The sequence below is a fragment of the Ixodes scapularis genome, unplaced genomic scaffold (assembly GCF_016920785.2).
Source record: "Ixodes scapularis isolate PalLabHiFi unplaced genomic scaffold, ASM1692078v2 PGA_scaffold1__304_contigs__length_218370807, whole genome shotgun sequence".
In the NCBI taxonomy this organism is placed as follows: Eukaryota; Metazoa; Arthropoda; class Arachnida; order Ixodida; family Ixodidae; genus Ixodes; species Ixodes scapularis.
The window spans coordinates 212103897-212392254 of NW_024609846.1; the positions used below are offsets into that span (position 1 = coordinate 212103897).

The following is a 288358-nucleotide window of genomic DNA, read 5'->3' on the forward strand; positions in this document are numbered from 1 at the left end:
TTGCCAATTTGCCTACGCTTCTTTGCCGAGTTTCTAATCCTGATTGAACCTCAGATTTTATGCACAGTACTGCATTGCCAAGAGACAGTTTTGGTACCATCCCTCCTTTCCATATACCTCTGACCACGTCATGCCCACTATAGTTCTATAGTTCCTTGCGCTTCTATTAGATTAATTTCGTTTCTCTTTTCTAATTATATTCTCCTCATGTTCCTCTAGATATTTGCTTCCCTCACTGAGCCAGACCCCCAGATATTTGTATTTTAGTACATGGTGTATTACAATGTCTTATATCCTAAGGGGTTCCCTCTTTTCGCCGTTAAACACCATTACTCCAGACTTGTCACTACTAAAATTCATTCCCAAGGTGTCCCCTTCATTTCCGCATATATTCCAGCTAGTTCTTGTAATGTATCCTGGTTATGTTCCATGAGTACTATGCCATCCGCATACATCAGTCTTGGTATTCCCTGTACTACATTTCTCCCTCCTTCCAACTCACATCAAAACCTAAGTTGCTCTGCTCTAATTTCTTTTCCATCTCACTGAGATATATCATGAAGATTAGAGGTGACAGTGAACAGCCGTGCCTGAGCCCTCTTTTTATTGCTGCGGGTTGCGTAGTTTCTGCTTCCGATGTTATAACAACCTTATTGTCTCTGTTCACCTGCTGGAGAAACCTAACCGAATTTGTGTCTAAATTATACTCCTTCAGCTGACCCCGGAGTTTTTCTTGGCTCACATTATCGTAAGCTCCCTTGATGTCCACATAAGCTAACTTTAAAGGGGTTTGGTTTTACATTGCTATTTCTATACAATGAGTGGTGACGAATAAGTCATCTTAATTCCAGTCTTCTATCTCTTTGGAATTTATTTTGGAGCTCGCCCAGTATTTGCATATCTTCTGCCCATTGCTCCATTCTACACTTTACTATCTGCATTGCTAATTTGTATAGAACTGAAGTTACCGCTATTGGGCGATATGACTTAATGCTGCCTTTGTTTCCTTTGACGTAATATATTAGTCTCATTTTACTTAGTTTCCAATCATTAAGTACCTCTCCTCCCATAATTACTTGGTTAATCGCGTGCCGTAACTTCAATTTGACTGTTTTTCCTAGTGTCTTTATGCGTTCCATGGGTATGCTGTCTGGGCCTGTCGCTGTACCTGCTGGAACCTTACCTTCTGCCTTGTCCCATTCTTTTGTAGTCGTCTCCATCGTTACACAGTTCTGCTCCTCCTTAACACTGCTGCTGACCGTGCTACTCACTGTTTCCCTTTGCTCAAGCTGGGAGAAAGCCTCTTCGATTGTCTGCCGAGTATATTCCCGTGCCTCTCAAAGTGGAGGGATTATTTTTCAATGCCTCCAAGAACCGATGCTGCGTGTGATGGCGGTACGGAGATGTACGGCACCACACGCGGCGTCGGTGCTTGGTTTCACTGAAAAATAATTTTACTATCTTGAAACGCGCAAGAGCAAGACCATTGTAAGAGATCTGGGGAAATAAGCATGATGGATAGATTTATTGCATGCACAGTACCAAAGACGCTCATATTGGCCGAGGAACACTCAGTACAATGATGCCCCACAGCAATCTTTGAGCGACTGATTTTAACGACGCTTTCGAAGCTTGGAAACTTTGAAATGGTCCAAAATGGCGATCACCATGGCAACCAACAGCGACGAGCCAATAACCTTGAGAGGTTTTGTCGTCTGTGCGTTTGTATTTGTTTGTGTCTGGCTAGCAGGTGGAAAGGCAATGGCGCCACTTTCCCAGATCCAGTGACTTCAGAGGAAACGTTCAAGCAATACTCTCATGGCAGTTTTTTTTTTTTTTCGACCGTTTTTACTAGTTTGATTTACGATCCATACTCTGTCTCAGACCAAGTCCGACCGCAACCCGATGGCGCCAATCAAGCAGAGGTGAACAATGCACTGTCAAGGCAAGCCCTTGCTGTCCTTTGTGAGTCTGCTATTACTAGCATAAATCAATCATCCACAAAAAATGTGCCGCACCCCTCCTCTTTTTTGGGGGGGCTTGATTGGTCACGCAGGTAGTAACAAGCGCACGAAGACACCGAGGTAGGAATCTTCGGGAGGCGATATGACACTACCAGAGGTGAAGTCGGGGAATACTTCCGGTTTGAAGGGACACGCCCCCAAAGATGACCAAGACGAAGAGACACTATTGGACGAAAGGGGCAGCTGACCAAAACGAAAAGGCGCTATTGGATGAAAGGGACAGCTGACCAAAACGCAAAAAAAGCTATTGGACGAAAGGGACAGCTGATTTGGCAGCCAAACGACTGTTTGGATCACCCCTTGGGGGCGTTCCCGCCGACCGCGACATGTACTTCACGCTTCACTTGGGATTGTCTCGTTTGGTTGTCCTCGAGTCGGTATGCCGCCTCCTCCTCTTCCTACCTCCTTGCACGAAGACAAGGAGCGCCGTGATGAAGCACTTTTGGTTCTGCTTGGTTGGCTCCATCGGATCGTCTGCAACGGAGTATGCACTTTTGCGTTTCGTCATATGTGTGGGTTTCTCGACCACCGCGTTACAGAAAGGGAGCGTGATAAAACAACAGCAACAGCAGCGACAATAGCAACGTAGCTTCTTTCGAGGACCTCGAGATAGAAAATATTCAGCGAGCGAAAACCACATGACTCAGCGAGCAAACAAACACACACGAAAAAGGGGGCGCTAGTTCGCGTCTAAACGTCTTTAGTTTTGTCACCGTTTTTGCTAAGAACGGGGCAGCGAAGAAAATAGAGGAGACCTCGATGTCACGAGCGAGCGAACTCTGAAGAGGAACTAGCCAACCGTAAGAAAAGAAGGCACCGGAACGTCCGCGAGCCCATAAATCCTGTTAGAGCGGAACACAAAACCTACATTAGGGACAGCCTGTCTGCCCAAACACAACAAAGGCCGAAACAGCTGCCGACTTTGTTCAGTTCCCAATTGGAACCGATGACGAACCGAGGGCCACGAAGAAGCTCCATCTTCATTATAGACTCAATGGCATCTTCTCTCTCGCTCTCTTGCTCTCTCTACCTTCTTTTTTTTTTGCGTTCTTATTTGACAATCTTCATCCGTCTTATTACTTCGTTCGACTAAGGTCCCTTTGCCTAATGTAGCTGGATACAAGCGCAAAAAACGTCAGTGCATTCATCCGTTTTCCCGTAGGGCTCTCCGTCATGCAAACCGTAAAAATAGCATCCGGATGAAGACCGCCGCGCTTTTTTTAAACAAAAGCGAACGCTTACGAACGACACAAAAAAAAAATGCACTTGGGCGCCAAATACGACGTAAATACTTAAGAAACACTTTTTTTTTTTTTTTTGGGGGGGGGGGGGGGGGGGGGACGTACATGTCTTGTTCGTTTTGCCGTCCGACGTGCATTTCTACCGGCCTCTTGCAATTCTAAGGAAAAATCCTGCAGTCTCCACATCCAATCACGTGCTTCGGCCTTTTTTATTATTATTATTTTTTTGGTATGGCTGGTGATTGAGAGTTCAAAGGCCGCATGCAACTGTCGAAGCATGGCGTTGCCTGCGCATATCTTGCAGTTTAGCGCCAACGGCCATTTGGAAGCCCAGACATTGAAGCCACGTTTCAATGACATGATCTTTGCATAAACAGCCAATCGAACATCGGTGCAACTCTTGAGCGGTGGAACGTTGAAATCTTTTGTTTTTTCGGGGCGCTGTCAGAGGACGGCCCACAAATGTTTCACGACGTGACTTATTTTTTTGTTCTTGGTTATGCCAAACAAGTGTATAACAGAAACTACCCAATTTAGTATTTAATAATTGAAATCTAGTTGAAAACTTCTTCATTGCACTGCCTATTCACCTCACAAAATAGGCTAATTAATAGCGACCGATACATCAGCTTTTTTTTTTTTGCGATACGTGGTTTTTACAGGATATGCTGGCCTGCTTTTTTTTAAATATCCTGGTATATTTATTTAATCCAGAACTCACCAAAATGTCTACCTTTAGTTCTGTTTGTAAAATGTCTCGGTCGTATTTTTTATTCTCAATTTAGAACTTGACCGAAACGGTATTGCGCACAAGGAATTGGTAGTGACGCCCTTCTCAGTATGGGGAGCTCTTAGATGTTATTTGTTTGTGTAAATAATTACTATTCCAGACTTACAGTCTAATATCTATGTAAGATATTGTCGCGTGCATGACCGAGACGGAACGCTTCTCCGTAGGTCAAGAAGATTCGGGTTAAACTCTTACCCCGAGTGTAAAAGATAAGGAGGCCAGAATGACCTTACCTAGTCAGTCTCGCCTAAAGCTCACTCCCCAACATTCTAGGTCGAATGTTCGAGATGCCGAGTCCAGTAGATAAGGAGCCGAGCGTGGTCTTGCCGACATATTCAGTCTCGCGCTAGTCAGCTCCTGCCGCCGTTTAAGCACGCTGCTGTTTTCTCGAGGTTCTGTTCTGCCGTTTGTTTCTGACACAAGTGGTTTAACCTTTATTTTCAATTTTACGCTGGTTTAGCCTTTTCCATCCGCGACATTTCTGGTGGAGGTACCGGGTACCTCAAACCCCTCCGAAGTTTTTTCAGGACCAAGTAGACGATGAGTACCCAGCCACCGCAGAGCCCGGTCAGTCCATCTGTCGTCGTTCTTCCCTTCACACCCCGTACTCCGACGCCTATCCACGGCGACGTCTATGAGGACATCGACGATTCGACGCCGCTGTACGAGCGAGTTGCCCGTCGCAATGGGTGAACGCCGGATCAATGCCTACAAAACGTTTACTTTTCTCCGAGGGCATGGCACGTAGTACCTGGTATGAAAACCACGAGGCGACAATCACCGCCTGGGAAGCACGCAAAGATGAGCTCCGGCGAGCGTTTGCGACTCAGAAGCGACGATAACGCTTTAAGGAGCTGCTTCAGGCAAGGGTCCAAGGCTCCAACGATAGTATCGACAGGTTCGTGGAAGACGTGTTTCGTCTTAGCAGCCGAGCGGATCCCAAAGCTCCTGAAGCGAAAAACCTGAGGACATCCATGCGCGGGGTCAAAGAGAACATATTTGGAGGTCTGCGCAGTCCGCCTGCGACCGTCGTGACCGAGGCCACGAACATCAAGCGTGCCCTCCAGGCATGAGCCTCGCACTACCAGCAACTACTTGGCGTCGATGTATCCTCCTCGTCAACCTTCTACATCGGCTCCAGTTCCCCGGATCTGCGCGAGATCATCCGGGACGTCGTTCGGGAGGAGCTCCGAAAGCTGCTCCCCGTTGCTGAGCGCCCGGCCTCGCTTTCAGTCGCCAAGATCGTACGCGACGTGGTCGAGCGGGAATTGCCGCCTGAAATCAACGTGGCCGCCCCGGAGGAGCCTACGTTCCCCTACGCTGCTATGACCCGACGTCCACGGCCAGTTGCCTGCCAGTACCCGGCGCCTTCTCGACGCGACACACCTTGTACCCCAGTACGCTCGACGCCGGGAGGAACTACCCCAGTACGGCCGCCAACTACAGTCGGCGCCAAGGAAGACTGACGTCTGGAAAACGGCTGACCGACGCCCGCTGCGCGGTCACTGTGGGGAAGCCGACCACATTTATCGCCGATGCTCCCCCCCCCCCCCCCCCACACACACACACACGGCAACTTGAGCTGCGCAGGTACCACCCTAACGTCCCGCACCCACGGTACGGTGAGCGACCACGAGATATCGACAAGTATCTTCGCCGTCCACCCCTCCTCCACCCGCTTCGCCCCGAGGAGCTTGCTCGCCTTTACCTCGACGCCCCGCATCATCTGCGATCTGCCAGTAACCACTCTTCAGGTCCATCAATGAGAAATAACGGGCGTGGCGTAGTCTATCAAGGTTCCATATCGTGGATGCGGGGAAGCGGATAGACGTCTTTCTTTGTCACAGAATTCATCCTTCGATAGTCCACGTGGGATGTCAGCGTTCCGTCCTTTTTTACCAGCACGGCGGGGGATGGCCAGGGACTGTTTGAAGGCTGGATGATGTCGCCCTCGAGCATGTCTTGAACTAGTTTTCGAATGACCTCCCGCTCTTTCACAGAGACATGGTACGGCTACTGGTAGACAGGAAGGGCATGCTTATCCGTAAAAATGGGATGCTTGGCAATCGTCGTTTATCAAGGCGCACCCTTGATAACGTGCGAAACATTCGCTGTACTCGTCGAAAAGATCAGTCAGCTTTCGTCGTTCTGGGGTTCGGAGGGCCAGCTTGATGTCAGGCTCCGAATGCAGTGTCCTCTTGTGCAGCAATAAAAAAGAGTCTTCTGAGATGGAGGCGATCGCGGCTGTCTCTGGAAGTTCCTCGACGTGGCCCACGGCGGTGCCCTTTGTCAGGTGCTGTGACTCTTTTCGCAAGTTCGTCACAGGAGCAATGGTGCGGCCGTCCTTCAGCTCTGTTACGCCCCTGGCAATGACGATTCCTTTTCCCAGGAACAGTTTAAAGTTTCTTCCAACAGAGCTTCACCAGGCATAACTGTTGCGATCCCGAGCGGCACAAAGACACTTGACATCAGCGGTGAGTTCACATGGTCGGCAAGAACTCGTACCGCTGTTGGCGTCGCATCGCGATCTTCCGACGTAGGGATAGGGGATCAGCGTCAACTTGTTGGGCGGCGGAGAAAAGCTCACCGGAGAAAAGCTCACCGGAGAAAAGCTCACCGGAGAAAAGCTCACCGGAGAAAAGCTCACCGGAGATAAGCTCACCGGAGAAAAGCTCACCGCAAAACCGGCAAATGCCGAGAAAAGCTCACCGGCCTTTGAGCGGATGCGAAGAAAAGCTCATCGATTTTTTTTTTTTAACTTAGCGGATTTTGCGTCAAACCTGGCAATTTAATACAATTCGCATTCGTCACTTCAATAAACATATGTCCTTTTTTTTTTGTAATATTCTTGAAGTTAATTGGGCATATTTTCTAATTCCTCAAAAATTTGTAATCACCCATTCTGTATTTAAATAAAGCCACAAGTATAAAATCAGAACATCGTACACCGATAAAAAAAGGCAACAATTTATTGACAGCTGACAGTACGCCGTCGGTAGCTCTGTCAGATAAAGAGGTTTGTTCTTTGCGAGCTAATACGAAGAGCGATGTGTGAACCGTTGCAGCTCCGATTATTGCGTACTGCCTAATAGATAAGTAGGTATTTGTTGATGTAATCAGTGTCCGCTACGCTGTTTTCTTTCTATTAATTTCACCAGCAAACCTTTAGTTGCGAAAACAGCTTCGTCCTGTAGTGTTTGTTGTCTTCACTCCATCGTCGTCATTTGAGCGGTTTTCATCATGTATAACGTTTACCAAATCGCCCTATTCGCTACCTTACAGAAGACTACTTCTTGTATAGGTCACGAGTAACAACAATGCCAGTGTGCGGCTCTGAAGGTCATGGGTGGCTCACCGTAGAAGGGGCACTATCACACAAAGGCAAAGTGTAGATCGCCAGCACGAGAGGCTAGGAAACGTGCACGCCCGTGGAAGAAAGAAGCCTCGATATCCTACTGACTGTTTTATCCTATTTTCAAAGGTTAACAAAAGCTTCATAGAGAATTTCAGGCACCGCGTTGTTGCGCATGCACTTTCGGATATTCGGTATTTACAGTATTGATTTTTAGGTTTTAGGCAGACATTATTAAGTTTTCACGTATTTCCTGTGTTCTTCAAGTTCATAAAGTTTTCAATTAGCCTTTCGTAGCCTAGAGAGCAAGCCACAAAAAACACTCGCCCGCAATTATTATTTTGGAAGCGGCATACCTAATAAGCTTAACAAATATTACAAAATAATGAGATTTTCTTTCTTACAAAGCTGACGAATTTTAATAAAAATAAATTCATATTATTATAATATGAATTTCTTCCATATAATTAGAAGAAAAATATCGGTGAGCTTTTTTCCGCATACGTTCAATGGCCGGTGAGCTTTTCTCCACATCCGCCGGTTTTTCGGTGAGCTTTTCTCCGGTGAGCTTATCTCCGGTGAGCTTTTCTCCGGTGAGCTTTTCTCCGGTGAGCTTTTCTCCGGGATTCCAACTTGTTCGCCCTAAGGTGAATAGCGCCCTAAGCACTATTCACAGAGAAGATCCATTCCAAGAATGACCTCTCTCGAACAGTCCTAGAGGACGACGAATTTCAATGGACCTATCTCCCCATGGACGTCCACGCGTGCAGTGCACCTTCCCGCTGGTGTGATGAGAGGTCCGCCGGCGGTTCGTAGCCGCGTGCGTGCCAGAAAAGGAACGATTTTTTGTTCATCTAGGACTTTTGCATTTACTCTCACATCAAGCCTTCCAGCCGCAGGCTCCCGTCGACGTGCCAGCTCCTGAGGAACCGATCGTCGGTCGGTGCGACCTTATCCTTTACTTTCCGTACTCAAACTGATTAAAAAAAAAAGCACGAGCTCTCTCATTTCTCTCCTTCTTCATCGTCCGGTTATAACGTCCTCCCGAGCCTGAAGTTGACTTGGACGAATCTCCAGCAAAGAAAGATTTTGCGCAAGTTTTTTTTTATTAGCTTTGCTGCTTCACGGGACAGGCACGAACAATCCCGTCCGTTCTGGGGTACGTCTCCCAAACGCGGCATGAGAGATGACTAAACATCAAAATGAAAGGCACAGGCGGACATAAAGAAGCAATGCGGTCTTTGTTGTGATTGTCCTTTCCTTTATTTCTTTTTCAATACTAAGCGCGTTCAGAATGTCAAATATGTTTGGAAGGATTCTTGTTTGCATTTTAGGAATCCATCCTGCTTGTAGCTTGTTTCCTGCCTTGTTGAAATCTCTGTCCTTATGACTCAGGGTATCCTACCCTGAGTCATAAGGACAGAGATTTCTGGCACTTGTAGGGAACAGTGATAATCCTTATCACTGTTCCCTACAAGTGCCAGACTGGCGAAAGAAAGGGACATTGTTGTCCTAACAAAGTAAAGCAAACAAAAAAAGATCACTAAGAAAACTTATCCTTCTCTTTTTTGGTATTTTGAGTCTTCATTTTTGTTTCTGGCCTACTTCCTGTTTTGTGTTCGGTCTTTTTCGCTTCAAGTTTGCAATCGGTTCAACTTTGAGCTGGGGTGTACCGCTTCCTACTCCAGTAAAGCATTCCTGTGACAAGGTTTTTTTTGATATTGAAAAATATAATTGAGATAATGAGTACAAAATACTAATGCAATTAAGAAAAAAATATAAAATACTTTCAACCAAATTATTTGCAACATACCAAATTACTACAAAAGTAATTGAAATACGGATTTTGATTACAGTACGGTAAACCACTTATTTCTCGCGGGCTCAACATTTCCGCGGGTTATAATTTTCGCGACGTGGTGGGATCTCAATATAAATTCCAATGTGGTTACATTCTACCGGAATTGTTCGCGGAACCTATTTTTCGCGAATAGTAGGCGATTCTCGAAAATTAAGTCGTTTGCTGTATTTCAGATAGGCAAAAATCTGATAAAGATGCAGCTTAAATACAAAATAAATAGGGGTTTCCTATCCGCAACTTTCAAGACCCATAGGGGACGCACTGGCGCATATCAAAATGGCTGTCAGCTGGATGATCGTAATAGAAGAGCAGCACGAGGCTGGGTTCGCGACGCCTAAGTAATTCTAGTTTTACTTTAAACGAGCTGTATTAGTGCCTTACTTTATTTTATTTTTTTTTTTTTTTCACGTAAGGGATGTGTAGGCAAACACTTTTATTGTGAAGGAGCTTAGGAGCGCGATTCTCACATCGCGGTACCGGTGTGAGGCGTAGCTTCCACAGCGCTCCAGCCGGACGCTGCTGCGAGAGCACGTGACCGAGGCTTCGCCTCGCGTCTCATTCGCATTCGCTCCACTTTCAATAAACGTATTCACCACCACCACCTCGGGCGACACGCTGATAGAGTTGGAGCACCGAGGAGGCTACGCCGACCTTGACACCGCAGCCCAAAATAGTTCACGCCGAGTATAGTAACGTTTGTCTATAAGTGAATAGAGTAATGCCTATTACAAGGCTTTCAGCTGGATCTCGCCATAAACGTTCAGAATCTTGCGTTATTACGCCACAATTTTGGTGCAAAGAGCCTAGACTTCTCACCTTCCGCTTAAAGGGGCGATGGAACGCTAATGACCTTTGAAACACCCGTTCGTTTTTCACTACACGCAATCGAAGTCGCAGAAGAAATGAAAGAAAAACGAGCCGAGTTCACCCCCTCAACTCGCAACCAGAACAAGCGGCCACGTGATCTGCAGCCGATTATGTGCCGCCAATGTTGATCATGGCCACGCACTGGGGTGGGCGAAGCACAGGACACGCGCTGGGTACCAGAAATTGTTAGGGTTCGGCTATTGACGCCATTGCCGCGATTGGTCATAGGCCACTACCCGAATGCTTCTCGAGCTATCAATTATCACGAGCCCAAATCGAGTGCACACGCAATGCTCGGGTCCAGTCTATGAGCCGCATTCAAATACCGTCACTGGGGGATACTGCGAACCCCAATCTACGTCATCAAGTTTTGCGAAGGAGAAATTGAATCAAAACGCTCGCTTTTATCCTTCAAATTACGCCGCAACGAAGAGATTTCTCGGTCAGTGGCGTTGCGTGCGACTATATTTGGGTCCCACTAGTGCCAGTAAACTTGCGTAAAGTGAAAAACGTTCCAATTGAATATCGTTGCACCGCCCCTTTAATGTTGAATGATAGTTGAATTATATTCTTCAGCATGTTTCGCATTCACGAAAGTATCATATTCAACTATCGTCCAACATTAAGCCGGATAGAGACAAATCTCGGCGTTTCGCAAGAAAACTTATTTTCTTGCGTGTGTATTTGTTAGCGATTTATTTATATTTGTATCCCTTGCCTGATCAAAAGCCCAGGGTATTTTATGAACAAACAAATAATAATTTCGTTTTGTTTGTACCGCTCGTCACTGTTCTGTCACACGTGCGAGATGTCTGAAAAGACGGATCACTTATGTTTCATTTCGTTTTTAAGAATAAAGGTTCGCTCTTTTGTTTTTTTCTATCCCAGTCACGACCAGGCCGCCATGTGGTAAGCTACCCCGCACAAGGCCTAGGGCGCATGTCATTGTGCTTGTCTGACGCTCAAATACAAAATAGAGCACTCCACTCCCTTTTTTTATTATCGGTTTATTTGTTTGCTCCTCCAGCAGGCGGGAAAGCGGGAGCTTATTCCAGTCACTTCCCAACCTCCATTTGTATTATTGAAGAGCTTCAATCTCAACCTCCTACGCACGACTGTCCCATTTCTTGCCGTCGTCCCTGACGCACCAGACGCGTCGGTAGCAGCTGTGCAGAAGTTCGGACAGTGAACTGAATGTGCTTGACTTGATCGGAAAATGTTGTTCGAAATTAAATTCTGAAACTACTTTCCCGAAGGTGGGACGTGAGTCGCGCATCAAAATCAACAACTTATGTTTCGACTTTTTTTTTTCTTATAGCCTTTTGTGTTTGTTGTCGTCGCTATATGGGACCGGAAGAACAGGAACGTTACGGCTGCACACCTTACTGAAAACAGAATTAAACAATTGGCAGCAGTAGGCTGTTGGTACAGCAATGGACCTTTTCCGCATACCGACGGCACCAGGCGGTGGCAGCACGAACTAAAAATCGTGGATGTGACCTACCTGCGCTACCAATCGATAATGGGAGCTACGCTACCAGTTTCTTCGCTCTCTGGGCTGCGGCGCGTGCCCAACGCGACTTTAAAGTGGGGCATCCGTGACTTCCACCTAAACGTCGGGTTTTTCTTTCCGTCCACTTTCTTTTTTTTTTGTGTGTGTGTGTGCAACACAATTACATATAAGCTGCAATTACGTGTTCTACTCGCTCATCCACAGCCTCGTTCCGAATTTCCTCGATTTTTCGTGCCGACTTTCGCCCCTTGGCATCGTGCGCTCGCGCTCGCGCTTCTGAGAAAAGGTTCATTACTAGTTTCGCCCATGGGCACATGCGTGTAAACCGGTCAAATGCAGCGCGGAAACAACAAACGACAAATTAGCGACAGCCATAATGGTGCCCGACCTTAAAATACTATTTCCTAGAGCGTGTAGCCGTTTATAGTCTACACGTTATGATTTTCTTATTGATTGCTCACATTGGCAAACTCTTCTCGGACACACATATTTCACTGTCCTTTTTAAAAATCTCTGGATTTCTTCACTTCGTGAGCACCTCTGGAAAGATAATATTAGATGATATATATATATATATATATATAGGGTGTTTCAGAGAACGCAGGCCGAATCGCTCCTGAGAAAACTACTCATCGCGACGAAAAAAGGCTTGTGGCGTTTTGGTCCTGGGCCAGGGGCCCATAGAGGAAAATGATTGAAGTACCGCATAATTAAGTTGTTAATTATTTTTGCGTTGCGTAATTCACTTTTTTTAATATTGTGTTTAAGGGCATGGTTTCAATTAGAAAATTGCTCAGCATCATGAAATAAACACTAAATCACCAAATTGCAGAACGATAGAAGGCACGCGAAGCATTTTACGGCTTTCTGAAAAACCGCACAAAATCAACGGGTATTCAAGTTTCGATCTGCTATCGGAGCGCATCTCAGCCGCGGCGGCACCGCGCCCCGTGGAGAGATAGTGAAACCAACCTCTGAATTACGCAAAAATAATTAAGAACTTAATTATCTCGGACTTTAATATTTTTTTCTAAATGGGCCCCTAGCCGAGAACAAAAACGCCGCAAGCCTTTTTTCGTTGCGATGAGTAGTTTTTTGCAGTAGCGATTTGGCCTGCGTTCTCTGAAACACCCTGTATATATATATATATATATATTAACAATTAGGAGCAGAAACTTTGCATTTGTATTTCTTTTTTATAAATCCTCATCGCCAAGTATTTATACACAAAGGTTTTTTTATGTCCCTCCCGCCACCCTCCCACCATAGTGTACATTCGTTCCTAACGATTTTATCCGAAACCAAGCAAGCCCCGCATCTGCAGAAATCGTTAAATCTGAGCAAAAGCAGCTCGACGATCCAAGTAGGCTGAGCCCCGTTATAAATGGACGAGTTTGATAAGAAGGCAGCCATCCAACGACGGGCACCGCGCACGCCTGCGGCTTCGAAATAACAATATCGATAAAGCTAGCTCCACAAAGCGACAGCAGGAGAGAGAGAGGAACCTTCTCCCTGCAAGCGCGGTTTGAACCCGCGCCACTGACCACAGGGCGATCGGTGCTCAACACAAAGGCCACGGCGATTCCCGCGTATGCCTCAATGTCCAGCGGCCAGCACTCATCGTTCCGGACTCTATATACTGATGGTTTCAAACCGGCGGGCGTCGTTCATTCTTCCACTACGCTACAAACAAGAAAGCCAGAACTGAAACGATAAAGGGAGACACATCATCGTAAGGGCAGAACGCCCCGAGGGCCAGCGGTCCCCGAGTTCCTGGTAGGCAAAACCGCATCTAAAGTCTGCCAGTTCCGAAGAAACACGGAAGATATTATCGTTTATTTGTTTGTCTTTTTTTCATTTACAATCTAACCATTTTTTTTTTTCTGGGGGGAGGGGGGGGGGGGCGGGATAAAACATATGGTCGTGTAACGAAACGTACAAGAAAAGACCGTAGTATAAGAACTGGATACAGGGAAACAGCCTCGGCCCCCTTTCTTTTCCCTTGGGCTACTATTAGGTTCCCTCGTGGGAAAAGAACGAATGGCATAGAAAACAAAGTAAGTAAAAGTCACACGGACAAAACGAGGGAAGCCTGAAAGAAAATCATGAGAACGCTGCACGTATAACTAAGCTCGTCACTTTCTCCTGTCAACTCCTACTTCAGGGAGAAAATATGAAGGGGGAAGATCGCGCAGAGTTGGTAAAGAGTATATGTATATATATGCGTAGATAACATAAAGAAAGAAACTTGTTCTTATCGTTGTTCTTAATGCTCTCACGAGCGCGCGGGTGTCGTTTGCGATAGCGAATGATCAATCGCTGCCGCGGGTCTCTGAGGCAAAAGCTTTCTGCTTGGCAAGTGTAATGGCGGGGCCTTCGTTCCTGTGTTTGTTTTCTCCCTCATCTTCGGCGTTGACGTCTGTCGGAATTTTCTTGCGACACGCGACGTACCGTTGAGAATAGTGGCAATGCAAAGCATCGTTTGTTGGCTTGTTCGTTCGTCTGGGTAGTCGTCGGCGCCCCTGGGGGGACATGCATCCTGGGATTTACGAGGAAGTGCAAGTCGTAAGCAGATGTGTTGGCGCTTCCTCCGCTGTCGTTTCTCTCGCGCGTTTGCCGTGTCGTATTTCGTGACACGTGAGATGCGTCAAACCGAATATCCGCCCAACGCCCAACCGCGACATCTCGTTTCCCCCCGTCGACCACCTCGTTCCTGTCCTTCCCAGTTGTACCTGTGTTCTTCTCTATCTCTTTAATTTTCTGACTCTTCGTTTCTTGAGAAGGCACGCAGAACCTTCTTCCTATTCCTCCCTCACTATGATTCCTTTTTGGCACGTTTATGTTCCTTCCCACCTCGCTATTCCTTCCTTTCTCGCCGTTTCTGCATCATTCGCATGGGCCTGACGTATACTTATTGATGTGCTGCAGTCAAAGATTTAAGCTGAGTAGAGCCGCATGGCAGGGGAAGATTCGGATGACTGACGGATCCTGCCGCGCCACGTCCTCTGTAAATCCTCATGACCAGGCGAAAAGGAATCGAGCCAGACCGCACATGCAACGCACCGTAGAAATCATCACTTATCTCCGTCGCCCGTCAGCTGGTAAAGCTGTTTTTTTCTTCGGACGACATTCAACTGCATTTAACATACACAATCTTCATAAACTATATATAATCCGTCTCACCGTAACTAGGCCAACGGCGCAAGCTACGGACCCTGAGAGCCAATCAGAGAGTCGGAGGGAGACACGTGACTACACTGATCTCAGCAGTTCAATTCAATTCAATTCAATGTTTTTATTCAGACAACATACATCAAACAGTTGTCTGGGGAGCCGTCGCAAAAGGCAATAAAAATGCCTGACGAGGCGTCGACCCCCTCTCCCCCGCACATCCCTCTGCATGGTACACACAAAAGAAGAGTAAGAAAAACTTGTGAAACGTTAAAAAATATATGAAAAGCATAAACATAACAATTCACACGGAATAGCACTGCATAGAGGTCAATAATATAACAAATAACATGCCATGAAAAAAAAAGAATAAAACATGACACATCACCCATAATAGCTCTCCAAATAGGAAAAAAACTGAGAAAGCAGCCATTCCTGATATGACAAAAGGTACATATTCATAGAAAGTACAGAGAAGATGCAAGCGAGCTGGTGAACTTTCAACATTGTCCTACGTCTCGGGTTTTACAATGTTTACATATTCATGTTTCTTTTCAAAGACTGAACTGATACACTGTCTTCAATTACAGCCATCAGATCAGGATGGTCACTTAGGAGGATGGGTATTTAGTTAGTTTCTGGTTGTCGTAGTTTCTGTGTACTTTTCCACTTGTGTAGTTTGTGGATTTAAGATTGTAAGTAAGTATGTTCTCTCCAAAGGTAATGTTGAAGGAAAGCTGTGAGTTCGGACTTTATTTGATTATCGATGATTAAAGATAATTTCTTTTCATAAAGTTTTGCAATGTTAATGACTGGTGGGTTCTGAAAATCGGAGCGGTACATATGACTCCTGCATGATGCATTTTCTATTAAACGCAAGACTTCCTTTTGCAGTGTGCATAGGCTGTCTATATGTGTTGTTGTTGTTCCCCATTCAAGCAGGCAGTAGTTAATACGAGAATGGACCAATGCATAGTATAACTTTCTTCATTCGACGTGATAATAAATGTCTAATTCTAAAGATAATACCAATGGAGCGCGAGATCTCGGTTCTTAGTTTGTCTATATAAAAAGACCAGCTAAAGTTTTCGTGAAATAAAAACGCCAAGGAATTTGTGCGAAACAACCCCTTCAATAATTTCACCGTGATATTCTTTGAGAATTTCTTAGTCGACACATTTTTTGCGTGGTCTAAAAATAATATACGTAGTTTCTTTTAGTATTTAATTCTAGCTTATTCGCTATGAGCCATAATGATACATTTCTGAGCCACGTATTGCACGCGGTGCTCTCAAAGGCACAGGCGGAAGAGAGAGGAAAGCCGCTTTTGTACGAATTTTGAATGACGCGCTCATCTTCTAGGAAAACGAAAGCACCGTAGAAGACTCACAAAAGATGGTCCGGACAAGAGCAGAGCTTCTCCTTCCCCTCTTTCCAAAAGCATGTGTTATGCTTTCGCCCCTGTTTTGTTACGTGTTTTGACTCTGTCGCTCGGATTGACTCGAAGGGGCTTTAGTGTGCGCTCTTTGACAAGCTACGGTCGAAGGGCGTATAAGTGTAACCAAAAAGTGTGGGTTTCCTTTTTATTCTTTAAAGGGGGGAGGGGGGGAGTTGAATATAGGATGTAAAATGTTACGTGTAATGGTCTTTCTGGTGTATACCAATGTGGCCGGTGTGGAATGAGTGTTGTGCAAGCGTAGAAGTTTAAGACCCCCATCACCCTTTACTTAAAGGCTCGTTCACACCGTTGCCTGTGACGGCCTTAAGACTGCAGCTTGCGTCAAGCTGTTTTTGCTATGGCGATTCAATGGGGAGGCGCTGCGCTGCAAGACGCAACGCGCCGCAGAGCCTGAAGACCCTTACGCACAGTTGCATTTGAGAGCGTTTGACTGCGTTGCGTCGAGAAACAAAAGCGAGTCACCGGCACATGTGCTTCGTATGAAGCGTGGAATCCAATTCAAGGAATAGCTTGACACGAGACACAAGAAGCATGGATGTCCTGGCTTCTCGCAGCCGCAACGCAGTCAAACCTAACTGTGCGTATGGGTCTTTAAGTGAAGGACGCGACGCTTCGTAGAATACACCTGAACTGGGCGGATCTCGCCTCACGTTGTGTGCACGTTACGCAACTGATGCTTCCTTACATCGCACTGCCGTCCCGCGGGCCAGCGCACTCGACTGCAGTGCACCAGAATACGGGGTAGTGTTGGGACCGGAGCGGCTCGCGTGAGGCGTGTGGTGTACAGTACATTGCGAAAGGTGTCGAAACCGGCGCATCGGCAGTAGGGTCAGTATGGTGGTGGTTGTGCGCGTTAACCGCGTGCACGCGCATGTGTGGCGGCACGTGCGGACAGCGGCAACTTTCCGCTGCCCTGTCGACTGCAGCGCCGCGATTGTTGTCTAGACGCGCAGCCTCACAAGTTTCCTTTGTCCAGGAGACTGCTGCGAACCTCGGACGAGAACGGTCGTCTTCTCCGGGCTCCGTAAACCCTGGAGAGCTGAACGTGATCCTAGCGTAAACATCGCCTCGCTCCGTCGGCCCGCTGCGGCACGTCCGCCGAGAGATCGGCTCTCTCGAGGGAGGAGGCCTAGCCGCACGATTTAGCGGTTGGGCCTAGGAACGACATCGGCCATGGAGGTTGTTGTAGCCGGGGAGGACCTCCCCCCAGAGCATTACGACGAGTCCTGGACGGTCATCCGAAGGCGCCAGCGGGTCCTAGACGCGGCCAGCCAGCCCGCCTCGACTCCACCACCATCGCCAGCGACCTCGACAACCGCAGGTTCAGCGACAAAGAGCAGCACCGGACTGGCCCCGGCGCGAGGACGACCTAGGCATCGGGCTCCACCGGCTGAACGCATCCCGGAGGACCACGTCAAAGTAGTGCTTCGCCCCAGAGGTGGGTTAAATCTCAGCACCGTCTCACCCACTACATTAGCCGACTGCATCACTCAGGCGGCACAGCTTACATCTGACTCAAGGGACAGAATCCTCGTATTTGCAAAGGCCAACTACCTACTTGTCAGCACCCCGGATGAAGAGCGCGCAAGGAAACTGTGCCCAGTCACCGCAATATTGGTCAAAGGCAAGCAATACGAATTCGCCGCGCACGTTTCGGCCCTGGCTAACACCACTGCGGGAATTATATTCAACATCCCTGAGGAGGACTCCCAAGCCGAAATCAACCAAGTGCTGATCAGGTCCAACCCAGACCTGCCTATACTCGCAGCAAAGCGTCTCGGGGAAACCAACGCAGTTCAAATCCTATTCAACGGACCAAAAGTACCCTTCTGGGTTCGCTACCGGCCAGCCATTTACCGGTGTAGCCCCTATCGACAAAAGACCGAAGCATGTACCAAGTGCTGGCAAAAGGGACATCGACAGGATGTCTGCCCTTATCAGATCATCAGGTGTGCCAACTGCGGCCTAAAAAACCCCAAAAATGACCATCCATGCACGCCTCGCTGCGTGGTATGCGGCGGGCCACACCTCATGGGAACGCCGGAATGCCCGAAGAGATTCCAACCCCGCCGCAGGCAACCGTCGCAAGCAGCCCCACAGTCGACCTCTGCCTGGGCGAAGGGTCCTCCAGGCAGAGAAAAACCGCCTCCCAACACCGACGACACCAAGCACTGGCCCGCCCTCCCAGACAGAGACAGATCGGCGAGTAAGTCACCCGCAGGAGAAAGGCGAACAACGAGGTCCCCCTCTATCAACCGGGGCAGAACACCGTCCACCGACAGAACGAGGTCATCAGACGGACCGGCAAGAAACACCAGGAGACCGAGCTCCAGGCACCGTCCCAAGGCGCGGGACACCTCTAAAATGGTAAGCTTCGGGGTAGAGGTCAACCACTCTCAATCCTCCCATACCCACCCGCCCCACGCACCACCCCCCTCCCAAATCCCACAAGAAGTAGCGGCAGAGCTCGCTAAGTTCAGAACTGAGATGGCGGCGCTTCAGAGAGAGAATCAAAACCTCCTTAGAGAACTTAAGGCCTCTAGACACGAGATACAGGCAATGAGACAAGAAAATCAGAACCTTAAGGCTAGCATGCACACGCAAGCCCCCGTCGCGCCCCCAGCCTCAAAAAAGAGGGCCGCGACAACACAACCAGAGGATGAAGACACTATTCCTGACACCTCTCGATCCAACGGGGAGCCCGACAGCAAATACTCCAAGATGGAGCAGGACATCTTCTTGATCAGGGAAGGATGCGTTAACCTGGAGGCAAACATTGACAACAAAATTGCCAACGCGATACAAACCGCGATGCAAAGCTCGCTTAGTGGCCTCCTAAAAGAATTTGAAAGCAGAGTGGCAAAGGCGTACAGGGATGCGATACGCGGCTCTAGATCAAGGAACGCCTCCCCTGGAGCTCCCCAGCATGAACTCACGCACCCCACCCCAACGTATCCAACCACCTACACGGCGGACCCCGCACTAGATACCCCGCACTCTCTAGAACAACCGCACCATGGCACATACTAATCACAAAGGAGTCACAGTTTGGCAGTGGAACTGCAGAGGTTACAAACGGAAACGAGCGAATCTGCAGCTTTTAGTACAAAACGCCGAATCTCCCCCGGATATAATCGCACTCCAGGAAGTAGAAGCTCACGTCAAGTTACCGGGCTATAAAGCCTACCAAGGGAAAGAAAATGGCAAGACCGCCGTCCTGGTGCACAGAAACATCCCCGCGTCGCGGCACCAATTCGACAGTATAGACATCCCTCATGATTTAGTAACAGTCTATCCCCCAAAGCGAGGTGGGACTAAGGTATGTGTCTTAAACGTATACAGCTCACCAAATAATCAGGGCAGGACACACCGATTCAACCAGCTATTCTCGCTCGCAAGAAAAGAAGCGGGCCCACACGCTCTCTTAATAGTTGGAGACTTTAATGCCGCGCACACTGCGTGGGGCTACCAGAGCTGCAGTCCCAAGGGCAGAGACCTCTGGCTACAGATACAATCACATCACCTCACATTAGAGACCAATCCAACAGCACCCACACGCATAGGCAACAGTGTTCAAAGAGACACAACACCAGATCTCACCCTCTCATCACGCATCAGCCGGCTCACGAGCACGGTCACTGAACACAGCCTAGGCAGTGATCATCTCATCATAAGCACAACACTCTCCCCCAACATGAGGCTTACTCGCACCCTCAGGCAAAGCACCCTGGTTGAATGGGAAAGCTTCAGAGCAGTCAGAGAGTCCAACGCAACAGAAAACAGAAGCAGACACGAACAGATCGACGATATCATTCAGTGGACTAATCAGCTGCTGAGGGATGTCAGGGGAGCCACCAAAGAGCTAGACCCGAGCATTCCATCGGAAACGGTAGACTCCCACCTACAACATCTATGGGAAGCCTACAGTAGCATTCTAAAAAGATGCAGGAAGAACAAACACAACCATAAACTGAAAACCAAACTGTCCCAGTTGGAGAGACAAATCAGCTCACACGCGAGTTCCCTGGTGCGAGACCAATGGGGACAGATCTGCGATCAAATGCGCGGTAACCTTGGGCTGAAAAAGACCTGGATCCTCTCACGACACCTCTTTGATCCGGATCAAGGCAAATCGGAACAAAAGAATCGCATGACTAAACTTGTACAAAATTTCCCAGGCTCGGATCAAGATTTGCTCGATCAAGCTACCCAAAAATACCTACCGACCGGGCCCCGAAATGCACTCGCTCCCTACCCTGGGCAGCAAAACACCAACATGGACCGAGAAATCGCGGAGGCGGAGGTGAGGTCGGCAATATCCAAGCTCAAACCCAACTCGGCGCCAGGACCGGACGGAATAACCAACCGCACCCTCCGCAACCTTGATGACTCATCCATTACAGACATCACCGACTACATCAACAAATGTTGGAGAGAGGGGAGGATTCCCGAATCGTGGAAACACGCAAAAGTTATTCTAATCCCCAAGCCAGGGAAACCCCTCACCCTAGAACACCTAAGACCTATTTCTCTAACATCCTGTTTAGGTAAACTAATGGAACACATAATCCTAGATAGGCTGACCAACCACATGAATGACACAGACCTGTTCCCACACACCATGGTTGGCTTCAGGGCTGGGCTATCCACGCACGACATATTATTACAGCTCTCTGAGCAAATAATCAAATCCACAGGTAACCTCGACACGGCAGCCATCCTGGCCCTAGACCTCACAAAGGCATTCGACAATGTCACCCATGAATCCATCCTGGGGGTTCTGGGGTCAGTAAACCCCGGAGAGAGGACGTACAACTACATCAAAGCATTCCTCTCCGAGAGAACTGCCGTAGTCAACGTTGGCGACCTCACGTCAGACACTACCCAACTGGGCAGCAGGGGAACCCCGCAAGGGGCTGTGCTTTCGCCCATTCTTTTTAATCTGGCAGTCATCAACATCCCCAAAAGGCTAGGCCGAATTCCCCAACTCCGACACAGTCTTTATGCGGACGACATCACCCTCTGGATCGGCAGAGGGAGTGACGCCCATATAGAAGAAACACTACAACAAGGGGTTGACATAGTAGCGGAGGAAGCAGAGAGAGCAGGTCTCGCTTGTTCTCCGGCGAAATCCGAACTAATACTACTTCGGCCCCCCAACACTAGGAAACAAAACAACGCTGACATCGAACTACACATCAATGGCAGGCCAATCCCAGTGGTCTCGGAGCTCAAAATCTTGGGACTGCAGATCCAGGCGAATAGGCTCAATAACAAATTTCTTGAGCGAATAGAAAGTCAGATTAATCAAACAATAGGCCTACTGAAAAGGGTGACAAATAAACATAAAGGCCTCAACGAACAGGATCGCATACGCATCCTACAGGCATTCGTCCTAAGCCGGCTAACATACTCGGCCCCATACTTACGCTTCACGCCGGCCTTCACCAATAAGGTTAATACCTTGATCCGCAAGGCCTACAAAATAGCACTGCGCCTACCGCCTAGCACTCCAACTGCCAAACTGGAAGGACTCGGTTTGCATAATCACCTGGACGAATTAATAGAAGCACATCGTGCTGCCCAACTGACTAGACTGTCCCGCACCCCCACTGGTAGGCACATACTCGCCAGCCTAAACATTGGATGTCACAAGCTCCACCAAGACAAATCCCCCATCAGGCCCAACATCCACAACAAAATTATAGCAAATCCGTTACCTCGAAACGTCCACCCCACCCACAACCTTGCTCGCAGGAAACAACGCGCCATTTCCCTGCAAAGAACCTACGGGGATAATCCGGGTGTCCTATATGTCGACGCGGCAGAATACAGGCACCATGGGGCTTTCACGGCGGCGGTGACTGACAACTTACACATCCCCATCGACGCTGTCACCGTCCTGACCACTGACCCAGAAACGGCGGAGGAGGTAGCCATAGCCCTCGCCTTCACTGTGATCCCAACCCCCTCAGTGATCATCACGGATTCTAAAACCGCCCTTCAAAATTTCGCAGCTGGCCGCATTTCCAAGCCAGCGCTCAAAATTCTTCACAGAAACCCGCCCCAGACCTCCGTCAGACTGGTCTGGACACCCGCGCACGCTGGTCTCGAGGGAAACGAAGCGGCCCATGAACAAGCCCGAGGATACACTATCCGGGCAGGGCCTAGCCTCCATCCCTATCACGGGGCCAGATCCGCCAAGGACCGTCCATCCAGCTTCCATGAAATCACCACACACTACCTCCTCTCCCGTCAGGTCTACCCGCCAGCCGACAAGTCCCTTACCCTGGAGCAGGCCCATAGTTGGCGCCAACTCCAGACGGGCACTTTTCCTAACCCCGCTATCCTCACCCACATCTTCCCCTCAATGTACCCCACCTCCGAATGCACCCTATGTGGAGACAAAGCCACTCTGCCCCACATAATATGGGCTTGCCCACAAGACCCTTTTCCCTCAATCCCATCCCATGATGAGTGGGAGACCTCGCTCCGAAGCTCCGACCCAGAGGTGCAAAGCGCCTTGGTGGAAAGGGCAAAGGAGGTCGCCGCCACAACGGCCACAACGAGGACCGCACTCTAAGGAATTCTCATATTCCGCCAATAAAAGTTTTTTTTCTCTCTCTCTCTCTCCTTTGTCCAGTCGCGCTGGTCCAAACACTACCCCGTATCCTCGTACACTGTAACTCAACGCAGCCACACTCTAAAAGAAGCCCGTGAGTCTGTTTTCCCGCACAACACTCGGAGAGCCAATCACCGCAACTGACGGAGGCAGCTCAGCGAATGACAATGCCGAAACATATGTTTAAAGCAAAAAACGCAGTCTGAGTTGTGACATTAAGCAATTCAAGCGTGACGTTTTGCATTGCTTAATGTCACAACTCAGACTGCGTTTTTTGGTCTAAAAATATGTTTCGACATTGTCCTTCGCTGAGGTGCCTCCGTAAGTTGCGGTGATTGGCACACCAAGCGTTGTGCGTGAAAGTGAACGGACAATCTTTTTCAGAGTGCAGCTGTTTGTAGTCAGAAATTCCGTGTGGCTTTAAAATCGGCCGGGAAACTAGACACCTGAACTAACAATCTCAAATTTTCACAAAAATTGTATTTTGTTGATGTATATTAACTTTAAAGATTTCAAGGTGTAGCCCTCTGGCGAAAAATTAGACCAACAAACTTGACAGGGGTCAACGGCGGTCTTCTATCCAAACGACCCAGTGGCGACAACTGGATATGTGGCGCCATCTGCCGTAAGACGCATCGACTAGACGCTGAGTGCTTCTGCTCGCTGCTCGGATAGGGTGTACTAGAATGGGTAGGTGTGCCGTTCGGTGGCGTGAGAGTGTCGTGATGTGCTGGTGATGTGGAAGCAGGCTGTCCCTATCCGTACCGGAAGTGCGAATAAGGGCGGATAAGGACGCATTTTGATCCGCACCCGGGGTGCGAATAAGGGTGTTTTTTTATCCGCACCCAAAGTGCGAATACGGACAAATTTCTTATTAATTTGTGTGTGCGCGTGTGTGCGTGTGTGAGTGTGTTTGTGTGTGTGTGTGTGCAATTGTGTGTGACTGTGCGGGCGGAGCGGGTTGCGGGACTGTGATGTGGGAATCGGTAAGCGGGGTGGACGGTGCAGGTTAGCTTCTCGCGCGCTTCCCGGCTGTTTGAGAGAATGTGAGCTTTGTTTATTAGAACGTTGATTAGTCTGAGCGCGGGAGCACGGCTTTGTTGAATGCTTTCGCGAGCGCTCCCGAAAAAAAAGCATTCTGCAAAGCCGCGCGCGAAGAAACCTTGTCAAGAGATGTTGGTATGTAGATCTGTTATGACATGCGTTTAAACCTCGCCAAAAACTAAAAAAAACTGAGATCGAAGGCCGCAACTTAGAAACTCAATAAAGTCTGGCTAGCGAACAAAAAGCAATTCATGTAACTTTAAAGTTTGTGCATTAAAAAAAAATAAGAATAAAACCTTGAAGCAGAATTCCTGTACAAGAGGTGCAACTGCTGCACTGCTGTACTTTCTTGGCTTCTTCACACTCAGAAACCAGAGAAACAGCGAAATAACAAATCCCACTTTGGTAAGCAATTGATGCTACTTTATCAGTGAACTGAGCCGACTTAATCAGCATGCATACAGGCACCGCTGTATAGAAACACAACTGCACCAGTAACACAACAAAACGGAAATAAATTGCCTTGGTGCCTTTCCTCACAATGTGTTGTGAAGGAATCTGTCTTGTGAACATCTATCATATCAGCAAAACAAGGGAAAGTGTTTGAAGGAAACGTCATTAGGAGGGAACTTCAATGACTATGACAATATTCCGTTTTAGCCTCACTTATTAAACAGAAAAAGCAACGGCTACGGCGAGCAGATCGTAGCCACAGTCATGTGACAGCATACTTTCGAAGTGACTTTCTCCTATGATGAGCTGACATGTGGTTCGCCCCATCACTCAATGGCTGTAGCATTCGCCCGTTACCAAGTTATGGTGAAATAGATCAGCAGATTGAGTTCCTGTTCTATTCTAGGATGATATTTCTGTAACACGGCATGTAGAATTTTGTAACTGTGCATTAAGCAAAAAAGGTTAAAGCTGTGCCCTTGTTGCAGATATGCTTCATAGAAACAAAAACTTGCCAATGATGGCTCATGTTGCACAAAATAACTGTAGTACATTGAGGATTATCAAATGTTTTTATTTGTACGAATGGCAAGAGAGGCATAATTAAGACCATTGTACATTTATTTTCAAGTATCAAGAAGAAACTATATTTCAAAAAGTTCAGTGGAAAAGCATGAAAAGAAACAGCAGCAGTTCAAGTCAAAATCGTTTGAAGTGTCCTACAGGTCAAGATATAAAAATTTAACATTCAAGAATATGAATTGCAGTATGTGCATGTCAAAATGTGGTACATCTAGAAGCTTACTTGACATCCAAGACCTAATATGTTCCAACATATTAGGTCTTGGATTGTTTGTAATAAAAAGGCTAGCATTCACATGTACGGTACAGTAAACAACGAGCAAAATGAAACCCTTGAGCGTAACTCCAAAACATGATAAAACGGTAAACTGATGAAGTAAAATACTGTCGCACTGAAAAAGATAGTTGAAGACACGAATTGACACATGACAAAGAAAAAAATTTACGCCATCTTCCCGAGGGGAACCATGGGGTGATGCGGAGCATCGCGGATCGTTATTAACGGTGTTAGTAACGTTGTTGAACTTCACGGTCCCGAACCTCAGGTTCTGCTGCTCGACGTTCACGAACCAACGCGGCTTCACGTTTTCGAAGGTCGGGTTCCGCCGCTCGCTTCGTACGTTTACGTTGAACTTCACGATCCCGAACCTCAGGTTCTGCTGCTCGACGTTCTCGAACCGCCGCTGCTTCACGTTGTCGTAGTTCAGCATCCGCCGCTCGACGTTGACGAATGGACGCCGCTTCTCGTTGCCGTATGGTTCAGGGTCTGCCGCTCGCTTCAAGCGTTTGCGCTCAGTGTCGCGTGCCCTTCGCTGCGCAGCTTTGTCTTCAATGGACGTAGCGTTGCTGTTAGTCTGTGGGGTGGTGCTAACGCTTGCTTGCGCCAACCCACTAACTGACGGGACTGTTCCTTCCATCACATTTCATCGGAAGAACGGAGTGAAGTGGAGTCAACAGCGGGTGAACTGAACGCGCGCAGCGCGCTGCCGCTGCTTATATTCACACTTTAAGGAGAGGAGACTAGAGGAGGAGAGTTGCGCATGCACGCGCGGTGTGAGTAGAAGCGAACGCACATGAAGTGCACGCACCTGGTAGAGAGAGAGAGCGTAGAGAGTAACGCGCAGCTGTTGGAGAGAGGAAAGGAGGAGAGTTGCGCATGCGTAGTGTGAGTGCGGACTACGACGCCATGGGACATAGACCCGAGCAAGAGATGCTCCGCATCTAATATAAATAAACCGTACAAATCATAAAATATGCATCGAAAGATACCACAATTAAGATTCTGAAGTGTTAAGAATAATCCACACAAATTGCATCTACTAAAAAATGCCCCAAAACGAAAATAAAAAGCACACTCAAGACATATGCAATGCAGTAGATATCACTGAAGAATAGAAGATGTAAAGCTTGCTGAAACATTAAAAAAATGGACTTTAAAAATCTGGAAGATGCAAAATTATGTTAACAATGGACAAAACTTCTGGAAGACTAACAAAACGGTCCATAGGCAATATATTCAATTATCTTTCTGGAAGCCTAAATTACTTCAAGAAAGATAAGAGCTACACATTGAGTCACAGTATAAATGGAAAATACAAAAGTTACTCCACGTTGACCATGTAGCTCAGGAGGTTATTTCCTTGTGATCATTTTCTTGTCCGTGACTTGTGTCTAGATCCCTGTTGTTTTCCTATTTTCCGTAGTAGCAGAACCAATCCCCTCTAGTAACAGTTTTCTTGGTGCTACCTACGCAAGGCCTTTAAAAAAGCAAAGAAGCACTTGTTCAGATGGCAGTCACATTGCAAGGCCAAAATGAAACAAAAGTAGTAAGAATAACTTATTTTTAGCCATTGTCTATGCTACTCTTGGAAAATTTTAGCTGAAGCTTTTCTCCATACTTGTGCATAGTCTGCTCTTCGTGAGTAAGTTTTGATATTTAGCTTGCATTAAAATACAGTTTTAATTAAAGTCATTAGCTCACCAGTGGTACCACTCCATGCACAGGTCACACGCTATCATCTTGATGGTGTGGTCGTCTTCAAGGTCACATTTATGGCAAAACAACAGACCTTGCTGTCTCTTTTCTTTCACTGAAACATTAGAAAAATAAAAACGGGGTTATGTTCTACAGCTAAAAGCACAATTGCAATAGAAAAACTGCCTCACATTTAAAGCCAGATCCTATACGTACAAAGTTCGTTGATTTTGCACCAAGCGGCTCGAGAGAAGTACTTCTTCAATGTGAGAATTGGAGCTCGGGCGTCTAAGGCACCACTTAACAATGATTTTACAGGTGCCAGAAATATCCCGTTCCTGTATGCAGTACCCATCCTTTAATGTGTCGGATGCAGTTTCGCCGTCGACGAACCAGTGCAGCATACCTATAAATTACCGCAAAACTTATTTATGCAACTAAATTTCACCAACTAAATGCCTAATTAATGCACTTACGCAATGTCTTCTGCTTTGTGGGGAGCGCTGCAAATAGACAATGTAATGAAGCCTGGTTTGTCTTCATTGTAGAAGAAACCCTAGTTCCTGTGCAGGAATCATCCCATCCACAGAGTTTTCCGCGTGGTCGCTTGCGGGCTGACAGCCTCACGTCTTGCAGAGAACTGTTCACTGCTGCACTTGCTGCTGTATCTGCTGTATCAAAGACTAAACAAAACAAAACCTGTTAAGAAGCAATTGAAAGAAAGCCACAAGTCCTTCATACCTCCAAGCCTTGGCTAAAATCTCCCTTAGCAACTCTTCATCTGGTCCTGCTGACTCCGGGAGCTGCAAGAAACCAAAAATTACCAGATTCCAAAAACAAAATATAGGACTCTAGACGTTAAAACCTTGGCCAAATTCCATAGAGAGAGACTTCTGCGGCAAGCCTTTTGGTCCTGCTGCCTCCGAGAGCTGCACGAAAGGAGAAATTAACAAAGTTTTCAAAAACAAAATAAATCAGGGACTCTAGACCTCGAAACCTCGGCTTAATTCCATAGAGAGCGACTTCTTTGGAAAGCCTTCTTTTGGTCCTGCTACATCTGGGAGCTACAAGAAACGAGAAATTAACAAAGATTTCAAAAACAAAACATAGTGCTCAAGACCTCGAAGCCTTGGCTTAATTCCATAGAGAAATACTTCTTCAACAAGCCTTCTTCTTGTCCTGCTGCATCTGGGAGCTGCAAATAGCAAGAATTTAACAAAGATTTCAAAAACAAAACCTAGCATTTCAGACCTCAAAGCCTTGGCTTAATTCCATAGAGGAAGACTTCTTCAACAAGCCTTCTTCTGGTCCTGCTGCATCCGGGAGCTGCAAGAAACGAGAAATTAACAAAGGCTTCAAAATCAAAACCAATGACTCCAGACCTCAAAACCTTGGCTCAATTGCATGGAAAAAGACTTGCTCCGCTTACGTCAAGCCGGAGAAACCGAGGAGTGTTTGTACCGCGTGAGCACTTTCTCCACCCTGCAACGCAGAGCTGCGCGTCACCGCGCCACCTCACAAAGGCGTGACGTCATCATCAAGTGATGCGCACACTACAAAGAGAAGTGGTGGATTTCTCCCCCGTGTGAATACCTGGCAGCCTTTGGGAGGCACTGGTGCCAAAGACTTAGCTGCAGGCACGGTAGATGGCCACAGTGTTATACAAGAAAACTGGATGAAGCGGCAAAGGTAAAAAACATAAGAGGGCAAGGGAGAATGACTCGGTACCCGGGAGCCTTGTTAACACACTGCTGCCGGAGACTTAGCTGCAGGCACTGGAGATTGCCGCAGTGTTGTGCCAGGAAACTGGATGAAAGAGCACAAGTCAAAACATTCGAAGGCAAGGGAAGAAGACTCAGTACCTAGGAGCTTTGGGAAGACAATGCTGCTGGAGACTTAGCTGCAGGCACTGGAGATGGTCGTAGTGCTGTACCAGGAAGCTGGATGAAAGAGCACAGGTCAAAATTATTCGAAGGCAAGGGAAGAAGACTCAGTACCTCGGAGCCTTGGGAAGACACTGCTGCCGGAGTCTTAGCTGCGGGCACTGGAGGTGGACGCAGTGCTCTGCCAGGAAACTGGATGAAGGAGCACAGATCAAAAACATTTGAAGGCAAGGAAGAAGGACTCAGTACCTGAGAGCCTTGGGAAGACACTGGTGTCGGAGGCTGGGCTGCAGGCATTGCAGGTGTCCTTGGTGCTGTGCCAGGGAACTGAATGAAGTAGCGCAGGTCAAAAATAATCAAAAGCAAGGGGGAACGACAAGTACCTGAGGGCTTTGCCAAGAAACTATTTCCGGAATGTTGGTTGCAGGATGTTGCAGTTCTGCACCAGGGGATTGGATGAAGGGACATAGATTTAAAAAAAGAAACAGATGCAAAAGAAGGGGACCTGGTACCTGATAGGCTGGCAAGCATGGCAATGAGGTGTGGTCATGGTTGCTAGGGGTTGATGCTTCTGAGACACTTGCAAATTGTGTCACTGCAGTCCTGTGAGGAGGCATCTTCATTGCTTTCGGTGCCACTGCTGCACCAAATTTTTACCGCCCTATTTTTCATCGATAAGGCCTTTAGTTTTATTATTACAATAATCCGGCACTTGAATACTTCCGAACCGCACTCCGCCACCAGGTCCCCAATGTCCTTGAGCAGACAAAGAGCATGGTTGTACTGGGCTCCTTGAGGCGGTACTGTAGTTCGGTTCTTTCAGCTGCGTGCACTGAAGCTGCGGTGCTCCCAATTGCTGATTTCTGGAAGAATGTACGGCTGTGACACGATCTTCCGCCTGGATTTTGGCGCAGTAGCAACGTCAACTGCACGTCCAGTTTGCTACGATACAAGAATTTCATGGCGGCATATTACTCTCATTGCAGTACAAACTCTGCACGTGCAGTTCGCCAAAGTGTAGAGTATCTCATACACGCCTCTCTGGGTTGTGACTGTGTAGTCCTCTGCATCATTTTAATGCATGCTCCAGCCATCTTATTTGCTCTTTCCTCTAAACATACTACTGCCTGTGAAGCGGCCGGAGTCAACAGTGAAGAACATTGCTGAATTATATCAGAGCTGCTCCTGTACGTGAAGAACTTCGTGGTGGCATCGAGGGCGTGCCTGTGCCCTGCTTCGATGATCTTGATGCTGTACAGCTTCAGCATAGACTTAAAAGTTGTATGTAGTTTGCATTCGCTTTCAAGACTGCCTTCAGTTTTGAATTGTGACATTCAACTCCGTTCGTGGTGTTGCTGCCGAGGTTGAAGTGTCTGTCGCAACTATAGCGTACCTACATGTCTTGGATGCATCCCAGTTCTTGTTGAAATACTCTGTAAAGCTTCTGTTGGCCGTGCGGTCTAGTTCTGCTTTAAGAACTTGGTATGCCTCTTCATTTGGAGCATGGATCATTCGCTCCAAAAGACTGTTGAGCATCTTCTTGTCACTGTCCGTCTTGCTGCTACCAACAGCCCTCTTTAACGCCTTCTTGACATGAAATTCACACAGCTGAATTTCATGTCAAGTGCCTGGCGAAAAGTTGTCACGGATGGCTCTGATTTCTTTGAAGTCTATCCGCGATGACACACTTTGTCTTGTGCGCTCCTTGGAGGCCCACAAAGGTCCTCTTCATAGCGTCCATGTGGACAAGATCCTCGCTGCTTACGAAGCAGTAAGTCACAACTTGGCTACACCCATTTCCGTCGACCACCATGAGAACAAAAAGGGCCATTGTCAAGTTGTTGGTCCTATAGGTGCCATCGAGGAGCAACACTTTGGGAAACTTCTCGTAAAACTGTGCCATCATGGTAGTTTGAATGAGAAGAAGCTCCATCTCATTGGATGTACTTGTTCCGAGAGTTATCGCTGCAGTGGGGTCTTTTAAAGATTTCTTTGATCTCTTCGGCAAGTTGGTCAACATCTGGCTTCTTGCTCACTTTGAAACGTGCAACAACATTCTCAATGTCGTTTGCTGTCAGCGGTTTTCCAGTTTTTGTTTTTGTTGTTGTTGTTGTTGTTGCTTTTTTTTGAGAAAACCGCAGAAGTGATGGATTTGATTGAAGCTCATTTACCGGTTCTGTGGCAAGAAGCGCTTTCTCAGCAGTCAGGCGGCGATTTTGTGGGTAGTGCCGAAGTACGGTCTCACTCACCTCGTGGTTCGAGTGCTTAAGGCACACATCAACTACTACCAGCTTCTGAATGTCTTTCTTACCGCTGCACTTAATTAGCAAATGCTGTACAGTCAACTTTTGTTTTTTCTGAAATGAAAGCAAGTTGGTTATCAGATAAAGTTGCCAACAATGTAGGGGTGAAACGACATCATAAGAGTAGTTCTATTTGTTTTAAGTATTACTACTACATAAATTCAACCCATCCTTCTCGAAAAGTAATATCTAAAAAATGATCAGTGGCCCCAAATAGGTCATATTCACATAGCATTGATTTACCATAATTCTGGTACCCGGGCTTCGATGGCAGCTGACTGAAGCCCACACAAAACATGAGCAGGTCGAAGCTCATGAGAACAATGCAAAAAAGTGCCCGATAAGTCTTGTAGCGGCAGCCGACTTTTCATTAGGAGACCTAGGTAGCTTCTCCTAATGAAGTGTTGGCTGCTTCTCCGAGTCTTATCGAAAGCTCTATGTAACGTAAAGTTGACCGAGTGAAACATTTGAATTATTCTTTATCACTTACAAAATCATTTTCGCAATCAAACTATGCTTGTCGGAATGGTTCAACTGTACCTTGTTTCAAAAACCACTTCGGTGGCTCTTAAGTGGCGATGATATTAAAACAAAACACAAAGCATTAAAACGTCTTAGTGTCTCTGAGCCAACACGCTGGCCCATGAATTCATGTTTAACCGGTTTAAATATCGGCCGAGGTGCCCGCACTCCGACGGAGGCCAATCTGAGATTTCTGTTGCATGTCAAAAGATCTCCAGTCAGTCAAAATAAACGAGCAATATAGTTTTATTGGGGCGTGCTAAGTAATCGTTGTTGGTTTGGCTTGTAAAACCCAAAGATTTGAATATTTGCTTTCCTTTACCTTCGTTCGGAGCGCAGCCAACACTACGGGCTGATCAAGCAACTGAAGCAGCGCCGAGAATGCGGGGTCAAGCAGTTCGTTCTCTTTCTGTGCCTGTGCGGTCGGGCTAAACTAGAGGCACTTAATAAGCTACGCTTCATACACATCTTGGTGCTTAAAATGATGGTTATCAGTTAGCTGGAGCTTTATCTGAAATCACAGGAAGCGCTTTTCTGTGCTCCAGAAATGTTTAAACAGTTCGCGACAAAGCGAAGCAATAATACATGAGCTTCCTAACACAGAAACTAATGCTGAGGAAGTCGCACTTTTGAATCATGACGATCGGCAGTTGCGTTTGATTTGTACTAACCACCAAGATGGCGGCGCCCACAACAATATCGGGGAAAAGAGTGCCGATACTCTAAGCGCAGCTCATTTGGTTTAGCTCACAGGCTAAACCAAGTGCGGTGGGAGATCGTTGGACGAGTGTGTTGTGGCACCGCAGATCAGAGCAGAAGGAGAAATTCGCGAGTGCGAACTCCGTTCAAAGAACGGAGCTCACGCTGCAGAACCTGCAGGGACTTAAGCCCCTTGACGTGTTTGCGTTGGTCTTTCAAGTAACGTCAGAAGGTTGCATGGCAAGGGGGCCCGTGTCTCGAGCGGCCCTTGGAGACAAATGGCGGCGCAGAACTAAAATGACAGGCCCAATTGAAAGCGAATGGCGGCGGAGCACCCGCTCGTGGCACGTGTCTTGCGCGTTCCTACAAAAATGGTTAGCGGTACTTGCAAAAAACACCTTTATCAAGGGGTTTTAGCAGGGACCCTGGGTACTTTCGCCCATCTGCATCCTACCGTCGTGCGATCGTGTATCACATGTACTGCGTGATGCACGTTAAAGACCCTGACCTAACAGTTGTACTGCACTTTTTTATAATCTACAACGGGTAACAATGTAGCCCTACGAAACTCCTGCTCTCTTAAAAACTATCGACTAATTTTGAATGCGCCGTTCGACTAAATTTTTAATGTGTGTTCGCGTGTTCGCGTTCTTTTTTCTTTTTCTTTTTGTCTACATTTTTTATTATGCGGCTTTTACTTGCGATTAAACAGACTATAGTGTCGGACTTCTGGAAAAATATTACAGAACTAAGAAAATGGCACGTGAACGCAAAAGACAAAATACAACAAAAAATACATAGGCGCACTTAATAAAAATAAATAAAATATTATAATTGATTACAATTGCGTTTTAAAAGGTTTGAGCGCACCAAAAGCTATAAAAGCGAGCTCCATGGTTTGAACGGTGCGCCTGTTCACTGGAAGAGTAGTTCAGGGCAGCATGCTCGCACTTGTATGTTCCGCTTCGCTCGCACGATAAAACCAAATACTTTACTGGTAATGTATTTACTGAAACAACGCTTATTTTCTGCATATGTGCAATGCCCTCAGTTTTGACATGATTACACACTTGTTTATCATTATTGGGGGAGAGGAAGAAAAAGTGAACTGGAAGAGACGCACATCCTCACCGCTCTGTATATTTCTTACTTTGAAATATCGCAAATTCGCCCTAACCTTGCGACAAAGGCCTCAACGCCCCGGCGAACTTCGTCGGTAAGCGTGCAAGCTGCACGTTCTCGACTTTCGAGGGAATTTCGACTCTCACGAAGCAAAGAGTCGCCGCCCTTCGCTAGGCCTAAACCACTCTATGACCAAGCAAGGGGTGCGGCGTCCCAGTCTGGTAGAGTCTCAGCCACTATGGCTTCAGCTGGTCCCCGCTCCCGGTCTCTTGACGTCTTTTCAACTCCCGGACCCACGGACGGTGACCCTATGATGTGAGCGAGCTACTAGCGCCACCTACCACGGCCCGCTCTTTTAATCGTTACCGTCAGGACTGGCCGAACAAGTGTTCCGGCCTGCGCTCTCTGTTTTGGCGCGACCGAGCCATGTGGCGCGTGAGCGCCTCGTTCCTTTTCTTAATTATTGCCAGTTAATAAACCTTTATTCGATTGTTTGGCCCCGCCCTCGCCTCATCGTCCTACGCCTCGCCTGGCCGACGCCCGGCCGTAGTCCTCACAAAGAACTCGACCATGTTAGGAAATGGAACAATGGAGGCATCACTACACCTGACAAGTGATACCATCACCCCATGCAACCAAACCAGGGCTCTGCCTTGCGCACAGTCTACGTCTTCCACGTAGGGAACGCCCCAGAAGACGCGTCCTTACCTGAGAGCAACCAAATGCACACAGACCGAACATTGAGTGACAAAGAAACAGCAGTCAACGACGAAGTCTGGACGCCTTACATCAGACGAAAACCGCAGAGGAAGATAGAGCCCTCGCAGCTCCGCACCGAACGGATAAGTCGGCCCCATTACATCCTCTCGATTAGGCCACTGAATAAGACGCATGTACAGTCGGCATAAAACCTGTCTAGAGCGCGGGAACGGTGCGCTCTGGACTGCGCGTGCGACATCTGCCGACGGACACTGGGGCCGCCATAGCGCTCCTCTGAGCATGCGCCGCCATTATGCAGCGCTGGGCCGAGGCTGATGTCTGTGCTGACCCATCGGCAGACTCCACCGACCGCTAGAGGAGCGCTCGGCGCCTCCAGTCCACGAAATCAAGGCGCTCGGGGTGGCGGCCCGCGCACCGCCGGCTCCGCATTATCGTGCGTTTTTCTGAGAGGAGTTCAGCCGCTGAACTCACGCGCTTGCTTCCGTAGTAGCGCGAAACCAATCACGGTGTGCGCGGGAAGCTACGCATTTTCTTGTTTGCGTGTAATGCTTCCTCACCGCTACCAATTCAAGTGCTGGTTATCTCTTTAGCATTTTCTCTTTGAAACCTTCAGTGCGATCATCTCACTCCCAGCTCTTTTTTGCAAACGACTACGAGACTAATAAATTACCAACCTACATTTTTTTATGTAATCAAAGCAAGCAAAACCTACCCACCTCCTAAGCAATTAGACTCTGAAGAACGGCTGTTTTATGAATACGTTGTTTTGACGCCAGAAAGTGTAAAATCTGTAGCCTAAATTGGAGCCTAATCACTAAGAATAAATCACCAGCATTCCAGTCGAGTGCCTAAAATGAGACGCATAAGAGAGCTGTAAAATATGAGCGCCTTTTATTTTTCGTATAGATTGAAGTGAAAGTCGCACAAATTACACAGGGAATTGCCGAAAACCTTCGAAGAATTTGCAAGACACTATACCCGTGGAAAACTTTATGCTGCAATGCAGTCGATGGTAAAGGAGAAAGTGTGCCATTCACTTTGCGCCCACTTTAATCATCTTTTTGTTTCGCCACAGCAAGTTGTCCCCGAGTATAGAGCAATTAAAATTTGAATTTTCCTTTTCAGTAATAAGCGTTTCTTTTATCAATCACTGCCCGCTCCCTCCTGATTTATGTGCTAAAACTTTGTAGCGCTTCAAAGGCACTTCACGGGACCATATACTTTATATCGCCCTACGCTGTACTGAGAGCCAAAGTTACAGGCAGGCAGGTCAAATGGCGCGTCAGTTAGAATCCACGTGGTACATTCCTCCGACATACGTATCTTGTGAGGAACATACCACGTGATTCATAAGTAGCCCATGATTGGACCTTACGTCTCCTAGCTTTGGCGTCTATCGAAGGGTAAGGCGGAATATAGTTGTCTTCATCTTGTCCTCATCGCGATGGCCTGTTGTGTTATCGAACCACTGTTGACGTGATACGCTGTTCGGCGTTCACTTTGTAATGCTTGCTGTGGTATCGTCAGAAAATAAAAGCGAATATGTTGTCCAATTGATGACATTGGCGGCGAAAGAGGCGAAGACGACGCTGATATCTTTTCTTCTAACACTTAAAAAAAAGAAAAGCATAGAGGGGTGTGTCACAACTTCCTGGTATAATCAAACAGAACCAGGGCCGCAGCAGATTCGTAGCATAATCCGGAGCATAAAGGTTATTACACGATGGCTCCCCGTTTGACACACGATGAGCGAAGAGCTATTGCTTTAATGGGGCGTACCATGTCTCACAGAGCAATATGTCAGTCCACAGGGCGCCCTATGGCTACAGTTAGCAGAGTTCTGCAAGCCTATTACCGAGAGGGCCGCATAGCTGACCTTCCGCGTGGTGGGCGAGAGAGAGCGACATCGACGGAAGAGGACAAGTTGATTGTAGCAGCGTGCGTCGTAGACCCTTTCTTGAGCGCTCGAGAGATTAGTGACGAACTTGAGCTGGAAAATGTCAGCGTCTCTACCATTCGAAGAAGGCTCCACGAAGCAGGGATCCACAGCAGGATCGCTGCGCAAAAGACTCTCCTAGACGACAAGCACCGCAAACAGCGCATGGAGTTTGCGTCTGTCGTCGAGTCATGGTGCCCGCAGAAGTGGCGCAGTGTGGTGTTTACAGACGAGGCATCATTCTGCACGCGCTGGGACCAGCAGCAGAGGGTGTGGCGCCCATACGCATGTCGGTAAGTTTTCGTAATTGCCCCAAAATTGCGTAGATATTTGCTATACACTTTTAAAATATGGGATCCTGATTTCAGGACACTTTTTTAATATATATATATATTGATTGTTGCAATGTTCTTCACGCAGATACGAGGATGGCTATATATGGGACGTGCGTTCAAGCTGGCGCACGTGCGTTCACGTGTGGGGAGCCATCAGCCACGACGGCCTCGGTCCCCTGCACAGGATATGTGGACGAATGACGGCAGAAACCTACTCGGATATCGTGGAGCAAGTCATGCTACCATATGTCTTGGATGGGCCTTTCACAGATGGCGTGTTTCTACTCCAGCAGGACGGTGCACTTATCCACACCGCGAGATCCGTCACCAACCTCCTCGACAGCTTGGGAATCATGAGGCTCGACTGGCCAGCGAGGTCTCCAGACCTTAATATAATTGAAAATGTCTGGTGTAAGATGAAAAAAACTCTCTTTAAGAAGCGAGGGCTTGCAACGGCGACCTCAGAACAACTATGGGAAGCCTTGAAGCTCGAATGGGAAAACTTGCGCCAAGATCGACACTTCGTTGACGCATTGTTTGACTCGCTTCCTACGAGGATCGCCAGCCTGAAAGCGGCTCAAGGCGGCCCTATCCGCTACTGAGAAACGTGCCACATCCATGCTTCAGCATGAACACGTGAAATTATTTTCTTTCGAGATTTGTTTCTTTCTTTTCCTTCATCACGTTTTTTTTCGTTGCTTTAAATCAAAAGCCAAATGAATTAAATATTTGCGTGAAACCCCAAGCGTCTTGGGACATGCTAAATATTGGAAGGTTCATTCAGACATCAAGTATTTCAATTGGTAGCTTCATAAGGAGCTTGGTGCAGCTTGCAGAAGTGGCAGGAAGATTTAAGGAACGGAATAATTTTTGTGTCCGACCAACATTTATACCCCGGAATCACAAGCCGCTGTTGTGTTTTTATTGTGAACGTAATCTATCGAAGGTGCAGAGATAACCAGCACTTGAGTTGGTAGCGGTGAGGAACCATTACACGCAAACAAGAAAATGCGTAGCTTCCCGCGCACACCGTGATTGGTTTCGCGCTACTACGGAAGCAAGCGCGTGAGTTCAGCGGCTCAACTCCTCTCAGAAAAACGCACGATAATGCGGAGCCGGCGGCGCATGGGCCGCCACACCGAGCGCCTTGATTTCGTGGACTGGAGGCGCCGAGCGCTCCTCTAGCGGTCGGTGGAGTCTGCCGATGGGTCAGCACAGACATCAGCCTCGGCCCAGCGCTGCATAATGGCGGCGCATGCTCAGAGGAGCGCTATCTCGGCCCCAGTGTCCGTCGGCAGATGTCGCACGCGCAGTCCGGAGCGCACCGTTCCCGCGCTCTAGACAGGTTTGATGCCGACTGTACGTACATAATATACCAAAGCAGGCCATTACGACTGCCCTAGAACTTACGGCGCGGAACTGGCAAATAGCAAATCTAGCTCTCTATCGTTATATGATCCCGTTGCGAACTGCGTAAAGGTGACAGTGCGAGACGAGCAACACGCTGATAAACTCTCGAAGCTAATGACGCTCACAGGCGAAACGCAAGGCAAGGAACGAACCTATGCGGTACAGATTGAACGAATGCCAGATCAACGACCTTAGGGCTCATTCACACTGGAAGCGGATCCGCGTTCGCAAAGCGGTTGCGAACGCGGTTGTATAAGGATTCAGTACAATTGCACGCGCATTTGATGTCACCGAGTGCGCGTGCATTTGTACTGGATCTTTATACAACCGCGTTCCCAACCGCTTCGCGAACGCGGATCCGCTTTCAGTGTGAATCGGGGGTAAGGGAAGCAAGGGGGTCACCACATCAGTCACTGGACTACATTATGGACCACCTCCGATGTGAGATTGCTACCATTCATGACGCCAAAAGACTCGGGAAAACCGATATGCTACTCATCAGCTTCGACACTCAAAAGCCTCCCTATAAGATTGCCTTCGATTACGAACTAGTAAGGGTGTACGACTACCGCCCCAAGCACATGGTGTGCTTCAACTGTCACGGGCTGATCCACATCGCCAAGCACTGTCCCGAGGACTCGGTTTGCCGGGACTGTGGTCGTCCCCAACATCCCCCGGATTCCGATTGCATAGGGGACCTTTTCTGCGTTGCCTGCCAAAAACCCGGCCACATCTCGCTCAACTCGGCCTGTCCGAGCAGACTTATTCAGGCGCCCCCAGAGGCTACGACATGTAACGAGAGCTCTAAGGCTGTGACATGGGCAACAGTAGCTAAGTCCAAAACTACTTCGGATCAGCCAAAACGCGCAAGTAAATTAATAGCAAAGACAAATCGATGAACTGCGCCGCGAAAACCAACGGCTACGTATCAAACTGAAGCAGCTGGCGACGCAGCTGTCAGCCCAGTCTTCTGTGAGTGGGGTAATTGTGACGGAACCCACTTCAAGTAGAACGGAGAGAAAACCTCGAAGCAGAACTCGCACACCGCGAGCACGTAGCAGTACTCCAAAGAGACGGCCCATGCCCACGGTGCCCATCCCAACGAACGATATGTCCATCGCTCAAATTCTGGGCATACTCCGGCAAGAGAGACACACAGAATCACGCAAACTTGAAAACAGTTTCAGAGAGGAACTCACAACATTAACCATTACCTTTCATGAACAACTAGAGGCAGTAATGACAGAACTCCGACAAATCACACAGAGGGACGACGTGAAACGACGCAAGCTACCCACTGAGGGGAAATGAGCAAGTCGCTTACCTGCCTTCAATGGAACTGCAGAACTTACATCCAGACCGGAACAACACTCAGGGGACGTGTAACCCACCTACAACCGATTGCGATTTTTCTACAAGAAACACGAGGGCCATGCCATATTCAAGGATACAATACGATCCAACACAATACGATTTTACACTTAGATCCTGTCACACAACAACCGAGAGCTCAGGGTCAAGCGGCCCTACTGACTAGACGGGACTGTACATCGATTGAACTCCCACTTCCCAATATCAGCAACGAGTACAACGAAGTGATCGCCGCCCAAATCCAACCCCCTCGGCAGCAAACATTTGTTGCTGTTTGCGTCTACTACAGGTCAAACAGAGGGAGAGCACGACAGGATGACTTCCAGCGGGTACGAGACATCCAGCAACAGGCGGGTTCCCACCCCATCATAATTGGGGGTGATTTTAACGCCCAACACCCCGCATGGGGCTACCGCAGAGCAGACCCCAGAGGCAATGCTCTTCACGACGCCATAGAGATGTACGCACTCGATTTGGTTAATGCACCTGACACGGCCACAAGAGTGGGGCTGCACTCCCGACAGCGCGACACCACGCCGGACCTTACCTTTGCGACTCCAAGATTTGTCCACAAATGGGACACAGTGTCCATCACCTGGGGCAGCGATCACTATCCGATACTCATTACCCTTAACCGCAAGAAGATGCGAAAGCGAAGCACGCACGCGCGTATCGAATAGAACATTTACCGACAGCTTACGCAGCAACAGCCTTTCGATTCCTTCGAGCAGCTCGCCAGCATCATATGCAACGCTAAGCCCGCGGCGTCAGAGATGATTGAATGCGACGAGACAACAACGTGCATGGACGCACATCTTGCAAACCTCTCGAAAAGAGTACATGAGCTCACGCACCGGTACCGCGGTACCGCTATGGCGGTAAGTGCCACCGCGATCTCAAGCTGCTTAAAAAACAGCATAAAACCATAAAAGCCCACCAGCAGCTACTTGAGACGGAGACGTGGCACTCCACTTGCGCGAAGCTCGGAGAAATTCCTGGGTTTCAGCGCCTATGGGGCATTCTCCGCAGCATGCTCGGGAAGAAGAAAGGACAGCCCCTACTGAAAGGCCTTCTCCTGCAAGGCAACCCAGTGGAAGTGGAAACGAAGGTAATACGGCCCTTCTTCCCGCACGCTCGCGACAGCCCAGCACCCGATCTTCCGGAGCGAACAATAACAAACCTTGACCCAGGGCTTGACGCTCCCTTCACTTTGGGGTATCTTACCGCGGCACTATTGGAAAGTAAGGCCCGCTCAGCCCCGGGACACGACAAAGTCAATTGGCAAGACCTTCGAAATCTTCCTCTTTCAGCACAACAAAAGCTACTTTACGCCATCAATGACACCTGGGAACAGAACTCTGTGCCTGATACACTCAAGCTTTCGCTCATATATCCGATACCTAAAGGCAACAAGGACCCCACCGAGCCCGAGAACCTGCGCCCCACATCACTTACGCCAATGATATGCGAGCTTATCGAACGAACGATACTCGCCCGGATGCAAGACTACCTCGAATACGTCCAACCGGGCCTTCATCCGGCGCAGGCAGGCTTGCATCCCAACATGGGTACGCACGACTGCCTCTGGCTCCTGCGGCGAGTGATCAGCAGGAAATCCCGGAAACTCATGCCTGACTATGTCTTGGCCATTGACATGCGAAAGGCCTTTGACAACGTTTGGCAGGAAGTCATCCTTCATGAACTGGCTCAGAGATATCCCAGGCAACGAGCCTACAACTGGATTCGTTCTTTTCTTCACAGTAGACCCATACGCCTTCACGGAACCGCACCGGGGTGGACGCCTTGCACATTCTACCTTGACAGAGGCGTGCCCCAGGGCTCTATACTCGGGCCAATGCTTTTCAATCTCGCCATGGCAAGGGTAGCGGATGCCCTGGAACGGGACACCACGGCACGATTCAGTATTTACGCAGATGACATTACAAAATGGACTGAAGCTAGCGACCACCTAGATGAACAACAAAAGCAAACTGAACTACAAGCAGCAGTCCTTAGTCTAGATACAACCCTAGATGCACTGAGGCTGCAACTATCGACCGAGAAGACCAATCTCATCAGCATAGACGGAAAGCGCGTCATGAACCCGAGGAAGCAAATCACTCTGGTGCTCGGCTCGGCACCAGTCACCTCAACGAACGGACATAATCGCATCCTTGGTGCCCAGATTGCTAGTTGTAATAGCAGACACAAGTAGATTCAAACGTTAACGTAAGAACTGGACACCCCTCCTTCACGCCGTCCGCCGCTTGTCCAACAAGTATGGCGGGGCGCGACAAAGCTCAGCCGCAACCCTTGCGCGTGCGGTTGCAGTAGGCAGAGTCCTCTATGGGGCGCCGGTATACGAACTCTCTCCGAAAGACTTACGCGACATAGAACAATTACACAGAGCTGTATCGGAAACCAGCAAGGAACCAAGACGACGGTGTGAACCGAACGAACGTCGACCCTTTAATGGCGGATTGGGCGCTCGTGCCTCGAGTCCCTATATGGGGTAGCTGAGTTGCCAGACCATGTTGCTGACTCTGCCGTTACACCCCCCTTCTCTTAGGGCAGAACAACAACACTATTGTCAAGGCCGTTGACGGAAAGCTTCATCGTACGTTAGCCTATGAGGTGGACGACGCAGGCGTCGTAGCGTCCTTCTACTAGAGTCCGCGGGCGGCACAGTAACTCCCATTCGAGCTGGAGGCACAGTCGCTGACACTGGGGTCGGTGACCGGGTTGCTGGCCCTGGGGCTGTAGACGCCGTGTCCATCCCAGTAGGCTGGTCTCCAAATGAGGGTCTGGTTGTTGGAGCCAAGCATGTGTGGTCCCCCACTTAGCCGTCTTCCCCTTCAGGGGTAAAGTCCTCCGGGGTTGGAAGGAGGTGTCGTCGGTTTCTTCGCAGTGTTCTGCCCGCTTCCGTGATGACCTGGTAGGATCTTGGGGCCACCAAGCCCAGGACTTTAGCCTTCGTTGCCCAGGAATTCTTTCCCCTGAGGCGAACCACCTTCCCTGGAGGAAGTGGCTGAAGTGGTTTTCTGCCCCAGCCGCTCTGCTGAAGCTTGTGCCCTGCACTTGGAGCCGGTCCAGTGAAGTCGGGCAGGCGCGACCTGATTCTTCTTCCCATCAAAAGTTCACTTGGTGATCGGCGGTCTTCCAGAGGCGAAGATATGAAGTTGAGAAGTCCTGGCCTGTAATCTTCTTGTGCATGCTCTGATTCTTTCATGATCCCCTTGACTATCTGAACACCTTTTTCGGCTAGACCATTTGAGCACGGGAAGTGTGGACTCGAAGTGACGTGCCGAAAGTGGTATTTGAGCGCGAAAGCCTTAAAATCGCTAGAACTAAACTGGGGCCCATTGTCGGAGCACACTTCAATTGGTAGTCCATGCCTTGCGAAGATCGCCGACAGCGCACTGACCACTGCATCTGTCGTTGTATGTGTAAGGTGCTCAACCTCCGGGAAATTCGAGTAGGCATCAAAAGCAACTATGTATGTCTGCCCGCCATACTGAAATAAGTCCACACCAACGCGCGCCCATGGGCGAAGTGGCACTGCTCTCATCGACAGTGGCTCTCCTGGTTGTTGATATGCATGATGCTTGCACGTTGAACAGTTGTTAACCATTTGCGCAATGTCCGCTGACATTCCAGGCCAAAACATTAGGAGACGGGCCTTTGCATTTGTTCACTCCCAAATGACCATCATGTAACCTTTCAAGCATCTCTCCTTTAAAGGGGTAGTGAAACGAAATTTTAGCGCCGATCTTGTTGCATAAATATGGGCTAGGGACAGGCACCACCTCGGAAATATAAATATTGCGCTGTAAAACACAGGAGAACTAATTTTAAACATAATTAAACGATTTCAAATTCTCATCTGGTGGATGGGGGGAAGTTCTCGTGACATCACTTGTGCCAAAATAGCAGCGCCGTTCTGCGGCAATACGGCGTGCCGGCAGAATTCGCCTAGGCCTGAACGCGTTCGCAAAGCCTTGGCGGAGAAAGCCAAAGCGTAGTTGGCCACAGTGAGCTCGTTCTCGTTGCGGCTCTTTGCACGACACGGCCCGAGCATGCTTCTGGCACGGCCGGTATTAGTTGCTGCGAGTCGCGAGCTGCAAGCCGACGTTAAAAAGGATATGTTTGAACTACGAGGGTGTCAGCAAGAGCCACGCAAATGCCAAATACCTGTTCACACTCGGAGCGGACACGCGCGTTTGATCGAAGTGCTGGATTCGCTCTGTTAGACCGCGTTTCGGTAAGCGCTTCTGGACCGATCTTTTACGATTGCAACTCGATACTGACATGACACTCGGCAAAGAAAGGTTAGACCGACATCGCGTAGCTCCCACGAACTGCTATAGCTCGACACTGACGTAGCGTCGAGTCAGAATAAAAATGGCATACTAATAACAGAGTGTACATACCGAGTTGCCAAGGTAATCCGTATGGCGTTTATTTGAGCTCTATATCACACAAAACAAGGAGATAGAATCAACGAGAGTCCCTTTTCGACGACAGCGTTCGTCACCGCTGTCTCGGAAAACAAGGAGATCGAGATGACAAGGAGGAAAATATTGACCTCTTGAATTTAGTTCAAGGATCAAACTACTCATCCGGTAAGGGTCCACAAGGGTCGCGCGGGCATATTCCATTCAGCAGGCCAGCCGGTCATGGACAGACGGTCTTGGCCAAGGACCGCCGGAGCAACGGTGCGCCGAGTCGATGTTGCTGCTAGGCCTACTATATTCTGCCGAGCTCGCTCGGTCGGCAGAGTCGTGGCTGTTGTAGCTCTTCTCGTGTGTTTCTGGATCCTGCGTTCTTGATCGTGGTCTGTTTTAAGTACTCCTTCCTTTTTTCTTGCTGGTTGAAGTCGGGACGCACGAGAAGAGCACGAAGAAAAATAAATGTCCGTTGGTGGCCGATACCAAGTAACTGAGCGACGCTGTCGGCCTTGTTGATTTGATCGTAAAAAGTGCGTAAGACAGCTTCGGAGCTGTCGTAGGATTCTGTCGTAACCTGCGCAAAAGTTACGACAATTTCGTTTCGAGAGCACGGGTTTTCTCTCAAATTTGTCGTACGCACTTTTTTCGTCGTGAATTCGCTTTGAGAATCCGGCCTCAGAGCTGGTTTTGTCAGTGCTGCCATGGTTGCCGACTTGCCGTGGTCCCGTGGTGCAGCGTGCGTGCAGCCCTTGCACATCTCAAACGGCCACGTTGTCACAGGTCGTAAATCGTCGACGCGCCACGAAGTGGCAACGCTCGTAACCACAACATTCACGCCGTAGCCTTTCCCCACCGGCACAAGTGACGTCACGAATGCGCCCAATATCCCAAGACGCATCGCGCTCTCCGATGGCCGATTTTTGAGCGCGCGCCCAATCGGGCCCATCAGGGTGAAAAATATAGCCATCCGTTCAAAATACAAACGCGCGATTATGATTTATGAATATCATTGATCATATTGAACCTATTTCTGACCATAATAGGTGTATTTCAAGTTTCGCTTCAGTATCCCTCTAAGGCTCTTCGGAATAACCACCTTTAGTCCTTTAAGAAGCACTCCTTGAACGACGGACATTTCTTCGGCGCATGACCTGTGGGGGGATGGCCGAGGCAGCGGTCGGTGATCCTGGAGGCCGTTGATGACTTCCGACAATACCTTGTCCTTGGCTGTCGCTGCAGCGAGCTTGGTCATTATGGTGTCACTCACTAGGTCTGACAGTGTTTCGACCGCATGCACTTCGGCATCATGTTCCTCAGGCACGGGTTGTGGGTCTCTTGGGGCCAGTGCGCGTGACAACGCATCTGCTAGTACCAGCTGCTTGCCCGGAACGAATTGAAACTTGTAGTTATACTTCATCAGCCAGAGAAAAAAAGCGCTGGAGGCGAGGGGGCATGTCCCCTACATTCTTTTTTGCAATAGCAATGAGGGGTTGGTGGTCCGTTTCCAAGGTTATGGGTCTTCCATAAATGAAATCGTGAAACCGCTCACAACCAAACGTGCTTCCCAGTGCTTTCTTTTCAATTTGGGAGTATCGAAATTCGCATTCTGTCAGCACTCGAGATCCATGAGCTACAGGCCTCCACTCTGTGTCATGGCGTTGGAAGAGAGCAGCGCCAAGACCATAGCTGGACGCATCCGTGGACGCTTTAGTATCCAGTGCTTCATTGTAGAAGGCAAGGACTGGTGCTGTGGTCAGCGAGGTTTTGAGGGTCTTCCACTCGTTGTCATGGTTGGGGGTCCACTCGAATACCGACTCCGTCTTGAGCAGGTTCCGTAGGAGGGTGGTCCGATCCGAGAACCTAGGCAGGTACTTGCTGAAATATGTGAACACACCCAGCATGCGTTGAACATCCTTCTTGTCTTTGGGAACTGGCATATTCACTACGCTGTCCACCAAGCTCTTGTCAGGCTGTGTGCCAAGTGCACTGATCCTGTCTCCCAGGAAAACCACCTCCTTCACGCCAAACCTGCATTTCTCCGCGTTTAAGGTGAGTCCTGCACGACTGGCCGCCCGTAGAGCTGTACGGAGCCGTGCCTCGTGTTCGGCTTCCGTGGCCCCCCAGATGATAATGTCATCTGTGTAGACTTTTACACCTAGCAAATCTTCAAAAAACCTGGGACATTCTTTTTTGGAAAACTTCGGGTGCCGAGGCGATGCCGAACGGCAGTCGTTTGAAACAATAGCGCCCAAAAAGGCGTGGCAAACGTGCAAATTTTTTAGGTTTCGTCGTCCAAGGGAATTTGATGAAATCCTGAGTTGGCATCTAGCCGTGAAAAAACTTGCGTTTTTCAGGTCTTCCTCAATGTCTTCTCTTTTTGGCATCTGGTAATGCTCTCTCTTGAGGCACTCATTTATGTGCCTTGGGTCCATGCAGACTCTGATTTTGCCATCCTTTTTACGGACAATTACTACTGGGCTTACCCAGTCAGTGGGTTCGCTCATTTTGGTGATGACCCCGGCGGCTTCCATTCTGTCCAGCTCTCTCTTGAGTGGTTTCTTCAACATGTGCGGTACTCTTCGCGCCGGCTTAATAACAGGCTGAGAGCCGTCCTTCAGGACCATCTTGTAAGCGTTGTTTATACAGCCGAGGCCCCCGAAGAGCTTCGGAAAGTCCGAAGCAACCTTCCGCTCCAGGTCTGTCTTTTTTATGACGCTGTCGACTCGACTCACGAGCCCGAAGGTTTCGCTTGCCCGAAGGCTTAAGAGTGCCTGCCGAGCTTTCTTCACGACAAAGAATTCAATTGTCGCCTTTTTAGAATCGATTTATACTGGAAGACACACTGTTCCTAGGTGTCTAATCTGGTCGCCGCTGTAGCTCCTCAAGATAGCACCGTTCGGTCGCGTCTGTCCCGCCTTGTTAAGCCTTTTTAATACACAGTGCGGCAGAATGCTCACTTGTGCTCCGGTATCTACCTTAAGTAGGACCTTCTGGTTAACCAGTGACGCTTCCACCAGCCAGTCGGCTTTGTCTCCTGTGACAGCTTGCACTTCCAGCACCGCAAAGTCATCATGTTCGCACGTGACGCCGTCGGTTACCCTCCGATCGTCGTGCCCACACTCGCGATCTGCAACACGCTGCTTAGTGATTTTTTTTTTCTTGCACTTCGAGCAGAATTGTCCATATGCGGTGCAGCGCCTTGGCTCGTGCTGTCGATTGCAGCTGCTACATTTCTGTGCTTCGACTTCTTTCTGCGATGCCGACACTGGATCGAGGAGGTGCTCTGGTGCTTCCCAGGCCTTTTTGTGAGTTTCCGTTAGCTCAGCTGTTTTGCAAAACTGCACAGCCTTCTCTAGAGTTAAGCTTTGTTCACGAAGCGTGCGCTCCCGTAGTGTTTTGTCAGCGGTTCCGTAGACGATTTGGTCACGCGTCATCGAGTCGTGAAGAAAGCTCGGCGGGCACTTTTAAACCTTCGGGCAAGCGAAACCTTCGGGCTCGTGAGTCGAGTCGACAGCGTCATAAAAAAGACAGACCTGGAGCGGAAGGTTGCTTCGGACTTTCCGAAGCTCTTCGAGGGCCTCGGCTGTATAAACAACCCTAACAAGATGGTCCTGAAGGACGGCTCTCAGCCTGTTATTAAGCCGGCGCGAAGAGTACCGCACATGTTGAAGAAACCACTCAAGAGAGAGCTGGACAGAATGGAAGCCGCCGGGCTCATCACCAAAATGAGCGAACCCACTGACTGGGTAAGTCCACTAGTGGTTGTCCGAAAAAAGGATGGCAAAATCAGTCTGCATGGTCCCAAGGCACATAAATAAGTGCCTCAAGTTTTTTTAGCATTATTTTTGTGTGATGCTGGTGATGCTCCTTTAATATTTTTAACTGTGTGCATTCTTACGTTCTAAACAAACCTTAAGCGCTTTGTGACGGACTACGTGTTTTCTTCAAATTTTAGTGGCACGTGATAATTTCTATGTTACGTGAAGTTCAACTGTGTCCTTTTGCAGTTATTGATGAATGCGCCGAACTGCTCTTTGCTCCATTCTTTTTTGTGTTTAATGGCGAATTTCACGGGCGTTTCGGAGCGCGCCGGGATCGACTTTTCAGGACAGCGCAGCGCATATTTCACTGTGCGATCGAGATCGAGGTGGACGTGTTCGACCCGTCGTTTTGGATCAGCTCCAACTCCAGGGGCCCTAATGTGTACAGTTGGCGAGAATGTCGGCAAGAAATCTGGCGGCCGTGATTGGACAACGCCGCATTTTACCTTGGCACCGGCCAATCATAGCCGCCAGATTTCTCGCCGACTTTTCGCCATGTGTCAAGTTTAGAGCCCCAGATCTCGATCCGGATCCGAGAAAAGTCGCTCCGCCGATTTCGGTGGATTCGACCGGAAGCCATCCTGGCCAGAACTCGGCGTGCACACGTGACCACGTGACTACTTTCTCGCCGGGCATCTCGCCTCGAAAAGTGCCGCCCACTTTACTGCTGCTGCTGCTAGGTGACATTTCGTCGTCCAATTACTCGAGCAGCTCCTCCAACAGCAGCGCCTTCAAGTAGCAGCGTCGACGAGGATTGCCCACATAAATTCGACTGTCTTTCCGGACCTCCACTGTAGAGGCCAAAACCAAGACGCACCAGGACCATACCTCGGCAAACCTCACTCATGAGGGCCCTCACTCACCCTCACCTTCACAGGTGAGCTGAGGGTGAGTGAGTTTCTGAATGAAAAAAATTCATGAGTGTGAAAGTGAGTGACGGCCATGAGGGCTGTGAGGACCGTGAGTGCGCGAGGGCCGTGAGTGCGTGAGGGGCGTGAGGGGTGTGAAGGCCATGAGTGCGTGAGGGGGGTGAGGGCAGTGAGTGACGTGAGGGCCATGAATGCATGAGGGGCGTGAGGGGTATGAGGGCCGTGAGGGCGGTGAGTGCGTGAGGGGTGTGAGGGCCATGAATGCGTGAGGGGCGTCAGGGCGGTGAGTGGCATGAGGGCCATGAGTGCGTGAGGGGTGTGAGGGCCGTGAGGGCAGTGAGTGCGTGAGGGGTGTGAGGGCCATGAGTGCGTGAGAGCGGTGAGCGCGTGAGGCCCGCTTCAGACGGAGCAACTTTCTCAACAATTTTGGTGTTGCTGGCGGGTTGTTCCCTAGCTTTCCCTAGATCGACAAGGATTGCTGAGATCGGGTCCGGCTCGAAACAAGCGAGCAACTCGGAGCAATTCGAAGACTTTGAAGCGGCTGCATTCAATCAGGGACGCGATATTTTCACGTGATACCTCGTGCCGGTAATGATGACAACAATAGACTTGGTTCTGGTTTAAAATTGATCGTTTTTGGAACTAAACTGTTTCAGAAAGATTTAATTGCATAAAAACACGTTTATAGAGCGTGATTGTATGTCTAAATAGTGTAAGAAAAATAAAATTTCATGATGATGATGGCAAATTGCAGCAATTGGTTGCTGCGTGTGAACGCGGGCGGCCCGTGTTGCTGGTGTTGCGACGCGAAGTTTCTGGGCGAAATTGTTGGCGTGAGTGAGTGCGTGAGGGGCGTGAGGAGTCTGAGTGCGTGAGGGCCTTGAGGGCGGTGAGGGCTATGAGTGCGTGGGGGCCATGAGTGAGTGAGGGGCGAGAGGGCGGTGAGCGCGTGAGGGGCGTCAGGGCCATAAGTGCGTGAGGGGCGTGAGGTTCAGTGAGGGTGAGTGAAGGGCTGAAGGTGAGTGTGACTGTGAGGATGAGGGTGAGTGAGGGGCCGAAGGTGAGTGTGGCTGTGAGGGTGAAGGTGAGTGAGGGGCTGAAGGTGATTGTAGCTGTGAGGGTGAGGGTAAGTGAGGGATTTAGGTGCGTTTGGCTGTGAGGATGAGGGTGAGTGAGGGCGACCTAAAATGCCGACCTCTGATTAGGACACCGTTCACGCGAGTATTCCGATGAAGAGGCAAGTGGGCTAGGCTGATGCACATCGCTTATCGACACGCATCTTTTATTTATTTTTTATTTATTTATGTACCCTAAGGGCCCTTTCGGGCATTACATAGGGGGAATTTTTAACAACGATATTAGAAACAATACAAATAATGAACAAATAGCCGTAACACACTGCAAAAAATAAAAACAAAAAAAAAAAGAAAAAAGCCACGAAGAAACAATTCAAAGTTGTCATGGCGAAGCAAAGCGTACAGAGTGACAATGACTTGGGTTTTTTCTGAGATAATAGAAATCAAGAAGCCTAAAAAAGTTTGGTAATTCTGTATGACTGCAATGTTACTTGGTAAGGCGCTCCATTCATTGATTGCGAGGTTCAGCGGGGAGTATTTGTATAAATTAGTACGTGCAAATACTGAATTTACTTTGTTAGGATGATCAAAGCGGGGAAAATGCGGGTAGCGGACAAAATGTGCGTTTGACGGAAAGATGATGAACTATGGTAGATTTTATGAAATAACAAAAAACGTGCGATTCGCCTTCTCGTCGCGAGGGGCATTAAATCTAATGATTCTTTGATACGGGTGATGCTACTAGTAGGAGAGTAATCGCGTGCTATAAACCGGGCTGCTTTATTTTGTAGTAACTCCAGACTGTTAATTAAGTAAGGTTGGTGTGGATTACATATTACTGAGGTGTATTCCAGTTTGCTTCTTGCAAGGGATGTATAAGCCATAAGTTTCGTGTTAGTGTCAGCTAGAAATAAGTGCCTTCTCAAGAAACCTAATATTTTAGAAGCATCCCTTAAAGTTATTTCAGGCTTTTCACACCATGATGAACTTCGCTCGTGGGTCAACACGTCTTGTTAGCACCTCGATTGCGAAAACATCTGCCTCGAAATCCAGGATCGCGGGAAGGGGATTCCCGGGGTGGTGAATGACGGGAAGGTATCCGCCGATCCCGGAGGAGTGGTCATGTTTCACAGGGCTTCCGCAGGCGGAGCGACTCCGTTCGGATCACGTGCTACATCTGGGATCTGGTCTACTGATACCGGCGCGCTCCAATACGACCACACTGCAGTGTGTGTGTGCATGTGTGCTACTGGACCAATCTCCAGTGTTGGCTAAAGTACATCTAAAAAATAATTTTAAGTGAAGTACAAAGAAAATTAGATGTGACGGGGTGCAATATGTACTTCAAATAAAGTACTATAGATATAATGTGCTTTCAAAGTGAAGTACAAGTACTCTTTAACACATTCTTTCATGGTGCCCTTCATTCTCCCCTATAGATATACAGTGATTTTTTTAACTGCTATACATTGCCCGGGGGTAATCAGGGGTGCATGAATTATTTTCAGAAACGACGGCGAATATTGCCACGCTCGTCAACGAGCGACCGCGCGCGTGGCCGAGTGGTTACCATGCTTGACTCTCGGGCAAAAAGTCTGGGTTCGATTCCAGTCAGTGGAATGCTCTTTTATTTGTTCTTTAATTGCGTTCTCGTGAGTTCGAGAACATTCCCGTCAGATCGAGTTCTGAATGCTCCAGTCGCCGAACAATCTAGGTGGATTGTTCCAGAACCCAACGCGCGTACATAAGGGACTCCGCGTGCTGATCTGCAGTCAGTTTCGCCCCAGCGTTCGACTGTGCTGCTCCGCCGACTTCGACGCCCGCGACGCTCTCTTAATATCGTTGTACCCCTTTTATTTTTTTTGGCACAAGTTCGCCACATTAAACGTTTATTTCTTCCTGTTTATTTCCTATTTTTTTGGTCACCACCCGTGACATTTTGGTGGAGGTGCGGGGTAGCGCATGCCCGTGCAGCGTTCCCCTCCCAGGGCCCGCAGTGCAAGCCCCATTCCGAGCCCGGTGAGAAGACCACCCGACGCGGAACCTGAAACTCGGACCAGTCGCCGCACCCAAGGTCTACACCCGGAATACGGACTTCTGCCACCCAGGACCAAGCAGCCAACGAAGCCGACGATGGACGGCCAGCAGTCACAGACCCCGGCCGCTCCTGCCTTCATTTACCTACCAGTCGCACCCCGGACTCCGACGCCATTCCACGGGGACGCCCACGAAGACGTCGAGGACTGGCTTCAACAATACGAGCGGGTGGCCCAGCACAACCGATGGACGGAGGACCAGCGCCTGCAGAACCTTTACTTCGCGCTCGAAGGAACGGCCAGGCACTGGTTCGAGAATCGGGAGACATCATTGATCTCGTGGACCGCCTGCAAGAATGAGTTGAGGCGAACTTTCACTAACCAGTATCGACGGGAGAGGGCCGAGGACCTTCTTCGAATGAGAACCCAGGGCGCAAACGAGACCATCACCAGTTTCGTCGAGGATGTCCTGCGCCTGGTCACTCGCGCCGACCCTGAAGCCACCGACGAAAAGAAGTTGCGGATCCTGATGCGAGGCGTACGAGATGACATCTTCGGAGGCCTCGTCCGCAACCCGCCGACCACCGTCGAGACGTTTGTAACAGAGGCGACCAACATTGAACGGGCCCTGCAAGCACGAGCCGCTCACTTTCATCGAGCCCCTGCCGTCGCTGCACCCACGTTGTCAAGCTGCGCCCTCAGCCCCAATATTCCAGGGATCCGAGAAATAGTCCGGGACATCGTCCGTGAAGAACTGAAGAAGCTGATACCTGCCACCGAACGTCCAGCTTCACTCTCGATCGCCGAGATTGTTCGAGAAGAGGTCCAGCAAGCGCTCCAGCCAGACGTTCTCGCCGACGCCGCACCGGAACCACCAGCTGTGACCTATGCTGCCGTTGTTCGTCGTCCGCAGCCTCCTATTGCTCGGCAGTACCCATCTGCACCCCAACGAGAAGTTTCTTCGCCGCAGTACGCGCCGCGCCAAGAGCAGCGTGGACTTCGAAAGACCGACGTGTGGCGCACGGATGACGGACGCCCGGTGTGCTTCCACTGCGGGGAGGCTGACCACGTTTACCGGAGGTGCCCCTACCGCCAGCTCGGCCTGCGAGGATTCGCTCCGAACGACCGTCGACCTCGTTTTGGAGAACGACCAAGGGACATCGAGGAATACCTCCGTCGCCCTCCGTCACCAGCGCCCACCGCACCACGAGGTTCCCGTTCTCCATCCCCCCGACGTTCCGCGTCGCCTTTCCGTCGGTCGCGCCGTGACAGCCTGTCCCCCCTATCTCGTCGGGAAAACTAAGTGCGGCAACGCCTGGAGGTGCCGTTGCCGAAGACGACCCGAGTAAAGAGCCTCCAAGAACGCCGGAGCGCTCCCACTCTCCCGACGCCACGCATCGCTACGACGCCCCTGCAACGGTGTCCAACAACCTAAACGTCGTCATCGACGGCCACGACGCATCGGCACTCGTGGACACCGGAGCAGACTACTCAGTCTTGAGTGGGAGGCTCTCCTGCCGCCTTCGAAAAGTCATGACGCCGTGGGAAGGACCCCAAATACGAACCGCCGGAGGACATCTCATCACACCAGTCGGGAGATGCACTGCTCGCGTCGAGATCCACGGTGAAACGTGCCCTGTCAAGTTCGTCGTTCTGCAAGACTGTTCGAGGGACGTTATCCTCGGAATGGACATCCTCTGCGAGTATGGCGCCGTCATCGACCACGGAACAAACCGGCTGACGCTACGAAAACCTGCTCCACCAGCGGAGGAACCCCAAGCGACGTCACCCACGGTCCGAGTCCTCGCAAACCATGTAAACCTACCACCGCGGTCGAGTGTTTTCGTACTTGTCGGGATCGATGAAGCTTCCTGTGGCGAAGTTCTTCTCGAGGGAAGCCTCCAATTGCTATAAAATGCTTAGATGGGCCAGTTGCTCCTGGGAAGAGGCATAGGTGTCGCAAGGGGAGTAGCTGAACTTCAGGATGGGCGGATTGTGGCCCTCGTGACGAACTTCCGAAACGAAACGCAACACCTCACGAAAGGTGCAGCCGTGGGCCACGTCGAGAAACTCCGAAACCCCGCCGAAATCACCGCGATTACTGACGAATCCTCGCCGCCCCAGCAAGACCGTACGTCGCCAGCGCAGCTCGACATTGACCCTAAGCTTCCGGACCCTAAACGGCGTCAGCTGGTTAACCTCCTCACCGAATACCGCGACTGCTTTGCGACGTCGTCGAAGGTGCGCCAGACCGCGGTTGCCAAGCACCGCATCGTTACCGAGGACGACGCGCGCCCTGTGCATCGATCGCCGTACAGAGTCTCCGCTAAGGAAAGGGAGGTGATCCATCAGCAAGTTCAAGAGATGCTGAATGACGACATAATCCAACCTTCAAGCAGTCCATGGGCCTCTCCAGTCGTGCCGATTAAGAAGGACGGAACTCTTCGGTTCTGCGTGGACTACCGGCAGCTCAACACGGTTACGAAGAAAGACGTCTACCCACTCCCCCGCATCGACGACACTCTAGACCGGCTGCGCCACTCTCGATACTTTTCATCGATGGACCTGAAGAGCGGCTACTGGCAAATCGAGGTCGACGAACGGGACCGAGAGAAGACAGCCTTCGTCACGCCGGATGGACTGTACGAGTTCAAGGTGATGCCCTTCGGACTATGCACGGCGCCAGCAACTTTCCAGCGTGTCATGGACACCGTACTGGCAGGGCTGAAGTGGCAGAGTTGTCTCGTCTACCTTGACGACGTCGTAGTATTTTCAGCTGACTTCGACGAGCACTTGAGACGACTCCGAGCTGTTTTTCAAGCCATTCAGACCGCCGGACTCACACTCAAGCCGTCAAAGTGCCGGTTCGCCTATGACGAACTGAAGTTCCTTGGCCACGTGGTTAGTAACGAAGGCGTCCGCCCAGACCCCGAGAAGACTCGCGCCATCGCGGCATTTCCAGCGCCGACAGATAAGAAGGCCGTGCGAAGATTCCTTGGACTTTGTGCCTATTATCGACGCTTCGTTCGGGATTACGCAAGGATTTCCGCACCACTTACGAATCTCACGAAGGACGCCGAGAAGTTCGAATGGGCCGAGGAGCAACAGCAGGCATTCGACGAACTGAAACGACGACTCCAGACTCCTCCTGTGCTTGGACATTTCGACCAGGATGCGGAAACAGAAATTCACACGGACGCAAGTAACGCGGGACTGGGCGCAGTACTAGTCCAAGTGCAAGAAGGCATCGAGCGAGTCATCGCCTACCCAAGTCGGACATTGTCCAAGGCGGAGAAATATTACTCCACAACTGAGAAAGAATGCCTTGCGGTCGTCTGGGCAATAACGAAGTTTCGTCCGTACTTGTACGGGAGCCCGTTCCGTGTAGTCACGGACCACCACTCGCTCTGCTGGCTTGCGAAGCTGAAGGACCCGTCAGGACGCCTCGCTGGATGGAGTCTTCGACTACAAGAGTTCAACATGACAGTGGTCTATAAGTCAGGCCGCAAGCACAGCGACGCCGACTGCCTGTTTAGAGCCCCCGTCGAAACCCCTTCCGGCTGCAGCGACGACAATGACGACGAGTGCTTCCTAGGAGCAGTGAACACCGACGATATGGCACGACGTCAACGGGACGATCCTGAGCTGCGCGCATTAATCGAGCACCTGGAAGGGGGCAGGAGTACCGTGCCACGTGTCTTCTCACGAGTACTGCCGACCTTCGCCATCCGGCAAGGTGTACTCTACAAAGAGAACTTCGGCAACAACAACACACCGTGGTTGCTGGTAATCCCGAGTGACCTTCGAGAGGAGATCTTCCAAGCCTGCCACGACGACCCGACATCCGGACACCTTGGTTACAGCCGGACACTGGCCCGTATTTGTGAAAAGTATTGCTGGCCGAAGCTCCCCAAGACCGTCCACCTACACACACGATCATGCCACGAGTGCCAGCGACGCAAGAAACCGCCGACGAGGCCGGCCGGACTTCTGCAGCCCATTTCTCCTCCAACTACACCCTTCCAGCAGATCGGAATGGATCTACTTGGTCCTTTTCCGCCTTCGACGTCGGGGAACCGCTGGATCATCGTCGCCACAGATTATCTCACGCGGTACGCCGAAACGAAAGCTCTTCCTTCAGGGACTGCTGTGGAAGTCGCCAAGTTTTTCATCGAGTCCATCGTCCTCCGGCACGGCGCTCCCGAAGTTCTGATTACAGATCGCGGATCTTCGTTCATGGCCCAGCTGACGCAAGAGATCCTTCGTCTCAGTGGCACCGGCCATCGTCGAACCACTGCATACCACCCGCAGACCAACGGGCTGACCGAGCGACTCAAGAAGACAATCGCCGATATGATCTCTATGTACGTCGACGTAGAGCACAAGACGTGGGACGAGGTGTTGCCCTACGTCACGTTCGCCTACAATACGGCGGTTCAGGAGACCACTGGATTCACCCCTTTCCAGCTGGTACATGGTCGGAAGGTAACGACCATGCTGGACGCAATGCTGCCCCATGAGCCATCTGACAATGAGAGCGACGACGCCCAGGCGGTTGCCCAACGGGCAGAAGAAGTCCGCCAGCTCGCCAGACACCGTATTCAAGCCCAACAACGTGTCGACACTGGCCGCAACAACCTTCGTCGTCGGGACGTCCACTTCCAGCCCGGAGACAGGGTGTGGGTGTGGACACCGATCCGCCGCCGTGGTCTCAGTGAGAAACTCCTAAAGCGCTACTTCGGACCCTGCAAAGTACTTCGTCGACTCGGGGATCTGAACTACGAGGTGATGCCCGACGGAACACGGACTTCATCACGCCGCGCTCCACGACCGGAAGTCGTCCACGTCGTGTGCCTCAAGCCGTACTACGCGCGATAGGACTGCGAACTGTGATCTTGTGCACCGCTTGATAGGATTGTGTTTTGCGAGCCTCCGTACGTTCCCATTTTTTTGTTTGTTTCGCTCTGTTTTGTTGCCTTTTACGTGGCATCGAGACGATGCCTTTTTAAAGGGGGGAGTAATGCCACGCTCGTCAACGAGCGACCGCGCGCGTGGCCGAGTGGTTACCGTGCTTGACTGTCGGGCAAAAAGTCTGGGTTCGATTCCAGTCAGTGGAATGCTCTTTTATTTGTTCTTTAATTGCGTTCTCGTGAGTTCGAGAACATTCTCGTCAGATTGAGTTCGAGAACATTCTCGTGAGATCGAGTTCTGAATGTTCCAGTCGCCGAACAATCTAGGTGGATTGTTCCAGAACCCAACGCGCGTACATAAGGGACTCCGCGTGCTGATCTGCAGTCAGTTTCGCCCCAGCGTTCGACTGTGCTGCTCCGCCGACTTCGACGCCCGCGACGCTCTCTTATTATCGTTGTACCCCTTTTTATTTTTTTTTTGGCACAAGTTCGCCACATTAAACGTTTATTTCTTCCTGTTTATTTCCTATTTTTTTTTGGTCACCACCCGTGACAATATTGGATAAAGTCAAGTGGCCACAGAGTAGTTATTTTCAGAAACGGCGCCAAACTCAGAAGTCCCTCCGACTTCTGAATTTGGTGCCGCTTGCACTCGCTTGTTGCACCCAAAGTCCACACACTTGCGCGAGCCCGACCGAGCGCGACTACAACGACTTGCGACGTTAATCTTTTTACGGATTGCTACGGCAACAGGGCGGTCGCCATAGCAACCCGTAAAAAAAATATTAACGACGCAAGCCGCAGACGGTCGGACCTTTAAACGTACGGAATGACGTCAGGCCCGTAGTTTCCGCAAGCAATCCTCTTGAAAAAAAAAATGTCCTCTCCTTAACGAAAAAAAAAACAGCGAGTGTACAGACGAGCTGCTGATAATTAATCATAATGTGACACCTGAGATGGTGGTGCGAAAAAAAATTAAGGAACTTTCAAGTCGAAGGAAAAGAAAACAGAGAACGTCTCAAAACATTGAGAAATTCTCTTTTGTCGATTTCTTCGACTTGATAGTTTCTCCGCACGGCAGACTCAGGTGTTACATTATGATTAATGTTTCTCTCCTAATAGGGAGCTTTCGTAGATCGGTTTCCGCTGTCCCGCAACGCCCTCCGCAACCCGCTACGATACCCGGAACTCTACAGTGAAGGTCATCGGCGCGCAGGCGCAGTAGCGACTTTTTCGTTGCGGAGGGCTTAGCGCAGGAAGAAATGCGGTCTACGAAAACTCCCTGAACTCGCTAATATGTTAACCTTCTCGCTTGCGCTGACCGAGCGAGAAGTAGCTAGCAAGAGTTCAGAGCTACGGAAAGCCACCCCCAGAACAAACGGAGCGATGCGTCGTTTGCTCACATTTCTGGTGAGAGTAGAGTATCCCTCCCAGTATCCTTCAGAGCTGACAAAGCATCATTTTATAATACAAATTAAAAAAAAAACATATTTCGGGAATGCACATTGAATCGGGAGCTGTACTTCCCTCGGAAAGTACCGGAAAAAGTACTTTAAAGGGCCTATGAAACGAATTTTGGGCCGGGATAAATGAATTTCGAGTGGGATTTTTGGCATATCGTTTAGTGGGCCAAAAGAAAGAAGGTAGGAGGTCAAAAGCCTGAATTTTGGCACGAAAATTTAAAAACACTGCAGACTATTTCGTACCTCCTCTCTTTCGAAAGCTCTCTGCTTTTTCACTGTGATACATTTGCGGTACCCAAAGCGCGTCATCCGGCTTAAACGCACGTCACACGACAGCGGATCTCACTTACCCCTTCGCCTTCAAGTCCGGTGGAAGCTATGCGCTTGACGGACCAATCAGCCGCCTCATTTTCATCACCTAACCTCATTCTCTGCAGGTGGGTATGCGTGAGGGAGCGTGATCACGTGGCAGAAGTGTGGCTGGCCCAACGGACACGTAGCTACCACAGCACTGTCAGCTTCGGCGTGAACGGACTGGGGAAAGCAACTTTTGTCCGAGTTTTGAGCGACGGGCTAATCCTCTAGGAGGAGAATTGCAAGGCAGGGTACACAAACGAGGGTCCTTCCTTTCAGTCTTCTTGGACTGTTTGGTACAATGCGCGATTTGTGAGTTGAGGAACGCTAAGGAAAATGTTGAAATAGCGTTTCATGACCCCTTTAAAGGGATCATGAAACGCTTTTCCAACTTTTTCCTGTTTAGCTTTCCTCCTCAACTCATAAATCGCGCATTCCACCAAACAGTCCAAGAAGACGAAAAGAACGGAGGCCCCTCTTGCTCGGAGTCTGGTTTGTATACCCGGACAGAGCCACTGTACCCTTAGAAGATTAGCCCGTCGCTCAAAATTCAGACAAAAGTTGCTTTCCCCAACCCGTTCACCCCGAAGCTGACAGTGCTGTGGAAGCTACGAGCTCGTTGGGCCAGCCAAACTTGCCACGTGATCACGCTCCTTCGCGCATACCCACGCGCAGAAGATCAGGTCAGGTGATGAAAGGGAGGAAAGTGATTGGTCCGGCAAGCGCGTAGCTTCACCACAATGTCAGCTTAGCGGTGAAGGGAATAAGTGGGGTCCGGTTTCGTGTGACGTGCGTTTGGACCCGGTGACGCGCTTTTGGGACCGCGGATGTATCACAGTGAAAAGGCATAGCGCTTACGAAGGGGTGGAGGTACAAAATAGTCCTCTGTGTTTTCAAATTTTCGAACTGAAAGTCAGCCTTTTGACTTTTTACCTTTTTTTCTTTTGGCCCACTGAACCCGATGTGATATTAGTAAAATCCCATCCTAAAATGATTTATCCCAACCCAAAATTAGTTTCATGGGCCCTTTAAGTACTACAAGTACTATCGCGGACAATATGAACTGAAACAGCGCTCTGGCCGGCGCACGGTACTACCTGCGCCGCCTGTCGCTTTGCTCCGCCTGTCGCCTTGCTCCGCACACACGGCGCACCCTGAGACCGAGATAAATGAACACTTGCGCTCGCGGCGCCACTGCGCTCTTCCTGCCGTCTGCCAGCGAGACGACGACTGCGACAGCGGGCGTGTGTTCGGTAGGGCGGTAGAGGGGGGGGGGGGGGGGGGGGGGGAGGACAGAATATTACATTTGTCGTCTCTATTTTGCAACAGAATCACGTAGAAAAATGCTGACTGGTGAAGAAAAAATGTTGAGGCATCTTAAAGGGGCCCTGCAATCATATTTAAGCGTCTACCTTTTATGCGGTTTCCACGTCTCTTGGGGTTCGGGCAAGCCAGCGGGCACGGAAAGAGTAGCTAAATATCAGTGCGCCATATTTTAACCGGACGACACGGAAACCTCCTCCACCGACGAGGGCGACCCGCGGTACCGAAAGCGCGCAAAATGTGACGTCTTTGGTCCTGGGCTTACTACTGGTCAGAACCACTAAAAAGTTCTTTTTGGTCGAAATACAAAACATAAGTGGCGCGAACCGTTCCAATTATTTATAAAAGTAGTTTTTGTTCACTATTATAGATGAAAAAAAGAAAGAAATGCAGTTTATAAAGTACGGAAACAAGAAATGACCCGTCAACATACCCGCCGCCAAGCGGTGGAAAAGGCGGCGCATACTAGAAAGGGGTAGTGAAATAAGGCGCCGACACGAAAAAATCCGGATGTACGCGGTGGCGCTGCAGTCGTATGGACAGGAGGATCCGACCTGCTCCGAGAGTTCCAAAGGCCTTCGGCTAGAGGCTTTGTCTTGTGGTTTGGCCGTTTCGCGGTATGGCAGCGCGAAGTGGCTCCCATTCTGAACTGATCTTTACCCCGTGTTTGCTGTCGTTCGTGGCCAATGAAGTGTCATGCCGAATTAGTGTTTAATCGCGCAACAAACGCAATGAAAGCCGCTTTGGCTGCCCGCTGCATACAGCCTATCCAGAACACGCTTTAGTGGCGCCCTCTGGCGCCGTCGACACGGAGTGCGGCGGCCGTGAGCGCTCGATGAGCTCACTATTCCTCCTCTAGTTCACGGCCACTCAAGCCAGGACCTACAACGTCACGAAGGAGGTTATTTTTTGCTTGTTTTTGTAATTCTAAATTGCCTATAACTTTTAAAATAAAGCGAATTTCGCGAAAAGAAAAGTTTCACTAGGTTACTACGGTCAGTGCGCTCAGGTTCGGTGCAAATTAAAAAACAGTAAAAAGTCCTTGCAGGGCCCCTTTAAATGGCAGCTGCAATTATCGTTTTTGAAAGTAACATCAAAAGACACTGCAGGTTGTTTTTCTTTGATTTAAGTGGATGCACAAAGTAGGACATCGTAATACATGCGGATGGCAAATTCGTCTGCTTCTTGCGCAGGAACTAGCGGTGGCGTCAGAACGCCGAGCCCTGATTGGCTGATCGCGACCCCCTATCTGAGCGTCGTCTGCTCCTTTGCAACGTCGTCTGCTCGCAACATCGTTTGCGTCTGTCTTACCTGTCCTGCGACTTTCGAAAGTGCAGAGGCCAGATTCACAAAACGATCTTACGCCAAGAATATGCGTAAGACAAAACTTGAGAACAAATTCGTATTCACGAAACGAAATTTTCGTAAGTTTTGTGCAGGTTACGACGAAATCCTACGACAGCTCCGAAGCTGTCTTACGCACTTCTTACGATCAAATCAGCATGGCCGACAGCGCCGCGGTCGCTACGACCCACGGACGTGTATTTTTCTACGTGCTCTTCTCACGCGTCCCCGACTTCAAGCAGCAAGAAAAAAGTAAAAAGTACTTGAAACAGACCACGACGAAAAAGAACGCTGGATCCACAAACACCCGGGAAAAGCTCCAACGGCCACGATTCCATTGAACGCGACCAAGCGAGCTGCGCAGTTAGGCCTCGCAGGCACTCCACGTCTCGGCGACCGTCCGCCCACGACCGGCTGGCGTGCTGAATGGAATATGCCCGCGCGACCCTTGTGAACCCTTCCCGTCTTATACTTTGATCGCTGACGTAAAATTTTAGGTTAAGAGGTCAATCTCTTCCTCTTGTCACCTTCTTGTTTTCCGAGGCAACGGTGACTCTCGCCGGTGAAAAAGCGGTGAATCTCCGACAGACGCAGGAAAAGTAAAGCAGCCATCGCTTTGACTAGCAGACGTAAAGCGGACGATGTTAACTGCGCCAACCCGCCGACGCCGTTAAAGAGTGAGGAGTCTCGCCGCACACGAAAGGATGGAAAAGTATTTGGGAGGGAACTTGCGGACACTAACACGCTCACTCTCGGTTCTAAGCAAACAAACTTCGGCGCCTCGGGACACCTCGCCAGTGAGTCCTTTGACTTCCCTCCTTGATGCGCGTCTGCTAGTTGTTAGACACAAACAACGTACCGCTCGAGTTATTCCGTCTGCCCTCTCTGAAAGGCGAAGTCGAGCTCGCTCGACTTCCGAAAGTCGCAGGAAAGGTAAGACAGACGCAGACGACGTTGCAAAAGGAGCAGACGGCGCTCAGATAGGGGGTCGCGATCAGCCAATCAGGGCTCGGCGTTCTGACGTCACCGCTACTTCCTTTCTCATGCGCAGAAGACGAAAATGAGCCCCTTGCGAGGCGTATAGGCCAAAATCTGTATACCGGATTTAGGCCGGCTCCAAGGTATTCACGTTTTTTTCTTTCGTTGAGCACAGTTGTTTAAAAAAACAGTAATTATACATGTTACTGCAAAGGTTTTGTAACCTTGATTTGTATAAAAATGTGCAAAAATACTATTTGTTTATTACTGGGCCCACGTGTTTGTTTCAACCAAAACAAGTTGCTGACAAGGCACCAGAGTTTTATTTACAAATTCCTAGTCTTAATAAAGTGTGACCATGATATATTTGCCAGGAGAGGAGCTTGAAACTTCTCCGAAAATATATTCGCAGAGAACAATGTCAGACACCAAAAAGATTAGGATCATGGATGCACTACACAAAAGTATGCGCTGGTTAACGGCATTAAACCGTGTGTCGCTACCGTAGCAGCAAGCTTTGTTCCAATCGGCAGACGTCAGGTTCAGGTGGTCCCGAGGTGCAGTAAAACTTACGAAAGAAGTTAATACCGCGTCCTTCTCCCCTCACCCGCGACCACGGCTCTCATCCTCTCTGGTAAGGAATCATAGAGCGCGGCCACGAAGTCTGGCTCGGCCCGAAGCCACTCAAGTCTCACCGCTTCCCAGAATTCGTCGGCAGTGGCGCGGTAGAGGGGACGCAGTGACATGGCTACCTCGATGCGCCTCCAAACGTGTTCGATGATATTCATATCGGCACCTTTTGGGGGCCGAGGCAGCTCCGTCAGGCAGCGCTCCTCGGGGAGATACGAGCGTGACAACGCATTTTCCACTTCGGCGCTTTCTTGAAATGCACTGAAATGCATGTTAGCTGGAAACGTGAACATTGGGCAGCACGGCACACGCATCGTGATGGTGGCTCCGTTGGCGAACATTTTCGCTAGCAGACGGCCGGAAGAGCGCAGCGGCGCAGTGAGCGCAAGTGAGAATTTATCTCGGCCTCAGGGCGCGCAGTGTTTGCGGAGCGAAGCAACAGGCGGCGCAGGTAGTACAGTGCACATAGAGTTCCTCTACATGCTACCTACGGTAGCAGAGTTGCGCATTCAGCCTCGGCGGGTGGCCGTAGCGCCGGCTTCCCCGCACGCCCTGGATGCTTTGCTCCTCATGTGACTAAATTTGGCGAATAGCGGCGCCACGCACGCCGCCGCGCATGGAAAACAGGAGAGGAGGTGAAGGAGGGCGAAAGCAGGGGAACATACGCCGGGGCGGGAGAAACGTCGGCGGAGCGACCGTAAAGGTGGCTTTCTTGCATGGCGCCGGATGCTTTGCTCCTCACGTGATGGATCTCGGCGAATAGCGGCGTGGCGGCGCGGGGAAAACAAATGCGCAACTCTGCTCCCCCGAATACAGGAACTCTAAGTGCACAGGCCGGAGCGCTGTTTCAGCTCATATTGACCGCGACAGAGGACCGAGGACATACTCAGAGTATGTACTTAACTAAAGTAAAAGTTTTCTAAACCTACTTAGTACGCACAATGTACTTAAGGGGCCCTGCAACGACTTTTTTACTCATTTTTATTTGCACCGACCCTGAGCGCACTGAACGTAGTAACTTAGTGAAACTTTTCTCGAAATTCCCTTTATTTTAAAAGTTATACGCAAATTAAAATTACAAAAACAAGCAAAAAATAACCTCCCTCATGACGTCCTTGGTAGCTTGAGAGTGGCCGTGAACTGGAGGAGAAGTAGTGAGCTCATAGAGCGCTTACGGCTGCCGCACTCCGAGTCGACAACGCGAGAGGGCGCCATTGAAGCGTGTTCTGCACAGTCTGGTGTTCTGGATAGGCTGTATGCAGCGGGCAGTCAGAGCGGCTCTCACTGCATTTGCTGCGGGATTAAACACTAATACGGCATGACACTTCATTGGCCACAAACGACAGCAAACACGGGGTAAAGATCAGTTCAGAACGGGAGCCACTTCGCGCTGCCATACCGCCAAAGGGCTAAATCGCCAGCCAAGCCCGCGCCGAGAGCCTTGGGAACGCTCGGAACCGGTCGGATCCTCGAGCCGGCATACGACCGCAGCGCCGCCGCGTGCATCCGGGACCTTTCCGTGTCGGCGCCTGATCCCACTGTTCCTTTCTAGTATGCGCCGCTTTTTCCACCGCTTGGTGGCGGGTATGTCGACGGGTCATTTCTTGTTTCCATACTTTATGAACTGCATTCGTATCTTTTTTAATCTAAAATACTAAACAAAAGCTACTTTTATAAATAATTGAAACGGTTCGCGCCACTTATATTTTGTATTTCGACCAAAAAGAAGCTTTTAGCGGCTCTGACCAGTAGTAAGCCCAGGACCAAAGACGTGACATTTTGCGCGCTTTCGGTACCGCGGGTCGCCCTCGTCGGTGGAGGAGGTTTCCGCGTCGTCCGGTTAAAATATGACGCACTGATATTTAGTTACTCTCTTCGTGCCCGCTGGCTTGCCCGAACCCCAAGAGACGTGGAAACCGCAAAAAAGGTGGACGCTTAAAGGGCAACTCCGGCCAAAACTCAAAATGAATTAAATTACTGGTATCGCTTTAGTGACACAAAATACGACCCGAGCCAAAATTTCACGTCCGTGGGACGCCGCATTCTCAACTAATGCCGATAATAAAAACGCGACCCGCCGCGAGCCGCTGCTCCTTAGCGGGCGGCCAGCGGGTTGCCGATCGCTAAAGCAACATTGGGCCGTGATCGTTCTCTTTTTTTCCTCCGTTCCGGACAGGCGCAGGGTGCAGCCGTCGCGCGCGCTTCTTTGTGCCGCTAGCACCGCTACTTCGGCTTGTGATTGCGTATTTAGTCGTTGCTTTTACCTGTAGCCCGTGTAGCTTCGGTATAGCCTTTTGTTTATTTGCTTGTGAGAACTCCTAGACTCGTTTTAGCGAGCAACTCGGTGCGCCCAAGACTGCCCAGCTGTTCCTCGAAAGATGCCGAGCACAATTTAAAGCGCTGTGGGCTGCTCAAACAAGCCGCTGCACAACCCGGAGGTGCTTTTCACAAGTTTCCAACGGATCGGAAATTGGAGAAGGTGTGGGTGAACGCTGTTCGACGAGTGGACTTTGGAAAGCCTTGGACGTCGACCCCCAGATCGAAGCTCTGCTCCGATCATTTTTCGCCGGAGAGTTACGAACGAAACCTACAGGTGTTGGTTGCTTGTGGCTTGTCAGTGAAGGGGTCGAGGCTTAAAAGGATGTCGTGCCGTCGCTCTTTGCCCATCGTACATGTACAGAAAGGTAAACATGATAAAAGTATCCTAATCAATAAATAAAACAGTCATTGTCAAGTGCAGTGTTGAAGATTGAGCATTCACGCTCCATTGAATGTCTGTTGAATGGGGAATGGTGGGCATGTAGAGTACAACCACTAACTAGCTCCAAACACTGAAGTTTGTAATGAAAACGAAAACAATGTTCTGCTTTGCGTCACTGCTTGTTTACTACGCAATCTAGTGCGTAGTATTCAGGTCCGTAACGACTACTAGCAAACAGCCGGCGCGTGAAGCTCATGCGATATAAACATTCGCCTCCCAATCGTTCGAACCCGTTACGCAGAGTATTAATTAACATTGCGCTTGTGAATACCACAAGGGACTTTAAAGAAATCGCGAAAGTTCGGATTTGTAAGTTACAACTCTCTAATTTGCCCGAGTGCGGCTGGAGGTAAATATAATATTTAAAAATGCAAAATGCAAAAAAAAAAAAAAAAAAAAAAAAAATTTGTTTTAGGTAAAAGTTACGAAGGCAAACTTAAAGGAGCTGTGCAACAATTTTAGGGCTTTGCTTAAATAATTGTGGAAGTTGATGCAGTGAACTTCTGCAGTGAACTACAGAAAACAGATTTTGCCTGGATACCCTAGTTTTTACTTAAAAAAATGAAAAAGATCCAGGTTTTTGCCGCCTCTCAACTCGTGCATCGTCTTCCGGGTCACGTGCACAGTGACGTCACTAGAGTAGGCGCGGAGTTCCGGAAAAGTTCTCTCTTTAGAGCCATCAGCGAGCAGCGAGAACTCATCCGCTGCCGACTGCGTGACCACCCGTCCTTGCCCGTCCGGCGCTGTTCCCCTCCCCCTCCGGCTTCTGGCGGCTGTTCGCGGTTTTGTGGACCTAGGATAGATGGCGCCACTAAAACTCCGTATAATAAAAGTTGTCGATAATACCAGGGTGTTGACGCATTTATATATACGTTGGAACGACAAGATTTGTAAAAAGAGTTACCTTTTATCGAGCAGGTATTCGCACAACTTGCTATCTTTCTTACAACGACCCAAGTGACGTCACGCCGCTTGTTTCTCATGGCCGCCGCTCGTGGCTGCAGGTCGGGAAATATCCCAAGTTTTGCCTCGCTATTACGCGGCGGAAACGCAACATTGCGATGAAAGGAGGTGTGTTTTCTGCCATTTGTGACACAGTTAACAATATCAAAAGCAGAAAATGCCAATTCTTTCAACGTTAAAATCGTTGCACAGCTCCTTTAAAATCCTATGTATTCTAATAAAAAAAATGTCGGTGGGGGTGGGAATGCGGAAGGGAAAGAAAGTGTTCTCACCTTGCTAACATTCTCTGTTTTCCTTTATCACCCACAAAAACTTTTGCTAGCTTTGAGAAGAAAATAGTGCCCAAAGAACTTTTTTTTTTTTTTATTGCGGCAAGTTTTTTTGTTTTTTTATTTGTACAAAGATTCACTACCTGGACGAACTTATGTGGTGAATTAGCTTACAAATTCGGCTTTTACGTGCCTGAGGAAAAAATTGCGAAAAAACAGACGTCTACAGATTGACACACGTCTGTTCGGTTGTCGCGGAACGCGCCGGAGAGCCTCAAAGCTTCGTGTCTGGGACTGACCCCCCGCGCGAAAGCGCCAGCACTGTACGTCCCTGGCAGCGCGGCGTAAAGCAACGCCGCTCCATCCACGGAGCCCCGATGACAATTTAGGCCTAGCGACGAGTGCGGGAGTCCGCACGCACGCCGACAGCTGCCAAGTACGGCACCGAACGAGTTCACTCGTTTTCCAGTCGCTACGGCACGGCATAGCGCACGCGCGGCGGCGGCCGCCGGGTGCGCCACCGAACGAGTTGACGGGTTTTCCCGGTTTTCCAGTCGCTAGCTTTTGGGTATACGCACTAACTTATAGCGGGTTCGTTTCACGGCACTCGTGCCCACGCGTGCCCACTCGCAGCGTGGAACGGGTTCGTTTCGGCCGGCACTCCACGAGTGGTTGCACTCTCCGAGTTCGTTTCAGCGCTGACACCCCACGCGTGCATGCACTCGCTGCACCAAGAAAATCGGGAGTGCGCCAAAATGCAATCCCGTCATGCCTCACTCCGGCGGGGCCGGCGAGGAGCGGGAGCAGACGACGAGGGTTCGTCTGCTACGATGTGTCGCGGAACCGAACGGGAAAAAGAGTAGATTTTCTGATAAAAATCGGGTCCCGCGGGCCACGAAATCAAACGCGAGCTTGAATTGTGAGCGTCTGCTATTTCCCGAAGAAAGCAATTGACAACCCGTGATTTATTTGCAGGTTTTACATCGCTCTGTTGCCGTACAAACGCTGAAATATACCAGTGTGTAAAGAAATGCTCGAAACAAACGTAACAGCGGCCCCCGAGATGTCTATCACCATCCGTGTGCGGGTGAAAAATTTAACATTTGCCGACAAAACTCCCCCAGCAGAAACCTCTCACTACCCAATAAGCATCAGAGAAAGCTAAAGATGGTAACTTTACCCGAGGATTGGGCAACATCATCATGTTTAACATTTACCTACGTCAGATAACTTGCCCCGTCGTATTTTGTTCGAGAAAGCTCTCGTTCTCGACGCCGTGCACCAAGGCTAATATCTGATCCACCTATAATGACGATCCAAATCGAAAGTCCCAGTTTTGCTGGATATTCCAACAGGCTAGTTTTAAGCCGTACCCTTTCAGTGGTTCACGCATAATACCATGCTCAAACGGATCAAGCTTCTGCTCGGACAGCATCATCAGTTTTCTTCAGTGTAAACGGTTATAAGAATAACCAGCTGCTTTGTAGACAGCTGGTTGCGGAAATTTACGCATTCTGTAACTACCTCTACGGCAGCCGAGCTGCTTGAACTCATCGCAACTATAAACTACAGGTTGCAGCGACCAACGTTCGTAGATAAACGTTGGTAGCAACTGCATTCACGCATTCCCACGCATCACTCCGAATAGAAAGGCGCTAGTTTCGGTTTGAAGTCGGTGCCTTTTCTACAACATAGATGGCGGCAGCATCAGTCTTCTGCACTCGGTGCATTTGGCGAGTTCGTTTGAGTCCAGTTTTCCGTGCAACACTCTGTGAGTGCGATGCATTCTGGGAGAGAACTCGAACGGTGCCAGTGCGTGTGAAACGAACTCGCTATAGGGGTGTCGCGAACCGGCCGGGGTTCGAGTTCGACCAGGTTCGACTTTTTCAAACTTTTGGTGGAAAATTCGACGAACCTTGTATTGAGGTTCGACTCGTGTGCGCATGCGCGACATGCTGACCAGTTGGCTTCGGATTGGATGGTGATGGCTAAGGGATGAATAAAGGGCAGTGCTGATTGGTTATTTCAGTTAACACAGTACAAAAATTAAGTTATTAACTCCTTTAGTGATCAGAATTAGTTTATTTTAATTGCAACTGTTTATAAAACTAAAAAAAAAACACTTTTCATAAAAAAAAAATTTCAAACCTAGACATGCTTGTATCAAGGTCTGGCCACACTGTCCACGAAGTCGAACCAGTCGAATTTGGTGAAAAGTTCGAAGGTTCGTCGAACCGGTTCGACCCTGTCGAACCCCGGAAGTTCGACCTAAAAATCTGGTTCGACTAAAGTTCGCGACACCCCTAATTAAAACAAAATCAGCTTACCTTCTATATTTAGACGGCTAGAGCAACAGAGGTAGGTGCCGCTTGGACTGCGTACTCGCTGAACGAGAACGATCTTGGCGTCACGACCACATAGCGGCTGATTTCCAGTGTTGCCGGAACCTCGAGCGGCTAGTTTCGGTTTTGTCGGCCGCGCCCCAAACAAAACTTTGAGACGTCGATATCTTTAAAGCTACGCACAATAACGAGAAAAAAATTACACCTTGCAATTCAGGGGCGCTAACTGCACTAAAAACAGCCATAATCCCAAAATCGAAAGTATGGACCGGAGTTGCCCTTTAAATATGATTGCAGGGCCCCTTTAAAGTATTTCTCAACACCGGTAACCTTTAAAAAAATATAATTTGATCATTGTGCAGGAGACAGCAGTGAAACGAGACCAGGTGCTTGCTGGGCACTTTCGCCGTGCTTTTCACTCGGCGGAACGTGAACATAGACTTTGAAATAAAGATTCGACGCAAGTGGCCGATTTTCTCCACCGCCTTATATTTTTTCTGAGCCTCGCACGAAAAACGTGTCTTTTTGGTTATCCGGCAACCAGTATTTGCCCTTGGAATCAGGGGCTGAAGCATCACACTTTCTTGGAATGAACTGATCTAATTATCGGAGTAAGGAAAGCCATGCCTGAATCAAGCAGTATTGCAAATCACGAAAACCCGAGGTTTGCTTTATATACCTTGTTTAAAAAACTATTTGAAACACGTGCTTTCCAGTTGCTACATGATTTTCCCTTACAATGTTCGAGAAAAAAAAAAACATACAAAGAAAGACAAGACATTTACGGTGCAAAACAGGAGCCATTGTGTCAAGAGTCCAGCTTTATTTTCCAAAACAAAATTCCACGGAAGATGCAAACAGAAGAATGCACAATGGTCAATGCCAGCAAGTCTCAATGTGCTACGAAAACTCATACATATAAAATACATAAGCTCAATGTCAACACAATGCAGCCAATCACAGTGAGGCCGGCATTTTAGAGCGTAAAGCTCTACAATGCTTTTTAATATGCACAATGATGAGACTTAAACTAATTTCTGCAAACATACACCAGTAAGCAGAGTATGTATATCCAACATTTCTTTCAAGTGAGAGAGACAAGGATACTGTAGGATCATGTTACAGAGAAACCTGGAAAGTTTCACACATGCCAAGACTTCATGAACATTGTGAATGGGGTTACACAGAAGGTTGCTACGTACCAAGAAACTAAGCTCAGTTAACAATGAATTTAAAGCAGATTTTTTTTTCTATACTAGATTTACTACCTGCAGAGATAGAAGCGACAACAATACCTATACTTTGAATACTCTGCCCCGACAGCAAAGTGAAAAACTGCTAGCAGACAAACGCCTTTGTCTGAAATGGTGCTTAAAAAATACTTTCTTGAGTCGGAACATCTGATGCCTGCGCTGCCGCTTGCTCTAGTGCTCCCTAACGTTTCCTACCATTTGAAACAGTCTAATGACCTGGTCCTGTTTAGTTCAAGTTGACCTACCCTAACTCCAGTTCCCCCACTACACTCCACCTCACTAGTTGCACACAGTGCTGCGGAAGCCACGGGTGGGAGGAAGTGGAAAGCCGCTTTTGTAAGAATATTGAGTGACAGGCTAATCTCTGAGGGGGACAAAAGCAACATCTGGGATACACAAGAGAGGATCAGAGTAAGAAGGATGTTCCTCCTTCCGCTCCTCTCCAACTGCTTGGCTTGCGCTCTTGCTCCTGTACCTTTGGTAATGCTGCACACAACTAGTGAGGCAGAGTGTAGTTTCCAGAAACAAACTAGCATAGGCAACCTGGCAACGTAGTCAGTGCCATGGCACTGGCCTCTGAAATGCACTGTCCCAAAAAAATGGCTGACTCGTCTTCTCAAGTTAAGACTCGTGACATATCACGAAAAAGCCCGAAGTAAAAGTTCAGTTGCACTTAATCACTGTTAACAATATGCTATATACGAGCGCTTCTGAATTTCCGGCATAACAGACAAGCACTTGCCAGACTATGAAAAGTGTAAAAAGTACTTCTTGCACAAAACAAGCAAATCTTAACTCTAGCCTATCCATACAGAATCAATCCCTAATTTCCTACGCTACCTCTTCGTAGCCCACCGCCAAAACGGTGACAAGACACCACTCCTCCTGCAAAAACTGCACAAAACATAAAAGAATGGACTTCAAACCACACAAAGTATTAGAACGTAAGATCCAATGCCTAAATGACCAGACATGTTTTTCCTCCCCATCACAAATATTAAATAACTTGGCTTTGGAACATTGTTCACATCACTTGTGAAAAACGAAGTGCAAGGAGAACTGCAGGCAAGCCTGTTTCGACAACGCAGGCATTGCAACACTGCCCCTCACAACTACTTGCTCTGTGCACAGGCTGAAAAAGTTATATTGTCCTGAAACCCTGTGTGCATCAACATTTGTTATACAGGTGCAACTACCCGTACAACATTACAATGAGATCTGATGCTTTAGTCTCTTAAAAAGTGACAAAGTCTTGGTCTTTTGTAGGGCTTGCTCCAGCCTCTGATGTCTTCCTTTTGGAATTCCTTTATAAACACTTCAAAGCCCTAAGAGCAAAAGCATCACTCTGAATCTCCAGTGAAAGTGCAAGAATCACGAAGCCGATACTGACTAAGATTGTCCACGTCACATGCTAGGAACATCAAATAATAACTATGAAAATGAAAGCAAATGCAATGCAGCAGTAACGTTTTTGATGAGCAACGTTTAGAGTTCAGCGCATACAGAAAATTTGATTAGAAGTGATATGTACAACAGTGATTGCCCCTGCTCTCGATCTGCTCAGTATCTTCCCTAGAACTCATTAGGATTTAGGTTTGTTATTCTAATAAAAGACACGGAGCTGATTGTCCAGACAAATGAAACATATGTAATGGTAACTGATTACACCTGCCCAGTGGAAGTGTCACCCTGATATTACATGATTGATAGATATGATAGAAAGACTGATCACTAAACAATGCAAAAAAGAATTTGTGAAGGAAATTTGATTTGTGTTACACACTTCCATAGCAACTTTCTGAAACTTCTTTTTAGGTGCGAAAAGTTTCACAATCATCAAGAACTGCAATCATTGTGGCTGCAACTGACAATTTTTGTAGTCATTGGGCTCCAACACTTTTTATTAAATAGCAAGAATGAAGCTGCTACCCCTTGTGCAGCCTTACCAGAGACATGACTTTGCGTTTACACTGAAAAACAGCAATGATGACTCAACTCTTGGAAGGACTGTAGAATAGCCAAGTAACACGAAGAGTACTATGACACATCGAGCTACAGACGCCTAAAACAATTGCACAACAAAATTTAAAATAAATTGCAACCTTTGCCCAACTAGCAAGAGTGGTACAGCAGGAGGAAAACAATATGGATATAACAGCACAAGTATCACATGACAAAGAAAGGCTTTAGCCAATAGAGAAGTTGCACCCCATGCCTTATCACAGAAATATTCAACCACAATAACACCGCAGAAAACACTGGTCACTTTGGTTACATGCGTACGTCAAAAGAGGAGAAATACCGAACTCACTTTGGTTACATGCGTACGTCAGAAGAGTAGCAGTTAATTGCAATAGAAAAAAATGAAACAAGGTCATTACAGATACCGTTAAACAGGTCAATGACCTCTGGGATAGTCTCTTAGTACACGACATGCTGGTGTAATTCTAATGACGAATGCACTTTTGCAAACAAGCAGGACATCAAGCATTATCCCCAATGTCTGTACAGTGTATCGAAAGCTTGATTGCCTTGTCAGAATTCCATTTTACATAGCAGAGCACAAAGTAAGGTGTGTGTTTTGTTATTATCTGAGGAAGGAACCAAGAGCAGTTAAACTTCACCTTTAACTAGGCATCTTCATACATAAGTTCTCGAATTGGAAAGCACCCTTCGATTGATTACCTATGCTTTTATTCCTGGGTGGCGCATGCTCAATATTGCATGGTGGGTAATCTAAGGTATAACAAAACTAAATACCACTTAGACAATGCCAATACAATGTTGCATGCACCAAGAAATTAACTCCCCTGCCGATAATAAAAATGCTCCCCAAAGGGCAGTCCCTAGCTGACAGAGCATCAAGTATCCCAAATTTTACAGCTGGGAGATTGCCCCATTGTTTTATTTACAAAACCAGTCAACTTATTGGCCCATCCATCATGTCAGTCACAAAAGTATTTTGGTAAGCATCCCTCACATCCTAGCAGGTTGAGAAGAAGTCAATATAAAAAATAAAAATTTCAAAAACATTACATTTTTAAAACAGCAATTTGAGTTAGTTGGTTCACTTTTACCTAAGTGGCAAAAATATGCAAGGAAGGGAGAAAGTGGACGGTACAGAGTGTCCTGTATTGTCCACTCTTTCTTATTCTTGCGTATCTCTAGGTGATTATATATTTCATGTAGGAAGTTATGCCAGAAAAGTGTGGTGGGCAGACACTGCTTCGTTATGTATTCAAACAGCACAGGAATTGAAACTATGTATAGCTCAGGTACCTGCATTAATTCCTTCAAACTGTGCTTCTTATAGCACAATATGGCTGCCAGAAATTTTAGTTTCGCCTATTAAAGGCCGCTGAACCGGAGTGAGAATGAATGGTGAGAAGGAAACTGGGAACCAGTTTCCTTGCTGGCAGAAGAGGACTCTGTAAGTCAGACCTTAACAAGAACTGCCGAGAAAATGTTGCAAACAGCAATAGTTGAAGCATTTTACTAGTTATGTATGGAAATCAGCTTGTTTTTCTAATGCTACTCATGGACCACTTGAGATTGTTAGCATCCACAGTCAGCTTCACACACACAAAAAAAGAGAAAGATTGAACCATCAGCATAAAAGAATGTAGTACATACATAGAAAAGAAGAAAAACTATGTAATCTCAACTAAGGCTGATTTCACAAGTTGAATGCAACGTACAAGCACATAAATGCAGGCCTTAAATTGGCATCGGATTACTCTCTAGCCAAAGCTTGTGCCAAAGCCTCACACTTAAATTGCAAAAGAAAATATAGCTTCACATATAACCGAATGAGGTCTTGAATGATTTGGCCCAAACATAGCAAATTTTCAGCACTTCCTAAGCCAGATCTACAAGTTCCACCAAAAGTGTAAAATACCATAAGAATACCATGACCACATCCTTCATTCTTGCAAAGGTTCCCCACAAAAGAGGTTCCCAGCCGAGATTTAGACACAATGTCAAAAAACATGCACAAAGAAGGAGTTTGTATGTTTTTAATTCAGAGTAGTTAACAACCTTTGCCTGCAAGAAATGATATGAAACAAGAACTTGCTTTTCACTTGTTACCTCAATTTCACACAGAAACAACACTGCACACAAGCATAAACTTCTATGTTCTAGATGAAAAAAGTCCCTTCGCCATTAAAAAATCTTTGGGTGGATAGTAGTGAGAAGAAAAAAACCCTTTCAGATTCTTTCGACTCCTTGGTACCGATTTTCGGGCTGCTAGACCACATGACGACTAGCGCTCGTTAAATGACCGGGATGCCCAGCGTTATAGGAATGGACATGGATGTCAACTCGTCTGGAGTTCAGAACACAGAAAAAAAAAGCAAGACTGTCAAAGGAACAGGAAAATGACTTTGGGTGTTAAGCCTCCTTCCGGGGAGACGAAAATGAATGGAGACCGAGGAGGGCCCCTAGGCTTGCCACGGATCATGATGCTTTGGTCTTCTTCAAATGGTTCCTAAGCAGAGAAGCAGAAAACAGCTGCGTAAGTAAACATTGCAAGGCTGATTATAAAACACGGAACATTAACTGCCTCGCTACTAAGCTAGAGAAATACACACACACATACAAGTTCAGGCACTTGTGTTAGAGAGCAACCAACAGCATTATGGCTCCTTGTGTTCCACTATGATGCGTCATGCAGAGTTGAAATACAGGTACAAGGTAAGAAAGCCAGCTTAAGGGTGAAAAGGGCATGAAATACTTTGCTGGGGGCAATACATCCCACACCCTGATAATACAAAGGCCTCGGCGGAGACAGGTTTGGCGCAGTTTGAATGGCTGGGTGACCAAAAACCTTGGGTATTTGTGCATTGAACTGGGAGTGGTGGGAGGCGCCACCCATTTCCATCGAAGTCACGATTATCAAGCATTTGCGCGGGCGGGCGAAAGGCGTTCCGCAATCCAATCGGTCGATGCAAGTGTTGGCTCGATATGTGTTGTAGCTTGTTTCCTAAGCATTTTTAGAGCAAAAAGATGTTTTCTTCAGGTGCGGCGAGACGTCCAAACCGCCAGGGGAGAAATTGGCGTGGTAGGTTTAATGCAGTTGGGCAGTGTAGGATGTATTCCCCCTGGTAAAGTATTTGAGGGCGCGTATGAGAAAAGACGCTGTGGAAAGGAGGTCGCTCTGCTCCACTTCAGCTTCCCTAGTTTCCGCTTTTTGCCCCTGCCCCCCCCCCCCCCCCCCCCCCCCCGCACCGCTTTTCTTATCTTGCATATCACTATAAATGCTTCGTAGTACACTCGAGATCAAGACAATGGTTCCTCCTAATGTTGTCAGAATTATTTCAAGCTCATGGTGAAAGTATAATGCACAAAAAATTAGGAAATGTGTGCACACCGGGAGTGGGCCAGGGGAACCTGATTTATGGTGCCAGGTCTTATCTCGTCGTAACCGGTCAGGAGAGGAGAGAACACAATCAGTCAATAACACATGTGTCTGAACCGGGAGTCAAAAGTTTGGCAACAGAGGACGACAACTTTCTCTTTGTCCTTACAATTGTCCCTTTCCTTTTCTCCCACGTCTTTTCTCTTTCCAGATTCCATAGAAATTAAAGTAGGCAAACATTACAAATAATCCGAAAAACATTTTGGCCACATCTTTTCCACTTATATGCAGGGCAAACCATACACCAATGAGTAAGGGTGTGCGAATATTGAAATTTTCTAATATTGAAAAAAAGAAAATATAACTCAGAATATTGAATATGTGTGTACCATTAAGTGACAAAAAAAAATATGCACATACTTTTTACATTATTTTCCAAACTGACAATGATAACGAATTCCAAGTAAATAAAACTACACTAATCCCTCGTTATAACGAAATCACTTTTTACGAATTATCACATTTTTCGAAGTTTGTCACAGTTTCGATCGCAACACATGCAGCATTTTGAACCAGATTATTCAAAGTGTATCGACGGCCGGACATGCTTATTACGAAGGACAATCCTTACGAATTATCGCATTTCTCGAAGTTTGACGCGATCCCGATCCCAATGCATGCATTTTAGACCGGATTATTCCAAGTGCATCGACGGTTAGACATCGTTGATACGAAGGACGATCCGCCGATACAGTACGTAAACCAGCGCAACCCTTCCAAGATGTGCGCAAAAAGCCTGTAGCTGCGAAAGGTAGATTGTCTTTTGCCGCTATAAATGCGTGGAGCACGTGCTTTGCATGCGGAGTGTCTGTCGCGGCCACCTCTTTGTAGCCCCGATGCACCTGCCCCTCAATCCCGACTTGTTGAGTCAAAGGAGTAAAGAAGGCGGAAGATCACCACTTCAAGAGCTCTGTGCGCGCAGAGGAATGCGGCAGCGTGTTGAGCGACAGTTCTGACTGGAGTCTAGTTCCGACACTCCACACGGTGCCTGTGGTGCCTGCGGCCCCGCGGGACGCCTTTTTCGGAGGGTAATACGGGGCAGAGCAAGGGGACACAGTAGTAGTTTGACGTCTGTGATGTCATGTCCGCTTTTCGTCAAAATAGAGCTAGTTCTACCTATTTTGTTACCTTGACCTCTTCACTTCGAGCACTCCTTCGGAGTATGCTCCCAGCTCGTTCCTCCGAAGCCAACACAACTGTCATAGTCGGTAAAAGATGGCCCGTGCCAGTCGTTTGCAAAGTGACATACAGTCGCCGACCGTTTTTTCGGACTCCGATAATTCGGACTTGTTCAATATTTAGGACCTAAAGGCGGAGCCGTGACTTACCCCATAGAAATAGTGCATATTCACGACCAATGTTTCTGACAGCTTGTAGTCCAAAAGTTTGGTAATTCGGACAAATCCTCGCGAGCGATTAGCGGAAAACATCATCGAGAAGCGGCCACTTTGAATTCCATCTTGGCTGCAAATGGATTGGCTTGGTTTGGCAGCGCTACTTGAGTACTCCAGAGTCCTACCGCTAGGTGACGCTATGCTAGCCCTTTTTTTCCATTATACTGCACGTCATCATCATCATCATCATTTCACTTTTTTTTTTTTTCCATCCCTTCGCGCCTCCGCCCCACTTTCGCGTCGACAGTCGCCATTTTGCACTCGTGGATTTGTGCCTCATCTCGTTCGGACAACGCTGGCTTGGACCTCATGGCCCTATCTGTTCTTCTGCCGCCGCGATGTGTCGTTAAGAAGCGCAGAAAGTGCTCGACTGTGGCTCTAGAAAAGAAGGCAGCGCTTCTCAAGCTAGCAGAAAGTTGGCGAACACAAACGGGGGCGTAACCTAAAACAAGGCACACAGGCGTAACCTGGAACAAGGCACTATTTACGGCTTTTTCAAGCCGACTTGGAAGTAATAAAGGCAAGTTTTTCAATCTGCTGATTTTTCGGACTGCTCTATTATTTGGACGTTTTCTCGGTCCCTGCGAAGTCCGAATAATCGATCGGCGACTGTAGATGGAAACAAATCGCCGCGGCGTTTTTGACGGCCTCGGAGATGCAGAAGCGAGCCTACGCTAAAAAAGATATGTTTCAACTACAGTGGACTCCTCTTAAACGGAACTTGACGGGACAAGAAAATTTGTTCCATTTATCAGAAGTTCATTTAAGCAAAGTACACAAAATTTGAGCTTCATTACTTTATTTCAAAAGCTTCAATTGTAGATAACATGGCTGACTAAACAAAACAAGGTTATGGCCTCTTGTTAAGTTTTAAAGTACATAATCTTGACAGGCTGGAGAAAAACTCCGTGCACATCTCCTAAAGCATCAAACACAGCTAATGTTGCTAAAAACAAAACAAGAAAAATAGATGATTTTGTATGGCATTGTTTAAGCACTTTTCTCACAAATTCTGAGTGCACTGCTGAGCAGCTGGACAGAAACTCTGTGCACCTACCTGTTTTAAAGCATTGAACACACCTAATGTTGCTGGTTAGAAAAAAAAAAAGAAGTCAATGAGAGTTTGTTTGCCATTGCTCAAGCACTTCTTCACAAAGTAGGAGTGCGTTGCTGAGAGGCTGGGCAGAAACTCTGTGGAACTGTTATGTTCAAAGTAGCACTGCAACAGTGTGACAGCATCTCTCGCTGCGATCGCACCCCATGTTGTCATCACTTGACTGGTCTTCACCCCGAACTCAGCACTCAGTTCCTAAAGTCTCTCCTCACGGCATGTTGCAATGTTGGCGTCCAGCGTTTCATAGTCCTCTCACGTGAAAGAAGTGGATTGGATAACCTGCCTGAAGAGAGTGTCAGCCTCAGCAGCTACAGACATCTCCATTAACTGCCGCACTTTCTCCGGAAACAGTCTTAAAAACCATGCCGCTTTTGAAAACAACTAAGCCAACCGTCGCTTACCCTGAAGTTCTCGATTCCCATCTGAGAAAAAATCTCTCAGGCCTTCTCCTCCAAGAGGGGTCTGTTGATCGGCAAATTGGCGCTGCGTGCACGCTTGAATCAGAGTAGAAGCACATCCTCAATTTCACCGTACACCGTCGTCCGCATCCGGATATGGTCTGTCGTGAAGCTCCCAAGCTCGACGGCGTCTTCAATCTTTCCTTTGTTCTTCAATATCCTGAATAGCGTGGACTTGAGGATCCTAAATTTCTTGGCGATTTCAGTCTTTGTAAGTTGGTTGTAATCAAGTTCTTGAATTATCTTGACTTTCGTTGCGAGCGAAATTGCACGGTGCTGTCGTTTCCTGGCGGTTTCCATTGCGGATCTACGATGAGAGTGATAAGATATGGCAACGTCGTTTACTCGGGAACATGTGCTATCGTTGGATTGGCTTGGCTAGGCTATGGGGGCTTGGCTATTGCTAATTTACATAGTGGTCCGACGTTTATAGTTTTCGTTCAGTTTAGTTTAATTTAACATGGTTAAAGATTGTGCACAAAGAGACTAGGACAAACGAGGATTTTCAGCCATGTTTAACGTTTACCGAGGGGGGTTTGCGGGTTTTTTGGCGCAACAGCAACGGAGGCCATACTGCGCCAGACTAAATTAACTAATGAAACTCCTATGGTTACCTCATTACAAAAAGATGATCCTGAAAACAACTGGGACTAGATCTGGTGTATAAGGCCAGTGCTAGTAATATATGATAAAACTCGATCAAGAGGAACGAGAGGGTGCTTTCCCAGCAAAAGAGCGGGATGAAATGGAATACAAAATCTAAAAAACTCAGGAAAATGAGCGCGACGTTCGGTGTCGAATTCCGGGCAGATCCACAAAATATGAAGTATAGTAAGATTGTCTCCACAGTGCTCACAAACTGGTGGATCCTCCCCATAAAGGAGATATCTGTGTGTAAGGAAGGAATGCCCGATTCGAAGCCGGCACAATACAACTTCGTGAAAGCGGTTCTTAAGTGAGGAGCTCTCCCAAGACCCAAGGACTGGTTTGCTTACATGGAGCTTGTTATTAGACTCCATGGCCCACTCTGCATGCCATAAACGAAAAAGTGACGACTTAATTAATGACTTGATATCCTGATAGGGAAAGCTAGCTTGATATCGAGAGCAGTTACCTGAAGATGCAGCGAGCCTGTCTGCCTCCTCATTACCCTTTATTCCCACATGACTCGGAACCCAGCAGAATTTTATATTGTGACCTTTACGTAAAGCTCCATTAAGTTTACTTCGCACCTGTTCCACAAGCATATTCTTGGTGGCTTTTAGAGAGCAAACTGCAGTAATGGCACTTTGAGAGTCCACAAATATTACGGCCCGTCTAGTTTTAGTCTTCAGAATATAATCCAATGCAAAAGACACAGCATAGATTTCAGCAGTAAATATGCTCGAAAATTCCTCTAGACGTGTAACTTTTACAAAACGACCTGAATGCACGGCACACCCGACAAACGATGAAGTCTTGGCACCGTCTGTGTAAAAGTGAGCATAATCTTTATATTTCTCTTCCAGGTCAAGGAATTCCTGCTGAATAACAAGAGCTGATATGCTATTCTTATTAAACTTAGTGAGAGTCCAGTCACAAAAAACACGTACCACATTCCAGGGCGCCACGCAGACTGTGTTTTGAATTAGGTTAAGTTCGTCCAGACGAAGTTGAAGTGAGGAACAAGATTGCTCTACACGAAAACTTAACGGTCTGACGATGCTTGGCTTATTTTCAAAGAGACGGTAGAATTGAGACCTTTGTATGGAATGATACGTTGGGTGATCAGGGTTTGCTAGGATCCTAGACGCGTAGGTTAGGCTGAGGTATTGACGTCTTTTGCACAGCGACATCTCATTTGATTCCGCATACAAACTAAGTACAGGCGATGTCCGAAAAGCACCTGTTGCCAAACGCAAGCCAAGATGATGTACAGGATCCAACATCTTGAAAGCAGATGGGCGAGCCGATCCGTACACCACGGCGCCATAATCAAGACGAGATTGCACAAGCGCGGTGTACAAATGCAACAGACATTTTCGGTCCGACCCCCATGATTTATGAGCCAAAACTTTCAGAAGGTTTGTGGAACGAAGGCAAATTTCTTTCAGAAATTTCAGGTGGGGAATGAAGGTAAGTTTTTTGTCAAATAAAACACCAAGAAACTTGTGCTCCTTCCTAACAGGAATTAGAGTACCGTTTAGTTTCAAAACTGGGTCTAAGGAGAGCCCACGACGTAGGGAAAAAGGCACACAGACTGTCTTTGCAACAGAGAACTTGAAACCATTTTCGTCTGCCCACTTACAAAGTTTGTTTATAGCCAGTTGTAACTGCCGCTCACAACTAGAAAGATTGCAAGAAGATGAGGAGATCTGTACATCGTCAGCATAGAGAGAGTAGGAAATGGACCGACGTAGCATTCGTGTGAGAGAATTCATTTTCAGTACAAACAAAGTGACGCTCAAAATGCCTCCCTGTGGGACTCCGTTTTCTTGAACAAAAGGTTTAGACAGGGTGCTGCCAAGCCGGACTTGAAAGGTTCTGTTTGTTAAAAAGTTCTTAATGCATTGCAACATCCTACCACGGATATTGCAAGCATACAAGTCTTTCAGGATACCATATCTCCAAGTGGTATCATATGCCTTGTCTAAGTCAAAAAACACAGCAACACAGTGCTGCTTGTTCACAAATGCTTCGCGTATAACGGTTTCTAGGCGAACCAAATTATCGAGAGTAGATCGACCTCGGCGAAACCCGCACTGATATTTGTCAAGGACCTTTTGCCTTTCTAATATGTATACTAACCGTCTGTTTATAAGCCTTTCAAATGTTTTCCCAACACAGCTCGTCAGAGCAATGGGACGGTAACTTGATGGTAGTGAAGGGTCTTTCTGCGGCTTTAGGAGCGGGATGACATGAGCATGCTTCCAGGCATGGGGAAAGCAGGCTTTTTCCCACAATAAATTGAAAAACAAGAGAAGACTTTTCAGGGACTCAGGAGAAAGGCGACGAAGCATTTCATAATGAACTGCGTCGGGCCCTGGAGCAGAAACCCTCGTTATGTCAAGTGCCACTTCAAGCTCATACTGCGTAAAAGGCTGGTTATAAGGCTCAGAGTCTCCTCCAGACATGGAGATATTTTGCCGCTCTGCACAAGATTTAAATCTACTGAACGAATCACTGTAGTTTGCCGAGCTAGATGTGTTATAAAAATGTTCACCAAGGATGTTGGCGATGTCAACTAAAGATGAAGAAGGGGCATCAAAAGTAGGAATTGCAAAGCACCTATAGTCTCCATTTATTTTCCTGTATCTATCCCAAACCTCCTTGGCTGGCACAAAACTATTTATAGAAGAGGCATACTTCATCCAGGATTTCCATTTTGACTGCTTCCTGGTCCAACGGGCTTTAGCTTTCCGCTGCCTGAACTCTGCGAGATTACCTGATGTGGGGTATCTGCGAAGTTTGCCCCAAGCCCTGTTTTGATCCGCTAAGGTTGTGGCACACTCCTTGTTCCACCATGGTTTGCATTTTTTTGGCACATTACCAGAGGTTCGTGGAATAGACACCTCAGCAGCATTCAGTATCTGCTCAGTAATATACAGTGTAGCATCTTCAGGTGACATAGAGGAAAGCAGAGAAGGGTCCAAGGTGGAATGTAACCCAAAAAGTGACCAGTCAGCTTTATCTAACTTCCACCTAGGGATACGTTTTAAAAGTGAGGGCAACTGAACAACACTCTCTAAAACAATCGGAAAGTGATCACTGCCAAAAGGGTTGTTGAGAACATTCCATGTAAAGCAAGGAAACAATGAGGGGGATGAAATCGACAGATCTATGGATGTAAACGTGGTGTGAGCTGCACTAAAAAATGTTGGCTCTCTCCCATTAAGAAGGCATAGTCCAGATGCCAATAAAAAACGTTCAACTACACCTCCACGAGTGTCTTGACGAATACTACCCCATAGGGGGTGATGGGCATTAAAATCGCCTAGAATCATAAAGGGTTGTGGGAGTTGACCTACAAGACCCTGCAATCCACTAAGATGTAATGGAGTGTTAGGTGGTAAATAAGGCGATACTACAGTTATGAGGCGGTCTAAAAGAAGGCGCACTGCCACGGCTTCAAGTGGTGTGCGGAGCGGGACCTCAGAGTAGGCGACCCCACCTTGTACAACCACTGCCACGCCACCAGAGGGAGTATCACTAAGACGGTCTTTTCTAAAGACCCGGTGACGTCTTAAAATATGGGGAGAGCGATCATGAAGATGAGTTTCCTGGAGAGCAAGAGCTATCGGCCGAAGCTCATCCATGAAATGATTTATATCATCAATATTTCTTAAAAGGCCGCGACAATTCCATTGCATAAAATTCACTTTTGACATTTATAAAATTTGTTTATATAGGAAAGTGTAAATCAATAAAACTCGGTAGTAAAAAGATTAAAACTCGGGAGGGAGACCACTTGGATTACTTCGGCGCAGTAACCAGTTTTTTGTTCTTCCCTGCACGGGTCTGCGTCTGCCACTCCATGCTATCCCGGTCAGAAGCAGGAGCAGCCGAGTCGTCCAACTCCATGGACAAGTCTGCCTCTTGAGTCGTGTCGCTGGTGTTGGCCAGCGTTTTCTTCCGGCTTGGATCACGGGGAGCCAGGCCCCGGCCGCGACCAGCCGAAGAGGCAGCGGAGGTGCTGGGCAGAGTATCTTTCAACTCTGCCTGCTCCGGCCCCTTGAGTACAGGGAGAGCAGCACGAGAGTTGTGCCGCTCTTTGGAGGAGGCCCTCTCCAGTGAGTTGGAACGAGAGTGTCGCTCCTTTCCACCGGAGGAAGGCGTCGCGGTCAGGACGGGCATTGGCATCGCCTGCCTGTCCTGAGACTTAGAGGCTGCTGATGTGCTCCCTCCAGAAGGTGGGGGAAGCTGCTGCCCCTGCGGGGGGGTGGGGGCCCGAAAGGCCACTGCCAGGGCTTCAGGCGAGACCTGGGTGGCCTTCGATTCCGTTCGCGGCGGAGGGCCCCTGCGCACCGCGTCGGAGTATGTGCCTTTCGAAAGAAAGGAGAACCTTTGCTTTGCTTCCGGATAAGATAAGTTTTCTTTTGCTCTTAAGGTGAGGATTTCCTTTTCCTGTCGCCAGGAGGGGCAAGAACGAGAGTATGCAGGGTGAGGACCCTTGCAGTTGGCACAGAAAGCTGCCGCTTCACAGTTGTCGGTTAGATGGTCGTGGCTGCTGCACTTTGCACACGTCTCCTTCCCTCGACAGCTGCGTGATCCGTGGCCATAACGCTGGCAACGGAAGCACCGCTGGGGGTTGGGGACATATGGGCGGATGCGGCAGTTAAGGTATCCTGCCTTGATGGTTTCTGGCAGTGCGTTTCTTTCAAAAGTAAGGATTACGTGTTTCGAAGGAATTTCCTCACCATTTTTACGGAATATGATGCGCTTAACGGCAACAACGCCAACACCTTGGAGTCCCTCGAGAAGTTCTTCCTCACTAGTGTGTAAGAAGTCGTCCTCGGAGAGGACCCCACGGATGATGTTGAGCGTGCGGTGAGGGCTAACCGACACTTTAACATCAAGAAAACTAGTCAGTTTAAGGATCGCTTCACTCTGTTTTTTGTTGGTTACCTCCACTAGGAGGTCTCCGGAGTGCTGCTTTTTAGCTTTGTAGGAAAATCCGACAAGGTTTTCTAGTACCTTCGCAACAACAAAAGGTGACAGCTTTGCAACAGGTTTTTGTTCATCAAGTGAATGAACAACAAAAAACTTCGTAAATGTTTCTCCTTCAGAATCTTTGTCGATGGCCTTGGGTTCAAGACAACGCCTTTTAAAGGCTTGCCCTGAACGAGGTTTGGAAGAGGGGGGCGCCATAGAAGGGCAAAGAGTGTTCAGAACCTGTGGTGTGCCGCCCACCACGGAGCCCAACGAGGGAATAGTTAACGGACCATAACAAAAAGGGCTTTGCTGGAACCGTTAGACTATTAGCACTGCCCAGGTACTATAACCAAGTGTGGTTTTGGACAAGGGGTCTGTCGCCACCCAAGGTTAGCCCTTGCCACCAAAGGAGTTGAAAAAGGAAAGAAGAGAAATGAGAAGAGTGAAAAGAAGGAGAAGACAAAGGTAAAAGAAGGGAGGGGATAGTAGAAGTGGCGACTGACTGAATCATCCTGGTCGGGCCAAGCCAGGACACCCGTCTACGGGAAGCGGGGGCCGAAGTGGTGTATTGCCTCACCCGGGGGGCCCCGAAGGGTCCAAACCTACCCCGGGTTCGACTCAACCACCAGGATGCCCTTTTCCCCGGACACGGGAAAGCCACGCACAGCCAGACGTGGGCGGGCGAACCCGCATGGCTCGGGGTCCGTGGAGACGCCACTCTCCAAACACCTGCTTTCACAGGTGCCCCCTGCGGGGAACGTTTACCGACTCGCCCAGCTTGCTATAGCTTCATTTAAACCGAAGTAAGAAAAAAAAGTGTTCCGATAAGCCAAACATTTTTATCATTAAATACATAAGAGACCAACCAGAGTTGTCTACATAGTTTCGTTTATGCATATTTTTCGTTTAACCAAGCTTTGTTTAATGGGAGTTCACTGTACGAGAACGAGTGTGTCAGCAAGAGCCACGTAAATACCTGAGCACACTCGGAGCGGACGTGCGCGTTTGAGCGAAGTACTTCAGGACGGATCTTTTACAATTACCACTCGATGCTGACATCACACTTGGCAAAGAAAGGTGGGACCGGCACTGCGTAGCTCCCACAAACTGTTATAGCTCGACAGTGACGTACAGTCGTCAGAATAAAAATGGCATACTAATAACAAAGTGTACCACATACCGTGTTGCGAAGGTAGTCCATAAGGCGTTTATTTGAGCTCCATATCACACAAAACAAAAAGATAGAATTGATGAGAGTCCCTTTTTGACAACAGCTTTCGTCACCGCTGCCTCGGAAAACAAGAAGATGACAAGGGGAAGAGATTGACCTCTTAATCTAAAATTGAGGTCAGTGATCAAACTATAATACGGGAAGGATCCACAAGGGTCGCGCGGGCGCGTATTCCATTCAGCAAGCCAGCCGGTAGTGGGCAGACGGTCTTGGCCAAAGACCGTCGGAGCAGTGCAGGCGCGTCAGAGCAACGCTGCGTCGAGTCAGGGTGCCTGTTAGGCCTAAATTCAGCCGAGCTCACTCGGTCGATGCCATCGATTGTGTTGTAGCTTTTCCCGGGTGTTTGTGGATACAGCGTTCGTGTCCGTCGTGGCCGGTTTCGAGTACTTCCTTCTTTTTTCTTGCTGCTTGAAATTGGGACCAGCGAGAAGAGCACGTAGAAAAATAAATGTCCATTGGTTGTCGCAACCAAATGCGACGTTGTCGGTCATGTTGATTTGAACGTAGAAAGACGGCTCCGGAGCTGTTGTCGTACGCATATTTTTGGTGCAAGATTGTTTCGTGAATCTGGCCTCTGTTCTTTAGCGCATGGCACTGCAACAATAACATGCTGCAATCGCCGCCTCCCCCCACCCCAACACTGGACACAACAACCTGCAACAGGCTCTCCACAAAACGTAAAAAAAATACATCTAAATATTTTTGCTTGCTTTTATGTTTCCGGCAGTGACGTCACGGATGTCACTGCCCGTATCGACCTCCGAAAAAGGCGTCCCCGGCCCCGCGGCCCGGCTCTCGTCGGAATCAAGTCAGGGAAGCGCATCCCCTGACGGCGCCCAACTCTTTGGAAGCACCGTCCCAAGTTATCTATAAACATAAAAGAAAGAAAAACTCCGTTCCTCCTTTCCCTTTTATTGAACAGGTCGGGATACACGCTCCTCCGTAGCTTTGGCTGTACTGTGGTTGACTTGGTCTACTTGGTCGTCGCGACGCACACAATGCACGTGTTTGCCAGACACTGCATTTACGAATCGCGTGCGCTTCGAGGCAGCGTCTTTGGTGTCGTGTTCTGCGTTGCGAAGGCAGCACAGCCCGTCTGCCGCATGTACAGTAGGTGCGTGTAACCTGCTTCACTGCCGATGGCGCCGCCAAAGCCCGCGCGGAAGTGCTTCACCCTGGAACAGAAAGCTAAGCTGATCCGAGAACTGGAGAAAGGTGGTGAGGTGGTTGATTAAAGAAGTTGGAAATTGCGAGAGAAATCAACATCCCGGCATCGAAGCTGTCGACGGCTTTTCCCGCGACACCGAGATCTGCGGCGACCTTTACAGAACCGTGCACAAGATCGTCGGTGCAACTTCTGAAGACAACTTCGACTCGTTTGCGCTTGTGGATGTGGACATCTCGGTTGTCGCTTCCGTCACAGATGCCGAGATTGTGGACCTCGTGTGTGGCAAGGGCGAAGACGAAGAGCCGTTGGATGAGAAACCCGGAGAGGTACCCACGACTGGAGAAACGCAAAACATGCTTCGTCTTCTTCGCAAAAAGGTGGAGCGCGGCAGCAGCAATGACAGCCTCATGCGGTGCTTGAGGCAGTTGGAGGAGGCTTTTTTAATGCTTGACAAAAACGCCCGGCAAACTGATGTCCTGTCTTTTTTCATGTCTCAGTAACCCTGGATAATCAGCAAGGTTTGTTTAATTGAATAGATATTTGTAAAAGCCTTCCACACTGTTCCTGTGTACTTTCAAGGTTACTGTTACTCTTTTTATGGCTCTCGCGTTTTTATCAAATTACCGCTTTTATCAAATTTTTTTGCCGTCCCGTTGACTTAGTTATAACAAGGGATCACTGTACTCGACTAGGCAGCATATAAACAATGCAACTGGTAACAGAGCTATGATACAGTACAGACCACTAGCAACGTAACCGCTTACAGTGCAGGAGAGGGTATAACGCGGCTTTTTTCAACCACCGGTTCGCCTCCCATACGACAAAAGCTTGTTAATTCGAATTGCACGGGGATGCAAAGAGAATTTGAATTAAACAAAGTTCAAACTAACGAAAAACGAAAAAAAAAAAGAAAAAAAAGGCGGCTTCTGCACAGGAAACGCTCAGAACGGCAGACCTTTATTATCCAAAGTAATTAGGGATGCCGCGAACTTTTTTCGAATCGAAGTTTCGATTATCGAATCAAGCGGTTCGAAAGGTTCGAAAGATTTCGATTTTTCGAATTGTCTACATCGTAAAATTCGACGGAAGCCGAATTTTCGAACTTGTTGAGCTAAGAAGTTCGACGCTTTTCGAACCGTCGAACTTATTACGCTAAAAAATTCGATCTTTATCGAACTTTCGAACTTATTGCGCTCCAAAGTTCGATGCTTGTCGAACTTCCGAACTTGACTGACCAAAAAATTCGATGAATTTCGAACTCTCAAACTTATTTATCAAGAGAATTCGAAAAGTTTCGAACTTTCGAATCCTGAAAAGTCAGAATTTTGACGAACTTCGAACTTTTAGGGTAAAAGTTCGACGTTCGTCGAACTTCGAAAGACCAGCGGACGGCTTCATTTGAATTCAAATAGTGAGGTACATTCGCAGTTTTTTTTTTTTTTTTTTCTCGAACTTTTACACGCGGTGCTGCGTTCCTTACGAAAGACAATGGCGATTGTTTCAATGTTCTGGCATGCTTAGTTTTAAAGAAATTAATTTCCGAAGGGGCGAGGAAGGACGACGGGTTTTTGATGATTATCGTTTGTGCCAGATTTGAAGCGCGCTGTAGCCGAAGCTATTTGTGGTAGAGATGTCATACTTTTTTAAGAATGATCTATGTATAGCCTAGGTAAGTGCCATCTTAAGATGTGATTATTGTTATTCAACGTGAGTTTCGAAGAAATGTACAAACATGTATTTACATGCAATTATGCCCTAAACTTGATATTTATTTTCGTATAAGTTGTTTGAGGTATCGCATTTAAATTAACACCACAGACAGTACATATCATTGCCATCTGCAGAATACAAAATAATGTATTTATTGTTTTTCACGTTAGGGAATAAATTAACTCATGGCAGGAGATTTCTAATAGTGTTCAAGTTCAGCACGTCATTAAAAGAAAACTTTTCTCTTTTTTTTCGCTTCACGATCCTGGGACGTGTTTCTTTTAGCCTGTACACAATTTGGTAAAAGAAGCTTGTTTCGAAGTTCTGAACTTCTGAATACGCAAGAATACAACACTTCCGGCGAATTCTTTATAGTTTTTTTTTTTCCAACTTTTTATTCTCGCTTTTTTTTTTTTTTTTTTTTTTTTTTTTATTGGCACAGGTATTTAGGTCGAAAAGACATAGCTTTGAACTTCCGAACCACTAAGCATGTGACGCTTACACCCCGTTTTTCCTCTTCCGACGCCACTTATATGGTAGAACGCTCCTCGACCTCGAGTTGTGTCGGCTTTTTGCGAGGCGATTCCTCTGTCCCAGAAAATAAACCTCCAGGACAATTACAAACTTAACTTACTATATGCCAGCGTCACTCGGGCGGCGTTCTATCAGATTACTACCAGCGTGCAAGGGGTGGCGAGGTAGTTTGCCAGGTCACTTCAAGGTTTTTCTGAGCCTCAATCTTCTGCTCGTCCCTGGCCATTTCGAACTGGATGAGTCTCGTGAAACAGTGTGTTCGTGTGATCACTACTGCGTGATGCAGGTTAAAGACCCCCCCCCCCCCCCGCCCCGCCCCGAGCTGGCGGTCACAATTACTGGTCCATGGTCACACGTCACTCTGCACTGGCAAATATTCCAGCACATCCGGGACACTCGTCGTCTCATTTAATTGCCTGACCAACTTCGAAGAATCTAGATATCACACCCTAACTTTTCTAAACTTGATTTTGTGAAAACCAGTGAGTCGTGAAAACGTTATTTGAAACAAACTGTGGAGGAACTTGAAAACCGGACTTCGAACTTTGAAAAATTGGACTAGAAAAGAATTTAAAAATCTTCGAAGTTTTTTTGTTTTTTTTTTTCGAATTTAGCATTAAAAGAGAATCGAAACCTTCGAACTTTTCGAACTTTATGCAGAAAGAAATTCGAAATCTTCGATTTGTTCGAACTTCATGTCTATAAAAATTCGAAGCGTTCGAAGTTTTCGAATTTTATTTCCAAAGAATTTCGAAATCTTCGAACTTATCGAACCTGAAGTAAAAAAATATTCGAAATATTCGAATCCGAAATTCTAAAAACCGTGAAAGCTTCGAACTTTTCGAATTCGAAACTCCACTGTGATCGAAAGTTGCGAATTTTTCGAATTCGAACCTTGGTCGGTACGAAAATATCGAAATTTTTCGAAATCGAACCTCAGTTCGCTTCGCAAATATCGAAACCTTTCGAAATCGAACTTGGGGTGGTTCGCGACATCCCTAAAAGTAATCAGTGATCATCATCTGCTTCTTTTCTTGGAAAGTTATGGTCGTTAGCTTATTTTCAAGGGAACGCACCAAGCGCAAGGCATCTTCTTTGCCCTCTTCAAAGCTGAAGAAAAGACGTGCCACGTTCAATGCATCCATGACCTCCGGCGCGGATGGTCGAATCGGAGTTTCTTCCACCCCCACTTCTTCCTCCTCGTCATAGACATCGTTCTCCGCTTCCGCGACGGGTTCGCCAACTACTTGAGCAATGATGTCTACGTCTGTCATAGCGCTACAGATCACCGTGCTACTGTCTGCATCGACGTAATCGGCAAAACTCACGTCCTGCAGCAGATCACGCATGCCCTCAAAAACAACTTCACACTCTCCGGTGTCGCCGCCAGCCGCCTCCGTACCCAAGACACTAAAACCACAGTGACAGAAACAGTTCGCAATCGTCGCGGCGGTGACTTGGTCCCATGCGCGAACCAGCATGTGCATGGCACTGAGGAACGTCACGTTATAAGTCTGGTTCCCTTTGACCGCGCAAAGAACCATTCGTTCCAGCATGTGGCGTCTGTAGAAGGACTTGATGTTCTTGATCACACCCTGGTCCATCGGCTGGAGTGCTGCAGTTGTGTTTGGTGGAAGAAACACGAGTTTAATCGCCTTTAGCTCCACGTCGACCTTGTGCGCTGAGCAGTTGTCTACGATAAGCAGAACCTGTCGGTTGCTCAATTCGAACTTTCTGTCCAGCTCCTTAAGCCACTTCTTAAAGAACTCGCCAGTCATCCACGCCTTTCTGTTGGCTTCGTGGTCCGTGTGCGAATGTTCTTGAAGCATTGAGGCTTCATCGACTTTCCTATTACGAGCAGGGGAAGCTTCTCCGTTCCAGTCATGTTTGCCGCGATCAAGACGATGACATGCTCTTTACTTCGTTTCCCTCCTGCGCAGTTGTCTCCTTTGTACGTGATCGTTTTGTCCGGCAAGAGTTTTAAAAATAGAGCGGTCTCATCGACGTTGAAGATGTCCCGCGGCGTGTAGATCTCCAGGTAGCCCTGCAGGGATCCATTTCGCCACATTGCGCAAGTTTCCATGCTCACGTATTTACCTTCACCAGACACGATACGGAAGAAGAAGTCGTGCCTCTGACGGAAGCGATGGAACCATCCCTCAGACGCGGCGAAGTCGTGGTGTTTCAAATGTAGTGCGAACTCGGCTACCGTCGCCATGATGATGGGGCCGCTGAGAGGAAGATCTTGGCTTCTCATCTCTTTAACCCATGTGATGAGTGCCTTCTCCAAATCCGGGTGTTTGGCAGAGCGAAGTCTTTTTCTGCCATGGGCAAAAACTTCAGCTTCATAGGCGTCCTCGATTGTTTTCCTGTTGCGGAGATATGTTACGACATACTCCTCGGGATCTCGTGCTTCCTGGCAATCTCCACCTTGCGCGCTTTTCCTGCGTCTACTTCACGCAAAATCTCCACTTTCTCTCTCAGCGTTTTGGCGTGATACTTTCCTCGGGCCAGTATACCCGATGATGACATCGCGTTCTCAAAGCGCGTAGCACGTAGCTCGGTCGTACGGCCAGTACGGCCAACACCATCAGCTAAGTCACCAGCACAAATGGATCGGCGATCGCGCAACGGCTCAAACACAGTAGGACCGGATCAACGAGGCACGGAAACAGAACCGCAGGACTGGTAATGCGGAGAACAAAGGGACGTGAAGGGCTTCGAAAAGCGCGAAAGAAACCACTCTGAGCGCCCCTATTGGTCTCTCGAACGCCTAACGATGTTCCAAATATTCATGTTCGCATTCCAATCGGCCCGCAGTGGATACCGGTGACGCACTCGCATTTCCTGCAACACGCCTGCCGCATTTAGGAACGCGCAGCAACGCGGCTCCCGCCGTGCCGCCTGTCGCTTGACCGGAAAAGCTGCACGTATGGCGGCACGCGGTTTGAATTATGGGTGCCGGAAACGATTCGAGCGTGAATTAACGGGTTGTTTTACACATGTACCTCTACGCAGCGTGACCGAACCATGGTGACTGGTTCGAATTATCCAAAAGTTTGAATTAATGAGTTGTGAATTAACGAGCTTTCAAGGTACATACCGCTCAAAAAATGCAGGCGCGCGCAGGAAAATATTGTTTATAGTGCGGTTTCTGGAACAGCCCACCGACCCCGCCGGCCGACCGGCACAGCGAGCACGCTTCCCTGTTGCTCAAAGAAGCGAGGAGAAGCGAAGAGAGAGGCGGTACGTTCACACACATGCGTCCGTAGCGACCACAACGACTGGAACCGAAACGACCGTTGAAAGGGCCTGCAACCGTCAGTTGCCATAGCGATGGAGGGACGCACGCACGTGCCATTCACGACGCAAGGAGTTGGAGCGAGCCCAGCTTTCCCCGCTGTGTTGGAAAAACCGAAACAACCGCAACGACAGACCAATCACAGGTCGAGGAGAACTGGTCGCCCACGTTGCATGCCGGTCGCAGGCTGGCTTCTTCTATCTGCAAACATGGCGTAGGTGGTGACCGTCGACGTGGACGGCGTGGTGGAAGCTCATGGTTCCGCGTAAAAGCGCTATCCTTGTCTGTGAATTTTCGTCGTGTGTCGCTATGATAACCCAGCACATACTAGAAGGGAAGATCCACCTACTCGTGCGGCGATGTCGTGGCGGCACTCTCAAGACAGCAGAAATGCCTGTGTCGTCGTGTTTGTTTACTTCGACTACAGTGGTGATTTCTAAGCATTTGCGTCCTCGAACATCGCCCGGATTTCTTACTTGGAGCATTTCATGCGTGTGCTCAAGTTCAAGGTATTACTTGCGCATACCATATAAAGGATGCGAATTCTCACGCATTTTCATCACCGGAGAAAAGTGATTAGTGTTAGCAATCCTGAACGCTCGCAACGTCTATCTGATCACGAAATCATATTTCTATGTTGCTATATCGCTGCTAAGATTACAACGTCTTTTATAATCGTAGAAAAGGTGTGTAGCGAGATTTGTACTATTGGCAAAGTCGTGTATTAGAGTCGTAATCGTCCAAGACAGCATACTGCATCTCTTTCTTTTCTTTATTTCATCCACTGTATCCTGCAAGCCTGTCATGAGAAAAAAATAATAATAAAGCTTTAGGTTATAGAAAACTGTCTGTCTATATTCTGTTACGGCATTGAGTGGCAGTTCGTCCCCTTTTTAGAGGCACCGCTGGAACAGCTGACGGCGGCATAGAAGCAAGCGGTCGCCGTGCTGACGACCCGCTGCGCTTGTTGCAGTGGTTGCAGGTGTGTGTACATGCGGTGCAGAGAGGTCATTCCAGTCGCTCCGGTTGCAATGGACGCAGTCATAGATAACGCGCTCGTTGCAGATGTCTGAACCAGCCTGAGCTCCTTCATTGATGAGGTATTCAACTGCCTTAGCATCGTCGAAGACCAGGTCATCCGCAACGCCGTTAAAAAGCTGTGCCAGGCTCTTTCTTAGTTTCTTTCAAAATGTGTGACACACTTGAGAGAGAAGTGTACTAGTCTGGTGAAATAAGGACTTTCCTCAGACTAAGCTTTATTTTTCGTCTAACATAAAATACATTGTTTTACAGAGGTAAGTTGTCTCATGGCATGTAATTTGGCCTGAAAAATTGATGTTTTGGTTATAGCGCGGTACCGCTTATAGTGCGGATTTTCGCGACTCCCGTGACATACCTTATATGCGGTCTACACTGTACCTTGACTAGTAATAACCTGTCAACTGTACATGAAAGCAGACAAAAGGTGCAACTGACAATACAAATTGACAAAATTATGAGTACAAAACTGCACATGTCTAGAATAATAGCATGTAAAAATGCAACCTCTAGTGGTAGTGACCTTTGTTAAGAAAATAACTGAAATTACTCTTGACTAGCCAGCAAGTTACATATCAGCTGCAAATACAATTACTATTGCAAAACACATGCAAGAAAAATAATTGTTCCACTCATGTTCAGTATATAAGCGCTCCCTTTTCGCATGACAACTGCTCCTGCTGCAGAAAATACCCTTTCTCCTTCAGCAGAAAACCAAAACTGCTCCTTTGTCGTGAGCTAATACATCCTTGCTTGCAGAATTAACGTGCACTTTTTTTTCGCCAAAATCGGTAGCCAAAATTACATGCATGTAACAATAAAAACCAAAAACCAAGGCTAACCGTTCGTTTACATTTGCCATTTTAGTAACTGTATGACCAGATCACGTGAATTCTCTCGCGTCTACAGATTTGAGTCAAACGTCGCTTGTGCCTGCCATTAAGATAAAAATATAAAACAAATTCCCCTAGGAAACTTTGTTTAAACGAAAGGCCAACACACTGGCGGGAAAAGATAACGGAGTACCACTGCGTGTCCTCATAATCAGCAACCCGACGAGCTCACAAAGTTGTTTTGGAATACAACCCCCCCAGAAGCGATGGTCGTGCAGTTGTACAAGCGCGGGAAGCGCGGCACCTAAAATGCTCAAGACATAAGCAGGGATTACCTCTGTGGACAGCGAAGAACCATCGTCGAACTTCGACAACAGCGACTAGTGTACGGTATTTATTTTTGTGTTCGCGTGCGTTTCATAAAATCTGTTCTAAGGGGTATGCGTTCAACTTTGATTATTTTACCTCAGCGGTAAAATATCAGCAGCAATTTACTTTTTGAATACCTGGGAGCTAAATCTTCCTGTGCAATAGATTTGGGGGCGCGTTAGATAGTGCAGACACAGCAGTTGGACATACAACATAACCGGCAAAGGTTTACAGAAAATTGGCTACAATACCCGCAATTTCAGACGACTTAACATGGCTTTTAATTTACGAATATGCAATTCTCGAATCGAATTGAATAAGAGAAATATTCGATTCAATTCATATTCGAAATCTCGAATATTCACACATCCTTACCAATGAGTAAAAATATCCTAACCTAAACCCTACCGTAGAATACCGCGCATCCACCCATTCCACATTAAGCGCCCATATCCCAATTTTTAAGATGTGAAAAAATATGCACAGTACATTTATATGTAAAATTGATGACCGGACAAGCGGCAATTCCCCATTTTTTCGCGATTATCTCTAAATTTTGAGTGGGCACTTGCCCGGTATTTTACGGTGTTATTATTGTTAGCTGAATTCATAAGGATCTTTTTATGAGGGACTTAAAATGTGACTTCAGCAAATGGTGGCATTGTTTGCATAAGAAGCTATGTGTTAAAACATTTAACATTTTTTATTGCCTGTCAAATAAATGTAGGACGTTAAAGAAAAAGCAATTTCAAGGAATGATATACAGCAGGGGTGGCCAAGCTGCAGCACTTTGCTTGTTAAAGTGTGGCTTGCAACTCCTTCCCCTCCCCTCCCTCCCGGTCACACGAGCACTTCCCCCAAAAGATAAATGGAACTAAATCGAAAGCCAGGTTGCAGTTTAATAGTCTTGTGCTACTGCTACTTTACGTACAGTAGAACTGCTTTTGACTCGGATGGATTGAAAGTAGATTGAGTTTCGTTTATTGCTCCGGTTTATTACTTCTTTAAAGTTTTTGCAGCTGCAGAAATCTTCTTAAACTGTCTCCAGAAACTTCTCTATTCTGTTCTTTTTTTTTCCTTTCACAGGTGCCTCCCGTGGTTGGCGGAGCTTGTGGCGGAGTGTTTGGCAAGCAGCCAATACTTATTGACCCTGGCATGCTTCACTTTACAAGGCTGAGTCAGTTCCAATAAAAATGCAATTCTGCACTAAAAAAAAAGGCTCAAGGTACACCTAAGCACTTCTTACGAGTTGTGAATGCGAAAGCATGAATGTCGTTCTTGCGCGCGTTCTCGTGAAGTGGCCGTGCCGCGCTCAGGAGTCTGCTAGAGTGAGCTCTCTCTGGGAGGCCCCACCAGCCAAACGCTTCCTTTTCCCGGCACGCTCTGGCGCGGCCACGCAGCGCCATGGGGAGCCTCTCCCTGAAAGTGACGCCCCTCGGCCAATGGGAGCCTTGTTCCTTGAAATATGATGCTCGCCAGCCAGTGGGATTCTATCAGATTTCGACTTCACACAAAGAGGGCAATGAATTTGCCGTTTGGCTCGGTTTTTTTCTGCGGCTTCAAAGCTGGGAGTCTTCAGATCGCGGCTTCCCTTTGCTCCATTGGGAGTGGGGAGTTCAGCTGTTGTTTGGAGCAGCAGCGTCGGCTTGCTCCACGGAACAATTAATGCCTTCGCATTAAAAGGCAATGAATGTTCAAAGGCAAGCCCCTCACTCACTCACCGCAAGCAGAGATGCACACAGGGTTGGAGCCGGCCACGAATGCGATGAATGGCTCGGCTTGCTGCTGCTGCGGCGATGGCGAAATGCCCGACGCAGCCGCTGCGGCAGCCGCGGCGGCTGCGGCGGCGTTTGCGGTCACCACTCTGGCTGTGACGGCCGTGGCGAGTCCGCTGACGCGCGCCTTGTGCTTGGCCCCCTGCAGGTGGGCGTTGAGCTGTTGCTCCGAGGTGACGCTCGCGTTGCAGGGCTCGCACATAAACACGCGGGGACCCGAAGGGCCCCCCGCCGAGGCGCCCTTGCGGACCTGGCTGGCCTTGATCGCCATGCCTGGCGGTGGCCTGCGAAAAAAACGCCCGGCTTAGGTCTCGTTCGCACGGGCAGTGCCACGCCCCGTCCTGGCGCCAGCACCGTCAGTGCCTCATCGAAATCGGGATGGTACAAAGTTTGAACCACCGGCGACTGAGCTGCGCTTTGTCGCCGGTGGAAGGTGCTGTGGAAGGTGGCGACACAGACGGATGGACGCTGGTGGCTGTGCCCCCTATATTGGGCGGTCACTTGTGCCACTTAGCCCAGAAATCTTTCCGCAGCTTCCTTTTAAATTCTGCGTCAAACTTTTGTAGCCCAATAGACTGTGTAACTGGTATAACCCGTTAATTTCGTGCGCAATTTCACACTTCCCTAGACTGCCAATTTTGTAACCCCCATCTTTGTGACTACTATGTGGCGGTGCCGATCATCAAATGTAGCGGACGATCGGCGTCGATGGGCGCCGCCACAACCGTTTTGTTTCTTGGAGCTTACATTTGGGTCGCAATAACGATCTTGCATGTTTGAAAACCTTTTAGTCTCTACCTTCCGAAACAAAAACGACAAGACCCATGGCGAGCACGTTTCACATCAATTGTTCGTAATGCCACATTTCTTCCCCGTTGATCGATAACCCTGTTTTCTTGCTTGGGTTGTTCTTCATTAAAATCACATTTACGCCTATCGCAGTGGTTCTCAAAGGGGGTTCCGCGAAGGCATTTTAGGGGTCCGCGAAGCCCAGCCTCATCAGTCAAGCCCGGCGATAAAAAATGTATTTTCTTAGAATAAAAAAAAACATTCCAATTTTCGGGGGATTTTTCTCATGTGTATGTCAATAGGAGAACTCTACTTCACACTAGCACTTAGTTGTATCCATTTATTAAATTTTTATTATAATTAACCTGTACTCTCCTTCCTCCCACCACGAACAGGGTCCGCCATCGTCCCCGCCGATCCACAAGGAGTCCGCGAAACATCAGTGGCTGAGAACCAATGGTCTATCGCAAAGGAGCCAATGTGGTCCTACCATGTCAAGGAGCAGGTTAGCAGTAAATCCAATTTTTTGTATGCCTATTGTTCGAGAGCTGTAAACATCAAACAATGCGTGCAATGTCCCACTCATCCCGTCGTCCCAAAAGCTTTGTTGCCTTCCTTGTTGGGGCATGTTAGTCAATCCCCCCTCTTAACTTTTGAGAATCAACCAGATTGAGTGAAAGTTTCCTATTTTGGGATTGGTCTTCCCCCGTTGGGACTGGACTCCCTAGCCCCACCCCTCCGTCTGCCGTCAGTGCAACGTAGAAAATCGTCTTTCGGCGCACTTTGACTCTGCCGGAGCAATGGGGGACCCAAACCGGTCCAAAAACACTTTCGCCGGGACAGAGGAAACAACGGCTGCGTGAACGAGGCCTTAGACGTACCGCTGAACGCAACGGAGGTGCGACAGCACTCGACAGGTGGCTTAATGGCGACACCCGCTACTGAAATGATACGCGACGTGACACAATAGGAGGGTATATCGAATGAGCAAAGGGTTTCTTTATTCATACACCTCTTCTTTTGGGGCACCACATCACATTCGCTGAAAGGACTTCGCACATACAATCCGACCATGAACGAAGCAACGGCTGCACTCCGCCGCCGACAATCTCTCTCGTGGCCTCGCTGTCGTGCGACCACTGACACGAGTTAGCAAGGCTCGTGTGGATAACCACGAAAAGCCATTGCTTGAGAGACAGATGGACAACATTTGCTGCGACGCAAAGGCAACCAGCTGTTGCATTTTATCTATCCCCCTTTAGCCGTCTTCTCTACTACTTATATATCACGATTCCTTTGCCCACTAGCTGCCCCCTCCCTGTCTTCGTTTTCGAGCTTTTCGCGAGCCGGGACATTGCACCGACTCAACAAACGTTGTTTGCCCGATGGATGTCTCCGAATGGCCACGCCTGTGCCGTCGTCGGCAAGTCCACTGCACTTGAGAAGCTAGAAGTCAACTGAATTCTGAATTGTCCGGTGGCAGCCGATGGAGCTAGTGGAAATCATGGTCTCATCTAAAGGACAGCCCATAGGCAGATCTCACCAAGCAAACTGCGCAGGCGCACGCATTCTGGAAGTGGTGCCGCCACCGTGCTACTTACAGTAATTGCCTTCCGGCTGCATAGGCCTGCGTTGCGCATACATCGTTGTACATAATCGTTTAGGATGCCCTGGTGCCGGCTTGGATCTTCCTGTCATGTGGGTACTTCATAAGATTGTGTTGTTTGTGATGCCTTAGTTAGTCACCAAGTGCAGAAAAGCAGCTGCAGTCATCTTAACGTCTTAGAATCGCTTTGCCGTCCACTGCCACGTAAAAGGGACACTAACACCCCTCAAATTTTTTTTTAAATTTTTTGCCAGGCGATTTATTATGGCGTCGGAATACTACCCAATTAATATTTTGCTACAGAGTCATGTATCTTTTTAAAAAAGCCAAAAAACGCAACTGCTCGAAACTGAAACTCCTCAGCAGAGCTCTTCTCCGACAGTGTTGCGAAAAAATGGCGGTCGTCTCCTCTCTGCTCTCTTCTTTCTCTCTCACTCCTTCGACGCTCTCCTCTCCTTCATTTCCTTTTCTCCTCTCCGGCGCCTTCGTCGCCACACCCACTGGCCAAACTCTCCCAATATACGGCTCTGAAGTGACCGACGACCGAAGCGGCAAAATCACGACACGCGGTGCTATTGTTCCCGAGCGCGCTGATAGCAAGAGTGACAGTCACGTTTCATGCCTCAACGTGGGGTGGCCGGCAGAAAGCAGCCCATCCTAAAGCTCGCATTTTAACAGCTATCTTATCCCTCAATTTCTCGCCGGCCATCCCCATGTTGAAACATGCAATGTGACTGGCACTCTCGCTATCGGCGCGCTTGGGAAAAATAGCGCCGGGTGTTGCGAGTTTGCAGCTCCAATCACCGGTCCGTTGTGCTACTCGTTTTCCGTTGCAGCTGTACCAGGCCAAGAATTTAGCGACGAAACTGGAAATACGGAGCGCCTTGAAGGACGGCGTCTCTCGACAACAGGCGATGGGAAGTTACGACGTCAGAAGAAGCACTTTGGCCACGTATGTGAAAATTGAGGGCGAGATCCTACAGGCTTTCGAGAGCGATAAGTTCAACGCGAAAAAAAAGCGGCTGTGGAAGGTAGTGTACCCAAAAGTAGAAGAGGCCTTGCTGCGCTAAATCATCAGCGCACGGGATGCGTAGCTCTGACAGTGCGAGTGCGGCGGGGCACTCGACCGCGCTAAGGAAAGTTACCGTCTCCGGCCAAATGTCGTCCAGAAAGCAGGCGGCAATAAGATTTCTTTTCAAAATAAAGGTATGTCACAGGGAAACGTTTTTGCGCAGTTTTTCTTGTCCTTTCGGTATTTCAACATCCGGATAATTCGGACATTTTTGCCAGTCCCATGAGATCCGAATTAACGAGGTTTTACTCTACACCATAATAGACCACAAGGTGAGTGAGGTTCTTTTGCTGCCTTTTTGGTGGTAAATGTAGCACTTTTAAATTGCATTATGCAATGTTTTCAGGTTTTGTTCGAAAAAAAAAACAAAAAAAAAACAAACTGCTTTCGAAAAAGTTGGTTTCATTTCAAGTGATGCATATCGAGACTCTAAGCTTTTCTTTTTTTAGTGATTGACCTGACTTTTTAAAGCACAGCTGTGCTCGAAACTTGTCTTCGCAATAACAATTACATCGAGCAAAGAGTGCACTAAAAACTGCTAGCGCAAAGCAGCGCGGAGGTCCCGATTGACATAGACCACTACTGAGCGAGTGCTCAGGGAGATTCCACAGCACACGGAACACATTGGCACACTGTACTACCATATTTACACGATTGTAAGTCGCCCCCCCCCCCCCCCCCCCCCCCCCACAATGCACATCAGCAAAAAAATGAAAAATCTTTAGATGTGCATTTTACTGCGGGCACGGGAGAACGGCAAAGTACCTGTTTCGAAAGCCGAGCTTCCAAACACGCGATCGATGCCTTCTGGCGTGCTTTGGCTGCGCATGCACTCGCAAGGTGCATGATATGGCCAGGCGTTATCGAAACTGCAAGTTTACGCTGGAGGCGGGACAACTGAAGCTGCTCACTCTCGTTCTCACTCCGTTGGGGACTAGACTACGACTCGTCCACACAGGTGATGTCAGTCTCGTCGTCATCACTGCTACGTTCTCGAAGCACGTCGTCCGCGTCGTCCAACAAAATCTCGCACTTCGCAAATGACAGGATCAACCGCATCTTCCGCGCTTGCTCGGCGATCGCGTTGGACGTCACGGGTAGAGACTGATTGCACACTTTTGCGGCGTACGTTGCAAGCCTGACTTCCAACTCTGGAACCAGACTTTGGCCACTGCAGGCTCCAATCCACTGATCTACAATAGAGATCAGTGGGAGCATCACCCTCTCCGACGGGTCGAACTTGCGTCCAACAGTGCACTTGTCTCCGACGGGTCGAACTTGTGTCCAACAGCGCAGTTGTTAGTTGCTTCTGAGTGAAGAATGGCCATAAACGAGCACCGAAAACCTAAACTGCCCGATCACGCGTGTCAATACAAAAAAATGTAGTTAGCACTCTAGCACTATCTCGTCACTCGATCAAACGATGTGCGACCGTGAATCGTGCGAAAAACTGCGAAGAGAAGACGCGGGTAGAGCCACGAGGCTGTTCCAACGGCCTCCGAACTAGCTCTTACAAGAAGTGCCGCCACCCCCCGGGGGTCAAGTGCGCCGTGTGCTGTTCACCCCCATATATTCAAGTTAATTTGCGAACTTGTTTGCGCAAACAAAAAAATAATTAATTTGTAAAATGAGCCCATAGAATAGTGCAATGCTAGAGTAGAGGTACAGCCAGCTGAACTCGTAACAGGCCGGGGTGTTCATGATATCGCGATTGTTTCATTTTTGCCGGTGGTGGAATGCTTTGGTTCGATTATAAGTCAACATTTCCACTTCAGATTTTCAAAAATTGAAAAAAGGGTCGACCTACATTCGTGTAAATATGGTATGTCTCATGTCATGTAATCTTACACTCTTTAGCTAACATGCAATGGAGTGGACATAAATTATGAAGCAAAGTGCGAAAGAAATAAAAAAACACTCTTTTTCCTGTCTGGCTCTGTTTAAATTTTTTAGCCAATTTGGTCGGAGCCTGCTTTCCTTCGGTAAGACAAAATCCTATGCCGTAAGTAAACACTCAATTAAAAGTCTCGTGCTAACCCGACAAATTTCTCAACGCCGAGCATACAATGCGCACTTATGGTAGAATGCTCCACAGAGCAGTGGCGTCGCACAACTCCCGGTGAGATCCGTCCATTCCAATTGCGAAGAGCTTGTTAGAACAAAAAAAGTGCTGCAGCGAGTTGTAGAGATTAAGCAGCAGCAAAACGGGAGCAGAACCCACAGCCCATTAATGACGAGACGTATCGTCAGAAAGTTGCGGCGACAACACGGGGAGAAGAACTGTCAGGTTCCCCTGGCAACGGCCACCACTCCTTGGCCCAAGAGCCGCTAAACGAGCTACGCGTAAAGTGTGGTCACTCCATTCCCCAACAGTCTTGTGGGTGCGAACATCTCGTTGCCTACTGTAGAGTGGGAGCAATAGACCTTTCGCGAAATTACCCAAGCATCAAAGAGAATGTTGCAACCGCAGGTACACGCACAGCACGCAGTTGCCTTCCCCCTACGAGATCTGAAGTAAATAGCCGAAATAAAGTGTTTCTAGAACGCACGTGCAAAGTGCCAGTTCTTTTAGATTTTTTTCTTTCGAACAGTTACAGCTGCAGAATGCAGAGCGTGTACTTACGTTCCTGGCATTCGCTTCGATGCTTGGGTAATTGGGCAAAAAGCCTATTTGTACAGCCACGAATCAAAGCCCCACTTCCCGAGCTTCAGATGCGGTGTAAGGAAGCTCGGGTGATATCGCTTTGCTATGTCGCGGTCTGTTTAAACATCATATCTGGAGGACAAAAAAGCGTTTCTCGTGATTTGGAATGAAGCTTCGAGATAACAACCAGCAATAAAAAACGTTCAGCCTTTCCACTCCCGTGAAGAAGGAAGACCAGCGGAGCTGTACTCAATACACTGCCGCAACGCGCACGCGCCCGATTCCCGCTTTTTCTTGTTCGACACGCCGCCGATCGTGGATACGTCTCCGGTGAACCACAGTTGGTCGTACACGACGCACGTGACGCCAAACGGGTTCTCCAAGAACCCCCTCCCGGAACCTCGCTGTCGCACCCAGGAACTGTTCAGCCGGCGTGGAGTGCAGTCGTCGCCGGGCCTCGCGCGCTTTGCGTTGGCTCCGTGGCAAGATCGTCGTCCGTGGTGTTGGCCCGGCGGCGCCCTTTACATCGCTGGTTCTGTTCTAGGCAATGGCTTTCCAGGCGAGCGATGTGCTCTTTGGCAAGGGAATCTGAAGCACTGGACGCAGTGGAAGTCGAGGCGACAGCGACTTTGCAGCGGTTGCGGACCCATTCGCGCTGCTGTGTATGTCGCCGCTCCTTCCGCAGCCCGTCTCCTTTCCCCGAAAGGGCGCGTGGCCGACCCATCGTGAGTCCGAACCGAAACTGATAAGAGCGTAGGAGCGCAGGAAACAGCGCACAAAACAGACGAGGACGCACAAACAAGCGTGACGAGTGCTGCGCTCATTACGTGTGCTTCTTCTTTGTCGTCGTCTGTTTTTCGCGCTGTTTCCTACGATGAATTCCCACCAACGCACCCAACTATCAATTCTTCTATGATAGTTAAAAAAATTGCCGCCATCTGGGAGCGACGGCAGAAACAAGACTGGTTGTGTGCTTGCTGCCGTCGCTTATAGATGGCGGCAGCTGTCCAGGTAGGTTTGTGTCGACATACTGGACACGATCCTGGGGAACCTAGCCCTTAACAGCACCGCTGCAAAACATAAAACGGCTCAGAGGTCGTAACTCTGAAGTGTAGCCTCGTCAGAAGACCTAAATGGTCCCGTTCAGCGCGGTTCAACGGGGGACTAGCCGAGGATGAGGGAGCAAGCACGTACTGCCTCTGCCAGCGGCCGGTGGCGGGGTTGTAGAAGCCCTTGGGCAGGGGGGGCTGCCCTCTGAGACGCCTCTGGTGGTTGCGCCCTTCGTAGTGCTGCTTGGCCTGGATCTCCGAGGTGAAGGCCACGTCACACAGCTTGCAGAACTTCTCCAGGGTGTCAGTCGCCGACCGCTTGCCATCCTGCGTGCAACGACGCCAGAGGGATTGGACGCCAAGATCTCGGCCCGCAAACGCGAGGACGACTTGAAGGAACGAACAAAAGCAAGCACCTGTCCGTCAGTTTTGTCTCTTCCAGAGCCGTTAAAATTGCTCGGATACAAATAACTGAGTTATACACTAACTGGAGCTGCAATAATCAAGTTACAAAGGCAACTACCCCCTTAAAGGCCGCCGTACAAACGGGCCGTTCTGCAGGGAAGAACCTTCTCTCCCAAAGTTGCGGGACGGGGAGGGAACAGGCCAGCGAAGGATGAAAAGAGTGTCGACAGAACGGGATTTGCCTCAGGGCGAGCTATCCTCTCGAGAGGGAGGTGGGGACGGAGCAAAGCTGCCGTTGGGGTTCCGGCAACCAGGTGGAAGAAAGATAAGCTTGTCAAGCGGCGACCTTGGATGCAGGGAACGGGCACGTCAGAGAATTTGAAAGTAGCCTTCCCGGTTGTGGTCTCGTGCTGCTTGATGAGCTGGACGACCCAGTGCGGTCTACTGGCTTTAAAAGGTGATTCGGATGAGCTGTTGTTGTTGTTGAGTGTTATTACACACGGGAACAGGGGATGCCTGCACGTATGATTCGGATGAGAAAAACTGGCTTTGCTCCAAAAGTCTAAAATGAATCGGGTGAAGAAAACTAATTTTGCTCCAAGAGTCTAAAAGCATTCTGGAACGTGAATTCTGGCCATAAATAAAGTAAACACAGGTATGAAAAACTACGGGGCGCCTAAGCTTTCTCCTATGATGTGAGAATGCATGAGCTTACCCTTGGCCGAATTATGTTGGTGCAACGTATAGCACGCTAGGTTCACGATCAAGAGGGCCTAGCGTCGAAATCGGCAAAAAAAAAATGGTTTTTACTCGTTTTTTTGTTTGGTCGCGTGGACAGTTTTTTTTTTTTGGTCACGTGACCAAACTTCTTTTCTTATTTTTCCTTTTTTCTGTCTTTTTTTTGTTTTCGGTTTACGCTCCCTTTTGCAAAAACACTTTGCACCTATTTCGTGTTACTTTGGCTTTAGCCAAATCATTTTTTTTCTTATGGCAGGGTATTCTGCCGTACGTGTCTTATGTTACTATTACCAACCCTGGCTTGCAATTCGCATAACAATTTTGTCCGGCAACGAGTTTGGGAATGACAAGGCTAACTTTGTGTTATAATTTTTTTTAGGTCTAAGCACAATCTTGACCTCGTTGTCCATCGGTCTCTATGATAGGCTTTTCAAGTATCCTTTGGGAAAGTAGACGACAGGCATTTTTAGAGAGTACCTGTGTCAACCAAAGTGGACATTGCTGAAGCGCCTCTAGTGTGATTTTGGCCGTAAATAACTGGAGGCCCCCGGCAAACCCAACCAATGTAGAAAAGTATCTACCTTTCTGGTTTCATACAGAGCTATGAAAGCCAGAAAAGACGAACCCTAGCTGAGTCAAACAACCGGTTTGCAAACGCAATCGTGTTGATAATAGCGCCAAGGAGATTGTATGACTTTTTCTGGTGGTGTGCAGAGAGTGAAGCCACGGAGGTAATGCTTTTGCCTATAGTCACCTCGCGAATGGATCCGTATTGGCTGCAGAGATCCATTTAACTTTGTTTTATTACCGTGATTATATTTTGATTTTTGTGTTCCTAATTTCACAGACAGAAATCGCTTTTCTCGCGTGACGTCACGGCGGGGAAACAGGAATCAATCAGTGTACCGAAATTGTAGCGACGCTTGTGCTCGTTCTATAGCGCCTCTAAAAACCGTGCGATCACGGCTGTGCAACGTCAACATTGCATAGACTGCCGTTAATTGTAGTCGTATTGCATCGTAAGGGAACGACTATGACTGGGTAAACAGGAATAGGGGGAATGGGTGCGTGTGATTTGTTGAAGTTCGATTCAACAAATCGAGCTTCACAAAATCTGATAGTATTGAATTCACTCAACCAGCTATATGAGTTTTCAGATGGAGTATATAACGGTATACACCTTCCAAGTATGCGATTCGTGTTCTGCCAGTGGTACCTCAGCTAGACTCAAATGCAAAACCCGCATTGAAAAGAAAAGAAAAAAAAAAAAAAAGGTTTACGGTGATTTGAGTTGCTCCCGCGCCGAATTATGTTTCACGTAAGCATAATCTTGGGTTCGATGCACGACGAGAGGTTTTCATTCATAAAAATATTTTGATTACGATGATTATCAGCGCTAAAAATTTGAAAGCCAAGCAATGAAGACAACGGTGTTCTTATAAATATTATGTACATTTTATTTTGCTCTGTTTGAATACGCTGCTGTCGTTGTGTCCTTGCTTTTTTGGTCAATCAGGTAATGGGCAAGGTTTCAGGGGCTGAAAAAAAAAAAAAAAAGGTAACGTTATTAAATACACAGCGTGCAAGTGCACCAAAATAGTTTTTCGCGCACAAGAACTTTTTTGCTAGGAATTGGGGAAAAAAGTAAGTACAAGAAAGGGGAACGCCAATCAACGGGCAACATAAAGGACGCGCAAAGAGCACGCAGTGACGAAGCAGAAAAGCACACGGTAGCACTGGTTGAAATGAGGGGTAAACAACAGTATGTCAGCGCATTTGAGGGGCCCTTTCCACTTGCAGGTGTAGCGTGGCGCGCATGTGCAGTTGGTGAGACGTTGACCGGAGCGGAAAATGAACTCCCTAATGGAATTGAAGATAAACTCGTGACCACATTTGAAATTTATTTTTAGGGGCATTACTTCTAGCTGCTACGCTGCATCAAGTTTTCGCTCACGATTTCTGACCTAAAACATTTAGAGCAAGGTATACCTTGATTTCAGGAGCCATTTTCAGGGATGGACTCGTCCGTTTCTTGGCTAGACTCCTTCAAGGCTGCAGTTTCAAGGAGCAGGTGGCGGATCTTGTGCGTGAAACTAAAATAAAAATAATTTATTAGGCGCTTGTACTATCGGTACAATTCACTGGTCTTGTACATGGAGGTTTTATATCAAATAATATTAAAGCTTATTACTTGAAACACTGATTGCAAACAGAAACAGACCTGATAAGAAACAAAACTAGGTCTCTCTCATATTGAAATAATCAACTATTCAGTAGCTTGATTGAGGCCTTAGGTTGTAATAATTTTGTTGGCCGAGATAACTCCGAAGACCGCAGTGATTGGCTCTCCCTAGTGTTCTGCCGGGAAATGGACGCATGGAGTATTTTTAGGCGCATACAGGTGCTCATTTATAAAATACATGCACGAGGCAAGCCAACCAGTTACAATTACCACAGGACCTATGAAAGTCATTAAATCAATAGTTCCATTTGAGGGGCACTTCATTTGCTTAGGGTATCACCGAGTATATGCTACCTCTCTTATATACGTGCTAACATTTTTTGTATTTTTTCATATATTAAATAGAGCTTTCCTCCCGTAACACTCCAGCAATGTTCACCAACAATAGTTCTGCGAGAGTTAGTCGCGAGATGATGGTCATACCTAAACGTCTTTTTCGTGTACTTCTTCTTCCCCCCCTGTCGATCAGGATGACAGGCGTCCTCGACAAGTACGTCGACGTATACTGCCGACCGACATGCTCATTCCAATCCAGGCCTGCGAGACCCTGTCTGAGGTTGTAGGAGCGGTCCATATAATGAACTCGCTTGTCTATGTAGATCGACATGGTGTTGTTGAAGGACTCCACGTGGTAGGTGTCTTTTGCTTGGATGTAGTCCCCAGCATTCTTGAAGACTGTTGTCGATCTCAAAAAAGAAGAGAGGAGATTCTCTGCGACTGGATCTTGGATCAACAGCGTACTCGGAACATGCCCCGCCGTCTTACAGGGAGAGTCCTCCACGCAGTTGGAATGGCGTCCACAAAAGTGGTCAACGCAGTTCAGCAGCGTCGTCCTCAGTTTGGTGGCGCTACCATCGCACGTTGCCATAGCAAAATATACATGGTTCCTCACCAACTTGCACTTGTCCGAAAGCTCAGGGTGCCACGTCTTACCTTCACTTTTTTTGGGGCCAAACGCTATCGTTTTCATTCCTTTGAGCGTTCCTTTGGCGGCGTGCCATCTGTCGTTGGAGTTCGTTGTCCCATTACGCTCTCTGATAATCTTGTTGACCGTCGTGTTTCTGTCGTGTGAGTGGTCAGTAACTGAAATGTTTCTTTCATCAAAGTACTTGTAGAGCTTTCGCGTTCCAACGGCTTCGTGTTTTTGTGATGATGGCTCCTCTTTTTTGGTAATATGTACAATTCCCACCACCTTGTAGGTCTTTTGCCCTAGGGCAATAACGTCAGTATGAAACAAATTTTTTCTGCAGGCGTGCCTGGCATCTGTTTCGATGCTCAGCGATGTCGTCGAGGATTCTGGCTGATCTGTTAATCTCGCTTCCTCTTGCTGAGATGCTGTCAATGACTCCATTACTGAAATCTCCACCGCAGCACCAATCTTACAGTGAGCTTGTCGAGTGTTCGACGTGAATAAGGGACTCCACTGAACAAGCAAAACTTTTCAATTTGAGTTCCCAGCATTCCGCTGCACACGAAGGCAACTGCCACAGAGCAGTCCACAACTCGCAAATCTCCAACACTGGAGCTCGTATCTAAAACTAAAGTATGTTCATGGCATCTCAATTCTAGGCGAGCTGCGAATCCCCTTGGTGTCACCTTGACGATTACGACATCTTCTGGACACCTCCGAGCGTGATCTTGGACAGCGTTGACCATCTTGGATAGTGCTGACGAGTCGCAGAGTAAAAGTGATGGTTCCTCGCTGGCCCTCTCTGCCACTAGTGAAGCAGCCTTGTTCACTCGTTGGTTCTCATCATCAGCCAGCATCTGTACTGCTTTTGTGATGACACCAGCTAACGGTTCATCCTTGTGTGCATGCTTCGCCTTTTTCAGCAAGTCATCAAAGTTGCTCATTTCTTCTTCGGAGGAAAATGTCAGGTTTATAGTTCTGCGGAAACTTTTTCTGGTGCAGGTATACTCCTTCTCTCTTCCATCGCTCAAACGTTTTTTTGAAACGAACGAAGAATAGGCTGATGCTTCATCCATCTCTGCTACCGCTGGTAAGACGCTGCTGTCAGAAAGAATGGCATATATACGTAAAAGCACCCAACGAAATATTGCAACGGCTACTACAAATAACCATGAGTTGGACCAGACATTTCATCGAACGCCGTTTCATCGAAGCCGTTTCTCAAAATTTTTCGAAACGCCGTTTTATTGAATGTCTTTTCATCGAAGTCGTTTCAATGAACGCCTTTTCATCGAATACATTAGAGATCAGTGTTGTGCAGCTCCCTTTTCGCAATTGCGTGAGGCGGTACACTGTTCACTGTAAGTTAAATGAAGTCACAACCAAATTTTTTTTAAATTTTATTTTAATCACTTGAATACCGAAATTAAAAAAAGGGATGTCTCATTTTACTTTCATCGCGGACTGACTAATACAGTGTAGACCGCATATAACGTATGTCGCGGGAGTCGCGAAAATCCGCACTATAAGCGGTACCGCGCTATAACCAAAACATCAATTTTTCAGGCCAAAATAAATGCCATGAGACAACTTACATTTGTAAAAGAATTTATTTTATGTTAGATTAAAAAGAAAGCTTAGTTTAAGGAAAGTCTTTATTTCACCAGACTAGTACAGTTCTGTCTCAAGTGTGTCACACGTTTTGAAAGAAATGAGCGGCTTTTGCCTGGCACAGCCTTTTAACGGCGTCGCGGGTTGCGGACGGTCGTTGCAAGTGTTCAGGATTGGTAACCCTAACCCTAATCACCTTTCTCCGGAGATGAAAACGCGTGAAAATTCGCATTCCTCATACGGTACGCGCCAGTAATACCTTGAACTTGAGCACACGCATGAAATGCTCCAAATAAGAAATCAGGGCGATGTTCGACGACACAAATGCTTAGAAATCACCACTGTAGTCAAAGTAAACAAACACGACGACAGGGGCGTTTCTGCCGTCTTGAGAGCGCCGCCACGACATCGCCGCACGAGTAGGTGAATCTTCCTTTCTAGTACATGCTGGGTTATCATAGCGACACACAACAAAATTTCACAGTCAAGGATAGCGCTTTTACGCGGAACGATGAGATGAACGCCATCTACGACGACGATCACAATCGACGCCATGTTTGCGGATAGAAGCAGCCGGCCCGCGACCGGCATGCAACGCGTGCGAAAACTTCTTGACCTGCGATTGGTCTGTCGTTGCGGTTTGTTTCCAACGCAGCGGAGGGACGCACGCACGTGTCGTTCACGTGCGTGCGTCCCTCCGTCGCTATGGCAACTGAAGCCTCTCTCTTCGCTTCTCCCCGCTCCTTCGAGCAACCTCCTTGCCCCGCGAGTGCCGCTTGCTGCTCGCGCCGTCAGCGCCGTTATCTAGTGTCGCACAGGGAAGCGTGCTCGCTGCTCCGGTCGTCGGCGCGATTGGCGGGCTGTGCCAGAAACCGCATTATTGGGCAGGAGATCGAACTATAGGGGGCGCTCTGACCCGTTTGTTTTCCCCACGCTTGGTGTTTACTCAACACAAGGCCTGTGCACATGCCGACAGGCCTTATGGGCATGGCCATGTCATCTTCCACAATAGAGCGCGGGGCGCAATTTAATGTAAAAAAATACTAACAATCGACGAAGCGACGTTAAGTGCCGGATCTATCCTCACAGAATGCGAGCTTGACCCACTTCGGCTTTTGTGCTGAGCTGGGATCGTGCATGCTGCATTGTTCATGCAGGCCGTAGTGGAAACAAAACAGCCCCTCCTCCCCCTCGCCGGAGAACACAAACTCCAGCCGAACGCTGACGTCGCGTTCGGTTATGTCGGCCGAACGCTGCGTCATTGTATTTGTTGTCCCCATCCGTGTAGTAGTAAAGTTAACCGCTTGGGGCGTCACTGTCTGTCCTCCTCCCCAATAACCGGTATTTCCCTTCGCGCGCCTGCATTTTAAGCGGTATGTAATTACATGGAGTTCTATGGGAGGCGAACCGGTGGTTTAAAAAAACCGCGTTATACCCGGTCCTGCACTATAAGCGGTTACGTTGTAAGTGGTCTATACTGTATTTGTTCAATGAAACGTGCATTTTCTCTATAAAACGGCGTTCGATGAAATGTCCGGGAACCGACTACAAAATACCCAAAACAATGTATAATTCACTAATAGCATCAAACGAAACTTTTGGGCAATAACTTCAAAATACGAGACGTACCTTGCGTGGCTGAGGAGAACTTCTTTGTTTCACATTATTTGCAAATTGTAACAAACGTCAATAATTCTAGTAATCAATCTCTGGGGCATATCCGCAGGAGAAAAAAAAAGGTAGTGAGCTAGTAACGGACAGGGAGGTCTTGCAGGACCATATGATAGGACCTACACAAAACCTGCCGTGCTTCGAAAAATGCTAGTCCAACCAATACCTAAAAGCTCGTTCAAGGCGGACGTAGCGTTGCGCATCTGGCAAAGCGCACTGAATTGCTGCCCGCGGCGTCTTCTTTTTCTTTTTTCTTCTTTTTTTCTTTTTCGAGCAGCGAAATAATTTTTAGTCAAGCAGCAGACCCCCCTTCGGCGGGTTAAGCCGGATTAACCAGAGGCGTCTCCTAATCCATTCTCCGTGTTGGTCCCTCGGGGGAAAGCGGTAAACAGGTGGCGGAGGGCGGCGGAGGGAGGAAAGGAGGTCAGGAGAGAAGGAAACACGAGAAAGTGGAAAGCGCGAACAGTACGGCGGCCTTTAAGAATAGTTCAAACATTTTTGTTCAAACGTAACCAACTGCATTTAAGGCTGCTTCTGGCTGCTTACAACGAGAGGGTTGGCATGAAAACCGAGGTTCATGCAATGTGACACAGCAGAACGCGAGAAGCCGTAGCACACTCAAACACAAATGGGTGAACGAGCGTTAACCAATCTTTTTAGGGGCGAAGCTCGTTAGGGTCTAGCCTTGTCCGCGTCCGTGCTCACATCGATTGCTATCCCATCTGTGTTCTTAAAAAAAGAAAAAATGTTTGCGCAGTCGACAGGATTTGAACCAGTGCGGGGAGACCCCAATGGATTTCTAGTCCATCGCCTTAACCACTCGGCCACGACTGCGGGACGAACAGGGTGCTCTGAGATGAGGTAGTAACTCAAGAGCTGGGGATGTCATGGATGAAACGTTGCATCTAACCACTCAACGTCTATACAGGAGAGGGCGCTGTGGTCAAATGCATATATAATCGCGATAAACTTTGCATGCATTGGCTCAACGTTTATAGACGAGAGGGCGCTGCGGTCAAATGCTCAAATGCGTATATAACCACATTCCATACCTCGCATTCTCTTTCTGACATAGACCGTTGACTTAAGGGTGGACGCGGGTCTTGAAATCGAAAAAAATCGCGAAAATGTCGATTTTTCAAAAACAGTACTTCAGGACTCCTTATATATCTGACCTTGTCTCAGCTAATTCTCGTGGTCTAATTCAACCTAGAAGTACGAAAAAAAACGTAATTACCAGTGGCTAGTGAGTCCCAAATGAGCGCGGAGACGCGAAATGTGGCTCAACGTCGGGCGCATGGTGCTCAGCCGCTGCCGCTCCGATAGTGGCCATCTTGGTTTCATTTTGTAGCTTGTCTTCCCGGCCACGTTTTCGCGCCTTTTTCGAAGAGAAAGACCTTCTTGAACCGGACCTGTCGTGTGTTTACTGAGTCACAAAAGTCGGCAGCCGGTTGGCTACGCAGCTCACGTGACGTAGCGCGCTTACGCTATTGGTGAAAGCGCGCGCCTCCTCTCCGATTTCTCCTTCCTCCTCGCTCTCGCGCGATCCCCTCCACGGCGTCGTCGTCAGCGTCGTCTGCTTCTCGTTTCGTTTGCTTTGTTCGCTTCGACGACAAGCAAGTTCTCTTCGTTTTGCTTCTCGCTATTGCTGATTTTCTTGGTTGTTTACCTCATCTTTCGTTACATTTACGAAAGAAGTGATGGCCAGGGATAAGCGATTGAAGTCTAGTACGTGTCGTGCGTTCGGAAAGCAGCGACGCCGTCCACCGAAGAGAACGCCCAAGTTATCCCAAGATGCGGCGGCGGCGGAATGTTCGGCCATCCAAGTAGATCGTCCGCGATCACCCTCCGCATCAGCTGCCCGATCGCCTGATCAAGTTTGTGCTCAACCCAGCCCCGCGGCGAGTACGTCCCATCGAATCGACACGAGGTTCTACACGCCCGAGGAGAATGCGCAGCGTTCGGAACGCGCCAGCGATGTGAAGCGTGACATCGAGAACAAGTCGGCAACTCAACGGAAGTTCGATCTTCTAGACGTGAACTTCGCGGATGTCGACGGAGGTGCGGGCACCGACTTTGTCATGATCGACATGGCAGTTTTGGAAGGTCTGTTCGCTAAGACCACATGCGGGGAGTGCATCATGCCCGTGAAGTTGACGAAGTCAGCTAGGCAGTATGGGCTGGCTCTGAAGCTAGAACTCTCGTGCACCGGGTGCGACCTCCGCGAGGCCCGTTTTTCATCGCCAAGGGTCGAAGGAGCAGCGAACATCACGCCTTTTGAAGTAAACCTGAGGGCCCTGAAGGGCATCCAATCCATTGGGAAAGGTGTGACTGCACTTTCGGATTTCTGTGCCTGTATGAACCTGTCGCACAGGGGCCTCCACCACAAGACGTTCCAGGGGCACCTGCGCAAGGTGGTTCGTGTGTGCGAGTCCATTGCGGCAGCATCTGAAGCTGCAAGTGTTGAGGTCGTCAAGGAGCTCTACAGCGACCTTCTGCAACCCGTCAACAACATTGACGTCATCTTCGACAGCACATGGATGAACCGGGGGCGATCTTCCCACATTGGAGTGGGGTGCATTATTGAAATGAATACGGGCCTGGTGATCGACCACGTCGTCCTTTCTAACTTTTACCTCGGCTGTTCCATCGGACCCAAGGCTTCTGAGGAGGGCTACGCCGACTGGCTTGCAGAGCACGAGTGCCAAAAGAACATTGACTGCAGTGCCGGACGCATGGAGGTGGAGGCAGCACTTGTGATGTTTAGGCGCTCGCTTTCAAGACATGGGCTGCGCTACACGACCGTGCTTTCCGACGGAGACAGCCGCACCTTTCATGCACTCACTGAAGAGAAGGTGTATGGTTTTGTGCCCATAGACAAGAAGGACTGCCTCAACCACGTCCACAAACGAATGGGTGCTGCTCTGCGCAACATGGTTGAAAAGAGAAAAGCACAGGGTGAGGCACTTGGTGGAAGAGGCAAGCTCACCCAAGACAAAATCAAGAAGATAACACAATACTATGGGTATGCCCTCCGAAGCCACAGCCACGATGTGCCTGAGATGAAGAAGGCTGTGCAAGCGACCCTCCGGCACATGTGCTCGACAGATGGTGCCCCTGACCACAGCCTCTGCCCCAGTGGAGCAAGTTCCTGGTGCAAGTACAATCGTGCCCAAGCAAACAATGAAGTGCCACCAGCACACAAGGCTCCGCTGCCTGATGCGGTTCGAGCAGCTCTAGAACCAGTGTTTGCTCGGCTAAGTGACGAGAACTTGCTGGAACGGTGTTCCGACGGGAAAACTCAGAATGCGAGTGAGTGTCTACACTCTGTCATCTGGGCGCAGACGTCCAAGAACAGCCACGCATCACTGCTCAGCGTGACCAGAGCTGTTGCCGAAGCTGTAGCAGTCTTCAACCAAGGCAGGAGAAAGACCAATGAGAGTGTAGCTTCTGGGCTGGGCTACGCTTGTGGCAACTGCCTCACTCGACGAAGCGTGGAGAAAGACCGACAACGGCTCCTGAAGTCAAACAAGGTGTTCTCGGACAGCCAAGCCACAAGGAAGAAGCTCTCCAAACGGCACAGGTTGGAGAAGTCCGACGACTACAGCCCGGGACAGCTTTGAACCTAGACAACGCGCGGCGCTGAGCAAAAAACGGCTCTTCTTAGGGCCAATCATTTTTGTTTATTGGAATTATATCCTCACTGAGCACACGTCACCTCCCGTTGTCTCCAAGCTTGTCAAGGTTACTTTCATACTATTGCTACAGTCTCTTATTTCAATATTCAAATGCTCTATCAAGAAAAGAAATTTTAAAAAATTAGTGGATTATGGAACCTGGAGAGTCGTCTTGCGTAACTTGCAATATCTTCAGTTTCAAAAGACGTACCTAAAAATGACTTACAGATATGAAAGCAGAAAGAACAGATGCACATGTGAGGGAAATATTGTTGCAGTATTAGTGATAGTGTTTATATAATCAACTGTCAAACTTCAAACGCGATTTTCTCAGCTTCGTTTTTTTTTTACAACCTTCCGAAGGGCTTCCGCAACTTTTTGCCAAGTTCTTCTTGTCCGATCATCAAAACATTTATACCCTCTTATTCGCATGTGGCTTAGCTGCAGGCTGACATTCTTCTTTTTTTGATAAGCCTCAGGCATAAATTATAATGGGCTAATTAGATTACATTATTTCGGTTCAAAATTTTGTAACATTTTGTTGACATATCTCAATAAGATAAAGTCATTTTAGAAAAAATCCGAGAATGTCATCTGCTTCAGCAGCTCTTTGGCTATCACTTCATGTCATTAAAGCAGCAGAATGAGTTGAGAAAGTTGATTAAAGTTGCGTAAGATATTGCATAATAAGTTTCATATTATCCAGTAAAACTTTTTTTTCTATAAACAGTAGCTCTAATCTGAGTGCATATTTGGAGTCTGTATAGGAAAACACACCAGCATGCAAAATTTGGTGGCATTCTGACCAGAAATAAAGAAAATTGTTTCAAGACCCTAGTGCCCCCTTAAGCGGTGGAGATGCATTCCCACAACTTCTAGCGGATCCAAGCTGATCCGCTAGAAGAACCACTGGCTCTGCATTTCATTGACCATAAAGCAGTAATAATGAAGCCGAAACGCAACCCGGAACTCAGTACTACCTACAGGGGTGGAACTCATGAAATGCACTTGGGAGCAGCCACGGGAGCAGCTGAAACAGCTGTTTTGGAGCAGGTTGGGAGCAGCTAAAACTACATTCTGGAGCAGGCTAGGAGCAGCTCAGATCAGTTTGCATTGCACTTCAGCTTGTATCTTACACAAGCACGAAAGCAATTTCAATTGTGCTTAGCAGCAGAGATGAACATGAGCGGTTAGGGACCTAGGTAGAGGGGATAACAGTGTAATATGTGCGAAAACTTGAATCTTTGTCAGCCTTAATGAGAATCAAACAGCAAGTACTCTATGTTTCTGAAGATAGCGTCCTTGATATTTTCTGAGTGGCTTTCAGACGCTCAAGATGCAAACCAGCTCTGCTTATCGCACAACCCACACGTGCTCGACATAGTAATTATATGTGCGAACCACGTGACGTGCGTAAGCAACGGACGTGCAGTTGCACGGAGGAACAGAGCAACAAATTTCAAGTTTATCCTATTGTGCAACTCGATATCGAAGCAGCAGACTACGATTAACGAAGTTATCTTATTTGAAGCGATAAGCAGGAGCAAGCTTAAAGTACGCCGAGCAGATAAGTAGAGCTGCTGACCGGCAAGGTTTCGGATCGGACCGCGTTTCAGTTCTATCAAATCACGATTTATCTTGCAAGAATGCAGTTCCAACTCCTAACGATGAAGCACTAAAAGGAATATTTTGCTCATTTGCTTTCGACTGGATGACGCCCGGATCCCGGGCCGCAGAGCCTCATGCAATCTGACGCTTAACGACTCGACCTCACCTCGGCCTACTTGCCCTATCGCTTATGGTTGAAGAGTAACAATCCAGTCGCAGGTGGTGTAGCGCTTAGAGTTTTTTCGCGCGCTTCCGACTCGGGATAGACAAGGGGAATAAACATAACAAGGGATTGCAAGGCCGACCAGGCTAAACGCCCTCATTGTTGACAATCGAGTCGATAAAAACCGAAACCAAGACAAAATAAAACGTTTTTTTGGCGCACGTTTTGCGATTTGGCGCATAATGGCGCGAGGTATTGGCTTTGGCGCAGTTTCTGCAACATGGCGCAGGATGGCGCAGACACATGCGTCTGGCGCAAAATGGCGCAAATGGCGCAGCCGTTCCACCCCTGTACCTATGAGCAATAAAAAAATATCAGCACCATCAGCACTACCCATGAACAATAAAATCAGTATCATCAGCACCACCAGAGCTTCGCCCCAATCAACATCATTCACCACGTGGAGATGCGGTAATTTTTTTTGTGTTAGAGTTACGCTTGCTTGTACAAAAGCAGCAGAGTCACAATTAAATTACTTCTGAAGTTTTGCACAATGTTGAAGGGTGCTGTGACTGCAGGCCGACATTTAATTCCCCACGCAGAAAAAAAGCGGTATTGTTCACTTTCGATTCAGCATCCAGCTCACAATGAGCAATACAATGAAACGTAATGAGTGGCCCCTCACCTATTCCAGCGGCCCCCTCGACTGTCGGTGCATATATTTCCCGTTCACCCTTAAGCTGCGAGTGCAGTCAATGTGACAAGCGCAAAGTCTTAGAAACATTCTTCCGCAGAACAAGCGCTCGCACTAGAAAGACACGTCTCGAAGCCAGAAGCACGTCCTAACTCGAGCTTGTAGCTTTAGCCATAGTCTCAGCTTAGAAGTGGAAGGAGCATACACCTTTCCAAAAAAACACCCTTAGGCCGCCGCCATGTTGCCGATGAGGATGCAACTGGTGCGGCACTCGAGCCCTCTATATTAGCTAAAAATTTTCTCTGCCACCCCCCCAGACTGTTGAAACCTGCTCAGCGCAATTCTACACCCATGTTTTGCGGTTTTGCATTCAAAGTTTTTTGGCTTAACTTAAAAGTTTCCACTTACCGTATTATCCAGTGTATGAGTCGCATCTTTTTTTAAACATTTTTCTTGGTAAGTCCTGTACAACAATGCGGCTTATATGCATTTTCTTTTTTTTTTTTTCTAGGTGCGATGCCATTTTTTTATGCGCTGCGTGCCATTTTTTATAGAGCACCGTAACTATGTAGCTATAGGAGGTGTTGCCCCTACCAGGAAGCACTGCTGTTGCCACACTTTTATACACTTTTCATTACTGAGGCAGAAAGCGGGGAATTTTACGGTTCCTCCGAAGAGGCTCAATCTGGATAGGCAAGACAGTGAGAATAAAGCTTTCACAGCATGTGATCAACGTTGCCTAGTTTAGCCACGGCTTCGTATTCTTTTGCTTCAGTCCAGCATCACTGAAAGGTAAGTGGCCGGTATACAGGAATTGCAAAATATTTTCTCGCGTCTTTCTTAGTTTCTGTTTGATGAGCAGTTTTCTGCCATGTTCCAGCTGTGTTGCTGCATATAAAAGGAAGGATTGTGGTCGGCACGCACGGCCATCTCAAAAGCATCACGTGCACAGAGCGTCCAGTTTGGCAATTTCAAAAAGCTGCCCTAAAATAAACAAGACGGGAGTTATATGGTCGTAGTTCCCTACAAACTCCCCAGATGGCAGCAGGTCCCCGCAAACGTGCCCGTTAAAGCAGAGGAAGGAATTTTTTGATGAGCAGTCGCTGTTGTACTTGTACGGTGCAACCTCGTTGTCGTTGATTCCCTCTCAGTTGATACGTTTTCCCAGCTGTTACTTTAAAAGCGCCGGTCCCGTTTTACTTCCATAGAGATACATGTATTAGTTCCCTCCCTCTACCATTTGCTTTCCAGGCTGTTATGTCCAAAAGTGTCGGCATAGCGGCGCCTTGGCACGCCGGGCGCCAAGCTGCCACGCTGGCTTTGAAGCGAAGCTAGTGGAGCAAAGCTGAAGCATGCAATGTGGGTTACACGGCAAGCGTGGGCACGCAGACGCCCGTCTTTCCTTTTAACCCTTTCCCCCTCTTTTCCTTCTGTCTCCTCGCTGGGCTTTGCTGAGCTCTGCCACAGCTTCCCATCTTGCCCGGGTGTGACCTCGGAGCACAGCTCGGACGGGGAACGAGCCTGGCGAGGCGGCAAACGCTCATTCTCTTTCATCTGTCCTCCTCTTTCTCTGGCACAATGTGTACCCACACGCACGCTGCGCTTCTCGTTTCTGTTCTGCCCGATTGCGTGAACCGTAGTGTTTCCGAATACGTGCGCTTTGCGCCCATTGACGACGATCATGGCATCGCGAAAAAGGAAGGCACTCTCTTTTGAAGAGAAGAAAGTGATGAAGATGTTGAGCAATAACGAACGATTACGCTGCGCCCACGTTTGCGGATGCGATCGTTGCGTTGGACGCCTTGCGCTGCTACGTAAATGTTCACAACTGCGCGGAGAGTGAGAGGGGACTGCGGCTCCTGGAGAAGAGGCTTTTACTGCTTAACATTAATTCGAAGTGGCAGGCGGATATTGCACACTTTTGTGAACATGTCCGAGTCCTCAACAGTTCTGTAAGTGCACATAAAATAAACAATTGTATAAGAGCTGCTTTTTATCTCATGTAGAGCCCCCCTAAACGCGCTATCGGTTGTTACGTTTTCCCGGATGATACTTTTTTTTTCCGCGGTCCCCGAAAAAACTTATCAACGAGGTACTATTGTACATCAGCAACCATGCGAGACGCTCCCACGCTGATGTACAGGCACGTCAGTGACCGTGAAAGGGTTAAGATACGTTCTTCCTTGCCAAACAACAGCGGAGCAGGATAGCCGTGCATTGTTCAGTAGAAAATATTAGGTTTTGCAGTGCTGTATGTTTTAAGGCTACGAGTATAGCTAGTCGGTAGATGTGAGGCACCCTAAAGATTGATTGTAAAATGTGTTTTCCCATCTTACAGTTACATATAGGAGGTTATTCAAGCATGGAATGCATTACAACGGATGCCCTAACTCCCAGATATTTCTCCATCCGTGCGTCCATGCACAGCACATAGCACACAATGTCACATTACGCCAAAACTTGATGACATTACACAATGTTTCATGTTTTCTCAACAAAGGTATACAATCACTGAATGACTACTGTATTTCATGTATTGCAGGACTTTGGAGATAAAGGTTGCTGTCAATGTTTTCCCTCTCTGCACTATTCCACTAATTACTTTGTCGTTTATTTTCTTTCGGTTACGAAGATTCCTATTGAAGGACACACTTTGTGGGTTATGGGTATGAATGCAGCCCAACTCGTGCACCAAAGGTTTTGACACCTTTTCCCTGGAAAACCTATCTAGAGGGAAAAATAAATGTTAAGGAGTCATAAAGCAACACCTCAAGATTCAAAACCAGTACCTCACAAAGAACATCCAAAATTCATTTCATGACCCCTTCAAGTTAGAAACTACGCTCCGTCTACTTCCAATTCAGACCTCTCTCTGGTTAGGGTGACGACCACCGCTCTTCCAAGGTGCACCCATGGCCCAATGCAAAAGTACACACCCAACATTTTTTCAATCCAGCCGGAAAGAATGCCGACCAGAATAGAAGAAGAGAAAAACAAATCTCGGAGCAAGAAGAGCTACGTACAGCCTCAGCCTTGACTGTCTCCCCGGCTGGCTGGGTCGGTCCCGTGGGAGGAACCCGCTGGGGCGTCAGGGCACCCGCGCGTCCCTTGTTCTGGAGGTACTGCTTCACTTTCTTGGCGTGGCTCTTGCCCACGTAGTGAGCTGTGGCCTGCAGCCTTCCGTTGAGCTTGGCGTCGCACAGCTTGCAGCAGAGCGGCTGAATCAGCTCAGCGGGAATCCCGTCCCGCCGCGCCGCCTCCACAGCCGCGGCCTGCGCGTCCGTGCCGTTGTTTCCCGAGGAACCCGTGCCGTTGGTGGTGGCGCCGTAGCTGGGTTCTGAAGAGGTGAAAAACAAATGCGTGAGGGCCCGATCTACACGCTCCAAAGCGAGAAGGGCAGCACAAAACTATGTGCACAGGGAGAAATGTCCACGTCTTCTTACGATGTCCCGTTTCGAACGCACGACCGTAATATCTCGAGGATGCTCCATCCTGAGAGAAAACCCACCCCCTATGTTTGGCCCGGTATGATCGTTTTTTTTTTTCTTCTAAACACAGAAAGATAGCCCACTCTTAGCAATCAGCGTTCAGATCTATGATAACCTTGGCGTAAATGCGGCTAGTTAGCTATGGCGGGGTGCGGGTGAACATTGCTGACTGGGAAGTACCGTCATCTTTGCTTCGCTGCCCCTCGCTGCGATAACAAGTCTGGAGGGATAAAGCGATCTAAAAATGGTGGTTTCTCAGCCTTTCTCGATCTTGCGCCAAAAGATGGCCCTCTCCCTATTTTCATCTCATTTGCTCTCAATTTTAGGTAGGCAATCTCTCGGGATGTTATGGTAAATACTAATGCAGCGACTGCTAATCATAGGCAACTCCTAATCTAAATCCAACTTGTAAGTGCACCTCATTTGCAAATTTCAAGTTGTTCTGCTGCCATACACAAGCTGACATTAACCGGTGGACGAACGAGTACCAGGAACAAGCACATCAGAGATGCGAAACCTCTCGCCATTTGTACGTTGGCGAGACATTCTCATCAAAATATTGCTCAATTATGAACTCGCAAACGGGTCAGAAATGTCTCATTGATCCATTACAAAAATCCCTCGTCATAGCCAAGTCAATGGGAAGAAAAACAAATTTAATATAAACCATAATTCAATTAGGAAAAAAAACAAAAAAAACCAAACAGTGACAGCAGTTTTGAAGGAGGACAGGAACACTGCAGAAGACCCTAAACACATATTTAATCAAACAAACCATGGTGACAAACAGCTCCTGGCACTTTTACCAAGCAGTCAAAAATATGGGCGGTCTTGTGTTAACCCACAGTACATTCACAGCGATAGCTGCAACAAGTCACGGAGAAGTCGTACGGCATTGGTGTCGCGTTCACGCACCGTGGGGTGCGTGAACAAAAGCGTAAGGAACAAAATAGACATCTGGCCGTTTTGTTCCAACACTTTCCTATCTTGTTTTGGAGCGCGTGAAACCGTGTCTACCAGCAGGAAGAGCTCTTGGCATCGACAGAGCTACAATGGCATTTTCTTATCGGCCATTTCTTTTTTCCAGGGCGGGTGCTATTAGGCACTACAAAAACGCCAAGTGTAGAGTGGGTTGTTAACGTTGTGGCATCGCAAGAGCACTGTCACTGCCACTGCACTACACTTTGTTCCAAAGCAGCTGTAGAATGCTTCGAGTCTCTGAAGTCGTCGGTATATCTCGGAGTGCCACTCTGACGTCTCTTCTCTTTACTTTGGCGGCAGACAAGGCCTATGGTAGCAGCATCTGTGGCAAAAGTAACAACAGGAATGTCCGCATCAACAAGCGCAAATGAATTGAAGTTATCCTCAGTGGCTATGGCTTCACCAACGTGTTCGCACACTCCCGTAGAAATCGTTGCAGCTCTGGAAATCATATGCTGGTTCGGCAAGCATGTGCTCATTAAAAAACGGCGTGCGTAAAACAGTGGGCAATGCACGATCATCAAATCACGGGCACGCTTTCTCTCGCGTGAGAGACTTTTCTTGAATCTGTCAAATACATCTTCCTTGTTCTGCAAGGAGTGTCAAACAGTCGGTGACAGAGTGTCAAATTCCTCGGCGATTTCGAACTAGAGCCAGCCACTTTTTTCAACCTTCCGTCACCCATCTCCTCTGCTTTCTGTCCACTGTTTCCCAGTTTGCCGTTGACCTTGGTGGAGGAGGGGGAGGGAAACTCAAGGGTCTCCCGTGCGCCTCCGTGAAGGCTTGCATGCTTTCGGCACTTTGGCCATTGGGATAAGCAAGGTCTACTGTTAGGATCAAATAGTAGATCCTTTAGAAAACACACGCATCACCAGTAAGCACCAGAAAGAATTTTGGAAATTGTGAGTACTACTCGTGTACTACCTTAGTTCGTAAGGTTTGTCCAAGCTCAAACGTATTAGAACAAACATTTGGGCGAGTTGGTAGGGGATTGTCCCGTGTATCTCTCTTTTTTTTGTCCTTGTCCCAGTCGCACTGTTATTCACTATGAGCTCAGAAGTGTTGCTTCTAATGAAAAATTGCCCGAGCAGCAGCGGCCAAAGAAACGACATGGTGAGCAGTAAACAGTGCTGCGCTTTGACGTGCCCCAGGCCATTACACCATGCCCATTTCTTGACTACTGCTACGGGCACCTAAAAGCTTCTTCTGGAAACATTCCATGCATGTCAAATCGCCGCCAAACTTCTTTCGGTCAACCATTCTTTCAACGCCTCGTCGATCTACATTGCTGTCTCTGCAGGACAGAGCAGCACAACTCACAAAATTCCCACGCTCCCTCGCACACGTGCCGGGTGAAGACACGCACCGATTACGAAAGCTGTCGATTGTTGCCAGGTGTCAATGCCTCGCATATTCGGGTGGCTGCAAGCTGAGTTTTAATTGCAACTACCCTAACACTGACCTCGAAGAATATAACATTCTCGTGGCACCAGGATTAAGTACATATAAAAGCCTTGCCTCTACCCGGTGGCAGCAAAAGGCATGCAGAGAAAGGCCTACTCCCAAAGAGACATTCCGTGGCTCCTAGTTTGATGTGCACCCCGTGTCTTAGAATCCACTTTAGAAAAGAAGTCGTTGGACGTGCATATTATTGGACGTGCCAATATCAAATGTAGAAGCGCAGGTCACAACTGCCTAGTTGTAATGTCTCCAACCTGTGTACACAACTCGCTCGGTGAAGGTTTATTCAAAAACATCAGAGGCCAGATTCACGAAGAGCTTCTTATGGGCGATTCACACACTTGCATTGAGTCCGACCGAGTTTGAGGGTTGCCATGGCAACCCTTGCGCTCTGTCGGACTCAAGGCGAGTGCGTGAATCGCCCTTTAGGTTACGACAACTTAGCTAAGAAGTTCTTAAGTTAAAGGAACACTCAAACCCTCCAAAAATTTTTAAAATTTTTTGTAAGGCGATTTATTATGGTGTCAGAAGACCACCCAGTCAATATTTTGCTACGGCGTTATGTATATTTTTAATGAAGTCCAAATATGCAACTGTTTGAAGCCGAAATCGGACTGGGGAGGAAGAAGAAATATAGAGAAGGAGGAAGTTTGCAGAAATCACGTAACCATGCAACATTTTTTCTTTTTTTTCCAATTAACGTATATGCAGTTTTTTAGTATAGACGCTTTACACACGCGCCAAATTACAGCCGCCATGGCTGACCTTCTCTTGTCTTACCAAGATGCCGAGCAACTGAAACGGTAGTTAACGATCCTCTACAAAAGCCAATGCTTTAGAAAAGGACACAGTTGAATCTAATGTGGCAATAACCTGGCCTGCTATGGTAATGATGAAGTGAAATAAACGAAATAAGAGGAAACAAAATCTGAAGGTCAGTTATGGCGGCGTCCATGCACAGCTGCTGCGAAGCGTCTATAGTTACAAAAAATGGGTATGCTATTTCTTGTATATTTTTAGTATTGAGTGTTGGCCTTCGATGACCCATGACCTCGACTATCTTTGGTGGTAGTGTCTAAACCATAGAAAACGGCCCGTCACCATGGAGATAGTGAGCGCGACTCAAACTGGCCAGTTCTTGATCGTCGGTTTTCGGACAGAAAGAAAATTAATTTCGAGCCGCAAATTGTGTTCTAGATGGTTGGGCTCTCATATGTAATGTACAAATAAAAACCTTGGCGAGCATAAATACTTTGCCAGTATCCCCTTAAGAACACCGTAAAAAGAGGAGAAATCTATATTCACGAACACGTTCTGAGGAAAGCGACGTTCTCAGACAGAAAAACTAGAACTTCCGGTGTCCCGCAAGCTACCGATCCTTGCGAGAGTGGGCTGTTGCTACGGCAACAGCGTCTTCGGCAACACAAACAACCAATCGGTGAGCTTGCCATGGTTCAGAACACATGGATTTTGAATACCAAACACAGGTGACCTTTACGCCAACGCTTGTCTGGGAATCGTGTCCATGCAGTGAAATGTCGACACCACGACGATTTAAACAGGCCCGAACGCCGAGGCAGCTGCTTTTGTAGACTGCTACGAGCTCGATCACTACTAAGTCAACACAACTGTCATCTATGCTAAAAGAAGACGGCCTTTGTCGTTTGTCTGCAAAGTGGCGCAGGCGCAGATAGAAACAAATCGCCGCGGAGTTTTTTGTGGCCTCAGAGATGCGGGAACAAGCCGACAACCAAGAGGATATGTTTGAACTACGAGAGTGCCCAGCAAGAGCTACGCGTTCACACTCGGAGCAATCGCGTGCGTTTAAATGAAGCGTTGGATTCGCGCAGTTGGACCGGCATCACGCAGCTCCCACGAACTGTTCTAGCTCGACGGCGTTGACATACCGCTGAGTCAGAATAAAAATGGCATACTAATCACAAAGTGCACGTACCATATGTTGCGAAGGTAATCCATACGGCGTTCATTTGAGCTTTATATCGCACAAAACAATGAGATAGAATCAAAGAGAATCCCTTTTCGACAACAGCGTTTGTCACTGCTGCCTCGGAAAACAAGAGGATGAGACTGATTTCTTAATCAAAAATTGAGTTCGGCGATCACCATTCATATGGGAGGGGTCCACAAGGGTCGCACGGGCATAACACCATTCGGCAAGCCAGTCTGTCATGGGCAGACAGTTTTGGCCGGGGACTGTCGGAGCAGGTCGGAGTGCCTCGCTAGGTACATATGCTGCCTAGCTTGCCAAGATCGCCCTCGGCGGTTGCTCAGTCGGTGGGATCATTGCCGTCGTAGCTCTTTCCGGACGTTGTGGATCCAGCATTCATGTTCATCGTGGTCGGCTTCAAGTACAATAATTCCTCGTTATAACGAACTCAACAGGATGGCAAAAAATTTAATATAAGTGGTAATTCGATAAAAACGATAGAGCCAACAAAACAGTGCCAGCAGCCTCGAAGGTGGACGGGAACACTGCGGAACACTCTGAATGTATATTTAATCAAACAAACCTCGGTTAGGAACAACTCGCGGCAGCTTTACTGAGTATGAAAAGAAATACCGTATTTACTCGCAGAATGAACGCACTTTTTTCCGAAAAAATCGATGCAAAGTTAGGGGGGGGCGTTCATTATGCCAAGTAAAATTTTTGCGTCAGTATTTACTCGCATAATGAACATAGTGAACGGACCTTTTACCTTAAGAAATCGAAGTAACTTCTTATCTCTTCGCGCGCGCCCGACCCAGTAACCAAACTAAGCTGTGCAAAAAAAAAAAAAAATCTTTTTTTTTCTTAGTTTCTTGGTTGTTTTTTTTTTTTTTTTTTTTTTTTTTTCAGCCTCTGGCAAGCTGTTTTGTTTGCTTAGGCGAGGGCTCTCCGCTTATCTTTCTTATCTCCTTGCGCGCGGCGCGCGACGCACGACCCCCCTTAACCAAACTGCGCTGTGCAAAAAAAAAGAAAAAGCTCGTCTTTTTCTTTTTTTTTTTTTTTTTCTCAGTTCCGTAGTTGTTGTTGTTTTTTTTTTTTTTTTTTTTTTTCTTTTTGCCGCCTTTCCTAAGCCGTTTCGTTTCTCCGCTCCTCTTTCTTACCTCCTAGCGCGCGGCACGCGACCCCCTTAACCAAACTGCGCTGTGCAAAAGAAAAAAAAGCTCCTCTGTGTTTTTGTTTTCTCTTAGTTCCTTGGGTGTTTTTTTTTTTTTTTTTTCTTTTTGCCGCCTTTCGCAGGCGCTTCTTTTTGCGCCTGTAGGTCGTGCGGCTGCGGATGTGACGTATTTTCGTGACGTCGCGCCGCTTCTTCGCTCCTTCCGGGCGCGCACAAGAAAGTTGGTTGATTTCAACTTCTTCTCAACGCGCACAAAAACGCGCGGTGACGCAGGAGGACGCTCCTGTCTCCCGGCCAATCGGTGGAGGGCAAGCTAGTTCCGGCTCCGCGTTTCTCGCCGTCTGGCTGCCCTCTCCTCCCCCCCCCCCCCCCTTTTATTCTCTTCCAACATGACAACGCGATCTCTCTCTCTCTCTCCCTTTCTCTCGCCGTCTGGCCGGCCAGTCTGCCGCAGTTGCACCTTGCTTGTGCGCTCGTGCGCGCGTGCGCGCTCGCCCGAAGTTTCGCCCGTCCAAACCAAAGCGCACGGTTCTGACTCAGAAAGCGCGCCCGGAAACAGCAAAAACGCCACGAAATGCGTCACATCCGCAGCCGCACGACCTACAGGCGCAAAAAGAAGCGTTGGTTTGGATCGCGCTTTAGAGCGCTTCTCCGCTTCTCTTTCTTACCTCCTTGCGCGCAAACCCAGACTGCGCTGTGCAAAAAAAAAAAAAAAAAAAAAAAAGCTCCTTTTCATGTTTTTTTTTTCTTGCTTCGTTGTATCTTTGCAAATTTTTTTTAACGCCTTATGCAAGGCGTTTTGTTCGCCCACGCCGCCCATGCATTCGCGACCTCGCTGCACCAGGATAGAAAAGTGCGTTCATTTCGCGCGCGTGGGGGAAGGGGGTCAAAATTTTGACATCGGAGGTGGGGGTGCGTTTATTGCGCCAGTGAAAAAAAAGTCGAAATTTTGAGAGCCGACTTGGGGGTGCGTTCATTACGCGAAAGCGTTCTTTGTGCGAGTAAATACGGTAAGTAGAGTTTGCCGATCATTTCATCCGGGCATCAGTTCTCGAACCGCTCCAGCACCGCCACTGCGCTCCACTTTGTCTCAAAGCAGCCGTAGGATGTTTCGCGTTTCCGCAGTGGTCGGCATTTCCTGAGGTGCCTCTCCGACGTCGCTTCATGTTTACTATGGCCACATGCAAGGTCTCCGATCACAGCATCCGTGGCAGGAGCAACAACGGGAACGTCCACATCGACAAGCGTGAAGGAATCAAAGTTATTCGCGGTGGCTTTGCAAACATGTTTTCACACACTCCTGTAGAGATTGTTGCAGCTATGAAAATCGAGCGCCGGCTCGGCAAGCGTGCTCGACAAATAAATCCGACGCACTCGAAGCAGTTGGCGATCTTTTATCTTCGGGTCACGGGTGCGCTTTCTCCTGCACGAGAAACTTCTCGAACCCATCTAATATGCCTTGCTTGTTCTGCAAAATGGTGGGCAGTGTCGAACAGTTGATGCCGGAATGTCGAATTCTTTGGCGATTTCGGACTTGGGCCGGCCACTTTTCTCAACGTCGCAGATCTAAGCGACTTTCGTTTAACACTCCCAATCTCCCATACGACACAAGTGTCCGTGTAGTATGCCGCGGGCACACGCGTCATGGGGTCCCGAAGGGATGATATCCTGAAATACATTTTGAATAATCCGGTTAAAAATGCACGCATTTTTATCGGGACTACGTTGAACTTCGGTAAAATCGACAATTTGAAACAAGCGATTATGTTATAACTGTTGGTCGTCGCGACCAAATAGCTGAGCAACGCTGTTGGTCATGTTGATTTGATCGTAAAAAAGTGCGCAAGACACCTCCGGAGCCGTTGTAGGATTCCATCCTAACCTGCGCAAAACCTACAATGATTTCATTTTGTGAATCCGAATTTGTTCTCGTGTTTTGTCGTCCGCACATTTGTGGCGTAAGATCGTTTCGTGAATCAGGACTCAGAACCAGAGCCTTGCAGCTTTCCCAAGCTGCAAGTCGGTACAAGCACCTAAAATGTGGAACTTGCATTGATTTTGGCAGCAATCTTTCATTCCCTAGTTGTGCCGCTCAGATTGTTCAGAGAGTACGAGTCACCGGAGGAAGCATGGACTCACTGGTTGCGTCCCCACTGGGCGTCTCGACCTTGGGCTTGCTCGGGCTTGGGTAGGGGCTAAACTTGGGGGGCCGGAAGCTGGGCCTGGGACGCATGGCCCCTCCCGGGCCCCCCCGGGCCCTCAGGAAGTGGCCAGGAGGCGGGGGAGGAGGTCCAAAGACCCCCATGGGGGCCCGCACCATGGGGGAGAACACCGCCGGAGGATGGGGAGGAACCACAGGGGGTCCGGCAAACCTGGGGTGTGGTGGCCCGGGGGGAAAGCCCCCGTACGGGGGAGGGGGAAACATGCCTCGGAACATGGGTCGTGGCGGCCTGCGGAAGGCTGCGCACAAGAAACAAAATTAGTGCATCTTAATCCTATGGATGAAGTCCGGAGACACAGAGTGTACGCTGCATTTTAAGCTGCAAGAGTTAGCCTGACACGCAAACAGTGCACAACCGTGCGACACCACAACCGACGACCTGGTTGGGACAGTATGGTGTCAAGCCATTGTGGCACCTGATGCCACAATATGAAGTCTTGGTGTCACGTCAACTCTGTCCCGATTCCAAGGGAGATAAGTCCGTCAAGTTTGGCGGGCATGTGAAGGTTTTTTCGTGGCATCAAGTCACATTTGCCAGGGTATCCCAGCCCTTAAAGATATTCCGCATTAAAAAGCAGCAAAAAGTTTGGGTGAACTTGATGCCCCATCGTCCGAAAATATTCAATACAACTTGAGTCCAAATGTCTTCCCAAAAATTTTTGAATTCGTGGCTCTTTTTTTTTTCTTCTTGAACTGGCCAACATCTTCATGTTTTCTTGGCATTCATTTCACTCTCACAAACTTTCCTGGAAAACTCCTATTAATAGCACTATTCCAAACTCAAACTGCCATTCTTGGTTTTCTACACCATAACCTTCGTCTCGCGTCCTCATCTGTCAAACGCCTTGCGTACGTCACATTAGTACACCCAAAATTATAATATGCATCACCAGTCTGGGACCCTCAACTTAAATACTTTGCATCTGACACAGAATCACCTCACAACCGTGCAGCTCGCTTTATAATGTCTCAGTACTTCAGGTTTGTTTCCATCACTGAACTTAAAAAAAAACCTTTGACTCCTTATGTTCACGCAGGTGTATTGCTCAACTTTGCCTTTTTTGCAGGTTTTATTACGATTAACACCTACATAGCTCATTCATCTTGCCACCTCATCGCATATCCGCTCGGGTTGATCTTCTTCCTACCCCAAATACAGCACTATATTAAAGTCAGCAAGCAACGTGAGGAAACCAAAAGAATACAGAAGACAGGATAGATGCTGAACTGTATTCTTCTTCAGTCTCTTCCCGTTGCTCCCCGACTTTAACCATATATAATGCTTACCAACTACATCAGCTCACCACCCTTCTATGAAATACAGCATTCTTTAAATAATTTTTCTTGGCGACATCCGTGGACAGGAATGGCCTGCCCAAATTCACTGTCTCCACTCAAGACATTGACTTGTACCACAAAATGTTAACATCACATGTTCTGTAAACCCCCTTACTTATGTAATACCCTGACTCCAGGGTTCTAAGGTATTTAAAAAATAAATAAACTCTTGAACGAGCAAAACTAAATATAAATAGAGCACTTGTAGGTTGCTCCATTCTCCTTTTTATGAAAAGTTGACTGTTCGGTAAGAAAAAGGCACTCTATTAAGCAGATAAAGCACTGTATGCAGCAAACACTAGAGCACATGGAAAAAAAAAAAAAAGTGGAGAGTTGTAAAAAGTTGGAGTTGATCTGAATGTGCATGAGATTCCACATATCCAACAGTGTCTGGATGTCATTGAGATCACCCACAAGCCCAATTTATTTCTTCATTGAGTATGTTTGGCAATATTGGGCTTTCCAAATGATGGCAGAGTCTCCTTCGACAAAAACAGTATCTCTTAACCGAGATTTTGCTCTTTCCTCTCTTAAACTGCTTTGATATAAAACCTTAACCACAATTCAAGTATGCTGCTTCACTTTTGAAACTCCATTCTTGGATGCCTCATTGACTTGTCGGAATCCTTTCAAAACTAACTTAAAAGCTTCGTACTTCCTAATGATGATAGCACTGCTAATGTTACATCCAGGGGCATAGCCAAGGGGGCTGTTCAATTCACATAACACCCCCTGAAGGTTTTAGCAATCTGTCTCTTTTTTTCTGAGGAACTATTTCTTTGATCGTGTTATCCCAAGATTGGGGCCATATTTTCAGGCCCTCCTCCAATTGCGCATGGACTAGCCTGCACATTTCAAGGACGTTATTCATAATCACTGCGACAGTAGCGTAAAAACTATGTACTGAAATCACGCCACTGTCCGCCCTCTCGTCTCCGGTGCAACACTGTACCTTTGCGTAAGCATGGAGAAAGTGTACTTATTTTTTTTATGTGCATATGTGCAATTCATATTAAAAAGTCCGTAATATAGCAATCAATTATTTTGTTTTATGTATGCTTGGCCCTCCTCCCCTCCAACAAACCTCCAAAAGGAAAGTCTGGCTATGCTGGTTACTGCCTTGCAAAGCGCATTATCATTACCCAATCTTCCATTACATTAACAGTTTTTGTGTTCACGTTTGCTTCCCAACATTTACCACTATGCTTCCCCCTTCTCAGTGGCGTACCAACTTGTTTGAGTGGGGGGCAAACCAGACCCCCCCCCCCCCCTTATAGGGCCTTCGGGGTCAGTGCCCTTGGTATCCCTTGGACGCCGCCGTCCTGTGTTTCCCCCGCCCCGCCCCGCCGTCCTGTGTTCCTCCCTCTCCCCCCCCCCCCCGTTGGTACGCCCATGTCCCTTCTAGCATGACCTATTAACACATGCAGATCATGGATATAAGGTTGCCAATGTCAATATTTTATTTGTTCATGCCTCATACGCTCCTAACGGGAACTATAGGGGGCGCTTTGAAAAACGCGAAAAAGGGGTTGGAGCAATTTTCCGAAAAGCAAGACGGCCGCCACCATAATTGCTACGAGTGGAACATTTGTTTCGCTCGTCGCTGTAAATGGGACTGCTGGAACGGTGATATTTGGAGGCGAGTGAGATGTTCACTAAGTTTGTGCACGAAGTGTGCCAAGTTTCATTAAGACAGCAGGTGTGAAAGTTATGTTTCTAACGAATAAAGAAATAAAGCTGTACGGGATATCCAATATTGGACCCAAAATATTGTGTTATAGCAGGCTGTGCAAAAAGCAGATTTGGGCACACAGGTGCTTGGACTTGACAGTAACATGATACAGCACTTATTATACCAAAAAGAGGTGGCATAGAGAAACCAGCTGGAAATTTGGTTTGGGCGGCATAACTCAATGGGAACCGGTTTTGACCATGAAAGGGCTGTCAAGAGAATACCACTCGTCGTGGGAGGTGGACACTTTACAGGTAGGAAGGGAATAGTGGACTGTACTCTCAATTGAAACAACTTTACGAAAGGTGGTTCTAAAGCCCAGAAAACAAAGTTGTCGGCCAACATACGGTTTGGCCGTCAAAGGCTTTTGCGGTCAGCTGTTGTGTAATAACCTGTTGCGCGAGGTGCTGATTTTCGGCACACAGGTACTTTGACATGACCGTAACTTGACACAACACTTATTATACCAAAAGGAGGTGGCATAGCGAAACCAAGTGGAAATTTAGTTTGGGCGGCGTAACTAAATGGGAACCAGTTTTGACCGTCAAAGGCTGTCAAGATAATACCACTCATCATGGGAGGTGCACACTTTACAGGTAGGAAGGGACCAGTGGACGGTACTTCCAGTTCGAACAACTTTGTGATAGGCAGGTTTAAAGACGAGACAAAAAATGTCTATAGAACTCGGGGTTTCAGCGTTTTCACATCCAAAAGGAGGCTGATCAAAAAAGAAAGCACACCACATAAACTTCCATACTCAATCGTCGATTCTCCAGTGATTCCGAGTTTCACTGTAGTTTTCCTTAGATTCATATTTGTCTTTTTTTTAACCGTTTAAATCCTTCTACATGAAGTGTAGATTGCGTGCCATTCTTGTGCGGAAATATCATCGACACGTACAAAGGGGACAAAACTTCTTTGGAGGGTATTCCTCTAACGAAATTGGCACCACATACCAGCGAGTGTGGGATGGCATTTCAGTTCGTCCCATCGGTGCTAACATATGTAGGCGTCACTGGTACGAAAACAAACGAGGAGCGCGAAGCGGCAGTGTAGACTATGTGAGCCGTGCCGACACAGTGGCAGATATGATCGGGAGACTAAATTTCTCCCGTAGTACGGCATGGGTCCATCGTTGTCACTGTCCCACAAAACATCGGCGAGGTGAAAAACTGTAAAACTTTGTCCCCACGAGATACGACGCATAACTATAGAAGTACTTAATGACGCAGCACCGGGAGCACTTCATGCTGTGAACCCAGCGCAACCGCACCGCTCCAACTTCAATGCGTACCAACGTACGTGGCGTGGTTTCGTTTTCTGTGGGGTTCTCACAGCCTACCTTCGGTAACGGCTGCGCGGCGGCGCGCCAGTCATGTCGCACGGAGTGTATAGTAAATCAAAATTATCTCACCTCACCTCATCTCATCTCATCTCCTCCCCCCCTCTCCTCTCCTCCCCTCCCCCCTTCAAAATCCCATTGCAAGAAGTGAAGATGCAGATGATTTTAAGAATGTACTTGCAAGCAATATGCATTTGAAAAACCTTACTAAATGTATTTCTTTCCATATTTTAAATATATAAATTTTTTTTAATTCTCTATGTCTCTCTGTAATGTTTCAGGAACTTGTGAATAAGAAAACAAACAAAATTGCACAACACATCACAACAAAAGCAGAACAAGGCAAAGCAAAACACAAGCAGTGCGAAAGACCTTTTGCAAAAATCCAGAAACGTTGCAGGCGAAGTGCCATACGCTCCGCTCCCCCTTGCCCCCGCAGTATCCACCACGTGACACTGAAGACAGCGAGAGGGTAGGGCAGTTGCTCGTCTGCCCTCGCCTGTCTGCCGTGGTCTTCAAGGTCGCCTCTCTCGTCTACTACAACAGTCCTACCCAACTTTAATAGAATTCCTTCTGGCACCACAAACGCCGCTCCATGCTTCTTCGCAAAGGATCTACTAGGAGAGAGGAATTAGAGGACTCTACACGTGCACGATTGGACTTCATTCGCGCCTCCCAGGAAGCAAGACAACTTGGCTCAGACATTCCAAGTCACGGACTGCTTGTACCGACAGACTCAAACACATGTTGCACTGCCAATACAGGTCCCCCCCACCCCCCCTTGAAACTTCCGGGTTTTTATTTAGCGCAACATAAATAGCTGGTTCCTAACAGCGACTGGCGTGGGCCAATTTGTCAAAGGTGTTATCATTCGTGTGGCTGGGTTGAGTTTGCAGACGGCTATTTCTGTCACCACTCAATGATTCACGCTCCCAGTCTAAGAGCGTGCACCGTGGCACCTTAACGCTCGCTGCTCAGTGTGGGGCACACCATTCGCGCCTGCACCCCAATCGATGGATGGCGGCGTGCAGGAATTCCTGCCGTCACGGAGAGGCCCGTTGCATTCTTAACAATGAATACAGCAACCGAGGGGACGACAACGGCAGGGAGGTCTTCAGCGTGAGGTTCCTGAATTCCGCAAGACTTTGGCGTCTTGTGACCCTTGAGTGTCCACGCGCAGCCAGAGCTCGTCGGAAAAAGGCGCCCTGCCATTCTCATTCTGCCCCTGCTTACAGCGACGTCACAAAATACAATGGATAAGAAGTATGATCCACCATAGCCGTGATTTATGGCCGTAGTGTCCAAGATGAGGACTGATACTAATGCGATCTACCATTCATTTGGAAATGCTTGCCAAATTGTTATTTTGAAATATTGATGGGAAAAAATGTCTTCCCAAATGCACAAACAATCGGAAAGACTCGAGCAAACCGCTTGCGTCCAATGGAACTGTGCTTTTGCATGTTTTTGCACAGAGCTGTTTACTTCTGTAGATAACCTTACTGTAAGTTTTGTGCATCGGCGTCACGCCTACAAAAAGAATACCTATCGATAAATGCTGATTGTATCTTTATAAAACTAACATCAATTTTTGACGCCCAATCCTGTTGGAAGAAGCTAAGTGGAACCTTAATGATACTTTACAAAGCAAAAGAACAAAACAAGAAACCATCTACCTGCACGTAACATTTGCACGCTTGCATTTTACACGTGTTAACGGGAACGCTGGCACCCACCAAAAGAAAAGTGAACATCGATACCCGTCGTGATGAGTCTGTCAACAAGTACTCTCCGACATACTCCATATAACGGTTCCATGTGCAGTTAGGTAGGAGTTCATGGGAATAGGCCTGTTTCTCTTGGCTGTAGAGTACACCGGACACAAACAGAAAAGAGGCGCCTCCCCGTCTCTTCCCCGCAGGGAGGAGTCGCCAATTTTCTTCCGGTCAAACCTTGTCAGCGTTACCCCAGCACTGGAACCACTTGGAGAGAGGGATGAGACTTTGGGCCGGAGCCATGCGGGAGGGAGTCCCAATTTTCCTCTGTCACACCTGTCCGCAGCTGTACTAGTTAGTTGCGCATAATTCAATTTTTCCTAGATAATTTCCAGCAATCTTCTAATCGCCTTTTGCGACTGTAATTCTTTTCTCTTCCATCCTTCCATTGTCGCCAGCAAAACCCAGGGCCCCGGCAAAATCGGTTTCGCCTTCAGAGAGGGCAGGGCGGAGCCCTGTTCACTTCAAAACCAAGTGCTCTAGTGTCTCGCTCTCATTATGGCAGGTGGCACATAATGTATCTGTCTCCTGAAATTTAGCCGTATACGTCCTCGTCCTCAAAACTCCCATTCTCGCCTTAAACAATAAAACCTTCCCAGTGCATTCTCAAGCACATTTTCCTTTCTTATGTCCTGTTTTTGTGACCTGTACATTGTTAGAACTGATTTTTCCTGCATTTTTATCTCCCACATTTTTCTTTCTGCCTCTTTAACTCCCTTCTCCACTGAAGTAGTCTGCTCAGCCCCATCACTAGTGTGCAGGTATTTAAATGTAAGCTTTTGGATTCGGTTTGTTCATTTTGTGTTTAAACTTTTCATGCATAAATACTTGAATACCTACCATGCCCACGGTGTATCATCCATTTCCGTTAACCTTTGTTAAAATTGCAACTTACTAATTGCCTCCCTGCTCTCAAAAGACAACCAGCCCATGTCTACCTCTACTCCGTCATTTGGTGTCTTTCCATGTGCTCCCAGTGCCAATCTGCCTTCGCTTCTTTGTTGAATTTCTAATCTTGATTGAACCTCTGATTTCATGCATAGTACCACATTGCCAAAAGACAGTCTTGGTACCAACACTCCTTTCCATATACCCCTGACCACTTCATAACTATTATAGTTCCATAGTGCCTTGAGCTTCACAATAAATTAATTTCTTTTCCCCTAATTATATTATCTTCATGTTCATCTAGATATTTCCTTCAGTCATTGAGCCAGACTCCCAGATATTTGTATTTCCCTACATGGTCTATTGCAATCTCGTATCCACAGGGGTTCCCCCTTTTCATTGTTAAACACCATAACTCAAGACTTGTCAATACTAAAACTCATACCCAAGATGTCCTCTTTCTCTCCACATATTCCAGCTAGTTCCTGTAATGGATCCCGATAAACCTGCCATGAGAAATATGTCGTCCGCATCCATCAGTCCTGGAATATATAACTCACGTCAAAACCTAAGCTGCTCTGTTTTAATTTATTTTCCATTTCACTGAAATATATCGTGAAGAGCAGAGGTGACAGTAGACAGCCCTGCCTGAGCCCTTTTTATTGCTGCAGGTTGTGTTCTTTCTGTTTCCCATGTTACAACTACCTTATTGTCTGTGTGCACCTGCTGAAGAAACCTAACCAAATTTGCATATATATTATACTAATTTTGATTTCTTCTCCCTTTTTCTCCCCTTTTGGTGTTCCAAGCCTCTGGCAAGGAGGACCTTCGGTCTTTCTGCTGTCACCAGCGTCTCTGAGCGCAAATCAATATTATAATTATCATTTAGGCGAAAAACATTCGGCAGAGGTGATGTTCGCTTACCTATAAAGATTTGGATTTATCAGAATCAATATTAATATTTAAAAATATAATAATACACTTTATTTACACAAGGAACAGGCCGTTTCCTGGAGGGCGTGCGAGGCGAAGCAGAAAGGCCCGTACGCATGTAAATGCTTGAGCCGACAACCCGGAAGCGTGCCTATCTTGCTCACGCGATGATCATTCTATGGAAGCGATCAGGGGAGTAAACTCAAACATTTGGAACGGGTGAGAAAGCCACGACTCTGCGCTCTTCCCGGCGGATTGAATGGGCGCCGTTGGTTGTTCTAGCGCCTAGTTTCAGGTTGTTTGCGCTTCACGTTAATGACTCGGCAAGCCAGAAGACACCGATGAGTTCGCTCGCTTCTGAGAGAAGAGCAAGCAGGCGATCGATACACAAAAGCACTGGTAAAAATCTATTTGCAACATTAGGCCGTTAGGCTTAAACGATTGCAACCCTTCAACGCCAAGAACGCCAAGCAACAGCCGGCACGCAGCTTCCGCGGATCGCACGTTCCGTCGATGATCGAACAACTTACCAGGGACTCTCATAACCATGGCACACGCTTCACACGGTGTAACAGATGCTGCAGAGGTGTCAACTTTTTACCATATTCCGATTTATTTTTTGAGTAAAGCTATACGCACTCCGGAGTGCGCTTCGGACGGAAATGGCTATACGCACTCCGCTTTTCTCCTACAAAAAGAGTGGACACAACGAGTTTCCTAAGCGGTGCCATGGCGTAGTGGTTAGGGTGTCCGCTTCATACGCAAGTGGACGCGGGTTCGATCCGCGGTGGGCCTACTTTTTTTTTTTCTTTTTCTCAAACATTTTGTTTTGTTGAGGCATTTGGCGATATTTACGACATTTCCTTTTTTGCAATGAACAGTAAAAAAAAAAATCGAATGTTGTCGAGAAACTTTGCAGAACTAAATGGTATCGGACTCCCTTTCCGGAGGTGCGATCGGGGACAGCGGGGCTTGGATTGCCGGCTGGACGCCGCGAAGCGGCGTGTACTGGTTACGCTTAGTAATTAGCAGCCGATACTGTCGCCGCGAAGCGGCGTGAACGCAGGCGGGGGGCTGTGTTAACGAGCGCCCCAGTGATTCACGCGCCGTTCGAAAAGGGTGGCCCGAGCGGCATGATCTCTCGGAGGAGTGCGTATAGCCATTTCCGCGCGAAGCGCACTCCGGAGTGCGTATAGCTTTACTCTTATTTTTTTCTAAATTAGAATAAGAGACCAGGGCTTGTTTCGGATTCGCGCACCTTGGGAAGCGGCCGTAGCCCCCGCGGGTGGATGAGTGATGAGATGAATAGAAAGACCGCTTTGCTTTCACTCCTCCACTCCTCACCTCAATCACTAGTTGTACAGTATAAAAAACGGTAGCTTGCGCCATCTAGTAGTAGTGGTAAACGTTGGCACTTACCGCCTGTAGCGCCAGGAGTCACGTGCGCCCGTGCGCCGCAACTAGCCGCAACCCGCACGCCCGCACTGCTTTGTGCGAAGAGTCCGACCACAGTGAGTCCGACTAAGTTGGTTTGAACAAAACCATCAAAGCAGCTAAGCGAGTACACATTGAACGATCAAACGTTACATACGCTTTATTGTCGCCAGTTTGCAGACTGCCCTCGAACCAGCAAAGCTACAAATTGTGAGTCACGATTCACAGAACTTGTACGCTTGTACTCCAAAAGCGGATCTATCCGGAGAGGGTTCAAGATGACTGTACGGAGAGTACGGGTGTCCCGCTGTGTCGATTGCAGCTACGCTGGCTACGCTCATTGAAAGTTCAGCGGCCTCAGTTCGCACATTGACGCGTCAAAAGCTGGGTTTCAACGATGCCCGCTCTTCGAGTCTAGAAACAGAATTTGATAAGTCAAAGGTTGATGCAACAACCGCAGGACCGCGTTGCAAGTCGCCGTGCAACCAACTAACACCCAAGTCGTCGAGAGACGAGACTCGCAGCTCGGGGACGGGCAAGTGATCGGCATTGCTCTCAAGATGTCTCGACGCGACGCGGACAACCCCGCAAACAATCAGCGTGCCGCGGACAGCGACGACAACGAGTTTGGTGAGTTCGAGGGCTTCGAAGGAGCCGTCGGAGGCGTGGTGGCTCACCCGGCGCCTTCTCCGTGGGCCACTTTCCCCGATCTGATCCGGGTACGCACGAGCCCCGGCGGTACGGCCAACAACATCGCCAACGACGGCCTCCTACCCCAACATCCCGAAGCCGACAATCCATCGGGCTCCCGTTCCCGAAACCAGAATCCTCCGGATGTATCTCTGCATGCTAGCGGATCCAACAACGACGACGTCAACCTCCTCAACTTCATTCCCGGTTCCCACCAACGAGTCGGCGCTCTCCCGGACATGGCTGTCGAATCCGAGCTGCGACACTCGATGCAAGCGTTGTCAACGTCGTCATCGGCGTCATCTTCGAGCGGCGCTCCGCGAGACCACATCGCCGAAGTCCGACCGACCTTACGAGGCTCGACGCACGGTCGCGGCGGCGCCGAACCCGGCACGCTCGCCAGCATGGCTGCTGCAAATGTTCAGCGAACTTCAGGGCTACCCCGGAGTAATCGAGCGTCCTGCACGGCGCGTGACAGCTCTCCCGCTCGAGACTGGATGCCCGACGCGGCCTTGGGCGCGGACGCGGTCACCTTGGCGGCTTCGCTCCGCGAATCGAACGCGGCGTTGACGCGTCGACTGTCGGCCAGCGAGAGCAGGGTGCGCGAGCTCGAGTCCCAACTCCGCGAACTGAGGGAACGCGAGTCGCGCAGCGACCGGCACTCGCAGGACATCGTGCGCGAGTTGGAGGCGATTCGAGACACCCTGGCGGCGCACGAGCGCGCGACACGGTCGCTCGCGGAGCGCGTCCAGCTGGGCGACACTGATCGCGAAGCAGACACCTCGGGCGACATGAAACCCAACGCGAAAGGCTGTTCGGACTCGCGCACCAGCATGGAGGACAGACTGGCCGGCATCGAGGCTTCTCTGGAAAAGCTTTGCAACAAGGTCTCGAATGTTTCTGCCCTGGAGAGAGAACCTGCCGGAGGTGCGAGTGCTACGGGTCTGTTGACGAGAGAGGACATTGCGCAGGCGGTGCAGGATGTGCTCTCCCGCCAGTCGACGCAACAGAAGAGCTTGCTGGAGGACGAGAGGCGTCGCCTGATGCAGTCGTTTGCCGAGTCATTTCAGGTTGCCATCTCGCAGTTCCTGCAGTCGCTGAACTCCGACAACTTGGACAGTTAGCTGGCAGAGGATGGCTCAACGTTGTCGGAAAGTGCAGCCCGATGGGTCGGCTGCTTTTGTGATGGGCTCGGGAGGCGGTTCTGAATGGCATTGGGATGCTGGGGGTGCTAAGCGGAGTGACAAGTAGTGTCCACTTAGTGTGAATGCCGCCATACCTTGCAGACTTTGGTCTGAAAAGCAATGCGAATTTGTCTACAATAAGGTCAATGTGTCGCAGTGTTCGAGGGATTCTGGCAGCTTTTTGGGCTAAAATTCAAGGGGTGTGAGGACAGACAAAAATGTATATCACAGTTTGAGACTATTGCGGCTAAGCGGCGACGACAATAACAATGTGGCTCGTGACAAGAGCCACATTGTTATTGTCGCCGCTTAGCCGCAATAAGACCGTTGTTTTTAACTGTGCATCCCCACTTCTGAGTTCTGACTTGTGTAAACTCTGCCAGATTGTTTGTTTTAACTTTTCTTTGAAACTTTCTATTCACTGCATGTTCAGTAGGCCATACAAGTTTGCAAATGCATTAGTTATCATCTCACATGCAAGTGATGCCTCATTGCATAATCTGCGGTGTAATTAGGTTAAATTATGGACATTATGTTTGTGGAAGAAAATAGAAAAATACCGTAGCATTGTAGAAGACTATTTTCCATATCACTGGTGAAGTTTACACGCAGCCGAGCTGTAGTGTGCGAGTAGTATTTAATGGTTGCCCTAGCTATGCCCCTGCTGCTGAGTAGATACTGGTAGCAAACTGTAACTCGATGAATGTTAAGAGTGGCAAGCTGGATAGTGTGAATTGAACCTGGAAAAGATTGGTTCACCGAGGCAAGCATTTGCTAAATTGCTTTTAGATGCGGAAAGATACCTTGCTGTTTTTAGGCTTCCATGTGCTTCTGGCAACAAAAAATTTTTTTCCAACTAATTTTGTCATGTTTGCGGCAACAGTTATTTAAATGTTCGCCTGGTGCAACTCCGCTAGTAGCGTTATGGAAGGTTGCTCCGAGTATGTGCTCACTGTCAACGGGCTTGGCGATGGCAGCCAGCGAACATCGCCCGCAGGAAGACTTGCTGTTATGTATTGCGATGATTCAACCTGTGTAGGAAAGTATGGCCAAGAAATTGTTAGAACGTTATTGTGGCAGCTATTCCTTTTTTTTTTAATAGTTTTGGAACCTCTTGGTTAGTTGTAGTTCTACAGATATGATCTCCTCACTCTACTCTGGACACAGTTCTCATTTTGAATTAACAATAAACGTGATGTTAAAAGGCCACAGTCACGACCCATATATTCCTACTTGTGTTTGATGTTCCCCAAATGTTTGAGCGCAAAAAACCAGAAGAATGGTGGTGATGCAGAAGCAGTCTCGTGGACGTTGTGGTGTCTTGTTTGTAGGCTATTGTTCCACTATGTCGGAGAAGTGTCCCTATTCACTAAAACAATCAGATATACAAACATGCCTAACCTAGTCCTGTACGCAATTTTGTTTAGCGAATGCCATCGGCAATGTGCATCCCCTTTGCTTTTGGAGTCGAATCTCTTCCAAAGAACGTCAGTGCAAAGAGAGATTTCCTTTGGTGCACAAGGGTAAATAGTCTTGGCTTGCTATAGGTAAACAAGGCTACATACAGCAAGCGACTTACATAACAGGCAGGTTTTGTGGCATGGAAGTGTTTGGTGTAGGTGAGTTACACTCATTTGTGCTGCACGGCTGCCGGTAAGAGGAGGGTAAGAGGAAGTGGCTGCGCTGTGCCGAGCTCACCGCAGCGCAGTCACTTTATGAAAGTGCACGCTCGGCCGTTTGCCGGCAACATGTGGCTGTCCATGCCACTACGCCGCAGACGAACTAAGGGAGCGGAAGAACGACATTCATGCTTTCGCATCCACAACTCGTAAGTGCTTAGGTGTCCTCGGACTTTTTTGTATAGGAATTTATACATCTTCCATAATGAACGAGATGAATTACAGGGTGTTTGCGAGTACTGTTCGGTCATAAAAAGAACCATATAAATAGGCTAATGAATGGATTGCAGTGAAACTCTTTGCAAAGGTGTCTTTAAAGGAGCTGTGCAACAATTTTAACGTTGAAATAATTGGCATCTTCTACTTTTGACATTGTTCACCTTGTCACAAACGACAGAAAACACCTCCTTTCATCGAAACAAGGCAAAAATTAAAATATTCCCCGACCCGCAGCTGCGAGCGGCGGCCATGAGCAACACGCGGCATGATGTCAATGGAGGTCTTGTAGACACATAGCAAGTTGTGCGAATACCTGCTCGATAAAAGGTTATTTTTCTATAAATCTTGTCGTTCCAACATAAATATAAATGCGTCAAAAACCTGGTATCATTGACAAAACTTCTATTATACAGAGTTTTGGTGGCGCCATCTGTCCTAGGTCCACAAAACCGTCGGATCTATCTGCTACCGCGAACAGCCGCCAGAAGCCGGAGGGGGAAAGGGACAGGGCCGGACGGGTATGGCCAGACCCGGATGAGACTTTCCTCCTTTCACCACATTGTTCGCGCTGCGCCCGCCAGCGTGTGGTCATGCGGTCGCGAGCGGATGAGTTCTCGCTGCTCACTGATGGCTCTAGAGAGAGAACTTTACCGGAACCCCGCGCCTATCCTAGCGACGTCACTGCGCACATGACCCGAAAGACGATGTACGAATTGAGAGGTGGAAAAAACCTGGATCTTTTTCATTTTTTTTTTTTAAATAAAAACTTGGGTATCCAGACAAAATCTGTTTTCTGTAGTTTACTTCAGAAGTGTCGGGCATCAATTTCCACAATTATTTAAGCAAAGCCCTGAAATTGTTGCACAGCTCCTTTAAAGGGATGGTGAACTGAAATCTGGATTCCACAAAACACGGCGACAAAAGCGTGCAACGGGATGCTACAAACACCAAAACATCGCTCATACAGCGATATCTTGAACGGATGACCGTATTTTCTAAAAAAAGGAGGCGTATTTGACAGATATGCTGACGTCTTCTAGAGTCGAAAAGAAGAGAGAACGGCCTCGCGTTTTCGCCGCCTTGAGGGGGCGAAGCGGAAAGAGGAGGAAACTAGATATGTTCACATCAAGCGCCTTGTCGGCCTCGTTCATTCTCTACCAGTTTTTCCCAAAATATGGTTATCCACTCAAGATATCGCCTTACGAGTATAGTGTTATACGGATTGTAGTGTCGCGCCTATAGCTACTGCATTGTTTTCTGAAATCCAAATTTCGGTTCACCATCCTTTTAAGTGGAGCATTTATCGTAATCATATTTTGCGAGGTTTCTAAAGAAAGGAAAATGCAAGAAAAACATGTTATTCCTATGCATAGGGATAAAAACAAACAGACCGCCTGGTTCATGCTACCACACACAGGTGGCACCACATGGAACAAAAACAAGCTTCTTCGAGATAAACACTCGAAAGCAGATCTGACCAAGTAGCAGCATCAACAAGACAGTCTCTTTTTGTTAGGGGCGAAGCTCCTTAAGGTCTAGCCTTGTCCGGCGTCTGTGGTCGCATCGATTGCCATCCCATCTGTCTTCTTAAAAAAGAAAAAATGTTTGTGCAGTCGACAGGATTCGAACCAGTGCGGGGAGACCCCAATGGATTTCTAGTCCATTGCCCTTAACCACTCGGCCACAACTGCAGGACGAGTAGGCGGCTCTGAGATGTGGTAGTAACTCAAGAGCTGGGGATGTCTTGGATGAAACGTTGCATGTAGCCGCTCAACGTCTATACAGGAGAGGGCGCTGCGGTCAAATGCGTATATAATCGCTTTAAACTTTGCACGCATTGGCTCAACGTTTATAGCCAAGAGGGCGCTGCGGTCAAATGCTCAAATGCGTATATAACCACGTTCCATACCACACATTCTTTTTCTGTCATGGACCGTTGACTTAAGCGGTGGAGATGCGTTCCCATGGCTTCTAGCGGATCCAAGCTGATCCGCTAGAAGAACCACTGGCTCTGCATTTCGCCGACCATAAAGCAGTAATAATGAAGTCGAAATGCAACCCGGAACTCGGCACTACCTATGAGCAATAAAAAAAAATCAGCACCATCAGCACTACCTATAAACAACATCAGTATCATCAGCACCACCAGAGCTTCGCCTCAATCAACATCATTCACCACGCGGAGATGCAGTAATTTTTTTTTCTCCCTGTGCATAGGAATTTGAATTTTTAAATTTTTTTTCCAAAAACCTTTTTAGAAATTTTAGTGTGATAAATACACCATTTAAAGATACCTTTGTAAATAGTTTCATGGCACTCCGTTCACTGGCCCATTATACTCTTTTTTTCTTTACCACTGAATAATGTTTGTGAGCGCAGGGCCAATGAAACATTGTTTGACTAAAAAGTATGATCATCAAAAAAGAATCTCAAAACTGAACTTCAAGCAGTGAAGCAAACACCTTCTCCAATATTGGCATGTCAAAGAACACAAAACCTAGTTTTTCAAAAAAAGTGATTTTAATCGCCGCCTATTTTTCTACAGTCGCAAATGCAGGAAAAGCAGTAACCTGTAGCTGTTGACTTGACTGAAGACAACACTTGCAGGCAACAATCGTCCTCCTTTTCTCTGTTTGCTTGAAGGATTAAACTTTCAGTTGTACTGAGACACATTCCAGCTAGTTCAAGTTTTAAAAATCATAATTGCCATAAACGAGATTTCCACAGTACCTTGGACAATAGCTCAGCAAATCAGCCTCAACAGAAATTTCAAGGACGACTACAAAATAAAGGAACCCGTTTGAAATATGTGACTAATGGATGGACGTGCAATCAAATAAAATGGTGAATGTTTTTCCGGTATCAAAAATGCAAAGGGGCCTGTTCAAAATAATTGACTAAGGGATGCACAATCAAATGGATCGGCAAAGGTTTTCCAATATTAAACATAGACATTTTACCTTCAGAATTATAAAACAAACACTTCCCACAACTGGATTACAGGTTATAAAAGTAACGAAATGTAGCATGAAATTCATCCCTCTTTAGAAAGTAAAAGGTGACAAGCATACAATAGGTAACTGACAAATGTTGAAAATAAAAACACTTGGTAACCTCGTATCATACAAAGTTGCACTGCTGACAAAAGTCAAATTATGCTGCCATACATACTGGTTTAGCAAACTGCACAACATCTGTCTTTTTCAGACTCGTGTAGCAACTCAAAACTTTAATCACATCCACCTTCTTTGCATACTCGTTATCCTCAACAAAGCTAGAAAAGTTCTAGAGAAAAAAAAGTATACTTTCCTGATCTAATTTTTTTTTCATCAGAAAAACAGAAGTTACAGCAAGCAACAACCAACCTGGTAAATGCTCTCACAGCAGCAAGGACTGGCCAACGAGAATAGTCTTTTTCTTCCCTGCTGTTCTGTGGTCTGAAGCTTGCAAAGTGGTCTTTGCAAGCTGTAGATCACTTTCATGTCTCGTTAACATCTACAGTCGTTAATATAGACACCTCTGTTTCCCTCCAAACTTTTTTCATAATGTGAGTTGCCCATACTAACGAGACAAATATGCACATTTTTTGCCAGTTTGCCTCCAATATTTTGGTCTATACAGAGGGGTATTAACGAGACATCATGTACACATATTATCATACGAGAAACAAGCTCAAAGCTAATATATATGAATACACACGTGTAGCATACACATGTGTGGCGCACACACACACGCGTGCACACACACAAAAAATATGTTGCCTCAACTCACTTTGTGAATCGAGGCCTCCACAACAACTGGCCCAAACTTCAAAAGGAACTCGACTGGAACTCAAGCAAATCACAAAACGCCCGTGCCGCAGTGTCAATTGGTGGCACCACCCCCCGAGTTCAGCGCTTTGTTTGAAAGACCCTGTCGCACGGAGGAGGTGGCATTGCAAAGCCGTGGTGGTTGTTGTTCTCGTTCCTCCTCCTGCCACTGCCACTGGAACTCGCATCGCAGTTCTGATTCCGCAGAGAACGGCGCAAGCCCACACTGATGCGCGGCTGGCGCTTCGAACGACGGTTATTCATTTTTCCCGGGAAGTGGAGGCGGTAGAGGAAACAAGAGAAGTTGCGGCGTTCGTCCTTCGCCAGGACGACCAGGTTGTCCAGGTCCAAAGTCAGGGTGTAGTCGCACAGCTGGGAGATTTCCACAAATTGGCAACAACGTGTCAAAAAACTGCACAGTGACGAGCTTCGCTTGGTTACATACACATACAAACACGACGTAATGCAGATAATTTTACTTGTTTTGGGCTGGAGGTTACGTCTAGTCATTTTTAAGGACCACTCGAAGCATCGCGATAAACTAGGACGTTAATTCGGATGGCCAGCGGAACAATGAGGTAACTTCGCCGGCCACACGTAGAATAGGCTCGCCCATAAGCAAACGTTCCAGCAAAATGCAATCGGTGGATGATTTCCCGACAGTGGTGGCATGCAGTAAGTCTAAGCCTCGGGCAGTTCCTCAAACATCGCCGGAGTAGAGGATGAGTAGTATAACCCTACGTGAGTTCTCATCGCCTTTAGCAGCCGTTTCCAATCGCCGAATAATCGAAAGCGGCCTGCACCATGCAGAGTGCCTCAATGTTCTTCTGTTTAAGGCAATGTCAATTTTCGTAAGTGCCCCATGCCGACGGGGTGCGCTCGTGGGCAAAATGCAAAAAAATACTACTGGGAAACAAAATGTCGCCGTAACACATTTTGATGCCAAGAGCTCATGTCGGAAAGACACTCTTCCCCGTGACCAGAAACAAAAAAAAGAAAAATGTATCGCAAATCACCCCACAATTGTGTTGCTACGCGAAACGTTCTTGGCATAGCGCTAGTGGTTTAGAGTTAGAGTTAGTTAGAGTCAGTTGGAGTAAGAGCTACCGGTGCTAACTCCACCAACTCACGGTTACGCTTTTTGTAGCTTCACCCAATCCAAAAACCTAGCCTGAAAACGTCTCACATTAAGAAAGAAGCGACATGAGCAAGGTGGTCAGATGTCACCACCCTATGCAAAGTGCACACGAAGACATCCTAGCACTACACTTGTGTACCTTTCACAGATGTAACCGTAAGGGTAAGATGTGCCTCTGGTGGTGGCTCTGCTGCTTCAGCCAGACCCTCGCTTCTCATTTTGTTAAACTCACTCTATTTACGTAGTAGGGCTCTCCTGCAACACCTCCCGAATAACGAAGACAGGGGGCCGAATTTAGACAAAGAGGAAAATGCGGGACACGAATGCTACGTCAACGTTCGGCCGAGAATTGCGTCCCCACTGACCAAGCACGAGCCTTGGCCGAATGCCGACGCAGCGGTTCAGCCCTCTGCCCTCGTCACCTAAAAGACGTTGGCTCTGGCCGCAGCACGCAAAAGGTCGGCTGGTAGACTGACCTCGTCGAGGCTCATGCCAAGCTCGAAGCACTTGATCTGCTCGCCCGTGTCATTGTCGTAGATGCCCACCTTCCCCGTGCAGCTCTCGTCCACAGGGTTGAAGCCCAGGACGCTGTACAGCTCCAGCTCGTTCTCGTAGTCATCGGAAAGCAGGCTTTTCTGAGAGGAAAGATGGTAATTGGAGTGCCAGAAAAACGCCAAGCGATTGTTCTCCGAACCTCTTTTATTTTTATTTTTGCACAGCTATGGTCGCAGAGCTAGGGACAGGGGGGTGTGTTGGTGGAGGTAGCTCCACTGTATACGCTCCAGTACGCAGCAGAGTAGCGCCATTGATCTACGCTCGAGTTCGCCAACAATACGCGCTCCCTATTGGCTCACGGTGATTGCGTAAACGAAATTTTCCCGCGCTTTCGCAAAAGGTTCCAGTCTTTGCGGCGGGAGCATTGGCGTGGTATAGCCAGTCGTCGTTTTTGCAACATTTCGGGCGTTTGAAAGGGACCCAGATGCCAGAGTGCTGCGCTTTTTGGGTGTAACCATTGGCATGAGCCTGAAAAACAGCTTTAGTGTATCACGGAGGACGAGAAACGCTGCAAACAACGACTTTTGTGTCTGCTGCGGGTCAGTAGAAAGGGCTTCACTCCCACCTCTTGTACTTGGCTATGCGAGGTAAGTTATATTACTGCGATAATTGACGTAACAGAAGGCGAGCAATCGGAAGGGCGACGACGCTTGCCCGATCAACGCTTTCGCCGTTTCGTAACCTTCTTGCAGTTTGTATTTCAAACGCGGCTATTGGACGGTTGGAAACCCTCTCAAATCTAGGCACACTATTTTTCCGTTCCGTTTCGAATCCGAACTTGCGGCTTGTGGTTCTAAAGCAACGACTGCGACAACTCAGCCGGTTTCATCGGCCTGGTTAACGTGGTTTTCTTTTTGTGATCTTGCAGTGCCGATTTCTGTGAGTGTGGCAAGTGTGTTCTACATCGACGCTTCAATTTGAAACGAGAGGCTTTACTCGTGAAAAGAATTAGGCATGGTGCGGAAATCCAACCTTGCAACAATTCTCTGGAAGCAGCGCAAACTGAATGTTTCGGTTCTGATTCAAGGTTAGATTGTGTCACGACCATGATTAAATCTGCGTGCTATAAGGTTTGTGGAGTTTGTTACTTTTCTTCTTTCTAACCTGTGTGTTAGATTTCTGTAGAATAATAGGACCAACAGGTGTCTCTCGCATGGTCTGTCTAACATCACTGTGCTAACATCGGGAGAAAAAATGGCTCTTTCTTCAGCTCTGCGCCGACCGCGTGTCTTTGGCTGAATATATTGAATATTCGAGTGACCAGATACTAGGAAATCGATTCGCGAATTGAATTATCTGGGAACTTGTTATTCGATTCGAATTTGTATATTCGAGTATTCACACACCCCTACACGGAACGAAAGGTTGCGCTGCAGAAGTCGGGCATGGATTAAATCCCTACCCTTCCCATTTCGATCTGGATGAGCATCATACCTGCAGGCTTTCGTGTATCATTACTGCATAATGCATGTCACAGACCCCAGGCAAGCAGTTGTACTGCATTGGTTAATTGGAGAAACTCCACAAAAAGTCGGCAGCAGAACCGCAGAACTGCCGCCTACTCAAAACAGGGCCTGCTCTGTTTTCCGCTACTGTAATGTGGTTTGAGCTCAAAACAAGGCTTCTTCACTCGCTCAGACCATACCAAGTGATGCAAATGCTTTTAGAGTGCTTACCTATGATGTAAAGAACAGTTTGAACATGATAAATAGCCTAGATATAACGAAACTGCTGCTTTCTTTGATGCCCGGTATGTCCACCGTGCAAGAGTTGGAGCCTTTTCGGCATTCGCCGCTAGTCGCAAAGCGGGGGCGCTACAGGTATGGTGCCTCGATCGCGTCTTTGACTGGCGTGTTTAGCGCCCTATCCCGCCCATACATCAAAAGTGGTCCCAATGTGGCAACAAATGACGCGAATATCATGCTGTTGCCTGTCGCGATCCTGGCGGTTGGCCGTAGAAATGCTGGCGAAAAGCACGAGCGAACGCGAGTGTCGCTGTCGTCACGGCGTCGCTTTAGGCGTCCCAACTTCCGGCTGCCCTAGCTTCCGTGAACTGTCACAATGAAAAGCGACCTGCAGCAGAACAGGCGTCTGCTATTTTTACCACAACTGTTGGGACGCCGCCAGGGTCGCAATCGGTGATAACATGACACTTTTATGACGTCATCAGGCGGAAATCGAGGGACCACTTTTTTGGCCGCGGTAAACACACCAGTCGGAGGCGCGTTCCAGGCACCATACTACAGGTGGCACAACTCTGCTCCCTATGAAAGTATAGACAGTGGTGCTAGGCAGAGGTATGGAATGTGAAGGCATGCGAATGACTGGAAGAGGAGGGTAAGCTGAAAGTGGAGAAGGGTAACATGCTGTTTTTCCCACAAAAAACGTAAAAAAAGAAAAATTTATGTGAATGGCTGTTTGGCATTCTTCTGGAGCTAGCTTCATGAATCCCAAAAGCTTTTCTTCCTCTTCCAACTTTTAAAGAGCAGCTTTGTTGACAAAGTTGCTGGCTTTCATCGTACAGAGGCGGCTGTGTTAGACCATTCCCACTGAGTAAATCACCAACCTGGCCTCTTAGGCTCACCCGGACACACACATGGCCCCATAATTTTGTTTTAATGCGAAAGCATTAAAGGGAAGCTACGGAGCTTCTTGGAAAAAATGAGTTAGAAGTGAATTCTAGTGTATTTTTACCCCGTGAACCCGAATACCCAAACCATTTGCTGCGTAAGTATTGGTAAACGCGAGAAAAACGCGAAAGACAGTCGCTGTCCGTGACGTCATCGACGGCTCTTTTGGCTGCCCAAGGCTAGGGGGGCGGGGCTTCAGCCCTATTTTGAAATTGCTCTTGTGGCTCTCCGGCGCGTCGCATTGAAATATAATTTTGATATCTGTTATTCTAAAGGCCAAATGAACGCAATTCATGCGTTTTTTTCTCAAATGTAGAAGTGCCCCATCTTCCCTTTAACTGTCCCATGGAGCGAGATGACGTCATCAGTTTGAAGTGCGAAAACGGCACCTTGTTTCCCTGATCCCAAAAGTCCCATTGGCTGGCGTGCGGCAACGAGGCTCCCCATTGGCGGCTGCGCGCGTCAGTTTCAACAACCGTCGCCAGATGGCGCTGCACGTCCGTGCCGGCAGTGCGCCGATAAAACTAACCACCGCAACCCCATGCCACTACGGGCCCCGCGCCGGTTAAAGTGGACACGTTGGCGGGCGCTCGGAGGCTTCTGCTCGTCTCGACGGCGACGAACATGGCACCGCCTCTAGCATTTACATCGCCGGAGGGGCTTTTATGCTTTCGCATTCACAACTCATAAGACGTGCTTAGGTGTACGTCGAGCTTTTTCTTTCTCAATTTGGTCTGTTCCATTCATATACGTGTCCATTTAATTTTAAGTGAGGCAATTAAATGTACAAAACGTAGGGTAAAGCTTCAGCAAACGAAAATGTTGTACCTAGAGCTATGAAACTCCCATAAGCCTCAGGGCACCAGCAAACATTTCACTAAGAGACTTAGCTTCCTTGAGGTGCCCAATCATCATTGGTGACAGGAATATTGCCACGCGCAGGTTGCCGAGCGAGCGCGTGCGGGGCCGAGTGGTTAGCGCGCTTGGCTCCAGGTTCTATTCCAGGAGGCAATACTATGTTGACTTATTTATTCTTTCAAATTGGCGTTCTCGTAGGTTCGAGAACCTTCTTGTCTGATCGAGTTATGAATGTTCTACACCGAATGTTCCAGAAACCCAGGCAGGTACAAAAAGATGCTCCGCGTGGCGAGCCGGAGTCAGTCTTGCCCCAGCGTTCATCCTGCTGTTACGCCGCCATCGACGCCTGCGACACTAACCTTCTTTTATTTTGTTTTGGGCAAAAGTTTGCCCCATTAAACGTTTAGTTTGTCCAGTACTCTGTCGCCTCATCATTCGTCATTTGTGACACTATACGGTCCTCGCCTTAAAGTCGAAAAATCTTCTTAGACAAAGGATGGTAACATATGGGGGATGCCATTTTCAGTGTGCTTATTGGGCTAGGTGGACATTAGATGGGGAAATGATCGCCGCAATAATATTTTTTATTAACGAGCATCTTTCAATTTGGTTCTTACTTAATGGTTTTATGAATCGTGTTGCAACTGCAGTTTCAAAGGCAGTCATAAGGAGGAGACTGCCACGGTGAGATCCTAGGAGGTTCATCTTCACATCTTTTTACCATTATTGTGTTTTGTTGGGAACGTTTCGAGCCAAGACAGACGAAGCAAGAGTCCCCACCTCAACACACTGTGTGTTGTAGATGTCGAAGATGGACTTGCACTTGCGAGGCAATGGCTTGTCCACGCTTGCCTCCTGATGAACCTTTGCCAGGCTCTCTCGGAAGGTGATCTCAAAGCACTCCTTCAGCGACGGCTTGTTCTTCATGTTGGTCACCAGACGAAACACCCTGGTGAGTCGGTCGACAAACAACAAGACGCAATGTGTCATTTTAACAAAACGAGGGGAGTTTGTGGAAGCCTTAAAACAAAATCAACCAGAATCTGCAACTTGTATTTGACTCAATGATGATACGTATGCACAACTGTCTGCCCCTACCTGGCGACGCATTCCAGTTTCCCCGATAGAATCTTTTCTGAGTTAGAAAAGAATAAGTCAACTTACCCTCTTGTGTTTCTTTTCAGTATAGTGAGCAATAGTGGTATTAAAAAGAAAGGGCCGGGTGTTTGGAAGAAAAGAAAACCATGTTTTAAGCACCGCAAAAATAAACTGTGTAGCGCCCAAGTGTAGCGCCAGTGTTTGACCAACAGACATTGAAGTTTGAGAACTTGCTGTTTTCCAGTTACGAAGTTACTATGTTTTAGAGCGTAGCTCTTAGGCGTCCGTTTCCGGCATGAGCGGCGTCGGCGTAACCGCGCAGTGCATTATGGGTAAATTTCTCTGCTAAATTTAGCGGAAAAATTTCCCCGCTAAATCTAGCGGAAAAATTTCCCTGCTAGATCTAGCGGAAAAAATTGACCCGCTAAATTTAGCGGCAAAATTTCCCCGCTACATCTAGCAGAAAAAGTTTCCCCGGTAAATCTAGCGGAAAAAATTTCCCCGCTAAATCTAGTGGAAAAAGTCCTCCACTAAATTTAGCAGAAAATTTTCCCCTAAATGGGAGGCGAGCAGGAGTGGAGGACGGCATAGCCTCCTCACCGTACCTTACCCTCCTCCTCGTCAAGAGCTGCACTCTAATTCGGCGTTACAGGGCTTTCATTTTTTTGGTAATTTTCAATGAGAAATCAGCGGCAACCGAAACCCAACAATGCTTGGAGATGGATGGCATCTGCTGCCGAAAACGAGCCCCATTTGCACGTTGAAAACTTCCACGACTCGCTTATAACTTTCTAGTCGGATCTGGTTCCAAATCGCTGACACTACATTTGGGCAGAGCTGAGTGTTTGGCAAATGCATAGTTTAGAAGTGAGGTGGGAAAAACACGATTCTCCTTCCTCCCAAACACCTGGTATATGGCACTCTGCGCTAATAGCAATAAGTGATAACGCGAGAGAAGTCGTAAGTCCATCTTTCACCGCGTGATCACGCTACCGCCCAAACCCTCGCACCCCGAACAGGCTCAGGTGATGAAAAGGAGGCGGCTGATTGGTCCGGCAAGCGCGTAGCTCCCGCCGCACATTCAGCTTAGAAATGAATAGAGCGGGAGTCTCAAACACGCGGCCCGTGACTTGCTGGGACGCGGCCCGCAGGCAACTGGCTGCGAGTCCCAGTTTTCATGCACTAGAAATGACATGTGCCATAATGATCTTATCTCGCCGATTCATTTTCACTCAAAAAGTAGCTCTGCTCTGAACGTATTCACATGGTTTATACTCATCTGTGTTCATTTGCCCTTTGTTTTGCTTTTTGCTTCCCAGCTTTTTCTAATGTACAGCAATTCTGGTACTAGGCTGCAAGCGCGACCTCTTCATCGAAAGATATATCTCGGTTGTGCGAACTCTCGATCAGCTACCAGGAGTAACTGCCAAACATAAAGCTAAACCCTCAAGGAAGTGTGACGACAGGACTGGGAGCGAGATCCAGTTAATCGCGGCTTTCGACCAACGTACTTGATGAAATGCGAAGAGTTGTAGACGATGCGACCAGAGTCGTCCGGATGAAATGCGATAGAGTCCGGCTCCGTGCTCAGGTTTGGGAAGTCCAAGAATCCATTTTCGGCCAGTTCGTCCGATTCAACTGACTTTATCTGATCGTCCACGAGAGAAAAACAAGGCAGCGTTTTAGGGCTGACCCATTAGGGTACAGGTAGAATGAGTGTGTATTCTCCAAAACTAGCAGTGGAAGCCTACAATTTAGAACTATCAACTATCATAACAATGAAGGCTGACAAAATTATGGATGGACACAACTGATAAATGCTTAAACGCCTACTGATTTTTACATCAAACGACCAAGATGCAGCCAAAAAGTCAATAACTGCTTGAACTAGGAAGCCTTTGTCTCAGCAGTCTGCCAGCATCCACGATGATCAATCACAAAGGAGTCCGATATGCAAGTGATATAGCCACAGACATAAAATGACAGCAAGCTGCACCTACTGCATAAATAAACTGTTAAAAAGATCTGGATGTTGAAAAGATGTCTACTACTTTATAGACATCCCCTTTACGGTGTCTGTAGGGACACACAAAATACAGCAAAAGATCTTGCGCCGTCTTGGAGAAACACAAGGACTATAACATACAGGCTCATTCTATAAATCTAGGCTCAGAGATAAGGACATTGAAGAATCACTCAAAGTCCTATTAAACTCTTCACGGTCATTTTCTGGCTTGTGTCCTGCAGTTCATTACACATCATACTCCGTTTCCCAATAACTTGGCAAACCCGTAGCCTTTGGCGATCGCAGCCATGTAATAGACTGCTTCCGCTCAAAACGTCACGCTGGCATTAGCACCCGCCATAAATTCGGATTTAAATTGAGCCCATGCATGTCTCGTGAACTGTTCCTGAAGAGCTCGCTACTCTATAGCGACGGCAACGTTGCGGCGCTGGACAATCGTCCCAAGTTGGTTGGTTTCGCAGGAGACGACTTTTGGCCAGCAGACGACGGCAGGTTCCTCCGGGCCTTGCATTGGGTGCAGTGATACGGGCGCTCCCGTGAGCTGGGATCACGTGCCTCGCTCCAACGCTCTTACTGGGTGGGGAACATAGCCTCCACAGTTTGTCAAGTTATCGTGAAACGGAGCATACATGGTGGCATTAAATCTGTGCATTTGTAAACTAAAATGGCATTTACAAAAAAAGTATATTTTACGTAAGGCGCACTTACTTGAAAAACTCCTTCCCTGGACGGTGGACTAGATATGTAGTGCCAGGGGTAGCAGCCAAAATGCAGCATGAACTCTGAGCACTTCACCTCAAACAAGACAGGCGGTGGCTCTGAAACCCAGCATGCTTTAGCTTATCTTCAGACCTCAACAATGCGGCAATAAACCAGACACCATCTACCATAGTACATTTCGAGCACCTGGTATCTCTCTCAGACGTGTGAAAGTTATGTGATCGAAGGGACCGTAGAACAACCAGTTTCAGCATGGCTAGCTGGTGTTCGGAATAAACACTTGACAATCATAAAGTAAGTTACTGTTTACACAAAGTAACTGAAAAAAAAAAAATTGTGGAGGACACAATTGTTTTTTTTCTTTCACCAACAGGTGGTTGTCAGTACATGGCACATTCAATGTGGCCAAGGAAGCCTCCTTGCTCGAACCAGAAACAATTTGGATTCTCTTTAAGATGCACTGCAACGGGCAATAAAGTCTCAAGAAGTCCAGGAGACAACAGAGGGTAGAGGGAGTTTAAAGGCATCTGACATGTTACTTGAAGGTCAAGACAACATAAGCTCACAACAAAGAGAAGCTTTGTTGGACTTTGCAATTGCAGCTATTATGTCAGGGTGCCTTTCAACTAAGAAATAAAGAAATCTGGATCACCCTACCATTGAGCCTGCAGTTGAGCGGAAGGCCTGCCGGGTAGGTTCCCACCTTAGCACCGTCGAGATCACTGCAAGCTTCGTAAAGGTTTGCACGAAACATGCATGCCTAGAAGCAAAACAGAAAGAAGTTAGAAAGCACAGCCAATCAATGTCTAGTGGCTGTTTCCACCTCAGATCATACAAAGATAGTCCAGGTCATATCTTTCATATTTATGTAAAAAATCAATGTGTAAGCCATGTGCTTGGGAGGAGTATTCAGCTTTATGTGAATGCTGCAGCTAATTTTCTTCAGGAGATACGAAGTTTCGAAGCTGAAGGTGTGCACGTAGTAGTAATAATTTTTTCTATGGATTTTATGAGAGGATTACAACATCTACAGAGAATGTTAAAAATTATAACAAAAGATTTTATGCGCAAAAAGAAGCTTTGAAACATGTCAAGTAAACACGTCTTAGAGACACATTCACAAATTATTTAGTAACAAACTACCTTAAAGGCGGGCGCTCAAAATTTTCTTCAGCGTGGCAGAAGATTCCCCCTCTTTTCTTTTTTCCCTTCTCCCCCTTCCTCCTCCATTTTCCTCCTCGCTTTTTCCGGCCTTCTCGCACGAGTGCTAATGGGCTTACCGGCCCCCCGACAAAATCTCTGGAACCCTTCAAGGTTCTCTGCTTCAATCCCAAACATCAGGGATTAGTTAGGCAGGCTGGATATGAGCTCGGAAGGGTTCGGGCTGGCTCGCTTTTCGCTTTATTTTTTTTTACTCTTTCTGTGCAGTTCTAAAAGCCAACACCAACTAGCCCAACAACTTCTTTTACATTCAGATACTTCCGAATGCGGCCACACACGCTACAACACCGCATATTTATCTCAAGCGAACGGAACTTGAACATCACAGCAGAAGGAAAAAAGATGGGTATTTTTATCCGAACTTTGAGCTCTACCCAGAGAGTTGAAAATTTGTCGTTCTAACAACGGCACATTGAAGAGTGATTGTATCACTACTATGTTTTTGTTTTTTGTACAAACTAATAATCATGAGTAATTACAAGTCAAAGATATTGCAGTCAGAGGGACACAGTCTGACCATTTCTGGGGCATAATATATAGGTTCGTACTACAGGTGTTTTCTAGAGTGACGGCCGCCTCGTTGAAGCTACTAAGAAAAGTAAAAACAGACTTCCATAAAAACTGAAACGGTTTATGGTACATTTCATCTATCTTCAGCCTTTGAAAAAAATTTCTTCGTGGCCAAACGCGCATTTAGTTTCTGTCAACAAATGTAACTGAAAACTTGACACCCGACAAATATCTTGCGTATCAGCAAAGAGAACGGGAAACACGGAGATTGAACCGCAAAATCACAATTTTCTTCGCGTAAAATAGTGGAACTAGCAATAGTAGCATATTATGCCATTTATTAAAAGACAGCAGGTATTATTAGGTTTTCATTCTCTTCTGTTCGCATTTGTTCGCTGATGAAGAAATGGAATGCCCAGATAGCCTCTGCAGCCCTTAGATAATTGTTTGGGGCTTTGTCACCGGTCGGCGAAGGCCATCTCCAAAAAAACCCAGGAGTTCGGAAGGTGTGCTACCGCAAGTTTGGGGCTGCTTCGCTAATTTAGGCGTCTGGCGTTCCCCGCCTACTTAGAAAAGAAGCGGAACAGCGGTCAGCTCAACGTCGTCACCAAGCAGGAAATCATGCCGAAATGTGTCCCTGAACACGTGCGAGATCTTTACCCGAACCCAGCCGGGATTCGCCACAATTCATCTACGAAAAATACTATAAAAAGGGGTAGGCTTAGACGATTTGGCAGTTTTTGAATATATTCATGCGGACTAACTGTCCACAAGTACGGAAAGAAATGCAGTATAAATGCAGAGCTCTATTGTGTTCTTTATGTCCATACTTGTCTTTCGCGCTGTACGCCAATTAAAATGAATTCTGCAATATCTGTAGATTATGCCTGGCTATGTTGTGTTTAAAAGAAAAGTAATCAAGCAAGTTCGGTATCGTGCCACAATTTGTGCATATACAATTTTATGTGGAATTCAAAGTCAAAACAGTACTTCCGCGGGAAATAATGCATCCGTCGTTCTTCGTCTTCCTGAAGCTATGAACTACCGATCTCGGCTACAGGACTTTTGGGTCCACAAAATATCACGCTCAGTAGAAAATTCGCCTTTTCTACCAAAAGTGCTGGAAATAATTTATTTTTCACACAGGTCGGGTGGTGATGCGTGTTTGAGAGTAGGGCCGTTGACTGGGCACTGGTTTGCGCCAAGAGTGCAGTGCTTCCTTTCATGCTGCCCGCGACGAGTGTTGAAATTTGAATATAGTAGAAATAAAATCAACTGACACCCTTAGAATTATTTTAAACTTGCGCTTTCTTCAGGCATTAAGATTTTGATCGTACCTTTTATTCATTGTCGTCTTCAATGAGGGAACAACTTGCCGAGGAGGCCGCGCTGTCCGCGTACGCGGCTTGACAGATAAGGTCGCGAATGCTTTTCACGAATCTTTAAAGACCAAGCATAAAATTGAAAGACGCAGCCACTTTACGCCAACGAAACCAACTTTATGTTTTGGGCAGACGTCTTGCGAGAGTTGCAGTATTTTAATTATGTCTAATAAATTAAATGTTTAGGACTAACAACCAAACTTTTTTAGATGTATTAAGAACCAAAATGTCAAATGGAAAGTTCAAGAGCTGCTTGAGAAACACCCGATTAGCTGTTTGCAACGTGATACGGCTCGCGTGGCTTCCTTCTGACTAGTATTAAAGCTTATGAAACATGACAAAATACCCCGTGATAAAGCGCCCGCCCCATCATAAACTCAATTTCGAATGTCCCGGGATTTGTTTTCATAGGCCGGAAAAAAAAGAAGAGATGCATGCAACACGCGAGCCCCACGCTTTATTTATATCAGAGAAGAACTGCCCTCTGTTTTATATACAACATTTTTTTTTTTTTTTTCACCTACTAGATATTAAGAAAAAAACGTGGAAATTAACGTTTTGTGGATGTGAGCTATACGGCCAGGCGAAGATTGGGTTCAAGAAAGAACGCAACAAAAACCGACTGATTACGTAACATTTGTTAATGAACTTTTTGATTATAAAGGAAAACGGGATAGTTGATTTATAAAGTTGTTGGGCGTAATCGAAAGCCACCAAATTGTCCAGTGAAAATTAGCGCCATTGCGGTTTGTGGGTGAGCTATACGGCCAGGCGAGGATTAGGTTCAATAACAAACGCAACTAAAACCGACCGATTGCCTAAAATTCGCTAATTAACCTTTTAATTAGAAAAGAAAACGGCATCTTGTATTTAGAAAGTTGTTGGCCATAATCGCAAGCCACTAAACCGTCCATTCTTAAAAAGATGTAACGCGCGTACACTATTATACGGCGTCCTCCTAATTTGAGCGCGAAAATATAGTTCTGATTTTATGTGGGCTCCATCTCCGCGTAGCTCAGTTTAACGCCATGAAGCCAAAGCGACAAATCATGCGCATCGCTGTGACAACGCCACTGTAGAAGGGGCGAGGAGTGCGGTGGCCGAAAAGATTGCGGTAACACGATTTGCGTCCAAATTAGGCTTTTTAGGACGCCGTGAACCACTTCACGTGCACTACATCTATTTAAAAATTAATGACTTGGTGTTTTTGATGACGACAAATAAGGCACAAACCGCAATTGCGTAACTCTGACGTCTATTTTAAAAAAAAATGTCTCGTCGTTAAAAAAAAAAAATCGCCCTGTATAAGCACGATTGTAAGGCAGTTCTTTACGCCCGGCGACATCATTACGGCATGGAAGGAGACGTTGACCACAGATCACACGCTGTGTATGATCTGTGGTCACTGTTTTTTTTTGTTTTTTTTTTCGTACGAGAATGAGCAAACATTTGATACCAAATAAAATAGATTTAGCATTCACCAAATTCGGCTTGTTTACTTTATTCAAATGGATATTTGATTTGATTACACTTATTTTGTACCTGCACACGCCTACTTTATTCCCTGATGAGTTACAAGTGATAATTACATTTTTTTTTTGTCGTGCGAGGTCATCACAATTTATTATTACAATCGAAGCTATGCGATTATGCGGAGGAGGCGCATTTGGAGATATTAAAAATTGGTCTGAATACACAAACAACTTCAAACGACTTGCTGTTTGGGTCGTTTCCTACACGCAGGACCAATAATAAAGCCAAAACCTTATAGAGGAGACTATCTCTATCAACTCAACGCACAAACACGATGTGAAGCGTGCCTGCGTACGTTGGAAAAGAGATACCGGCGAGCAAACCATAGCTTCGACTGTCCAGGCATCAAAATGTCCGTGCACCGAAATATCCGCGCACCGAAAAGTCCCACACCGAAAAGTCTTTGCAGCAAAAAGTCCGTACACTGAAATGTCTGTGCACCAAAAAGTCCGCACCGAAATGCCCTACAGCAAGACGCTCTACACCGAAAAGTGCTAGACCCACTGCGGATGGGATCCTCCGTCACCTCTGCCGGTTTACGAACCATGATGATTCAGAACCACTGGTCTATGGAGCGCCATCCCTGATATACAGAAAACGCCGCTCGTACTTCCCGTTGTCGCCATGAATCCGCCTAAACAACGAAAGATGCCAAATCAGATATTTATATTAAAATTGATACTTCAATGACTACTTCTTTGAGCAGAACAAGGTATTTGTGCTCTCACAACAGCAAAGAATCGTCCTCCAAACCAATGCTAAAAAAGAGCCAATGCAACTCGTCGGGAAGAGCAAGTGCCAAGCTCGCTCAAAACAGCTACTCGGTTGGTTCAGCTCTTTGACGCAGGTGTGCCGGCTGGCTTCTGGATAATCTTTTCAAATCCTTGAAGCTTTCATTTCCTCCACCCCAAACTTGTCAAAAAAAACAACAAAAAAAACCGGCAGCTGGCAAAAAAAAAAAAAAAGAAATCGGAAAGTGGTGAGGAGGAAACGAGAGGCGATTTGCTCCTTTCACAGTGGCGAGAAGGAAAGTGAGGGTCGGCTTCCTTCTCTCTGCTTGCGGGCCGGCCTTTAAAAGAAAAGGTGCAAAATATATCAAAATGAGCATCTTCAAATGCATTTTATGAATATATAAGAATAATATGTTTAGCCATTATTGTAGTTTTGTTAAAGATGCAGAAATGCAGCCAATTTCTCTAAATGTGGCCAAATTTTGCACCAACACTGAAAAAACTCCATTTCTTATTTATTTTTTAAACTCTCCTTTACCGTTTTCAGTGACAAACTTGTGATGACAAAACATTGAGTAACGAATGACCTCCCAAACAGAAAAACGGCAACAAACCTCTACTCAAATTTCGCTAGCTTGTCTTTTCTTAAAAAGGCTTTGCCATACTGTAAAAATGGTGCATCTCTGGTAGAGTGTAGAAAGTTGTGTTGTCCCTAGTTAAGCTTCATACAGTCGCCGACCGATTTTTCCGACGCCGATAATTCAAACTTGTTCAATATTTTCGACCTAAAGGACCGTGACCTGGCCGACAGAAATATTGCATAATTACGACCGATGTTTCGGACAGCTTCCAAGTCCGAAAGGTAGAATTTTCAGACAAGATCCACCGAGAAGCCGCCATTTTAGGTGATATGTTGGCTGCATGCATATGGATTGGCTTAGCTTGGCAGCGGTACTTGAGTACTGCTAAGTCCTACAGCTAGGTGACGCTATACGGCCTTTTCCTCTCTAGCTGCACGTCCTTATCATCATCATTGTTACCATTTTGCTATATTCATTCGCCATTGCAGTCGTGGACCTGCGCCTCTCTCTGCCTCTCGTCTCGGAGAAATCGTGTTTTCGAACTCTGCTGGCTTGGACGTCATGGTCCCACCTGTTCTTCCGTTGCCGCAAAGTGCCGCTAAGAAGCGCGGAGTACTCGACCACAATGCTGGAAAAGGCAGCAATTCTCAAGCTAACAGAAAGTGGCCGAACGCAAACAGAGATGTAATCTGAAGCAAGGCACTATTTATGGCTTTTTTCAAGCCCGCTTAGATGTTATAAAGGCAAGTTTTTCAATCTGCTGATTTTTCAGACTGCTCTATTATTTGGACGTTTTTTCGGTCCCTGCAAAGTCCGAGAAATTGGTCGGGGACTGTATTTGTGCTTCCTTCCATTGCCGCCTTCTACTCCCTTTTAAAAATACGTCCAAATTGACTGTTCTTTCGGTGCGCCGTAAAATGCTGCGCATGCCTTCATAATGTGGCCAGATTTCATAGTTTTCGACAGGAATGGGCCGTATTCCGCGCTTCCGCGCTGAATTTTTGTTCCGAAGTATCTGAAATACGTATTTCAAATACTTTGTGTATTTTGCATTTGTATTTAATTACAAATTGGGTAATGTATTTGATGTGTGTATTTAAATACTAAAACGTGGGTACTTCAAATACTATTGTAATTAAATACAATTTTGTGGGCGAAAATACACCCCTCAAATTTATTGTCACTGTCCAGAGCAGGAAGAAAACTATGTTCTGCACCTAATGCAGTGTCTCTCAATCAAGCACAAGCGTTTAGTGACTTTGTGATTACGGTGCTAGTCCAGGGCAATAATAGTGACGAAATTGACGTTCACAGGCAGACTGGCTAAATAGGTAAGTGCTGGTGAAACTTGTGATGCTTTCCAGCCTGATTTCTATCCATATTTTTGCCTGGAACATTCTAAATGCGCGGGTCGTTAAGATTTTCGTAACTGTTCCGAGTTGCAACAATAAAAATTCTCTAGCTAGTTCTGCGCGTCTTGGTCGTCTCGGTTCTTTGTTGTTCTATACCAAAATGTAATCGACAAAAAAAGCTGCTTGAAGCTCTGTAGTTGTTTCCCCTATTACGTCCAAGCTGATTACATTTTTTTTTTGTGATTATATTTCTATTACGTTACTAGAGCCTCGCACACTGTGTGCCATGCAAAATTAAAATGAGATACCCAGAAACCCGTTGCAGGTGCCCTGAAGTCGCTGACGCAAATTTTGAGGAATGTATTTGGAAAACCATTTGGAGGAGACCAAATACATTTGGTTGTATTTGTATCTTGTATTTAAATGCTTTTTTGGAAATGTAATTAGATTTGTAATTAAATAAATTTTTGACGAAGTATTTTGCATTTGTATTTCGATATATGCTTGCATGTATTTTGCCCATTCCTGGTTTTCGATGATGCCCACCATGTTTTTAAATAAAACAATACTTCAAAACTTATTAATTAGAAAGTAATTTACGAAAAGTAATTATTAACCTTCCGAAAGTTCCGAAAGGACGCCCGCCCCCGGGATATCGCCAAACAAATTTCTTTGGCTGTAACATAAAAATTCAGAAAAATCGCCCACCCCCCGATTTTCGTCGGACATCACACAATGTCCGACGGGAATCGCATCAACCGCACAATTTGCTGTACAGGCAAGTCTGACAAGCGAGTTCATAGCGGGCTCCCGCGCTTTTGTCCGCGATGTGCGCGCGCAATATCGGCTTCCGTAACACGCGAGTTGTTCCCGCGTGTACGTGTCACCGTGAAATGCGAATCTGCTGCGTCCGCAATCTGCGGTATCTGTTCCCGTGACATAAAGTTTGTAGCAGATTCCCACGTTTTTGTCTTGGATCTGCGCGCGCAATCTGAATTCCACGCGAGTTGGTCCCGCTTGTATATTGCATGGTAAAATACGAGTCTGCTGCGTTCGCGACCTGCGATATTTGTACCCCCCCCCAAAAAAAAAAAAATGTTTGTAGCGGCTTCCTGCGTTTTTGTCCGCGATCTGAGCGTGCGATATTGGTTCCCATGACAGGCAAGTTTGTAGCAGGTTTCCGCGTGTTTATTACACCATAAAACTTGCATCTGCTGTGCCTGCGATTTGCGGTATTCGTTCCCGTGAGATGCGAGTTCTCGGCGGGTTTGCGCGGGATTTCGCACCGTGAAATGCGAAGCTGCTGCGTCTGCAACCTGCGGTATCCTTTCCCGTGACACACGAGTTTGTAGCGAATTCCCACATGTTTATCGCGTCGTGAAACGCGAATTTGCGGCGTCCACGATATCAGTTCCTGCGTCACGTGGTTTGCAGCCGGTGCCAGGGCGTTTATCATTAATTTTTTATAAGGTTTTGTTGTAGCGTCCCTAAAGATAGCCCACCCCATGTTTTTCACCATTTATCTCTTCATTTTCGGTGGGCGTTCTTTCGGAACTTTACGGTAATTATATTGTACGCCTTATCTTTTCCTAAATTTGCCCTTTGGCAAGAACCAACACTACGTCACCCCTTCTCCTGTGCGATGCAAACTTTTCTCAGGAACGATTTGGCCCGCGTTTCGTAAAACACAATGCACATACTGGGTGTTTTTGGAGACACTTACCAAGTCGCTTCTGCGGAAACTATGCATCGCACAAAGAAAAAGGTTGATGCCGCAGTGATCTGTGCCAAAGGGCCCATTAAAAAAAATGATTAGCATTTAAAATAATTACTTTTCAGTAACACATTGCACATAGAAGAGACTAGATAAGAAAGCCTGATGAAGCTTGATTTTTTTACGTCAATGTCAGTGTGATGACGCATCTGCTTTGTACAATGCGTGGCGGCACCCATACGTCGGACGTCATGGTTACGGGGGGTGGGGGTGCTGGTACGGAGATGCGCCCCGACAAGAAACCGAAACCAAGAAGTGCATCCAAAGAAAGCAATTTTTCGGGGTAGAGAAAAAACATCTGGGGTAGAGAAAAAACATTGAAACGTAGAAGGGACAAAAAGTAGACAGGACCACGTCTCAAACTCAGCTAACTCATTTATTTAGTCCACCTCCTTATATAGTCTCAATCTCAAGGTCATCTCCACAAACACTGTGGCACTTGAACTGTATAGACGTCGTGCTTTTGTGTTAGTGGAGATGACCTTGAGATTGAGACTATATAAGGAGGTGGACCAAATAAACGAGTTAGCCGAGTTTGAGACGTCGTCCTGTCTATTTTCTGTCCCTTCTACGTTTTGATGTTTCCTCTCTAAACCAGTCTCAGGTTAATTCAACATGGTTAATATTCACCAGCTCGCCTGCACCCTCACAATTTTTTCTATGCCTTTTGTCGTTGCAATATGAGTGGATTTAGTTCTTCTGGACGATTTGCATCAAGTTTCTGATTGAAACAGCACCTTTGTTGTTAATACTTTAAAATTTAATTACTCAAAGTAATTTATTACTCTATTACAGTCGAAGCTCGTTATTTCGACTACCGTTATTTCGATCATTGCGTTAATTCAATCCTTCCGTTTAGCACCGTCAGAAATGTACAGGCTTCAATAGGCAGAAAACCCCGGTATTTCGATCTGATAAATATCCCCAACCCGATAATTCGTCCCGGTGAGCCAGCATCTTCGTAACCGGGAAATATTTTTTAAGCTAACACTATAAGTTTAAAGGTTAAAACGGCGCCTCAGAACACAACACGCGTCCCTACCCATATTGGCAAACAGCCGCTGCAGCGAGCCCGCGCCCGATTGCGACACCTCCACAGACGCGCGATGCGCGTCGGCGCCCCCGGCGCCTCGAGCCGGGGCGCGCTCCGTGAAAGAGCGCCCGCGCAGACAGGCGCCCTTTCGCCGGCGCCTCGCGCCGGAGAAAGGGCCGATTTGATTAGCCGAGATAAGACCCAGTCAGAGCGCACCGGCCCGATCACATGGGGAGGCGCGCGGAAGGAGACAGGAGCAACGAGAGGGAAATGAGTGAGCGATGAAGAGAGAAAGAACGTCGGCAGGATGGAGAAGGAGACTGGAGAAAAATGAGCGAGCGATGAAGAGGGACCGTGCTGTCACGCGGTTTCTGGTTTCTGTTCTTTGGAATGCGCGGCGTTTAACGCTCATACCGAAAAATGTCGAAAGAAAAGCGAGGAAAGTACTTTTCGAATGATTTAAAAACAAAAGTTCACATACTCAACGAAGTTAGGGAGGAAAAATTGTCCAGAAAAGAAATTGTCGAAAAATATGACCTCAAGAAAAGCACGCTTGCTACCTACATTAGGAATGAAGCAGCAATCGTGAAAGCTTTTGAAGAAGAGCAATTTGTGAATTCAAGAAAACGCTTCGCAGTGCAGCCCATCAAGAACTCGAAGCCGTTTACAAATGGGTGACAGAAGTAAGAACGCACAACCTTCCGATGACTGGAGACATGATTCGCCCAAAGGCTCAACAGTTCAGCGAACGTTTGGGCATCGAGGGATTCCGTGCTTCCGAGGGATGGCTCGCAAGATTCAGGGAGAGGCACTCTCTTATTTTTAAGCATGTGTGTGGTGAAAGAGCCGATGTGGATGAAGATCTGTGTGAAAACTGGAAGACGTCAGAGCTCGCACGTATTCTTGCGGAGTATGCGCCCGAGGACATATTCGATTGCGACGAAACGGCGTTGTTTTTCAAAGCTCTCCCCGACAAAACGATAACATTCAAAGGGGATCCTTGCACTGGGGAAAAACGCAGTAAAGAGCGGGTGACTGTGCTCGTGGCAGCCAACATGACAGGCATGGAACGTCTGCCTCTTTTGGTGATCGGGAAATCCAAGACGCCACGATGCTTTCGGAACATCCCGTGGCTTCCAACGGACTACCGTTTCAACAAAAAAGCGTGGATGACACGTGAGATCTTTCAAGATTGGCTTCAAAAATTGAACCGCCAGTTTGCGTCCAAGGGGCGCAAGGTCATGTTAGTAGCGGACAACTGCAGTGCGCACACAAAAATGCCGGAGCTGTCTATGATCCGCCTGATTTTCCTTCCACCCGCAACCACCTCACTCTTGCAACCAATGGATCAAGGAATAATCAAACTCCTGAAAGGCTTGTACCGCAAGCATCTCATGGCAAGAATATTGCTTTGTCTGGACCAGGGTAAGCGCTATGAAGTCACTCTGTCGGCGGCGATTCATATGCTTGTTAAAGCTTGGACGGACATGCCAAGCCAGGTCATCGCGAACTGCTTTCGTCACTGTGGTTTCTCGTGTGATGGAAATACCGCGAGTTCGAGGACTGCATCGGCTACTACGTCTACATTGGCAACTGCATCGGCTGCTACATCGGCAACTGCATCGGCCACAACATCCGCAACCACAATTGAAGATGAAAACTTTGACGAAGAGTGCAGTGCTCTAATGTTCGCTCTACCCGAAAACGTTAGTTTCGATGATTACGTTGCGATAGATGATGGAGTGCTTGTGTGCGGTCAATTGACTGACGACGAAATCATCGCATCGGTTCAGCGTCCCGAGGGTCCGGAGGACGACAGCTGCGAGAGTGACGCCGAACTGCGAGAGTGACGCCGAAGAGCCGCCGCCACGCCCATCTCCTGCCGAAGCATCCGCTGCGCTCGATGTACTTGCGAACTTCGCAACGTTTGAAGACACCGACGGGACGATGTGGCCGCACATTGAGGATATGTTGAAATTTGTTTTTGCGAAGCGTCTGACGGGAATGCGGCAGCAGAAAATATTGGCGTTTTTTTCGAAATAAGACTCCGTCGTCACGGTTGGCTTTTCGCCGCTTCTCGTGACGTACGTCGTTACTCGTTTTTGATCGATATTCGACAATTCTATAATTCGATCTATTTTCGAGGAACCGTCAGAGTCGAATTAACGAGCTTCGACTGTATACTGAATGCTGATAATTTTCCGTAATGGGCCCCTTGGCAGAAACCACTACGGCATCAACCTATTTTTTGTGCGATGCACAGTTTTCGCAGGAGCGCTTAGGCCCATGTTACCAGAAACAGCCTGTATATTTAGCCGAGTGCTTCTCCCAAGGACACAACTTTCATACATCGAATTTTTCGTACTATAGCCCGCAGACTATGCATGTTTAAAAGTTTAAATTTTACCCGGTGCGGACTATCGACATGTGCGGACTATACAAGATGTAGCATTTTTCCAGATCACCCACTGTGACAAGACGTGAAGAATTTTATGCATAACTGAGTATGTAATATCCAGAGTCCTTGCCCTCCCCCCTGCTGCCAAAGATTAATAAAAAAAAGTGGCTTGGGCCATGTCTCGGTGAGTTAGCACAAAAAGTTAAGAAAAAGCTAAAAAAAAACATTTTTCTGTACACATTTAGTGCAGCTGCACAAGAGATACATTAAACTCAGAACTCGAGTTAGTTTCATTGCTTTGTGCAAGAAATGCTTATGAAAGGATGTTTGCGCGATGAACATTGCCAATTATCATGCAGCGCAAACGTTAGTTCTGTGAAAGCACATTTCTAACTACCCTATGTTCTCTTCGTTAGGAAAAAAAAAATTCAAGAAAATAGAAGAAAAAAAAAAACAGGTGCAACGAGCGAGTGGGCGAAAGAAGCGACGAAGAGTGATGCTGGGGAAGCGGGAAAGCCAGTGATTGTGTCGGCAAATACTTTGGTGTTGGGCCGAGTTGAGCACGTTGCCAAACACAAGGAGCAGGCAGGCTCTTGTGCAACTTTCTTGTTGGGTGCACCCATGCGTGCGTCCGTGCAAGGCGTGCTATCAATGCGGGTCGAGGCGACGTTGCTGCATGGCGTGGACGTTACCACGAACACGAAGCTCGAAATGGAATGCTTTACAAACGTCTGTCTGTGGCGTTCCAGCAAATCTTTATTTACCCGTTGGCTTACCCATACAATCAAAGAAAGTAAAAGAAAAAAATGAAAGACATTTACAAATCTCTGTAATGGGAAATTACAGCGCAGCTCTTCAAGAGGAGGAGGGGAGGGTACGGAGGTGAAGGTATGCACCTCCTTTCCTCCATACTTCCCCCCCCCCTCTTCATCCTCCTCCTCCTCCACACCCTCCTATCCTCCCACAGTTTCCCTGCTAAATTTACCTGGAAAATTGATGCCACGTGACCTCAACACCCATTCAGGTTATTTAGCAGAGAAAATGGCGTCACATGACTTTGTGTCATGTCACCTATGAACAAGTTTAGTTTCTCCACTAGATTTAACGGGAAAATTGACGTCACGTAACTTCAACACCAATTCAATTTCCCGCTAAATTTAGCAGGGCGGTTACAGCGACGGCACTACATGCAGAGACAGGCGCCTAAGAGCTGCGCTCTAAAATGCTATTTTTAGATTATGTGTCTCTGCCAAACTTGTTATTGCAGTGAGAGGCAGTGAAGCAAAGATAACTGTAGTACTTCCTGGTCAGCAAGGTTCACTTATATCCCGTCATTGCTAATTAACGGCATTTACGCCAAGGTCATCATTGATCCGAACACTGCGATTACTAGGAGTGGGCGATCTTTCGGTGTTGAAAAAAAAAAATAGCAAATCAAGCTGAAAATAGGTAGGGGTTACTGTGAGAGTGGGGCATCTTTCGAGATATTATGGCAGTTTGTTGGTAAATAATTTGTGAATGTTTCGTTAAAACGTGTTTACTTGACGTGTTTCATAGCTTCTTTTTACATCGAAATCTTTAATCGTAATTTCTAATATTCTGTCCAGATGTTGTAAGCCTTTAATTAAATTAACAGAAAAAATTATTACTATATGCATGCTTTCGTGTGAAAGTGACGGTGTGCAAAGTACCATAGTAAAACCTTGGCAATCTCCACGCCTCAAGCGTCGAAATTTTATATCCCCAGAAAAAACTTTGCTACAGCGTTCACATATTTGCGACTCCAATTCACTATAGGTGGCGCCACTCGTTTTACAAAATGGCGGTTATAGTAAGGGTCGGAGATGCATGCTCGCGTGTACCAGTTACTGAGACTGTCTCGTGTGCTGGCTTCACTGACCGACACAAATTATTCCTGCTTTTACAAGGAAGCTAGGGTGTCATGAGCGTAGGTCATCCCTTTATCCTGCAAACAAGAAAGGTGCTTAGCGTAATATTTATGCCAGGAGGCACGTTTTTATTCTGGAACGAAACCGAAACATTGATGTTGTCCATCACGGCACCCAAACATGCTTGGAGCCTGACTAAATAAAAATGCTAGTCTCCCCCAAACATTTAGGCAACACAATCCAGAAGCACACGTTAAGCACAAGTCATGACTAAACCCAAATATTTCACAATATAATAGTGTTGTCCTATCGAGTGTCCTTTAGCAAATTATGGTTATCTAATTTGCAAGAGAAAAAGGAAAAGGGAGATGGGAGCAAGTACCTGCTCAAGGATATCCCTGAAGTTGTAAAGCCTCACAGTCCCAGTTAGGGTACTGCCAGTACCAACAATGAGCAGGCCCTCAGACACATTGGCATGATTGCATTCCTTCCCAAAAATCTGAAAGGCAGAAATCAAAATCATTAAATTTCATATTGGCAAGACCGAACTGAGCAGACAGTTTTGCATGTTTGCTCACGAGACATTTAAACAAGCCTAGATTTACACAAAGAGACAACCCAAAAAAGCATGATGATCTAGAAAAAAATATTTGCGATTCAAAATCACTTTTTTTTTTTTCTTTAAGAAAACTGATGTTCGAAAATTGGCTGCACAAGGCTTTCCTCACTCCCTTTTTTTTATTCATGTAAAATCATGATACAAAACTCGGAATATCTGAAAAGTATTACCAAGCTGTATGTAGCACATGTTCATTAATAAAAATAGAATCCACAAAATAAAATTTTGATGAACCCAGAAACAGCACACTACCACATCCGGTTCAACGAGTTCTATAAATAAAGTATGCATTGCAGAAAGTTAAATCTCCGCAAGAATGTGATGCCAGCAGTGGGAACAGGACGCAAACTTTTGAGAAGAGGACATTACCTGGACCAAGAGATAAAAAATAAAAACCAAATATTGCGACGAGCCAACGTCCACCTAAGCCTAATATTAAAAAAAAAAAAAAAAAAAAGGGTGCTTAAAGGGCTACTCCACCGATCTTTTCATTGTCTCCGATTTGCTTGAAATTTTGCTAAACTAACCAACAAACATCGCGAAAATAGTATCCCAAATATTAGGTCAAAATATTGTTTTTTCGCCAAGTTATTGAATTTACAGTTTTGGTCCTCACCGTGTTTTTCAAGCTCGAAGTCTCTACTGGCAACAATGAAGAAGTGACGTCAGTGGAAGGCAGGGGTTCACACTTTGGGCTGTAGATTTCGTTTTAAACTGATTCGAGGCAGTTTCATGGTGTCAAATGAATGCTTGGAAAGCTCGCTGCAGTACCCGTGCTCCGGCACGGAACAAATGATTGGCATATTCTATTTTTTGGCTGCTTGCTCGACTGGCAAGCCTGCCTGCCACTGACGTCACGGCCCTGAAAAGCGCGCGTATATTTGAATGTTGGTTTTTGCATCATTTTCATTTGTCGATTTCGCAATAACTATTATGAATTTCGCGATTCTAAATAGCATACCGGAGAGAGTAAAGGCCGGGGAGTCAGAAAATATAGTTAGTTGAGGTAGCTCAAGAAATCGGTGGAGTACCCCTTTAAGGCATTTATTTTGATAAAGAAAGGTGTCCAGCAAAAAGGAAACCAACTTTGTTTTTCTTGGTGATAAGATTTTTTCGCTCAAATAATTGTCACAGGCTCAGCTGCAATGCTATTTCTTGGTTTGAAGAATATTGGGCCCAGGTGGATATCAACTCATGATATAAATTTTTCTCTTAATGTAAATAACATTTTCTCAAACTCTGTCTTCTACCACCACCATTAGCGTCACAATCACATGAAGTTTCAGCTGTCTGCGACCCATAGTTTATTTTCACAATATAGGGTCTAATTTTCTAAATTGGACCTTGTAGAATAGATTCAGTGGAGTGACTGTACCTTTCCACCCCAAGGTGTGCCGCGTCTAATGGACCTTTTTCTGAAATGCTCCTGGGCTCGAGATTGCGTGATACCAAAACAGATCCGCCATTTGTATGCTGTTACAGTTGCGCACCTCGTTTACCGAGCCCTTTTCGCGGGAAAGAGCTTTTTTCGTTTTGGGCATGCCAATTTGTTCTAAACCATGCCGTTCAGCCTCCTGAAATGTTAGTACGACGTGACACATGCAAGCATATTGATGAAAAAAAGGAGTCATTTACAACTCCCTGTAACGCCGGATTAGAACGCAGCTCTTGAGGAGGAGAAGGGGAAGGGTACTGAGGGGAGAGTATATTCTTCCTCCCTCCTCCTCACCTCCTCATCTTGTCTGCTACTCCTGCCTCCGAGCGGCGTCGCCGTCGTCTCACGAGAATCACGTGACCTCACGGGAGTCACGTGACGTCAACGGGGTCACGTAACCTCATCAGTGACGTCAACAGTGACGACGCCAATGACGTCATCAGTGACGATGACAATGCGGATGCTGATGATGTCATCAGTGGCGTCACTGATGATGTCATCAGGGACGATGATGATGTGGATGACGTCATCAGGGACGATGATGATGATGATGCAGATGATGTCATCAGTGACATTACTGATGGCGTCATCAGTGACGTCACTGATGAGGTTATCAGTGACGTCATGCGTCCCATAATGCACCGCGCGGTTACGCGGACACCGACGGCGACGCCACTCGAGTTGGAAACGGGTGCCTAAGAGCTGCGCTCTAAAAAGAGTAAAAAGAAACTTTTGATAGCGTGGAAGGAACGAAGCCACAACAACAATCTCGGCAGAGTCATGTCGTGAGCCTATCTGTTTCAATTGAATGCTTTGTCATTTATTTTATGACATTAAATAGTTTTCGTCTGTAGGGTGTCAGCAATCACCTTCTATGGTAACAGTGTTTTTCTTGTAAGGTGAGCGGCATAAACTCATGCCGCAGCAACATAGGGTTTGTCTGAAAGTACACCTGGGTCCTGGCAGGGGTTGGCAGTGGCTTCGGGGTAATGACAAAGGGGTCCGCCTCAAACGCAAACCAGATTTAGTTCTCTCAAAGATATGCAACTGGAAAGCCTGGAAACACTGCGAGGGTACCCAGATACCGCGGCCAAATGAGTCAGAAAAACCTTGCGAAAGCATTGTTTCCTAGCCACTCAATCTCGAACCCGGATGTCCCAATAGGCGGCAGTACACATTTGGAAAAGGATGGAGTGCCTCGCGTAAAAAGCTCTTTCCCGCGAAAAGGGCTCGGTAAACGAGGCTTGTGTACGACATGTAAGATGGCGGATCTGTTTTGGTAGCACACAGTCTCGAACCCAGGTGTCCCGATAGGTGGCAGCACATATTTTAAAAAAGGTGGGTTCATTCAAATGTCTCTCTCCAAGGAAGCAGCGGGTGTGCTGAAAGGCAAGTGACCTGCATGCCTTTCACCGCCTCCGCTGCTGTCGGCCAGGTTGGTGGAGGAACTGCCGTCGCCCACTCTTGAAAATGTTTGAATGCTCCACTGTTGAAAATGTTTGACAGTGTAAAGAGTGCCCCTATTCTACAGTGTGCGACAAAAGAAAACAAAACCAGGTTCTTTGGCCCATGTAATAAATGAACTATGCATCTTGGAAAGCTGAAACTTTCTGTGAATGTGACACTAGCGGTGGTTGTAGAATGCGAGAGTTTGAAAATGTGACGTGGCCTGGAGCAACAAATAAAACGCAAAAACAAAATTTCTCTGTAAGCCAACAACTTAGGCCTAATATTTGTCAAACCAAGAAATGGCATCATGGCTGCCTGTGCCACTTCTTTCACTGAAAACAACTTGTCAGCAAGAAAAACAACCTTGTTTTCTTTTAAGCTGACAAGTTGTTTATTCCTTGCAATAAACGTCACAGGCATCAACAATGTCATTTTTTGGATTGACGAATACAGTCAACTCTCATTGACTCAAACTCTCTTAATTCAAACTTGTGGATAATTCAAACTAACACGCAGATCCCATCCTATGCGTCTCTACGGGAGAAAACTCCTGATAATTCAAACTTTGCTTTATTCAAACAAATTTTCAGCCCCAATCGAGTTTGAATTAACGAGATTCGGCTGTATTAGGCATAAAAATGTTGGCTCATAGAGAGAAAGTTAACTTTTTTTGTTTCATCTCTCAACCCATATAAGGTCATCTTTTCAATTGTTTGAATTCCATCACGCAGTCTCAGCTTTTTACAATGCATAGTTTATTTATGCGCAAAATACTGTTTTTTTTTTTTTTTCTTGGACCGAACTTGAATGTGTAATTGCCTTGAGCGAAACAACCCAAGTTGCCCCCAGCAACTCCCAGAATTTCCGACATGGCAGTCCACTGCATCGGTCCTCTGGGATTGGTTCAGCTTTGCACATTTGTTTTAGCTAACACACGACTCCGAAGCGAAAATATTTTTGGGTGCTGTTTTAACAACCTAATCTTATGCTTAAAAAAAATATATATATATATTTGGGGGTTGCCACTGTTTTTATAAGGAATACGAGCCAACAAGCATGATGGTCCATAAAACCGGTGATGAAAATCATTCCTGCCAGTTTGTTCTTACATCTTTGTTGGACGTTAAGGACATTCCTCCACAAAGTGAGCAGAGGCTGGTGTGACGTTTTCTTGACCTCGACATTTCCATGAGTAAAATAACATGTCGATTGAAAATAATGGCGGCATGCATTATGTGGAAAAAAGAACCAAGCTTACCGCCCGATCAATCTCTAGCATGCCTTTGAACTGGACAGGGAACACGCTGAAGACTGCAATGGTGATCAGTACTCTTGGTTTGCTCCTGGAGTTCTGTGCAAAAATAATGTTACTACCGAAAAATACTTGGCAAGCACCCATGTCGCAATAAGCGCACACGCCCTGTTTCTTAAAAATGTTTGAAAAATATGCGAAGGAAACATGAAGTGCCCACTGCAGCAAACTTCTGAGCCCACCAAGCTAAGCGAGATGCTCCTTCAAGCAAGCTGCTTTCTCCAAGTACGCTAGTACAAAGCAGTGAAGCTTCGCCATTTTAAAAATGAGGGCTTCTGCCAAACCCCTTTACTGCAGTTAACTATTTTCCCTGATACTGGTTTACAAGAGAATCGACGACGGCCAGCTGATTTGATGGTGACTTTTAATGGCAATGAATTCTCAGCGAGGTCTTCTTTTTCCTTTATATTCAGAGTTTGATAGCAAACTTCCTCGTCGTCTTGGTCTGTGACGTTGATTATTCAACATTGCTCCAATACCGTTCTGATGGATGAAACAAGGGCCAAACAAGGGCCTGCCCTACCACATGCCCCTCATGCTTTCCCGCTCTTGAACCTAACAAGCACCCATTCCCATCGTTAAGTGATAATCTTCAACGTTTAGGTAAGCACTTGCTTTGTATCTTACAGTGATGACAATAGGTCCTCATCAGGACCTCCAAAGAAAAACAATAAACACTTAAGCTCTATCACTCATGCAGAATGTTTCACACCTGGCCACCGCCAATGTGTGACCTCCACAGACAATGTCTACACAGACCTACAACCATGATACAATGTCACTGGATAAAATCGTGCTCAATGCCGACACTGCAAACGAAGAGGACAATGTCGCAATGTCGTAGGCACCGACGTGTGCGTGCTGACGTGCGCAATTGTGCGTAGAAGTTTTGACAGCACTCGAAGGTTTGCGAGTCTGCATGACGGGACTGTTGACCTGGTTCTTGGGTTGCTACCTTCAAAAAGGAGCTAACAAGAATAACTGATTTCTTTTATAAACAAGAACTGGAGGGGTAAGGTAAAAATAAGGTTTTTCGGGCACCTAAACTACAGAGTTCTGCTGCATTTAATGACGCGAGGGCCTTTGCTTCATTACAATTTTGCAGATTATTACCTAGCTTAGAGATAACAGAGATCATGCACAGTTTCTTTCGTTCTTCATTTAGGACAGAAGTTTGGGAGGCTGGAGCAAAAGGCGACCAAAGCCGCCTGACAAGGCTCCAGTCCCCCTTACAGAGCTACAGCAGCAGAGAGTCATTTTATTCCTGTGGGACACCCAAATGTGCAGGAGAATTCGCACCGATTAAGAAGCAACACTGCTGTGTGATGCCGGTACACCTTACCCATAATAGTAATTGTCTTTCGGATGATATGACCCAGGTATAATATGTTTTTGAATGATCCTGTAAACACGCGTACAGTGCAATTCACATATAACGATACCACATCTAGCAATGTACCACTTACTATAACGATCAGCTTCTAAAGTTTCTAGACTACAAACAACCAGTATCTAGTCCAGATATGACAATAATCAATAATAATGATTGAATTTTTTTTTTTTATTATTATTGTTATAACTGGATTGCACTGCAATAGCGATTTCCCTACCTGCAGAGCAACACTTCTCAAGACACAAGTGTCCGAGGCACTATGCAACATTTCCGACGGATGTTCATTAATATTTCACCATCATCCGAGGACCATCTCAAAGTTATATCAAAGAGTGATTAGCAATCAATGACTCTTGAAACTGTTTTGTGATTAAGAATTAGTACCTTCACCTCGCTGTCAAAAACGAAACTGCGTATCCTCTACAGCCACTTGTCCAGCCTCCAGTGTGCAGCTTCCTACCGTCGATAGCACTTGGGCGTCTCGCGAGCGTCCAAAGCATGACAGAAGGCCATGAACACATGCTGGAGGTCAATCATCCGAAAGGGATGTCCCGTGCTTCCTGTCCTGTCAGTGACTTCCGTCATTGCATCTATCGGTGTTTTAGGGGGGACACTACCTGGGAATGACAAATTTTTAACCGCTCACTCAATCGGCGTGATATTCGCAGGTAGTGTTTGTAGCCATATAAACGGAGAGCATGCGAAGTTTCAGCCCTGTGAACAAATGTTATACCCCCAAAATGAAGTAAAGCGTAGCTTTGCATGGAATCTGCTCAAAGATTTTATCTTTGAGAAATAGAATTGATAACCACATATTTTTCTGGAGGAATGCATACTGAAGTACCTGTTGCCAGTTATTATGAAAAGAAATTTCAGAAAATATGCAATTTCCAGGTAAAACAATGTACGAAAAAAATTGTTGTTTTTACATTTACCAAGTTTTGCAAATTACAATTCTTCATATTAAAGGAGCATGAAAATGCAAAATCTAAGTTCATAGTAACCGGCTCCATAAAATTTGGCACATAAGCCACAAATATTAAGTGTCTTGATAGTTTCATACTGAAATATAAGTTTTATTAAAGTGAAACTTATGCTAAAAAGTGGAATGGAGAAAAATGCATTCAAAGTGCCCAAACCTCTACCTTTTCTTTAGTATTGGTGGACTAAAAATAATTTATAAAAGACTAACTATGCACTGTAAACAAATGAAAGTTTCTGGGAAAACTCTAGATGTTGGCAGATGTAAATAGGGCATTTTTCAACATCAACCTTTCTTTGGAGAATTTTTTTTTCTAGGTACTGTCCCCCTTAAAAAAAAAAGTACTTTACACAAAATTTTATAGGACATAACATATATTAAGTTGTCAAGGTGAAAAACTGAGATATCATGCTGTACTCATAATCATCATTGTCGCCATCATGATAGTAACTATCATCATTATCATCAGCATTTTCTGCTTTATAAAGAGCCTGTGCCCGGAGCACCTTGACAGGAGTGCACACCTCGATGCGGCACAGTCGAGTGAGCGCATAGCAAACGCCGAGTCGACGAAGTTGACCGAGATTGAGAGTGCAACACGATCAATCGAATGTCGTACATTCGTACCAGTAAGGTAACGACTGGTGCCGCCAAACAGGCAAGGTCTCAGCCAGGCGAACCACCGCCAACCGTGCACTTTTAGGGGCGAAGCTCCAATGGGTCTAGCCTGGTCCGGCGTCAGTGCCCACATCGATTGCCATCCCATCTGTCTTCTTAAAAAAAATTACCGCATCTCCACGTGGTGAATGATGTTGATTGGGGCGAAGCTCTGGTGGTGCTGATGATACTCATTTTGTTCATAGGTAGTGCTGATGGTGCTGATTTTTTTTTATCGCTCATAGGTAGTGCTGAGTTCCGGGTTGCGTTGGTATGGAATGTGTGGTATGGAACGTGGTTATATACGCATTTGAGCATTTGACTGCAGCGCCCTCTCGTCTATAAACGTTGAGCCAATGCATGGAAAGTTTAACACGATTATATACGCATTTGACCGCAGCGCCCTCTCCTGTATAGACGTTGAGCGGCTACATGCAACGTTTCATCCATGACATCCCCAGCTTTTGAGTTACTACCACATCTCAGAGCCCCCTACTCGTCCCGCAGTCTCTTTCTGATATGGACCGTTGACTTAAGCGGTGGAGATGCGTCCCCACGGCTTCTAGCGGATCCAAGCTGATCCGCTACTTCTAGCGGATCCAAGCTGATCCGCTAGAAGAACCACTAGCTCTGCATTTCACCAACCATAAAGCTGTAATAATGAAGTCAAAACGCAACCCGGAATCAGCACTACCTATAAGCAATAAAAAAACAGAACGCAACCCGGTATCAGCACTACCTATAAGCAATAAAAAAACAGAACGCAACCCGGTATCAGCACTACCTATAAGCAATAAAAAAACAATCAGCACCATCAGCACTACCTATGAACAAAATCAGTATCATCAGCACAACCAGAGCTTCGTCCCAAACAACATCATTCACCATGTGGAGATGCGGTCATTGTTTTCCACCTTGGAAAGCTCGCCAGAACGTTGCCCCATCTAGGGTCTGCCCCGGCCCCTCGTAGCAAGAGAGGATGAGGCCTTACGGCAATATTGCGATGTGGATGGTGGTGCAGCGACTGGAGGATGATGGTTTCTCCGTGGGTCTCCCAGTCGATGTGCTTGAACTTGTAGCGGTTCGGAGAGCCGAGGTAGATCTCCTGATGCACCTGGCCATTCATCTTGTCCTGGCAGTAGACCCAGTTGTCTGCCGTGAGCGACAGGAACCGGGCCCTGCAGTCCTTGGCGGTGGGTGGGAGCCGATTCTGCGAGGCGGGCGAAACGGCGAGACAAAGTTTAATCGGTGCACGAGTTTGGTTCACATGTGCCGATGCCGCTTGAACCACGTCTTTAAATCTGGCTCGTACTGGGCAGTGAGGAAGCCTAAGCTTTTCCACTCGAGTTAGTGCCTGGGGTAAGCCGGTCTATTACGCTAAAGCAGGATGACAACAGCAGAGGGGTCCTTCAGTTTTCCTGCCTCCAGAACGTGAGCTTCCTACTTTCGGCAATGCTTGGCCGTCTCGTGAGCCTCAAGTGTGCACATGTGCAGCCAACGTGCCTTGGCTGCACGTGTGCACATTGGCGGTGAAAGTGTACGGCCGGCGTAAGGTACCCAGCGTAGCGCCATGTACAGTCTTTAACGATACGAAAGACTCATTCAGCCAGACAGTTTATGCGGCGGTGCGAGGCGCACGTTGGTCATACGCACTTTATTTTTAGAATAAAAATAGAGCGAAGGTTCGCTTATCACATCACCCCGAGCAACGCAGACCTGACCGAAGCGAACTCTGCACAGCAGCCCGAAAGTGCCTCGTCGAATGGGTCCTTCACATTATTGAAGGATGTACTTCCTGCATATGCTCCGAGATAGTTTACAGTTACGGGCTGAATAAGCTGGAGAGCAATGGCTGCAGGTAGTGCAAGTAAATCAAACATGCTTACAAAAGAGCAGAATGTTCACCCACTGCAGCTCAGGAAAAACAAACTGAAATTAATTTCTTTCTTTCTGCCGCTGACGTCCTGACTAGCAATTTTATCCGAGTAGAAATAGGTCTACCGGTATCTTTACAATTTTAGCAGGCGACTAGAAAGAAGCCGACCCCAAAGTAGAAACAGCCATAAGGCTAAGTTACAGATGCACATGTCCTGGCATACAAAGCGCTTATATTTTTCATCGGCAAAAAGTATTGGTTAGAGTTCTATTGGAGTTCTACTGTCTATCGCAAAAGAACATGAGAAAGAAATGACTGTAAGCTCTCCACAATAATCATTTTAAGGTCATTTTGGCAGAGTAATTCACAATTGTTGCCCGCAAGAAGCTGTCTATTCTAAGCTTTAATTATTGCGTAACCTTTTTTTTTTTTTTATTTCTGATAGAAAGGAAGTAGTTCATAATCCTAAATCAATGCAAATTTTCCCTAATTTCTATATTTCATAAAGAGTTGGATAAAAAAAAATTAAAGAGCCATTTAAAAAATAAATAAATATGCAATCAGCAATCAACACTGTAAATATGCTAATAATTTCGATCACGCAACCAAATTATCTAAAGGAAATGTCGAAAGCTCTAATGTCAAGATTGCCCTCTATTGTTGAAGGCTAAGCTAAACACAATTTCATTTCATCACACCATGACGAGGTGCAATTGTACAGGGTCGGTTGTCCTTTATGCTAGCGCTCAGTTTGTCTCACAAAGTACTCCCAGAAAGGGCAAACAAACAGTCTTTCTCGGATGCTGTATCTATGCTTTATACCCCAGATGTCGGGCAGTCTTCATGAGCAATTTCATAAAGTCGTCCAGATGTTAGTAACTGCTCGTGAGACAGGACAAGAAATTTTTCGCTGCATCATGGGTCACTAAAGGGCTTCAGCATTTTTACCCAATACAACTCCTCAACCTCAAACCAGCTCAGTGATACAAGACTGACAGCCCTTACATCAATAAATATAAGGCTTTAATTCAAGCACAAAGTACACTTCATTGCCTGTGGCTAGCCCACTCAACATCCAAAATCTACGCCCCACAATAGTCCCAAAGATCAGCCCCGATATTTCATACCACTGGGGTCATCCCAATGGTAAGAATGGTACTCAGTATGATTCAGTGAAACAGCAGTGGATCATGAGAGAGAGCAATTGAGGCTGCCAGAACAGTGGCTGGAGCAAACATGCAATAAGGAATAAAGAGGATGACCGACAAATGGTTCGCAGTGCCAAGTTTAGAATTAAGAAGTTCCTACATGGCTCTTTGAACCACGTTTCCTCTATCTGTATACAAGTTCTTCGCCATTTATAAACCCTAACCATTTTGTGCTTTGCCGATTCAAAAGCACACACATGCTTTTGCAGGCCTGGGTAATTTTTGTGCTCGTTTATCGTGCAATAAACATATGCATGCATGTATGTATGTGCTCGAGTTACAGTGAAAGGCTGACTAAAGCATACCATTAGGTGAAAGGGGGTAAGGGCCATTGCAAACATTTTGTACCTGAGTGCATCCTTTAGTCAAAAAATCCACGATGTATGCAAAAGCAAAGTTAAAAATGAGTTACCCGGTCAAATGGCAGTCAAGTGCAACATGGCTAAGGGTGCCACAATGTCAGAAACTTTTGCAAGCAAGACAACAAGCTTAGCAGTAGTTTGCTCTTTTTCACGTATGGTGCCTGGAAGGCATCTTCCACTGGTACGTTTAGTGTCCTGTACCGCCTAAGCGTCGAAAGTGGTCCCGAAGTGGAAACAAAAGAATGTCAAAGGAACCGCCAAATCAGGCTGTCAGATGTCGCAATCCTGGCGGTTAGTCGTCGAAGTTATGGCAAATAAGTATTGCAGCACCCGAACGCCTGGCTGCTGAAGCTGCCGTGAACTGTCAAATGACCCGCAGCAGAACAGGCACCTGCCGTATTCATGGTTACTACAATGTCACTGCCAGGACCGCGGCAAGCAGGAGCACGCAACGGTATGGCGTCATCAGGAGGAAATCGAGGGAGCGCAAATGAGAATGCGGTCCCAGTTGGGGACGCGTTCCATGGGACCACAGTTTCAATTTGTAGCACTCCATTATCACAGATGGGTGGTTCACTAACCAGGGGGCCTATGTAGATCAAGGCATCCTCGATTTTTTTGCTTTTTGGCTCTTGTGGGAGTTTGTAAAGTGGGCTTGGCAGGGAGTTGATTCCACACCTGAAATTCAGGAGAACCAACACGCTAATGAACCCTTCGTCTTGAGCATGGAAATGTGAGGCACTCACAACGCCAAGCAGGTTCTGTAGTTGTCCAGGTAAATATGACCACTGCAAGGAAATGACAAGGAAGTTTGTGAATCAAGCTGCAAGCGCGTGGTACGCGGACCTTGTCTGTTTCGAACGCAACTCACTCTTCGAAAGCGATTGGAGATTTCGAATGCGTCTCCCAGATCTTGGTGAACGTCGAGCGTTTCTGCAACCACAAATCGCGTGGCTCCCATCAGATTTCTGCAACACCTTGTGTCTGCACCCTATGTACACCGCTTACGGAGACAAGATTCAACCAAATCACGCCAACTTGCTCCAGATGACCTGTTGCATCTTTGACGTGACTCATGATTATCAAGAGCCCCGTGTTAGTCGCTGCTATGTTCCTTGGCGCTCTAGAGATGATAAAATGTGCAGCATTCGGCAAAAACAATCGCATACTCACGTCACATACGAGCTGTCGTAATATCTTCAAAGTGAACCTATAAGGCGATTTGCTGATGCCTATTTCACGAAATAACACGGCCTGGACAGTGCCTTTGCTGCGGATCTTGGGCATACTAATTTTGGTCGCTCTAACCTAGTACAACTGAGTCGTGATCGTGTTCATGAGATAACTTTAGAAAACTGCTGCGCATCGGGCTAAAGCGATATTAGCGGTAGAAACAGTGCCATATTTCGAGACCCCTGTGAAAAACCCAAACTATGCCCAAGCCGCCCAACGCTTCACGGCTTCACTGGCTTCATTGTGGATTGGATTGGATAACCTGTGGATTGATAATCACCACCAGTGAGTGTAATCCCAGCCTCTTTTGCGCATAATAGTCTAATTTCTGAGAGCGTAAAATTTACTTTTTTTTTGCGTTTTAGAACTGTTAAATCAAAGGTTAAAATTCATAAACTCCCAGCATCTGGCCATCTAGTCGCCCAGCTTATTAGACTGGGCAACATTGGGCAGCAGTAAATATTTTTCTCGGCAAATTCGCTTATGGGTTTAAGGTTGAGGGTGTTTATGAGCGTGCGAAGTCTGCCCATCATCTTGCGTCGTAGACTTTCTTCCTCCGAGCACAGCATGGCCAAAACAGCACTCCTGATTCTAGCCGAAGGGGCTGAAGAAATGGAAGCCATCATATCCGCTGACGTACTGAGAAGAGCTGGGGTATGTAAAAAAGCACTGGGATGTTCCTGGGTTCCTGGGACCTCCCCCGACTTCGCCACACCTCACGAACCATGCGTAAAATGTGACTTTTTAATTTTTTTTTTTTTTTAGATTGACGTGACAATTGCTGGATTGACGGGAAGCAGTCCCGTGAAGTGCAGCCGTGATGTTGTTGTCGTCCCGGACAAAAGCCTAGACGAAGCCGTCAAGCAGTCCCCGTACGACGTGGTCGTGCTGCCTGGCGGCCTTAAAGGCTCGGAAAGCTTGGCTGCCGTGAGTCTATTCACAACAGAAAAGCGATCATTTGCTTACGGTCGTGGACAAAGCTGGCAAAGCCGCAGGAGCATACGGCCTCCGATTACGCGCGCACGTCATGCCGTTGGCGAGTGGAAGCATTTGCGCCGAGCGTTGACCGATAGCTAGATTGCGCGGCTATCAACAGTCAAATTTTTAACCGTCCAGGGGGGCTATGTTGCACGTTTTGGACTCCCAGGAGAGTAGGGAGAAGGAAGTGACGTGAACAACACTCTTTGGATGTTGATTGATGGAGTCGCTGATGACTCGTTGCGTGGTGCTGCTAAGATACGTTCATTCACACCTACGTCACTTCCTTCTCCCTAGTCTCCTGGGAGTCCAAAACGTGCAACATAGCCCCCCAGTTCCTGATAATGTTACGCTCAGGCATCATAGCTCAGTTGTGCTGCTGATAACCCAATGTTGATCGCCGTTACTCTTGCAACCAACTGGCGGGGCCGCACGCTCCTGTGGCTTCTTTGGTCGTCACTACCACAGAACGCAGTTTTTGTGCATGATTAAGGTGTCTTCTTGCGCCTTCGTAAAGAAGTAGCCTGTGGCTCCTTCGTGCTACGCAAAAAGCTGTGAAAAACTAAAACAGGCATGTACTTGTCTGTTGTGCAATAAATAAAACCCTAGCTAAATGTGAAAAAAAAAAAAAAAAAAATTGCTTAGAACTAATAGGTTGGTCTGGGGTGTGCAGTTTCCCAAACCTAACGGCTTCACACCATTGCCTGGTTTGCACGGTCTTATACGCCGTTCACCCCTAAGCTGAGAGTGCGGTTGGACCTATGTCCTCGTTGGACCAGTCATACGCCTCTCTTTCGCCACGTCATCATGCTCCCGCCCATGTCCACGCGCAGAGAGCTGGGTCAGGTGATGAGAAGAAGGTGGCTGATTGGTCCCGCAGACACGTAGCCCCGCAGACACCGCAGTCCCAGCTTAGAGGTAAACGGAGTATAGTGTCATAATTGCAGTCAGTGCACGGCAAGCTGGTGGACGTTTACCATGATAATTTTAACCCAAGACGGGCAGAAAGGGGAATAGATCTTTTAATGTGGAAGAGAAAGGAACAGGGAGGCCACAGAACTACCGAACTCGTGCTGCACGTGGGTGGCAATGACCTCACTGGCCATTGGAGCGGTGGCACCATTCAACGGGTACCGAGACATCAGGTGCTCTGGGGAGGGCGCCGAAATCGCCCGGGGTGGCTGGACCACGTTGCGCCTTCGATTTGCACCTGCCATGCTCAGATGCAGACTGATCAAGCCTACCAGCTAGCTACCTTTGACCGACGCTTCGGTGGACAACCGCCTCTGCCGCAACGGGGGGACATACAAGCCACAGCGGGAGTGCGTCCTGTTAAGTGGGGCCAGCATACCAGGCCGGATGCTTTGCCTTCTGTGGCACGGTCTTGTCCACCTGGCAAGCGGAGTTCCGCTCCCACCGCCTCCTGTGAGGAGTTCGGTGGACTCACCGCGAGCACCCTACTATCTCAGAAAAACTCTCGCCAGTGCAGCCGTCGCACTTTCTGGGAGGGGGAAATGACTCGGTGGAAAGGTGTCGTCCCTCTCATTCATCCTAAATCTAGGACATTCCTCGAGATTCGCAAAATCGTAGATAAACATATTTGACACGCAATGCATGCGGACACACTTCAAAGTTACATGGAGAAGAAATACATCCCGAAGGGCTTTCAATTATCGATCCTGTCGTCTCTGAACACCTTCAATGCAAACGAGCGGCAGAGATGGGACAACACCTTCTTTGAGGCTTTGTTAAAACTTATAGAAGTTACAACCCAACACCACACCAAGATGACATCAGAGAAGGAGCTGGAGGAGGAGGAGGGAAGGAGAGCGTATGGCTTACTTGCAACTTCAGAGAAAGATGAACTCGAACGATATGAACAAAAACGGTTCCGCAAAATTCGGGCTCTTAAGGAGAAAAAAAATTTGTGATAATATTTCCTCTCGGCATTTACAGCGTAACACCGTCTTAAAGCGAGACTTTCGGATATACACTTCTATTAACAAAGGTGGCATCCCATCTGGAACATCAAATGAACCCACACTGCCTGAGGCGACTTCGCGTTCGCACCTCAGGACAATAAACCCCTGTGCTTGGGGCCCATGCATTTCTACACGGACGTCTCCCGCCTCTTTCGCCGGTCAAAAAGCATCCTCTCAACAGAATGAAATTGGCAGCAATATTGTAAATTTGTTGAGCACAACACTCTCACAAGAAGAGTTAGCGATTCTTTCGAAGGGCCTCAACTTCTCCCCTGCAACGGGAGGGTATGACGAATTTCAGTTATACCAGGATGTGGACAACTTCTCCCATAGTCTATGTCTCCGACAGTATTTTCACGAACCAATAGTGTCCGGCATAGGAACAGTTACTGAAAGAATATAAAATTTTATTGACACATTAAATAAAGAAATCCTCCCAACCTTTCTGTCATTTTTGGGGGACAAGAACCATTTCATCCCAGCTAACTATACCCAGAGGTTCATTTCTGGTAACATTGGACGTAACTGCGCTGTACACCAACATTCAACACGATGAGGGGATCGCAGCTGTAACTGGAGCGTATGTAAACACCCACAATTCTTCCGATTCTCGATTGTCAGTCCTTAACGAAATTGTTACGACTCGTGCTTGAATGCAGCCATTTTGAATTCGAAGATTACCTGCAAATTAGCGGGACTGCCATGAGCACAAAAATGGCCCCAAACTAACACATTTATTTCGGAAAAAAATTTGGCTCAATCCTTTATTTGGTTCACCCACAACGTATGGAAGCGGTCATATAGTTTTTTGGACATTACCGTCGAAATTTACGAAAGCAAACTTTGACTTAACTTTACCGAAAACCCTGGTACCGACAACAGTATCTTAACTACGATAGCTGCCACCCCCGCCACTGCAAAAATAGTTTGCCCTATTCTCATGCGCATAGGTGCAAATAGATATGCAGCAACAAACAAGACTTCAAACAAAATGCACATATAATCTAACAACAGCACTTCGTAGGCAAATTTATCCACCAGGCATCAATAACTGTGCTATAGAAAAGGCTAGTACACTATACCCGTTTTCACCTCAAGAAAAAAACAAGTTTTGCGCATTGTTCATACGATGCGCGAAGTAGTTCTTACGAGATTTGGTTGTCGGAGGAAAAAGCTATGCTTTTGGCGTTTGGAACATGTGCGTCGTGATGAGATAACATATCTAATCTCAAATTCCCCTACATATATCTTAATTATCCACACAAAGAGGTAAATTAGGAATGCTCTGCGAGGAGCCGGACCTTTTTTACTACGGTTCTTGAGACGAAAACAAGTACAGACCGCACTCCAAAACCACACATAAGGAGTTCCTCAGATCTCGGCCATGCCATGGGCCGCGGCGCAAAGTGTGGAGCCACATGACGGAACCCAGGGAGGCAAAAAGCGCAAATAATAGAGTCAATGTTGTCTATCTGCTGCACTGCCGGATATGCAACATACAGTATATTGGGCAGACCAATCTCCCCTTCCGTCTAAGATTTACAATCACAAGTCCCACTTTAGCACAATCCCCAAACTCCTGTTCTCCAAACATATGTGTCTCGATGAACACTACATGAAGAAAATATTTGCAGCCATACTTCAATCTGGATTCAGTACAGCACGCGAGATGGAGGAAAGAGAGTCATACCTATTTAATAGGTTTAAGACGCTTCGAGCGGGCATTAACGAGAGCGCCGGTGTGCTTAGTTACTGGCATCTTGAATAGTTAACCTCCTCGGAACCCCCACATTGACAGGAAGACGAACAGACCAGTGTTCAGTGCGGGGAGATGCCCGCAATGGGCATCATTACGACCTCGAGAAATGCCTTGACTCTCTGGTGCGAGATGGGGAGAGGGGAGGTGCACACTTGGGCATGTGGGTGTGTGGGGACGGGTGTTTGGTATGTAACATGAACCTTTGCGCGTCTCGGTTCGCGTCCGCCCTGCTGCTGTGTGTCTGGTGGCTCTTCTTGGCCACCCGGGGAGCGCTGTTGTGCCCACTTGGTTTTGTTTTCTTACCTGAATTCGTTCTGGACACTGCCGAGCCCCAATGGCGCCTAGCGGGAGGTGGTTTGGGGACGAATGCGGGGCCCCTTCCCTGGTTGCGGCCTTTGTCCATCCATGGTCAGTTTTAAAAAAGATTGATTTTTGCCTTTTCTCGGTTTTTTTTTCCTTTTTTTTTTTGCCGTGTCAAAGTGGCGAGGTACCAGGTTCCATTGCAATATTAGGACCTGATGAAGAGTGGTTCCCGCTCAGAACTTTGTGTAATAAATATGTTTTAAAGCATTTACCTCCTTTTTACAATATGTATATATCAGGGTGTCGAACCGGAACCGAACGGAAAACCGGAACCGAACCGGTATTTTTTCCGGAACTGAACCCGAACCCGAACCATTAGATTGTTATCGCGATGAACCCGAGCCAGAACTGAACCGGAAAAAAAAATAACGGTTACCGGCTCATGTCAAAACGGTTCGGCCACGTGCTGTTGACAATGAATGTGCTATCAATGCCATTTGTTTTTTAAGTGCCGTCAACTGACACACACCTCGCTTACATATTTTTCTTCTCCACTCATTCTTAGGAATATAAACGCTGCATCCATGAATCTTGACAAACGCTGCATCCATGAATCTTGACATAGGAACCAGTATTGCGCTGGTCGCGGCTTGCACGGAAAAAAAAAAATTGAAAGGCTGTGCAAAAAAAAAAAAAAAAAAAATCGCGTCACGGGATTTTATTTTTTTACAATCTCGTAAATCCTAAATGCTGCTGTGTGCTCATTTCATAACACGTTTGTAGAACGTGCGAGTTCTTGAAGCTTGCTTCCATCGGAATGAGAAAAGAAAAGGCTGCGGAGTTTGATAATAATGCATCCGGTTTCGTATAGGCACTTAGAAGCTAACATATTTGTGAGACAGCGAACTCTTCTATTTTATTATTTATCCTATTACGTCCTTCTGGCGTTGCGTTCGATGAAGTGTTTTTCATATTCCGTATCTTGTTTAATGAAAACTTCTTTAAGGGTCTAATTTGAGTTACCGAAGGCTAGTTCAAATAAAGAAAGCTGTATTTTCTCTCCACTGTTCCTTCAATTGCTTACACGCCGAGGTGGCGGGATAGTTAGCGAGTTCTACTTGTAAGTGGGTTTGTAAGGAGGTCACGGATTTTGCAGCTACTGCGTCGGACCCAATTAGATGAAGTCCGAATACGTAAACGTCGGTGAGGTAACCTTTGAGTGCACATAAAGAAACCATTCCTGGTAGAAATCCCTGAGCCTTACACTACGATGTATCCCGTTTCGTATGTGCTGATTTCAGATGTTTTATTTGTAATTTATTTTGATGTTGCAATTTGTCATTTATAATTTCCGAACCGGTTCGCGAACCGGTTCAGCGCCCCGAAGCGGTTCGCGGATCGAATTAATCGAACCGGAACTGAACCGGAACAAAATAAATTTACCTGAACCTGAACCGTAACCGAACCCATATTTTTTTCGGTTCGACACACTGGTATATATATATTTATTTTAAAATTATGACACACGGCCAAGGTTGCACCTCTATTACATCACTCTACACATTGATCTTTACAAGACAGTCTTGATTCACAAAGGGTGGTCAACCTAGCTTGTAAAGTGCCTAAAATACGAGGACATGAGGAAGAAGAGACAAGATCAAGCATTAACTTACAACAACTTTTATTGAAACACACTTACTATTTGTACACAAATTTGGGCTCCCGACTTAAAAAGGCAAATTCTTTCTCAGTTAAGTGCACTGACGGTGCACCTATGCAGCTATCCTTGCCCTTTACTCTTTTGTAGGCCTCAAACAATTCTCTCTCAATTTTGTTTGTAAGTTTTCCAGCTATTTTTGTTTTGTCAAGATTAGGCATACACGGACACCTATCACAGTGAATTGCTAGATTACCCGACGAAAAACGTCTAACAAATAGGGCAGGCTCATGTGCCCTGTCGTTATGCACCTCCCCTTTGCCCTATATCAACCTAAATTTTCTTTCTGCAACAAAGAATGAAGGGAGTCGACTAACAAAAAACATTCAACCCAACTATAGACAACAAAATTCTTTTTTATTGATATGGGACACACTAAGCTGAATTTTTACCCAAGTCTCGCACCCCGACTGCTTGTCCAACTGTAGGTGTAACTATCCAATGGTAGCGCTACTTGCATGGGAAATCAGCGATTCTTGAATGACCAGAAACCGCTCGGGTGTTTGGGCGGCCATATTGCAGCATGGAGGGGGCAGTGCAGCAATTTTTGTACTTTCAATAAATATTGGTTAGAAATAAACCTTAATTTTCATTCCCTCTAGAAACACGCATTAGTTTTTCTTACCTTGGAATTGTAATTGGAGAAAAAATTGGACGAAAACAAGCAGCGTTCACTTTCTCAACTCGCAGCCAGAACAAATGGTCATGTCATGTGGTGCCGAGTATATGTTGCCAATATTCATGACAGCCATACACTGGGGTTGGTAATGCAGAGGTTGAGTTTCGGACATCGTTAGGGCTCTTCCTGTCATTGCAACGACTGGTCTGGAGCCACTACAGTCTAAGCTCATTACAACAGACATTTGGATATAACATACCGATTTGTGAAGTTCAGTTGGTTTTCCTCTATGCCCCATTGACTCAACTTCATATCTGTATACAACATTACTCCTTTTACAACAGACCACAATCTTGGTTAAAATCAAAGTCTGTTATAACGAGCTTAGACTACCTGAATGCCTCGTTGAGCCACTGATTCTCATAAGTGCAAATAAAGTTTTCACGCAATGCTCGTGTTCAATCTATGAGCCGCATCTGACACTGGATAGTGCCTGTGACCACATCAACAACGCAATCCCCGTGATTAGGTTATGTCACCAGGTTTTGAGGAGGAAAGACGGAAAAAAGGAAACCCGCTTTTATTCTGAAAAGTGGCATTGCTTGCCACTTTTCGGTATAAAAGCGGCCCAAAGTGGCACTGGTGCAACGAAGCCTGTGTATAGTGATAAACATTCTAGTCCATTACCGTTGCACGGCCCCTCTGAGTTCGTTGTGAACTTGGAAACTTTGTTTAAACCCTTTGTGGGACAGCGGGACAGATACGTCCCACTTGTGAGAACGGGTCTGATAGAGTTTCTTGAGGCTCGCCAACTAATGGCGTCCCACTCTTTTGCATGGTGCCATCTATGGATGTCATTTACAGCTTTCCCTCAGTTTACTTTCTTTCCACGGGATGGCGCAAGGCTCAAAACCTGTACTTGAATTTGGCATTTGTTTTGATAGAGCCGTTGACGTTCCTCATGCTCTTAAACATGCGAGGAATGAGCGTAAAAAGTACCTAGTGTTACTTTCTCATAAAAACAAAGTGGTTTATTTTTTTATTTTTGTGCTAAGAGGTATTTCTTTGGCTTAGCAACGAGGTATAGACCTATTTCACAAGGACTCCGCCATCTTGAAATCTCGTTACTTCCAGGTTTGCCGTCGCTACGCCGTTTAGGATATAAGCGTAACCGTCACACATTCTCGATTTGTCCCCCCTTCTTTTTTTTACTATTGACAGGTCGAATGGCTTTATTATTTTTTTGTTACCCATACCGGATACACCTGCGAGGTGGCTGGAGACGAGGGTAAGCGAAAAAAAGTCTATAGATGTGTCCGGTCAGGCAGGGAACCCTGAGCCAGTTTCCCAGAACAGCGTCTCGGCTGAGACTGGGTGAAAGAAAGCACTGCAAAGGCTGGGGTTGCGCAAGTGTCCTGCTCAGCTCGTGCGCTGGCTTTGGCAGTGCCACAAGGAGGAGACACCGTTGGCGCTACACAGAGGGCAAAAAGTCTGAACAAGATTTTTTTACTCTGTCTGCAATGTCGCCTCTGTGTTGCAAGCTTCTCCTCAGTTTTTGTCAACACCTTGCGTGGGCAGTGGGACATAGGCTTTCCCACTTCAATTTGGTGTTGGTAGGTGTTGGGACCTACATTTTTATTTTTATTTATTTATTTATTTACAGATACTACTGCCTTCTCAAGGAGGATGTTGTTGGACGGGCTTCTAAACAATGACTGCAACGAATATAGTAAAGAGCAGAAACCGTTAAGCCCACAACTTAAATATTGCACAACAATGAAATGAAACAGTGAGCATCATTACACTTTACCGTGTACATTTTACCGTTTACGCTAGAAAGCGAACAAGACATTGAACGATGTTATATACGCAAACGACCAACACAACTTCAGCTCGAGATATATAGCTGCCAAACTATTTCAGGGGCAGTGCATTGAAAGATTGGCTAACAGACAGCAGTCACAACAAAATCAAAACAATAAGCAACAAGTAGCCTCGAGGTTATTTAAAGAATGAAAAGAGCGAGGCTTTAAATGATTGGGTGGAAGTCGTGTTTACGATGTCAAAAGGCAACTAATTCCATTCAGTAATGGTTTTAGGAAAAAGGGAAAACTTGAAGCAGTCGGTATGGCATTGATAGTCTAAGTGATAAGGCATGGCAGCTACGTGTGCTTCTCGCAGATTTTAGAGTGACATAGCGTGACCTATCTATTCTAAAGCCATCGTTTATTAGTGTGTATAGGAAAGTGAGTCTGTTAATTTTCCTACGCATTTGGAGGGGCTGGATACCGGCTATGTTGTATAGGGCACTCACAGAATCTAATCTTTTGTATTTGTTGTAAATGAATCTTAGTGCCCTCTTTTGTACTCTTCGAGTTTATTTATGCTCGTTAATGTGTGTGGATCCCAAATAATGTCAGCATATTCTAAAAGTGGCCTGATGAGAGATTTGTAGGCTATTAATTTTGTTGCAGATGTAGAGTGTCTTAGGTTACGTTTTAGATACCACAGTTTGAACATCGCCTTCTGACACAGCGAGTCAATGTGTGCATTCCATCTGAAATCAGAAGATATAGTGACTCCAAGATATTTGAATGAAGAAACTTGTTGCAGAGCAGAGTTATTTAAACTGCATGAAAAGACCAACGAGACTTTTTACGCGTTATTGTCATCGAAACACATTTTTCAAGGTTTAACTGCATTTGCCATGTCTGGCACCAGTCATTGATTTTTCTCAGGCTCGAATTGAGATTAGCTTGATCTGCGTCATTTTTAATTTCAGAAAATATAACCAGATCGTCGGCAAATAGGCGAAAATTTATGTTTATGTTATCTTTTGCTACGTCGTTTATATAAACGAGGAAAAGGAGAGGGCCTAACACGGATCCCTGGGGAACGCCTGAATGCACCGGCAGTAATGATGATCGTTCCCTCTTTACCTCAACAAGCTGTTTCCTATTGCATAGGTAGTCTTTAATCCACCGAAGCACTTTGCCATTTGGTAATAATTTAGATAGTTTTACAAGAAGTTTGGGGTGTGACGCATGGTCGAAGGCCTTCGAAAAATCTAAAAATATTACATCCGTTTGCCCCCTTTTGTTAATAATTTCCGAAAAATAATGAACCGTTTCCGTAAGTTGCGTAGTCGTAGAGAGCTTACGCCTGAATCCATGTTGTTCGGAACAAATAACGTTGGTTGTTTCGAGAAAAGAAGAAATATGATTATGTACTATATGCTCAAGCAGTTTGTTGACCGTGCAGAGCAGAGAAATTGGTCTATAATTAGTAGTGTCATCGGTGCTCCCCAATTTGTGGATGGGAACGACTCTTGCGCATTTCCAATCATCTGGCACTGAATTTTCTCGTAGCGATCTTTCGAATAAACAGTGTAAATATTTAGAACACCATTCCGCGTATCTCATTAAAAATTTATTCGGTATATCGTCGGGACTAGAACTTTTTTTAGTATCTAGACTGAGCAAAGAAGCGAACACTCATTCCTCAGAGACGGCAATATGTATCAGGCAGTGACTGTGCAAACTGGAAATCTGGCGAGCTCGGTTCGACACCGTTGTCTTGCGAAAACACACTGGAAAAGTACTGGTTAAAGGCGGTGGACATTTCTTTGCCCGCAGTTACGTCTACTCCGTCAGCAATTATTTTATCTAGCTGTTCCTTCTTGGGAGAAATGTATCGCCAGAATTTCCTTATGGTCTGTTATTAAAAAGCAAGGTAGTGAGACGTTAAAAAAGTTATACTTGGATTTGCGTATAGAATTAGAAATAATGGAAACAGCGTGCAAACGACAAGGACGGGAGGAAAAGGAGTACACAGGACGAGCGCTGAACTGACAACTGAATATTTATTGAAAAGGACCCAACGAAGAAAACACCCACAAAAAAACACACTCGCATCAACACGTGTCCATGAAAGTAATCTCCTTCTTATGTAAATACACAGAAGTTTGACTCACGCAGTTCTGTTCCCCCTCCTTCTTTATTCCATACGCTTCTAAAATTTCCCTGGCTGTTTTATCTGCTCCCCTCCCCATGATTGTGATCTTATTGAAATCAGGATGACATTTGCATGTTCCGCAGTGCAGGGGCAAAACAGCCAGGGAAATTTTAGAAGCATATGGAATAAAGAAGGAGGGGGAACAGAACTGCGTGAGTCAAACTTCTGTGTATTTACATAAGAAGGAGATTACTTTCATGGACACGTGTTGATGCGAGTGTGTTTTTTTGTGGGTGTTTTCTTCGTTGGGTCCTTTTCAATAAATATTCAGTTGTCAGTTCAGCGCTCGTCCTGTGTACTCCTTTTCCTCCCGTCCTTGTCGTTTGCGCGCTGTTTCCATTATTTCTAAGCATGAACCAACTCGCCCACATCGCTACTCTGATTCGTATAGAATTGTTTAACACCTGCTTTTGCTCCCTCATCTTGTCAGCATATTCTCCTAGTAGAAGATTGTGTTTATTTTGCGCAGTCTATGAATTCTGCGTTTTAAGTGAATAATATTACGCGTTAACCACGGTTTGTTATGATTTTTGGAGCGGAGAGTTCTTTTAGGCACATAAAGATTCAAGCACCCATGAACTATGTTTTTGAAATACAACCACATTTCGTTTACATTATTTTCTGGAAAAGAGTACAGACTAAGAAAAACGTCATGTTTAACTTCAAATTGGTCAATAACACTTTCGTCGAGCGCGTTCTTAATATCGTACACTCTGCGTGTGCTCCTACGAGCAGGACTAGCACAACCTACACAAGAGGGATTATATTCAAAAACAACAATGCGATGATCTGAGATGCCTTCCAAGACCTCACATGAAAAGGTGCGCTTCGCGACATCACTTGAAACAAACACGAGATGAGTATTTGACGATGAACCTTGAATACGTGTGGCTGTAGTGACGGTTTGATACAAGTTTAGATTGAACGACATTTCAGTTAACATGACAGAATCAGTACAGTTGTGGTTCAAAGGAGAAAGATTTTCCCAGCTAATATTGGGAAGGTTAAAATCACCTGCAACAATAACGTGCTTATTTATTTTTTTTTTTTTACAATGGGCGTGAGGTGTGAGTATAAATTTTCTAAAAACGTCAAGTCAGCGTTAGGGGGACGATAAACAACACCAACAATAATGGGAGGAGAAAATGAGTTTATTATAGTCCAACAAGACTCGGTTCCATCAACATCATTCATAACCGTAAAGGTCAGCGTACGTCTTCCTATTTATTCTGATGGTTTTCATCATATTCCTCCTAAGCTGTACTTACAACATTATGTGTGTCGGTACTTCCGAAAATATTGAAACGGCGTTTGTTTTCTGGGAACCCCCCCCCCCCCCCCCTCCCCTAACATTTTTGCGACCCCTCCACCACGAGAGCACCGGTCTTTTCGAATGATTTTAAATCCGCTGGGAACAATTTCAGAGTCACTGATAGAGCTATGGAGCCATGTTTCAGTGATGACCAGTACATCGGGGTCATGCGCTGCTAACAAAATGTCAAGATCGTCAAGCTTGTTCAAAAGGCTACGAGCATTTACGTTAATCAGCTTAAAACTACTTGGCCCTGTAAGTTGACGTCAAGGTTGGGAAAATGAAGAAGCTGCACGCAGCCTTTCACGCTGAGCAGTATCACAGTTCCAAACATAGGCGTCACCGTTGATAAGGAGCTTATCATAGACGAGTTTAACCTTTTGTTTGTCAGCTCTCTCGGCTTGGGAGCTCTCCCATAAGTTACGACGCAATGACTGCACACGAACAGAGTAATCTTCGTCAATAGCGATATTAGTACCTTTTAGCTTCGTAAAATTTTTCAAGAGGGCTACCTTATCATTGTAGTAAAAAAACCGCACTATAACTGGTCGCACTTTGTTTCTTTGATTTTTCCCTAGCCTATGCATGCGTTCGATGGAAGTTACTGTGACGCCTAGCATGCTTTCGACGATGTTCACACTTACATACTCTTAAACCATAAAAGGTCTCTTGAGCTACTTCAGGAATACCATAAATTATTAGGTTGTTGCGTCGTGATCTGTTTTCAAGATCGTCCAGTTTCAGTTCAATATGCGATACGGAAGATGTTAGACCTGTTATTTTCTCCTCGCAATCTTGTATTTTCCTTACTTCCATGCTCAGGTTTTCAATCGTCCGTTCGATAGAATTTAAGCGATTATCAAGTTTTGCAAGCGCTTGATCGAATGACGATTTCCACGTTTTGATGTCTGCTACGTCTTGAGCCATCTTGTTTTGACTCTCGAGAATCTGCGCAAGCAATTCCTCAGTTGTAGGCCAGGGTTCAGTTCTATGTCGCCAGACAAGGCCAACTTGATTAGGGAGTTTATAGCAGAAATGAAATCAGAACATGCCTGGGGGCTTGGCAGCAGTAAAAGACATATGTTATTGCTTTTGTGAGAGTCAGAATCAAATTGACCAACCTGCACGAGAACGAAGAACAGTTTAGGCGTCATGTTGGTTTGCTGCTGCCAAGCCCTGTGATGGATGCTGGGTTCAGTCGCTCTTTTATACCCCGGAGGCGCTGGCGCTGTAGTCGAAGATGGTCTGGTGACTTGTGACGATGCAACTCTGGGGCTCACGCGGAATGGCTGTCAATACGACGTGAAGTTTGAGGACAGCAAGTTCACACGTGGCAAGTGTACGTTTACAATCAGCGCTGTAGCGTGGTTGTTTCCTTGGACGAAGTGACTTGTAGAATGGTAGTCGACTGGCCACGGGGATGCCATGATCAGCAGCTGCACGAGAATGAAGAACAGTTTAGGCGTCATGTTGGTTTGCTACTGCCAAGCCCAGTGGTTCCACCAACTGCATGGTAACAGTTTGTTCCAGAACAATAAGATTATATTGAAACATACTCTTTCTACTTCAATAAAACATTCTGCCTATAAATATGGGCGTAACCATAAATGCCTGCTCGCACCTTATAAAGGGTCAAACCATTTGCAGGTGTTTTTCCTGCAGCACGAACATAAAATTAAATCATAGTAACATGGTAACATGCCTTATTAAGTGTGTTTCCTTATTAAGCACACGCCGATCTATGTTCATAAAGTTTGTTAAGGGAAATCGGTGGCTGAGTGGGCTAGTTCACACCAGCTCGGAGCACGTGGAGCGAAAGCTAGCGCTGCGGAACCCAGGGGTCCTGGGCTCTACCACCACCCCTGCCCGTTTCGATCTGGATGAGCATCCTACCGGCATGCGGTCGTGTATCACTACTGCGTGATGCACGTTAAAGACCCCATGATACCGGTTGTACTGCACTGGCTAAATTGCTCATCTACAGCGAGTGACTCGTCGCAACTTTGAAACGGCTGACCAACTACACGCTGTATAAGTATCCACACAACCCCGATTATTATTATTTCAAGTTGGTTAATGTCTGCATGCTACCGCTTATCCATTCTTTTTGGAGTGCCTTTTGGGTAGTAACAACTGGCCATCATTTTTATCCGGAACCGTAACTCCCTTGTTTTCACTGTCGTCAAAATCTTAATGCATTGGCAGTTCCTGGATCTCGCCATCTGTCAGGGATGGGCAAAATACATGGAAATGGTATCGAAATACAAATACAAAATACTCTGTCAAAAGTGTATTTAATTACAAATCTAATTACATTTCCAAAAAAGCATTTAAGTACAAGATACAAATACAACCAAATGTATTTGGTCTCCTCCAAATACTTTTCCAAATACATTCCTCAAAATTTGCGCCAGCGACTTCAGGGCATTTACCTGCACCGGGTTTCTGGGTATCTCATTTTAATTTTGCATGGCACACTCGGGAGTTAGTGTGCAAGGCTCTAGTAACGCAATACAAGAAATATAATCACAAAAAAAATGTAATCAGCTTGGACGTAATAGGGGAAACAACTACAGAGCTTCAAGCAGCTTTTTTTGTCGATTACATTTTGGTATAGAACAACAAAGAACCGAGACGACCAAGACGCGCAGCACTAGCTAGAGAATTTTTATTGTTGCAACTCGCAGCAGTTACGAAACTCTGGATGACCCGCGCATCTAGAATGTTCCAGGAAAAAATATGGGTGGAAATCGGGCTGGAAAGCATCACAAGTTGTCAGAGGCACTTATTTAGCCAGTCTGCCTGTGAACGTCGATTTCGTCACTATTCTTGCCCTGTACTAGTACCGTAATCACAAAGTCACTAAACGCTTGTGCTTGATTGAGAGACACTGCATTCGGTGCAGAACATAGTTTTCTTCCTGCTCTGGACAGTGCCTCTAAAATAAAGCAGGAAGAGAAAAAGAAAAAAAGCCCCATGGCCGAATAAAGGATGGAGACTATATCTTACAACCACATGCATAAAAACAAGAATTGTCGTGACAATAAATTTGAGGGATGTATTTTCGCCCGCCAAATTGTATTTAATTACAATTGTATTTGAAATACCCACGTTTTAGTATTTAAATACACAGTCAAATACATTACCCAATTTGTAATTAAATACAAATGCAAAATACACAAAGTATTTGAAATACTGCCCATCCCTGCCATCTGTCAAGGAGCGCAAGACTAGATGGCACAGATTCACGATTTCGGAGGAACAGAAACACGGGGAGAACAAGTCGCCTAAACATGAATTTCCATGTGTCATCATTAGGCGACACCACAGCATGTCAGCCAAGTTCATTTCTGCTGCTCAGATGAGAACATTTCGGAAGTTCAAACTGCGGAAGCCGTCGGATATACCAGCGTTTTCACATACAAGCTGCGCTTCAGACACCTCCTGTCCTCTTAAGATTGAATTTTAAGAGGACAGGAAATGTCTGATTCCCTGACTGCGCGCGCGCGCAGTCAGGGAATTTTCATAAAATAGTCAGGGAAATCAAAAGCATTATTTGGGTAGACGCCCTGTCAAAAAACCACCAAGAGAACATCACTTGGTCTTCCAGATGAGTTTTACTCACCATGATGCTAACAAGGCAATTCTTCGTGGCTTAGCTTCATTTTATTTTTAATCGAAGATCTGGCGTAATATGTTGGCCTTTTTTTTTTTCTTTCTTTTTTCTCAGCTAAATTCTCTGGAACATTGTACTCTGACTGTAAAATACTTACATAGAACAGGTATTTACTTGAGTTTGCTGAAATTCTAAACCTGGTGACTCTTTTGTTTTTCAGAGTGCAACTGTTGGCAAGATACTGAAGGACCAAGAGAAAAGTGGCAGGCTCGTTGCTGCCATCTGTGCAGGTACACGCTCATTTTACACCTCTGCAATTTCACAAACTGCTAGCTTTTTATTTAGTGACCTTGAGCCGATCTGTTTTTTACACAGCACCCATTGCCCTGAAGAGTCACGGCGTGGGTTGCGGAAAACAGGTCACGTCCCACCCCAGCAAAAAAGACGAAGTTGCAGCTGGTCAGTACTACTGGTGCATTTTCTTATCTTTTAAGCGTACATGTGCCGGGGGAAAAAATTTCTTTTTTGTTACTTACGATAACTGATTTAAATTTTCACAGCTTATAGTGCTTGATCTCCTTTTTATTAATGTGGTAGTTTTTATGTAGCTTGTTTTTTCTGTCCTGGATGCTATGTAGATAAAAAGAAACCATGTTGCAGACGCATGGAGCATGGCAACGGCTTTAGAAGAATGTAGTAAAATAAACTCATTCGCTCCTTTTAAACCACTCAGTGCAATGAAGTACAAAAATAATGTGTCTGAGACTTGCGTGATAATAAAATAAATAAATATTTAGAAAATTGCATTTTTAAAATGCTAAAAGAAGTTTCTTACATTTTTTATAAATATAAAAAATGCACATTCTAACCAAACCTTAATAGTTGCTTTCTACATATTTGCTGGTGATAGGACAATAGTTGCTTTCTACAAATTTTCTGGTGATAGGACAAAATTAAGAACGACAATTTTTGTGCACAAACTGTGAAGATGCTTCAGACTTACAGTGGAGATAAACATGTTAGAATTTTATCATAGATGTGTGCAGCACTCTTTCGCAACAAGAAAAATAATTTTTTGCTAAAAATTAAGTTACAGAAGGCTGCGGTAAAGAGGAGACGACTACGCCTACCGCGAACATAAATGAGATAGCGGGCGACATAAAAATATAAAGAACCGCACACATAAAAAGTGCTCAAATTTATGTCATTCTGGGTTGCCGGGAGTTTCTCAAACGCGTATTTAACTGATTTTGCTATCATAACCAATCTTTATTATTTTTGTGAAGGAAATATAAGAATTCAGGGATATTAAAACACCATTAAACCCAAACTCACAATTTTTGACGAATACTGTCGTTTTTCGACTTGCATTTTTCCTTAAGCTTTATCTAATTGCCACTAGAAACTATATTGCTAATTGATGGTACTAAGCTCTGTTGCAAGTTGAGCATTCTACTGACGACGCCCTTGTTTTAACTTGAAAAAAAGGGTCTACTCCGATTGAACCTTGCAAATGTGGATCTTTTGGTTTCCGACACTAATGTTACTGTACTCCATTTCACCTTATGGTTGGGGTTTCATGTTTTCGGTGTTTATATTTTTTTTTTTCAAATCCAGGGATGCTTTTTTCGGGGGGAGTTTTTTTATTATTTAGAGGTTTGTTGTTTTTTAGAGCGCAGCTCCTAGGTGCCCATTGCCGGCTTGAGCGGCGTCGGTGTCGGCGTAACTGCGCATTGCATTCTGGGACTTTTGTTATAATGACGTCACTCGTGACTTCAGGTGTGGCGTCACGAGTGATGTCGCTAGGGTCACAAGTGACGTCATGAAGGTCACGACCTTCACGAGTGATGTCACTAGGGTCACAAGTGACGTCACGAGAGAAGGGAGGGGGAGGAGAGAAAGGAGGAGGGGCATACCCTCCTCCTCCTCAAAGAGCTGTGCTCTAATTCGGCACTGCAGGGAATTGTAAACGTCTCATTTTTTTGTGTAAATCGATTATAACTTAACCAATTTACGGTAAAAAAAACAAGAAAAACGTGTCTGGAAAAAAAAAATGAAACCAGAAAACACGGATTTCTACTTATGGTGGACGGCAGAGGATTCTATGAGCCAACAAAGCCAATCCAGTGTCGTGTGAGCGTCACGTGACCACCGGGAGTTGTGCAGCGGCACACCGGGGCGCATTGTCACATGCGATGTTTACAGCGCTAATTTGGCTGGGATGGCTCATGGCATTTGCTACAATTGTCCCATGAGCATCGTGAGGTTTCTGTATTCTAAGAGAGAACATTAAAAATTATTATCAATCTATTAATCAATTCTTCCAAACCTGCCCCCATGACACGCATTCAGACCTTGTGTAATATACTTTCAATGATTCCTGCTTTAACGTTTTTAACCCATCTTTTGCAGCATTCAGGTTTTCTCTTACAAATCTATAAATTTTAACCCATCTTTTGTAGCGTTCAAGTTTTCTCTTGCCAATTCGTAGAATTATTCTTCCTTTTGCTGTATGTTAATTGTGCATCATTACAAAGGCGAAAGCTGTTCATAAGCAAAAAATAAACAAATGAGTGAGTGAATGAATGAATGGTTTATTTATTATTATTATTATTATCCATCGTGAGGTGAAACATCATGATGGATCGTAACCTCGAGAAAGTTAAAAGTTTTGCATGCATGAAGTTCACACTCTGCGTGGAGTAGTTCTTTTAATGCAGGGCTGTCAGAGCAAAAAAGCAGTGCATGTTTTAATAGAAAAAAAATTAAAGGAAGATCCATTGGTGGATCCTTAGGGAATGCGCTAGCATGACCCTTGGGAAACGCCACACATGTCCCCGTTTTGGGAAACGCTGACGCTGACCCCTTCACTCTTCTGTTCTGGCTTTCTCTTTTGCTCCCTCTATTTCTTTTCTCCTTTTAGCTTCGTTACGGGGTCAGTGTTAGTGTTTTCCAAAGAAGGACGTGTGCGGTATTTCCCAAGGGTCATGCTAACGCATTGTCTAAGGATTCACCAATGGATCTTCCTTCAATTTTTTTCCGGCAAAGCGGGCTCGCTAAGCTCGCTTCTCCCCAGCCTCTGTTGCACGCAGACCCACGTCGGCTTGGCCCTTCTTGTGCCGCACTTCGTCCAGCCGAGCCAGGCACTGCTTCCGCTGCCCGACGCTGCCTCGTCGGGCTTCTGTCTCGTTCGCCTGCCTTGCACGCTCAGCAGTGGCATCCGCTGCCCGACGCTGCTTTCGCTGCTCACCGGTTTCCTACGCAAGCATTGGCTTCCGCCTCGTGGCGTCGCCTTCACTACCCTCCTCTCCTTCCTTCCTCCCTTGTCCATCACCACTTTTCTTACTGCTTACCGGTTTCCTATGCAAGCATTGGCTTCCGCCTCGTGGCGTCGCCTTCACTACCCTCCTCTCCTTCCTTCCTTCCTTGTCCATCACCACTTCTCTTACTGCTTACCGGTTTCCTACGCAAGCATTGGCTTCCGCCTCGTGGCGTCGCCTTCACTACAGTCTTCTCCTTCCTTCCTTCCTTGTCCATCACCACTTTTCTTACTGCTTACCGGTTTCCTACGCAAGCATTGGCTTCCGCCTCGTGGCGTCGCCTTCACTACCCTCCTCTCCTTCCTTCCTTCCTTGTCCATCACCACTTTTCTCTACGTGCCGCGCTTATATAGCTTTCCAATCTTTTGTCTACTGACGGTCGCCGTCCACTTTTCGTGGTCATGTAGAGACTCGTGCTCGCACATTAATAACAAATATCTGGTCTTAAATGCCCATATAAGTATCCTAATTTGCCGCGTAAGGAGGGAAATCAGTACTGCCATGAGAGAAGCTAAACTTTTTTGCTACGGTTCTTGCGGTGAGAGTACAAATTATGGTATAGGTTGCAAAATTGGATGTGAGGGTCAGCATCGCTTACGAGCAGCATTAAACCCTTGATTTCGAGTTGGCTGCCGTGTTTTATAGGCCCATAGTTTGCATAATTAATTCATAAATATCCTTATCTATCCATTCGTTTTCGATATATTGAAGCCATTTGTGAAGTTTCTCCTACTAAATCCTCTCAAACAAGCTCATCATCATCATGCTTATGCATAAAGCAACCATAAATCAGACTGTGCAAAGAACACAGGCCTTGACTCATGAAGTCCATGCTTCTTCCTTTTGCATTCTTATCAGCTGGTGCCAATCACATTGGCTATGGAGTGACAGTAAGATGCTCAGGACTGAGCATGGCCCTGTACTTTTCATATTTTGTCAGTTTAGCTATTTTCGAGCTAATATCCATCTCATTGCAAGCAGTTTCATTTGGTACTAAGGCTGTGAGCCCCCTTTCGCCTTCTAGCAGATGGCACTGAAAGACAAATGCAATTTTCATATTTGAAAAAAAAAACGACTCTAACAAAGGTTTTGGTAGACAGTTCCTTGTCACACACTTAGATCAACTACTAAATGAGCGGTTGGTTTCCATTTTCTTTTTACAGCGGAGCTGATAAGGGCTAGTTTTCCCAGGATCGTGTCCGGTACGAAACAAGTGCCGACACAACATTCTGGTTGCCGCCGTTGCTCATAGATGGCGGTAGCTGAACAGAGTGTTGTGTTTGCCGGTTGTCTGCTTGCCACCGTCGCTCATAGATCGCGGCAACCTTTCCAGCCTCGGCAACCAGACAGCTGGTTGCTGCCGTCGCTCATAGGTGGCTGCAACATTTTTTCGGAGGAAGAAGAGCGGGAACAGAACAAGCGGCGATGTGCGCAGCAGCGCGAATGGTTCCGCAACCGCCGCGAGGCCGCTATCGCCTAAAGTTTTACTGCGTCGAGCGCTTCGGATTCCCTTGCGAAAGAAGAGCAGATCGCTCGCCTGGAAATGCCACCGCCGGGAACAGAAACTACATCTCCGCTGCTCTTCCTTCTTCACTAAAGTGGAAAGGCTGAAAGTTCTTTTTTTTTTTTTCCTGATAAATATGTTTCTTGCTTTTTTTTGCCAGTTACGAATTTTTGTATTATTTTTAATAACGTTTTTTTTAAATATTAGTTTCTTGATAAATTGAACAAATTACTTCCACTCTCAGGTCCACCGGGAGTAGGTTTGAAAGTTTGTTGCCCAGAAAACAAGCAATTTACGTTTGCTATATTTTTACTGGTGAGATTTATTTTTAAAATGATTGATTTGTGTGTTGTAGGTGACTACAAGTACAGTGAGAGCAGAGTGGTGGTGGACGGTCAGCTCATCACCAGCAGGGGACCTGGAACCGCTTTCGAGTTTGCTCTGGCCATAGTTGAGAAACTTGAGAACAAGCAGGCAGCTGAGAAACTTATTTCTCCAATGCTTGTCAAGGTCTAATCTGGGTGTGTCTCTGGACAGGGCAGTTATTTTCTTCTAGGAGTCAAAGGTGGTTCCTCGTAGCACTTTCCCTTTTTTTTTGGCAATTTATACAGTAACTGCCTTGTGTTCTGAATGCATATAATGATATGGGAAAATAAAACTTTATTTGAGTTCTTCAGAGTGGTATGGTTGCTCTGTCATTTGCGCCGAAGAACTCGCCTTGTGACGTTGGACTATATTTTTTATTTTTGCTGAAATTAATTTTTTTCCTTAACGTCGAAACTGTTAGTTTAGACCCCTCCACACTGTTAGGTCATTATGGTAGTTATGTGCGAAAATTCACAACTTTTTAATATGGCTTTCATAAAGTATGATTCGATTCGACCTTTGTAGGGACACACAACTCAGTTTTGCAGCATTTCCATAGTTGGGTACTCTTGAAATGTACTTTAAGCTGGTGCAGATAAAATTGCTACTGCATGAAACATCATTTCTTCTAAGCACTAATTCTAGTAAGCGCAATTCACGATTTGCAGCTCATTTTGAGTTACTAATTTCACAGTGGTTTTATTTTATACACGATGTATGTTCCATTCCAGTTGTAAGAGGGTTGACTGTGAAATGTATTACATTATTCGTGTTTCGTTCCCTTGTTTAAAATAAGCAAACAAACTGCTGTGCACCTTAGAAGTTTAATTGTTCTGCTGCATTAGAGAACTTTTTTATGTGCCAGCAGAGGAGAAAACACCACGCGACTCTAACTTTTAGTCACTCTAAAGAATGCTTCAGTGTCAAAATTCACTTGACGTCACTCACTAGGTGCGCTGGCATCGACCAGCACGGTCGCCATCTTTGGGGTCTCTCTATCCCACTTAGCTGTCGTTTGGCCGGTAATTTTTATACTTTGGCGCTTTTGAAGCGCGGTAGGAATTTGTGTGTGTGTGTGTTATTTGTTCGTTTTTGTCTTAGCAGACTTGTCCCCTGCGACCGTGTTGCTCCATCGGCTCCGTGCAGCGCTCCGTGTCGCGCGCCGTGCCCACGGTGGTAGCTGTTGTTTAAGAAGTCTGATTTTTCTACTTTAGTGCTTTCAGTGTTGGGAAATACTAAAGTACTACCTTAAGTAGGTTTAAAAAACATGTACTTTACTTGGAAGTAAATTATCCGAGTATGTACTTTTCTTAAAGTATTTTTTTCCGGTATTTTCCGAGAAAAATACAACTCCCGACCTCAAAGTACATTCCCCAAATTTTGTCTTGTTCAATTTGTATAACAAAATTATGCACTTGTCAACTCTAAAGAAATACTGGGAGGGATATTCTACTCTCATCAGATACGCGAGCAGACGACGCATCGCTCCGTTTGGTCTGGAAGGGGGCTTTCCCGTAGCTTTTAACCTCGCTACTCGTCGCTGGGTCAGCGCAAGCGAGGTGGTTAAAATCTATTAGGAAATGACAATTAATTGTAATGTGACACATAAGACTGGGGCCGAATGATTAAGAAACTTCAAGTCGAAGAAAACTTACAACCCAGGAGAACGTCTCAATGATTTGATACATTCTCCTCTTGACTTTTCCTTCAACGAACCGGGCACCGGACAATGGTGTGAACAACAAAGTTTCCTCTCTCTCTCTCTCGACACAAGATTTATTTTTCGCGCCACAGTCTCAGATTATAATTAACACCAACTCGCCTGCACACTCACTGTTTTTTTGTTTTTTTTAAGGAGGTACTTTTTGTACGAGAGAATAGACCTTTCCGGAAATGACGTTCCGGAAAGGTCTTGTGACGTTCAGGCGTACGGAACGTGAAATTATCCAAGAAGCGAAGACGAAGTTTACGTTAACATAGCTTTTGTGATTTCAGAATTCGGAGAAGGCAAAAGGAAAGCAAAACAGAGAATGCAATCACCTTCTCTTCCGTTTGATTAATTGTTTTGTGTGTTCTGACCTCTTAAGGTGCAACCCCACCGTGCAGGACGTTTTGGTGCTTTTTTAACGTCTTATAACTTTCGTTCTATATAACTTACAATTATAAAGTTAATGTCGAATTAAAGAGCTGTTTCTCGACAATTCTTTAATGTCTCAAAATTACGATTAGTTTTAGTTGTTAGTTAATAATTTATCTTTTAATAGACCGCAGTCTCTAATGTTGAACAAATTATTTCTCGAGTTATAACGTCCCATTGTCCTCGATAATTTACGTGAGAGTTTGGTTGCATGTAATAAATTAAAAAAGTAAGCAACGAGCTGTACAGATAGTGTACATTTTAAAATAAAAAATAAAGTTTAAAACGGCATCATTTTAAGGCGCTATAAAAACGGAATCACGTTAACTAATCAAAATAACGAGACATTAAATTATGAAGCATGCTTCAATATTATATTTTCCAGAACTTCCATATTGACATATTACACGTTAAAATGTTATAAGACCTCAACCTTTTCCCATTCAGTTACGGCAAATTGTAGTTTCTTAATATAAAGTACAGATGGTGACACGTGTTCAAAAACAGCTTGATGTGCATCTTCTGTCGTGTGCCGCTTGGAACGCCACGTGAAAGACAGAAAAATTGCCAGATGTCACGGTGTCAGATGCCTGGATGCCCGCAGTGAGCGAGCCAGAGATGTCAGAAACAAGCGCGAGGCTGCGGGTGCACCACAGCTACTTTTACGTGCGTTCTACTGTGCGTCGGTACGCATTCCCCGACACGATCCAAATGAAATGGGTGCCATGAAATGCATTCTGCCATTTCAGATTCCGCCACGAATGCAAAAATATTTTAATGTTTTTATCACATGGAAACCATTTTCGCAATCAAACTATGCTTGTCGGAATATTTTGTTTCAAAAACCACCTCGGTGGCTTTTAAGTGGCAATGATATTAGAACAAAACACAAGACATTAAATCGTCTCAGTGTCTCTGAGCCAACGCGCTGGCCCATAAATCTATATTTGTTGGGTTTAAATATCGGCCGAGGTGCCCGCAATCCGACGGAGGACAATTTGAGATTTCGGTTGCACGTCAAAAGATCTCCAATTAGTCAAAATAAACCCGCAATTTTTTTTATTGGGGTGTGTTAAGTGATTTTTGTTGGTTTGTCTTGTGAAACCCTAAGATCTGAATATTTGCTTTGCTTTACTTTAGTTCGGAACGCAGCCAACGCTACGGGCTGATAAAGCCACTGAAGCAGCGCCAAGAGCGCAAGGTCAAGCTGTTTGTTCTCTAGAACTAGAACAACTAAGTAAGTTACGCTTCATAGACATCTTGGTGCTTAAAATAATGGTTGTCAGTTATCTGAAGCTTTTTAAATCACAGGAAACGCCTTTCCGTGCTCGACAAATGTTTAAACAGTTCGTGACAAAGCAAAGCAATATTACGCGAGCTGCCTGACACCGAAACTTTTGAATCATGATGATCGGCGGTTGCGTTTGATTGGTTACTAACCACCAAGATGGCGGCACCCACAATAATGTTTGAGGAAAAAGTACCGATACTCTAAGCATAGCTCATTTGGTTTAGCTCACAGGCTAAACCAAGTGCGGCGGGGGACCGTTGGCCGAGTGTGGTGTGGCACCGCAGATCAGAGCACGTGGAGAAATGCTCGAGCGCGAGCTCCGTTCAAAGCACGGAGCTCACGCTTCGGAACCCAACGTTGGCGGAACGTGTAGGGACTAAATCCCTTCGATGTGTTTGCGTTGGTTTTTCAAATAACCTCAAAGGTGCCAGTGCACGAGGCCCGTGTCTCAAGTGGCCCTTTGAGGCAAATGGCGGCGCAGCACTAAAATGACTGGCCCTTGAAAGCGAATGGCGGCGGAGCACCCGCTCGTGGCACGTGTCTTGCGCGTTTCCCCAACAATGGTTGGCGGCACTTGTAAAAAACGCCTTTATCAACGGCTTTAGCAGGGACCCTGGGTTCAGTCGCCCATCTGCATTCTACCGTCGTGCGATCGTGTACCACATATACTGCGTAATGCACGTTAAAGACCCCGAGCTAACAGTTGTACTGCACGTTTTATAACCTTCAACGGGTAACAATGTCGCACTACGAAACTGCTGCTCTCTAAAAAACTAACGACTAGTTTTGAATGTGCCGTTACATTGCATTTTTAATGTGTGTTCGCTTGTTCACGTTCTTTGTTGTTTTTTTTTTGTCGACATCTTTGATTATTCGGCCATTACTTATGATGAACCAGACTGTAGGTATCGGACTTCTGGAAAAAATATTATATATCTAAGAAAATGGCACGTGAACGCAACAGACAAAAAAAAAAAACACATAGGCGCTCCTAATAAAAATAATTAAAATAATATAATTGATTATAATTGTGTTTCTAAAGGTTTTAGCGTACCAAGAGCTATAAAGACGAACTCTATGCTTTGTATGGTGCGTTTGTTCACTGGAAGTATAGTTCAGGGCAGTATGCTCGCACTTGTATATTCCGCTTCGCTCGCAGGGTAAAACCAAATAATTTACTGGTAATGTATTTAGTGAAACAAAGCTTCTTCTGTATATGTGCAATGCCCTCAGTTTTCGCGTGACTACACGCTTGTTTATCATCATTTATTTTCGTTTCAAACTGCAATTCAGTTCGTGTTCTTTTGTGTGCTACATGCATTAGAGACCAAGGTAACCCAGAAGCATTCTATTTCGCGGATTGTAAAAAAGCCTATGCGACTTGCCACGTGTGCCACAATCAATACAAAATATTATAAGCTTCACATATGCCCGCTTGCCTGAGTAAACATTGTTGTTTGTCAAGAACAATTGTGATTGTATGAAATCACGTGGGAAAAAACTCGTTCTAAGCACGCGACCGTCGGCATGCAGTGAATACTCATAATCGGCGCCGAGATGATTGGTAGCTGTCAGCAGGTGGAGTTTTTATATCAACCCAAGCTTAGAAAGTTTCATTTTTTTTTTCTTGTAAGCAATGTGGAGAGGACTTAGACCAAATCTGAGGGTAATAAAGTACTATGAGCTTTCAAACATAATGGCCTGAGCAGTATATGTATACAAGCTTTAGCCTTTGAAGCACCCTTAACTTTCGAACAGTGAACGCTAGTGCAAAATGTAGGGCTGTTTCATTCTTAAGTACCATATGAGTGCTTACACTATATTTTGTACAATGTCAAACTGTACCCGTTTGCATCTTTCTTCATTTTTTGCACACCACTACTTGCGCGCATAAATCACCAAATCACCAAATTAAGACTGGTACAGGATGCCACAAAAAAATGCAGTTTTTTTTACCTCAAAAATAAACTACGCATCGTTTAACGCTCACTTTTCACCAAAAGGTAGCGCTAGGTTACAACCAGATGCTAAAGTTTCATCCCGAACGAACACCTTATTCAAAAGTTATCACTGATTTTCTGAAAATTTAAATGGGAAAATGAAGCCCATTTTTGCCCGTTTTCGGTTTCTGGTGCCATAGAGCCGCATGTATTCGAAAGCTCCGTCGGCCGCCAATTTTCCAATGAACGTTTCAGAAAATAACTTAAATTTTGAATAAAGTATCGGATCGGGCTGAACTTTGACATCTGGTTGTGACCTCTAGCGCTGCCTTCGGGCGGAAAATGAGCGTTCGGCGATGCCTAGTTTATTCTTGCGGTAAAAAACAGACCCTGTAATTTTTTTTGTAACATCCTGTACTATGCTTAAACTGTGGAAAAGCTATCCACAGACCAAGAATCTTTGCCTGGCCAGTCATTGCATTTATCACTGAATTTGTTAATTATTATAATAACGAATTAATGATAATTAATTATTATCATTTATTGCTGTGAGTTAATTTTTAACCTCGGAATTTTTTTTTTTTTTATTATTTTGACTCCCGCACCAGCCCTACTTTGTGTTTACCAAACTCAACTTCTAAACCTGAGTGTCATTTTTTTGTGTTTTCCAGTCTCGTGGTTTTGGTCAAAATGAGGCACCTAACCACCAAAATAGTTTACTTTTTTATTTTTTAGGTGGTTAATTCCTTAGGCTAGAATTTTGGACACTCAAGTCTATTCCGCCAGCTCGTTTTCCTGGAAATCCACAAAGAGCCAAACACATGCACGACAAAAGCACCGGCCTGTCATATTGCCGCCCGCCGAGCCGAGAAAGCAACGCTCAATCACGGACTTCTAGAAGATTTGCGTTCATTCTTTCACCAGGCGTAACTTTCGCCCTGTTTTCTTGTTCTCGAAAGTGCCAGTTCATCCTCGCCCCGAGCGCGCGACGCTCGAACCTTCTTTCCCGAACTTTCGAGATGGTGACGCACTGTAGATAAGCAGCTGCCGGCGACCTCGTCGAGTCACTCTCGCTCTCGCTCTCTGTCACGCTGCCGAATCGCCGCCTGCTTTTCTGCTACCTCGACGCTCTTTCCTTACTTTTTTTTTTGTGCGGCACAAGTTCGCCGATTAAGCCTTTATTTTTCAGTTCACTATTCGTCCTCTTGTCACCTTCATTCGTGTCAACATAAATCTGATCATATTGAAATATGTGTAATTGGCCTCTGAAATCTCCGGTAACGGCGCTCAGGCAATTTTATATATTTCAACGCGTCGGTGGTTTTGTTGTGCATGTGTCTCGCCATTTGGCTCAGGACGATTTCCGCGTTTTGTTCTGCCCACATTTGCTAGAGACGTGAGCTCGGAGCGTAGGCAACTGGCCCCCTTGCACGAGAACTGGCGCAGCTGTGCGCGTTCCAAAGAAAGCTCGTGCAGAGAAAAACAAGCAAGGGACCAGGGATGTCAAATTCAGGATATAGAAAAATACCCCACTGTATCGAAGCGCCACCACACACGATTTCTCGCATTAATGAACAGGCTTGGAAGGCGATCCCACCGCCATCTGTTGGTTCAGAATCACATTAACCAAGGGTGGGGTTGCACCTTAATGGAAATAAATAATGAATCGTTCCGCTACCACGATATACAAAGCGTTCAAACTGGCATAAGCGTCTTCTGGGATTTTCCGGGGCCGGCGTCATGTCCTCTCCTAGTATGTATTTAACCCCCTTGTGTGCAACAAGCCGGTGCAAGCGGAGCCAAATTCAGAAGTCTGAGGGATTTCTGAGTTTGGCCGCATTCCTGAAAATAACTAACTCTTTGGCCTTTTGATTTTATCCAATATTCGCCGCAATTTCCAAAAATAAGTCATGCACCCCCGATAACCCCCGGGGCAATGCGTACCAGCAAAAAAAATTCTGTATAATGGGATGAGAAGGCACCAATAAAGATTGTATCAAAAATTTTAAAGCTGCTTTTAAAGTACATTGTATTTATAGTACTTCAGGTGCATTGCTTCTAGTGTACTTAGTACTTTACTTGTAGTACATCACGTCTCATTTACTTTGTGCTTTAAGTACTTTTAATATGTACTTTACCCAACACTGGGTGCTTTTGTAAAACGGTGTGATTACTTTTTGTTTTCTTTTGTTTGCTTGTTTTGGTCCGTTTTTTGGTTTCTAACAGATTTTTTTACTTCGGCCGTGTGACCCTGTTGCTCCATCGCCTCGGTGTCGTACGTTGTGGCCACGGTGTTCGTTCCCGTGCCGTGCGGCTCACCGCGTGCGCCGCTAATGAAAAATGCGGCGCATTTTTCATTAGCTAGTGGCTCTTCTTTTTGAAGTAAAGACTGCCGTCCTCTCACGCTGGTTAGTCACCACGAAACAGCCCACGTTCGCGATGTTTTCGTCGATAGGCTTTTTCCGCATGCAGTCAGAGCACCCTACAACCACGCAGTTTATCATCGCTCAAAGGAGTACACACAGCGCTTGGCGGCAGCAACGAAATTAAAACGGGTCGCCCCCGAGGTAGATTTTTTATGCGAAAGCATTAACTGTCTCATGGAGCGCGCCATACGACACCTTAAATCTTTTCTCCAAGTGAAGTCAGCTCCCAGCTATGAAACCACGCGAAAAGCCTGCACAACGACACCTAGTTTCCCCGATCCCGAAGGAGCGAAGTAAAGCTGTTGGATTTCGCCTTCGGTCCCATTGTCTGGCGCGCGTTGACGAGGCTTCCATTGGCCGCTGCGCGCGTCAGTTTCAACGACCGACGCCCCATGGCGCTGCGTGTCCGCGCCGCGAGCGCGCCTGTAAAGGCCCATACGCACATTCGCGTTTGAGCGCGGTGCGTTCCGTAGTGGCAAGCGGACGCGTTGCGTTGCGAAGACCGCTTACGCCAAACTTGTACGCACAGTTGCGTTGACACGCAGTCAACCTCAGTCAAGAGCCCCCCCAAAAAACGCGCTATCGTCCCTAGTGGCTCACCAATAGTCAGAGCGAGTTCGTTTCACGGCACTCGTGCCCACGCGTGCCCACTCGCAGCGTGGAACGGGTTCGTTTCGGCCGGCGCTCCACGAGTGGTTGCACTCTCCGAGTTCGTTTCAGCGCTGACACCCCACGCGTGCATGCACTCGCTGCACCGAGAAAATCGGGAGTGCGCCAAAATGCAATCCCGTCATGCCTCGCTCCGGCGGGGCCGGCGAGGAGCGGAAGCAGACGACGAGGGTTCGTCTGCTACGATGTGTCGCGGAACCGAACGGGAAAAAAAAAAGTAGATTTTCTGATAGAAATCGCGTCCCGCGGGAAACGAAATCAAACGCGAGCTTGAATTGTGAGCGCCTGCTATTTCACGGAGGAAGCAATTGACAACCCGTGATTTATTTGCAGGTTTTAAATCGCTCTGTTGCCGTACAAACGCTGTAATATACCAGTGTGTAAGGAAATGCTCAGAACAAACGCAACAGCGGCCCCCGAGATGTCGATCACCATCCGTGCGCGGGTGAAACATTTAACATTTATCGATAAAACTCCCCCAGCAGAAACCTCTGACTGCCCAATAAGTTTCAGAGAAAACTAAAGATGGTGACTTTACCTGAGGATTGGGCAACATCATCATGTTTAACATTTACCTACGCAGCTAACTTGCCCCGTCGTATTTTGTTCGAGAAAGCTCTCGTTCTCGACGCCCTCACCAAGGCTAATATCTAATCCACCTACAATGACGATCCAAATCGAAAGATCCAGTTTTGCTGGATATTCCAACAGGCTAGTTTTAAGCCGTACCCTTTCAGTGGTTCACGCATAATACCATGCTCAAACGGATCAAGCTTTTGCTCGGACAGCATCGTCAGTTTTCTTCAATGTAAACGGTTATAATGATTGAAAGATCGCAACCAGCTGCTTTGTAGACAGCTGGTTGCGGAAATTTACGCCGTCTGTAACAATCTCTACGGCAGCCGAGCTGCTTGAAGACGTCGCAACTATTAACTACAGGTTCCAGTTACCAATGTTTGTAAATAAACGTTGGTAGCGACTGCATTCTCGCATTCCCACGCATCTCGGAACAGAAAGGCGCTAGTTTCGGTTTGAAGTCGGTACCTTTTCTACAACATAGATGGCGGCTGCATCAGTCTTCTGCACTCGGTGCATTTGGCGAGTTCGTTTGAGTCCAGTTTTCCGTGCAACACTCTGTGAGTGCGATGCATTCTGGGAGAGAACTCGAACGGTGCCAGTGCGTGTGAAACGAACTCGCTATAAGCGAAATCCAAGGCAACATGGCGGCGCACGGCGACAGCGTCGAAGTGTTCGATCTTGGGACAATCTCGCCGGCTTCCCCGACGTTTTGTCAAGCTTGAACCATCGTTGCCTTGGAAAATAGTCCCCACCGCTCCCCAAAACGAAAAAGCAAGCACTGCGACCGGCGAACCGGATACGTCTCGCCGAGTCGGCCGGGTGGGGCGAGCGAACACGTCACCCCCTCTCCTCTTTCGGCTTCTGATTGGTGGAACGCACTCGAACGCACCGCAACGCTTCGGAAAGTTGAGCGAGTCTGTACTCGCTCGCGTCGCGCTACCGAGCGTCGCTCCGTAAGCGACCGCGCCTGGCCGCAAGGACTCCGCAACGCACTCAAACGCGTTCAAACGCGAATGTGCGTATGGACCTGCGAGGAGAGGCGCCCTCTCCTCGCCGGCAGACCGTGACGCAAATACGCTGCAGACGAAATAAGGGAGCGGAAGAATGATGTACATGCTTTCGCATTCACAACTCCTAAGAAGTGCTTAGCTGTACCTCGAGCCTTTTTCCTCTCTTCCGTTCAACGATATGAAATTAACACACACGACCAATGGACGACCGCATATCCGAGCTAGCCAAACTGGGCGCTCAAACCACAAAAAAGGGAAGGGAAAAAAAAAAAGCAAAAACGCGACTTTGGAGATGGCGGTTCGACGCTGGCGTACCCTGGCAAAATCGAACCTACAGGCTGGGTAAATACAATACCCCCTTACTTCGCTTCATCGCATGTCCGAGCGCATTTGAAGTCATGATTACGTTCAACCACGAACATGCGTAAAAAAGTGTAAGTCACTAGACCTTTTCTGTACGCGACTGGTCTGGCGACGATGCTCTTGGTCCCATCGACGGGTGGCGTCGGCTGCGTCTCGACTGGTGAAACCAAGTATAGTTGCAAATGCCAAGTTTGTCATCACTGATACCAAAAAGTACGCAAACTACAATTACAAGTGCTTTGGCCCGTATTATATCATACTTAAAAATGACGGTTCAGCGACGGACCGGTTGGTCCGTCGCTGAACCGCCTCCCCCCCCCCCCCCGCCCCCCATTTTTTTTTTCAGCGTCTTGGTGTCAGCGTTGTAACCTTTCCTGCTGTTTATGTGAAGGTGAGGTGGCTGAGTTTATCAGCCGCGTGATAGACGTCTCCCTGGAAAAAAAGTTGGGACGACTTCGTCGCAGCCTCCCTGGAAAGAAAGTTGGGACGACTTCGTCGCAGAACTCCGGACAAATGTTATTCTGTCGTGGCGCTTTCCACGTGTATTCACTGGTGGTCATAGCTGAGCTCGCTGCTGCTTTCGAACCACCGGTGAAGAGAGAGGGGGGAAAGCTGCTTTTGTACGAATTTTGAGTGAAAGTTAACCTTCTCTAATCTTCTAGGGGGAGAATAGCGACGTCTGGGGAAGCCTGGGACATACAAAGGAAAGTCCCGATAAGAAGAGAGTTTCTCCTTTTTTTCTTTTCTTGTGGGTGCCCGAGAGCTGACGGGAAACTCTGAGCATGCGCTCTGAGCAGTCGCCTCAAATATGACGTCCAGTGAAGAAGACAATGCCTGCGCATGACGTTTGCTTAGCAGATCCCCGACCCGCTCCAAGCGGCAAACTGCCTGAAGCTTGACGAGAGTACAGACCACGTCACAACTGCGTCGCATTCACTGGCGACCACAGCTGTGTGCGCGACTGCTGAGCGCGAGCTGATAGCGAGCTTCTACAGTTCATTTGCAACGTGCATGCGACACCATCAATATTGCCGGTCTTAGCAGCCAATTAATGTGAGCTCATTCTGAGCATGACCGCCGGAGCAGACGATGTCTCGGACGATGTAGCAGACAATGGTGCTCATCCAGGCTACCTAGGGGGTTCTAAGGCGATTTGCCAGTGATGACATTTAGAGGAGGAATCGTGCAGGCCTTTTCTTCTAGGTGGTATGCGGAGCGCAAATTCGTCTGCTACTTTTTCAGGGATTGTTGTGACGTCAGAACGCCGAGCTTGTTTTTGATGGAAGGATACTTACTTTGAGGTTTACCCACTATTCTTCAATTAGAGCCAATCAGAGCTTGACTTTCTGGTGTCACCACAACCCCTACAAACGCAGCAGACGAACTTGCGCTCCGCACTGCGTCGACGCGGCTCCAATAAACGCGGAGCGCGAGTTCGTCTGCTTCTTTTGCACCGGCTGTTGTGACGTCAGACTCACGCCGAGCTCTAATTGGCTCTGATTGAAGACCTCCAGGCAGTTTCCTTTGAGGCCTACCCACTATCCTTTAATCAGAACCAATCAGAGCTTGGAGTATGCAAACATCATTAGATCAGAAATAAAAAACAACTACCGAAAATTTTCGTATACTTCGAATACTAAATACAAATAAGTATTTTTGAATGCTTTAAGGGCATCCTCTTTATTTAACCGCGTTTACAATATTTGAGTACAACGTGCAAGACATTCGGGGTGTATTATCGGCGCAATCAGCTTCCTTCCTTTTTTTTTTTTATTAAAGTGGTGAGTCTATTTCTACTGTACGAGTATACGTTAGTCTACACCGTGGGTGTTCCGCGATGGCGAGCAGAAGCAGCGTGTATGGTCGATCCGGAACTCGGAGGACGTTGAGGCGGGACTTATGATCGCTTTTTAGCCGTTTATAACCCGTAAATGTCAAACGCGACTAGCTGTTAGGTGTGCCTACGGGGAGGTTTAACGATCTCGAGAAAGCTGTTAGGTGTGCCAACGGGGAGGTTTAACGATCTCGAGAAATAAGGTAAGAAACAACTTACGTGTGAAAACAAGAAAAAAAAAAGTTTACCCTCCAGTCTTCTGATAAGAAGATCGCAAATGAGCGCAAACCAACCTTTCGAGCGCCATCTAGCTCGCAATTCTTACTTCTGTCTCCCCGCGAAAACCGTATGGTCTCAGCCGGCACAACTTTGAAGTGGAAAACAATACCGAGCAAAACGGTATACAACGACCATTACTCATTTTGCCACTCCAAAGTAAGGATCCCCGCTGTGCGCTCTGATTGGTCGAGAAGCGGAAAAAGGCGCAGTCTCGGTTGGCACGTATGCTCCTTGCGTGCACCCTCGTCTCCAAATAAGCGCACAAGTGGGAACGCCGGCAGACGTTGATTGAAAAATGGGGTCCGCCATCTTGGATGGTCGGCCATTACGCGCGCGGTGCGCCGCGTCGTGGGTGGACGAAGCGACCGCAGTAGAGAATCCGCGCGTTGTAAATGGTTTGTTACACAGGTCGGAAAAACAAGCGTGTCCAAGTCCAAAAGTCAAGCCGCGCGGTGTTGGCAGCAAACAGGGAACATTCATCAATCGGCGCTCGTTGGTTCCGGACAAAAAGTATTGGCCGTTCGCCTTAGTCCATTTAATAGCTTGTCGGAAGTTCGTTTCTTGCTCTAGTGAATGCACTAAAAGAGAGAGAGAGAGAGAGAGAGAGTTTTTTTTTCTTCTATTCATAACATTGTGCAGGCCCAGTGTTTCTAACACAATCCCTCTGTGCTTGAACATAGAAATAAACTATGTTTACAATCACCAGTATTTTACAAATGTGAAGCATGCTAATTTAGTTTTGGGAAATTCTGAATGTCCATAGGTAGCATCTAAATATCTGCCTTTGCGTTGCATCTGAATATATACCGTTGTGCGTTGGATCTCTCTCTCTCTCTCTCTCAAACACACACACACACACACACACACACACACACACACACACACACACACACACACACACACACACACACACACACACACACACACACACACACACACACACACACACACACACACACACACACACACACACACACACACACACAGACACACACACACAAACACACACGCACACACACACGCAACACACACACACATATAGGGCGCAAAATTAGGGGTTGCACAGACAAGTCAGCTCATGGATGCAAAGGAAAGGGGGGGGATTAATGTCATGTTTGGTAAGAACGATATATATATATATATATATATCTGTGTGTGTGTGTGTATTACAAAAAATATTTACCCTTAAGGGGATGGTCGTCCAAATCAAGGAGAAGGCCGCCAAAAAAGTTGTGTATGCAGAAACGTTTCAAGCCTGGTAGGTTCTTCGTCAGCTCCTGAACGAACACTTCGTTTTCCTTCTCTTTCAATCAAAGCAAAAACGGTCGCAAAGAAGAAGGCGTAATTAGAAAAAATGCTTACCGGTTAGCGGATATCTACTAAACTAATTTTTCGCTGAAAAGTCTAATATATCCCGATAAAAAAGCAGTGAATGGTACTGAAATAGTTAAATTCAATATTATTAACGCCATTATTTTCACAAAACCAATTTTTGGGACATGTGGTTGGACTTAAGCCAACTATACCTGGTGTCATGTGAAGCCAACGAGAGACCCATTAGAAAGCGCTTGCTCGTGTCACATTAAACGATCAAGCGGGAAGAAAATAAGAAAAAAGCAATAGTGCGGCACCGATTAGAAAATCTCAATTAAATGTAAAAAAAAAAAAAAAAAAAAAAAAACACGGCAATGACCTTTGCGAACTGCTAAGGCCCTTCGGTTCAAAAGTATTAAATTTATAAATAAGTTCGGATTCTTTATTTTTTCGATTTCTGTTGGTTTGAAAGCCACCATGAAGCATAATAAAATTAAAGTCAGAAAGTCCGTTAAGTCCTGTGGAGTTTAAATGACGAGAAACTGGTCCGGCAACGGTGTTCACGTATGTGACTTTTATGTAGAATCATGTTTTTCTAATGCTTGTTTTAGTTTCTCCTATATATTGAATTAGGCGTTTTTTACATTGAATCAAATAAATAACATTTTCCGAATTACAGTTATAGGTACCGTTTTTTTCGAATTAAAGTTATTTGCTGTGCTACGAATAGAGTTAGCCATTATTATATCAACACCTAAACTGCTATGGTTATTATTGCATTTTATGCAACCAAGAGGGACCAAGCCACGTCCGATGGAGTTTCTGGACTGTCTAAAAAAATCCAATAAATTACGTGGTCTCCTAAACGTTATACCAGGCGGTCGAGGGATAACAGCCCTTGAAGCAGTATCCATGTATAAAATATTCATGTGTCGTCTAATAATATTGTTTATGTTTGGAAGTTCTGACTGGTCGATCCTGCCACACAACTTTTTCAGCTTCCTAGGAGCGGAAAACAACACTGGAACCTTGTGTTGGCTTGCCACTTTTTTTTTTTTATTCCATGGGTGACCTTGTGAACATAGGGAAGCGCTACCGGTCTAACGCTGGGTCTTATTCTCTCTGGTCCTGCAGCCCCCATCCGGAGTCTTTTTAAGAGGGTCTCCCCTACTCCTCCAATAAGGGCAGGCGGATAACCCCCCACACTTCTTGTGGGAAACCGGGAATGGTGGAGACCGTCATAGAAAGACTCCGCGGATGAAAAAGCTGCAGGCAGGATCGACTGGTGGGGAAGACGGGGGTTGGGGGTGTGCAAAGGAACATAAGAAATCAATTTGTAATCTGTGAAGTCGGGGTAGTATATAAGATCCCGTTGTGGTGTGGAAACGCATATGTCGGGCAGTCAGGCAGACGCATTAAGGCCTGTTCCCACATGCAGCGGAGCGCTGCAAGCATAGCGCTTACCTCGCGCTAAGCGCGTGCTGATGGGAGCGTTCACCAGCTCTGTATCGCACCGTCAAAACTGTTGCTCATGGCAGACGATAAGTAGCTGACGGCACGTGAGGAGCGCTACATCAGCGCTTCGCTGCATGTGAGAACCGGCCTTTAATGATAAATTAAAGGGATACTTCAACGAAATTTGAAATATTCCCGTCGTGTTCAAAAATAGGTTGAATATGATCCACAATATCCGTAAATGACAATCGCACGTTTGTATTTTGATCCTGGTGGCTGTATTTTTCGTTATAAACGGCCCACTCTGGCAAGCGCTCGGAGAAGGCCCAGCTTAGAGCACGTGACATCCAACGCAATCGTGACGTAGGTCGTCTCAAGACGAGCAAAGCTACGGCGAGGCTGACGTCGAGAGGATGGCCTAGTCGTTCTAGCCACCGAAGCGGCTGCTTTTGTACGAATTTTGAGTGACGGGTTAATCTTCTATAATCTTCTAGGGGGACAATAGCGACTTCTGCGACACACAAAAGGCATTCTCGGGAAGAGGGGAGTTGCCCCTTCCCCCCTTCTCTCGTCGTGGCCGGAGGCGAAACAACCTCCGTTACCTACTGCCGAGGTTTCAAGACGGGCATTACAAGCGAGGCGTTAGCGACATCCACCAGGTGCTCTTTGCTAATCGTTTAATTCGTTTTAAAATTCCTTTTCGTGACTTTTTTAACAAGATATTGGTATGTTCGATGTGATGCTGCTCCTTTGAACACATATTGACCAAAAAATGAGCGCCGAAACTTCGTTGTAGTATCCCTTTAAGGGAGCATGATCTGGCCACGAGATCTTCTCCCTCCGGCCACTTGGCGGTACACTGGGCCAGGTGCGGGTGTGCGCCACTCTTACTCACACTGCCGTTGTGACGCGGCGCACTAACCAAAAAACGAAGGAGATTACGGAGGCTTTGTCATGTCACGGTGCGAGGAGGGTATGTGTGTGAGTTCGCCGTCCATTGCCTTGTTTGGAAGCGAGATTGCTTACATGTGTCGTTACCAAGCAACATTGTAATCAAATTGATAAGATTGGCGGTGTTTTGTGTTGTTGTGGTTGGAGGGCTTCCTGTTTATTCTCAATAAAAATTAAGTTGTAAGTCAGTCGCTGGTCGTGTACATTGCTCTCACTCGTTCTTCGTCTAATTTTTGCGCTCTTTCTGGCTGTTTAATAGGTGCTTTCGTTTCTTTGTTCACACATAAAGCAGGAAGTTACACGAGTGTCATATAACAGAAATACGCGACTGTTCCGCTACGGAGTTACACGCCTTCGGTATCTGCCCAAATGCACGGATGAAAGTGAATGAAATGGATCGGATGAATCAGCTAAAAATAGGCGCAATAAATTCAATTGTTTGTTCGATCTTTATTGTTTTAATTTCAATTCAAATCTCGCAATTGGGGAAGAAAAGACGGAAATACGACGACCTGTTTCATCTTTTTAACGCAATAGGTGACATTCACTTGACGTCACTAGCTAGGTTCGCTGGCATCGCCCATCACGGTCGCCATCTTCGAGGTCTCTTTCCATCGCGGGTGTCGTCTGGCCGGACCTTTTGAGCGTGGTTTAGCAACATTTTACATCTTTAAAAGGTCTTTTTGACCGAAACTAGGGGTTATTTTTATGCTCTGGTGCTTTTGAAGCGCCGTGGGAGTACTTTTTTTTGTGTGTGTTTTAGTTCGTTTTTGTCGCTGTCGGACTTGCTCACCGCGGCCGCGTTGCTCCCTCGGCTCCATGAAGAAGAATAGAAGAATAGAATGCAATAGAATAGAATAGTTTATTCCAGGTTTCTTTCAAAATACATTTTCCAGAATCGTCTCACTTAAGCACATGTGTGCTTGTGTGTGAGAACGGGCAGTCCAATTCTACAAGTCTCTCTCCCCCCCCCCCCCCCCCGCCAAACGCATTACTACAGAAAAAAAAGGGAAACAACAAGAATAGAACAAAAACTAAATTTCAAGAACCTGTGGTGTCCCGTACTGTGGCCCTATAATCATGAACACTTCGCGGATTGAACTTTGCGTCGTGCAATCATATTCGTTACATTCATCCCGCGTAAAAAGAAGAAACACCGCATGCAACAGTAACCAAAAACGACAAGTAACGCTCAACACGGAAAATGTCTATCCGAGCGAAAAAAATTATGAAAAATATATACATATGTAAAAAAGATAACGTAGACGTTGCTTGTGAATTCCGATAATGAAACGCAAAAGCAACAAGAAAATATTCGAAACTAAATGTTCAACAGCAAAGTCATTACAACAAAAACCAACACAAGCAGCGGCCATGAATCAGTAATATAAAAAGAAAGAAGCGACGAAATTGTTTGACATGAAATTGTTTGACATGAAGCGCTCCGCGTCGCGCGCCGTGCCCACGGCGCACGACACGAAGCTTTTGCAAGAACTGATTTTTCTACTTTGGTGCTTTTGTAGCACGGTGTGATTACTCTGTTTAGTTTTGCTAGTTTCTTTATTGTTTTTCTATAGCGGATTTTATACACTACGGCCGTGTTACCGTGTTGCTCCATCACCTCTGTGTCGTACATACGTCGTGCCTTCGGTGTTCGTTCCTGTGCAGAAACATAGCGTGCGGCGCAGCGTGCGCAGCTTATGAAAAATGCGGCGCATTTTTCGTAAGCTGGAACAAGGAAACTAAAACGGCCCGCCTCCGAGATAAACCTTTTTGTCTCTTTTGTTTAACGAAGCTTCTACGACCGCGTACCTGCAGTGTTCTAGAGCGTACCCAAGCCAGTCGAACCGCGACCTCGAAGATGGTGGATCGACGGTGGCGCTCCCTGGCAAAATGAAACCTGCAGGCTCAGTGAATACCACCTATAAAACAAGTAAATCAGACTAGAACGCGGTTCTTCGTTTTTTATCTTCGCAGAATCAATTTATAACGTCTGTATGCACCCGCGGCTTAAACTGCAAACAGCATTTTTCGTGAAGAAACTTCGAGGTGGCTTGCGTATGACCAGTGTCGTTTTGCTTCATGATGCTTGTAATGCGCCGAAGACGATATAATGTTCCTAGATGAGAGCTTCCTCCAAGTAGCGACATCCTTTGAAGCGCCGACTGCGTGACGGTGCAGTTTTAGGAACTGAATGGCGGCGCACAGCAGACGACTGAGCTGAATGACGTCATTTTGTTCCAGCTGAATGTGCTTTGTCACTTGTATTGCTTGTCATCACTTGTAAAAAGAAGTACCTAGGGGCTTTAAGACGATACGTCCGCGAGCGACATCAGCCTCTTAACGCCTACGCGCATGCGTCATACTTAACCAGTATGCTTGTGCTGGCGAGGAGGGTAGCCAGTTGCATTGCTTCGGCGGTCCGGAACCTCAGCAGACACACTCCAGTATGCTCCCGAGCACCGCACAGCGACAGCGCGGTGCGAACCCGCTTCGTAGCGAGTGCGATGCTCGAACTCTGGACATGGCAAGTTGCAGGCAATCCACGCTGGTTCGGCAAGACACCCAGCGCAAGCGGCGGGTCCGAGGTCCTCGCGCCGAACTTCCTACGACGGTGCCCATCTCGCCGATTGTCGGTACGATGCCCGAGTTTCAGCTGACCATAGATTCAGAGTCCTGGAACCAGCACGAGTCGGACGAGCTGCCGTCAATCGGGTCTCCTACGCAAGACGCAGCGGGGGCGAACGAAGACGCCGCAACCGAGAGGGCTTGCCGAGAGTCGCGCCTAGAAGAGCTCCAAGTCAGCCTCCTGCAGAGCAAGCGCGTCTACAGACGTCGGCTCCGCTCCAGACTAATCTGCGCCTTCTGCGTTTTTCTGGTCGTCGGTGCCGTGGCGTGCGTCACGACCGCTGCGCTGTTGACGAGGCACGAGTCGCCGCGGGGCGCCCTCCTGGCCATGGAGGGTGTGTTGGAACTGCTGCCGGAGAACCCTGGTTACTGCGCTCGCGGAAGACAACAGGCGGTGACCGCTTTCAGAGCGGAGGTCTTCAACGCCGTCGAAGACCGGATGGACGCGGTCTTCGGCAACGTCTCGACGGCCAGCAGTTACTCGGGAGCCCTCGTCGAGAACATCGCGTGTTTGGTGCGTCGTGGCGGAGTTCGCGTTCAAATCGACTTTCTGCTGCTCTGGAGGAGCCATCGGAACCGCCATGGCACCCTGCCCGATATTCCGGTCCCCAAGGTGCTGGTCGGAGCCTTCGAGGAGTCCCTGGGACGCAGCAACAGTTCCATATCCAAGTTTCGAGTGGCCGCGGGGACGCTGAGTATCGCAGATTCTCAAAGGATCCCGTAAGGTGGGGCGAGTGGCGTGAGCGACGGCGGCAGTTGAATTAAATAATTTTGGTCACCGCCTCATTTGTACGTGCTTCTTGCCCTCAAAAACTTACGTTGGGTGTTAGAAAATAAATCGTGAAGTGCAAGAATTAGAGGATATATGCCTGCAGAGCACTTATCTGGAGCAAAGAGGTTTTTTTTTGTGTTATTTTATAATTTTAGTGTGTTCAATATTTCTTGAATTAACTTCAAACATACTTGAGTGTTAAAGTGTTCCTTTTGCCTATACTTATTACGTGTGCAAAGCTGATTTTTTCATGTCGTAATAAATGTTGTACCTACAGCGCCTTTGAGCATTACTGTGTAAATTACAACAAGCAAGGCATTGTAAGTCTTGTGCACCTTTTTATTGCGCAAAACACGCATTAAAAATATGAAACCAAACTTAAGCAATGATGGTTCCAGCAAAAAGGTGTGAGGATTATGCCGTTGACCCATTCGGGTTTGCCCACTTTTGGCAGAGTCCTCATCTGAAGAACACAGCGAGCCATGTGAAAACAACTCAAGATGATAGAAAGGTGTCAATTAGCAGCAAGGTCTCTGTAATATGACATATCACAAGAAAATCAACCGATTTATGAAAGTCAAACGAGACCTGAGGGATCGAGCACTTAGTCCAGGTTATGTTTGATCAGTACCTCGAGCTGTGCACCCCAAGTCGGACTGCAGGATAAATAAATAGCCTAGCATAAGAAACGTGTCGATTGGTGGGAAGGATTAGCAATTTTGGGCGTAAATGAAAAGGTATGGTACGATACACTAGGCATCAAAACGTCGGAAGCGCATAAACCAGTGCCACTGGAAAAGAAAAACTTGCTAATCTAACTAAGCAACTACAACTGCCAAATCTGACAAGGATCTTGAGGATTAGGATTCCAACAAAGCCTGACAAAGTGGCAGCTGGATCAGTGTGATTTACTTCACGTGCAACGAGAAACAATTTGGGACACAAAAATGCTCTGCTAAGGCAAGTAATATCTGTGGGGCGTGTTCACTAGAACCTGGCAGCGCGAAACAAAAAGCCGGATTGACGTATCTCGCCATATGTTTGGCGCATGAATGACGCCGCCATAACTTTAGTTCACAGAAGGCCAATGCACGAGACGGTTCGGACTGTCTCATGATCTACAGGCATAGAAGTCCGCCGAGGTTTTAGCACGGGCAGAAAGACTAAAGTTCCCCTCAATGCATTGCGGCAGCGGTGGCGTGGCCAACATGGCTAGTTATATTGGTCTAAAACGACTACCGAAAACGGCTATCGGTTTACGTGGTAGAAAGATTAAATATGTTCGTGACGAAAGGTGCTGGGAATCGTCTTATCGAGATGGAATGCAAAAAAAAAAAAAAATTTATAGAAAAAAAAAGCTAAAAACAAAATTGTGAGACGAAAAGCTACTACGTCTAATAAAATTCAGGACGGTCCACTGGGACGACTTTGTCTTCAAAAAAAAAAAAAAAAAAAAAAGGGGGGGGGGGGGTGGGGGAGCCCTGTGGCGATAGACACTGGGGAAAGAAGAAGATCGCGTTTAATTAAAAAATCGGATCAGTTCGATCTTGAATTTCGTCAGACGTAGTCGCTTTTCACGTCCGGGTCACCAATTTGTAGCGCGTTCGATGTTTACGACGGAAGAGATGGTGACACGAAAGTGATGATCGGCTCCGAGCACCTGCCATTCAGGGCAACGTTCTCCGCGGCCCGTAAGGCAATGGCATGGGATTTCGGATGTTTATGCAGGAGGCACATCTATCACAGTCCCCGCATCCGGAGCCTCCGCCACCACCTTTACTCCCGTCGCGTCAGCCGCCGGCATCTCTCAGCAACGGTCTGCGACCAGCTCGCTCAACTACTTCCTCCTCAGTTCATAAGCAAAGTTAGAAATCACGCAGTCGTATTTCATTGGTACCCAAGGTTTTCTCAGCAGTCTGAGAATCGGCAAGGACAAAGCCCTCGATCAAATTCACGCTTCACATTTTCGCAAGTGCCGACAACCAGGTATAAACCGTATGTAAGCGATTTAACGAGCGACGAGACAAGCCATGGCGACCCTTTTCGCTATCGCAGGATGAGGCAAATCACATGAAAGTGATGGGAGCCAGCGACCGAGGCGATGAGCGACGTTTTCTAAAAATCCAATAACCGAGCAACGCCACGTGCAACAGTGAGAAATCTCCGCCGCCGTCACTCGCTAAATCGCATTCATGCGGTTCAGCGTTAATTGTGTGAACGCGAGAGACACGTGTCACGAGTGAGTGCTCTGCTGCCATCCACTTTAAAGTGCCTCTCATTTCAGGGCTACACTGCCATTTGCTTCAAAGTGCTGCAAAGGTCTCGTGCACTGGCACTTTAACACCACTTACGAAACTAACAAAAACATATCCAGGAGTTTTAGGTGGGGTTAACTATCCTACAAAATGGTGCTGCTCAGTTAATTTATATCAAATTCAAAATGAACAGCGCTCTTCATTGATGACTGATTCACACGACAGATTGATCTGCATACGGCCGGATTGATCATGTCCGCAGTTTGTCCGCCTCCCAAGCGCATCCACACGAAGGAGCAGACGTGAAAACGACAGCCAGGACGAACCGAACACGTTGGCGACCCCATAGTTCCGCAAAACTCTAACATTGCACGATCACACTCTGGAACCGTTGTCCAAGATCGAAATCGACATTTGCAATTTCAAACAAGAACAACAACAACATAACACCATGATAGGGTTAGTGTGAAGCGCCACTAGCTTTACCAAACCAGGGCATGACAGAGACACAAGCATGGTCCTGCTCGAGGATGCTTTGGTGAAGAGGCAACGAAGTCCTGGGCTCGCAAAGGGTCATTTGAACTGACCCCGCGCTCACGCCTTCAGTACGCCACAGCCACAAGAAAGGTTTTGCTGGGTTAAAGGTTGACTGGAGATTCAAAACGATTGCGGCGTGCTAGATACATCTTGACAGAAGCTTCTAGACGCAGATAAGTACCATGCTGAATCTGCGTCATGTCAACCGGGCAAAGCTCCTCATACCAATCTTTTTGGTATGAGAAATGAAATGAAATAACGTTTTGTTGGAATAGTTTGGGTCATTTTTCCTTAAAAGTCTTACTTGCAACTTTCAGGAAAGCAGAAGCATTAGAGACCAGCTGCCCTCACTATCATGCCCCTTCCCCCCCCCCCCCCCCCCCCTTTCCTGGTGGCTGCTGTCGGTGAGCAACCTGATAGCCTTGGGCTTTTCTACCATTCTAATAGAAATTAGCGGTTCTTGTACATCTGGAAAAGTGAAAAGTATGCTACTGCCATGTTTGTCAGTTTTGTAACTCTTTATTCCATTAGACCGAAAATTTATCTTCAGCTTGGTTCACATACACAGTACAATCAAGGCATCTTGTATCCTGAAATTTCTATTATGGGTTGTGTGTGTTTGGGGGGGGGGGGGGGAGGTTATTTCGCTGGTTGAGTTGGTAGGCAGGAGATTGTGAGAAAGAGCTGGATAGATAAAATAAGCCATAGTTTTTACAATGAAAATCTTTTAATACAGGACTGACGAAAACATGACAATATGAGAAGATATGACGTCCCGTCTTTCTCTTTCTTGTTACTTTCTGTAACATAGTTTTGTAATTTAGAATCATATACTACTACATAAGGTTCAGTGACGTGGAAGGTGCTGGTGCACGTTAACCCCTTCACTTTTTGGACGAGCCTAGCCCATTCTCCTAGAGCCGTCCCCAAACCGTATAGGATGGGTGTAGCTCATCCGCGCACCCTACCTCGCCCTTGACTCCTTTTGGACATCCCAGGCTTGTTTCGAGCTTAGTTTGCTCAGAGATGCCAGCACAGGTTTTTTTTTTTTTTATTGTACACGTTTTTAAGAATGGCGACCGATTGGGGAGACATGTGTGGCCTGGGCCGCACGTGCAACAAAAAGCAACAACAACTTAGAATCAAAAATTAAAGAGAAAAAAAAAACGGTTAAGTGGTTAAGGTGAACAATGTGCGACATTATTGTGCAGTTCATTTCATTTCATTTATTAATCCTTAAGGGTCCTCTTTCGTGGACATTACATAAGGAGGGGGCAACACAAGAAATTATACAAGAAATGAAAAAAAAAAAAAAAAAAAAAACATAAAGATACATAACGACGCACACTCATGCAACGTAGCTAAAAAAACCTAACTTGGTGTGGAAAAATACAACATGATGGAGGTTTTGAAAACCACAGGGTCAGTTACTGTAATGAGCGATTCTGGAAGACCGTTCCAGTCCACAATTGTGAGTGGGAAAAATGATTTGTTAAAGGCATTACTGGAACCCGATATACGTTGAAAATTGTAAGAGTTATTGAGTCGACGAGATGACCGTGCGGGAGTGCGCAGAAATGAGCTTCGAACAGTGGGATGGTAATGGTAAGTTTATGGAGTAAGCAAAGACGGTGCAACCTTGCGGCGTACCTCCAGAGTTGATAAATGTAGGCTCGTTTTTATGGCAGAGACACTGTTTTTATAGTCATAGTTCGATAAAATGTAGCGGGTTGCTCGGTTTTGAATTGCTTCGAGTTGGGTGATCAAGTAATTTTGATGCGGATTCCATATTGTAGATGCATATTCCAATTTTGGTCGAATGAAGGTTTCGTATGCAAGTTTCCTAAGCTATGGAGGAGCAGCATTCATGCAACGCCGGATGTAACCAAGGGTCCTTGCTGTGTCCGAAGAAATCGTGTTAATGTGATTAATCCATGTCATATCGGAAGTTAGTAGTAGTTGATACCCTTGGCCAGCTGGACTCGACTGACTCCACGCGCACTCTCTCCACGCTTATATATCAGCGAAGAGAGCCCCCCCCCCCCCCCCCCCCCCCCTGGCGGCGCCCCCTCATTGGTCAGAATGGGACCATGTGCGGCTGAGACGTGAGGGGGCGTCGGCAGGGTTGGTGTGCGTAGGGATCCAACGGGTGCTCAGCCGTTTTATTACAAAGAGCAAAGAAATTGCCGTGGCAAGTTGCCACGGCAAGGCGCGTCCATGACCGCGTGTTACAGCATTGTTTCTTCGAGAATATCTAATTGGATACGAGACACACTTTCATGACGTGCAGGCAACGTCAACGGAAATGTTACGTGAGTGCAGACTCTGCAGTCCATTTATGACCTATTCACACGACGGGCTAATCCGCGGGTGAATTAATCACGTGACAAGATGTCCATGGAACGTCGGTTCCCCAAGCGCTTCTACACGGAGGAGACGAGCGGACGACAGCGAGGACAGAGTGAACGTATTTGCGGCCCTGCAATTCCACGAAACGTCAAGATCGCACTGTGGCACCGTTTTCCAAAATGGAGAAGTGATGTTTACGACTACGATCACGGTGCTGTCATGAAAACGAATCGTTGTGTGCCGTTGTTACTTACCGAGCGAGACAAATCATCGTGAGAGGCTTAGCGTGAAGCGCCACTAGCTTTACTAACCACGTGACACAAGTATGGTCCTGCTCCAGAAGGCCTCAGCGTCGAAGCGATGAAGTCCTGGGGTCGCGGAGAAACATTTGGAAATGCCTTTACGCACTGCTTGCTTGTGCACCACTCTTCAGCACACTAAAGCAGCAAGAAAGGTCTTGCTGGAGGGAAAACTTGGTGGACGTGCAGGAAAGATTGCAGCGTGCTATGCAAGTTTTGACAGAAGCTTCTTGACACCGACCTGGAGGAGTACCAGAATCTGCGGCGCGTCAGCTGGGCAAAGTTTTTGCAACTTCTTTCGCGAGTGGAAAATAGGAATGGCGCGACAAAATGAAACACCGAACGGACAAAACACAGTGGTGCGCTATCTTTGTTTGGCTCATTCGAAAACAAAAATATTGATGTGCTGTTGTTGGTTCACTACCCTAAACACTCTTACAGTTACTCACCCGCCAAAATCCTGCGCGTGAAAAGGCACTCTACCCTTACAGTCTGGGCGTCCGCGGACGAGGTGCAAATCACAGGAATAGCTAACATGATGGTAACGTGACAGCGGTTCACGGATGAAAATTGCAATTTGATCCATCGTGTGAATCTGCCATTATTTGACAATTATCCTAATATGATCAATTGATTCTAATTAAGAAAGAAAAATTGTTCCCTGAAACAATGTAATGAAAGGAAGTCTTTATAAACAATGCCTGCTCCTGTGACAATGAAATGGCTCGAGCCTTGGTATAACAGAAACTTTCTGTAGATTAGACATTGCGGAGTGCAGACGCATGCTTAATCCATGCTCAAAGTGAAGACATGAGCTTCTGTAGGCAGTGCAAACTTCTGCGTACGATCTATGAAAAGTCCTTAATGACCGTGGTCAAGGGAGAGGAGTTTCTGCTTTAAAGAACAGGATGGGGTGAAACGAAAAGTTTCTCGACGAACAATGAATGCTCCGGGTTACACACTCAGTCAAGTTTCTGCAGCATGAACCGGGCTTTAACAGAAAGACGTAGAATAAGCATTTCGAAATCTTTAGGATTGGCCAAGGGATGAAATAAATTAAATTCACAGAAAAGTAGGGAAAGGAGAATAGGAAGAAAATTTTGGGGCTTGTGTTCTTACACATGAATTGTTTGTGCAGGAAGTATTACTGAAACAGCACTTCAGTCCTGGGTGCAATTTTTCATTGCTAGTCAAAGCTTGTTTCCACAGATGCACATTAGGTGAGCAGCTTTTTTTTTTTTTTTTTTTAAGCAGGAAGTGCTTGTGAGGGTAAAAGCGCTAAAAACGAGACAAGTAAAAGAAACGTACAACACAGAGCGCTCTGTGTTGTACGTTTCTTCTACTTGTCTGTTGTTTTTAGCGCTTTTACCCTCACAAACATGGATCACCAACTAGCCCAAGTGCATACGCCTCTACAGGAAGTGCTTTTTAACGTTACCCTCCAATCCTAAAAGTTTGTCCATCCGTCCGTACATTTGCCACTCAATTTAGCGGGGGCATTGTTGTTGCGTGAACTCCCTACACAAGTTCGGTTTCCCCTCTAAATTTAGCAGGAAAATTGATGTCACGGGACCTACAGACAATTTCAAGCTATCCGATAAATTTAGCGGAAAATAGATATCACGTGACCTATGCAGCGATTCAGTTTCCCAGCTAAATATAGCAAAAAAAATGATGTCATCTGACTTATGATCCAATTCAGTTTCCCCACTAAATTTGTCAGGAAAATTTATGCCACGTGATCTGACGTCATATGACCTATACCCATTCAGTGTAAAATAAAATGAACAAAATAAAAGACAACCTCTTAAATACTGCATTTCATTCATTAGGCACCTTGAAAGTAAAAGTCACTTCCAATTTTAAATAATGTTTTTACTTTAAAGAAACAACTTTTCTCTCATTGTTGTGATTGAGCACAAGTGTAGTAAACTAGTCCTAGCAGCCTTGAACAGTAAAGCTTGCACATCAGAAGGATTGCTAATTTTTAACAATATATTTTGACTCTTCCAGCTGTACAAATTATGTGCATAAAAGTAAGCATTAATTACTTTTACACAGCTAGTTTTTCAGTTTTGGGAGCAATAAGTCATTGATACTTAATACCTGATTCCACAGATGCATATCAGGTGGGGTGTATCTCAAAACGTCCCATTCGCGTTTGAACCTTGCGCATTTAGTCCTATTTTCATTTGGTCCGCCTCGGTGGAACATTCTCATAAGATCCGAATCGTTTTTTTCGCAACTTGTCCCATTTTCATATTGCCCGTTCGCGCAACGACCGAATGGGACTAGATCGGCAGGCTTCTGCCGTCGTTATGCCTTCGCGGCTTTGTACGTGAGTCTTACCTTGCTTGGGCACCCAACATACCATCAGATATAGAGTCGTAGTATAGCGAACCCCACCCCTAAGCTTGGTCGAATCCATTTTTCTGCATTCGAAGAAAGGGATAGCATCTTTTACACACAAACATCTTGGTTTTATTTCTCACACATTTTCGCACTCGTACAACGAATCAACTGCAACTTTTTCACGCGCTTAGTTCTCCAGCTAAAGCTCTCAACAATGCTTCCAGTCCAGAAAAAGCTTGGGCGAAGTTCAAAAATTGAAAAAGAGAAATGACGCCGCTGTTGAAACGGCCTTCTAGCTCGGCCAGTTTTCTGTCTTTATTAGCCCACTTGCGGCCTTGCGCACACACTGCTCCCCCGTTTGTAATTTGAAGCAAGAGGACTCTTGTTTGGGCCTCGTCTCTCTCGATTAAATCAATGAACGCGAAGGGATTCGGGTGCGCTATTCCCGACATGCTTTGATTTTTCGGTGCCATGCCTCCATGTGAGTGTTGGCATGGGTCCCCTGTTTCCGTGGTGGTTCCACTGTTCAAGTTGGAAAATGCCACTCATCCAAGTCGCGTCAAAGTAATCAAGCACTCCAATTAGCTCCGGAATACCGAGCAATATACCCTCCTGATGCAGAAACGCCCAGGCGCGAGGGATGTCACAAGGCGGAACAAAGGAAAGTGGCACGAGCTGACGAATGAGCGCCCTTAGGTGGCTATCACCTGAATATGCTCCCGGCCCTCTGAACGGAAGCCCACACTCTTTGCGCAAAGTGAAAATGGCACCCGCAATGAGCAGCTTGTGGAAACACGTCGCGCAGACCACAAAAGAGCGCCTGCTCAAAATCCGTCATGAAAATATCAGGGGTCGAGAACACAATCCCAGCCGATATGAATACAGCTTTAAGCCCTTGAAACGCACGGACATAGGTTTGTCGTGACCGACCTGACAACAGAAAGTAAACCGCTGCGCTCTGCACGCCGTCGGTTACAACATCAGGGTAACAAGTTGGTCGGGTACAACAAAAAATGTCCCGTCCGCAAAAGTAATTTTGGCTGACGACAGCCGCTGCATTCCTTCTCGTATGGCGTATGCGAGACGAGGTATGTATGGTATGCAAGACGAGGACGTATGGTATGCAAGACGAGGGATCACTGCGGTCGTCGACGATCAGGAACGGCTTTATTTATTTATTTATTTATTTTTTATTTAACAATACTGCAGGCCCCGCTAGGGCCCCGGCAGGGGTGGACGTGTAATACATAGTACAGGACATAAAGAAAAAGGGAAAACTTCAATACAATGAAACAACACTCTACACCAAAAATAGCAAAAAAAAAAAAAAAATCAAATCAAACCGTCAGGTTTGTAGAGCTCGTAGATGTTCAAGAAAGTCATCCGGCGATGAGCTGTCGACGATCTCTTTAGGGAGTCCATTCCAATCAGTTATTGTTTTTAGAAAAAATGAGTTTTTGAAAGGTGTTATTGTTACTGCGATACTGTTCCAGTAATCTACCGCGATTGAATCGCGTGTCACGACGTAAAACAGGTGTTAGGTAGGGGGAAACGTCAACCTTCAGGTGTCCATGGTAAAACAAATATAACAACCTAAGTCTCAAGTGTTTTCGACGTAAATGAAGATAATCTAATCGAAGTGTGTCTAACATTTGTGATGGATTGTCTAATCGTCGGAATTTATTGCAAATAAATCTTGCTGCTATTTTTTGTATTTTTTCTTGTTCTTCGGTGTTCCCTTGCGTGTATGGGTCCCAAAGCACGCACGCGTACTCTAAATGTGGCCTTACTAATGTTCTATAAGCGCTAAGTTTAACAGAGAGCGGGGCTAACGGTAGCTTTCTTCTTAGAGACCACAGAGTCTTGAGTGCAGTGGAGCACACATTGGAAATGTGAGCGTCCCAACTCAAGTTTTTAGTACTTGTCACACCGAGGTATTTTGCTTTCGTTGATTCCCCAAGCCTAACGCTGCCAATTGAGTTTGGGAATGTTTTTACCGTCTTTTTGTTTGTCACTCGGACCACTGTACATTTGTTCAAATTTAATGACATGTGCCATTCCTCGCACCACTGGAATATGCTTTGAAGAGTTCCGTTCAGTTTAATTTGATCTTCACTTGATTCTATTTCTTTATAGACCACACAATCATCAGCAAAAAGATGTATCTTAACTTCTTCACCCGCAGTTTCAACAATGTCATTTATATAAATAAGAAATAAAATGGGTTCGAGAACTGACCCTTGCCCGATGTGACCGGCAAGGGACCCGAAGAGTGGTGGTTAATTTTTACAAATTGGGAGCGATTCGTAAGATATGAATGAATGAATTCTACTAGGCTGCTTCTCATTCCTATTGCGTAGAGCTTTTGTACGAGTTTGTTATGCGGTACTTTATCAAACGCCTTTGCGAAATCTAAAAAAATGGCGTCAAGCTGCTTTCTTTTATTAATTGCTAGAGCGAAATCGTGAAATACTGTAACCAGTTGGGTGACCATCGACAGCCCATGCCGGAAGCCATGCTGTACACTGGTGAGCAAATTATTGGTTTCCAAACAGTCCGTAAAATGTTTGCTAATAATATGCTCGAGCATTTTACAGCTAACGGAAGTAAGAGATATTGGCCTGTAATTACACACACTTTGTGCATCCCGACTTTTCAAAACCGGCACAATGCGTGCACAACGCCAGTCTGATGGAAGGGTCCTTCTTCGCAATGACAGGTCAAAAATAATGTACAAGTAACCGGACATCCACTCGGCATAACGCCTAAGAACTGCCGACGGTATATTATCTGGTCCACTTGCTTTCTTAATATCCAGATTGAGTAAAAGGTTAAAGATACCCTCCTGGACTTAAACAGAGCTCCCCCATCATCGAGCGTGACTCACTTGCTTCATTGTCTGCCGTTGGCCGATGAACACTAAAAACAGACTGAAAGTACTGATTAAGCACTACCGCAATCTTTTTAGGACCAGTTACTTGGCAGCCGCCAACAGATATACACTCAACTTCTTTTTTCTTTGTCCCAGATAAGAACTTCCAGAATTTACTGGGTGCTTCTTTAAGAACGTTGCCGAGAGTGCCCGAAAAAAATGTATCCTTCGGAATCCTAATTTCTTTTCTTTTAATTCTAGCTGCATGTTGGAAATATCTGAACGCTCCTAAGGGTGGTTCCGCCTTTTCCGCTGAAGCCTACATTTGACTTGTATAATTTCCCTCGTTATCCATGGATTATTTCGTCGTGTTTTTTTTTTATTTTGTCGGGAATGGACCTGTTGATGCAGTGATTACAAATATTTTTGAATATGGTTCACAAGGTGTCAACCTCGCATTCTTGGCTGGAATAATCGAAATGAGTTTCCAAATAGTCCAATATACTAACATCATCGGCGGCGTTGTAATTTTTAACCCCACATTTTTGTCTTGCAATCTCATGACTGTTTTTTACAAAGCTTGACGTGAAATACAGCAACTTATGGTCCGACAGTCCGTTTTTCACATCAACAGTGTAATCCAATATTAGGCGCCCAACAAAAATTAAATCCAGCATAGTCTCTGTTGTGGAACCCACCCTGGTCGGCGATGAGACTACTTGATTTAGATCGCACGAAAATGCAGAATCCACTAACAATTCGGAATCGCGAGTTTGCAATCCTGTTGGTCTCATGTTTGGCCGACCAATGTGCGGCAAGTTAAAATCGCCGGATAAAATTAGCCGTACACGATCATTACGAAAACGAACCAAGTAGTCACTGAGATCTTCTATAATTTTTATACTGGCATCTGTAAACAACACCCAGGACTACACTGTTCCCATAAAAGTATATCTTAGACCATAAACTCTCGTGGTTAGGTATGCCTGGCAGCAAAAATGCTTTTATATCAGCTTTTAAGACAATAGCAACACCACCCCCTCGAGACGGCCTGTCGTTCCGAAATATTTTATGAGTTGGCGGAATTATTTCACTATCATCTATTCCTGAATGCAACCAAGTTTCAGTTATCAGCGTTACGTGAGGGTCTAGGTCAAGTAGCATGGTTTCAAAATCTGTTAGTTTATTCATAATACTCCGTGCGTTAAAAGACACAAGGCGAAACACTTTGGCGTCCTGGCTGGTCGGGCACAGGCGCGCTTTTTGTAGAAAGTAGAACGCGTGTCTGTTTGATATCATCCCAAAAGTAAATATCCCCATATATATGGAATCTGTCGCGTACTAAAAAAACCTTATCGCCATTTATTTCGTTAGGCATTGCGCTCTCCCATAGCAACTTCCTTGTTCTGAGCATTTCTTTTGAAAAGTCCTGCTGGACAGAAATCTTGCTTCTTTTCAAGCGATTACAATTTTTCAGCACCGTCATCTTTTCTTCGTAGTCCCCACAGTGCAAAATTACCGGCCTTACCTTCCATCCTTCTTTTCGACCAAGCCGATGCATCCGGTCAAGAGTGTGAACTGTCACTCCCAACTTAGACTGGAAGATTTCAGTAAGGACGTGGTTTTTAGGCGACTCCGCTGTTTCTCCAGATGGTTCATTAAGCCCAGAAATAACAAGATTATTCCTTCTAGACCGGTCTTCTAAGTCAACAAGCCTATTTTCCTGTAATTTGATTGAACGCTTCAGTTCACCGATTGCCTGCGGAAGGGGAGCGGTTTGGGCGTCTCCTCCGCGCAACGAAAGCACAACGAAAGCACATCATTTTGTGGACGTCGTTGAGTTGCAGAGTGTAAGGCTGATGAAGGAAGCGGTGGCTGCGCTGAGCGCCTTTCCCGAAACATCGTATCCTTCAGGCTGGCAAACGTGGGTACTTCTGCTGCGACTTCATGTGGCACCGAGAACACATTTAGTGATTTGGTTTAGCTAAATTTGCGTAATACTTCTTTAGACGTGATAGATGTAATAATTTAAAACCTACTGCAGAACAAATTCGGGGAAGTGCTTCGTGAAACAACTTTGGCACGGGCGTATTGAGGTTGGCTGCCTTTTTCAGCGCCACGCGCAGCTGTTGCTTCATAAGCGTCGCCTCGTCTGGCGCAGGGTTATGATCGTCTATAAGTAAAAAGAGCGTAAGTGTACAATGACACTTTGACTGCCATTCGGCTTCTGCTAAGTGGGGCTGATAAGAATAAGTAAGGAGCGAAAACAAATAGGAACGATTTCTATCATGTCGAAACAGACCGTCAAAGACAAATCGAGTATAGCAACTTGCGTGATCTGCTTCTCGCGTTGTCTTCTTCGGTCAATATCGAAGCCGCACATCCTGATGAAGTGTAACGGCAACAACACCACGCGACCATTCCGTTTGCATTCTCTCGTCGTTTGTAAATACCTGTAACCTTCAAGGTGAAGACACAATTTTCTAGTTTGCGTTTCGCTTAGGAAAAATTTGTCCATCGTCCCTGACTGACGTCTCGCTGTCGAGTGAAGCGACGATTGTATCATGGTATTTCTGGGTGCAACGTTGACGGTTCAGCGTTTTATGACTCAGCTCCCGTAACCCACGACCCACCCAGGACAACAAAAGAACTGGATTCCGAGTCCCGACTTTCGCTCGACCTATGCTGGGAGTCCCCCCTCCCCCCCCCCCCCCCTCTCTCGTCACCCCGCCCCCCCCCCCCCCCCCCACACACACACACCTCTCATATACACCAACTCATGTTTACAAACAAACCGGAGCGCCCGGAGCGCCCCTAGCGGACGCCACCGGCGCCGCGCATGCGCGATGGGGGTGTGGGCAAAAAGCTCGCCGTCGCCCATAAACAAACCATTGAAATGCGATGTCGTCGGCGTCGGTGTGAGTCCCCCTGCCCTTTTTCGCGTTCGAATTGTTGGTTGTACGTCTTCCTGGCGATGTCTGACTATATTGAGAGGCGTCAGCGAAATTACCGAGGCTCGTTACACCGTAAAACTTCGCGTGAATAATGTGACATGTGGCGATTCATTCCGCGTGGACGCCGCAGATTGTACGCTAAAGCCTGATTCGCATGATGAGATTTCGCTCGGAATTTTCAGTCGCGACGCCGCTCGGGCTGCAAAAGCGTGAACCGCAGCTCAGATGGTCGACGACGATACTGAAAATCGCAAACAGAATCGGACCAACTGAATTAGGCATAACAAGTCGGCGTTGGTCACTGGTAACAATGACCAACATCTCCTTGTATCTACTGTTTACATCGAGCCTGCTTACCAACCTTCAAATTTAAGTCTTTTGAGGCCTTCACTCACTTCTTATCACAAGTACCGGGCCAACATTTGGTCTACGGACCGGCGTCGTCTAAGAGAGCAGACGACCAGCAGAAACGTTTGAAAGAGCAGACGACAATTCGAACAATCAGGCGGCCGTTTGAACTTGAAGACGCACTGAACGTAGTCCACAGGGAGACCGTACAACTTGACGGTTTTCTGGCGTTCATGTTGGAACAAAACAAATAAATCTGATGAACACAAGTATCCGTGAATTCAACCCAAAGTGCTTCACGCCCAAGCAATCGTTGTTCGACGGCGTCTGCTTTTCCCTTTTCACGGCGCACATCCAGATTCTCGGACAAACCGAACACGTGAAAACTGACCTTCAAACCTTCCTCGACACTTTTGGTACGGCCCCAGTCGCGGCGTTTTGACGAGAAGGCAGGTTTGTGTCTGGTTCCTTTCAAAACAACGCAGGAATACACGTCTGGCATGGGGACTTCTGCCCACAGCCCCAGACCGGAAGTGCGACCGACGCGCCACCACCGCGGCGTGACGTAGGAGAGTTGAGTTGGTGTATACACGAACTCAACACTCCTACGTCACGCCGCGGTATAGGCTTCTTGCACTGACGTCACATCGCACACTTTTGAACACCAAGTAAGAGGAGGAGAGGGAAGCTGCTTTTGTAAGAATTTTGAGTGACGGGTTAATCTTCTATAATCTTCTGGGGGGAGAATAGCGACGCCTGTACAAATCCGGGAGGTACAAAGGAGGGTCCTGATAAGAGGAGAGCTCCTTCTTCCCCTCTTCTTTGGAGGGTAACGGAAGTGACGTCCTGTGCAAGGAGCCTATAGGCTCCTTGCACAGGACGTCATTTCCGTTGCCTTCCAAAGAAGAGGGAAAGAAGGAGCTCCCCTCTTATCAGGACCCTCCTTTGTACCTCCCGGATTTGTACAGGCGTCGCTATTCTCCCCCCAGAAGATTATAGAAGATTAACCTGCCACTCAAAATTCTTACAAAAGCAGCTTCCCTCTCCTCCTCTTAGTTGGTGTTCAAAAGTGTGCGATGTGACGTCAGTGCAAGGAGCCTATAGGCTCCTTGCATTGACGTCACATCGCACACATTTGCACACCAAGTAAGAGGAGGAGAGGGAAGCTGCTTTTGTAAGAATTTTGAGTGACAGGTTAATCTTCTATAATCTTCTGGGGGGAGAATAGCGACGCCTGTGCAAATCCGGAAGGCACAAAGGAGGGTCCTGATAAGAGGGGAGCTCCTTCTCCCCCTCTTCTCTGGAGGGTATCGGAAATGACGTCCTGTGCAAGGAGCCTATAGGCTCCTTGCACGTGACGTCACTTCCGAGGCCCCTCCAGAGAAAAGGGGAAGAAAGAGCTTCCCTCTTATCAGGACCCTCTTTTGTGGCTCCCGGATTTGGGCAGGCGTCGCTATTCTCCTCCTGTCACTCAAAATTCTTACAAAAGCAGCTTCCCTCTCCTCCTTTTACTTGGTGTTCAAAAGTGCGCTATGTGACGTCAGTGCAAGGAGCCTATAGACCGTTCCATTAGGGTCATAGCAGAGAGGGTAAAAGAGAAAAAAATGCACTCCCCCTCTCACCCCGCGTTCCCTCCGCTCCGCCGAGTGGGCTGTAGCTAGCGTCCGGCTGGCGTGCAAACTCTGTTTAAAATCGCGTCATTTTGGAACTTTCAAGCGCAGATGCGCAGATTTTGGTATGCCAGTTATTGTGTAATACTATGCTAGATAAAAAGACTCACAGGGTCCAATTTCGCTGTTACCTGCGTGCAAATAAAAAAACAAAAATAGGGAAAACTGAGTCAGATTGGCCGGTCTCTTTGACGAAAAGAAAATCCGGTTGCTGTACCTTTTTTACTATACAAAAGTTCGTACTGGTATAGGCCTTTAGCGATCATGAGTGGAAGTCTGAAATAATAAATAAAACGTGCTCTCCTGCTGCAATACAAGCAGTAGTTGAGGGTAGTACTGCCGGCTGACTCAACTGCTATTTAACTAACGGAAAAAAAGATATGCTAGTTGATCATTTAGCAAAATAGAACAACAGAGAGCTCTAGGCTGATTTTGGAGTAGCCACAACTATTCTAAGAACGCGAACCACTTCACAACGGCAGCCACGAGCGAGAGTTCGATGTTGGGTAGAGCCCGCCGATACAGCCCAAAGATGGAGAAAGGCAACCTCCCGGTTTGTCGTCTGCTAGCGGAGTCTGGCGCGTGCCCTCTCTCTCGTTTTACCCCGCCGAACCCGCTGAACTTCCCGGATGTGTGGAGAGGGCGCTGCGGGCGAACAAAATGGTGCCGCCCAGAGAGCGCTAAATGGAATGGTCTATTGGCGCGTCGGGCGCACTTCCGGTCTGGGGCGGTGGGCAGAAGTCGCCGTGCGAGACATGCATTTTTGTGTTCTTTTTGGAGAAACCAGACAAAAAAACCTGCGTTCTCGTCAAAATTCTGCGACGGGGCCTATACCAAAAGAGTCTGGAAAGGTTTGAAGATAAGTTTTCATGTGTTTTTGCCCGCTCCGTTCGTCTGAGTACATGGATAGTAGCCGTGAAAAGTGTAAACCAGACGCTGTCGAACTACGATTGATTGTGCGGGCATCACTTCGTGGTCACCAGATGTAATTGTTTTGTTCCAGCATTAACGAGAGAAAACCGCCAAGTTGTCCGGGCCACCTGCAGGCTCAGTGCGTCTTCAAATTCACACAGGCCGCCTGATCGTTCGAACTTTCGTCTGCTCTTTGGAACTTGTCTGCTTTTTGTCGTCTGCTCTTTCAAACAAAAGCGGCCCGTAGACCAAACTTTGACCGAATGATTGCAATAAGAAGTAATTGCAGGCCTCGAAAGGCTTAAAGGGCAACTCCGCTTAATTTCAAAAATTTTGAGATAGTTGCCGATTTTGCTTTTTGAAGCACTCAAAAACAATCCCCGATCCTTTGTTTCGCGAAAAATAAAATATTTTTCGTGTAATTTTACTCTAGCCATGATCACAAACCGAAACCGAAACGGTGGCAAAGCCGGACAACATTGTATATTCGGCATCACTAAGCATGTACACCCACGTGATATACAAGGGGAAGAAGGAGCTCCCCTCTTATCAGGATCCTCCTTTGTGCCTCCTGGATTAGCACAGGCGTCGCTATTCTCCTCCCAGAAGATTATAGAAGATTAACCTGCCACTCAAAATTCTTACAAAAGCAGCTTCCCTCTCCTCCTTTTACTTGGTGTTCAAAAGTATGCGATGTAACACAAGCCGCGCTCAACGAGGCGATCGGCTTATCAGTAGTATCAATAGTCGAGCGCCGGGCCGGCCGAGCGCGTCACTCACGTCTTTCACGGCGCTGGCGCCACCCGTGCTCTCCCCGGGAAAGAAAACAAAATTGAAAAAAAAAGAGAAGCTGTACATGTTTGATGACATCGCGGACGTGCCGGGAGAAGGAATTTGGAGGAAGCGGAAATGCAGCCGGGCAGTGTTGTCTGGCCCGCACGTCTCATCCAAAACCAGCGGATTCGTGCTTGTCAAACTTTGACAGCGATTTTAATGAACTTCTAGGCGGAATTCCGTCGTAATATTTGCCATGGGGTTTTTGTAGATGATAACAAAGAGAACTGTATAGTTTTGCACTACTGGAAAAGAAGCGGAGTTGCCCTTTAAGTAGGCTCGGTGTAAACATTAGATACAAGATGTTGATCATTGGTATCAGTGGCCATCGCCGATTTGTTACGCTTGTTCTGTTCCCGCTTCCGAATTTCATTAATGACGTCGATCATCGCCGCTACCTTCTACACTTTTGCAGCACGAGCGACGTCGCGACCGAAAACATCTAGAAGAATCTCATCATGGTTTTGGCGTCCATTCTGCGGCGTTCACGCGAATGAATCACCGCACGTCAAATCATTCACGCAAAGTTTAGCGGTGCAACGAGCCTTGATAATTTCACTCAGGCGATTAAAGTAGCAAGACATTGCTATGAGGGCGTAGAATCGACAATTCTTACGCAAAAAAGTGTGCAGGCTCACACAGACGCCGAAAACGTGACATTCCAATGGTTTGTTGACACGGAACGCGGTGCTTCTTGCCCGCACTCCATTGCGCAAGCGTTCGAACTGTCGTCTGCTCTTTCAAACCTGTCTGCTTTTTGTCGTCAGCTCGTTCAAACGACAGCGGCCAGTAAACCAAACGTTGACCCGGTAATTGCGATAAGAACTAAGTGCAGGCCTCGAAATACTTTTGAAAGCTGGTTGGGGTAAGTAGACTAAGTGTGTAAACAGTAGATACAAGAAGATGTTGATCATTGTTACCAGTGGCCGTCACCGATTTGTAATGCCCGATTTTACTTGCGGTTTTTTAGTATCGACGTCCACCATCTCAGCTATGGTCCACGCTTTTGCAGCCCGAGCGACGTCGCGACTGAAATTAGCGAGCTGAATCTAATCGTGCGAGTCAGGCTTTAGCGCCCCTTCTGCGGCGTCCACGTGAAATAAATCGCCGCAAGTCACATTATTCACGCAAAGTTTTGCCTCGTTAATTTTGCTGAAGCCGCTCAAGTAGTCAGACATTGTTAGGAGGACGTAGAATCAACAATTCCAACGCGAAAAAGAGCACGGGAACTCCCACCAACGCCGAAAACAACGCAATTCAATGGTTTGTTTATGGGCGACGGCGGGCTTCTTGCCCACCGTCCACCGCGCATGCGCGGCGCCGGTGGCGTCCGCTGGGGGCGCTCCGGTTTGTTTGTAAACATGAGTTGGTGTATACAAATACTAGAAGATAACGTAATACGTTTGTACAATGAAGCCTCCTTCCCTTTCTCTAAACGAACGCAAAGAAAAGAAAGAAAACGAACAACACTTATCTTGGGATCTGTTTGAACAGAAATAACACACCTATGTACATTATAGAAGTGGTTGCATTGTCACAAGTCGAGCGACCTCAAAGAAGGTGACATTTCGGAACGTGATCTGTCTGCGATAAGTAGTTGGACTGTTGTTTTGTCAGGCAGTAGCTTTTCTCGACGACCGCGACCCACGGCTAAAATCATTGGCAGAGAGAGTAAGCTGGTAGCATGGCCCATACACAAAATAAAATATTAGTGAATTTATGAATATATATTACCCGAAAAAACTAAAATTTGGAGTAGAAAGAGTCAAATGTGCTGGGTCAAACCGAGATAATAGATAGTTTTAGTAGACCGTTTTAGGTTTCCCGCTCCGCTCTATGGAAAGCGTAGTCGCCATCGCGCATGCGCGACCCGCTCTGGGATTTGAGCGTGTAGCGTCAGCTCCGCTATCGTCGCCATTTTAAGAAGTACGCTCCACTCTCAGTAAAGGTTCAGTAGATGGTGCTTTTTTGGAAAGGTGGGTGCTCGCTATTTGAAATCATGCTTGGGAGCGCGCTTGACCGTTATTAACCTCGCTGCACTAAGATGGCTGCGCAGACTTTGTTTGGGAAGGCGTCCCCCAGAAAACGTTTCACGGTGGTCAAGAACCTCTGGCTGCTTCGAGAAATCGCTGGCCGCAATCCTTTCACCGACCCTGAACGGTGGGAACAGGTGCTGCCTTGTCTAAGCCAGCGGGCTCGATTTTTCTATGCGAGATGACGACGACGACGTTGAGAGGATGACACACCGGGCGACGGCGGTGTCTCAATCCGAGCCCTGGGCCTCGGTTCCTCGGAGGCGGCAGCTTCTACTTCGGCTGGACTACCTCCTTGGAGCATGATACTTTGACCCCAGTGGACCCGAGTGAGCAACAGTGCCATTATGTTCCTGGTGCTGTTTCATGCACTGATCGAACGGCGTGCAAGATCCTCATAGCTCGCTGCTCACCCGCCCAACCCGCCTCCACGAATTCTGGACTTCTGCGAATCGGACTGCCACCCTCCCCGATACCAACAACTTATGTCGTCGTCATCTTGCACGTATATACTCATCACATTACCATGTTCCCTAGACGCGGCACCGCGGGCCTCGGTTGTACGGGCTGCTGCTTTCCGCGGTGCCGCGGCTCTCCAGAGCCAAAAATTAAAGGTTAAAGACCAAAGACTAATGCAGTCGGCAAACGGACAGATATTTTGTTTGGTTACTTCAGGCAGCAAGACAGTGAAAATTAGCGAAAGCGAGTGCTCCATTCATATCTCTACTTTTTTTTCCCAATGAAATGAGTCTTTTCTTCTTCGTATGCTTCGGTTTGTGATATGGTGCCTTGGTGTTTATGTACACTGCGCGACACTGTTAGCGGGAGCATTCAATATCCGGTTTTCATTTTTCACCTTAAATTCGAGGGACTGACATTTGCCTATTGGTGTGGAATAAAGCGCTCGTTTGGGGCACTAATCTGAGCGACAAATTTTCAGCTTTTTCAATAGCTGTCATAGAAATAAACTGCAAATAAAAGCGATTTTTTTCGTGTTCGTATTTACAGTGGAGCGCAGTGTATGTATCTGCCTGGGGGGGGTGACATGAAACCATTTTGCTTGACTATACACTTCTTTTTATTTCTTTTGTGTGTTTATGAAAGTGCGTTTTTCAGCTTAAGCTCCTGCCCAGTTTCTGCCTCACTTGTGCTACGGTCTTTTCTTGCAATAGAAGGCCACGCAACATAGTCTACTCTTACAAAGCTGAATTCAACAGTAACACTGTAATTTGGTTAGATGCAATATTCACACGCACATCTGAGAAGTAAAATGGGAGTCGTTAGTAAACGTTTTTTATTAAAATATTTCTAGATGCCTTTCAGCCCAGTTTGACAGGTATTTCGCTCAGTACAAAAGCTTGAACATGATTTACTGTGATAATTTTATGCATTCTAATATTAAACAAACAAAAAAAAATGCCCATGGTCTTTGTAGGTTTCGTCCAGCCGTCAAATTATGCCGTCTGCGCACATCACTGCCTGATGCTTCACGACGAGCACCCTCTTGTGGTCTTCTTCTAATTTTTTTGACGGACGGCATATGGGCATGCTGTGCGGTCAACAAAACCCCAACAGTTGTTCAGGGGTGTTTCCTTGTCCTTGAAGGCCTAATAAAAAAGACGAAGAAAAACACTCTCACAACACGGCAGTATTTAAACACTACCAAAACATGTGATATGGGACTTGTTACTCCTCTAAGATAAAGCGTATTTTCATTCTAGGGTTGTAAAAAACTGGGTATCGTAAATTAATATATATATATATAGTTGTTCCTTAATTCTGCTAAGGTTTGAGGCCGTCAAACTGTGCATGCGAGGCCCGCTACGCCGGAATTCAAAACGAAACTTCTGAAAACTGTTCTAATCTACCACTATTGCTTAGAAGTCCAGGGTTGTGTTTGCTAAATTTTGCATTGTTTATGCCTGTCTGGTTTTCACCAGACAAAAAATTGACGTGGAATATTCTTTCGACCGTTATTGGTAACTCTTTTCAAAACACCACCGGGTAACATATTCGGCCGCCATATTTTGGACATCGCTTTTAGTGCGAGACTTGTGACTAGAACCCATTTCATATTCAGTATTGACGCAGCATTCGTGTCTAATACATTTAGATTCGCATCCGCGACAAACAATGACGTAGCTCTCTTGCCCCTAGACACTTGGCCAAAATAAGGCGGCCTCGAAGACTAGCGGCACCATGGGTTGCACTTTTAAAAAGGCTGCATTTAAGTTTCTATTATTTTCTAAATCTACCAAGGAAATCCAGTGCAAACATTTCTTGAGGAAAGTTAAACAATTCAAAAGTTGCGAGCGAATGTGAATAAATAAAGCTGAGAGGGAATGGTTTCTTTGGTGCAGCTTGCGAGCGCTATGCTCATGGTCAGCTTTCAGTAGCATTTTCGACAGGAGGGCGCATGCACAGGTATAATCGGCGTTCAAGCACGCGCACCCGTACATCTGACTGCATAGCCATGCATAGGACGTCCACAAAACGCGACGACTTTACCGACGCCGTGCTGGTTGCAAAGTGATACTCGTTCACTTCGTTTGATTATGCTGTTTTGTGTTACATAGAACTCAAATCGAATGGTTTACTTTTTACGCGCGGGGCGTACGCTTTTCTTCTTGATTCGACCTCTTTCAAGCTGAGGTCACGGTCAAAAACATCGACGCGTATTCAGTAAGTGCAGCCATCTTGAGATCTAAGCGATCACGCTAAGGACGCTGAGGGCAGTCCGCTCTTCAACTTGTGAAGCTGAGCGCACGCTCACTCCGCTAACTATACGCTCCAACTCAAAGCGGGCCACGCATGCGCGGTGGGGACGATGCTTCTCGCAGAGCGTAAAGTAGAGCAAAGAGGGCTCATAAAAGTGGCCTACGAATACTCATAGATTACGAATGCGCTCGTCGTGACTTGTCCTGACACTGCCCATGTACACCTTTGGCGTATAGAAAAAAGTAACTTTTCACCAGACAGAGCAGCTGTGCTAGAAACAATGGAAACGCGAAATTTACACAAACCATGCAGGGTCTCACCTGTGAGCACAGCTCTAGTTTCGCCAGGGTCAACCACCTATGTTTGTTCATGTCAGCGAGCAGGTGGCCGAACCTATCGTTGATGTGACCCACGACGAGGTTCACAGAACTGAAGAACACCGACAAGTTCCGTCCAAACGCTCATCCAAGTACGAACAGACGGTTGGGATAGGCCAGTCGAGGAAGAACCATGCAAAGCGTCTCGCCAGATTGGCAACACCCTGCGCCGATCTGTCGGGTGCTTTGGAGGCCCGCATGCAGAACAGCCAGATCCTTCTTTAGGCAGGATAGCTTCCTAAAGGTTTTTTTTTTCTACGTTGGAAATATCCAGCAAACCGCGTTCGGAAAGGAAGCTTCGGCGCTTGATGGCACGAGGGATACGAATCATAGATTCGATGTCTCGCCAGCTTAATCTCGTTAGTAGAAGTCTCCTTCCTTGAGAACAGCGGGGATTCATCGTGCAGATGCCTTGCTAGCCTTGAGCAACACTGTACTCGTACTACGCAAAAGGATGTACTCGCAATGCGCAAACTTCCTCCTTTTCTCTTATTTTTCTACTTCGAATAAGTAAATCTGTTTCAGTTTTAATTCGAGTGGAGCAGAAGCTACAAGAGCGAGTGCCGGCCTTACAGCGTCCTTGATAAGCACGCGCGCTCGTGCAGTGCAAGTACCGTTTAGAGCAACATGCTCATATGCTTATACCTTCGGCTTCACTCGCACACAAGGTGGAACGATTATATTTATATTTTATAGCTTAATATTTCTTCAGGTGTGTGCCTACTCTTTTGTGTTCATTATTGTCGCCTTCGTATCTACTGCCTCTACAATCACGCTCCCTTTTACTCTCTTGGTGTTAACGCTTAGGTTTTTTTGTCTTACTAGTACTATAAACGTCCACTTGTGGGGCTACGCAAGCAAATTTTTCGAACCCGCTCAAAACGCTTATACGCTGAAGAAAAACGCTCTACTAAAACGCGCTTTTAGACCTCCGCTTTCCATTCCGGCGAAGCGGGCCGCGCATGCGCAGTTTGGCACCCTCAGAGCGGAGCGGAAGATGAAAACGGTCTACTAAAACTCTCTATTTTTGAGAATGGTTGTTTTGAAAGGGGCCAAGTGGAGAATGGCGAAACGAGAACGGGCCCAAATGAGGTGGACGAAACGGGAAAGAGACAAATGCGACGGGTCAAAGCGAGAAGATCTTTTTGAGAATGGTTAAGGAAATTAGAGTGAAGGACGCAGGCGAGCTGGTGACGAATCATAGTAGAAAACCCCAGAGACAAGGAGCTAAAAAGGACAAGAACATCTGATACGGTGTTGTTCATGTTCTTTTTATCTCCCTGTCTCTGAGTTTTTCTACTATGAGAATGGTTGTTTTGAGAAGGGCCAAGTGAGAAGGGCGAAAAGAGAACGGGCACGAATTTGGGGGTTGGAAGGGGAAATACGAAGGACGAAACTGCAAAGGGCCAAACGCGACAGGTCAATGCGAGATCTTTTTGAGAATGGTTGTTTTGAGAAGGGCTAAGTGAGAAGGGCAAAAAGAGAACAGACTCAAATTGGGGGGGGGGGGGGGGGGGGGGGAGGGGGTTGAAATACGAAGGACGAAACGGCAAAGGGCCAAACGCGACAGGTCAATGCGAGAAGATCTTTTTGAGATGTGGGCTACATACGTTTCGTCATTTTACAAAATATATGTCTTGTTCTTACAGATGTTTCAGTTTCTAGATTTCGGAAATCATGTCGGCAATATTGAACCGGCAACTTTTCCCGTAAAATGAAAAACAGATAACTGTCCATAAAAGGAGCTACGGATGTTCTGTTATTTTACGAAATCATATGCCTTGTTTTTACAGACGCCCCAGTTTCTAGATTACGGAAAACATGCCGACAATACTGAGCCGACAACTTTTCCCGTAAAATGGGGCGAAAAGATATTACAGTTAGCCGTCGGTCGCGCCGTGGGACCGGGGCATCGGGTTTCCTCTTCGAGCACCGATCCCCGGACGTAAAAGTAAGTAATCCTTCCCACAAAATGAGGTACGTAATCCTCCCTACATTATATAAGCGGATATCAAGCTCGAATTTTGGTAGATGTGCGTCGGAAAAAGGCAAGTTTTGTTGCGGAGTAAAACAACTTTTATTTTGCATTGCGCACTATTTCCCGTAACTTTAAGCCTACGTACGTATTCAATTCAGGTAGTTATCCATATTAATGCCACAATATGTCCAGAATATCTCCTATGCGAGGACGCTGTCACAACGGACTACTGATAAGTTTCAATTTTCAATTGCGGTCATGCAAACAATATACTATGCTTTATGTTTATGTTTTCTTACAGAACACAATCATACGCTGTTACTAGTAAAACAGGAAGCGAACAAAAAAAAAAAGAAATGTTGTAAGGAAATAGATTTTATTTTAGGCTTTCAAAATATTTCCTCATTCAATTATACAGTGTGCTACCCAAGATATTCGTTATTTTCACAGCCAAAATAAGCTACGCATCGCCCAACATTTATTCTCCACCCAAACGTAGCGCTAGCGGTTGAAACTATATGACAAATTTTTAGCAGTTAGTTAGTAAGTGTTTTTTTTTTTTAAATTTCAATGAAAAAAGGGGGTCTGTTTTCGCCTGTTTGCGGTAACTGGCGTTATAGAGCTCTATGTATTCAAGAGCGCGGTCTGCCGCCATTTCTCCAAAAATATTTAATGAAAATCAAATAAAGTCAACAGTGCTGAAACTTTGGCATTTGGCTCGGGCAACTAGCACTAAATTTGGGCGGAAAATGATCGTTCGAGAATGCGTAGTTTAGTTTTAGGGTAAAAAATACCCTGTAAATATTTTTAGGGACGCCCATGTGTATCGGTGCTCGGTGGCACCCAAAAGAAATGCGACTGACTCCGTGTCATGGCAAACCAAAAATAATGTTTATTCCCTCGTGCCCCTCCACAAGTCACGGGCCCCACGGCACGCGCGTGCGTGCCTCGCTTATAGAAAGCGGGAAGTTCAAAAGAGGCTCACGCCACATCTTTCTCTGGGGATAAATAAGAGTTTCGAGTAGTCTGTAGTTATTCACCAAACCGCTGGGGGGCAAACACTTTTCTTCCAGCCCTTGTTACTGCCACGGGAACTCTGCAGTCTTGCGTCGATGACTGAGACTGCGAAGCCTGCTTCAATATTGGTGGGTGCTCCATGACGTTTTCCCGGGTGAAGCAGGTCCATCAGGAGCGGTCGTGTTGGCTGGCCACAATACCAGCTCGTCGCGTTGACCAGAATGAGCCAGAATTCGGTTGAGGGCTCTTCGGTTGCGACGGATGTCCCCTCTTGTGGTTCTGACCCAGTAAGACCTTGGCGTGTCCGCTTGACGGAGGACCTCCCCTGGGCACTTGAGGTCCTTCAACCACACATTTGATCCGGGACTCAGTTTGGGTAGCCGTCGAGCTGCATGTCGGCGGTCGAAGTGTGCCCTTTGGCGCTCTTTGACTTGACGGTCGCGTCTAGTCACAACGTTGTTGTTGACTTGGCCGGGAGTCAGAAGAGCTGGGTACACCGGGATCTGCGTCCGCAGACGTCGCCCCATGAGGAGTTTGGCTGGAGTCCGCCCTGTCGGACCCTGGGTATCCCGGTACGCAAGTAGAGCTAAGTATGGGTCCTCTGCTTTCTCAAGCAGATTCTTCATGGTCTGCACGGTGCGCTCGGCCTCTCCATTCGCCTGAGGATGACGAGGGCTGCTGGTAGTGTGCTGGAAACCGTAGTTTCGGGCGAACTCTGCGAAAGAATCAAAAGAGAACTGTGGTCCATTGTCGCTTACTACCGTTGCAGGTATCCCATGGCGGGCGAATATGCTCTTCAGACGTTCGATGACAGCCTCAGCTTTCGTTGACGATAGATAGGCGATCTTGGTAAAGCGAGACCTGTAGTCAACGCAGAGCAAATACTCCTTGCCTCGTAGATGAAACAAGTCCAGCCCAACCATTTGCCATGGCAGAGATGGCGTCACCGTTGGCATGAGAGGCTCGGCGTTTTGTTGACGTACCTTCGTGCACACAACACAGTTATTGACAACCCTTCTCAGCTCAGACGACAGGCCTGGCCACCAGACAGCTTCTTTCGCGCGCTGCCTGCACCGTCCAATTCCCTGATGCAGCGGCGTAGACTTTCCATTTTCCCGGGGGGGGGGGGGGGGGGGGGGGGGCAGGCTGAGTTCTCCCGGGGGGGGGGGGGGGGGGGTGCTGCGCGTTATTTTTTCGCCAGAACTGGAGATTGAAGCTAACGAAAACACGCTGGAATTCCATTTCCAATGTATTTTGTCAATAAAGGGAACGCGCGCGTTATTTTGTTTACATGCCGCTACTAGAAGCTCGTTACATGACACGTAAACAGCGTCTCGGTAAGGATCATGGCCCGGGCCCGGGGGGGGGGGGGGGGGGCACCAGCCCCGTTGCCCTTCCATAGTCTACGCCTATGCCCTGATGTCCCTCGTGGAGTCGTTTGAGCATCTCCTTCCTTAGGGAACCAGGCATAAGGAGGCGGGTTCCATAAAGCAGAAAGCCTTCGCAGTGGGACAGGCTTCCTCTGTACTGCCAAAAGGGCGACTCGTCGAGAGGAAGTCTTGACTTTGATGGCCATCCGTTTATGCAGTACTCCCGAAGCACCTGGCAAACTTTGTCTTTCTCCTGGGCTTCTTTGACTGGATGCAGAGTGCTGCTTCCGAATCCCATCACTGCTCCAGCAGTGGATGACTGAACCTCAGCGCAGGTCAGTGTCTCCGCTGGGTCTTCCTCACTCACCGGACCATTTGGGGTGATGAATGTGGTCAGCTCTTGCCACGAGGGAGAGAGACGGATCTGATGGAACCCGGAATTAGCATCCAACTTCGAAAACACTGCCGCCGCACCCAGCTGGCCAAGCGTTTCCTCCACAGTTGGAAGGACATAGCGCTCTGGTCGGACGGAGGTGTTGAGGTGAGTGAAGTCAATGCAGATCCTTGCTTCCTCCAGGCATCTTCTTGCAGATACGTGCGTAATGACCCTTGGTCTTGCATCGAGCGCACTTTTCGGCTCGCGCAGGGCACTCAGAACGAGCGTGACGCAATCCTCCGCAATAACCGCACGTGGAGCTTGGTTGTTTTGCTTTTGAGGTTCACTTCGCATTCGAAGAAGATGGAGCGCTGCGAGGCTTAGATGACGAGCGTTTCACCACTGCGTTCAAGTCGGCGTCTTCAGTCTTGACAGGCGGTGGCGCTTCAGTCTCTCTCAACAACTGCTGCTGCTTGTAAACAGACTCTTTCTGTCGAGCCTTGGCAAGCGCGGAAGTTAGAGTGAGCGCAGCGTCTAACTGAAGAGCTTCCGAGAGTGGCTTGTCTCGCAGCCCAAGAACGAAGCGGTCACGAATCAGGCGGTCACGCAGGCTTCCGTAGTCGCATCGGTCCACCATGTTGTAGAGCACGGTTACGTATTGGTCCACTGTTTCAGTGGGCTCCTGCTCCCGTCTGTTAAAACATGCAGACTCGTATACTACGTTCCTGACTTGAATGAAGTGACCGTCAAATCTCGCTTTCACGGTGTCGTACTTCTTGACGTCGGCGTCAGATAACCGGAAGGTGTTGAAAATTTGCCTAGCCTGGCGACCCCTGACGTGGAGAAGCGTCCGTACCTGGGTTTCCTCGTTCTTTGCGACCAGTCCGGTTGCGTGACGGAAATCGTCGAACTCGGCGATCCACGCCGGCCACTCCGAAGCGTTCCCAAAAAAGAAGGGTTCAGGCGGCCTGAGGGCGAGTCCGGTGGTGACGCTTGCCCGATCCATGACTCGGTGCGGTCCGCAACCGCAAGGCGACGCCCGAAGCTTCAGAGGCGGCGGTATCCCACTTCTGACACCATGTATCGGTGCTCGGTGGCACCCGAAAGAAATGCGACTGACTCCGTGTCACAGCAAACCAAAAAAAAATGTTTATTCCCTCGTGCCCGGCACAAGTCATGGGCCCCACGGCACGCGCGTGCGTGCCTCGCTTGTAGAAAGCGGGAAGTTCAAAAGAGGCTCACGCCACACCATGTATAGACGCTTTACACACGCGCCAGATTACAGACGTCATTGCCGGCCTTCTATTGTCTTACCGAGATATCAAACCACTGAAGCGGGCTTTGGCGAGCCTCCACAAAGGCAAATGCTGGGGAAAAAGACACCGTCGTATCTAAATTGCCAGTAACCTGTCCTCCTGTGGTAACGATGGAGCAGAGTGAAAAATATAAGCGAAAACAAAAACTGAAGGGCGGTTATGGCGGCGCCCATGCACAGCTACTGTAAAGCGTCTATTTAATAAATTTTCTTTTGTGAATGCAATATTAAGTTTACAGGCCCTAAAAGAGCTAGGTTTGAGCTTTTTGGTGATATCAAGGTTCTTAAAATACCTTATGTAGGTCTCATGTAAGAACTTGCCAAACTTGCCAAAAGTCATAAAAAATAAAAAAGTTCAACTTACTTTTTTTTTCAAAATTATTCTAAAACACTTTTTTTATTCGTTTATTGATTAAGAATTATAAAATTATTTTGAAAGTGTCAAAGAAGAGTTGTACTGCAGTAGTGTGTGAAGTAAAAAAAATTCACGAGTGGTCAAACATGCGATCTCCAACAGGTGAAAGAGACATCACTTCACTTCATTTCACTTTATTACCTTAACCCCCCCCCCCCCCTCCCCCTCTTTAGGGGGTATAACATAAGGGGTGGGTCCACATGGATTAGCTCTTGGGTGCCATAAATATTCAGAGATAGATATGAGTTGCTACATTGTCCATGAAGGTTGATGGGCAGTTGACGGCGGCGATGTTGTGGGAAAGGCCGTTCCAGCCTGAGGCTGCGCTGGGAAAAAATGAGGAAAATGATGTGACAGTACGGGCGCGTGGGCGTGCCACTTGGAGCGGATGACCAGTGCGTTGAGAAACGCGTGCCGGCGGTATGATGTAAGGCATGGAACCAAGCGGAGAATGACAGAACTTGTGAAACAAAGAAAGGGTGGAAAGAGTTTTCACCTTGGCCGCTTCAGTGATCAATAACTTGAAAACAAAAACTCCCCTAGCTTGCCGTTTGCGCGTTAGTCCTTTTCAGGAATTCCTCCAGAAAGTGTTTTTCTTTTTGTCGAAATTAAAGAGTCAACCCCAAACCCGTGCCTGAATTGAGATAAAAATTTCATGTACAAAATTATCTTATGACAATAAAAATATTATAAATATTACAGTCTGAAAGTCTCACGCGGGATACAATGGCACTTCGTGCAAACAAGTTATTATCGATGCGCCGAGAAGCCTATCACAGAAATTTGCACTTTTCCTATTTTAAGCACGCTAAGCCTAGTTTAAGCCAAGTCTTTATCGAGTTAAGGCTCGATAAAGACTCCTTATTTTTGTGTCGTCTTTTTTTATATGAAAACTTGCATAGACCCTTGGAAAGTCTAGTGTTCCCTTAGTTTAACGCCACCGCGAGAGGGTTCCTTCATATAGAGTAATATAGTAAATGTAAAGAGTGGCCACTGAAGCCCTTTCGCGGTCCAGCTGTTAGGATTCACAACACCCGCTAACTGCCGTGGCGCAGTGGTGCCTAATTATTTGAACATTCGTTTTATTTGTAACATTAACAAATAGTTTTACTTTGATTTACATTTTTCTAAAACTATTAGTAGCTTCGAACGTTAAAAAAAAATATTACAACGACTGCGACTGGGGCTTTGGCAAGACGCACTACTTGACAGCCGCCATAACCGCCATAACGTCCACCAAGATGGCGGGGGCGCATGCGCCGTGATGTGGCTGTCATCGTGTGGAGCTCTCGACGTTCTTTCTTTGTGGCGAAGGTGAGACGGTTAAAGCGCAAACACGGGGAGAATGTTTTGAGCGTCTCTTGGGCGTCAGCTGCGCCGCCGAAAAGCTTTTTTCTGTTTCCCACATATTCGAGCGAGCTGACGCCACAAACACGAATGTGTTGTCTTGAACGATGCTTTTACTTCACAAGCGCACGTGCATTACAGGTTCGTTTGAAGCGTCGAGCTCGCTCTCGTAGCTCCTGCTTAGCTCCTCCTTTGCTCGCCCTAGGGTGGCTCGCCCTTACGGTGAAATGGAGTACACATTTCTACGAACGCCTGGAGAACGGTTATCTTTGTTGTGGTCAATAAATGTTTGTGCATTGCTCAATTCTCTCGTATGGTTGTTTCCTCCTTTCCTCTGTTGAGTGAAGCGGTTTTCATTTTCATTTCATTGGTCTGCTCCGGAATCTAGAATTTGGGCGTGTATTTAAGTAGGGTTCGGAGTTTTTGGTTTAAACCGATAAAAACCGATAAAAGTACGCCGAATACATTTTTGGAAATTCGGTTTTAACCGGGAAAGGTAAGTTTTCAGGTTCGGCATTTTCGATTTAAACCTACAAAAGTACGTCGAATCCATTTTCTAAAATTGAGTTTTAACCGGAAGAGGTCACTTTGACCATCCAGTCGTACCGCAGAGCCATGGCGACAAAGTGGAACGACAGTGTCTATCGAAACGTGTCCGAATGTATGGGATACACGGGTGCCATCACGACGTTGTGGTTTAATGTGCGCATCATCCATCGGAACGTGAAGTCCGAAATGCCCCATGACTTCGCCATGTACGAGCGTGTTTTCAAACTCGTTGTAAGGAAGACAAACATGATGGAAGCTCTGCATGCTGTGTTGAGCTTCAAAACGTCGCACCATGTCTCTTCTGGCGGTCACAATTGGTTGACTGGCCGATTATGGCTCAGGCACCGCTTCATCTCCTCAGCCTGCCAGTGTCCAGTGTCAGCGTTGAGAGGGCATTCTCGAAGCAATGGATCATATTAAGAGGAAAGAAAGAGTGCGGATGAACGAGGAGAACCTAGGAAAGTACATGAGTGTGTGTACTATAAAAAGACCACGTAATCCTGATGTACAGAACGTGAAGATCTATGTTTCTTGGGCATAGGCTTCATATCTGACTTGTTCGTACTTCTGCTTTTTTTTTTTCTTTACTTTACATTTTGCACACATTCGGCAAATAAAGTGTTCATTTCTTTTTCAGTGTATCTGTGCCGTTATTCTTTGAGTGATCACAAATATCAGAGCTACAAGGATCATCTGATCCGGTGTCCGTTGGTGTTTATTTTATATTCACCGAAAAAAGTTGATAAACTTTTGTGGGCAGGACATAAATATATGCCGAAAAAACCAAAAAATTGAATTTTATATTAAACACCGAAAAGAGTACGCCGAATTTTGAAAAAAAATAGAAACCGAAAAAGCGGAACCCTACATTTAAGCAATCGATTCCTAACTAAATTCTAAATTTTAGTTAGTCACAGCAGACTAGGTGGCGCCAGCTACCACCTAATGCGAACGGAATAAATTATATTAGTTATTCACCCATTCAGATAGCAGCCATTTATGTCTCTAGCCATGTAAACGGAAGCGCCTAAACAGGAAGCCGAAACCAACTTCACAACAGCCGCTTGGTGCGCTGAGAGTCATGTGGGCCACTGGGGCCTACGGGAGTGGCCCACTCTTTACGTTAGTATATTACTCTATGGTTCGTTTTTGGAACTTTTTGTGCTCTTCGTGGGCCAACTGGTCGATTTGCGTGGTGACACTTTGACTCCCCGATCGTTGTCGAGTTATCTACCTAACTTCCCTGAATAAAAAATAACTTTCTTTTTAATAATGTAGGCATGTAAGCGCGGTAGGTTGGGGGAATGTCACGATAAATCTTCGCAAGGTTTAAGTTTGTCTTGCGTATCACTGCATGCGAGAACCGGCTTTCCTACGTGTATCTCTCATGGGGAAGCTCCTGTCGGTGTTTTCACACGACGGATATTTCTTCCTCAGAAGGAGCAAACGTCATCGCGCTTCGAGGTCACATGCGCCGAGACGCCTTTCTCGGAAGGTCACGTGCTGCAAGGAGCCTATATCGGGTAGTACAAGTCAAGAAGGTAGGAGAAGCTCCTCCCACAAGTGTGATGCGCCCGTTTCAAATCTCTCCGCAGTCGAAAGAAGAGTTCACTGGAAACGCTCCTTGTTCCGCTTCAGCGGATTCCAACTTGTCTCGATCCCACTTTTTAAGAAAGCGGCCTTTGTATTCATCGGAGAGGGAACCGAGCCCCTGAGAGCGGGCTACGGGCCGTTCGTCGAAAGACAGTTCGTAACAGGGCAATTCGTAGCAGGGCAGTTGGTCGCGTAGGACAATTCGTCATAGGGCTATTCTTCGCTAGGGCACCTAGTCGAAAACTGGGTTTTATTTTTTTAGATTATTCTTTTTTCAGGACAGTTTAGAGGAATTCGTGAAAGGGGGAGGGGACGGAAGGTGTAAGTATAAAATATGAAGTTCAGAAGCCTTCCAAGAAAACTTCGAACACCGCTTTGTTGTACGCGCCCTTTTGAAGTTTCGGGAAGGTCCGAGGCTGTTCTTCTAAACATGTATTCTGTGTTGTATCCTGCTTGGATAGTTCACGATCCTTTGTCTGTTTTCTATACTCTATTCACCCTTAAGCTGACAGTGCACGGGAGGCTGTGTGTTCGCCGGGCCAACAGTTTGAGTGGTTCAGCAAGCGTGCAACTTTTTGTTATTTATTTGTTACTTTTTGTTATTTAAATTTCACTTAGCTTTTTTTTTCGAAAAGTCCAAACGAACTTACAAGATAAAGTTGATAAAACCTTTTTGTCATCCACATCCTTTTAGTTCTGAGGGCACGTTCGTACACCAGCCAAATGCTATAAAATAACTGCTCTAAGCGTTTATTTCGACAGTCGCTATGGAAGTCGTCAGGACTGAAAGAGTCGGGGAGATGTTGGTTTTCGAAGAATTTTTATATACTGTTAACCCAAGAACTGAGCGAAGCATCTACTGGATATGTCGAAGAAGAGAGACCTGCAAAGCAAAGATCATGACTGACAACTCTAAGCTTCGCGTTGTTAAAGTCACAAATAACCACAGACAACAGGGGCATCCTCGAGGCTTGTGCCAGAAGCATAGCATTGTAAACGGAGATGTATATGCAGAGTTTCCGATGAAAATAAAACTCTTTTCGTAAATTGACACCTCTGTGGTTGTCCTATCAAAATTACTGAATCATATTATAACTCGGTTGCAGCGTATACCCACAGACGTAGACACGTCTACTGCGACACTAGAGCATGTAAGCCAAATCTTAAACATTATGCTACGAATCAAAATACCAAATGAGGGAGAACCTTCGTTCGTAAATAATAATCTTGAAGCAATATACTCGATAAACTGTGAAAATTAAACACATAAGAAGCTTTTAAAAGGGAGACGAATTGCCCTATTACGAATTGCCCTATGACGAATTGCCCTATGCGACGAATTGCCCTGCTACGAGTTGCCCTGCTACGAGTTGCCCCGTTACGAATTGTCTTTCGACGAATAGTCCTACAGCCCTGAGAGCAGCCTTTGTATCCATCGGGGGGGAAGCTAATCTCCGAAAGTCGTATTTGTTTCCGTCGGTGGGGGAGAACTCTAATCTCCCTCTCGTGGCTTCCACAATGCTAAGTCAAAGTCGAAAGATAAAGCAAATAAGTACAGAAAGGCAAGACCCTCCTCGCGCGTTGGCCGCGACGTCAAGGAAACGGTGGGACGCTATTGGATGCGAAGGTAGCGGAGGGATATTTGATTCCCTTTGAAGGGCATTTGCCGCTACCTTCTTAACCTGTAACTGACTATAGCAAGGGCATCATGAATGCTTGATAATCCCCGTACTCCGTCGAGAGAAGAGGATTGGCCTCTCTTTCCCGCGATAAAAGAAGATCGCGCCGAACGACAAGTTCGATGGCGTGTGCAAAAAGCATGTGGCAAGCTTGAACTTGTCGCATTCTTGCCCCAACAGCGTCAAAATGAAGCGTCTGACATTGCTGTTGTGGCGTACTCACACGACGGAGATTTTCCCCCCACGTCGAGGAATACGCGTCACCGTGGTTGGAAGCTATGTGGGTCACGTCACGGACGCTTGCTAATCCCCGTTATCTGCTGGGATCTCACAACGGACTGTTCCCTTCCTACAGATTGTCCCATCATTCCGTCGAGAAAGGAAGATAGCGTCGAACGATCAGTTCAATTAGTTTGATGTAACGTCCCTAGATAACGCTATGCTAGGTAGCCACAAGTCCTCCTCTTTTGCCCTCCTCCCCTCGCTACTCTCGTCTGCTAGCGCGACATCCGCCATGCTCTACCTATAACTCGCTCACCATGGCTGTGTTCGAAATATTCCGGGTTACTCCGGCGGGGAATGTCACGTGACAACCAAGAGAGAACAACGCTAGACGCGGGTAGGTTTTCGAACGCCAAGTTACCAAACCGTTACTCGAGAGTGAGGTCGAGTGAAATCCGCCATCTCCTTCCTAACCGAAAATGGAACGCAGGCACGGACCAATGGGAGAGTGCGTCCGCACATCAATTGCTGTCGCTACTTAGTTAAGCGTTAATCGAGGGACTTTGAGGATGTGCGTGAAGAGCATGGTGGGCGCTTGAAGTCTCTGCATTCTTAAACCCACAGCGTGAAAGTTGACAGTCCGCCGCTGCTCCTATCTCCGCCGATCAAAAAAAGAAAAGAAAAGAAAGAATGAATTTCGATGTCAGACTTTCAACCTTGGCGCGATTGGTGTAAGAAGACAATGACTCTAAACTTCCACCGCATAGTTTTTAACCACAACATCCAACTTGTCGTCCGACGCCATGCTAATTTCTTGCAAGAACGGTGGAACAATCCCCAACTCTCGGTGGAGTGACGTAATGTGGGGATTAGCAAGCATTCGTGAGACGGTGCACGTGACCTCAAAACGCGATGACGTCTGCTCTTTTTTGTGTAAAAAACCTTCTTTGTGCGATTATACCATAATTTGATGTTGAAGTTGAGTTGAAAAACGTCTTTATTTAATGCCAGATATGGCTACTCTTGCTTTAAAGCATCCGCAGCGGCAAAAAAATAAATAAAATAATAATAATAATAACATACACACAGCCGCGCCCGAGAGCGGCCGACGGCGCACCGCTGGTCCGCCATCCGCGTAGAAGCAGCTGCAGAGCCGATCCCACTGGAGCCGCACTGTAGGCGGCGGCTTGTCTTGTATGATCACCCTTTAGGCAGTGGAAAGTTAAACTACCCCACGAGGCGCCTGGCGAGCGCGTCGTGGGGTAGTTTAACCCCCCTCCTCCTCCTGCGTACCCTCCCAACCTCCTCCTCTGTAACCCCCTTCTCCTCCATACCCTCCCCTCCTCACACAATTTCTCCGCTAAATTTAGCTGAAAAATTGACGCCACGTGACTTCAACAGCAATTCAATCCCCATCATAAATTTAGCGGGGAATTGAATTGCGGTTGAAGTCACGTGACGTCAGTTTTAACGTTAAATCTAGCGGAAAAAGTGAATTTGTTTAGAGGTGACGTGACACGAAGTCCTGTGACGTTATTTTCCCCGTTCAATTTAGCGGGGAAAATAAATTGGTGCTGAGGTCATGGGACGTCAATTATCCCGCTAAATTTAGCGGGAAATTGAATTGCTGTTGAGGTCACGTGCCTTCAATTTTCCCGCTAAATCCAGCGCAAGAAACTGAATTTGTTCACGGGTGACGTGACACCATGTCATGTGACGTCATTTTCCCCGCTAAATTTAGCGGGGAAACTGAATTGGTGTTCAGGCCGCGTGACGCCAATTTTCTCACTTAATCTAGTGGAGAAACTAAATTTTTTCACAGGGGACGTGACACCAAGTCATGTGATGTCATTTTCCCCGTTAAATTTAGCGGGGAAACTAAATTGCTCTTCAGGTCACGTGACGTGAATTTTCCAGCTAAATCTAGCGGAGAAACTGAAGTTGTTTATAGGTCACATGACACCAAGTCATGTGACGTCATTTTCCCCGTTAAATTTACCTGGAAACTGAATTGCTGTTCAGGTCAAGTGACGTAAATTTTCCCACTAAATCTCGCGGAGAAACTGAATTTGTTCATAGATGACGTGAAACCAAGTCATGTGACATTTTCCAAGCTAAATCTACCGGGGAAACTGAACTGGTGTTGAGGTCACGTGACGTCAAGTTTCCCGCCAAATTTAGCGGCGGATCGAATTGCTGTTGAGGTCACGTGACGTCAATTTTCCCGCTAAATCTAGCGGAGAAACTGGATTTGTTCATAGGTGACGTGACACGAAGTCATGTGACGTTATTTTTCCCGCTAAATTTAGCGAGGAAATAATGTTAAGGCCACGGGACGTAAAATTTCCCGCTAAGTTTAACGGGGTTACGCCGTCGCCGACTCTGACGCCGACGCCGATGGCGACGCCGGGAAACCCGGAAACGGGTGCCGAAGGGCTGCGCTCTAAAATGGACGTCTCAGGGTAACTACAGATGTCATTTACCAGCTCGCCTGCTTGCTTTACCTTTCTTCATTCTTCGGTGTGATGTTTCACGGCCTTTGCACGGAAGTGTTTGCTCCCGGCGGCCGCTGCTCGATAGGTCGCTTTAACTACACCCTTCATACAGCGCTTTAATTCCCTCTGAGTGCCAGGTCCACCTCACCGTGTCGGCCCCTTTTGCTCCGAGGTTGAGTTGGAGAAGTTTCTTGGGTAATTGAACGCACAGCTCATGAGGCAGCAAGCCTGCAGGGACTTATGCGGAACACTTCACTCTTTCTACGTCGCTCCGGAGACGAGCCTCTATAGAGAAGCGTTTAATTATCGTAAGCCGAAACATGATTCTATCGCCTCAGTACAGTTATTTCAAATAAGCATATTGGCCCATATTTTCAATCGCAGTGATCGGCGAACAGTTGTAAGGATGGCTCAGGCAGTGTTGGGCAAGGTAATATGGTCGCACCCCCACGCGGCTAAAAAAAGGACCCAGCGAAGCAGGTTTTTGAAACCTGCTTCGCTGGGTCCTGGTGTGGTGGGAACCCAGCGACTGACCCGAAAGGGGCACGGCAACCTAATATATAGGCTCCGGCCCCCTGGCGGCGACCCCGCTCGTCCCCACGGTAAGTCGATATTATAAAGCGAGACCTTCGGAAAAACAACTACCCTACGAGATTTGTCAACAAAATATACCAAATTCCTTGTGCCGAATGCGACGCCTCTTATGTGGGGGAAACGAAGAACTTTCCCGAACGTCTGCGTAGACATAAGTATGATGTTAAGAAGAATGACATCCAAGGCAGCGCGCTGGCGGAACATGCTCAGAAGACCGGCCATGCCATTGGCTTTGACAGCAGCTCCATCCTCGACACAGAAAGAAACTGGAGAAAGCGGCTCTTAATAGAATCTTGGCACATACAAAATACAAGCAACAACCTGAACCGATCCACCGGAACGCTTCCAAGCAGCTATATACACGGGCTAAAATGCGCCACACGCAGGAACAGAAGAAGAAAACAAAGCTAAGAGAGAAGAGAAGAAAACGACGACAGGTTGCTACCCTTGGGCCCATCTACCGTCACCCGTGAACAAGGAGCCGAGCTGGCTTCGAAACGTCGGGCACATTGAAGAAATTGGTTAGAGTCTACGTTGTACTTTTTCTTATTACTTACCTAACCAGGCGGAGTTCCGCCGAAATGTTTACATGTAAGTCATTATGCGCTGACTACGGCCCTAATGTAGTCCAACTTGCCAAACGATATGTACACTTGACAAGCTCCGTTTCCGTTTTCAAGACTCACCTCACATTCAACAAGATCTGTAAGGATCTTCACCTGATACCGAAGAGCCTACGCCTGAAGAGGTTAGTTCATTCGGCTGAGGGTCATCGTATCATCGACCAAGCCGAGCGTCGTCTACTAGACGCCAGAGCACAAGAATGCCGCGAAACACTTCGAAGGAAACACCTTGATCTTTTCTTTTTACGGAGGCAACTTGAACACCGTGTGCCGGAGGTTTTTCCGGCCATCAATGATTTTGCTAAGTCTGCTGCTTCCTCGGCCACCTTGAGGAAAGGACTGGAACGCGAGAAGAAGCTTGTCTCTCTCCAAGGTCGGCCCAACACCCCCCAAACTTTGAACAAGGGTTTCGTCAAAAACCTCTCTTCGAAGGTACCCTCCCCAACCGAGACACTGGTTTTGGCGAAAGGAAAGAAGGTTAAAGGGGCCCTCCGGAGCTTTCTGCGATCGTCTGTTTATGTTGTTATATTGCGTAATAGGTGCAAGTTAATATGTATACAAAGTTTTAGATTACAAAACCGTTTATTAAGCAGACGGGAGAAGAAATATATCGGGACTATTTTCTCTTGGAAGACAATCCCCCATTCCCTACCCATCGCTAAAACTTGACCAATGGAAATGCTGCATCTCGCGGTGAATGCGAACGTTATTACTGCAACACTTCTTAAGCTTGTTGTAAATTAGAATTTGAGAAAAACGTAAACTGATTGTGGTGCGAAAAACGTAGTCCGCAATTATCGCTCCAAAACCAGCGAACTATGTTTTCTCCCCGCAAGCTTGTTGCTACGGGGTGATGCGTCGGCGCGTCTGCTTCCCGGGGCGTCTGCAGGCGTGCGTTTGCGGGACACGTGTTCCTTCTTTCCGTGGATCCCGACTCCGAAGCCAGCTTTAAGATCCTTCCACGTCAACGAGTCAAACTTTTCCTTGTCATCTGTGGAATGCGACTGCGTATTGCAGTAGCAGCGCGACGGTGCGGTGCGACGAACGACGACTGCCGAGCACAAAGTCCGGAGAGATTCCTCCGCGGGTCGGCGGTCGGCCGCGTTGGTGGCGCGCAGTGACGCCGGAATCCTTCGCTTGCTATTCGCGACTCCAGCGACCTATAGGGGGCGCCACCGCCAAACAAACATGGCGGCTGAGTCCAGGTTGCGTCGGCTCGGCCGGGCCGCCTGAACAGGTGGCGCGCTCAATTTAACAGATTTTCTTCTGTTTAATGCCCAATTTTATAGGTATTTGAACTGAGACGGTTAAGGTGCAGCCGGTGCAGATAAACTTGCAAAGCATAGTTTTGTTTTGCCGGTGGTTTTTGTTCTTTTAATGTCAAACTTTCGTTTCGGAGATTTCGTTCAAAACCGAAACTATGGGCTGCGGAGAGGCGGCAATGAACTAATCAGTTTTGATCATCTAAGGAAAGCGGCGATGACTATAGAATTGTTCCACAGTGAGTAACTTTTCAGCTAACTCGCATGCGTCGACCATGCGACTTATCTATCCGCGAAATCGGTCTTTTGTGCGTATCCGCGTTTAAGAAACAGCTCCAGTCGTCTGCTCGGTCAACAACACAGGCTGCAGGAAAATTACAAAAATTAAGCAAGTGCTTTTTGAGCCAAGGAGCATGTTAACCCGCTGGCGCCCCACTGATACTCGTATTTCAATTCAGGTTTTAGTAGCAATCGAGAAGTCATTTCGACGAGCGGGTTGTGTATTATATTACGTACTATGTCCCACTAAGGCGACATTAGTATATTCTTCGGGTTAAAATATGAGCTTAGTTGACTAGCTATTAGGTGAGCTGCTGAATAAAAATATATTTGACAGACAGAGAGGTATTACTTAAACTTAGCCAAATGGTTCTATAGCCGGCAGCACGGAGACAAACTGAAGAGAGTCTTCATCGGACATTCACGCGGAACCTCTCTGCATTGAACTTTGCTTCGAATCCTGAATGGAGAAAATGAGTATCTTTTGTAACCGGTCAACCTGACCAATGTAGACGTATTTTGCTGCTGGCTTCGACGTCCTCGTAATGTAAATATTGGAGGCGCGATAGGTGAAAATGCCGTGACAACATCTAACGTTGCGAGACTCGTCCCCCACCTTTTGAAAAGAGATAATTTCCCTCATTCATCATTTGCAGCGAGCAGGTTTTCCTGAATCAAGGGATTGCGAAATCAGCCCAACTCTTTCAGTGTGGTCCAGAGGCCTTTTCGGCGAAAAGCAGCCAAGATGAATAGCCAACGCACTGGCCGGCGTTAGTGGCTCAAATTAACTTGAAGCTAATCGAGCGCAACCAAACTCAAGGAAAGCAGCTATCGAACCTTCCCATTCACTTGGCTGCAACATTGATGTTCCCTCCAGCGAAACACCTCGTCTGTCGTCCTCAGTCCACTGTTCTACATCCTTATAAAGAAACCACTTATCAGTTACCAAGCAGTCGTCACTTTGAATGTGATTAGAGACAGACGAGAAATCAAAACGTTTTTCCGCGATTCCTCCCCATCCAAGAAATCGAAAGCACGTGACCGTGTGCTGTGGAGTAAACGGGCTTTCAAAGGAAACAATCTACTGAGGCTTCACCACACTAATGATCACTCAGGCAAACGTACGAAATAATCAGACCTTCGTCAAATTACATTGCTCGCCACCGCGCCGACTACAGGTCTCCGCGAAAGCCACCACTGGAGAGACGCGGAGGGGCGCGGAGCGACCTGGACCGGCTGGTTCTCGGTTTTCCCGCTTGGTGGCGTCCGTTTTGCTGGAGTCGCGAATTGGCTGACGCGTAAAGAGACGCCCCTCCCGTTTTCCGGGGTCATCTCAGAAAGCGGGGCGTGCCGGAGACTTTGATAGCAATTTTAATAGGGAAATCCGCCGCGCATGACCGTAATTTTATGATTTTTAGGATCCTTAGGGCCTGTAGATTGAGTTACCGCCATAAATAGACCATCGCAGAACGCTCCGGAGGGCCCCTTTAACTTCACTACTGTTCATCCTCCTCTCGCACTTATGGCAGCTTCCGTTGAGGAGGGTTTACACAAACTAGACCCTTGCATCCGCGAAGAAGCTCGCTTGAAAGCCATCGGCGTACTTTCAAAGGTAAACCAAAGGAGGCATTTTAACTATTGCACAGAAGAAAAGTCCGCCCTCAGGAAGCTAAAGGAAGACAACAGCATCGTAATTCTTCCAGCTGACAAAGGGAATGTCACAGTGGTGATGGACCGTACAGACTATGAGGAGAAGGTGCACGCACTTCTGAACACCAAAGCGTACATGATGCTACCGAAAGACCCGACATCAAAAATTCAAGGAATCTTAAACAAAGCGCTTTACGCCGTCTTCAACAAATATCCGGAGTTTCGGGCTCTCTACCTTAGTCTTATCTGCCGAAACGGATCGACTCCTGCGTTCTACGGCTTACCAAAAATACACAAGTGTGGCATTCCGCTTCGTCCCATAGTTGATTTTACAACGTCGCCATTACGAGCGCTGTCAAACTATCTCCATCGTCTGTTTCTTCCGCTCATGGGGAAGACCAACACACATGTCGAGAACACTGCCCACTTCATCGAACTCGCTTCGGACCTGCAATTGAACGACGACGAGTGCCTTGTTTCATTTGATGTGGTATCTCTCTTCACGAGTATTCCCATTCGACTCGCGGTGTCTGTTGTCAGAACGGCACTCAAGACCGACACGACTCTACCTGAAAGAACACACCTCTCGGTGAATGAGATATGTCGGCTACTAGAGCTGTGCCTGACAAATATCTACTTTTCTTTCGCTGGTCGCTACTACAAGCAAAGTAGTGGCACAGCCATGGGTGCCGCGGTGTCCGTCACTGTCGCCAACCTCACAATGGAAGCCATCGAGCAAAAAGCCTTAAGCACATCTTCTCCCACACCGACTCTGTTTCTACGTTACGTGGATGATTGCTTCTGTGTTGCCAAGTCCAGCGAAGTCGATCGCTTTCACAAACATCTCAATTCCATCCATCCAGACATTCAATTCACGGTTCAACAAGAGTCTAACGGGTGCCTTCCATTTCTGAATGTGGCAGTGGAAAAAACAGGGAACCATTTATCCTTCCAAGTATACAGGAAAGCAACGCACACCGGTCGCTACCTAAACTTCTCGTCAGACCACCCTACGGCTCACAAATCCTCTGTAGTGTCGACGCTCTTTCGACGCGCCCTCACGGTCTGCTCAACAAAGAAGTCATTTAAGATGGAAGTCGATATTATAAAGGGAGACCTTCGGAAAAACAACTACCCTACGAGATTTGTCAACAAAATATACAAACAACTTCGTCACCCTGCTACATCCAAGAACAAAAACACCTCCAGCCGCATGTGTGTCCCGTACCTCCATGGCACGAGCGAGGTCCTTGCCCGCGTTTTGAGACCGTGCGGCATTGCAGTCACGCATAAACCTGTCTCAACTCTGGGCCATTTTCTTCCTCTTCCAAACGATCGTCCACCAAAAGAAAAAGCTCAAGGCCTGATTTACCAAATTCCTTGTGCCGAATGCGACGCCTCTTATGTGGGGGAAACGAAGAACTTTCCCGAACGTCTGCGTAGACATAAGTATGATGTTAAGAAGAATGACATCCAAGGCAGCGCGCTGGCGGAACATGCTCAGAAGACCGGCCACGCCATTGGCTTTGACAGCAGCTCCATCCTCGACACAGAAAGAAACTGGAGAAAGCGGCTCTTAATAGAATCTTGGCACATACAAAATACAAGCAACAACCTGAACCGATCCACCGGAACGCTTCCAAGCAGCTATATACACGGGCTAAAATGCGCCACACACAGGAACAGAAGAAGAAAACAAAGCTAAGAGAGAAGAGAAGAAAACGACGACCGGTTGCTACCCTTGGGCCCATATACAGTCACCCGTGAACAAGGAGCCGAGCTGGCTTCGAAACGTCGGGCACATTGAAGAAATTGGTTAGAGTCTACGTTGTACTTTTTCTTATTATTTACCTAACCAGGCGGAGTTCCGCCGAAATGTTTACATTTAAGTTCGTGTTTTTTGTAGGTGGAAAGCCATCATTGCTTTCCGATTTTGGTTCGGTCTGATATTACTGGTTGATGTTTCACTTTGAACTGGAACCTGGGAATCTCGCAGATGGACTAGCTTTAGAGCTTTATCTTAAAGTCAACTCCGGCCAAAACTCAAATTGAAATAAATTACTGGTATCGTTTTAGTGACACAAAATACGGCTCTGGCCAAAATATTACGTCCGTAGGACGCCGCATTCTCAACTAATGCCGATAACAAAAATGCGACCCGCCGCGAGCCGCCGCTCCTTAGCGGGCGGCCAGCGGGTTGCCGATCGCTAAAGCAACATTGGGCCGTGACGTCCGTATCGTTCTCTTTTTTTTCCTCCGGTGCGGGCGTTCCACGGAGTGCGCTTCTTTGAGCCGCTACCACCGCTACTTCGGCTAGTGATTGGAGTGTTTAGCCGTTGCTTATATCTGTAGCCCGTGTAGCTTCGGTATAGCCTTTTGTTTATTTGCTTGTGAGGACTTTAAGACTCGTTTTAGCGAGCGGCCCAAGACTTCCCAGCTGTTCCTCGAAAGACGCCGAGTGCAACTTGTAGTGCTGTGAGCTGCTCAAACAACCCTCTGCGCAACACGGAGGTGCTTTTTCACAAGTGTCCGACGAACCGGAAATTGGAGAAGGTGTGGGTGAACGCTGTTCGACGAGTGGACTTTGGACTTCGGCTTTTACGCACCCGCACTCGAGGAAAAAAGAACGAAAAGCAGTCGTGTTGAGCCCAGCACACATGTGTTCGGGCGCCGCGGCCCGCGCCGGAGCCTAAAACCTTCGTGTCTTGGACTGACCCGCAGCGCGAAAGTGAGAGGGTACCCAGTACTGTACGCCACTGGCAGCGCGGCGTAAAGCAACGCCGCTCCATCCACGGAGCCCAGATGACAATTTAGGCCTAGCGACGAGTACGGAAAACCACACACACGGCGACAGCCGCCGAGTACGGCACCGAACGAGTTCACTTGTTTTCCAGTCGCTAGCTTTTGGGCGACAAGCGACGAGTATGGCATATAGCGCACGCACGGCGGTGACCGATCAGTACGGCACCGTACGAGTTCACGGGTTTTCCAGTCGCTAGCTTTTGGTCATACGCGCTAACTTTTGCTACATATGGTCGGGAACTATCACGTATACAGAATTAAAAGAAAATCAGCTTACCTCCTATATATAGACGGCTAGCGCAACAGAGGTAGGTGGCGCTCGGCCTGCGTACTCGTTGAACGAGAACGATCGTGACGTCACGTTCACATAGCGGCTGATTTCCAGTGTTGCCGGGGCCTCGCGCGGCTAGTTTCGTTTTTGTTGGCCGCGCCCCAAACAAAACTTTCAGGCGTCGATATCTTTAAAACTACGCACAATAACGAGAAAAAAATTACACCTTGCAATTCAGGGACGCTGACTGCACTAAAAACATCCATAATCCCAAAATCGATAGTATGGACCGGAGTTGCCCTTTAACTATTCCGACAGTGCAGTATACTTCATTTCAGTATAACTTTGAAACTGGTAAGAGCTGCATTCCTTGGGAGTCAATAAGAGCAACAGAGCAAGGTATGCGACAGCCCTCCGCAAGATGATTGCAACCTCGGTCACTATGCTAGCGCATGCCTCTCTCTGACAGTCATTGGCTGGCTGGCCATTGATTTAACTGTTTAGCAAAGTTATGTTGAAACGGATTGTGATGAGTCTAATCACTCAATTTTCTTGTTGCAAAGACACTGGTAACAAAAACTCTTCAAACTTGGAGTATTGCGTAATTTGAGGGAGGAGGATTCGACCAGCATCTGTATCTTTCAGAAATAAAATCAGACAGACTTCTGGCAAGTTCAAGATATTTATACAGTGGGGCTTGCTCATCTTTAAAGTAGCTGTGCAACGATATTCAATTGGAATGTTTCTCATTAGACACGAGCTTACTGGCCCACATGGGACTCAAGGATACTCACACGCAACGCCACTGGCCAAGAAACTCCTTTGTTGCGGTCCAATTTCAAGAACAAAAGCGATCATTTTCACTCAATCTCTCCTTTGCAAAATTTGATGACGTAACGTGGGGATCGCAGTACACCCAAGTGACGATATTTGAATGCGGTTCATAGATTGGACCCGAGCATTGCGTGGGCACTCGACTTGGGCTCGTGATAATTGCTAGCTCGAGAAGCATTCGGGTAGTGACCCGTGTCCAATCGCTGCAACGACGACAACAGCCGGGCCACAACAATGTCTGGAACTCAGCGCGTGTCCTGCGCTTTGCCAACCCCAGCGCGTGGCTATGATCAACACTGGCGGCATATAATCTGCTCCAGGTCACGTGGCCGCTTGTTCTGGCTGCGAGTTGAGGGGGTGAACGCTGCTCGTTTTTCTTTAATTTTTTTCTGGGACTACTATTGCGTGGGGTGAAAAACGAACGCGTGTTTCATAGGTCATTAACGTTAGGGATCCGTTTCAAGCGGTACTTGCGCAAAGTACAAAAAATGTTGCATAGCTCCTTTAAGTGGATTCTTGTTTGCAGTGTTTTTTGATGATGAGTAAGAGGACTCGTTCAGTTAATTTTCACACTGGCTTCCTATGTTGGGGTTTTCAAATCTAAAGAGTACACTGCCGCTCGCTGTGTAAACGGATGTTTTCGAGGATGAAGCACACATAGTCACACATGCTTTTGCAAATGACAAAGACGGATAAAGAGCTCTACACCTCTGCGTGACTTTTAATCAGTACATTAAACTTGCATGCTTGAATCTTGGCGAGCAATATTGAATTATAAAATGTGTATTGAGAAGGGGCTCAAGTGTTCTGTGGGCAAAGTTTCAGAAATCAACGGAGTGCTAAAGCAGTTAGGCTTAAATAGCCCTTTCTTCATAATTGCAGACAGGGTGTCGAACCGGAACCGAACCGAACCGAAAACCGGAACCGAACCGGTATTTTTTCCGGAACTGAACCGGAAAAATATAACGGTTACCGGCTCATGTCAAAACGGTTCGGCCACGCGCTGTTGACAATGAATGTGCTATCAATGCCATTTGTTTTCTAAGTGCCGTCAACTGACACACACCTCGCCTACATATTTTTCTTCTCCACTCAGTCTTAGGAATATAAACGCTGCATCCATGAATTTTGACAAAAGCTGCATCCATGAATCTTGACATAGGAACCAGTATTGCGCTGGTCGCGGCTTGCACGGAAGAAAGAGAATTGGAAGGCTGTGCAAAAAGAAAAAAAATCACGTCACGGGATTTCATTTTCCTACAATCTCGTAAATCCTAAATGCTGCTGTGTGCTCATTTCATAACACGTTTCTAGAACGCGCGAGTTCTTGAAGCTTGCTTCCATCGGAATGAGAAAAGAAAAGGCTGTGGAGTTTGATAATAATGCATCCGGTTTCGTATAGGCACTTAGAAGCTAACATATTTGTGAGACAGCGAACTCTTCTATTTTAATATTTATCCTATTACGTCCTTCTGGCGTTGCGTTCGGTGAAGTGTTTTTCATATTCCGTATCTTGTTTAATGAAAACTTCTTTAAGGGTCTAATTTGAGTTACCGAAGGCTAGTTCAAATAAAGAAAGCTGTATTTTCTCCCCACTGTTCCTTCAATTGCTTACACGCCGAGGTGGCGGGATAGTTAGCGAGTTCTACTTGTAAGTGGGTTTGTAAGGAGGTCGCAGATTTTACAGCTACTGCGTCGGACCCAATTAGATGAAGTCCGAATGCGTAAACGTCGGTGAGGTAACCTTTGAGTGCAAATAAAGAAACCATTCCTGGTAGAAATCCCTGAGCCTTACACTACGATGTATCCCGTTTCGTATGTGCTGATTTCAGATGTTTTATTTGTAATTTATTATGATGTTGCAATTTGTCTTTTATAATTTCCGAACCGGTTCGCGAACCGGTTCAGCGCTCCGAACCGGTTCGCAAACCGGTTCGCGGATCGAATTAATCGAATTGGAACTGAACCGGAACAAAATAAATTTACCTGAACCTGAACCGTAACCGAACCCGTATTTTTTTCGGTTCGACACACTCATTGCAGATACTTTTAAGCGTGTGTCAGCAAACCCCCACAGATTCACACACACACGCACCTGTTTCCTGTTTCCCGTCTGGCCCAACCCCACATTCACTTCGCGTCTCCTCAGCCAGCTGCTTCAAAGGGTTGCTGAGCCCTGATCTCGACTGCTTAGCTTATATTGACAGTGGCAAATGCATTTCCAGGACCCAACATCACCCTTCGAGGTCCCGGCTGCTTTCTTGGCTGCACAGCGTGGAGCAGAGAGTGCGCATCCACCAAGGCCAACCCCTGCGGATGTGGAGGAAGTGACCGAGCCCCTGCTGCACCCGACATGTGCCTCGGCCTGCTGGTGTTCGGCAAGTAAAGTGAAAGGTCCGTGGATGGTGGAAACACACGAGTGGAGCAGGTCCTGAGAGCAGCCGCTGCTAGCCTGAGGTTTTCAGACTGCCCTCCAGATCCTCATCTGGCTGAAGCACTGTGCTCTTCAGAGATTCGTGTGTTGCAGCGCGATATGGATCTTCATTGTTCACAGATGTATTGGGCCCGAGTGTTTGCCTTAAAATGCATGCGCTCATGTTCCCTGACAATGTCTAGGCACTTCAGTTGCAGGCGTTTCTTGGTAGCAGCATGGGTTCAGTAAGCTTGGGTTACTCTTGCCGAGTAAACATGTAAGAGAACCGATCACTCTGTCGGCTGCTCAGTTCCGTATTGTGTGTTTAATGCTTGCTTTTCTTTATTTATTTGTGTGTGTATTTTGCAGCATTTTGCAGCATTTTGGCGCACTGCGGGGCGACTAGCGGGCTCCGCCTGCGCTAGTCGCCCCGCAGAAACTTCCAACCATCTAAAGTTGTTCTTAACTCGCCCTTGATTATGAGTACATGTACAGTGTACGGACTGCCTACTTGTGTGGGCAGTCTGCTTTCCTGTTCGTATGCAATGACGCATACCGTAAAATGCCGGCCAAGCGCCCACTAAAAATTTTGAGATAATCATAAAAAATAGGGGATGGGCGCTTGTCCGGTCATCAATTCTACATATCAATGTACTGTGCATATTTTCTCAGATCTTACAAATTTGGGTATGGACGCTTAATCTGGTATGGGCGGGTGCACGGCATTCTATGGTATATACCAGGGGTGGCCAAACCGCGGCTCGCGAGCCGCATGCGGCTCTTTGCTGGTCCAAATGCGGCTCGCAAATCCCTCTTAAGGGGGGTCACCTGTTGTATGTTTGTTCTGTTTTAGATAGGATTATACACGCTTGATTGAAAAGGGTATTTACACCTTGTCAACTTTGCTATTTCTAATGGGATAATTATTCATGTTTGTTTCATGCAGCCCGTCTTCCTGAATCGAGAAAAGGGCCCAAAGAGGGAATACTCCGCGGCAGATGGGTACCACGTCCGCCATATCTTTGGGGTCCGCAAGATGAGCAAGCTCCAGGTCAGGAAGAAGCTCGGAGCACAGTGGATTTGTGTCAGACACTGCCTGGAGCTACCACAGATCCATTCGTGTAGCCACTGCACACTCGTGCAGCCACTGCAGGACAAGAGGCGACAACTTCCTGAACTTCATCCGCCACCAATAACCATGGTAAGCTGTGCGAAACTGCATTTAGCTTCGAAAAAAAAAAAAAACGCAGTGTCTCTTATGTTATCCCCAAGACGACTTGAAGGCGAAAGCCCAAGCACCGATGCATTAAAGACAGACACATGAATTACGGATGTGGCGGTACCCCTCCCCTTGTGGCGATACTGCGTTGAACTACTGAATGAAAGGTTGCTGGTTCGATGCCAGCCGAGGGACGTGGGCTAAACGTCTTTTTCGGAGGAATATTAATATTTGCAGATGTCACATAAACGTTTTGGTACCTTTCGTATTGTCGACGTGTTTTTTCTCAAGGACCGAACGATGAAACATATAAGGTTTTGGCCTTAATAATTGCACATAGTGTATTTCAGATTCCAGAAAGCCATAACGTTTATGCAGTCTTCAAGATTAGATTGTTTACTTTGTGAACACCATGCTAGGCCACCTGTGGTTTCTTTTGTATGCTTGTCTAAAGATTTGATGAAGTATTGAAACCATAGTCAGCACCATGAATTCATTGAGTACATTAGTAATGACAAATTGTGCCTACTGGTTAAAGAAGGATTCCGTGTTTTCAGACAAACTCGAAAAAAAAAAAATGACTAGCCGGTAAAGATCCGTCAGATTGTTTTTCTTCCACAAATTCCGATAGGGAAGGTTATACATGGCCAAAAAATAAAACCACTGGGTGGCATTTTTTTTTTTGCAAGACAACTCAATACAGACTCTGACTCCCCAAAGAAAGATCTCTGACTTCCCTTTGAAAATATCGACCAGTTAAAGAAAAGGGGAATTATATTGCTAATTTCTGCTGAGGACAAATCTTGGATCTATTTCTGGGACAGTTGTAAAGCTAAGTAAGCCAAGACCTGAATTTTCCAAAAACTACTAAACTCTGAAGACATGAAACCCTACTTATGCCCGTGCCCCACTAGAGCGACAGACAGAAACAAAGGACAGCGACAAGCCCCAAACCCATGCAGCATGCTCGCGATGGCACCTTTGGCAAATGTTTAGTCGTTCGGTGCTCGTGAAGTAAGCACGAGCGATTGCAAGCTTGCCGATGATACCCTCGCGTGCATGATACTCGTGTTTGAGCATAGCCTCCTTTATTATACAAAGCCTGTCAAATCGCGAAAGACTCTGATTTGAGGCTTGTCGGTGTCTTTTGTCTCTGCCTGTCGCTCTAGTGGGACTCGGGCATTATAAAGGAATACATTTCCTTTTGAGTGACATCCCACACCCTCTCTTCTCTTTCTGCAGCCAACAAGCCATCGACTGCCCGCCAACAACCCGATTTTTGCGGTGCCGGATCTGTCCGATAAAGTGACTGTGGAAGGATTGTAACAATATTAGCTTAGAGGATTTGATACACAAAGACTGCTGGACAGTACATGGCAGCCCCGTTGCTGTACATTGTTCTGCAAGCCTTGTGTCGCACGTCCTCTATGATGGTAATATTACTTATCATTCATAGTCAACTACTCTGACAGCACTGGCAAAACCTTCTCAAACAGCCTTTTTAAAGGCCAACCATATTCGTTTTTGAGATGCCCACTCATGGAAGCTGCCTCCCATGTCTCGGAAGCTATAGTTGAAACCATTAAAGTGCCCAAATCACCTGGAATATGCCAACATCTATGTAACATCGCTTTTACTGTGCACTACCTTTGCAGAACAATCTGCATAGTGGTGGAACCACAGAAATTATAACATCTTATGTGGGGATGCTACCAACTTTTTAGGAGCCTTTAAGTTAAGACACAAAACACAGAAGTTAGAGAGGTACACACTTTTTACCATTTATTACGTTGAAAGCGCAATGTTTCAGCTCAGTGTCATTGAAATATAAAATGTGCTTACAATTTAAACATAGCAACACACTTCGCTCATCTTAGTCACGCATCAAGCTATTTTATACCGAATAGAGCTGCATGCCAACTGCCCCAGGACAAGTTTGTGTGCACCCTGCAGTCTTTCTAGCCTCCGAGAAACGCTGGCACTTCCATCATTACATGCACCCAAACGCCAAGGCAAGGTAAACAAACCAGAAAGTAACTCTATGGAAATGTTTTTATTCCGTGCTGGTCTGGGGAAATGGAGGGGGGGTGGGGAGCACAATGACGTCGCGGCAAGACTTTTAGCAGAACCGGCATTCCTGTTGGTTTGCGGGTGCAAGCGTCAAGTCTACCAAATTGGAGTTCCGGTTCATCTGTTGTGCGACAAACATTTCTTGCACTGCTAACTTTTAGTCAAGGCAACAAATTCTTGGCCACAGTGTGTACACCAATGATGCTCGATAAAGATGGATCTCCACTGTGATAAACAACTCCCATCCACCAATCGGCAGACGCATTCTCTAGCAGTCAGGCTATGCCGAGAGCCCCAGGCCCGTACCTGCAAAATACACATGAAAAGAAACAAAGAGAAGAAAGAATTAAACACACAATACGGAACGGAACTGAGCAGTCGACGAAGTGCTCAGTTCTGTTACTCAGTTACTCGCAAGAGTAACCCAAGCTGACTAAGCCCATGCTGCTACCAAGAAACGGCGGCAAGTGAAGTGCCTAGACATTGGCAGGGGACATGAGCGCATGCATTTTAAAGCAAACCTCAGGCCCGATACAGTTGTGGTCAAGTAAGATCCCTGTCGCGCTGCAGCACACGAATCTCCGAATAGCAGAGTGCCTCGGCGAGAGAAGGAATGAACACAAAGAAAACAAACTGATCTGAAACTGTCAACCCGACACTTCACAGGGAAGCTCGCAATCTCTTTACACGCGTGCAAAACAAACATCATACCTGACTTACCTGCAAGCACCTTTGGACCCCCAACCAAGACATGCGGTTAGAAAAGCAATCATGCCATGTGGCTCAAGACAGCTGTGAGCGAAGAACACCCTCAACGCTTTCAGCAACGAGCCAAACCAAGAAGCACAGTGCCTCGGCCAGCTGGTGTTATGCAGTGAAAAGCGAGTATACCTGCGGTGTTCACATGCAAGCAGCCTTTAAACCCACGTGATAGTACCTGGTAGTACACACTGCTAAAGGCAAAGACAACGCTTGTTCTTGTCTCGCACGCTGTCGCGAGAGCGGGGGCAGGGGGAAGCAAAAAACCTTCATGCAATCAGCCAGGCGTTAAGACGTATAAACCTTGTGAATTTTCCGTCTCGCGAATGTACAGTGCCTTATTTCACTGAGATGTTGCACGCTTCACGTTAATATTTATGCGATGGTACATATGATGAAAAATATACTAAACATACGAAATAAAAGCTAGCATAACTTACCTGGCTCTTGACATACGGAAGGACTCGAAGAAGTCCCGGCCGTCGGGGTCCTGGTACATCTGTCGCACAGTGGTGGCGTACTCGACGAGCGTCTTTCTAGACCTCAACAGCGTGCAGATTGCCCTTCGCTGCTTCTTGCTGATACTCAAGTACTGCTCACATGCAGCCGCAAAACCAGTCAGCCGAGTCATGTTGACGGTTCTTGCATTGCTGACGTACTACCTTACCACACAAACGTTCATTAGCTCAGCAATCCCAGCTTTGTATGTGGGATCCTCACGAAACGCCATCACGAAAGCAAAGGAATGAAGACGGGGACGGCGCCGACGGCGCAGCCAGCGCAACGATCCCACAGATTAATTTTCATTGGACACTCGCTCGGGACCAAAGCTGCATTCTGATTGGTCGTCATTTCACCGCCAGAGGGCGCTCGTGCCTGCGTGCGCGCGTGCGCGCTCGCCCGAAGCTGGCACCGTCCAAACCAAACCGCACGGTTCTGACTCAGAAAGCGCGCCGGAAACAGCAAAAACATCGCGAAATACGTCACATCCGAGGCGCGCACGACCTACAGCCGCAGAAAGACGCGTTGGTTTGGATCGTGCTTAAGGGATTAGGGAGCGGGGACCAAAGGGGAGGAGAGGAAGATGGCAACACTTCATGGCTTTAGGGCCGTCGCAGACGAGGGATTGGGACGCCGCGTCCTCTTGGCTGTAGCCAGAAGGAGCCGGTCCCCGTACTGGAGGCGCAGTGGGGTCCCTTATGAAGTTGAGTAATGCTTCCCAGAGCTCAAAAGCATGCTCGGGGGACATAGTGGCGCCTGTCCATGCCCGGTCGTTCAGGAGATGCGGATACTGGGGCGATTGTAATGAGGTTGTCCGTTGTCACGGAACATTATACAAAGGGCAAGACCACATAAGATGAACCAGGTCAACTTTAGAGTTGCAGTTCTTGTAGATGCCAGAGGCCGTGAAAGATCCCGCCACGCCGTTCCCACGAAACCGCTGGAAGAGATGCGGTGTCAGTGGGGTCCATGTCTGAATTCTCCGAATCAGTACGGCTTCCCTACAAGATAAATGTTGCGAGGGAATCTTAGGTATAGATTGCGGGTTAGCGGCCATGGAAAGGCAGGCGGCGCGCTGGGTTGTGGTAGAGCGGAAGTCGTGCCAATCGTTGGCGATTTCCTAGGAAGGCTTCACTAGAGATAAGGAACAGGAGGGTCCCTTGGCCAGCGCTGGGAGGAGGTGTGCGCGCGCTAGTCTGTGGGCTTTCTCATTACCGGGTATGCCGAGGTGTGCGCGCGCTAGTCAGTGGGCTTTCTTATAACCGGGTATGCTACAGTGCGCAGGGACCCATCGTAGGATCAATTGAAGGCCGGGCGCTCTCAGAGATGAGACGGCCACCATGAACTCTTATAAGGTAGGTCCGGTATCTTTGGTGTCCGAGCATATGCGATGTGCCGCTTGCTTGTCGGTATAAATGATGTGCGTGACTGGTGCGTCTTCCTCTGCCGGAAAAACTGTCTCGCGCATAGTCAATAATGGCTTGAAGCTCCTTTTGGGTGCTAAGCGGGGCGTAGTCGTGTGCAGGTGTCGTGCCTGTGCTTTCGCGTTACAGTTGTACCACGCCGTGGCGTAGCTGACATCACAGGAGTGATTAACTGGAAGGAATGTACCGATGTAGATCAAATGGGTGCAGTTGTCAAGCGAGCGAATGTACTTTAAGTGCCGTCTTCTGAGTGGGAGGCGCCTGCCGGTTCTCTGTATCCGCTGGGGTAGAGGAGTCCCGTCGGTGAAGACAATGTGTTTCCACGGCCCGTTGTGGGACTTCGGACAAATCGTGCACGGTGTAGCCTAGTTTGGCAAGGACAGACCGGCCGGCTGGTGTTGTGCGAAGCTGCGTCTCCTGGATGTTAAAGTGCGTGGATACGAGTTCGCTGAAAACGTTGACGCCCCCGCTACTCTTGAGCGCGTATAAGTCTGTGTTCCTGGGACGGCCTGTAATGAGTGATCGGGCCTCGTTGATGAGTCTGTCTAGAGCTAGAATCTGAGTCCGATTGACTTAATGATAGGAGAGACCATAGAGGAGTTTTGAGACGACAAAGAAACAAATGCGCGCACGAAGTGCCTCATCTTGGGTTCGCGGACACCGCGGGTGCGTGCTGAGATTCCTCGAAGGACGTGTAGGATCTTCTTTACTGATCCTGTCGTTCTTTGGAACCATGAGTTGACTGCGCAATTTTCTTCTAGGTACATGCCCCGGATTCGAATGGTAGATTTCTTGGCGATAGGTTGGTCTCCGATAGAGAGGTTGTACATGTTCGTCTCGGCTTTCTTGGAGAGAGTACTACGGCCACCGTGGATGGCTAAGTATTCAGTCTTCTCCGGACATGTGCTGAGGTCAACTTCGGTTGGAAAACTGTCGATAATGTTTAGGGAAATTTGGGGCGTGTCTTCCTGCTGGCCGATGGACTCCTCTGTTACCCAAAGCGTGACGTCATCGGCATATATTGTATGACCTACTCCAGGCACCGCTTCAAGACGGTGTAGGAGGGTGTGCATTGCCAAGTTGAAAAGAGTCGGTGAGATAACTGACCCCTGCGGTATCTCCACTTTGTTGGTGTGCGCGAGACCAGTGTCTTGATCTACCTGCACTTGAAAACAGCGACCTTCCAAAAACGCGGCAGTGAAGTTATATAGTCAGTTTTTCAAGCCGGCAGTTCTGGCTTGGGACATGATTGTGTGGTGCGGGACCCCGTCAAACGCCTTCTTGATATCAACCTCAACGACAGCTCTCGGCTGTTTAAGGTGCCGGTCGAGGACTGCTTCCTTAAGCTGAAGGAGCGCGTCCTGTGTAGACAGCCCCACTCTGAACCCTATTTGCGTTGGGGGGAGAATGCCATTTTATAGGTTTAAAATTAACAAATAAGACCAGAAAAGACGAAAAGTGACATGCCAATTTAGTTTGTATCACTGTACGCACAAATGATCGTACAAACCACACACTTTATGAATTTTCTGAACGCGGGCACAATGTAGGGCTTGCAACGTATACATAATCTTCCCAAACAGAAAATGTTTCAAGCCGTTGTTCTTGCAAACATGGATATATGACGAGTAGGCCATCGGGACACACGTTTGTTTTAATCACTAGTAGCGTCACACCAGTAAGACGCGCTGTTGCGAAATTGGTGAAGTGGTACGCCAAGATATTTACAAAGTTCCCCACTCCGCCCGATGCCTTCATATTCCAAGGGCTTCGTCGCCCAGGGACCATACCAATACCCAGTGCATTTTTCCCAGTTTACTAAGGTTCAAGTTTCTTTGCAAAAGTTCTTGGTTAAAACACCTGCCTCAGATACACTTTTTTTGTCAGAACAAAATATAGCAATGTCATCACGTACTCTAGGACTTCAATTTCTACAGAGTCAATCTGTAACCTCGGACGTTCTCGCTTTTAACGATACTCAAACAAAAATGTTTCTTATAGAAGGCAAATAATAGTGGCGAAAGTGGACATCCTTCTCGGACAGAAGACAGCACTGGAATACGAGTAGTGAGATTATGGTTTACAATGAGCTTCGTTGAGAATCCTCTATACGCCATTCTGACTCCATGAAAAATAACTTCTCTCACTCCAGCTTGTCAACAAGTGCCAAACGACCTCGTGATTAACTCTGTCAAATGCTTTCTCAAGATCTATCTGTAGCATGGCAACCTATTCCGCTTCGTCTCAGCAACATTTTTCCAATATGAATGTTTTATTGTATTGTTCTTTCTTTTAAGCCACACGTTTGGTTCCCCCTGACAGTTTGACAAATTATATGCTGAAGCCTTCCCATGAACATTTTCATGAATATGTTATCATGAGTATCACGTAAAATAATCGGCCGATAGTAGGTAACACGGCGTAATTTTACAGACTTGGGAATTAGGATAGGTGTGTTTTCAAAAAGTACAAAAGAAGCCTGTTCACATCGTCTTTTTCGCGTAATACGTCAAGAAGTACTCTACGAGCTTTGAATGTTTTGTAGAATTCTGATGTAAATCTATCGGGTCCTGGCGCCTTGTGACTGTGTAGCTCATCAACAGTTTTTTTCAATTTCTCCTAGCGTGAATGGTTCTTCAAGCCATTTTCTTATATTGTTTTGCAGTTAGGGAAGATGCACCAGCAAAATTCATCAGGCCCGTTGAGCCAGTCTGTGGTGCCCTTTTCTCAAATAGCTTGGTATAGTATTGGCCAAAGGCCTTTTCGATGCTGCTGGAAACAACCTTGATCTGCTTGTTAAATTAAATTTCATAAATATTTTTTGCTTGTGCTCACTTTTTTCGGATGCAAACAATTTTTTGGTAGGTTGCTCACCCAAAAAAGTTTGTTAGTTCGAGAACGCACATCCGCGCCTTCGTAGCGTTCTGTATGCAAAAGTTCAATGTTCGACTTCACAAACAGAGTGTCCTTTAACCCATAGCCGGGGTTCTCACATTCTGCTTCGTGTCATATTCGCAAGTACCGATTCAGTTGCCTCTCTTTAGCACTTGCTTTTAGCTTTATACTGTTCGACCTTTCATTTGCCATTTGCCTAAGTTCCTTCTTAAAGTACTCACATTTTGTTTTAGTAAGGAGAAGTCATTTGCTTTAGCATATTTTTCAAATCCTGCATTTACGCTGGTCACAAACTGCTAATTTTTTTAGAAACTTGTCATTGAGCTTCCAGAGTTCCCAAGTGAAGGGATCTGTTGTATGTGCTCTGCTTCAAAATGTTGCAGATACCAAGCAATGGTCGGTGTAATGAAATGACCTAACCTTGTACCTTAAAAATTTCTTATTTAATGAAATGACTCGTAAACTCTATCAAGACGGCCATGCGTGGATGCCTGGAAGTGCGTGTACTGAATGAAGCTGTCTTCTCTTTGCATTAATTTCTGCTACATCAATCATATATTGCACTCACCTACTAACTTGCTTAACAGGTTCGCGCTACTGTCATTGACATTTCTTTGGACTGACTTTATGAAGCGATAAAAACGCAATTAGAATCTCAAAGGAAGACAACAATACGGTCACATTCTAAGTATGGTTGGAGATGATTGAAGCAAACTTCTCGTTCTTTCACGTCATTTGGAGTGTAGATACAAATGAGTCGCCAAGAGAGTTCTGGAAGTAAAATCACATATAATGAAACGACCCTGATCAAAAGAAATTACTGACAAATTAGAACTCTTTAAGACTAAATAAAAACAACAAAAACACACCCCGCTGACTTACAAACGGCATGGCTGACACAAACCTCGTACCTTAAATGAAATGGTTGCAATGCTCGCTCCACCTGCTCGTCTTCGGATATATTTGTCTCTTGGACTGGCAAATACCCAGTTGTTCCTTAGCTAACAACCCCTGTAACTGGTACTGCTTTTGGCTGGAATTAAAGCCACAGACATTCAAAGATTCAAATCGACAAGGCTCGTGCATGATACACCTTTTTTAAGAGGAAAGTTTGCAGATATGCGGGACACCCAGGAAACTAAAATTTTCCTTCCTTTCTCCATTCACTTGCCTGAGTTGATTGTTGCAGAGTGCCACCTGTAGGTCAATTTAGCCTCTTATTTTGAAACGTTACTGTGAGTTTTGCAGGGTGCTATGCGAGTTATAGCGACATTTTACAGTGAAGCAGTGTATGTCTCGTAGATTATAATGCAATGAATGCAAAGTTGCAAGCGAGCCGGACAACAATGACAATAATAATCCCTGGAGAAGGAGAACAAAGGGGACTAAGGACTGCACCTTTGTCCCCCTTCTCCAGAGATTAATATTGCCACTCTTGTCCGGCTCGCTTGCAACTTTGCATAAATTGCATTAAAATCATAACCTTAAAATGCAGGCCGTTCATACGTCTTGGTGTTACACTGGTGGCAGCTGATAAAACCCGTTTGCTCTGCTGACGTCTAACTCCTGGTTAGCTCAGTTGGTAAAGCGCTCCACTGGATATGGAGAGGTCCCTAATTCGATACCAGGATCAGGCGGATTTTTTTTTCTGTTATCTGTATTTTAAAGGAACCAGAAGTTAACCATTTCTTGGCCTACCTCAGTTTTATTGAGCCTTCCATTCAATTCACCGTCAAATACGAAAAGGATAACTCATTACTTTTTCTAGATGCATTAGCAAAAAAGCAAGGGGAAGAACGGAAGTTCGCTGTGTATAGGAAACCAACGCACACCGGGTGATACCTTCAGTCCGACTCGAACCATCGAAAAGAGTCGCAAGGCGTCAGTGGTCTCCATACTTCTATCCAAAGCATTGACTATCTGCTCATCAGAGACCGATAGAAAAATAGAAAAGCAGACCATCATTGCCGATCTGAAGAACAATGGCTAGAGTAACAACTTTGTTGAGCGTATGGCACGTCGCAATGGTCGCACGTGCCAAAACAAAAAGCCATCATAACACGCGATGCCTCGACCTATCGCGCGTATCAGCTTCCCCTATATCAGTGAGACCAACGAAGCGCTGGCGCCTGTGCTAAGGAAAGAAGGAATCTAATTGGCACACAAGCCTGTCTCCACACTGGGACGATTCATGCCGCGACCCAAAGATCGCCTCCGATGTGCAAAGTGGTCTACAAGATCCCATATGCAAAGTGCCCCGCTACTTACATCGGCGAGACGAAAAACTTTTCTCAGCGCATATATCACACAGCATAAGAACGACGTACGCAAGTTCGACCGCGATCGCAGCGTCATCGCGAAACGCTGCGATGTTCACGACCATCCAATCGACTTCGCAAAAGCGCAAGTAATTGAAACTGAGCCACACTTCCGAAAAAGGCTTTTTCTGGAGTCTTGGCACATACAACACACACCGGGAAACGTACACAAGTCCCTGGGTGCTTTGCCAACGGTATATGTCCAAGGATTGCGCCACCTGACGACGGCAACAAGCAAGAAACCATCTGTATAAAAGAAGAAGAAAACTCGAGTCGAAAACAACCCAAAAGAAGATAAAAATTATTGCTTCTCTTCGCGATTTAGTCACATCTGATGAAGAAACCGAGCAGGTTTTGAAACGTCGGGCTGAACCGTGTTTTTTTTTGGTTGGAGCTCTTCTGTCTAAACCTAACCTTTCCCCAGCCAGACAGATTTTTGTCAAAAATGTTCTCATTCAAGCAAGTCACCTAGCTTTGTTTGGAATTTCTGTTGGTCGTTTGTTCCTTTCGTTCTCCTTCTCCAGGGATTATTATTGTCATGTCGAGGCCAGCTTGTTTGTTGTCAGCATCCTCACAAAAAAAAACAACAACAAAACAACACTTCAGCGATTGAAGCGAAAAGTGCATACCACACATAGAACATACAGCACAGCATTCGTTTCAATAAAGAACAAGCACGCAGAAAGCATCCTACTTACATAATCGATGATAGGCGCTCCTGATAACAATTCAAAGCACGTAGGGCTCACTGCACACGTTTCACGGTAAAAATTACTGTTGCGCAAGCTGCCGCAGGGATGGCAGCTTGCAACGCGAGGAGTGACGTTCCTAACCTTCATGCAGGGTTTTGCATGTAAGCCCTATTAAAAAATCTTATTTGCATGAGAAATTATTGTGTCCAATAGACACATATAAATCATATTAGGTATACAAGAACATTTAAGGACCATATACGAAATATATAGGAACTGTATAACATATATAAGAACATACAAGAACCAGATAGGAAACTTTTGAGAAGTTTCTCATAACTTTCTTATATGGTTTTTATATCTTCTTATGTATGTTGTATTATTCATATGTGCTCATTGAACACAATAAATTTCTCATAAAAATGGCTTTTCACTAGGGAGAGTGACAAAAAATTCAATAAATTAGTGTGGTCGAGGTAAAAGGTTAAATTTCTCGGGACTGCGTTACTCGTGGTGGCGGACTTCTGAAAATGAACGATACTTACTAATCATTGGAATCAGAGCTTGGCGATCTGAAGTCTCCGCGAACTCTCGTCTCATCCTCTCTCTCACCTTCTCGGCGCATAGGTATGTTTGTGCAGCACTTCCGTGAGAGCATGTTTCGTGCTCGCTGTTTTGTAGGATCGGTTGCGGTTTACGCGAGGCACCGCGCTACGCAACATGCCCGGAATTTCCAGCCAAACGCGACGCAATATCATCAATATGACGCACCAGCTAACGCTCTCCTTTCGCATCACGCCGCGTGATCCTTGAAGCAATTTTCATGTTTCAAAACAACACTAGTTATCTTGGAGGTGTGATGCGTGCTCTGTTGAATTTGTCGTATCCATCCAACATTGTCTCCTTTAAAAAAAAAAATTAAAAAAAATCAATTCACCTAGGTCAAAGAACTTCATATCGTTTTGACGAAAGCCACCTGTTTGTAAAACCACAGCTGCTGTTCGGCCTCCCGGCATACCTCCCATTCGCCACCATATCAAAGTAGCAAACTGGGCTAATTGGTAACAACTAAAGAGAGGAACAAACATGACAGGACGACAGGATGTAGCTCCGCCCTGTCGTGTTCGCACCTTTCTTCGTCCTCCCTCCCTTTTTTTAAGCTGATTTTTATTAACCTTTCCTTCTGAATTCTACATTTGCGATTGTATTACAAAGTCACTGACAGCGTTCATTTCCAGCAGCGATGGGCAGCATTTCAAATACAAGTATCTCAAACAGTGTTTAGAATATTTTGAGCATTTTGTACTCCGTATTTAATTACATATTGGGGAAAGTGTTTGTCAATTGTATTTAAATGCTTAAAATTGAGTATTTCAAATATAGCCCCATTCACAATTTTGGTCGCTACTTTGCGCGAAATGAACTACTCATTTCGCGCAAAGTAGCGACCAAAATTGTGAATGGGGCTATATTTGAAATACTCAATATATAGCACAGCCAGTTTTATGATCTTTGCATACTACATGCAAAGATCATAAAACTGGCTGTGCTTTGAACAACATAAACATTGAAGAAAAAAGGAGAAGTAGAACAAGTAATTTATGAGATGAGTACAATTCTTGCTAATTTGGATGGGGTATTTAACTCTGTAGACACGTCGACTTAATGATATGTTGCTTAAAAATGCTTTGAAGCATCAACTCAGCTTTTTAAATTACTCGTACACTGAATAGAATATATTTTATTATGTTGTATCTGCCTATGAAGCTCTGAAAAACAAATTCTATCTTCAGAGCTGCAACTTACTGTCTAAGCACCTGATTCTTAGTATATAGTTCCACCCTTTATTTCGGCAGCGTATTTTTACCTGGGTTAAATGCATGTATAAGGTTATCACTCTTTGGGAACAAAATGCATTTGAAAAATTATTCGAAGATGATTAAATACGCACGCTATATTATATCTTGTATTGAAATACTTTTCATAAAAGCGCAAGTAAATTTTTTTCGAAGTATTTTGTGTTTCTATTCAAATACATTTCTAGAAAACATTTCGCCTAGTCCTGTTTTCTAACATGCACCCCCCCCCCCCCCAAAAAAAAAAGAAGAAATTCTTGGTTTTATTGCACATTTTTCATATGGATGATGTCAACGATAAAGCTATATTCACACAAGAGAGTAGTCGCAGAGATTTCTGTCTGGATCGCGTAGCACGATGCGCAACGTTGTCGTCGCGACAACGCTACGCATTTGCTGTGATGTTAGCATTATAGACTACCTAGATGGAAGTTTTGATGAATATTGGGAATACTCTCTTTTGCCTACATCAACTGTAGAGGAGGTCTGGGGAAAGTTAAAAAGGATAATTAGCAACGCTATTTCAAGCTTCCTTCCATTTCGCACTAGAAGGATTGCTAGAAAAAATCCGTGGATTACAAGGAACATCATTCGACTAAAACCAAAGACGAAAATGCTACGAAACGGATATAGAAGAGATAACCGCGCACCATTCAGAAGCTTCCAGATAGCGAACGCTTCTTGTCGGCTTTGTCATGCTATCATCGAGTCAAAATATTCTTTTATGAACACCACACTTCTGAATTTTATATTAGCACCACAGAAGTTCTGGAGGTATCTTTCACCAGCAAAAGATAGTGTTACTTCTGTCACTGTTGATTCAGTAGCGATTACCAATAGGCTAGATATGACAAAAAGCTTCAACGAATATTTCCAGTCCGTTTTTACATATGATGACGGTGTTCTTCCCGCGCTCCCATCCGTTGGATTTAATTTTCCTGCTGCCCAGGATATTTAAATAAGTCAACACGGCGTTTTCAACTTGATAATGAATTTAAGCACAAAAAAAGTCACCCGGACCAGACGAGGTTCCGATTGAATTTCTAAAAAGATATGCTGAATGAATGTCTCACCACCTAACAATTATATGTAAAAAATCGCTTCACTACAGCCAGATCCCAGAGGATTGAAAGTCCGTTAAAATAATTCCTGCACACAAGGAGGGTAACAAATCCCTTGTAGGCAGCTATAGGCCCATGTCATTAATTAGTACGTCGTGTAAGTTTCTTGAACATATAATAGCTAATTACTTGATGATTTTTGTTTTAAGTGACGGTATACTAGGTGACAACCAGCATGTTTCTCGTCGAGGTCGCTCAACAGTTACGCAGTTTATTGAAGTCACTCACGAACTTAACTATTGCATAGATAGGGGTGGTCAGACCGACGTAATATTTTTAGATTTTATTCATGCCTTCGATAGAGTGTCGCACCCAAAACTGCTTTATAAACTTAACACTATTCTTAAGAATAGAACAATAATTAGATGGATGGAAGCCTACCAGCATGAGAGAGAACAAAGGGTCCATATAAAGGATAAACAATCGCGTCTTTGTAGGGTTGTATCTGGGGTACCACAGGGCCCCGGGCCCGGGCCTGTACTTTTTATATTTTTTTATCAGTGACATGGGTAAGGAATTCGAAGAAACTGTATGTATTAACCACTTTGTAGACGATACGGTAATATTTAGCAAAATTTCAAGTAGATCTGACCCGCTAAAATTAAACCTACATTTGCAAAAAAAAAAAAAAAATGGTGACGAATGGCAGATGTCACTGAACATCAATACAAGAGTTTTTATGACAGTGACTAAAAATCTAACCCCTCAAGTTTTTCATTACCATATTGGGGAGAAACCACTCACAAAAGTGATAGAGTATAAGTATTATTCTATCCGAATCTCTCATGGAACCTTTATGTTGAAGAAATATGCAAAGACCATGCAACGGCTCTGGACTTTACGAAGAACTCTACGAGACGCTTCTCCCCAATTTAAAATAATTGCCTTCAAAGGCCTGGTCTCACCAGTCATGGATTATGCGAGCCAAGTTTGGGAACCCTACATGCGTCAAAACATAAAAAAAAAACTGCAAAGAGTACAAAATAAGGCGCTTCGCTTTGTTTTTAATAATTACAGATCAACCACATCAGTTACAGAATTGCGAAATAGAGATGGATTTCACAAGATTGAAGCGCATATGAAAATAAATCGCCTTAAAACGTTCTTGCCCATTCTTGGACTGTGGGAGAGTGCCTCTTTAAAGAATCGATTTCACGAGGTCTTGTTATGTCGCCTTCGCATAGGCCATTCCTATATTACCCACAAATATCTCCTCTGTGCAGAAGACCCACCCCGATGTATACGCTGCGGGGAAGATGTTTCCATCCTACACATTCTATGGATTTGTTCCGGTCTTGATGAAAAACGACGGCATCATTTTCCTGAATTGTTTAGATATCGTATACCTTTTCACCCTGTTCTTTTACTAGGAGATCCCCCTCTTATCCCATTTGAACGAGTGCTCAGTTTTATTTCTAGCACTGGCTTTTTACACCAGCTCTAATACCCATGATAATGACAAGCGACGTCCCATTTTATCTAGAATAGGAATGAACAACGTAGTTTGGCGCACTTTAACCTCAGTAGCATTTTGCGCCATAAAGCCTCCAATCATCATTAAAACGTCCTTCTCAAATATTAGCGATTCCCAAAAGTTAGACAAAACAAAAATATATACAGTTTTTGACTCCGAGATTTGTTAGCCATAAGCATAACAGGCATATCGATCTTTATCCGTACTTTTATGATGTATTTAAATTTTCGTTCTTTGTGAGATCTATAGATGACTGGAATAGTTTGCCTGAAACTATTGTAAATAGTTCAAGCGCATCTGTGTTTGATAGAAGCATCGCCTTGTATTTTCTGATGTAATGTCGTACCGCATATTTTGATTATGCGCTCTTTTCCACTATGTACCCACTCCTGCCTTGGCCAGTCAATGGCTGGCAGTAATAAATAAATAAAAATATAAAATGTGACGTCCGCTCCGCGGTGGAGCGGTGGAGGCTTACTGGGGCGGTACAAACAATCCCAGTTTGGTGGCAGATCAGTTTGACTTCAATGATACTTCGTCGTTAAAAGCTTCGGTGTCAAGAATAGAGACCGTTAAATCTGCCTGCAGCGATGTCAAGACTGGGCTGCTAACCTTTGATGATCGCCTCCGTACATGTGCAGCGGCGATTGTACATTTGAAAGTACCAGCCTAAATGCGAAACCGCGTCTAGGCGGGCACTTCAGTCCATTCCAGACTGGCATTCCATAAGTTGTTGTCTTTTGGTGCGGTGAACTACGTCCCAAACAAATTTAGATCGTCCCTGATCTATGCAAAAGCGAGCATTACGAGCGATTGGAAATACAATTATTTAGGAATGCCCCGCCATACTTTAGAGCATACCAAATATTAAGCTTAAGAGATATACACTAATATAAACTGACCCTTGAAATTTGGCGGCAATTTCATACTGACAAATTGTTGTTCCATGCAAAGTACCCCGTGAAAATTGGCCCACACAATTTAAAGGGGTCATGAAACGCTTTTCACACTTTTTCCTGTTTCGCTTTCCTCCTCAACTCATAAATCGCGCATTGCACCAAACAGTTCAAGACGACGAAAAGAAGGGAGGCCCCTCCCGCTCGGAACCTGGTTTGTGTACCCGGAGAGAGCCATTGTCCCCCTAGAAGATTAGCCCGTCGCTCAAAATTCAGACAAAAGTTTCTTTCCCTATCCCGTTCACCCCGAAGCTGAGAGTGCAGTGGAAGCTACGTGCTCCTTGGGCTAGCCACACTTTTGCCACGTGAGCGTGGCAAATGTGGCTGCAGAGAATGAGGTAAGGTGATGAAACGGAGGCGGCTGATTGAACCGGCAAGCGCGTAGCTTCCGCCACAATGTCAGCTTAGGGGTGAAGGGATTAAATGAGGTCCGGCTTCGTGTGACGTCAGTTTGGACCCGATGACGCGCTTTTGGGACCGCGGATGTATCACAGTGAAAAGGCGGAGAGGTTACGAAGGGGAGGAGGTACGAAATAGTCCGCTGTGATTTCAAATTTTCGCACTGAAAGTCAGCATTTTGACTTTGTACCTTTTTTCTTTTGGCCCACTGAACGATGTGCTATTAGTAAAATCCCAATTTAAAATGAATTATCCCTAGCCAAAAATTGTTTCATGGGCCCTTTAAGACGAAAAGATGTAATGAAATCTCGTTCACGTACAAATTATGGAGATCAGAAGCTAAGTTTTCAGACACCAGACTTTTTTAACCAACACCCCACCATTTTAGACTTCCTATGTAGTGCCAGGGTCACCTTTTAATTGTAAGAAAAGTGTGAAGGAAGTTTTATTTACGGATGAATAAAACAACAAAAAATATGTCCTAAACTTCTTGAACGATAAATGCATGTGATAGCACAAAAAAGTGTAATCGTTTAAAGATCTGTTGAAGCAAAATGTAATATTATAGATAACTAGCCCACCTCTGTTCGGACACCACTGGCTGTTTTTTCTTTGTTTTTTTTTATTTGTTTTTATTTTATATCAGTGAAAGCATGTCACTCTTGAGTCTCTTGTTTTGTTACCGCTGTTGCCAAAAAGGGTGGCGTAGCCTCGTCAAGCCCTTTAAAGTGCCTTCAGCCAT

The 288358-nt window shown here is 46.7% G+C and overlaps 4 protein-coding genes, 1 long non-coding RNA gene, 1 other non-coding gene and 5 pseudogenes across 6 annotated transcripts; 3 read left to right on the plus strand and 8 right to left on the minus strand.

The window, feature by feature from the left end:
• Positions 1 to 28825: 28825 nt before the first annotated feature.
• LOC115313888 lies at positions 28826 to 29159 on the minus strand. The gene is made up of 3 exons (XR_005718201.1): positions 29087 to 29159; positions 28952 to 29029; positions 28826 to 28894 (listed from the first exon to the last, which is right to left on the minus strand). It is a non-coding gene; the product is annotated as an uncharacterized LOC115313888 (long non-coding RNA).
• A 339-nt stretch (positions 29160 to 29498) lies between these two features.
• Positions 29499 to 31438, minus strand: LOC115311159 (annotated as a pseudogene).
• A 38210-nt stretch (positions 31439 to 69648) lies between these two features.
• LOC8053205 (zinc finger protein 385B) lies at positions 69649 to 120440 on the minus strand. The gene is made up of 5 exons (XM_040223290.2): positions 120410 to 120440; positions 119973 to 120286; positions 103376 to 103557; positions 96013 to 96354; positions 69649 to 74584 (listed from the first exon to the last, which is right to left on the minus strand). The coding sequence occupies exons 1-5, from the start codon at positions 120438 to 120440 to the stop codon at positions 74554 to 74556; spliced, it is 900 nt and encodes a 299-aa protein (XP_040079224.1). The 3' UTR covers positions 69649 to 74553.
• LOC120850708 lies at positions 105816 to 107483 on the minus strand (annotated as a pseudogene).
• A 6941-nt stretch (positions 120441 to 127381) lies between the features above and the next one.
• On the minus strand, positions 127382 to 136845 carry LOC115318680. Its single transcript, XR_005718209.1, has 3 exons — positions 136761 to 136845; positions 128141 to 128461; positions 127382 to 127669 (listed from the first exon to the last, which is right to left on the minus strand). It is a non-coding gene; the product is annotated as an uncharacterized LOC115318680 (transcript).
• An 824-nt stretch (positions 136846 to 137669) lies between these two features.
• LOC115311907 lies at positions 137670 to 140749 on the plus strand. Its single transcript, XM_029970774.3, has one exon. It carries the CDS (start codon positions 138225 to 138227, stop codon positions 139476 to 139478), a length of 1254 nt encoding a protein of 417 aa, XP_029826634.1. The 5' UTR covers positions 137670 to 138224; the 3' UTR covers positions 139479 to 140749.
• A 3188-nt stretch (positions 140750 to 143937) lies between these two features.
• LOC8053203 (DDB1- and CUL4-associated factor 17) lies at positions 143938 to 181455 on the minus strand. The gene is made up of 13 exons (XM_029978394.3): positions 181141 to 181455; positions 180839 to 180900; positions 180714 to 180755; positions 180549 to 180645; positions 177513 to 177731; positions 173436 to 173528; positions 169057 to 169173; positions 154928 to 155030; positions 154259 to 154368; positions 153036 to 153172; positions 151207 to 151375; positions 146860 to 147018; positions 143938 to 145617 (listed from the first exon to the last, which is right to left on the minus strand). Exons 1-13 carry the CDS (start codon positions 181252 to 181254, stop codon positions 145327 to 145329), a joined length of 1713 nt encoding a protein of 570 aa, XP_029834254.2. The 5' UTR covers positions 181255 to 181455; the 3' UTR covers positions 143938 to 145326.
• A 19-nt stretch (positions 181456 to 181474) lies between these two features.
• On the plus strand, positions 181475 to 203000 carry LOC8042030 (Parkinson disease protein 7 homolog). Its single transcript, XM_029978393.3, has 5 exons — positions 181475 to 181854; positions 181966 to 182127; positions 197721 to 197790; positions 197876 to 197959; positions 202680 to 203000. Exons 1-5 carry the CDS (start codon positions 181684 to 181686, stop codon positions 202838 to 202840), a joined length of 648 nt encoding a protein of 215 aa, XP_029834253.2. The 5' UTR covers positions 181475 to 181683; the 3' UTR covers positions 202841 to 203000.
• Positions 203001 to 226570: 23570 nt separating this feature from the next.
• Positions 226571 to 232064, minus strand: LOC115318683 (annotated as a pseudogene).
• Positions 232065 to 249764: 17700 nt separating this feature from the next.
• Positions 249765 to 250310, minus strand: LOC115318682 (annotated as a pseudogene).
• A 35327-nt stretch (positions 250311 to 285637) lies between these two features.
• On the plus strand, positions 285638 to 286599 carry LOC120850699 (annotated as a pseudogene).
• Positions 286600 to 288358: the final 1759 nt, after the last annotated feature.

Coding starts and splice junctions, on each gene's coding strand:
- LOC8053205 (XM_040223290.2), bottom strand. CDS start 120,440: ATGGAGCATCCTCGAGATATTACGGTCGTGC. Junction 96,355..103,375: donor ACCGGCCGCTGGCAGAGGCA/GTACGTGCTTGC, acceptor TTTTTTTCGCAG/GCCACCGCCAGGCATGGCGA. Junction 74,585..96,012: donor TGCATCTCTGCTTGCGGTGA/GTGAGTGAGGGG, acceptor TTCTCTGCTTAG/GAACCATTTGAAGAAGACCA.
- LOC115311907 (XM_029970774.3), top strand. CDS start 138,225: ATGTCTCGACGCGACGCGGACAACCCCGCAAACAATCAGCGTGCCGCG.
- LOC8053203 (XM_029978394.3), bottom strand. CDS start 181,254: ATGCCCAAGATCCGCAGCAAAGGCACTGTCCAGGCCGTGTTATTTCGT. Junction 180,756..180,838: donor TCTCCAATCGCTTTCGAAGA/GTGAGTTGCGTT, acceptor ATTTCCTTGCAG/TGGTCATATTTACCTGGACA. Junction 173,529..177,512: donor ATCCACATCGCAATATTGCC/GTAAGGCCTCAT, acceptor ATTTTTGCACAG/AACTCCAGGAGCAAACCAAG.
- LOC8042030 (XM_029978393.3), top strand. CDS start 181,684: ATGGGTTTAAGGTTGAGGGTGTTTATGAGCGTGCGAAGTCTGCCCATC. Junction 182,128..197,720: donor GCTCGGAAAGCTTGGCTGCC/GTGAGTCTATTC, acceptor TTTGTTTTTCAG/AGTGCAACTGTTGGCAAGAT. Junction 197,791..197,875: donor CGTTGCTGCCATCTGTGCAG/GTACACGCTCAT, acceptor TTTTTTACACAG/CACCCATTGCCCTGAAGAGT.